Source organism: Atractosteus spatula, chromosome 9 (assembly GCF_055471065.1).
Source record: "Atractosteus spatula isolate fAtrSpa1 chromosome 9, fAtrSpa1.hap1, whole genome shotgun sequence".
In the NCBI taxonomy this organism is placed as follows: domain Eukaryota; kingdom Metazoa; phylum Chordata; class Actinopteri; order Semionotiformes; family Lepisosteidae; genus Atractosteus; species Atractosteus spatula.
The window spans coordinates 32267771-32556128 of record NC_142714.1 but is presented as its reverse complement, the minus strand read 5'-3'; the positions used below and the strand labels follow the sequence as shown (position 1 = coordinate 32556128).

The 288358-nt window shown below is 38.4% G+C and overlaps 1 protein-coding gene across 1 annotated transcript; it reads left to right on the top strand.

Annotated features, from left to right (window-relative positions):
- Window positions 1–195992: 195992 nt before the first annotated feature.
- Window positions 195993–197310, top strand: LOC148828499 (uncharacterized). Its single transcript, XM_088924588.1, has 2 exons — window positions 195993–196414; window positions 196506–197310. Exons 1-2 carry the CDS (start codon window positions 196020–196022, stop codon window positions 197308–197310), a joined length of 1200 nt encoding a protein of 399 aa, XP_088780714.1. The 5' UTR covers window positions 195993–196019.
- Window positions 197311–288358: the final 91048 nt, after the last annotated feature.

Genomic DNA, 288358 nt, shown 5'->3' with positions numbered 1-288358 from the left:
GATGTCTTTTATGTGTCGCAAAAAAACTGACTTGCTTTAACAAAATATATTTACTAATCCTTTCGCCTGGCAATCTACCTGAATGCCCAACTATCTGAGAAGCCATCCGTGAAACCAAAAGAACAACAATTGAATGAGTGTTGATAATAAGAGAGAGAGAGAGAGTCCCTGTTACCCCCTGTTACGACATCAAGTGTCTAGGGGTAAAGGGGTGTAACATTTAGGATAATTCTTTTGGAAGCAGGTGAGTTTTGGTGAGGGACTAGGAAGCGTGATAACAAGGGTAAGGAACTAGAGTGGTGCCAAAGAAAAGAAAGTAAACAAAATTGAGCTGGCTAGGAAAGTGACGGAAAGCTAACCTGACTGCAAAAGAAAACCCAAAACACACGGTCTTCGGCGTCTTCAACACCCCAACTAACCTCCCCTGACTACCCAAAACCATACAAGACAACCGGCACTCACCTGTACTAAACTAGTGTTACTAATACAAAGTCAACTCAGTGTGTAAAGTGTACCCAACAACCTAAACTAACCTTATATACAAAAGTTCACACAAAAACACAAGCGAACCAGGAATACAAATAAGGGAGAACAAGAGTAATCAACAGGAACAGGGTACAAAAGAACACAAAGGTTGAACATGTAACACGTTAGTGCAAGGTAATGGCAAAACAAGGATAAACACACAAACAAACGAAAGTACAAAGAAACTAACAGAAAACCAATAAAACAACAAAGCCGAAGCAATAACCAAAAGCGAAGCGAAGCAATAACCAAAACCAAATGGGACCGAAGTCAAACAAAAGGCTTCTTCCTTCAGAAAACCTCCATGTTATATGCTGAATAAGATGTGTTCTGATTGGCTGATAATTAATTGATGATGACATCATACTGAAACAGTGGTGTGATGGTGGGCCAATGGGGGAGGGAGAACCATCAAGGGTCAGCAGTGTGGAACATAAAAAAACACACACAGACCACACACTGGGACGTAACACCCCCATTTTGATTTAAATTGCAAACGTGTGTTTAATTAAATGTCTTTATGGATTCACAATCTGACAAATGCAACGTAAATCGTTAACTTTGTCTTCTAAGTATCTTAATAAACTTTCAGCATAGCTTTCTCCCCATTTAGATTTATTTTTCTTGGGATCTTGGGATCAAATGTGGAAAGATTAGATTGTAATCGTTTTTATTTTTTAAATACATTTTAGAAAAGTGTAATCTATACTAAAAAGCTGTATTTATTTAATGCCACTCGATACTTATATTAATAGAGTTTAGTTGATATTGTTTAGACTTTTAATTATTTTAAACTGTATTTAAAATCGTACACATGGTTAAAAGAAAAGAGAGAAAATGCAACGTTTCGGCTGTGAAGCCTTCTTCAGGTGTGAGGGTCTTCAGCTCAAAATGAAATGCTAAAATGTAATGTAGGCTCTGAACGGGTTAAACTATGATTTGGGCTTGCTTGACGTCACTGCCTTTCATCTGAAATCCTGCTTGAATCCTGCTAAACTAAAAATTAGACACAAGAAGAGAAGAGGCTCTGGTGACATTTCTCTTTTTTTGGAATTTCTCTTTTTTTCTTGGAAAAATATCTTACCCGCTGCAATCCGGGCACAGAAGGGTTAAAAAGAAAGTCAGACAGGCAGGGGGAAGGGTGAGTTGTGAAACTGTTACCTGGATAAAGCAATTAGAAAATAGGTGGATTTACACCTGTGAAAAGCGTTCCAATTTTAATGCGCTAAGGAAGACATTATTCATAAAAAATGAACTTGTACAGTCTGTAAACTGAAAATTTATGAAGGAGACACGTTGAGTATTGCCTCTTCTTACACTTGGAAGAACATTCCAATGTTAATGCGACACTGAAGATATTATTAATAACCTTTTAAATCTGAAGGGAGATCTAAAGGGATCCACACGGCACAATATTTTACTATTGCTATTATTTTGCAATTCCATATTATATTCCCTATTAATCAAATTCTGAAAGTATGCTTTGTTTCCTCCAATAACAAGTGTAGTATCTTCTCACGAGGCACCAGTAAGGTAGGGGTTTGGGCATTTACTGGGACAATTCTTAATTGTGGCAGTAAGTCACAAAATGATTCTTTTTATGGCATTAGAATCCAGCCTTGCGGTATAACTCAAACAACGCACACACACAGGTACTAATACACGAGAATATAGTACATTTATTAATACATAAAATGTGCATGTATACCTAACAGATCTTATCGTGAGATCTGTTAGCAGAATACAAAAGGTATATATTCAATTACGAAGAGTTACAAATACCAAGAGGACATACATTCAGTATATCATTCATTCAGACTGTTTCGTAAATGAACTTGGTTACAACTTCTACATTAGATACTCAAAACAAGTACATAACTCTTAGGAATTAAATTGATATCAACTGGTTGGGATAACAATTGAATTCTCAAGCTGTAATGCAGTGAAGTTGAATACTCTCTGGGGATTCAGATCTCCTGCGGACACAAGCAAAGAAACAGTTGCAGGCTTGTTGTTGTCCAATCTGCGCTCTCTGGCTCGGTGCCAAGCAGTGTGGTTGCGGTCTGGTGGAGATTCCTGCGGCGATTCGCTACTGACGCTCTCTAAAAACCAGCTAGTTAGTGTTGGCTGAAACTAGCAAAAGTTTTGCACAGGAGAAAAGTGACTGTGGGTCCCAGCAGGTCAGGAAGAAGACTGGTTCGTTCCTGATGAAACGCTAGTACTGAATACTGATTCAGCTGTCCACAGTTCTGACCTGTTCACGAGGCTTGCTGCTGATGCTCACTTCAGGTGGATCCTTTGGCTACGCTGGCAACCTCCGCTTTCGACTCTTAGAACAAAGGAAAGTCCTGCTCTCAGACACACTGGCCATTATGTGGGGGTCCGGGCTGAGTCTCAGGATGGTCAGGAGGTGCGCTGCGAGAATTTCCTTCCCTTAGGAACTGTTCTGCTCCTGGGCACCGTCTTGCACACAGAGGGGCTCTGTGTTGCCTGTTTTAGCTGGAGGGACTACATGGTCGTTTATTGGTTGAAAGTTTAATGGGCATCAGAGACCCACGTGGGTTTACCCTGCCCTGCCAATTCCTGATTGGCTGATCTAGGTGGAGGATGAGTAACCATGCACTCTGACCTAGGGGTTGTAAACCACTTTAGATGAAGCTCTCCCTTGGAATCTCCCAGACTTTGAGGCGCCAGAAATGACATTTGTTAAGGTGGTTGATGTATCGTAGCTTTGGGGAGCTGTTCCTTATCAGGACACTCCATCAGCTAGAATAACACTTTTAAATGTAAACCAAATGGAACATCCTCTCAGTACCCAGCACCACTGAGATGAAGGAGAGAGAGACTGGCAAGGGAACAGAAACCTTAATTCCTGTATTTTAATAAGCCTCGCTGCTACACAAGCATATTCGCAGAAAAGGTTAAAACGATCACTTTTCACAAAGTATATAAACGTACAGTAATATGGTCAGAAGGAGCACGTAAAAACCACATGTAAGACTTTGATACTTAAAATGTTTAGGGAGAAATGGAATACTAGTGTGTATTTTTTCTTTAAAATACCAATACCAGCAATATACAGTTTACATAATATGTTTATGTTCCTAAATTAATATCGTTTATGACCTTCAGATACGTTAAGCTCCTCTTCTTTTTATGCTCAGCTACTAAAATTTCCCTTTAGTGGTAAAATTCCATATGAATATTCAATACTAAGCGGATTAAAATGTGTACAGTAAAGAGATTAAATGATTAAATCTTTTCATTAATGACCAATACACCACAAGCCCGAAAGCGCAACATTATTAATAATATCTTTCGTGTCGCACTATATTCCCTATTATAAAATGGATAATTCCAGTCCTGAAATCTGATTGGCTGACACACATTCGAAGCCATGCTATATTCTCTAATATACGCACACCCTGCATTTTTGACTTCACTGTGTGATAAAGAAATTTTAAAGACTACTTCTTATCGTAGATAAAAAAGCTTGGATTCTCTGGAGTATCTGATATCTTTTTCTGTCTTTGTTGCGCTCTTGAGGATCCTTGTGATATTTTGAGCTCTCTTTGAATGATAAGTGTTGCATAATTTAAATCATTTTCATTCTTAGAAATTATGAAACGCTCTGTTAACTTAAGACGGTTCTTTCTCCATTCCTCTTCACCCCCTATACTTCAGACTTTAAATACAACTCAAAGTCATGCCACCTGCAGAAGTTCTCAGATGACTCTGCAATTGTGGGATGTATCAAGGGTGGGCAGGAGGAGGAGTACAGAGGACTGGTCAGCAGATTTGTGGAGTGGTGTGGGGAGAACCACTTGGAACTGAATGTAACAAAGACAAAGGAACTGGTGGTAGATTTCAGGAGGAAAAAGCTCAAACCTACTCCTGTCTACATCCATGGGAGTGGCGTGGAGATGGTGGACTCGTACAAGTACCTGGGAGTGCATATCGACGATAGACTGGAATGGTTTAAGAACATCGAGGCCATCTATAAGAAGGGACAGAGCCGACTTTACTTCTTAAGGAGGCTCAGGTCCTTCAATGTATGTAGTAAGATGCTACATATGTTCTATCAGTCAGTGGTAGCGGGCGCCATTTTCTACGCAGTTGTTTTCTGGGGCCCTGGGATTAGAGCAGTGGATTCTAAAAGGCTGAACAAGCTCATCAGGAGAGCAAGCTCTGTCATTGGGTCTGACCTGGACCCCTTGGAGGTAGTGGCTGAGATGAGAATGGTGTCCAAACTAGAGGCCATCATGGACAACATCTCCCATCCCCTCTATGACAGGCTTGTAGAAAGAGCACGTTCAGCAATAGAATGATTCATCCGTGGTGCGACAGGGAGCGCTACAGGAGGTCATTCTTGCCTTCTGCCATAAGACTGTACAACGCATCCACCTTGCGTCTGGGCAGAGGCAACATTGACAGTGACCTGTTTCTGGACTGAACAGTAAACTGCTACATCTGTTCTTTTTCTTTTCCCGTTTACAACCGTTTTTGTGCAATATATGCCAGGGACCCGTGCATTACATCTATATTTATATTTATATGTGCAATACGATTATTCTGTGTACTGTTCTGTTCTAGTTTGTTCTCTGTGTGTTCTGGACTGTGAGTAACTCTTTTAGTGCACCCCTCACTGTACTGATTGTATTGTATTATTATATTATTATTATTATTATTATTATTATTATTATTATTATTATAATTATCATTGTATCATTCGTTACACTGTGGCTGTGTTGTCTGTGTTAAGCTGCTGTTGCACTGCAATTTCCCTCATGGGATCAATAAAGTATCTATCTATCTAAAAGGAAGGGAGTTTTTATGTCTGTTATAGTAAAAGAAAATGCCTGACGAACTAGGGATTGGACAGTTTTTCAGTGCTTGTACAATCGATGGAAATGTTCAAATAAATGTGCTAAAGAAATAAACAAAAAAGTCATTTATTCCTTTACCATATTGGCTAGCTAATCTCCTCTCTTTGCTAGTTACTTGTGGCTATGTTTCTGCATTGCGTAGCAACGAGGGACTATATTCTCAGGCGGAGGAACGTAAACAGCTTAATTTTCGTGTTAAATACATTTTTAAAATTAAAATTCATTCTATACAGCAATCGCATATTTGGGGACTGTTTTATAAAACTTTGATGCTTAAAATGTTTAGGGAGAAATGAAAGACTGGTGTGTATTTTTTCTTTAAACTACCAAGACCAGCCATATACAGTACAGTTTACAGACAGTAATATGTTTATGTTCCTAAACTAATATCATTTATGACCTTCAGATGCGTTATGCTCCTCTTCTTTTTATGCTCAGCTACTAAAATTTCCCTTTAGTTGCAAACTTCCATATAAATATTCAATACTAAGCGGATTAAAACGTGCACAGTAAAGACATTAAATGATTAAATCTTTCCACGACTGACCAATGCACCACGAGTGCCCCTGTCGGTCGTTTTGGCCAACCAATCACGTACCGAGGTATGACGCGGTAGGACGTAGTGAGTTGCCTGCTTTACGGGTTTGTACCACGGACTTTGAATGGCTGCATCTGTATGTCAGCCGTTTCATTACAATATATTACACAAATAATCATGAATAACAAAGCAATATTAAAAATGACACTGATACCGAACTATAACTATCACTATTACTGATATTAAATTATTAATAATAACAATTTCCACTGTATTTTGTTCATTTGTCACTTTTTTCATGACCTTCGCTTTCTTAAACTCTTATTTTTGATAATGGATGCTTCATATGTCAATAACTCAGCCAACAAATGACACAGAGCTTTCAAACCACAGGCATTTTAAAGATTGGAATTATTGAAAATGTTCACAGCTTTTATTTAAAAAAATAGCTAGTACCTGGTTGCATTTTTAGAAATCTTAGCTTGAATAAAGTGGGTTCCATGTGTATGCGAGCTCATAATGTGAGAAGGCATTTGGCTACATTTTTATGCTTCAGTTGAAACGTACAGAAGTCTTTCAAAAACATAAAAATGTAACATTATATTATATGGCACAATGGACAACTGATTCTTTCAATTTTAAAGAAAATAAAGAATAAGACATTGCATGACTTTAAAATCCATAAAAATCAGGTTTAGATAGTTAAAAACACTTCTTATGCACGAAACATGGGTGATTTTTCTTCCGTTCGATCAGCTTAGAGTTTATGTGAAAGCTGTAAGTTCTTTTTACTTTTTAAACACTTTAATTTTGTAAAGGCAACATGCATTCTGTACAGAAGAAAATCACATATTCCACAGGTTTTAAGCAGATCAGCAGGTTGCTGACAAAATAGTGCATCCCCCACTAACTGTAAAGACCGTTCTGCAGCTTTTAATTTAAAAAAAAGAAAAGTTTCATCTATACAAATACCCCAGACTATTCTCGATTGTTTTTTCTTAATGTCACACTTAGTTCAATATTTTATTTACATCTAAATAAGAAAGTAGGGTGTTAGCATAAACTATTAGTAATGAATAATATTAAAATTCGCAATGTGATAATTTGTTGCACTTCTTCTACATCTTGTAAAAATATTATTTTACAAGACTTTGTTCAAATATACATTGAATCTGACTATCAGAAAATAAGAAAAATACAAACTTATAAAGTAAAAAAATGAAGGTAAAATATAATTTCATATTAAGACAGGATTAACTTTTTTCTGTGTCTGTTCCTACTCTCTTACCTCTCTTACCTGCTTTGATTTGGACACAAAATGATTAAAAATGGGAGGGAAGATAAGCCAGTGCGTTAAAATCTAACACCAGGGGGAAGGGAAAAAAGCTGGTAGTGCTTGTGTTATTTATTTCAGTCTCATTCATTCTGCCCAGTGATATAACTTTTATATAAACAAGATCCAGTACCTGGTTCAATTTTCAAAAATTTAATCCCAGGTTTAAGAGAGTTCAGAATGACTATTCCTGTGTTTGCAAAACATCTGACCATATACTGTAAAGCTTTCAGTGCTTTGTGTGTATTCTAATTGCAACTGGGGGGAGTGTGTGGGGAAACGTTTAGGCTGCAATTGAATTGGACACTGTATTCTTCACACCTGAAACATTGTTTTCTCTGAAAGCATTTTCTTCCTTCTTTAGTTGATCTTTGGCAGCCTAAACAGCTATGACAGCTTTGACACAGCTCCCTATTCTTGTTCTTGACTGAAAATACATTTACATTGGTGTTTTTTATAAATTTTTCACCTAAGCGGATGGAGGAGTTTCAGATGATAAGTAGAGCCCCCCCTTCCTCCCACGGACAGACTGATAAAACAGTTGGGAAGTGTTAACTATCCAGCCATTGCAAAGGGTACAAATGCAGCAGCCACAAATAAATCTGTCTTTCCTAGCGTTAATCCCGCATCAGCAGGGTCCACTTGTTGGCACACCAGTCTCCATTTGGTGGTTTGAACCAAATCTTTGAGCTGACGTTGCCATTATCTGCGACCGAGAAATACTCCAACCGGCACGTCGCTCCGCCTGCCATCAGAGTGGGGGGGGAGGAGAACAAAGTAATGTAGCCAATTCATAGAGGGGGATTATTAGGAGGCATGGGAAATTTGGCCAGGACGCCAGGGTTATACCCCTACTCTTTTCGAGAAACACCCTGGGATTTTTAATGACCACAGAGAGTCAGGACCTCAGTTTTATATCTCACCCGAAGGATGGCGCTTATTTACAGTATAGTGTCCCTGTCACTATACTGGGGCATTAGGACCCACCTGGACCACTGGGTGAGCACCCCCTGCTGGCCCCACTAACACCTCTTCCAGCAGCAACCTTTGTTTTTCCCAGGAGGTCTCCCATCCAGGTACTGACCAGGCTCACACCTGCTTAGGTTCAGTGGGTTGCCAGTTGTGAGTTGCAGGGTGATATTAGCAGCCACAAATAAATAAAAACTTTTTATAAAAAAAACTTTTTTTCTTCTGATGGTATTTGTAACAAATTGTCACATTTCCTTGCGTTACAATAATGATTTTCTCATCCAAACAGAGGTTTTATTTTTTTTTCGAAACCATGATCTTGACAAGCAGGTGTGAAGTAGAGTTAACAGATTCAGATTTAAAAGTTTATTAATAATATCTTTCATCCTGCATTAAGATTAGAATGTGTATAAAGAGTCGATACACAATATGTCCGAAAAATTCAGCCAGAGCCACACAACATTGTCCAATAATACTCTTCTTGTGTCTAATTTATGACACTTCTAGTTTAGCAGGATTTAAGAATAAGCACATTTTTTAAATTGGGGTGACATACGTTTATATCGCTGTACAACACAGGTTTGAGTTGGTATATCTGTTAATAAAACAGAACAACTTCCAATAAATTTTTCCATTTCAGCTGAATGAAACGAATACAAAGTCAAATCAGTCAGAATTTAGCTTAGCAGGATTTGCATGATAAGCACATTGTTTAATGGGGATGGCATTATACAAATGCAGCCATTCAAAATGAGCAGGGTACGCTACAACGCGGTTGGCGTGTTACAATAAAACGAGTTATAACACGTCATTTCGCGTCATGCCGCATTTTACCACATGCAAAATAGATTATGTTAATAGTATCCGGAATCACCTTGTAAAACTGCCAGGTGGAGCTAATAAAGCTTAACCTCTCATGTACAGCATTTGAGCTGTCGCCAGAAAACACCAGCCTTCAAATCCCAATCACTGCTGAGGGACAATCTTTATTCAAATAAGAATTAATTAAGTTGTACACTCTTTAGACTTTTAAATGTAAACTGTGTATTAAAGCATGTTAATCATTAAACATGAAAAAGTTGGTTTATTTTATGAAAGCAAGATTGCTCAGTTGGACAAAACTACACAATCTACCACCTTTATCATAAATATTTTAATTATGCAGAAATATTTAATGCATCAAAGTCTTTACGAAGATATTACTAATACTATTAGTAATAGTCTAAATAATGAATGACCTTGGACAAGCTGTAAACTCAAAGTATTATTCTGGTCCACTAAATCTCCGATTCACCATGCCTTTCACATGCTCATAAACGATATTAATTTAGGAACATAAACATATTATGCAAACTGTGCTGTATATGGCTGGTCTTGGTAGTTTAAAGAAAAAATACACACCAGTTGTCCATTTCTCTCTAAACATTTTAAGCATCAATGTCTTACATGTGGTTATTTCGGAAATATTTTTACGTGCTCCTTTGTACCACATTCCTGTACGTCTATATACTTTGTGAGAAAAGTGATAGTTTTAACCTTTTCTGCGGATACGCTCGATACCGGAGTAAACAAGCATACTTTTAGAATTTGATTAATAGGGAATATAGTATGGAATCGCGTATCTAAAGAAATAAATAACTATATAATTATATTCATGTACTGTAGCACAAACAGTAGTATAAGACTTTCTATTGATATGTGTACGGCTGTTTCAGTGCTTGCTACGTCATGGCATCTTTGGTGTAATGGCTTAAGTGACTGACTTATAAGGCTAAGGTAAGTTGTTCAAATCTAGCTATCGCCATGAGTGTTCTTTTAACAAATTAACATTTCTTTGAAAAACTAAAATAGCAAATATTATGGACACATTTTTTATATTTCTAAATATTACAACATGTTTGTACTGTATGTACACCGGCCGAAGAACCCTCGGCTGGGGTACGCGGTGAGGGGCAGGATGGGAGTAGTAGTGGTCAGGGTGGGGATTAGGAAAGCCACTGACCAGTGCAGCTGACCCATTGTGAAACGGGCACACGATCTGAGGAGATCACCCGTTTTCGTGTAAATAGTTCCCTGGTTTCGCACCCCTGTGTCTCTCATCTCTCACCTTTCTTCTTTCTCGGCTGGCGCGCAGGAGTGCTCACTGGCTGGTCTCTGTGGCCGTCCTCACCGAATTCCCTACATAATTAATAATATTTTCTGTGTCACATTAACATTGGAATGTTCCTTTTTTACAAGCTTAAAAGGAAGCGATACACAAGTAAAAGTCTCTCGAAATAAAATTATTTTTCAAGCAATGGAACTAACGTCGGGCAATGTGTTTTTTTTTAATCTAACATTGACAGCCACATCTTAAATCTTGTCAGTCAGCTCTTTTTTCTCTATTTGAATTGTGGCAATTCAAATAACTTGGGATAACAAGTGGTCTCAAAGTCAATGAGCTCACAGAGCTTCAACAACAGATGACAATTCCCTTAGTCATTCCTTAGTCTTCCTGAAATTGTCGGATTATGAGTGAATAAAAGCATCTTATTAAAAACACGTTTGCGTTTGTTTGGGAGCTATATTATGTATTTTTCATATGTAAGATATAATGATGTGTTCCTGCTTACACATTGCACGACTTTAAAAGCTATAAAAACAGGTTTCAATTCGTGTCTTTTTCACATTATCTGGCGAGCCTTGTTTTGTCAAAGAACCAGAGATCATCTCGCTTTCAAAGGACAGCACAGACTTTGAAAAGGCCGCAAATGTATTAGCAAGGGTTAATTGCACTATGGACTGCACAAAGAAATGTAAAATAGTCTTCTTTAGGTGTGAGGGCAGGAGTGGATCGCAGCAGGCATGCACAGCAAATAATAAGAAAACAAAGAACAGGGTGGGTGAGATGAGTATCCAAACAGTGAGTGATCAGAAAAAGGAAACAATTTTTACCCCCGGCTTTTCGACACCATTTTTTTTTAACTTGCTAATGCATCAGACACATTTCCTGGCGTATCGTGTTTTAAATAAAATAGAAGTGTCTTTCCCTGGTATTAGGTCATCAGTATGGTGTAAGTTTTATCTGTACCATACTGTATACAGGTACAGACTTCAAGCTGCACCACTGTATCACTTTGGTAAGGAGACGGACTATGGCCAAAATCACGAAGACCCTCTCACTCTAAATAATGAAGATGAAAAGGAACGGAAAGTCAACATGAGACATTGTACAGTCTGTGTCCCATTCCCACTGTGCATAACAAGGAAGATTAATAAACATAAGTTTGTTTAATGACAATCTATTGTATATCTCATGGCTAAATAGTCAAGTCTACCCAAAAGAGAAAACATCGACTTTATTTAAACCCAAGCGAAAGTATTAATGGTTTTTAACTACCATACTTTTATGGTACATGACTTTGCTAGACCCTTCTACTTTGAAAATACCTGTGAAACTGGTTTAATTCGTCACAGCCAGCACTCCCGCAGAGAGTGATGAACACCGCGCTGCGCCACTCCTATTTGGCATTTTAGTTATGGAGGTGGAAAGACGCACCCCCCACCTCTGGGTGCCTGTTCGAGTCGCAGTAGGTAGAGACACGTACGAAAAAAAGTTCATTCCAGCTACAATACATATATATTTTTGTGGTAAGAGGGAGCAAAACATCAGTATTTACTGCTAGTAATTAGTGTACAATTTATAGTTGAAATCCTGAGTCTAAATATAAAGTTAAAATCTCGACAAACAAAGCAATGTAGGAAATGCGTACACAGAAATACACAGAAAATAAATCCGTTCTGACATCTCAAATCAGTTTCGATCAAGGTCTCCAAAACGAACAAAAAAAGAGCATTTTCAGAGAGCAATTACGCTGTGTTTATGTAGAATAAGTGATTAGATTTATGAACAATCTAATTTCTTATTTCTAAACATTATTACGCAGAAGACAAAGGTAGCGATTTACGTTGCATTGTGCATTGTGCTGCTGTAATACAGTTTAAAATAATTAAAACTCTAAACAGTATCAGCTTTATTTATGGGTTGTAATTTTAAAAAAGTCAAAAACCACACTCGAAATGCAATTTAGAGCTTTCTGGCAAGAGGAGACACCCAAACTAATAATGTAACATGCTACTGTTTGTGCATGAACATAGTTATACTGTTATTTCTTTAGATACGTGATTGCATGTTTTTTTTTTTTTATCCCTGGCGGGACCGGGCATCCATAAGAATCAAGTTATTGGTTTCATTGCACTTTGACAGAAACCAAATTTCCCAAATTTAATATGTGCTTTTCTATATTTATTATCAATTAATTGTCCATAATATTGCTATTCTATTTTTTCAAAGAAATGTTTGTTAAAATAAAAGTCACAGCACTGGCTGGATTTGAACACCCAACCTGTGGTTTAGTAATCGGGCACCTAGATCACAGGACCACCCACAAGATCACATGAGGAATGGTGAAACAGCCCTACAGAAACAGTATCAACAGACATTGTACAGCATATACTATTCTTGTGTTGCAGTACATGAATATAATTATATCGTTATTAATTTCTTTAGATACGCGATTCCATATTATATTCCCTATTAATTAAATTCTAAAAGTATGTTTGTTGACTCCGGTATCGAGCATATTCACAGAAAAGCTTAAAACTACCACTTTTTATACACGTTATTTCACATGTTAGTTAAAGACTTCAATGCTTAAAATGTTTAGGGAGAAATGGAATACTGGTGTGTATTTTTTCTTTAAAGTACCGAGATCAGCCATATACAGTTTACATACTGTAATACTGTGTGTTTATGTTCCAAAATTAATATCGTTTATGGTCTTCACATGCGTTATGCTCCTATTCTTTTTATGTTCAGCTACTAAGATTTCCCTTCAGTGGTAAAATTCCATATAAATATTCAATACTTAAACGGGCACAGTAAAGACATTAAATATACATATACATACTGTATACAGTACAGTTTTGCATACAGTAATATGTTTATGTTCCTAAAACAATATCTTTTATGAGCATGTGAAAGGCGTGAGCAATCGGAGTTTCTCACAAATTAATGTACTTTGCATGATTGGAAACAAATGCGTGATTGGATCAATGAAATGCTGTGGTGTTACTTTTACAAAGACGGTCAATGAAAAAAGAATGTGGACCAGGGCAATACTTTGAGTTTACAGCTTGTCCAAGGTCATTCATTAAAAATACTATTAGTAATATCTTCAGTAAAGACTTTGATGTCGACAGCTCAAACATGAGAGGCTGAGCTTTATTAGCTCCACCTTGCGGAAATTCCGGATACTATTATTTTACCTGTGTTATCATGCGGTTCTATGCGAGAATATACGGTATTATTACCCTAACTTGCGGTATACTGCGTCAAGCGCACCACAAAATAATGCGGTATCGCCTGCTTGTTTTGAATGGCTGCATCTGTATATATTGTTAATAATTTCTTTAGATATGCAATTCCATATTATATTCCCTATTAATCAAATTCTAAAATTAGTGTCCATAATATTTTAGTTTTTCAAAGAAGCCTTTCAAAGGCTTGAGGTGTCTGTTAAATTGCTCCACTGGATAAATTGTCACCTCATTTTCAAAGTACAATAGGCGAGCCTTACAGTGAAAGACGGTCCCCCTTCCCCCCATGGACAGACTGACAAATGACAAAAGAGATTCACAACGCAAAGCCGTGTTGATCTTCACAGCCAAAACGTTGTGTTTTCTTTCTTCTCTTTTCAGCATGGAATAAACAAATTACTTGTTCCTTTGCAGACTACACTACTTCTTAGTTAAACATGTGAAACACTTTATTTTTGTAAACTTAACACGCATTCCCTACGGAAATAAAATAATGTTTTCTACAGTTGTTAAGCAGATTAGCAGATTACTAACAAAATAGTGCACCATCCACCACTTCCCAGTGATATAACTTTAATATAAACAAGATCTAATACCTGGTGCAGTTTAAAAAAAAAAAAATATTGAATCCCAGGTGTGAGTTCATAAAGCCTGAATTATGTAATATGCTTACATCTGTGATACACCTGATCATCTACTCTAAAGATTTCAGTCCTTTGTGTATATTCTAATTGCAGCTGGGGGAAGGGTGTGTGGGGACAGGTTAAGGCTGAAATTGAGTTTGGTGATCTGTATTCTTCACACCTGAAACACTGTTTTGTCTGAAAGAGTTTTCTTGCCTGTTTAGCTGATCTTAATAAACTTTATTTTATATAGCGCCTTTAAAGGTGGCTTCTCAAAGCGCTTTACAGGATGACAACAACAATAAATAAGAAGAATACACAACATAAAACACAATATCAATATTTAGAGGAGACCGTGGATGGTAGTTCTAAGAAAAGCAGAGGGGTGAAGAATGGAACCTGTTAAGTAAAGGCTTTTCTGAAGAAAAGGGTTTTGAGTCTGGATTTGAAGGAGTTTAGAGAAGGTGACTCTCTGATATCCTTGGGGAGAGAGTTCCAGAGCTTGGGGGCATAACAGGAGAAGGCCCTGTCACCCATACAATGTAGACGGGCTTGGGGGACAGTAAGGAGAGCAGAATTAGAAGAAGGTTGTGAGGTGGAGAGTAGGGCAATAATAGTTCAGACAGGTACTGAGGTGCCAAGCCATGCAGAGCCTTATAGGTGAGCATGAGGATTTTAAAATATACACGGAATTTGACGGAAGCCAGTGTAAGGACTCCAGGATAGGACTAATGTGAACACTTGCACTAGACCTGGTCAGGATTCTGGCTGCTGAATTTTGGACATACTGCAGTTTGTTCAGAGTAGATTGAGATACCCCAGGGAGTAGAGCATTACAGTAGTCAATTCGAGAGAACACAAATGTGTTGATCACCTTTTCAGCTACAGTTAATGATAGAATAGGGCGTAGTCTAGCGATATTTCTAAGGTGAAAAAAAGATGTTTTGACAGTATGCTGCACATGTGGGTCGAATGTTAAGCCAGAATCAAATATAACCCCAAGGTTTTTCAATTTTGATTGAAGCTCAAGTACAGAACCATCTACAGATAGGGTTACAGGCATGCTTACACAGCTCACTGGGTGAATTATTATACTTGATTGAGAAAGCTTTAGAGAATTTAACATTTTTATTATTAACAAATTCTAAAATTGACATTTACATTGGCGTTATTAATTTTTCACTTAAGTGTATGGAGGAGTGTCAGCTGTCAATGAGGGCAGACCCCCTTAGGCTAGCTGGGCAAACATTTTTTTTTAATTAAGGTAAATGAAAATTAAGGATGTTAATGCTAGAGGTGTAAAAAATACAAAAATGCACATGAGCAAAAAGTTTTAGAAATGATGCAGGTGAAAGGATTTGAAAATATATTTTGTTAAAGCCAAGTCAGTTTTTCGCAACACATAAAAGACATGTTTCTAAGAAAGTTTAGCCTTTGTCACTAATGAAACCACTTAATAAAGACATAAACTTAGAAATCTAAAGATTTTTTTTTATTCAATGTTGGTAGCAGGATGAACTGTGTGGTTGAGATAACTGTATATTTTGTAGCAGAGTTGCTGCAAGATGTTAAACAGTGAAAACAGGAATTTAGAAATGAGTCATTTCAAGAAGAAAATTTTCAGAATAATTATAAATCTAGCAGGATAGAGAAAGCACAGAAAATAGGCAGTTAGATTGATCAGATTAGTATGAAAAGTCAGAATCCTGATCGGGTTGCATTACGTCTGTCTTCAAGTCCTTGCACAGGCTTACTATCAGGTTTCGAGTCAACTTCAAAATCAGTCCCTATCTGGCTTATCTGTCTACTCCCCACCTTGCAACATTTGTCTGTCTTACTCTGGTCTTCTAGCTGTCCTCAAGAACATCTACATTCTGTGGGTAACAGGACCTTCTCTACCTGCACCCCAGAGCTCTGGATGAGAGCTTCTGTGCTTTCACTATCCTGCTAGATTTATAATTATTCTGAAAATTTTCTTCTTGAAATGACTCATTTCTAAATACCTGTTTTCACTGTTAACATCTTGCAGCAACTTGGTGACAAAATATACACTTAGCTCAACCTGCTACCAACATTGAAGAAAAGAAATCTTTAGATTTCTATATTTATATCTTTATTTAGTGGTTTCATTAGTGACAAAGGCTGAGCTTTCATGGAAAAATGCCTTTTATGTGTTGCAAAAAACTGACTTGCTTTAACAAAATATATTTACACATCTTTTTGCCTGGCATTAGCCATATTTGCTATTTCTTCATTTAAGGCTGTCTGACAGAATTGCTGTTTTTTATGCATGCTAATTTTCTGATTCCTCACTCTATTTTATGTTTGCATGTTCTTTTGTCTTCCCGCCTCCATAATTAAAAAGCCAAATAGGAGTGGCTTAAGCGACATACACAGTCATGTAACTGACAGTTTGAGGTAGCCTATCGTGTAGATTTCACTTTGTTGCTGATAAGTTAAGCTTTCGAAACTCAGCCCTAAAGTCATGTGACTGATTTTTCGCCCTGTTTTGTTGGTTAAACGCAAGGATCACAATAATAATTAATTGCTTACACTTATATAGCGCTTTTCTGGACATGCCACTCAAAGCGCTTTACAGGTAATGGGGTCTCCCCTCCACCACCACCAATGTGCAGCATCCACCTGGATGATGCGATGGCAGCCATAGTGCGCCAGAACGCTCACCACACATCAGCTATTAGTGGGGAGGAGAGCAGAGTAATGAAGCCAGTTCATAGATGGGGATTATTAGGATGATTGGTAAGGACCAATGGGAAATTTGGCCAGGACGCCGGGGTTACACCCCTACTCTTTTCGAGAAATGCCCTGGGATTTTTAATGACCACAGAGAGTCAGGACCTCGGTTTTACATCTCATCCGAAGGACGGCGCTTGTTTACAGTATAGTGTCCCCATCACTATACTGGGGCATTAGGACCCACATGGACTGCAGGGTGAGCGCCCCCTGCTGGCCCCACTAACACCTCTTCCAGCAGCAACCTTAGTTTTTCCTAGGAGGTCTCCCGTCCAGGTACTGACCAGGCTCACACCTGCTTAGCTTCAGTGGGTTGCCAGTTATGAGTTGCAGGGTGATATGGCTGCTGGCAACAAGCAACACCATGTTAACTGGGATGTGTAGTTTTTAATTCAGTTTTAATTATAAATTATAACAGTATTTAATTATATATCTACGTACTGTCTTCGTCTTTGGCCAGGGCTTTAAAGAGAGGGTGTGCCAATAATTTTCAGTGCCATCATCTTCGCTTTAAAGGTACCACCCTCATGGAAGAATTTGACCTCAGAACATTTGCCCAGATTCTAAGACGATCACGAAAAAGTGTATTGCATTGCATGTCTAATGGTCTAACCCCATTACCCCCATTTTGATTAAAATCGCAAAAGTGTGTTTAATTAAATGCCTTTATTGATTCACAATATAATAATGCAATGTAAATCATTATCTTTGTCTTCTAAGTCCCTTAATTAACTTTAAACATAGCTTTCTCACCATTTAGGTTTATTTTTCATACCATAGTTAAACAAAGCAGGAGTGCATCGTCCTTCCTCATGGGATCAAACGTGGAAAGTTATATTGTAACCATTTTTATTTTTTAAATAAATTTTAGAAAAGTGTCATCTATACAAAAAAGTTGTATTTAATACCACTCGATAGTTATATTAGTAGTATAAAACGACACCTTTCGTCAAACTATTTGACAGGTACCACGCCTCCTTTTTCAGCCAATGGGAGGCCGCGGTGGGCAGATGTCCCACCCCCTTTTCATCCAATGGTGCGTTGTTATGGTGGGATGTCCTGCCCCCTCCCAAGCCAATGATGCTTCGTTATGGGGCAGATGTCCCGCCTTCCCCCACCTAGCGGTCTTGAGCCTCAGGCCCGCCACCGCATCCTCCTGGATTTATAAATAAGTGGATGAAAGCGCGTATTAGCGACGAGGGTTGGAAGGCGATCATGTCTGCCGCGGGGTTGAGCGTGAACATTTCGTTACGGCCAGCAATTTGAAGGCTAGTGTGGTAGAGAGGTTTAACAGAACTATTAAAACAAAAATGTGGCGGTACCTGACACACAAAAACACCTTTCGTTATATTGATGTCCTATCTGATCTTATTTACTCTTATAATCATAGTTATCACACGACTATTAAACGAACCCCGGCTTCTGTTACAACCGACAACTCCCTTGAGGTGTGGAGAACTGTCTATGGTGAACACTTTAAGAGAAAACTGTCAAAGTTTTCATTTAATGCGGGTGATCATGTGCGGGTATCCAAAATAAAGGGAGTGTTTGAGAAGGGTTATGAACAGACCTTTACAGATGAAATTTTCATTGTCAAAGAGTGGACCTCGGCTCTGAGACCCTATTACAAACTGCAGGACTACGCAGGCAATGACATTAAGGGCTCCTTCTATGCAGAAGAGCTACAGAAGATAAACCCCAATTCTGAGAGCGTCTATTGCGTCCAAAAGATTTTAGCAGCCAGGAGGCATGGTAAAAACAAACAGCTTTTGGTAAAGTGGAGCGGCTGGAGCGATAAATTCAATAGTTGGGTAAAGGCTTCCGAGGTCAGAGACATATAGAGGTGCTGAAAAATGAACCCCAATGGCTTCTATGTTATGCTGGCCAGTAATTCATCCTCAAAGATGTTTCCAAAGAACACCAGCACGTACTTCACAGAGTATCTAGCAAAGGCGATTGACCCGGATGGGAGCTGGGAAGTGGGTCTGGTCGAGCTGCACTATCCGCATACGCTAAACACGTTTGATCAAGATGAAGATTTTCTGTTCGGCAGCAAAGAGCTCGCTACTATATGGACATGTACCTTACCTAGAAGGTACTACAGCAACATTGAGCAGCTCATGCATGAAATGAAATGTGCTGCGGAAAAATCCAAGTTAACTAATGTAAGTTTTAAATACAATCCCATTAGCCAGTCTGTAAGGATTGTTGGTCATAACCGTCTGGTGAGGGTGTTGGGTTTCAAATTGGGTGTCGGAAGTGTAAAATCACCATACCCCGTTGATATGACTGGTGGATTTAACACCATGTATATATATACAGATATCATAGAACACCAGTTAATAGGCGACGTCTACGCATCGCTCTTGCGTTGTGTGCCCTTAAAAGGCGTGGATGGTGAATTCGTCACAGTATTGTATGACAAGCCCCATTATGTGCCGGTGAGCATCGACCATTTTAACACCATCACTATTGAAATAAAGACGGATCAAAACTAGCACGTGTCATTTGCATTTGGTATGGTCATCTTCAAGCTGCATTTCAGACCTGTGAAAGCAACAAACATCTAAAAGGATGACGGTCATCAAGAGCTACAGGGATCCTTCTTTGTATACACACTACTACAAACAACAGGCCGGTTACTGATTACCAGGATTTTTGGGGCTACCAGTTCAGTATGGCGCTGGTATAGGGGGTATTTTCAGAGGACTATTTAGAAAAGCCATGCCTTTTCTGAATCAAGGGTTTGAAATAGCTAAGCCTCACATGTCATCGGCAGCTAAAAACATCACCAAAGACGTGGTTGGCAACATTACAAGCGCGGTCATGTCTAAAGCGGCAGCACATCAGCAGAAAGATTCGGGTCTAGCATACATCCGTAGTGGTGTCAAGAGAAAAAGACAGACGTCATCATTTCATTGTCGGGACCGCCGAAACCTGATAAAAGAACGGCTAAGAGAAGACAGTCATAAAAGCTTCAGGTCGACCAAGAAGAGGGCCGTGACACAACACAATCAACGAGACATGAAACAAGACATATTTTAAATATGGCTTTTGTTCACAGCGGGTCTGCAGAATGCGCAAAGTCAGAGCCCTAACAGAAAACGCACCTCTGGAATTCTACATCGCAGGCAATGGAGAAGATTATTTAGATTTAAACAACACACTGCTCTATTTGACCTGTAAAATAACGGACGCAGACGGCAGGGACATTGATGCGGCAGGCCGTGTGAGTCTGGTGAATTACCCCATCGCAGCCATCTTCAGCCAGGTTGACATCACCGTGGGAGACCGGCTGATCAGTCAGAGCAACAACTCCTATCCTTACAGGGCCTTTATAGAGTCTGTCCTGAGCTACAGCAAAGAGACGCTGAAGACGCAGTATTCAACCGGGCTCTTTTACAAAGACACAGCTGGGCAACACGAGTCCACAGTTTTGGATGGACCCAATCTGGGTTTCCGAAAAAGAACATCATACATGACGCAAATCCAAAAACTGGAGCTCCTGGGTCACATTCACGAAGACCTGTTTTTTCAGGACAAACTACTACTGAATGGCGTTGACCTGAAAATAAAACTCACGCGCAACAGAGATGCTTTCTGCTTAATGAACAACGTCGGAGAACACAAACTGAGCGTACTCTTGGCATCTTTGTTTGTGAAAAGAGTCAGAGTGTCACCAGGGGTCAGACTTGGACACGCCGAAGCACTGCTGACGGCCAACACTAAATACCCCATAAACTGCGTACAGATGAAAGTCTTCAGTCTGCCTGCAGGGAGCCGCGTGTGTAACCAAGAAAACCTCTTTCTTGGGCTGTTGCCAAAAGTAGTAATTTGGGGGTTTGTGGACAACGCAGCATTCAGTGGCAGTTTTACACAAAACACCTTCAATTTTAAACACTATAATGTTAACTTTTTGGCTCTCTACGCAGACAGTGAACAAATCCCCACTAAACCGCTTTAACCCGACCTCCAGAATGGACATTGCGTTCGTGAATATTTTAATCTGGTGGAAACAGCTGGGAAGCGTCTGAAAGACAAACCTCTTCTGGTGAACCACAAGGAGTATGCGCGCGGTTACACTTTGTTCGCTTTCAACCTCAGCCCCAACGATGAGTGCACAGGCCGTTATTCACTTTTTAAAACGGATAATCTGAGAGCTGAAATATGCTTCGCACAACCACTACCCACTACAGTTAACATGGTCATGTACGCTCTGTTCGACAACGTGATAGAGCTTGATATGAGATGGCAAGTCTTTTACGACTTCAGCTAAAAAAAAAACGGGAGCCACACAACCTACACATAAAGATGAACATCAAATAGCTGGAAGACATTCTAATCCGAGACTGCTACACAAGAGACAGTTTTCTAGGTGTGTTCCCCAGCGATGCACTGCTGATCAAGGGACTGGCGCGGCGACCTTTGAGTTTAATAGTTAATACTCACCCACACGACCTCCCCGGTGAACACTGGCTCGCTATTTACCAGAACTTTTCAACTCCTACGGATTTTCACCTGAATCTTTTTCTTTCCCAAGAACATTATTGATTTCTTAAACAGAAATGTTAATTCCATATTTTACAACATCAGACAATTGTAAGATACTTTTGCAGTGACCTGCGGACTACATTGTGTCTTTTTTCTATACCATAGATGTAAAGGCTTATCTTTTAGACACATTTTAGAACTTTATTCTACAAATACAATCCAGAATGATCGCATGGTTGAAATGTTTCTGAAAAACCGATGACGTGTGAGACGGAGACCCTGTACCCTTTTAAGCCATTTGAAAATACGAATGTTCAATTATGTGTGTGCTTACAACAATTTAAAACATGCCATAAATGTTAATCACCCGTCTTAAATAAAAATGAATTCGAACCATTTCATTGTCTGTGTGGTTATTATTTAAAAAAAGAACACAAAATATGAATTAAAATCAAGACAACCATGTGGGTCCCGGTATTAATGATCGTCTCCTAGACATTTCTGCAGTTATCTTAGAGGCCAGGTCGGCAGTCGACATCTCTACAGGGGGTTTGAAAGTTTTGACAGATGCTGCACACCCCAACGGGGCAGACTTGAGTTTTTCAAGTAGCTCTCGGTTACCAGCGTTGGCTAGCAAGGTGCCCGGTACGTTGATTTCGGACATAGCCTCCATAAATACATCCCAACCTTTTGGCTTCTTACTGGCCACAACTGGTTGCTGCTGCGTGAGAGCTCTGACAAGATCAATCATGTGAGAGCCCTCAACAGGTGACCCCTTGTACACAAATTCTCCTTTTTCATTCCACGCTATTAACAGTTTATTGCGTGCCATAGTCTTTAACAATATCTCGGCATTTCTCTGGAACCGCTGAGACACGCTGTCTAAAATATACCCAAAGTCAGCGTCGGTCGATGACGGCTGTTGTGGTAACGAGTGTGATAGATCGGCGAGTGCATTTTCGGGTAGTACAACAGTTAAAGTCCCCTTTTCAGAAGCCTCCTGGCATATTAATGTCAAATACCATTGTAACACCTGACTATACAATTTCATTTTTTCATATTCGGCCAGATGCAAGTTCTGAAGAATGTCTCTCATTTCATCATCCAACCTGCAGGTTGTTATTTTTCTCACATTGCTTTCATTGCTGGACCACTCTCGGAGTTGATCGAGCTGTTTCTGAGGTACAAGGTACATTTTTTCAGCGTGCTCCATTATCGGCATTGTAGAAGCCCAGTAATCAATGGTACTGCAATACTCAACAGTGTCCCGATAAAACTGCCGGACTGGTTCACCAAGAGTCTCTTTCTTTTAAGAGAAAGACCCTTCGACTCAAAGTCTTTATAAGCTTACGCTTTCTCTTCAGGGTCCCAAACTGCTTAGCAGATAACGGTATGTTTCCTTTCAAGGTATTCAAGGCGATTTCAGCTATGGCTGGTACAAGATCATTTGAAGCCCCGCAAAGAATAGCTTTCCGCTGATTGGGGCTGGCTTTTTTCAGAAAATGTAAGAGAGTCAGGTTTCTCAGAATGCGTGAAGACATGTCGATGGACCCAATGTGTTTTTTTGTCTGAGTCTATGGTTGCGAGATCACTGATTTCAGATTACAGAATACATAAGCCGCAGGTACATCTGGGGGGAAAAGACCTGTTCGCAAGCGATAGTCATCTGGGGTGTCTGCATTTAAATCCACCAACAAGTAACCGAAAGGTTTTTTAGTAGCGTCATCGAACGCTTCCAAAAAAAATTTGGCTTTACCGGGGTACATCTGCCGGGACAGGGTTGTAATCTGTAATTTATCTCTAGGGATTTTAAACAGCACCATGTACTTTGTATTTAATGAGATAGTTCTACTTTTCCAGCCTTGACAAAACACATTTCGGACGATATACATGATGCTAAGGTTTCTGTGGTGTACGTATTTGGTAAAAGCTTTTTCTATCTCATTATTTTCACATGCAGACTCCATCAAATCATCAACTATAATCAAATTTACTCTATCAGGCGGTAGTAACTGATCGTCAGAAAACGACGTCAGTAGACCTATAAACTGAATGTATGGAAATTTCATAAGCAACTCCGTGTATAGAGGTTGCCAGCTGTAACACAAGACGACGTTTTCGGGTTTACGAGTCATTACTTCTCCAGGAGTTGTTTTATAAAATAACTTTTACCGCTATTCGAGGGTCCGGACAAAATGCATGAAAAAGGGTGCTTTAACCAGACATCCATCGTGTTAATATCCGTATGGCAACAATGTGAAAATTTCTTGCAGCACCCGCTTGTCGTACACCACTTTCTGGGTTTTCTTTAAGGTCCAGGTCTCAATGTGCCAATTCTTTTTAACACACAATCATCGGCTGTTGAATAGAACTGTGTTTAAATTCCTGGCACTCATCATAAGGGTTAACGCCAAAGTCAAAAACCAAGTCCCGCAGACTCTCAAAGTTAACTTTTTCGCAATTGTTCACATTGAGTGTAATACCTTTCACCTTTAAACAGGCTTTCCCCCCAGACAGTTTGTATCTGTACGACGTGGGCCTTGTTGATACAAACTTGGTGATGTGTTGACCAGCATCGATTTCGTTGGTCAGCTCATCCAAGTAGTCACCCAATTCCGGATTCCACTCCCCCTCACGGCTCACAAAGATAACAGAATCTGTGTCATGGTACAGACATCGGTCTTGCAAAGCATTTAGCAGTGTGCATAACTCCAAGCGGGCATAGGCGGTTGTAAAGCTAGCGATGAAAATGTTAGTGTTTGAATGGCCTGTATAGTGGTCTTTAGTGTGTTTCCATGTAACACAGGCTGTGTTTTCATTGATAAACTCGCAGGCTGACAGCTCATGATAAGGCGCAAATAAGTACCTGAACAATTCATCGGGGTTTCTCACAATGGTGGTCTGTGGTAAATTGGGTCTTTGCCCGTACTTGCCCCATAAACTGTTCAAGGCAATTTTTGAAAGCTGTCTTTTGGCCGGATTCTTTTTAATGTTGCTGGGGTCCAGATGGACACCCTCTTTTTCATAATATTCGGTGATATATCTTTGTTGTTTTGCGACATCGGTACACCACTCTGGAAACCCCAAAGCTTCCTGTTTTCCTTTCATATGCAGCTTGATGTAGTCAGAAAAAAGATCGTGTGAGGGCTTCTCGAAATGCCAAATTTTGTAAATTTCACCCACCCTATACCCCAGATCTAAGGCCGTCTGTAATTCCAGATCTTCATCACTGTGCTCAGAGGGAGTGGTCTGCTTTGTTTCGGCGCACATACAACACAGTGTGAAAAACAGTTTTTTGTCAATTTTGGTTGGAAGAACAGGAAAGTACAAACGTCTGGGTGGGTAAGCTTTCACCTTCGCTAAACCGAAATACCGTTTTAAAACTTCAAAGTTGTTATAAATTATTCTGGGGTGACCCAGTGGGTATTTTTTAGTTTTGTTCACAAACGGATACAGGCTGGTGAAATCATAGTAATGAATTTTTTCACCGGGTTGCGCTGTGTAATGCAAACAAATGGCATTTGTTCTCAGTCAAAAAAGTGAATTGGGTGGTTGCAGAGGCACTGGTAACTGAACAGCTGTGAGAAATTTCCTCAAGTCTCCATTTTCAACATGCATGTCTCTGAACTCATGCTCCCACAAAACACGCACGTTAAAACCTCTCATTTTGAAAAAATTAATTTTCACCATCGTCTTTCTGTACAACCAACCAAAAGTAGTATTTGTCAGCGGATTAAAATCGTTTTCACAATAACAAACACTACATCCATGAAAAAAGCAACCGTTGAACTCAAAAGCTGTCTGCACTCCATCAATTACAGCATAACCATCCAGGAAATATGGTCTGACCTTGAACTCGCCAGGTGTGGTTAATGCGTGTTGGATTTTAACATGCTCTGTGTGTTCGATGTACATAACCCATTGAACGCTGGGTGTAGAAAATCGTTTTTGCTGGTTGTGGTAATTGTCATGGGGTAGCAATGCGATCGTGTCTTCCTGTAAAAACATAAGTCTGAACATGGCCATGCACACGCTAGCGATGGTCACAAACTGAAAGGGGTCAATACACACAACGCAAGCAGCCCCAGACTCAGTTACACTCGCCTGTCTGGTCATGTTCATGACCTCGTCACTGAATCTGACACAACCTTCTCTTAGAATTGCAACATCCTGTTGGCAGTAACGTTGCAGTTCAGTCTGAGTTAAACACAGTTCCCTTGCATTCTTCATACCAAACCAAAAACTCGGCTTTCTCGCTCAGAAGCATGTAGTTAACGCCGTAAAGTTCTGGCGGCGGCCAACGGTCCTACATATTTTTGTTTTTTTCTGAAGTGATCATTAAGTGCGGAAAATGCCCCTTAGCCCCTGGGAATCCCATGGCGGATGGCAATTTGCTTACTTTCATAGGGAGAAAGTTTAGAGAATCGATAAATCTGATGTTCAGAGCTTTTACGGTCATGCACATTATTTTACCACCCTGATTAATTAGTTCAACGTCCATCCTTTCATCTAGCAACTGTCTGATTACTAGGTAATTGTCATAACCCTTGCCATTGTGCGATATGAAAGTATAGTTTTTGAATTTATACACAAAATCCTTTAAACAAGTTTCACCATAAAATTCTCAGCTTAGTTTATTGTTAATATGAAGGGCGTGAACGTAATTTGGAATGTGTGTCCCAGTTTCTTGCATGCATTCAATGCATGAATTGAAGGTCTGACCGAGGTCCTGACTCTCTGTGGTCATTAACAATCCCAGGGCATTTCTCGAAAAGAGTAGGGGTGTAACCCCGTCGTCCTGGCCAAATTTCCCATTGGCCCTTACCAATCATGGCCTCCTAATAATCCCCCTCTATGAATTGGCTACATTATTCTGCTCTCCTCCCCACTGATACCTGATGTGTGGTGAGCGTTCTGGCGCACTATGGCTGCCGTCGCATCATCCAGGTGGATGCTGCACATTGGTGGTGGTGGAGGGGAGTCCCCATTACCTGTAAAGCGCTTTGAGTGGAGTGTCCAGAAAAGCGCTATATAAGTGTAAGCAATTATTATTGTTATTATTCAAAGTAAAAAAAAAATGTACTTGCTTGAAATTTTGGGTTTGTCCAAAGGCTGTATGTAGCACAAGTGTGTGTCAGGGGTGTTGATTACGTTGTTACACCACGAATACAGTTTCTCTTTACATTTGTGACTTGCAAGGTTATAAACCCCACATTTCTCACAAAAGGACCTGCTCTCACACTTACTAATACCCGTCGCCACATTCTGAAAGTGTCTCGTCAAACGCTGAGAGCTACGACAAAAGATCTTACAGACCGGGCAATTCTGAATTTCTGCATCAATTTCACAACACTGGGGATCTAAACACTTTTTACAAGATTTAACACACGCGTGAGCATTTTTGTGGCTATACGCTACATGGCAGTTATTGCAAAAATACGATGACCCCCCAAAAGCTTTAATATTTAAAACCCCATAGAAATGATCTCCATGCAGTAGAACAAAAAGTATTTAGAATCTGGCGGTGTGGGCCCCGTTGCAAAATATTTCCAATCACCCTGGTCGTGGTACAAAATTTTAATGACTTTGTTTTTCAAAAGCTGTAATGTCTGACAAACTAATTTTCCGATTCTCTGAAAAACCCAACTCTTTGTGCATTCATTTAGCGCCCTGTAACATTTCCCTATCGGTACAACCTTCGTTTAACAAACCGTACACACTCCCGGCAAATCACAGATTACCCCCCGTGTAATGTAAGTCGATAAGGTGCGCTTTTTTCCACTCAATTACCCTGCTGTACAGAACGGATTTAAATCTTCTGCGGGCACCCCCCTGCATATTCCTAACTATCATAACTACTAATCTGAGCCTGTCATCGGTGAGAACTTCTGTGTGGCTCTGTAAGAGGTCTGAGATGTGGTTTAAAAAATCGGCAGCATTTAATTCTCTGGGGCGTCTTCTCAGAGAGAACAAGGGTTTGATAAACCCTCCCGAAGACAAATTCAACTGTACAAAATCATTCGGTCCTATGGTTGGTGAAAGTTCATCCAATATTCTCTGGACTGCACCATGCACAGCGTCTATAGCCTGTACATACGACTCTATTCTGTCAAGATTAACAAAACGGAATTCTTCATAGTGCTCTGTTGCTCTAAAATTATTATAAGATATATCATAACTACATATACATTCCAGGAAAACTAAGGGGTCTCTATTTGCATCGACACCACCATCAGCCTGATTCACATCGTTCATCACAACCGGTTCTTGGTTTTCAAAGTTATCGTCATCACCCCTGGCCATTAAGTTATTTTCTACCAATGCATTCTCATTGTGTGGTTCGGGCTGACCTTGGGAAATCTGATGCCTCTCTCTGAATCTTTTACGCCTCAACAAAAATGCTTTTGCCAGTTTAATTTTTTTATTAACATACAAACGCTTGATGTTAGTAAGAGGCCGGTCTTTTAACCAGTTTTATGACCGCATGCTTAGTCATTTACCACTGGGGATCTTCGCCAATGAACCATGAAATAGCATGATCAGGTTTTGAAATCCCAAGTTTAGAGTTGCATCCTCTGTAGAAATTATGTCTAAGAGGTAAGTAGCGAAAGCATGGATCGGTTTTGGAAACAAGGATTGTACACTTGCTAAAGCAGCTCTTAGGTGCTCTTAATCTCGCTTTGTATCCACCTCATTAGTGGTCACCGTAGCTAGTAACTGTGCTATGTACCTCACAGAATCTAACGCATTACCAAACGCCAAGTCTCTAATTGTGTTATGTCTTTCCAATGGTTTGACACGTTTGGATTTGGACAGCGTATTAACTGCAGTCTTAGGTGCAGTCACCACCTTAGGCCCCAGCGTTTCTTCCACATTTTTTTCTCCGCTCGTCGATACAGCTTCTGTGTGAATAAAAACAAAAGACTTTTTAATACCCCGCCAATGCTACATATCTCAAAAACAGAAAACTATGTTAACTAGGATCTTTCAATGAATTAACATTCTAACAAAATAAGTAACTGTTGAAAGAAGTGGTTCATGCTACATCTTGACAGCGCTTAAATTATATTAACCTTTTGATGTTGATTTGTGATGTCTTGAGTTCGTTGTTTTGTTTGCAGTCTTTGAAGTCTCTGGCTGTCTTTCACGAACGGGTGCTTTTTTTTGTGTCGGTTCGGCTTCTGCACAGAGAGGAAAAATGACTTTAGAGAAATACCTCAATACCACAAATTACCAAAAATAGAAAACTGTCGGAATTTTTATTAATTAGTTATAGACATCTTTAAATGTGTATGTTAAAAGAATGTTTATAATACGACACAGACACAACTCTTAACTAATACCAACCTTTTCTCACAGGCGTTTTGGCAATATGCTTCTCACCCCCTGGATTATTGAAAATCCCAAATGTGGTTTTTTAAACGTGTACTGACTCGTCCCTTCACCAGCGTCTGCGAACAGATAGCCCCAAGTGATGATAAGGAGAAAGCGACCGGGTATCTTTAAGACTCATGGTCTTAAAAAACATGGTCGTAAAGCATTATTCAAAACATTGTCGTAATTACTCACCGGTGTTGGAGTGTACCGCTGAAGCTGGTCGTTTGACAGCTGTCAAACCTGTGGACTGTGATGTCATTGTTTTCGGTGCATCTAATGGAAAAGAATGGTTAAAAGCAGTCACTAGCAATGGTAAAAAGTTCTGTACATCGGTCGTTTATGTTTGCTACAGTCATTAGCGGACATTCAAATTCGCTCAGAGCGTAAAACGTTGTTCAAAACGCAGTCGTAATTATTACTCACGTCTGTTGTGGAATTCTGATGACGTTGTCCATTTATTTCCACTCAAATTTGTCTGTGCCAGGTGTATATCCATTGCATCTATAGGTAACAACATGGCTACATGAGACAAGCACACGCTAGTAACGTTGTAATTATATCTCACAATAAGTCAAATATACACACCTGAGAAATGTTGGAAATCATCATCGTCTACCAAGTCATGTAGCGTGAGGTTTGAAAAAACTGTGTCTTCTGAGTGTGGCATTTGATCGCTGTGGTCCATTCTTCTCTCTATTTCTGACAAGCCAGTAGATCACCCGAGACTGACAGACTCAAACCCCAGCCACCACGTACGGTTCATGTCCTTATACACTTTGATCTGGACCCCAATAAGAATCCACTTCTAAGAAACACGTGTTTGTAAGATAAGCATATCTCTACACCCCCATAACCTTTAAAGTCCGGTGCCTGGGTTTGGCCGTGTTGGGATGCAGAAATTATTTTAAAAGAAAACATTTTTAGAGAACGTTTTAGAAAAAAACGTTATAATGTTAAAATCTATATTATTATAAGCCACTGGTAAAATGCGGTGAAATGTGGACTGCTGCTTGTGACTGATTCAACATCATACCTCTATGAATATTATTAAGAAAAATGTTTTTTATTAACGGTATCACTATAAGAAAATTTATCTTTTCTTTATATCTGCGTGTTCACAAACCTTTTCTCGTTATCGGTCTAGTTTGTGCATCCTTGACATTTTGGGGTTTTATTTTTCTACAATACAGAGTTAAGAAATTATTTACATTTTGCGTAAAATACTTGTAGTGAATTATAAATTAGAAAACTTTACATTAATATAAACCTAAAACGTATATACAAAACAACATTTAAAAACAAAAGAAAAAACTATAACCAGTATAACCACCAGTTTATTATCACTGTTAATTGTGCCTGCTTAAAAATTTAAAACTTTTATAGCCTTTCGCTAAAATTAAAAGATCAATTTTACATACAATGTTCTTCCCCAAAGAAAAAAAAAGATTTACATGTGTTAAATTCACTTGTAATAGTTATAATAGAGTATCTGACCCCGTTGACCCCCTTACCCAGAGCACCTAATTGTCCACAGCATTTTTGTCTCATCGAAAACAACCACTTTCTAAGAAACACGTGTTTGTAAGATAAACATATCTCTACATCCCATAACCTTTAACGACCGACCCAGTCCCAGATTCCATTCCCCCTCACGACTCACAAAGATGACCGCATCTGTGTCGTGAAAGCGTTATAAGTATTTTTTTTTTGCTCGTGCTTAAAGTTATCGCTGCTAAATGTGTCTTATTAAATTATTTTTATAACTTTAAGAACAATTCGCTAAAATATAAAGACCCAGCCCCACTCGTGCTTAAAAGTTATCGCTGCTAAATGTGTCTTATTAAATTATTTTTAAAACTTTAAGACCAATCCACTATAATATACCCAGTGGGCAAAATACGTATAATATACGTCTATTAAATGCATACATTAGACGTCTAAATGTGGTCCGCAATTCGTCTAGAATGAAATTCTAATTTCCGTCTGTTGTTATACGTCAATTATACGTCTATGTTTAGATGTTCATTATACATAAATGGTTGAAGTTCTATTATACGGATAAATTTAGAGGACTATTATACGTATATGGTTAGAGGTCTATTATACGGATAACTTTAGAGGTCTATTATACGTATATGGTTAGAGGTCTATTATACATATATGATTAGAGGTCTATTATACATCAAAGATAGGTTTTACAGGTGTAGAAACTAGTAAATCAAGCCAATGATTTGGTTTAGAAATTTATTCTGAAAATACACATTCACACCTGAAAAAAATGTATTTCAAATTATACATTGTATACAATCAATCAACAATCAACATATGGGCAATAATCATAAAAACACAACTAGTCTTAAACTTCAGCTACACATTCTGGTAACATGGCAATATACAGTATAGTAATGACAAACACAAACTAATTACATTAACACACTAACTCAAACCACATTTTGATCCAAATATAAATTTTAAAATGTACAACTTCTATATTTCCAAGAAAAAAATATTACAAAGGAAGATAAGACGATTTTTGTCCACCATTTACAAACCCTGTCTAATTGTCCTAACAGTTAGAACCAGAAACCTATTATTTTCAGTGTCCAGATCTTTGCGTGCTCCTTTATTTCTTTTTCTGTCGATGTAGGGTGGGACTTCAGCACCACAGCTAGGAGAAAATTATATAATATTACTACCCAAATAAATGATGATTAATATCTTCTTTAGCATAATCTCAAAAATGAACCATTAAGGTTTACTAAGCTCAAAGCTGAAATAAACGTATAAAATTTGGCTTGCATCATAGCAGTTAAGCAATGAAGTCTGTCCTAATTAAAGAGTACCCAAAGTTTGAAAGTACAACATAGAATAAGAATAATTAGAGAAACGGCAAAATGATTTTGTGTCATCTTCCCCTTCACACTATTTTTATGTGCCATTTTTTGCTTATTAACGTACTATTTGAATCAAAATAATATTAAGTAAGATCTGTATGTATTCAGATAGTATTATTATTATTTATACTTACTCGTCAAAAGAGGATTGCTGAGATATTTGGGGATAAATACGATTGATAAACGTGTCCAAAATGGTGACCAACGAATACTAGCAATGCATTGTGGTATATAACCGGAAAATATGCTGGGTTAGATATTTTCTCAACGTATGCGTTTATTAATGTTGTCGATATTATGGTTGAAATTTAACATTGATAATACATCGCGGCTATGTGCCCCCTGCTATGTGCTGACGTGCAATTTTAACGCATGCAGTTAGTAAGGATCGGTCACTGTTGTATGGTATTATATATAATGACATTATGGAATAGGATGGGGACAGGCCTGGCATCACAGGGGGAGGGAGGAGTGTCGCCCCTTCAGTTTTGGGCAAAAGGATTTACTTAACTTAACTTGAGCCCTAAAAAAATAGTTGTACTTTGTCAATGGTCAGACAACACTAATTGACACTAACAGTCACTCGGATTGTTTGATGTGCAGGAGGGCTATCCGTCCAGGAACGGCACATATCAGTGTCGTTAGTGAGTGTCAACATTACGATCCTGTTTGCTCAGGTGGACCGATTCCTTGCAGTAGTTTATCCTTATACTTAAAATCGTTATATAACTAGGACTAGTTATAGCAATCTGTGCTTTCTGTTGGTTTTACAACTATTTTTTCTTAATGATTCAGAACCTCCATCAATGTAGCTGCAAAAATGAACACTTGTGGTACTTTTCGCTCCAGGCAATACAAACCACAAGAGTGACGAAAAATGTGAGACTGAACTTCATCGCAAATACCAGATTGCTAGTCGTTATCTTCTATCATGAAGCACTAATCAATGGCATAGCTGCGAGATTTCATTTGGGTAGCTGCTGTATAGTTGTGTGCCTCAACTATACGGCAATCTGCATAGTGTACAAAGTAAATTATTTTCGCAGTAATTCATTTATTTACTATATTTATGACTATATTTACTATATTTATTATACACGTGTAAATAAATGAATTACTGCGAAAATAATTTACTTCGTACACTGTGCAGATTGCCGTATACTCCTAGTTGCGGCACACACGATATATACAGCAAAAAGCCTCAGCACTGTGTTAGATGTGTTTTCGACCTTATATATGCGTTTATTAATGTCGTCGATTTTACGGTTGCAATTCTACGTTGATTATACGTCGCGGTGACGTATATATACGTATAGCCGTATTTTCGCCGTGATATATATGTATATTCGACGAATCACTGCCCACTGGGTAAAGACCATCACCACAATGCTCTTCTCAAAAGATAAAATATGGAAATTCATTTCAAAGTTTTGAAAAGATGTTGAAAATGTGTCATTAAAAATAAGCTAAATGTGTCTTATTAAATTATTTTTTATAACTTTTATGACCTATCCACTAAAATATAAAGACCCGTCCTACTCGTGCTTAAAAGTTATCGCTGCTAAATGTGTCTTATTAAATTATTTTTAAAACTTTTATGACCTATCCACTAAAACATAAAGACTATCACCCCAATGCTCTTCTCAAAAGATAAAATAAGTTTTACATTTTTTGATTCAATGTAATTTCTTTTCTATGCAAACACACATCATTTGAGGTTTGGGTTGCATGTTAATAATTTTTAGGTTTAAAGACTTTATGTTCACGGTACGTGGAAAATCATTTCAAACTTTTGAAAAGCTGTTGAGAATTTGTCATTAAAAATAAGCTTACGTATTTTAATTCAATGTGATTACTTTTCGCTCTTGATAAAACACGTGTGATTTTGGGGCAGGAGGATACGGTGGGGCATTCTAAAACATCACAACCAGTTGAAAAATGTCTTGAGCTATGTAGACATGGTTACGAAGTTGACGCTTATTCTTAAATGAGCCGACTTGACGGTCATGAAGCGTGTCACTTGAGCTGTCAGACCCCGATATTGACTGCAGTGAAGATGGTTTCTTTGAGTGGTGAAACATCGGATTCCTTTGCTCTGCAAAGTGAAGAGGTAGGCTGCTAAAATATTTTTCTGATAGTGGAATTGTTGTTTCAATCTGTGCTTAGTGTATGTCATTTTCAACACTTAGTCTTCTTTTTAGCAAAAGCTGACCCCGCCCTCTGCGGTGTGTGACAGTGGCTGTCATGTGAACTCTGACAGCGATTCAAGTGTTGGTGAACCGTCAATGACTGACAATGAAGAGTCGCTACAAATGGTAAATATTAAACCGTGGCGAGTGCGGAGGAAACGAAAAACTAACACAAAAGAGGCGTTAAAATGGTAAATACTTTAGGTAAAAAGCATGCCTATTTATTTTGTTAAGCCTTCCTTTTCTTTTTTCCTTTAATAGAATAATGAAGAGGTCGATGCATCAATCTTCAAACGACCATTGAGCTTGAATGTTTCGTGTCTATGCTTGTGTGTTCGCCAAAATGTTAATAATGATGATGCTCAACCCAGTTTAGCTAACGATGGTCCTGATGAGCCCAATGCTATGGCTCAGATTGTAAAGGCGGTGGTATGTTGCATCTTCAACCACTGTTTAAAGGGGGTTCTGGTTGATGAATGCGAGGCCTGTTTGATTGATCATCCAGGTCAACGGGGTCACACATGCCTGGTTGTCGGGTGCGCGGATGGGTACGAAGATGTGTCATTTGCCGTGTTAGAAATTTATAAGTCTCTCAGTTTAACCCGAATTTTATCGGCTGTTCTGTACATCGCCAGGGGCCCGGGTGCCTATACTATTACAGATGAAACTGAGCGCATTATAAAGCACTTGATGAGAAATATAACTGACGACCGATCGCCATACGGGTATGTACACTCCTTACTTGAACACGTAGATGTAAAAATACTAAACGTGACGTTTGATGCATTGCAAAAGAAACATTATACTTAATTTTACAGAAGCGAAAAAAGATTTATGTAAAACCAAGGGCTGTGAAATACTCGCCATGTGAATAGAGCTTTCACTCTGTTTTATAGACACGGGTGTGCCATCGTACGAAGAATGAAGAATTTTGAATGTATACGTCAGAATTCTTACAAAGAGTGCTTTACACTCTTCTTTTTGCAAAGCTTGATATGAAAATCAATGAGCCGAATGCTAATGTCCTTAAATTTGTTAAAGAGATAGATGTGTATGTAAACAACATGAGTGAAATTACTGTGCTTCTGATGTTTTCAGATCAGAAATGGAAGCCTGGCGGATTCAGCGGTGTGTATTCCAAAATACAATGTGCTTTGCATAGAACCTGTGGTAACACCATCCCTCTGATTACACAGGCAAATTTTTTTGCTCTGTTAGACCGAGTCGCCCAGTGCGGGTTCTCACGGTTATAGAGATGGCGAGTGAAAGGGCGTTATGAACCCTTTTTCAGATGCTGCAAAGTTTCTGAGCAATGTTGGGGTGATAGCTACATGTACTGAACTAATTTTCCACACCAACATTTAATTGGTGATTGCAAACAGGAGTCTGTAACGTGTGTGAAAAGTTCAAAAGTGTATACTGGGATGTTTCTGTATTTGAAAACCTACTGATGAAATAAAGTGGTTCACATTTCACATGCTATTTGTCCTGCGAGTTCCTTCCATGACACTTTACGCGGGCAGTGTGTGTGTGTGTCCTTGCGCGAACTTCATGTTTTTTTTTAGACATGCTATCAGGGTCAACCAATGCCACCCGGCTGTGGCTGGTTCCGCTCACACCCCGGGAACTCACGGCCCTCACCAGACTCTTCACGCCGCCGTAACTCCCTGATTCCCTAGGGTTATACAGATGCAGCCATTCAAAATGCGCGGTACAAACCTGCGGTACGGTAACCTACCCACAAGCCACCGCGGGGCACCGCAGGGCACCGCGGTAAGTGATTGGCTGGCCAAAATGACCGACAGGGCACTCGTGGTGCATTGGTTGGTAGTGAAAAGATTTAATCATTTAATGTCTTTACTGTGCACATTTTAATCTGCTTAGTTTTGAATATTTATATGGAATTTTACCACTAAAGGGAAATTTTAGTAGCTAAGCACTTTCGCCGTAGTCAGGTTGAAATTAGAAGCTTGCCACGCCCGGACTGTTTCACCAACGCATTAGCATGTTAAAGCGATTTCATTGAGGAGCCTAGCTTTCTTAAGTACTGTACTTACTGGGTTTTTGAGGGGGGGAGGTGTCTTTCGCTGGAAATCTCGCCCCCTTCTTCTTTGAAAATACCTGTGAAACTGGTTTAATTCGTTACAGCCAGCACTCCCGCAGAGAGGGGGGTTGTACTTGCAGTGTATACAGTAGTTGGGAAAGCCAGAGCCGACCTCTACGCCGCCCACTTGTTATGCTCTTCGTTAATGTCTAAGCCGGAACACATCATTATATCTCATTTTGTATTTCTTAAAAAAAAATCGTTTGCCCAGCCTAACAGTATTGTTGTTATTGTTTTTAACCTGTAAAGCGCTTTGAGGAGCCACCTTTAAAGGCGCCATATACAATAAAGTTCATTATTATTACTATTGTTAATTTGCTGGACAGAGAGGTGAACATTATTACACAGAAGACAAAGATAGCGATTTACGTTGCATTGTGCATTGTGCTGCTGTAATACAGTTTTAAATAATTAAAAGTCTAAACAGTATCAGCTTTATTTATGGGTTTTAAATAAAGGCGATTTAAACGCGATTTAAATCAATATAAATGTATATATTGTAACGCATAGGTGACTATTCATTGTTATTAAACTGACTTAAATTCGATCTTGTTGTGATATTTAGAAATATACATTTGTTTGGTGCGAGTGAAGTTTTATTTAATCTCTGAGCCATACTGATTCTTATGGAAGCCAGTTTCCGCCAGAGAGTAAAAAAAAAACACACTATGGTATTCTCTCCGATGCATTGCAGTTAAAAACATTTCTCTGATGCTGTTCCTACAGATGCAGCCATTCAAAATGCGCGGGCGATACCGCATTATTTTCCGGTATGCTGTACGCAGTCTACCGCAAGTTACCGGTAAATACCGCAAGTTACCGGTAAATACCGCTAGCAAAATAATAGTATCCGGAATTTCCGCAAGGTGGAGCTAATAAAGCTCAACCTCTCATGTTTGAGCTGTAGCCATCAAAGTCTTTAACGAAGATATTAATAATAGTATTAATAATAAATGACCTTGGACAAGCTGTAAACTCAAAGTATTGCCCTGGTCCACATTCTTTTTTTCATTGACCGTCTTTGTAAAAGTAACACCGCAGCATTTCGCAATCACGCATTTTTTTCCAATCATGCAAAGTACAGTAATTTTTGAGAATCGATTAACCATGCCTTTTACATGCTCATAAAAGAGATTGATTTAGGAACATAAACATATTACCGTATGCAAACTGTACTGTATACAGTATGTATATGTATATTTAATGTCTTAACTGTGCCCGTTTAAGTATTGAATATTCATATCTAATTTTACCACTGAAGGGAAATCTTAGTAGCTGAGCATAAAAAGAATAGGAGCATACTGCAACGCGTGTGAAGGCCATAAACGATATTAATTTTGGAACATAAACATACAGTATATGGCTGGTCTCGGTACTTTAAAGAAAACATACACGAAACATGGTTTCATTATGACCAGAATCTGTCTTGAGATATTTTTAACTTGATTTACAGTATTTGAGAGGTATGTCTTAACACCGATACTACAGTGCTTAAGTACTACTCACGTATATGTTTCTAGGTTTATATTATGCATTTCATACGGTCAAATTACTTTTGAGCAACTAATAAGAAGCGCGAAACGGTATGCGTTTTAGTTTCGTTTCGTGCTGGGACCCGTGGATTGATTAGAGATATCAAGTACATACAAGTCATTTTTTAAATGTTGTAGTTCGTCTTGAAAAAATGTTACGAGTACATCATCTATCAACAATTACACAGGTTCTGTTTCCATATTGCGGATTTTGGTTACGTAATATTATTTTCTAGATTTCACGTTGTGAATATATGATTTGGGCAAACAGAGTCGCAAAGAAGTACATTATGGGTTGTTGTTTTTTTTTGCAGTTTTATCTAGAACAAGCGATGCTTAAACCTTTGTCTGATTCTTGTGAAACTATCCACACGACAGTTACAGTACCTAGGAGTTGACTTCAGTGATGTCACTGATGGGATGTTTCTAAAAATCCATCCTCTGTAAAACGTCTTCTCTAGTTGTCCTGCATATGTATTCGCTAATGAAGCTGTGTGTTCTGAGCCTGGATCTCTACATTTCTGTATGAACCAGCTTAGAGGGCTAAAGACAGCTTGTGTTTAAATTGAGTGTAAGGCAATTTATGCTTCTAAAGTCATGGTCAGCATTTATTTTTGTACTGTGCTGTAAACTTGTTCTGTGCCTAATTACATTATTTTATAGCGTTTTTATAGCGTTATCAAATCCAGTGCCGCTGTTAGTTTCCTGACTCCCATGTCACATGGTCTGTGATTGAAACCTGTAATACCGGTTTAATTCGTCACAGCCAGCACTCCGGTTGTAAAGTAGAAGCAGGCGAGATTTCCAGCGAAAAACACCTCCCCCTTCTTCAGGTGTGAGGGTCTTCTGCTCAGAATGAAACGCTAAAATGTAATGTAGGCTCTGAATGGGTTCAATTGTGATTTGGGCTTGATTAAGGTCGCTGCCTTTCATCTTGAAATAACTCATTTCTAAATACCTTTTTCACTGTTAACATCTTGCAGGAACTCTGCGACAAAATATACACTCTGACAGTTCATCCTGCTACCAACATTAAATAAAACAAATCTTAAGATTTCTATATTTATGTCTTTATTTAGTGGTTTCATTAGTGACAAAGGCTAAACTTTCTTGGAAAAATGTCTTTTATGTGTTGCTGAAAAAAACTGACTTGCTTTAACAAAATATGTTTACAAATCCTTTCACCTGGCATTTTCGTAGTTCGAAATTATGGAACGCTCTGTTAAAAGCAAGGGAGTTTTTATGTCCGTTGCAGTTCTTTTGCAACATGAATATAATTATATCGTTATTAATTTCTTGAGATACGCGATTCCATATCATATTCCCTTTTAATCAAATTCTAAAAGTATGCTTGTTGACTCCGGTATCGCGTTAGTTAAAGACTTCGATGCTTAAAATGTTTAGGGAGAAATGGAATACTGGTGTGTATGTTTTCTTTAAAGTACCGAGACCAGCCATATACTGTATGTTTATGTTCCAAATTAATATCGTTTATGGACTTCACACGCGTTGCAGTATGCTCCTATTCTTTTTATGCTCAGGCACTAAGTAAAAGGAGATGCTTCATATTGCTTGACTAATTTTAAAAACTAAGTTAGAAATGCAGACGCTCCCTCGGTGCGCTGCTCTGGTGCGCCGGCTCTTACACAGTGCCTGTCTGCCGTAAGCGTTACAATATACATACCCAACACTGCTTGTACCCATCTGTCATGCAAATAAAACACCTTGAATTGAATTGAATTGAGGGGAGAGGGGGGGAATACTAAAGCCAATAGTGGCTCAATACCCTCGATGGGCTTAGACGTGCTAATGCGTTGGTTTAACAGTCCGGGTGTGGCAGGCTTCTAATGTCAACTCGACTCGATTGGAAGACAATGAACGTATTTTGTGATATTTAGAAATATAAATTTGTTTGGTGCGAGTGAGGTTTTATTTAATCTCTGACCAAGGGAAACGTTTCATTTTTTCAAAGAAATGTTTGTTAAAAAATAAAGTCATAGTTCTATGGGATTCAATCACAGACCATGTGACATGGGAGTCAGGAAACTACTGTAACACACAGCGCCACCGGATTTAATAACGCAATAAAAACGCTATAAAATAATGTGACTAGGCACAGAAAAAGTTTACAGCACAGTACAATAATAAATGCTGACCATGACTTTAGAAGCATAAATTACCTTACACTCAATTTAAACACAAGCTGTTTTTCTGTATGAACCTCTAAGCTGGTTCATACAGAAAATGTAGAAATGCATTAGCCTGATTATGATTAAAAAACACATAATTAAACACGCGTTTGCGATTTAAATCAGAACACGATTTAAATCAATATAAATGTTTATATTGTAACGCATACTGTCCAGCTTCCATTTCTCTATAAAAATTTACTCTGTTGCACACACACACACAATAGAAGGAGGAACCGCTGTCAGAAGGGAAGATATGTTCAAAATATCGCAAATATCGATCATGTTGCGATATTTTGAAATATAAGTCAATTGATTGTCCATAATATCGCTATTCTATTTTTTCGAAGAAATGTTTGTTAAAAGAAAAGTCCGGCACCAGCTGGATTTGAACACACAACGTGCATGTTGGTAGTCACGCACCTAGACCAGTCGGCTACAAGACAGCTCGCATGAATAGGCAGGCGAAACAGCCCTACACAGCCCTGCCGCAGCACACGAATACCGTTATTAAATTCTTTAGATACGCGATTCCATATTATATTCCCTTTTAATCAAATTCTAAAAGTATGCTTGTTGACTCCGGTATCACGTTAGTTAAAGACTTCAAAGCTTAAAATGTTTAGGGAGAAATGGAATACTGGTGTGTATTTTTTTCTTTAAAGTACCAAGACCAGCTATATACTGTATGTTTATGTTCCAAAATTAATATCGTTTATGGCCTTCACACGCGTTACAGTATGCTCCTATTCTTTTTATGCTCAGCTACTAAGATTTCCCTTCAGTGGTAAAATTCAATACCTACAACGGGCACAGCAAAGACGTTTACTGTAAGTCTTTCTACGACAGACCAACGGACCACGAGTGCCCCTGTCGGTCAACCAATCACGTACTGCGGTGCCCCGCGTCATCTTGCGTCATACTGAGCGACGTCACCTGCGGTACGTGTCTGTGACGCGCACTTTGAATGGCTGCATCTGTAAATGAATATTGTTTATGACCATCAGACGCTTTATGCTCCTTTTCTTTTTTCCAGTGGATTGAACAGGGAGAGGCATTTCATGATGTACTTTTCACTGATGAAACAACAGTGGCTCTGGAACAGTTTTCAACCATGTCGTTTTATAAAAAGGGGAGATATGTGAACAAGCAAAACCCAAAACAAACATGTATGCCATACGGCGTACGCGTTACTGAAGCTAAAAGTTTAGCCTTTGTCACTAATGTAACCACTAAATAAAGGCATATAGAAATCCCTATGTTACAGACTGCATATGGCTGGTATTGGTAGTTTAAAGAAAAAATACACACCAGTATTCCACTTTCTCCCTAAACATTTTAAGCATCAGAGTCTTACATGTGGTTATTTCGGAAACGTTTGTACGTGCTCCTTCGGACCATGTTACTGTTTACTGTTACTGACCATATTAAGTTTAAGTGCCTGTGGGCACTTTTCCTGTCCGTGGGGGGCGGGCGGTGGACCGTCTTTCATGAGAAGGTTAGTCTGTTCTACTCTGAGAATGTAGAGGGGGTGGAAAGTGCCTGCGGTCATTTAATTAGTATTAAAATTCGCACTGATTCCCTTGCGAAGATACGGACATAGGAATATTCGTGCGTGGTCAAAAAAATGGCATAAAAACGACAAAGTGAAGGCTGTGAAAACATTCACAATGTACTTTATACACAAAGCAAGTGTTCTCACAACTCTAGGAGGTTTCGTGAAAATGCTACAGGCGTGCCAAAATCGTTTTTTTAAATTCAAGGTGACTTTACCGCGGTTTTCTTTTTCAGATTGTGAATCAAAAAGGCATTTAATTAAACACACGATTGCGATTTTAATCAATTACTGTATTGATTGAAACACACATTCTGTACAGATACAGTACAGTCACATTCTCCTGTCGTCCAGTGGTGTAAAACGAATTAGCAGGTGATTGAGATAACAATGCACCGACCACTGAGTGGAATGTTCTCATTTGTTTTAAATTGTAAAAAGAGGTGATAATTCTTAATAATTCCGTGTCACATTAACTAACCTCTTCAGTATATTCCGCCAGACAGTACATGAATATAATTATATCGTTATTAATTTGTTTAGATACTCAATTCCATATTATATTCCCTGTTAATCAAATTCTAAAAGTATGCATTTGATAGATAACAAGCGAATTCACAGAAAAGGTTAAAAGACTATCACTTTTAACAAAGTATATAATCCTAATATAAGTCTATATCCTAATATAAGTCCAAACATTATCAGCTTTATTTATGGGTTGCAATTTAAAAAAAGTCAAAAATGCAATCAAGAGCTTTCTGGCAAGAGGAGACACCCAAATTAATAATGTAACATGTCACTGTTTGTGCATGAAAAAGGTTATACTGCTATTTCCTTAGATACGCGATTAAAAAAAAATAAAAAAATTTTGAATCCTCGGCGGAACACATTCCATAAGAATCAGCGCTTCTATATATCGCCTTTAAAGGTGGCTTCTCAAAATGCTTTACAGGATAAAAACAACAATAACAACAACAACAACAATATTGTATTTCATTGCACTTTGAAAACCAAGTAATAACTTAACTATATGTGCAAACGTTTTAGGATATGTCGCTGTTGTGAATGTCTGTGGAGTGTATCTTATTTGCCTGTCTGTCCTGGCTCTCTCGCTCGCCCTCCCCCCCCCTCTCAATACAATTCAAGGTGCTTTATTAGCATGGCAGATGGGTACAATCAGTGTTGGGTATTTACTTTTCTTTGAGATGCCACTTTTAAAGGTGATATATAAAATCAAGGCTTTAACTTGCTTTAACTACGCAAGTCTGAGTTCTTGTGTCTGTCCTATCCGAACCCAAAAGTATCACAATATTTATCTTTATAGCAGGTGGTGTACAGCTTTTTAGTATAGATTACACTTTTCTAAAATGTATTTAAAAAATAAAAACGATTACAATCTAATATTTCCATGTTTGATCCCAAGATCCCAAGAAAAATAAATCTAAACGGGGAGAAAGCTATGCTGAAAGTTTATTAAGATACTTAGAAGACAAAGATATCAATTTATGTTGCATTTGTCTGATTGTGAATCAAAAAACACATATATTTAAACCCGCGTTTGTGATTTAAATCAAAACGCAATTTAAATCAATATAAATGTTTATATTGTAACGCCTAGGTGACTATTCATTGTTATTAAAATGACTTAAATTCGATCATGTTGTGATATTTAGAAATATAAATTTGTTTAGTGCGAGTGAGGTTTTATTTAATCTCTGACTCAGGGAAACATTTCATTTTTTCAAAGAAATGTTTGTTAAAAAAAATTCATGGCTCCAGCGGGATTCAATCACAGACCATGTGACATGGGAGTCAGGAACCTAACCCATAGCACCACCGGCAAGGTCACATGCAGAGTGCTGAAAAAGCACTACAGAAACATTATCAACAGACAATGTACAGCGTGTACTATTCTTGTGTTGCGGTACATGAATATAATTATATCGTTATTAATTTCTTTAGATACGCGATTCCATATTATATTCCCTTTTAATCAAATTCTAAAAGTATGCTTGTTGACTCCGGTATCACGTTAGTTAAAGACTTTGATGCTTAAAATGTTTAGGGAGAAATGGAATACTGGTGTGTATGTTTTCTTTAAAGTACCGAGACCAGGCATATACTGTATGTTTAAGTTCCAAAATTAATATCGTTTATGGCCTTCACACGCGTTACAGTATGCTCCTATTCTTTTTATGCTCAGGTACTAAGATTTCCCTTCAGTGGTAAAATTCCATATAAATATTCAATACTTAAACGGGGACAGTTAAGACATTAAATATACATATACATACTGTATACAGTACAGTTTGCATATGGTAATATGTTTATGTTCCTAAATCAATCTCTTTTATGAGCATGTGAAAGGCATGGTGAATCGATTCTCAAAAATTACTGTACTTTGCATGATTGGAAACAAATGCGTGATTGCGAAATGCTGTGGTGTTACAAAGACGGTCAATGAAAAAAAGAATGTGGACCAGGGCAATACTTTGAGTTTACAGCTTGTCCAAGGTCATTCATTATTAATACTATTAGTAATATCTTCGTTAAAGACTTTGATGGCGACAGCTCAAACATGAGAGGTTGAGCTTTATTAGCTCCACCTTGCGGAAATTCCGGATACTATTATTTTAATTGCGGTATTATAGGAGAATTTACGGTAACTCGCGGTAGACCGCGTAAAGCGCACTGCAAAATAATGCGGTATCGCCCGCGCATTTTGACTGGCTGCATCTGTAATAGAGCGCGCTCAACCCTGTGGCAGACATGATCGCCTTCCAACCCTCGTCGCTAATACATGCTTTCATCCACTTATTTATAAATCAAGGGGGATGTGGTGGCAGGCATTTGGACCCTGAGGCTCAGGACCGCTCGGTGAGGGAAGGCGGGACATCCTCCCCATAACGACGCACCATTGGCTCGGGAGGGGGCGGGAGATCCGCCCATAACAACACACCATTGGATGAAAAGGGGGCGGAACATCTGCCCACCACAACCTCCCATTGGCTGAAATAGGGGGCATTGCACCTGTCAAAAAGTTTGACGAAAGGTGTCACTTTATACTATGTATATTAATAGAGATAAGCTCTCAATTAAAGCTCAGATCAAAGATCAAACATAGATCAAACAGCAATATCTCACGCACTGGGACTGATCTGTGATCTGTGATGTGGTTGAATGTGAATTGTGGTGCTCTAGCAGGCTAGCTGGTGTCTGTGTGGTTCAGACTGGCTGGCTGTGCCGAAAAATAAATAGAACCGGTTTAACAAGTCTTAAGCATACTGTAGATTTTGTAAACACAACTTTATCAGTGAAAAGACCACGGGCACTTTTCCTCCCCCCTACATTCTCAAAGTAAAATAGGCAGACCTTCCAATGAAAGACCACGGTCTGATCTTCGTGATCAGCTTAGAATGTTTGTGTACACTGTAAGTTTTTTTCTTCTTAATTAAACATTTAAAATAAATGAATTTCTTAAAGACAACACACATTTCAAACAGAAAAAATCATATTATTTTCTCTTCCTGGTATGTAGAACAGATCAGCAGCTCTTTTTTTCCCAATTGCTTTTTTCCCCTTTTAACTGTGACTATATCCACAATATAGCACGGCCTCTCGTGGCTTATTGCTTAAATAATTAAATTCTGAAAAGTATGAGTTTCATGGAAAATGGTAATCACTTAACTTTGAATGTTTTGTGATATTTAGAAAGACCAACAAATTCAACATAGTGTCAATAATATTTATTGTGAGTAATAATATCAGTAGCAGTTTGAAATTATTCATTGTTATTAATAAATGACTTAGCTTCGAACATGTTGTGATATTTAAAAATATAAAAAATGTCAATATAGTGTCCATAACATTTGCTATTTTAGTTTTTCAAATAAATGTTTATTTGTTAAAAGAAAACTCATGGCAACAGCAGGGCTTAAACTGCAGACCTCAGACATATAAGGCACAACCTTAAGCCATCACGCCGCAGAAGCAGTCACGTGGAAAGCAATGAAACAGCCATACACATATCAATAGAAAGTCTTATACTACTGTTTGTTAAAAGAAAACTCATGGTGATAGCTGGATTTGAACACCCTACCGCAGGGTTATACAGATGCAGCCATTCAAAACAAGCGGGGTACACTGCAGTATAACATGGTGGGCAAGTTGCAGTGTACCGCATCATATCGTATGCAAATTAGATTATGTTAATAGTATCTGGAATCACCTTGTAAAACCGGCAGGTGGAGCTAATAAAGCTTACCTCTCCTGTACAGCATTTGAGCTGTCACCAGAAAACATCCAGTTTTGAATCCCGATCACTGCTGAGGGACAATCTTTATTCAATTAAGAATTTAAGTTGTATACTCTTTAGACTTTTAAATGTAAACTGTGTATTACAGCATGTTAATCATTATGCATTAAAAATTGGCATATTTTACGAAAGCAAGATTGCTCAGTTGGACAAAACTACACAATCTACCACCTTTATCATAAATATTTTAATTATGCAGAAATATCTTATGCATCAAAGTCTTTACCGAAGATATTACTAATAGTATTAATAATGAATGACCTTGGACAAGCTGTAAACTCAAAGTATTAACCTGGTCCACATTCTTTGTAACCGTCAAGACTTCTTCTCAATTCATTGAGAAAAAGTAACACCACAGCATTTCGTTGATCCGACCACACATTTATTTCCAATCATACAAAGTAAGTCTTGAGAACCTTCGATTCACCATGCCTTTCACATGCTCATAAAATATATTAATTTAGGAACATAAACATATTACTGTTACAAATTCCATTTCTCCCTAAACATTTTAGGCATTAAAGTCTTACATGTGGTTATTTCGGAAATGTTTTTACATGCTCCTTCTGATCATATTACTGTACTGTACGTTTATGTACTTTGTGAAAAGTGATTGTTTTAACCTTTACTGCTAATATGCTCATTATCGGAGTAAAGAAAAGCATACTTTTAGAATTTGATTAATAGGAAATATAATATGTATTTGTGTAAATAAATTAATAATGGTATGACTATATCCATGTACTGTTGCACAAACAGTAGTATGAGACTTTCCATTGCTATGTGTGTGGTTCTCACATACTTGCCTTGGTGGTGTGACAGTTTAAGTGACTGATTTATAACTCTGAGGTTAGGTGTTCAAACCCACCTGTTGCCATGAGTTTTCTTTTAAAAAATAAACATTTCTTTGAAAAACTATAATAACAAATATTATTGGCATTATATTGACATGTTTTATATTTCTAAATATCACAACATGTTCATACTGTATGTACACTGCAGTACCGCAGGGTGTAGGTGCAAATCCACGTGCGCCCGAAAGCCCTACATAAATATTGTGTATTCGCCTGGCGCTGAGTGGTTTTCACATCTCTATCTCTCCCTCTTCCCCGGTGTGCTGGCTGTGCCGAATTTCACTCCACTGTCTGAGTCTATGTCTACATTGTTTGTAAACAAACCGGTTTCACGGGTATTTTCAAAGTAGAATGGGGCGAGTCCTCCATGAAAGCCACTCCACCTTCCCCCACGGACACAAGTTTTCTAAGAAAAACAGATTAACAACGCAAAGCTGTGTCAGCCTTCTGTGTAAAAAAGTCGGTTTGAACACCATGGGGGCTGTTTTTAAGACGCTGCTGAGTAAAGAATAGGAATTGTCCTGCTGTCAGCAGTATTGTGTATATAGTTACCTGTATTGTGTCATACTTACCTGAATGAAAACAGGACATAAAGAAAGGGTTTCAGAAATAAAACAAAGTGTCACGATCACTAACCCCTCCTCTTAAGGGCGCTCCAGCCCTTCCTTGTTCCCTCCCATTGTCTGCACCTGTTCCCTATTCCCACTTCCCCTTAAAAGCCAGACGCGGACCTCACTCCTGGTTCCTCATTGATTTCCACATCGTGAGAGCCCTGGTCCTGCTGCGTCTGGCTCCGTTATGGTTTTAACTTTCTGTTCCTGATCCCCTGCCCTGCCAGTCCCGACCCGGCTCATGGTTTTTACCCCTGGATGGATCTCCTGGCTTTGGACTCTACTCTCCCGTTTGGATTCCCCGTTTGGACTTTGGCTTTGTTTGTTCGCCAGGACTCACTTCCCCAGGACACCAGCTCACCTTTGACACGCCCACCTGTATCCTGACCCTTTCCTGCATGACTTTCTCCCTCGAGTATCTTCACTATTCCGGATCGCGTCGTCTGCATAGGGCCCGGAAGGAACTGTTACGTGACACAAAGCTTTATTCCCGTGCTTACGGTCTAAGTAATTGGAAGCTACGCTGTTATGCTTCCTATGGTGATATACGGGTTTTTCGCAAGCCGTATTGAGCAGTATTTCTCGCGTTGTGAACGTGCGTACACAGCAGTCCCCCCGGGTTCCAGTTAGTGCATAATTACGCATAGATGAAAAACCGGAGGTTTAAAAAAAGAGAATTAGCTCACTGATAGTTTTATGTGGAGGCTGTGAACATTTTCACAAGTCGTGGTCTTTAAAATGCATTTGGTTTGAAGGCTTTCTGTGTTTCCCTTTTGGAAGATATGAACAAAAGAATATTCGAGCATGGTCTAAAAAATGGCTTAAAAACGAAGCTGTGTCACTCTTCTGTGCTTAGTGTGCTAAGTGTGTAAAACACTTGCAGCATTGTGGGTGTGCTATTGGCTTGTGAACAGCAGTGTCCCCACACACTCTGCCCCCACTGTGATTAGAATATATACAAAGCACTGAAATCTTTAGAGTAGATGATCAGGTGTTTCGCAGACATAGGCATAGTACGTAATTCAGGCTTTATGAACTCACACCTGGGATTCGATTAATTAGAGTTATTAATTATTAGAGTTATTATTGCTACTGTCTGAGTCAATGTCTACATTGTTTGTAAACAAACCGGTTTCACAGGTATTTTCAACCCCCAGTAAATTTCAAAAGTTACAAGATTTCGAAACACGAGGGCGGCGTAGCGGTCGGCTCTGGCTTTCCCATCTATGCTGATGCACTGCAAGTCCCTGTTACCCCAATTTTGATCTAAATCGCAAACGCGTGTTTAATTAAATGTCTTTATTGATTCACAATCTGACAAATGCAACGCAAATCGTTATCTTTGACTTCTAAGTATCTTAATAAACTTTCAGCATAGCTTTCTCCCCATTTAGATTTATTTTTCTTGGGATAGCCAAGAAGGAGTAAGGCTTAAAAACCTTACAGCATACACAGATTTCTATGCTGATCAGGAGGAAGAAAATCACCCATGTTTCGCGCGTAAAAAGTGGTTATTAACTATCATAACCTGTTTTTATAGCTTTTAAATTATATAATTATTAATTTCTTTACATAACCGATTCCATATTATATTCCCTATTAATCAAATTCTAAAAGTATGCTTTTGTTTACTCCGGTAACAAGCGTATTTGCAGAAGAGGTTAAAACTATCACTTTTCTCACAAAGTATATAAACGTACAGTAATATGGTCATAAGGAGCATGTAAAAACGTTTCCGAAATAACCACATGTAAGGCTTTGATGCTTAAAATGTTTAGGGAGAAATGGAATACTGGTGTGTATTTTTTCATTAAACTACCAATACCAGCCAAATACAGTACAGTTTACATAATATGTTTATGTTTCTAAATTAATATAGTTTATGACCTTCAGATGCGTTATGCTCCTATTCTTTTTATGCGCAGCTACTAAAATTTCCCTTTAGTGGTAAAATTCCATATAAATATTCAATACTAAGCAGATTAAAATGTGCACAGTAAAGAGATTAAATGATTAAATCTTTTTACTACCGACCAATGCACCACGAGTGCCCCTGTCAGTCATTTTGGCCAGCCAATCATGTACCGCGGTACGCCGCGGTGGTTTGTGGGTAGTTGCGTGCGGTACGGGTTTGGACTGTGCATTTTGAATGGCTGCATCTGTATAGTCGGCTATAACGATTTGACATTGAACGACCAACATTCGTGCACACGCCAACACATTTGGTCCAGTCAATATTGTTTTCTGCCATGACAGTACTGATGATCTCAAACAATCCATTTAACATCTTTGCCGAATAGAAGATCTTTAAAAAATTAGTTGTCTTTGTTTATGAACCGCACATAACATATCAAATGAATGTCATTGTTGCCAGTTGCTTCTTCCAACTGTCGTGGAATTTTATCGAAGAAGAGCCAGGAGAGGTATTCTCATTCACTCAGTAAGGTCTTTATTCATATTGCAATATGGGAAAAAGCCATCACCCCGTCTGTGCAGAGAAGTGAAAGCTGATTCAAAAGCAAGCAGGGAGAGCCCTTGTTTTATATCTTTTTTAAGCTGATGCAACACTTCAAGGACAGGCAAAGCAGTAATTTTCCATTACTTATAGGTTTTTGCTTTTAGCAAAGAAGAGCAATTGTTCAAATAGTTTCTCATACTCCCTTCTTCAAGCAGCAGAGATAAACATTATTAAAACATCCCGTGCCCTTGACGAGTTGGGTGCTATCACACTTTGTTCTAAGTATCCAGCTGCTTTTGCAGCACAGCTCTGTCCGTAAACAACATTTTTAGGATAAAACACCTTTTCTCAGTAACTTTCCATTACACAACTGAATACTGAAATCCTTGCCTTTCAGTTTTTCAGTCATCTGCTCTTTATATCCTCTGCCATATCATGTATTCATCGACTGATTGTATTATCTGACGAAGAGTTGTTTAGCAGCAGACTCCTTGACCATAATAGAGACCATATTGACAGTGGCCGGTAAAATCAGTTCTTCTGCAATAGTATGACATTTTTGCATTGTGCTACTCAGTATGCAACTTTGTATGATGAAATAAGAGCTTTGCTAGGATTCATAGCTTGCTTAGAAAACGCAGCTTTCTGTTGATTCATTTCTTTTAACTTGTGCAAAAAATACTCATAAGGCTTACTTATCAAACAGTTTTCAAATGACGTTTCAATTTATTGGGGAGTATGCTCTCAGCAGCCAACACCTTTGAGCAGACAACAGACTGAATTCGTTCTTCATTGTCCACAACTGTACATGTGAAACCGAAACCGAAGTAACTGTTGTCATACTTATTGTATTTGTGTTTCAGTTTCTCTTTAGAACTAGGCTCTGTGTCCTTCACTTCACATTCTTTACTCATATTTAAAAAGCTCTCCACTGCGATCGTTTAACAAAAAACTCACAAAATAACCACTCATAGATACATGTGAAAAACCGAAGCCGCATGGGGAGCATTTTTACAACAGTAACAACAGCAAGTATTCATAGAAAAGTTTACAACATTATGGCTTATTATAAAGTATATAAACTTAATATAGTCACAACAAGCATGTCAAAACTTTTCAAGTCATGTCAAGACTTTGATGCATAAAATGTTAATGAAGAAGGTGGAATACTGTTGTGTCTTTATTTATTTAAATTATTCTCTGTTACAGGATTGGAATAGGAAATGCATAATGCATTCCAATGTAAGATAAAGTGCAATATATTAGTAGGTTCTTCCTTTTCTGAACTTATTACCACGTAGCACTTATATTTTAACGATTATTAGTCACAGAGGCATTCCAAGAGAATACTTTTTTCTTAATTGTTAGCAGTTAATGAGACTCTAAAACATTTTCATTGTAAGACTTACTTCAATATGGTTAGAGAGAAAAATGTTACACAAGAGAATTTGAATTAGGCTGCTTTATTTCCTTGATTTTTATAAGGAATTTTAATATGAAGTTCCTGTTTGGTGCAATGCTACAAATACATGTAGATAATTTTAATTTGCATTTAGCAAATCAACCTGTTTAAAAAAAATGGTAGATAATTTAAGAATAGGCAATAATTCAGTGTATTTCTGTATTTGATTAAATACCATCTACAGATCATGATTTCAGAATTTTTGTAAAATATTTTAAAATAGTCTAATGTCTAAGCAAAGTTCATTAATACTCAATGGAAGCTCTTTAAGCAACAATTATGCTGTTTTAAGTGATGTAAGTGATATTACTGTAAATTGTGCTATAATCTTGTAAAGGTCAATAACCATTTGCCTATAGTTTTCAGACAGCTCTCTGATCTCAACAATTATGATATAATACGTGCTACTACTGAATCTCTTCCAAGTGTCATCTTCCTTATACACTCCAGGGAGAAGGAAAACTTTCTGATGCCTGTATAATATATTGTTCCAGAGGCTTCCATTTAATTTTACATGCAGTATAAATGATCCTACAGTTTAGTTCTCATTATGGTTTTTACATCCTTACAAACAACAAACCTAAGAATTAATTGACTCATTTACTTGTCACCTTTTTCATGGATGAGCACTACATAAGCAACATTCTAATCATTGAGTATTACTTCTGGCTTAAATGCATATTTCGATGTTTTTTTAATGAATGACATTTCTTGTTTAACTCATTTTGAATACAGTTTATGTGAGTGCTTCCAATAATCATAGTTATTACACCCTCTTCTTGGGTTACTCAAGTCTTGACTTATACAATTTTGATAAGGCATAAAAATCTCCCTTGGCTGTCATAATAAAAATGTACATGTTGCTGAGTTTATACTGCATGCATAAAGAGTTGTAGGAAGTGCAGGAAGTTTTGTCCACAGAATAAAAGGACCAATAAAGCATAATCTATTCCGCACCATGGCTCTGTTTTACACTTCAGATATTCTTTGCTTTCACACAAGTGTGGCAGCAATTGCAAATTATCTTATACTTTTTAACTGAAAATTGTAAATAGCCTGTATTACAATCACATCAGGGATGTACTCAAATGATTTTTATGAATTTTATTATTTATTATGTATTGTTACAGCTTTAGGTGACTGAGAAGTGTCTCTTAGATTTAAGATAAGGTTTGTGACACTTGGAGAAAACAGTTCTAACTTCAAAGGAGAGAGGATGTTTGCTGAGGTCTGGAGGTCTCTTGAGCAGAAACAATTGTAAAGTTTACCTTAGTATACCTAGGTAAGTTGTGGATTAATGATTGGCAAGGAGCAGTATAGACACACACAATATAAGATCACACGAAGAGCACAGTAGAAGAGGAAAAGTGAAAGAAAAAAGATGCAGAGAAGAGAGAGTCCGCAGGAGTTGGGACTTGAAGCTTGTGCTAGGTGAGAGCCCAAACTTCATGATGATCTAAACCAAACCTGACTGGAGCTAAGTATTGGAACCTTGTTACATTGTGCTGTTCTGTGATTTTAGGGAATGTGGGTTTCCTGGGTAAAAGATACCTCAGTTAGAAACGTCCTTCCTGCTTAGGATACATTTTATGGATAGGGACATAGGCTCACATTTATTTTATGGCAACTGGGGTGCAGAGAAAGAGATTTAACTGCAAGTTGCTTTGTATTTAGTTAGAAGGCAGCTCATCTCCTATGTGGCCTCTGTAGGCATTAAGAGTTTAATGCTTAGTAACAGTCTAGGGTTTTCTAGGTGACCAGAATGTTAGGCCTCTGAAACACCTTTCTTGTAAGTACTGTACATAAAGTAACTTGTGTGTTGTATGTTGTGTGTAGTGAAGTTCGTGTTTTGTCATTGTAATAAATATTTGTTTAACCAAGTGTGCCTGGATTATTACTCTTCTCAACAAAGCTCTGCCAGAGAATAAAGAATTCACGTGCCTCTAATGATATCAGCCACTCGGGTATATTGCTAGAAATTACTTACAAGGTGGGGGTTATGAATAATTATTTTACTTATTGACTAAACCACTCGGATAAATCCTGATTCTCATCAGTTTCGTAACCCCCCATTTATAACAGTATTTTAATCTGTGTTTAATTACTGACCAGTATAGTGTAGGATAAGAAAATGTGCATTTTTAAGCTAGTACAATTAGTAATTTTTATTTAAGGTAACTCTTATTTACTTACTGTACTTTTTTATTTTTAAGTGTATGCTGTATTTGATGTTTATATTTGTTATATTACAATTACAGGGTTTTAAAACCCTGAATGAATGATTTTTTCATTCATTGTTATTTCATTTCTGTCCAATATATAAACAGGCAAAAATTCCTTTCTTTCTCTACTTCATGAAGTATTATTTACTTCTATATTCTCCACCTCATTCTTTGATACCTTCTTCTTAGGAATTAAAGGACAATAAATGATGGTGAGCCTGCAATTTTGCTCTCCTGTCCCTCCTTTCTCAGTTGCAGATACAGATGCAGCCATTCAAAACAGGTGGGTTATACCGCTTAAAACGTGGTGCGCTTGTAGCAGTATAACACGGGATACTGTATAATACCGTATAATCCCGCATAATACCCCATGATACCGCAAGTAAGATAATAGTATCCGGAATTTCCGCTAGGTGGAGCTAATAAAGCTCAACCTCTCATGTACAGCGTTTGAGCTGTCGCCATCAAAGTCTTTACCGAAGATATTACTAATAGTAATAATAATGAATGACCTTGGACAAGCTGTAAACTCAAAGTATTACCCTGGTCCACATTCTTTGCAAAAATACTTTTTTTTCATTAACAAAAAGTAACACCACACCATTTCGTTGATCCAATCACGCATTTGTTTCCAATCATGCAAAGTTATTCTTGAGAATCTCCGATTCACCATGCCTTTCACATGCTCATAAAATATATTAATTTAGGAACATAAACATATTACTGTATGTAAACTGTACTGTATATGGCTGGTCTTGGTATTTTACATGTGGTTAGCTGGCCAAAATGACTGACAGGGGCACTCATGGTGCGTTGGTCGGTCGTGGATTGTATTGAATATTTATATAGAATTTTACCACTAAAGGGAAAGTTTAGTAGCTGAGCATAAAAAGAATAGGAGCATAACACATCTAAAGATCATAAACAATATTAATTTAGGAACATACACATATTATGTAAACTGTAGAAAAAATACACATCAGTATTCCATTTCTCCCTAAACATTTTAAGCATCAAAGTCTTACATGTGGTTATTTCGGAAACGTTTTTACATGCTCCTTGCTGCTTCTGACCATATCACTTTAAAAGCATACTTTTAGAATTTGATTAATAGGGAATATAATGTGGAATTGCATATCTAAAGAAATAAATAATGGTATAACTATATTCATGTACTGTTGCACAAACAGTAGTATAAGACTTTCCATTGAGATGTGCTTGTCACATGACTGCCTTGGTGGCATGATCACTTGAGTGATTGACTTGTAATCTTGAGGTTGAGTATTCAAATCCAGCTGTTGCCATCAGTTTTCTTTTAACAAATAAAAAATTATTTGAAAAACTAAAATAGCTAATATTATTGGCATTATATTGACATTGTTTATATTTCTAAATATCACAACATGTTCGTACTGTATGTACACAGCGGTAGGGCACAAATTCACGTGATCCCTATTAATAAAGGGTATTAAGATCCCTTTACATCTCCCTTCAGATTTAAAAGGTTATTAATAATATCTTCGGTGTCGCATCGTCCCAGTTTAGCTGATCTTTTGCTGCCTACGCATGCTTACACAGCTCCCTGGGTAAACTATCATACTTGACTGAGAAAGCTTTAGAGAACTTAACATTTTTATTATCAACAAATTGTAAATACGATGTTTACATTGGAGTTATTAATTTTTCACTTGAATGTATGGAGGAGTGTCAGCTGTCAATGAGAGCAGACCCCCCTTAGGCTGGGCAAACGATTTTTTTAATTTTTAAAAAATAAATAAATAAATATAATGATATAAACATTTACTGCAATACAATACTGCTACGTTCGGCTGTGAATCCTTCTTTACGTGTGTAGCGGCAAGACTTATTAAAATACAGGAATTAAGTTTTCTGCTCCCTTGCCAGTGAGGCCCCATCTCTCTCTTCATCTCTGTGGTGCAGCCACAGAGAAGCTATTCATGCAGGCTGATTTAAAGATGTTTTCTTTTGATAAGTGACAGCTTCCAAATGGGGATGCACTTAGCTAAGCCTGGCTATCATGATCAATGGTCATCCATTGGCGCCTATCTGTCTAGGGAGTGCCAGATGGACATCTGGACTGCATTGCTAAGTGTCAGGTGTAAGTGACTCATATCTCACCTTGATCAACCAATCAGGGACTGGTAGGGCCGAGTAACCCATGTGGGCCTCTGATGCCCATGAAACTTTCAGCCAATGAACGAGCTGAAGTTCCTCCAGGTAAAACAGGCAACACAGAGAGCCTGAGGAGACTATTCTAAAGAAGAATTTCAGAGAGGAGAATTCCAGGGGTGTGAGAACAATTCAACAAGAGTTGAGAGCGGAGGTCGCCACAAGTAACCAAAGGATCCACCCTAGGTTAACACCAGCAGCAAGCCTCGTGAACAGGTCGGAACTGTGGACAGCTGAATCACTATTCAGAACTAACGCTTCATCAGGAATGAACCGGTCCTCTTCCTGACTTGCTGGGACCCACAGTCATCTTTTCTTCTGTGCACAAACTCTTGCTAGTTTCAGCCAAAACTAACTAGCTGGTCTTCAGAGAGCATCAGCAGCCGCACAGCACAGCCTGGCACTGAGCCAGAGAGCGCGGATTGGACAGCAACAAGCCTGCAACTGTTTCTTTGTGCCCACAGGAGATCTGAATCCCCAGAGATTGGATGGGTACTCAACTTCACTGCATTACAGCTCGAGAATGCAATTGTTATCCCAACCAGTTGATATCAATTTACTTCCTAAGAGTTATGTACTTGTTTTGAGTATCTAATGTAGAAGTTGTAACCAAGTTCAATTACGAAACGGTCTAAATGAATGATATACCGAACGTATGTCCTCTTGATATGTGTAACTCTTCGTAACTGAATGAATATATATCTTTTGTATTCTGATAACCCTCACGATAAGATCTGTTAGGTTTACATGCATATTCTATATATTAATAAATGTATTTTAGTGTATTAGTAGCTGTGTGTGTGCGTTGTTTGAGTTATATCACATGGTTGGATTCTAAGGCCATTAAAAGAATCATTTTGTGACTTACTGCTACAATTAATAATTGTCCCAGTAAATGCCCAAACCCCTACAGAACTGGTGCCTCGTGAGAGCACACTACACGTGTGAGGGTGAAACGCTTGGAGATTGTAATGTAGGGCGCTCTGGACAGGTTAAACTTTAATGCAGGAAAAATGTATTTCCCAGAAGCTACAGTATACTGATTCTTATGGAATGTGTTTTATTCTCTTTTTCAGCATGAAATAAACCTATTACTTGATTCTTATGGAAGCCCTTTTTCGCCAGGGAGTAAAAAAAACACATTTTTTCATTGACAAAAAGTAACGCCACACTCTCTTGTTTAAAGCACCACATCTCTTCCTGTTAAAAGGAGGAGACACTTTACACTTTAACTCTTCAGTTCACAGAGAAATTTCACCAGAGCCTCTTACTAATAGTTTATGCTAACACCTAACTTTCTTAACACGAGAAGTACTGCTGTAAGCAAAAAAACAGGGTTTTTGGAGGGGAGGGGGACAGTATTTCTTGCGTTGTGAACGTGTGTACACAGCAGTCCCCCCGGGTTCCAGTTAGTGCGCAATTACGCATCAAAGAAAAACCGGAGGTTTTAAAAAAAAGAGAATAAGCTTACTGATAGTTTTACAGATGCAGCCATTCAAAATGCACGGTACAAACCCGCTATACGGGAAACTACCCACAAGCCACGGCAGGGCACCGCAGTAAGTGATTGGCTTGCCAAAATGACCGACAGGGGCACTCGTGGTGCATTGGTCGGTAGTGAAAAGATTTAATCATTTAATGTCTTTACTGTGCACATTTTAATCTGCTTAGTTTTGAATATTTATATGGAATTTTACCACTAAAGGGAAATTTTAGTAGCTGAGCATAAAAAGAAGAGGAGCATAACGCATCTGAAGGTCATAAACGATATTAATTTCGGAACATAAACATTACTGTATGAACGTAAACTGTACTGTGTATGGCTGGTCTTGGTAGTTTAAAGAAAAAATACACACCAGTCTTCCATTTCTCCCTAAACATTTTAAGTATGAAAGTTTTATGAAACGGTACCTAAATATGCGATTGCTGTATAGAATGAATTTTAATTTTAAAAAAAAATTATTTAACACGAAAATTAAGCTGTTTACATTGTAGTGTTTCATAGCCGTTCAGGGACGCCAAATATGTAATCATAGTGGCTCTCTGAAGGCACCAGTTCTGTAGGGTTTGGGCATTTACTGAGACAATTATCAATTGTAGCAGTAAATCACAAAGTTGATTCTTTTGATGGCTTTAGAATCCAACCATGCGACATAACTCAAACAACGCGCACACACAGGTACTAATACACGAGGATACATTTATTAATACATAGAATATGCATATAAACCTAACAGATCTTATCGAGAGGGTTATCAGAATACAAAAGATATATATTCAATCAGTTACGAAGTGTTACACATATCAAGAGGACATACGTTCAGTATATCATTCATTAAGACCGTTTCGTAAATGAACTTGGTTATAACTTCTACATTAGATACTCAAAACAAGTACATAACTCTTAGGAATTAAATTGATATCAACTGGTTGGGATAACAATTGAATTCTCGAGCTTTAATGCATTGAAGTTGAATACTCATCCAATTTCTGGGGATTCAGATCTCCTGCGGGCACAAAGAAACAGTTGCAGGCTGTTGCTGTCCAATCCGCGCTCTCTGGCTCCGTGCCAGGCTGTGCTGTGCGGCTTGCGACGGTGCGCTGCTGATGCTCACTGACCGGCTAGTTAGTGTTGGCTTTAACTAGCAAAGTTTGTGCACAGGAGAAAAGATGACTGTGGGTCCCAGCAAGTCAGGAAGAGGACCGGTTCGTTCCTGATGAAGAGCTAGTTCTGAATAGTGATTCAGCTGTCCACAGTTCTGACCTGTTCACGAGGCCTGCTGCTGGTTACCCTCTGGCAACCTCCACTCTAGACTCTTAGAACAAAGGAAAGTTCTGGCACTCGGACACACTGGCCGTTCCGTGGTTGTCCGGGCTGAGTCTCAGGATGGTCAGGAGGCGCGCTGCGAGAATGTCCTGCCCTTGGGAGCCTTCTGCTCCTGGGCCGTCCTGCCCTGGAATTCTCCTCTGAATTCCCTTTAGAACAGTCCACAGAATCCTCTCCAGAATCTTACTGAATCTCCCGAATCTGAATCTCTCAGGCTCTCTGTGTTGCCTGTTTTTACCTGGAGGAACTTCAGCTCATTCATTGGCTGAAAGTTCCATGGGCATCAGAGTCCCACGTGGGTTACTCAGCCCTACCAGTCCCTGATTGGTTGATCAAGGTGAGATATGAGTCACTTACTCCTGACACTTAGTAATGCAGTCCAGATGTCCAACTGGCACTCCCTAGACAGATAGGCGCCAATGGATGACCATTGATCATGATAGCCAGACTTAGCTAAGTGCATCCCCCTTTGGGAGCTGTCCTAGGAAACCTTAAATCACCCTGCACTAATGGTCTCTCTGTGGCTGCTCCACAGAGATGAACAGAGAAATGGGGCCTCATTTGGGAAGCTCAGAAACACTTAATTCTGCCTTATTATTAAGCCTCGCCGCTACAACATCTTCCGCCTGACAGTCACCCGTTGCTACCCAACGCAGAAACACAGCCACTAACTAGCAAAGAGAGGACATTAGCTAGCCAATATGATAAAGAAATTAATGATTATTTTGTTTATTTCTTTTGCACATTTATTTGAATATTTCCATCGATTGTACAAGCACTTGGAAACTGTCCAATCCCTAGTTCATCAGGCATTTTCTTTTACGCTGCGGGCATTCTCCCGGTCTGGCGCCGGTCTGTGTCTTCAAGGATATAATGCCAGCGATTTTTTGTTAAATTTGGGTTTCCAACAACGCCGCAGCAAACTCTTGTTTTTATGTCCACTATAACAGACAGTCTCCTTTGCTTTTAACCGAGCGTTTAATAATTTCCTAAAATGAAAATGATTTACTTTATTTCCCTCACGGGATCAATAAAAGTATCTATCATCTATCTAAACTATGGGACAGAATTCTGGGGTCTCCCTATACCAGAGATTATGGTAGGGCTTCAGAATGGTGATTGACTGACACCATCTGACACCCTTCTGATTGGGGAAAAAAAACGTGTTGATCTGCTATACATACTGTACCAGGAAAAGGATTTCTTTCTATTCGAAACGTGTATTTTAAAAGTTTAATTAAGAAGTAAAAACCTTACAGCGTACACAGATTTCTAAACTGATCAGGAGGAAGAAAAATCACCCGTGTTTCGTGCATAAAAAGTATTAACTATCGAAACCTGTTTTATTTATTTTATTTTTATTTAGATTAAGAGTTCTCGTCACCCCCATTCCCATTTAAATCACAAACCCGTGTTTAATTAAATGTCTTTTAACGTAAATCGTTATCTTTGTCTTCTGCATAATAATGTTCACCACTCTGTCCAGCAAATTAATAATAAACTTAATTTTATATAGCATTTTAAACGAATAAGTAATTAGATTGCTCATAAACATAATCACTTATTCTACATAAACACAGCGTAATTGCTCTCTGAAAATGCTTTTTCTTTTTATTTAGGCTCAGATTTCAACTACAGATCGTACACTAATTACTAGCAGTAAATACTGATGTTTTGCTCCCTCTTACCACAAAAATATTAAAAATAATGTATTGTAGCTGGGATGAACTTTTTTTCAAACGTGTCTCTATCTTCTGCGACTCGGACACGGAATGGTTAAAGATGGCGACAACTCAGGCACCCAGAGATGGGGGGGCATCTTTCTGCCTCCATAACTAAAATGCCAAATAGGAGTAGTTTTTAATTCAGTTTGAATTATAACTGTACGTACTGTCTTCGTATTTGGCCAGGGCTTTAAAGAGAGCGCGCGCCAAAATTTTTCGGTGCCGTTGTCTGCGCTTTAAAGGTACCCCTGTCGCGGAAGAATTTGACCTCGGAACGTTCACCCAGTGTAATTATTGTTTCATTGCACTTTGACAGATTGTCTTTGAATCAATTGTTGTCAGAATATCCCCACCTCCAAACAAGAACAAAATTGCAATGATTTTATTAACTGGCTGTTTCAGTAACCTAAAGTATATATCTAAAGTAATAATTTAACAATATATGTAAATGTTTTAAGATATGTTTATGTTGATAATGTCTGTAGATTGTATCTTATTTTTAGTTTTTGTTTTGTTTCACGTTAATTTTATAAGGGAATCTTGATTAAAATATTTTTATTTTTTCACAATCTGGTAATGCCAGACAGAATTCACATTCGCTGCAGCCAAATGGCCTTGCAGATCAGATACTGTATCAAGGAACAAAACAATTATTGCGCCCGGCTCCTCAATGGAATCGCTTTAACTTGCTAATGCGTTGGTGTAACACTCTGTGTCTACAGTACATTGTGAACAAACCGGTTTCACAGGTATTTTCAACCCCCAACCAATGTTGTTTCATCGGTTGTTATCCTGTAAAGCGCTTTGAGGAGCCACCTTTAAAGGCGCTATATAAAATAAAGTTTATTAATATTATTATTAATATTGATCATATTTTTCCTCCCAGAACTTGTAAATTGTTGTTGTTATTGTTGTTGTTATCCTGTAAAGCGCTTTGAGAAGCATACTGCCCAGCTTGTCAGGTGCATTCTTTTGTAAAATAATAAGTAGAGCTTTGGGCTTATTAGTGCTCCACTTACAGCAACCCAATGTAAATACATTTTGTCTCCAAATCCACCACCACTTGTATGAATCATAGCCCTGCCAAATGATGCAAATTCCGCTGCAATGGTTGTGTGCAGGAATTTTTCAGTATGGCATCTCCATGTTCAAGTAAACACTGCTCTGTGTGCAATTGCAAATGCATTTAAAAAAAGTTTTTTTTTTTAAAAAAGCCACCTTTAAAAGTGCTATATAAAATAAAGTGTATTATTATTATTAATATTGATGATATTCTTCCTCCCAGGACTTGTAAAATTGTTGTTGTTATTGTTGTTATCCTGTAAAGGGCTTTGAGAAGCATACTGTCCAGCATATTGTATTTCATTGCACTTTGACAGATCGTCTTATAATCACTTGTTGTTAGAATATCCCCCAAGAGGATATTCCCCCCAAGAGGATATAGAGGATATCCCCCAAGAGGTATCCAGGTAACAGTGAAACGGGCGTACAGTCTGGGGTTCCCTGGTTCCCTGGTTCCACACCCCTTGATGTCTCTCTCTCTCTCTCTGTCTCTCTCTCTCTCTCTCAGGCCCGCGCTCTTGGTGGGCTTATCTTGTGTTTCTCTCTCGTCTAAGTGCGGGAGTGCTGCTGGTGGGTGGTGACATAGAAGAAATAAAGCGCAGTTTTTAACTCCAAGGGTGAAACACCCCTTCTACCTTGCCCCAGTCCGCGAGGAATATATCCTGGGGTTGGACTGGTTGCAGCAAGTGACCTCGCCGCTGGAGGGCACCTGCCACCCCCGCCGCAGCACCCTGTCCCTCACGCCCAGGTCAAGGCAACCACCCACTTGCTGCAACCAGTCTAACCCCAGCATACAGTCCTCGTGGACTGGGGCAAGGTAGAAGGGGTGTTTCACCCTCGCAGCCCCAAAGTGCACGGTGAGCGCCCTGGGGGTCTGGCTGCCTCGGTGCCCAGCAGGACACCAGGCTGCAGCAGGGTGATGGTCAAACCGGTGTTGACGAGGGCCTGGCAGGGTCTGCCCTCGATGAGGCAGGGAAGAAATAAGCCCCGGCTGTGGCCAACCCTTCCCACAGCAGGCGGGGTGAAGCGCTCTTTCTGGCTTTCCGGAGCGGGGGTAGCGTCGCTCAAGGGCAGCCTTCCCCCCTTTAGGCCACCCCGCTCCCGTTTCCCAACGGCCTCCGGAGTCCCCGGGGATCCAGCGCCTGGCACTCCCGGGCGATGTGCCCCCTCTCCCCACAGCGGTGGCAGATGACCAGCCGTCGTCACTTCCCCAGCATCGCTGCGCTGGCCGTCTCCTCCTCCCCATCTGATTCCCCGTGCACCCCTCCATTGGTGCCCACCGGTCTCCTCGAATACAGCATCAGCCTGCTCAGCCAGAGCCAGGGCCTGTTCCAAGAGGACCGGCGTGGCCAGCATCACGTGGCACTGCACCTCAGTCGGCACCAGAGCCCAGAGAAACGCCTGGAGCGCTATCTCCCGATGGGCATCCGCCACGTCTGCGACGACTGGACCCAGTGGCTCTCCCGCTAGGCAGCAGCGTTGGGCCAACCTTGCCCGCAGCAGTCCCGGCGCCTCCCCTCTCCGTGCAAAAAGCCTCCGGAGGGCCAACGCCAATGCCGCGTAGTTGTACCACTGGTCCCCGGGTACATCCAGCAACGCCTGGCAGGCCTTCCCCTCCAGGACGGCAGCGAGGTGGCCCACCAAGTTTGGCCCACCAAGTTTGGATTCTCATGTATCTGGTACAAGTATCTTTGAAAACAGTCTTTGTTGTGCTCTTGAGGATCCTTGTGATATTTTGAGCTCTGGTTGAATGATAAGTGTCGCAGTTTAAATAATTTTCGTTGTTAGAAATTATGAAACGCTCTGTTAAAAGCAAGGGAGTTTTTATGTCTGTTATACTAAAAGAAAATACCCGACGAACTAGGGATTGGACAGTTTTTCAGTGCTTGTACAATTGATGGAAATGTTCAAATAAATGTGCTAAAGAAATAAACAAAAAAAGTAATTTATTCCTTTATCATATTGGCTAGCTAATGCCCCGTCCTTGTTAGTTAGATCAACGAAATGCTGTGTTGTTACTTTTTGTCTATGAAAAAATAAAGTCTTTTCATTTAAAATGACAGTTACAAAGAATGTGGACCAGCGTAATACTTTGAGTTTACAGCTTGTCCAAGGTAATTCATTATTAATAATATAAGTAATATCTTCGGTAAAGGCTTTGATGCATAAAATATTTCTGCATAATTAAAATATTTATGATAAAGGTAGGTTGTGTACTTTTGCCCAACTGAGCAATCTTGCTTTCATAAAATATACCAACTTTTTAATGACTGATGATTAACATGCTGTAATACACAGTTTAAATTTAAAAGCTCAAATGCTGTACATGAGAGGTTAAGCTTTATTAGCTCCACCTGGTGGTTTTACAAGGTGATTCCGGATACTTTCCGGTATGACTTCAAATGACGCGATACACCACGTGATACTGTGTTTTGATGCGACGCCCACTGAGGTATACCACGAAATACCCCACCCATTTTGAATGGCTGCATCTGTATGTGGAGGCTGTGAACATTTTCACAAGTCGTGGTCTTAAAAATGCATTTGGTTTGAAGGCTTTCTGTGTTTCTTTCCAAAGATATGGACAGAAGAATATTCTAGCGTGGTCAAAAGTATGGTTTTTATGGTCTGTAGCTCAAATCCTGCTTAATTAAAAATTAGACATGAGAACAGTATTATTGGACAATGTTGTGATGTTAAGGAAATCAATAACGATATTAATTCAAAGATCTAAAAATATTTAACGCTTACGGCTGACATTAGAGGTGCTCGCCTGCGCGGTGACATCACTGTCTTCATATCAGTAGCAGTCTGCTCTCATTGACAGCTGACACTCCTCCATACACTCAAGTGAAAAATTAATAACGCCAATGTAAACATCGTATTTACAATTTGTTGATAATAAAAATGTTAAGTTCTCTAAAGCATTCTCAGTCAAGTATGATAGTTTACCCAGGGAGCTGTGTAAGCATGCGTAGGCAGCAAAAGATCAGCTAAACTGGGAGGATGCGACACCGAAGATATTATTAATAACCTTTTAAATCTGAATGGAGATCTAAAGGGATCTTAATACCCTTAATACCCTTTATTAATAGGGATCACGTCTATGTACCGCTGTGTACATACAGTACGAACATGTTGTGATATTTAGAAATATAAAAAATGTCAATATAATGCCAATAATATTAGCTATTTTAGTTTTTCAAGTAATTTTTTTTGTTAAAAGAAAACTAATGGCAACAGCTGGATTTGAACACTCAACCTCAGGATTACAAGTCAGTCACTCAAGTGATCATGCCACCGAGGCAGTCATGTGATAAGCATATCTCAATGGAAAGTCTTATACTACTGTTTGTGCAACAGTACATGACTATAGTTATACCATTATTAATTTCTTTAGATATGCAATTCCATATTATATTCCCTATTAATCAAATTCTAAAAGTATGCTTTTAAACATACAGTGACATGGTCAGAAGCAGCAAGGAGCACATAAAAACGTTTCCGAAATAACCACATGTAAGACTTTGATGCTTAAAATGTTTAGGGAGAAATGGAATACTGATGTGTATTTTTTCTACAGTTTACATAATATGTGTATGTTCCTAATTTAATATCGTTTATGATCTTTAGATGCGTTATGCTCCTATTCTTTTTATGTTTAGCTACTAAAATTTCCCTTTAGTGGTAAAATTCTATATAAATATTCAATACTAAGCAGATTAAAACGTGCACAGTAAAGAGATTAAATGATTAAATCTTTCCTCGACCGACCAACGTACCATGAGTCCCCCTGTCGGTCATTTTGGCCAGCCAATCACTGTGGTAGGGTGCGGTGGCGCATGTGTAGATGCCCGCAGTATGGGTTTGTACCATGCATTTTGGATGGCTGCATCTGTATGACTAGGGAAAATAAGGGAAATTCACTGCAATACTATGAAAGGTGATTCCTTATACAGATGCAACCATCTAGAATGCATGTCAAAACTCATGTTAGCAGTAAGCAAAATGCGGTACACTGCGCTTTTTTCTCCACATACCAAATTTAGTGCTTCACTGCCCAAAGAAGATTAATAGGTGACACTTGTGTTGCGTTAGATGTTAGTGAAATGGAAACTTTGGTTAATTGTTTTTTTCTTAGTCTAATAATCATATTTCTTGAAAATATATAAATAAACTCATTAAATACATACAGTAGCCTAGCTACTGTTTTAAAATGTGATATGGCTGTACAGTTGAACTTTTTTGAAAACCTGATTACATGCCTGAATCCATTAGATTGAATGCTCTAACATTAGAACACTTCTGTATGGTACTCAACTTTGAAGTACAGTGCTGTTACATTCATGTGCTGGAAGCCTACTTCTTTAAATCCATTTGCTATGGAATCATGTAACTTTAGATTCATGAATCATGTAAAAGCAAATGAAAGTATAATAACCTTTCTAAACATTATTAGTGATGATAATGTTTGCATATACTGTAAGTATAATGTATTTTTATAGCACAAGGAGTAGCTGCAAATAAAAAAAATAACATACAAAATAGTATTCCGCCTTTTTCTACATCAAATTCTTTAATTCGGGCACTTCCTGTGTTTATCTTGGGAAAGTTTTAACTTGCTCTTTTTTAACTATATTTCCCATGAACACTTGCTGTCATTATTTTTGGAAAGTTTTAAAGTGCTTCTTTTAACTACATTTGCCATGAACATTTTCAAGAATTAAATTTAAGACAATAAACAACTTATAATTCAACGAACATTCCACACGACTTTCTCCTGTGTTATTTATGAATTATCTGTTCTTTCTCTTAGTGATTAAAGTCTTAATTACATGCACCCCCAAATATGAAAAAAAAAATGTTTTTCCTCATGTTTTCTGCACATTTTAGAATTTAATGGTATGAATTAATTTTAATTAATCTGAAATCAATTATTACCATTGTCAACTATGTTAGTCTCATGTCAAACTGTGTTACCCTCATGTCATCTATGTTAGATGTCCATGTTAGTTAATTTGTCTAAAATAAATAGTGTTTTAATTGTATTATTTTATTTGGTTTCCATTACACAAAAAAGAGGAATAGCATCTAATTTGCTCAAATTGATGATAATTTTCATTATTTCAAGAATGGACTTCATATTGTTTTGCGATTTCTTTTTTAATAGACTATTAATCCAAATTCTTTTTCAGATAACAATAAAACTAAAAACCGGGTCAAGGGGATATCTATGATATTGGAAAAGAGAGCATTACCCTTCTCTCTCTAAATTCTTGTCAGCATTACATTAAAATTAGTCTGCATTAAATTGCAGGAGAGGTGCAATCAACCAGCTGTTTTTTTTGGGTAGCAGACAACAGCAAATCAAATAAACCCAAATGTCCACTACAAACAAAACATTCTAAAGAGTGTGAGGCACATACCTCCAGTGTTAATAGTTCCACACTTCCTTCTGAGAGAAACCTGTGTCAGCGGGTGTAAACTTTTCAGACCTTTACTTGAACTGCTCTGTGATTCAAGCAATCAATCTGTGAACACTTCTAACCTTTCTGAAATACAAAACAAATTGAAAACTAGTAAACTAGTCACGTCAATCGGGATTATTTGGAAAAAGTGACGAAACAGAAAATTTAATTAAAAATCATAAAATTCAAACCTGGTAAACTGTCAGGAACTCTATTAAGCATAGATATGTTATATGATATAACATATAAAATGCATTGCCTAAATACTGTTTTAAAATATAATGTGGCTGCACATTTTTTTTCTGAAAAGGAGATCGCATGCCATACATGAAGCCTGGATAACACCTTGTTTTCTTTTACTGTACCTGGTTTCATGAAAAATTCAGAAAACAGTGCATTTCATGGAGTGACTATAAACTAATTTTAAAAAATGAAATTAATATTGCAATTTGTTGTGCAGTGAATCCTTAAAGAAGATGATAATTGTATTTTAGATTAAAAAATATATTGAGCATAATGGCTCATATTGTATTTAGAAATACTGCTTCTCATATTCTGCTTTTAATTGCTATCAACTGGCACCCAATCAGCTTGTAGCCCCCCATAGTCAGCATGTAATTAATGTATTTCTAACTGACTACAAAGTGTAATTACAAATTAAAATGTGCAAAAAAATTAGTTTTTGGTGCTCAAAAATAATATACTACATAAAACAGCATACTGTCTAGCAGTCTGCTGTCAGATTTCTTTGTATCATGCTTTTAAGATGATTAAAAAGATGATTTAAAATACTTTGCTACAGTTCTTCAGTACATTTTTTAAAGATCTGTACATTACCTAAGTATTTTATTTTTGGAATACTTTGACTGAAAAAATTGTACTTCTGCTCCACTACATTTCCCAAAAGCATCTTTGTTCCTCATTCCTACTGGAATACTGATACAGGTGCAGCCATTCAAAGTTCGCGGTACAAACCTGTACCGCACGCATCTACGCACAAACCACCGCGCCGTACCACAGTACATGATTGGCTGGCTAAATTGACCGACCGGGGCACTCGTGGTGCATTAGTCGGTAGTGAAAAGATTTAATTATTTAATCTCTTTACTGTGCACATTTTAAGAAAAAGTACACACCAGTATTCCATTTTTCCCTAAACATTTTAAGCATCAAAGTCTTACATGTGGTTATTTTGGAAATGTTTTTATGTGCTCCTTCCGACCATGTTACTCTACGTTTATATACAGTACTTTGTGAGAAAAGTGATAGTTTTAAGCTTTTATGCAAATATACTCGATATCGGAGTAAACAAAAGCATACTTTTAGAATTTGATTAATAGGGAATATAATATGGAATCGCGTATCTAAAGAAATTAATAACGATATAATTATATTCAGGTACTGTAGCACAAACAGTAGTATATACAGTACACATATCTATTGATATGTGTATGGCTGTTTCAGTGTGTGTCAATGTAGCTATGTCAGTGGCATGATGGCTTAAGTGACTGATCTATAAGCGTGAGGTTGGGTGTTCAAATCCAGCTATTGCCATGAGTATTCTTTTAACAAATAAACATTTCTTCGAAAAACTAAAATAGCAATAGCAAAACAACGAATAGTTTCAAACTGCTACTGATATCATTATCGTCAATATGTGAAAAAAGTTAATCCTGTCTTTTTATGTTCTGTACCTCAAATCCTGCTTAGCTAAAAATTAGACACAAGAAGAATATTACTGGACAATGTTGTGAGGCTGAAGAAATCAATAACGATATTAATTCAAAGATCTAAATATATTTAACGCATACGCCTAACATTAGAGGGTGTGTCTGCTCGCCTGTGTGGTGATGTCACCGTCTTTTCCTCTGAATAGTTAGAAGGAACCTGTACCGTGTGGATCCTTTTAGATCTCCCTTCAGATTTAAAAGGTTATTAATAATATCTTCAGTGTCGCATTAACATTGGACTGTTCTTCCAAGTGTAAAAAGAGGTGATACTCAATGTGTCTCCTTCATAAATGTTCAGTTTACAGACCGTACAAGATCATTTTTTATGAATAATGTCTTCCGTACTGCATTAAAATTGGAACGCTTTTCACAGGTGTAAATCCACCTATTTTCTAACCGCTTTATCCAGGACAGATAACCGTTTCACAACTCACCCTTCCCCCTGCCTGTCTGACTTTCTTTTAAACCCTTCTGTGCCCGAGTCGCACTGGGTAAGAAAGTAAGGCATTTTTCCAAGACAGATTTGATGACGAGGAATAAAAATCACCCATTTTTTGTGCACAAAAAGTGATTAACTATCGAAACCTGTTTTTATCTATTTTAAAGTCAGCAATTCCTAAGTTAAGCAGTAACACATCATTACATCTATTTTTTATTTCTTTTGTTTAAAATGAAAAAATTCAATTGCCCAGACTAAGGGACGTTTATAATATTGTGGCATTATTATATAGGATGGACACAGTAACTCGGGCACTCGTTGAATGAAAAACAGTGCTTTATTTTTCAGTACAGCTGAGTACAGAGAGAGACACACATACACACTTTTTGATTGACAAAAATTAACGCCACACTCTCTTGTTTAACACACACAGGCAACTGAAGCACCACGTCTCTTCCCGTAAAAAGTATTTGTCTCCATACTATTTAAATACATTTTAATCCGCTTAGTATTGAATATTCATATGAAATTTTACCACTAAAGGGAAATTTTAGTAGCTGAGCATAAAAAGAAGAGGAGCATAACGCATCTGAAGGTCATAAACGATATTAATTTAGGAACATAAACATATTACTGTATGTAAACTGTACTGTATATGGCTGGTTTTGGTAGTTTAAAGAAAAAATACACACCAGTCTTCCATTTCTCCCTAAACATTTTAAGCATCAAAGTTTTATGAAACGGTCCCCAAATATGCGATTGCTGTATAGAATGAATTTTAATTTAAAAAAATTATTTAACACGAAAATTAAGCTGTTTACGTTCCTCCAACTGAGAATGTAGTCACTCGTTGCTACGCAAAGCAGAAACACAGCCACAGGTAACTAGCAAAGAGAGGACATTAGCTAGCCAATATGATAAAGGAATAAATAATTTTTTTGTTTCTTTTGCACATTTATTTGAACATTTCCATCAATTGTACAAGCACTTGGAAACTGTCCAATCCCTAGTTCATCAGGCATTTTCTTTTACGCTGCGGGCATTCTCCCGGTCTGGCGCCGGTCTGTGTCTTCTAGGATATAATGCCAGCAATTTTTTGTTAAATTTGGGTTTCCAATAACGCCGCAGCAAACTTTTGTTTTTATGTCCACTATAACAGACAATCTCCCTTGCTTTTAACTGAGCGTTTCATAATTTCCTAAAATGAAAATGCGACAGAATTCTGGGGTGTCCCTTTACCAGAGATTATGGTACGGCTTCAGAATAGTGATTGGCTGACACCATCTGACACCTCTCTGATTGGGGAAAAAAGACCTGCTGATCTGTTCTACATACCAGGAAGACAACAGCATATGTTGCTTCTATTCGAAACTTAATTAAAAGTTTAATTAACAAGTAAAAACCTTACAGCATACACAGATTTCTAAACTGATCAGGAGGAAGAAAAATCATCCGTGTTTCGCGCATAAAAAGCGATTATTAACTATCGAAACCTGCTTTTATTTCACCTGGCAATCTACCTGAATGCCGAACTACAGTATCTGAGAAGAGCCACAGTTGAACTAGTGTTGATAATAAGAGAGAGAGAGTCCCCGTTACCCCCATTTTGATTTAAATCGCAAATGTGTGTTTAATTAAATGTATTTTTTGATTCACAATCAAACAAATGCAATATAAATTGCTATCGTTGTCTTCTAAGTATCTTAATAAACTTTCAGCATAGCTTTCTCCCCGTTTAGATTTATTTTTCTTGGGATTTTGGGATCAAACGTGGAAAGATTAGATTGTAATCTTTTTTTTAAATACATTTTAGAAAAGTGTAATCTATATTAAAAAGCTGTATTTATTTAATACCACTTGATACTTATATTAATGGAATTTAGTTGATACTGTTTAAACTTTTAATTATTTTAAAGTGTATTACAGCATTGTACACATGCTTAAAAGAGAAGAGAGAAAACGTAAGCCTTCTTCAGGTGTGAGGGTCTTCTGCTCAGAATGAAATGCTAAAATGTAATGTAGGCTCTGAATGGGTTCAATTATGATTTGGGCTTGATTGAGGTCGTTGCCTTTCATCTGAAATCCTGCTTGAATCCTTCTAAACTAAAAATTAGACACAAGAAGAGAAGAGGCTCTGGTGAAATTTTTTTTTAATTTCTCTTTTTTTCATGGAAAAACATCTTACTCGCTGCAATCCGGGCACAGAAGGATTAAAATAAGTGAGACAGGCAGGGGGGAGAGTGAGTTCTAAATAAAGAGGTATCCAGGTAACAGTGAAACGGGTGGACATAGGGAGATCGCCCGTTTTCCATGTAAATAGTTCCCTGGTTCCTCACCCCTTGGTGTTACTCTCTCTCTTTTCTCTCTCGGGCTGGTGGGCTTGTCTTGTGTCTCTCTCTCGTCTGGGCACTGGAGTGCTGCTGGTAGGTGTTGACGGAAACACCTGATCATCAGCTCGAAAGATTTCAGTGCTTTGTGTATATTCTAATGGCAGTGGGGGCAGGGTTTGTGGGAACAGGTTTGGTTGAAATTGCATTGGGGATCTATGTTCTTCACACCTGAAACATTTTCACTGGAAGCATTTTCTTCCCAGTTTAGCCGATCTTGTTACAGCATGTTACAGTTTACTATTACTGACCATATTAATTTTAAGTGCTTAATGCCATTTTTTGACCACACATGGATATTCTTATGTCCATATCTTCACAAGGGAATCAGTGCGAATTGTAATACTGATTAAATGACCGCGGGCACTTTCCACCCCCTCTGACAGCAGGAACATTCTTATTCTTAGCTCAGCAGCTTATTACAATATAGGGTGTTCAAACCAGATTTTTTTACACAGCGACACAGCGTTGCATTGTGAATCTGTTTTTCCGTGTTTACAAAGAAAGTGGAATACAGTGACACTACCTGCTATATAGATACACATTACCCTTAAATTAATATCATTATTAATAATAATGATAATAATGATAATCGGCCAGTGAAAGCTCTGTTGTCCTTCACATGAATGCCTGAAATATTTTACCGAACCCAGGATTTTACACTATATTCCCCATTATAAAATGGATAATTCCGGTCCTGAAGTCTGATTGCCTGACATACATTCAAAGAAGTCCTATATTTTCTAATATAGGCACATCCCGGAATTTTGACTTCACTGTGTGATGAAGAAATTTTAAAGACTACTTCTTAGCGTAGATAAAAAAGCTTGGATTCCCATGTACAGTATCTTATACACATATCTTTTTCTGTTGTCTTTGTTGATCTCTTGAGGATCCTTGTGATATTTGGAGCTCTCGTTGACTTATAAAAGTGTCGCGGTTCAAATCATTTTCGTTGTTAGTAATTATGAAATGCTCTGTTAAAAGCAAGGGAGTTTTTATGTCTGTTATACTAAAAGAAAATGCCCGATGAACTTGGGATTGGACAGTTTTTCAGTGTTTGTACAATCGATAGAAATGTTCAAATAAATGTGCTAAAGAAATAAACAAAAAAAGTCATTTATTCCTTTATCATATTGGCTAGCTAATGTCTCGTCCTTGTTAGTTAGATCAACGAAATGCTGTGGTGTTACTTTTTGTTGATGAAAAATAAAGTCTTTTCATTTAAAATGACATTACAGATAATGTGGACCAGCGTAATACTTTGAGTTTACAGCTTGTCCAAGTTCTTTCATTATTAATACTATTAGTAATATCTTCAGTAAAGGCTTTGATGCATAAAATATTTCTGCATAATGAAAATATTTATGTTAAAGTTAGGTTGTGTACTTTTGCCCAACTGAGCAATCTTGTTTTTTATAAAATATACCAACTTTTTAATGACTGATGATTAACATGCTGTAATACACAGTTTAAATTTAAAAGCTCAAATGCTGTACATGAGAGGTTAAGCACTATTGGCTCCTCCTGGTGGTTTTACAAGGTGATTCCGGATACTTTCCGATATGACGTCACATGACGCATTAGTCTGCGTCATACTCTGTTATGATGAGACACGCCCACCGCGTTGTACCGTAGTGTACCTCACTCGTTTTGAATGGCTGCATCTGTACTTTGTACACACAGCAAGTGTTTTCGTAACTCTAGGAGGTTTCATGAAAAAGATTCAGGCATGCCAATTGTAATCGTTTTCATTTTTAAATACATTTTAGAAAAGTGTCATCTATACAAAAAAGTTGCATTTAATACCACTCGATAGTAATATATTAACAGAGATAAGCTCTTTTTTTGTTTTTAATTTTAAAGACTACTTCTTAGTGTAGATAAAAAGCTTGGATTCTCATGCATCTGATACCTGTAACTTTTTCTGCTGTCTTGGTTGCGCTCTTGAGGATCTTTGTGATATTTTGAGCTCTCATTGAATGATAAGTGTCGCATAGTTTAAATCATTTTCATTCTTAGGAATTATGAAACGCTTGGTTAAAACCAAGGGAGATTAAGTCTGTTATAGTGGACATAAAAAGGAGAGTTCGGTGTGGCGTTATAGGAAACCCAATTTTAAGAACAATTCGCTGGCATTATATCCTAGAAGGCACTGAGACCAGGACCAGTAGGAGTGCTCCCGCAGCGAAAAAGAAAATGCCTGACGAACTAGGGATTGGACAGTTTTTCAGTCCTTTGTAAGATTGATGAAAATGTTCAAATAAATGTGCTAAAGAAATAAAGAAAAAAACAAGTAATTTATTCCTTTATCATATTGGCTAGCTATTGTCCTGTCCTTGTTAGTTAGTTACTTGTGGCTGTGTTTCTGCGTTGCATAGCACTGAGGGACTATATTCTCAGTCAGAGGAACGTAAACAGCTTAATTTTCGTGTTAAATACATTTTTAAAATGAAAATTCATTCTATACAGCAATCGCATATTTGGGGACCGTTATATAAAAGTAATAAGGCACTCGAGGCCTGTGCTATATCGTGGATATAGTCACAGTTAAAAGGGTTAACAATTTTTTCTAGTTATAATTCAATTATTTTAAATGTGTTCTTTACCCATTTTGAATTAAAAAGTACCACTACCTCCGCAGAGCTGCATAGATGGTTTAGGATAATTAATGGAAGGAAAGGCACAGATCCAGACAATGTGTGTAGAAGCGTTCCTGAAATCTTGTGTAGACCACTTATGGGATATTTTTAACTTTTTTCTGATGTCCTTAAATTTACACATCATCCCCTTTCTGTGGAAGGAACTTATTCCCATTCCAAAAACTGTCAGGCTAACAACCACCATGTCACAGATACGGTCAATTTACACAGAAACCCTCAAAAAACTTTAATTTAAACAATATCTTGATAAGAGTTAAGGGTCCTATACTTCTTAACATACAGGTCTTAACAGGTCTGACATTCACTACACTTCCACTGGATTACCACGGGACTGTGTCTTGTCCCCCATACTATATATTTTGTCCACTAATGAGTGTAAGAGCAAACACATAAATCTCAGTAAATTTGTTGAAGACCCAGCCCTGACCAGTTTCTTAAAATCTCCAGAAATCATGTGCCCATTCTATATGATTTTACTAAGTGGTGTGATGCAGGGTGTGTTGGTCTGAAGTTAAATGTCTTGGAAAAAAAAGAACATTTAGGAAATATACAGCAGCTCTCCAATCAACTGTAATTAACAGACAGACTGTAGAAATTGTCAACAATTACTTGGACTGGACATAGACACAAACCTAAGATGTGACAAATGTTGTGAGATTGTTTATAAAAAGGCCAAGAGAGACTCTTTTTTTCATAGGAAACTTAACTTCGAGGTAGACAGACCTTTTTTACATACTGTCTCACTTTCTGGTTTGGCAACATCAATATTTTTAAATATAATAGGTTGGGAAAATTAATGAAAATAATAGAGTCATCACAACAGCAGAAAGGACAACAGCTATTTACCTTATAATACTTGAGTACCAATAAGAGATTTTTTAATATTGTTTTGCTTTTACATGAGTAGTTTTCTCAAATTGACATTTTTACTATAACTGGATTACTTATTTTTGAAGTAAAAGTACTTTTACTCAGATAACATATTTGAATACTTTTTACCTCTGTCATAAGGAGGGCATGAGGGGTGCCCAAGTGAGTCATTTTAAAACAGAATGATGGCTCAGCTGCAATTGCACTTAGGTGCAAAAGTGATGGTTTATTAGGATAGTGCTCCCCACAAACAATTATATACAGTTGCAGCCATTCAAAACGAGCGGGGTAACCCGCTGTAAAACGCAGTGGGCATGTCGCATCAGAATGCGTCATAACACGTCATTACACGTCATACTGTATGATACAGCAGTAAGGTAATAGTATCCGGAATCACCGCCTGCTGGAGCTAATAAATCTTAACCTCTCATGTACAGCATTTGAGCTGTCGCCAGAAAACACAAGCCTTCAAATCCCGGTAACTGCTGAGGGACAATCTTTATTCAATTAAGAATTTAAGTTGTATACTCTTTAGACTTTTAAATTTAAACTGTGTATTACAGCATGCTAATCATTATACATTAAAAAGTTGGTATATTTTATGAAAGCAAGAATGCTCAGTTGGACAAAAGTACACAACCTACCACATTTATCATAAATATTTTAATTATGCAGAAATATTTTATGCATCAAAGTCTTTACCGAATATATTACTAATAGTATTAATAATGAATGACCTTGGACAAGCTGTTAACTCAAGGTATTACCCTGGTCCACATTGTTTGTAACCGTCTTAGTAAACGAAAAGACTTTATTTTTTCATTGACAAAAAGTAACACCACAGCATTTTGTTGATCCGATCATGCATTAGTTTCCAATCATACAAAGTAAGGCTTGAGAATCTCTGATTCGCCATGCCTTTCACATGCTCATGTACAAACACATACCGCAGGCATTCCCTACGTCATAACGCGTCATACAGTGGTACGTGATTGGCTGGCCAAAATGACCGACAGGGGCACTCGTGGTGCGTTGGTCGGTCATGGAAAGATTTAATAATTTAATGTCTTTACTGTGCATGTTTTAATCTGCTTAGTATTGAATATTTTTATGGAATTTTACAACTAAAGGGACATCATAGTAGCTGAGCATAAAAAGAAGAGGAGCATAAGGCATTACTGTATGTAAACTGTACTGTATACAGCTAGTTTAAAGAAAAAATACACAACAGTCTTCCATTTCTTCCTAAACATTTTAAGCATCAAAGTTTTATAAAACGGTCCCCAAATATGCAATTGCTGTATAGAATGAATTTTAATTTTAAAAATTTATTTAACACAAAAATTAAGCTGTTTACGTTCCTCCGCCTGAGAATATAGTCCTTCGTTGCTACGCAACGCAAAAACAGCCACAAGCAACTAGCAGAGAGGATATTAGCTAGCCAATATGATAAAGGAATAAATGACTTGTTTTTTGTTTATTTCTTTAGCACATTTATTCGAACATTTCCATCAATTGTACAAGCACTGAAAAACTGTCCAATCCCTAGTTCGTCAGGCATTTTCTTTTAGTATAACAGACATAAAAACTCCCTTGCTTTTAACTGAGCGTTTCATAATTTCTAAGAATGAAAATTATTTAAACTATGCGACACTTATCTTTCAACGTGAGCTCAAACTATCACAAGGATCCTCAAGAGCGCAACAGACAGCAGAAAAAGATAATCAGATACATGAGAATCCAAGATTTTTTATCTACACTAAGACGTAGTCTTAAAGATTTCTTTATCAAACAGTGAAGTCAAAATTCCGGGGTGTGCGTATGTTAGAGAATATAGCACTTCTTCGAATGTGTGTCAGCAAATCAGATTTCAGGACCGGAATTATCCATTTTATAATAGGGAAAATAGTATGGAATCACGTATCTAAAGAAATTTATAATGATATTAATTTAAGGATCTAAATATCTAAAAATATGTATCTATATAGAAGGTAGTATTACTATATTTCACTTTCTTTGTAAACACGGGAAAACAGATTCACAACGCGAAGCTGTCACTCTCCTGTGTAAAAGAAACGGTTTGAGCACCCTGTTTTTAATAAGCTGCTGAGTAAAGAATAGGAATGTTCCTGCTGTCAGTCTTTACCGAAGATATCACTAATAGTATTAATAATGAATGACCTTGGACAAGCTGTAAACTCAAAGTTTTACCCTGGTCCATATTCTTTGTAATCATCTTTGAAACGAAAATACTTTATTTTTTCACGATATAAAGTTTTCACGAAACCTCCTCGAGTTGTGAGAACACTTGCTTTGTGTATACAGTACATTGTGAATGTTTTCACAGCCTTCACTTTGTCGTTTTTATGACATTTTTTGACCATGCACGAATATTCTTATGTCCATATCTTCGCAAGGGAATCAGTGAAAATTGTGATACTAATTAAATGACCGCGGCCAATTTCCACCCCCTCTACATTCTCAGAGTAGAATAGGCTAACCTTCTAATGAAAGACGGTCCACCCTCCCCCACGGACAGGAAAAGTGCCAGCAGGCAGGATGTATGGTCAGTAACAGTAAACAGTTTTAACTGCACTGCATTTTTTTTTTTACTCCCTGGCGGAAATGGGCTTCCATAAGAATCAGTATAGCTTCAGGGAAATACATTTTTCCTGCATTAAAGTTTAACTCGTTCAGAGCGCCCTACATTACAAACTCCAAGCGTTTCATTTTGAGCTGAAGACTCTCACACCTGAAGAAGGATTCACAGCCGAAACGTAGTAGGCTGACGCGGCTGACACTCCTCCATACACTCAAGTGAAAATTTAATAGTGCCAATTTCACGAGGAATGATGGCAGCCGAAAGCTTGGGAGAAATTAGAATTGTTTATTGGGATGTGGAGATTTGGCATAACCTGCTTGGCTGAGGGCCAACCTCCCGGCCGTTGGACGGGGAGGATTGGACCCCCATGCGACCAATTGGGTAGCTGCAAAGGTGGAGAGGGGGTGGAGAAGGGATGCAGAAAACGAAAGAGGAAGAGGAGAGGGTGACGTTTGATATATATATGGAGACCGGTTGCTTATGTCAGGATTAGTGGGAATTGCAGCAGTATGTACAGTACACAGCGGTACCGCAGTTTGAACTGTAGGACGCAAATCCACCTGAGCCCAAAAGCCCAACATATTAATGTGCATTCGCCTGGCGCTGCGCGGTTTTCATCACTCTCTGCGGGAGTGCTGGCTGTGATGAATTAAACCGGTTATTTTCAAAGTAGAAGGGGGCGAGTCTTCCAGCGAAAGATACCTACCCCGCTCCAAAACCCCTTTTTTTTGCTTACAGTAGTAGTACTTAAGTACAGTACAGTAAGTACTTACAGTACTTACAGTAGTACTTCTTGCGTTAAGAAAGCTATGTGTTAGCATAAACTATCAGTAATCAATAATATTAAATTTAGCACTGTAATAAATTGTGCTAATAATAAATTCTATTCTACTCTGAGAATGTAGGGGGGAGGAAGAATCTCCGTGGTCTTTTCACTGATAATTTTGTGTAAAGCTGTCAACAAAAACCAGCTGTCAAAAAAAAGTTTTTTTTTAAAGTAAATTGTGCGTCCATATTATTGCTATTTTGATATTGCTAATTGCTATTGCTACTGAGTCTCTGTGTCTAAAGTACATTGTTTGTGAACAAACCAGTTTCACAGGTATTTTCAACCCCCAGCCATTGTTGTTTCATCGGTTGTTATCCTGTAAAGCGCTTTGAGGAGCCACCTTTTAAGGCGCTATATAAAATAAAGTTTATTATTATTATTAACATTGATCATATTTTTCCTCCCAGAACTTGTAAATTGTTGTTGTTATTGTTGTTGTTATCCTGTAAAGCGCTTTGAGAAGCATACTGTCCAGCTTGTCAGGTGCATTCTCTTGTAACATAATAAGTAGAGCTTTGGGGTTATTAGTGTCCCACTTACAGCAACCCAATGTGAATACATTTTGTCTCCAAATCCACCACCACTTGTATGAATCATAGCCCTGCCAAACGATGCAAATTCCGCTGCAATGGTTGTGTGCAGGAATTATTCAGTATGGCATCTCCATGTTCAAGTAAACACTGCTCTGTGTGCAGATGCAAACGCATTTAAAAAAAGTTAAAAAAAAGCCACCTTTAAAGGCGCTATATAAAATAAAGTTCATTATTATTATTGATATTGATGATATTCTTCCTCCCAGGACTTGTAAAATTGTTGTTGTTATGGTTGTTATACCATAAAGCACTTTGAAAAGCATACTGTCCAGCATATTGTATTTCATTGCACTTTGACAGATCGTCTTATAATCACTTGTTGTTAGAATATCCCCCAAGAGGATCTTCCCCCCAAGAGGATATAGAGGATATCCCCAAGAGGTATCCAGGTAACAGTGAAACGGGCGTACAGTCTGGGGATATCGCCCATTTTCCATGTAAATAGTTCCCTGGTTCCACATCCCTTGGTGTTTCTCTCTCTCTCTCGGGCCCACACTCTTGGCGGGCTTGTCTTGTGTCTCTCTCATCTGGGCGCGGGAGTGCTGCTGGTGGGTGGTGACGGAGAACAAATAAAGCACAGTTTTTAACTCCACAAGTTTCTCAACGAACCGAAATTCATTACATTGGTGTCAGAAGTGGGAGGATGGACAGTGAACGGCCGATGATATCAGACTCAGAGAACCACCGGTTCCCCCAGCCCCGGGGACTCTGGATGCTGTCGGGAAATGGGAGCGGGGCAGCCTAAAGGGGGGAAGGCCGCCATTGAGAGACACTACCCCTGCTCCGGAAAGGCAGAAGGAGCACTTCACCCTGCCTGCTGTGGGAAGAGCTTATTCCTTCCCTTCCTCACTGAGGGCAGACCCTGCCAGGCCCTCGTCGACACCGGTTTAACTTTCACCCTGCTGCGGCCTGGTGTCCTGCCGGGCACCGAGGCAGCCGGACCCCCAGGGTGCTCACTGTGCACTATCGGGCTGCGAGGGTAAAACACCCCTTCTACCGTGCCCCAGTCCGAGAAGACTGTATCCTGGGGTTGGACTGGTTGCAGCGCCCCTCTCTGTGTACAGTAGAGCCTCCTGTCCTGGCTGCTGGGGCTCATTCAGCTGTGTCGAGAGAATCCAGGGTATCAGCTTCAACCACACGGCTGGGCAGCTTGTCCCCCCCTCCCGCCCCTCTCTGTGTACAGAAGAGCCTCCTGTCCAGCCAGGACAGGAGGCTCTACTGTACACAGAGAGGGGTGGGAGGGGGGAACAAGCTGTCCAGCCGTGTGGAATGCTACAGAACCCTAAACAGGCAATACACACTAGCCAAATATTTGACCAAGATATCCAGACACAGCTGTATGAGCTCCACCAGTAAAACTCAAAGTATTACGCTGGTCCACATTATTTGTCACCTTCATTTCAAATGAAAATACTTTATTTTTTCATCGACAAAAAGTATCACCACAGCATTTCGTTGATCTAACTAACAAGGATGGGACATTAGCTAGCCAATATGATAAAGGAATAACTTACTTTTTTGTTTATTTCTTTAGCACATTTATTTAAACATTTCCATCGATTGTACAAGCACTGAAGAACTGCTCAATCTCTAGTTCGTCAGGCATTTTCTTTTACTATAACAGATATAAAAACTCCCTTGCTTTTAACAGACCGTTCATAATTTCAAACAACGAAAATAATTTAAACTGCGACACTTTTATCATTCAACGAGAGCTCCAAATATCACAAGGATCCTCAAGAGATCAACAAAGACAACAGAAAAAGATATGTGTATAAGATACTGTACATGGGAATCCAAGCTTTTTTATCTACGCTAAGAAGTAGTCTTTAAAATTTGTTCATCACACAGTGAAGTCAAAATTCCGGGATGTGCCTATATTAGAAAATATAGGACTTCATCGAATGTATGTCAGGCAATCAGACTTCAGGACCGGAATTATCCATTTTATAATGGGAAATACAGTGTAAAATCCTGGGTTCGGTAAAATGTTTCAGGCATTCATGTGAAGGACAACAGAGCTTTCACTGGCCGATTATCATTATTATCATTATTATTAATAATGATATTAATTTAAGGGTCTAAATATCTAAACATATGTATCTATATAGCAGGTAGTATCACTATATTCCACTTTCTTTGTAAACACGGAAAAACAGATTCACAATGCGACGCTGTGTCACTGTGTAAAAAAAAACTGGTTTGAACACCCTATATTGTAATAAACTGCTGAGCTAAGAATAGGAATGTTCCTGCTGTCAGAGGGGGTGGAAAGTGCCCGCGGTCATTTAATTAGTATTACAATTCGCACTGATTCCCTTGCGAAGATATGGACATAAGAATATTCGTGCGTGGTCAAAAAATGGCATTAAGCACTTAAAATTGATATGGTTAATAATAGTAAACTGTAACATGCTGTAACAAGACCGGCTAAACTGGGAAGAAAATGATTTCAGAGAAAATGTTTCAGGTATGAAGAACATAGATCTCCAGTGCTATTTCAACCAAACCTGTTCCCGCAAACCCTGCCCCCACTGCCATTAGAATATACACAAAGCACTGAGATCTGTCTGACTTCTTTTAATCCTTCTGTGCCCAGATTGTACAGAAAAAAAAGATAAATTAAAAAATTGAATTTTCACCAGAGCCTCTTCTCTTCTTGTGTCTAATTTTTAGTTTAGAAGGATTCAAGCAGGATTTTAGATGAAAGGCAGCGACCTTAATCAAGCCCAAATCATAATTGAACCCATTCAGAGCCTACATTACATTTTAGTGTTTCATTCTGAGCAGAAGACCCTCACACCTGAAGAAGGCTCGCGTTTTCTGTTTTCTCTTTTAAGCATGTGTACAATGCTGTAATACAATTTAAAATAATTAAAAGTTTAAACAGTATCAACTAAACTCCATTAATATAAGTATCTAGTGGTATTAAATAAATACAGCTTTTTAATATAGATTACACTTTTCCAAAATGTATTTAAAAAATAAAAACTATTACAATCTAATCTTTCCACATTTGATCCCAAAATCCCAAGAAAAATAAATCTAAATGGGGAGAAAGCTATGCTGAAAGTTTATTAAGATACTTAGAAGACAAAGATAACAATGTATGTTGCATTTGTCTGATTGTGAATAAAAAAAAACATTTAATTAAACAGGCGTTTGTAATTTAAATCAAAATGCAATTTAAATCAATATAAATGTTTATATTGTAACGCATACTGTACAGCCTCCATTTCTCTATATAAATGTAAAAGATTGTTTGCGCAGCCTAAGAGGGGGGGTCTGCCCTCAGTGACAGCTGACAATCCTCCATACACTCAAGTGAAAATTTAATAATGCCAATGTAAACGTCGTATTTACAATTTGTTGATAATAGAAATGTTATGTTATCTAAAGCTTTGTGATAGTTTACCCAGGCAGCAAAAGATCAGCTACACTGGGAAGATGCGACACCGAAGATATGATTAATAACCTTTTAAATCTGAAGGAAGATCTAAAGGGATCCCCCCCACACGATAGAAGCAGGAAGCAGAAGCAGGGACCGTCGTCAGAAGGAAAGAAGGTGACTATTCATTGTTATTAAAAATGACTTAAATTCGAACATGTTCTGATATTTAGAAATATAAAAAGTCAATTAATTGTCCATAATATTGTTATTTTATTTTTTTAAAGAAATGTTTGTTAAAAGAAAAGTCATGGCGCCAGCTGGATTTGAACACACAACCTGTTCAGAAGTCAGGCACGTAGACCACAGTACCACCCCCAAGGTCACATGAGGAGTGGTGAAATAGCCCTACACATATAGTATCAACAGACATTGTACAGCATGTACTATTGTGTTGCAGTATATGAATATAATGATATCGTTATTAATTTCTTTAGATAGGCGATTCCATATTATATTCGCAGAAAAGCTTTAAACTACCACTTTTTATACACATTATTTCACGTTAGTTAAAGACTTCGATGCTTAAAATGTTTAGGGAGAAATGGAATACTGGTGTGTATTTTTTCTTTAAAGTACCGAGACCAGCCATATACTGTAATACTGTATGTTTATGTTCCAAAATTAATATTGTTTATGGCCTTCACACGCGTTATGCTCCTATTCTTTTTATGCTCAGCTACTAAGATTTCCCTTCAGTGGTAAAATTCCATAAAAATATTCAATACTAAAACGGGCACAGTAAAGACATTTAAATCTTTCTACGACCGACCAACGCACCACGAGTGCCCCTGTCGGTCAACCAATCATGTACGGTATGACGCGCGATGATGCGCGATGACGTAGCCAATTACCAGCGGTACGTGTCTGTGCCGCGCACTTTGAATGGCTGCATCTGTATAAGGTGAGGGGGACTGTCTGGTGTGTGAAACACTTAGTTGCAGCATTGTGGCTGTTGTGCTTAAAAAGCTATTGAGTCATGAAGAAGACCCCACTATCCCAGTGTATTGCATGTCTAATGGTGCCATATTAAAAAAAAAAGGTTTCACAAGCCAAAGCAAGAATTTGAAAGGTCAGGGGATCTGCTTAGTGTGTAAAACACTTACTTGCAGCATTGTGGGTGCTGTGGTTTAAATGCTATTGGCTTGTGAACAGCATTCCCCTATCCCAGTTCATAGTGCCACATTAAATAGAAGCATGAGAAAAAGAGATTTAGAACGCAAAGCTGTGTCAGTCTTCTGTGAAAAAATCGGTTTGAACATCATGGGAGCTGTTTTTAATAAGCTGCTGAGTAAAGAATATTTAAAATTTCCTGCTGTCAGCATAGTATAGTATTGTAGCTGCAGGGTGTGACACAGTGGTGGACTGGCATGGTGAGGTGCACTGGCAGCTGTGTGACGCAGTGGTGGCCGGGCACAGTGAGGTGCACTGGCAGCTGTGTGGTATGACGCAGTGGTGGCCAGGCACGGTGAGGTATGCTGGCAGCTGTGTGACGCAGTGGTGGACGGGCATGGTGCAGTGTGCTTGCAGCTGTGTGGTGGCAGTGGTGGTCGGGCACAGTGAGGTGTGCTGGTAGCTGTGTGACGCAGTGATGGCCTGGCACAGTGAGGTGCGCTGGCAGCTGTGTGATGCAGTGGTGGCCGGGCACGGTGAGGTGCGCTGGCAGCTGTGTGACACAGTGGTGGCCGGGCACGGTGAGGTGCGCTGGCAGCTGTGTGACGCAGTGGTGGCCGGGCACGGTGCAGTGTGCTGGCAGCTGTGTGGTGTGATGCAGTGGTGGCAGGGCACGGTGTGGTGAGCTGGCGGCTGCAGGGTGTGACACAGTGGTGGCCTGGCACAGTGAGGTGTGCTGGTAGCTGTGTGACGCAGTGGTGGCCTGGCACAGTGAGGTGCGCTGGCAGCTGTGTGATGCAGTGGTGGCCTGGCACAGTGAGGTGCACTGGCAGCTGTGTGACACAGTGGTGGCCAGGCACGGTGAGGTGTGCTGGCAGCTGTGTGACGCAGTGGTGGTCTGGCACAGTGAGGTGCGCTGGCAGCTGTGTGACACAGTGGTGGCCAGGCACGGCGAGGTGCGCTGGCAGCTGTGTGGTGTGTTTAGGGAGAAATGTTTAGGGAGAAATTAAATATTGGTGTGTATTTTTTCTTTAAAATACCAATACCAGCAACATACAGTTTACATAATATGTTTATGTTCCTAAATTAATATCGTTTATGACCTTCACATGCGTTATGCTCCTCTGCTTTTTATGCTTAGCTACTAAAATTTCCCTTTAGTGGTAAAATTCCATATAAATATTCAATACTAAGTGGATTAAAATGTGCACAGTAAAGAGATTAAATTATTAAATCTTGTCCATGACCGACCAACACAACAAGCCCGAAAGCGCAACATTAGTAATAATATCTTCCGTGTCACATTAACACTGGAATGTTTTTTTACAAGTGTAAAAAGAAGCGATACACAACCTGTCTCCTCTATAACTCTTCGGTTTACAGAGAAATTCCGCCAGAGCCTCACAACATTGTCCAATAATACTCTTCTTGTGTCTAATTTTTAGTTAAGCAGGATTTGAACTACAGACCATAACAAAAAACAGAATCCACCTGCGATTCGGGTGTTAACAAAACATGTTTACAAAGAAAGTGAATTACAGTAATACTACCAGCTATATAGATCCATAGATTTATATATTGAGATCCTTAAATTAATATCATTATTAATTTCTTTAGATACGTGATTCCATATTATATTCCCAATTATAAAACAGGTAATTCCGGTCCTGGAATCTGATTGGCTGACATCCTTCTGAAGCGGTGCCATAATCTCTGGTATACGCACACCCCAGAATTTTGATTTTTTACTGTTTGATCAAGAAATTTTGAAGACTACTTCTTAGCATAGATAAGAAAGCGTAGATAAAAAGCTTGGATTCTCATGTATCTGATACACATATCTTTTTCTGGTTTCTTTTTTGCGCTCTTGAGGATCCTTGTGATATTTTGAGCTCTCGTTGAATAAGTGTCGCAGTTTAAATCATTTTCATTGTTAGAAATTATGAAACGCTCTGTTAAAAGCAAGGGAGTTTTTATGTCTGTTATAGTAAAAGAAAATGCCTGACGAACTAGGGATTGGACCGTTTTTCAGTGCTTGTACAATTGATGGAAATGTTCAAATAAATGTGCTAAAGAAATAAACAAAAAAAGTCATTTATTCCTTTATCATATTGGCTAGCTAATGTCCTATCCTGTTAGTTAGTTAAATCAACGAAATGCTGTGGTGTTACTTTTTTGTCGATGAAAAAATAAAGTATTTTCGTTTAAAATGACGGTTACAAAGAATGTGGACCAGCGTAATACTTTGAGTTTACAGCTTGTCCAAGGTCATTCATTATTAATACTATTAGTAATATCTTCGGTAAATGCTATGTTTATGTTCCTAAATCAATATCCTTTATGAGCATGTGAAAGGCATGGTGAATCGGAGATTCTCAAAAATTACTGTACTTTGCATGATTGGAAACAAATGCGTAATTGGATCAACGAAATGCTGTGGTGTTTCTTTTACAAAGATGGTCAATGAAAAAAAGAATGTGGACCAGGGCAATACTTTGAGTTTACAGCTTGTCCAAGGTCATTCATTATTAATACTATTAGTAATATCTTCGGTAAATGCTTTGATGCTTAAAATATTTCTGCATAATTAAAATATTTATGATAAAGGTAGGTTGTGTACTTTTGCCCAACTGAGCAATCTTGCTTTCATAAAATATACCAACTTTTTAATGACTGATGATTAACATGCTGTAATACACAGTTTAAATTTAAAAGCTCAAATGCTGTACATGAGAGTTTAAGATTTATTGTCTCCTCCTGGCGGTTTTACAAGGTGATTCCGGATACTATTAACATAATCTCATTTGCATATGGTAATTTCCGATATGACGCCAAATGACGCGTTATGCCGCGTCATACCGCGTTTTGATGTGCCACACCAACGGCGTTGTACCGTGGCGTACCCCATGCGTCTTGAATGGCTGCATCTGTATATGGCTGTTCTTGGTATTTTAAAGAAAAAATGCACACCACTATTCCATTTCTTCCTAAACATTTTAAGCATCAAAGTCTTACAGTACATGTGGTTATTTTGAAATGTTTTTATCTGCTCCTTCTGACCATATTACTGTATGTTTTGAATGGCTCCATCTGTATAGCAAAAAAAAAACAACATGGAACAAGTACACACACAAAAAAACAAACCCTTTGTCTAAGAAATAGAGACCAGGAGTCCTACCATGCTTAGGTCCTATCAGCTCCCCACTGCAGCTATATCAAGACTAAGCTCCCATTAGATCTCTCCCCCCCTCCTAAATAGGTACCGTATAGTCCTGCCCCCTTGGACTGTACCACTGTTACATAATTATGGAGCTGCATTTCCGTCAAGATAAACTAATTTCCAAACATGGCAATTTTGGATATACATATACAGATATACATAATGTACAGAAAAATACCAAAACTGAATACAACATTTTACTTATTTTTAACCACCTGAAAAAATGGTACTTCCTTTACCAGAAGATGTGCACATGCACCGCTCAGCGTTGACACTACAAAGCCAAGCTGAAAACGGGTATCGGGTTTGGACCAATGAGGCCACCATACCCGGAAGTCAGACAGCAACATGGAAGAGAAAAAGACAGAGCGCTCTCATACAGCTAAGTACACATAAACAGAAACATAGCAAAAGACCTACAGAGTTTGTGTTTGTGTCTCTACAGGTAATAGGAAGTGATTTTGAAATAAGATGTGGTAATGTTTTGTGTGTATGAAATAGGAAACTCCTAGCCAAGCCCCAAGTGTGCACCCTCATGAGCTAGCTAGCCAACAGGTTAGTGTATGCATGAACGTGTGTAACTTAAGTTGGATAATGGGTGTTGTGTACTGTCTGTGGACGGTGACAGAGATCCCTCTGTCACAACCTCCCTGCCTTTAAGTTGAACTTTGTTCAGTTATTGGACAGAAATGAGTCATTTCTGGATTCATTACCTTTTTATACTCTACGAGACTGTGAAAGAAATGGGAGGATATCACATACTGCAAATGCCTAAATAGTCTGTAGCATTACCCTACAATTTATGCAGTTTGAAACTTTTTCTGGTACATGGAGATTAATTATAATTTAAGAGAAAGATTGAACATGGCAAACCTCATTGAACCAATATAAGTGTATTTGAAACAAATAATTGAAAAACTGCTTTGTGAATCATATTCTACATACATTGAAAAGTAGTTATGCTATGTAGTGATGTGAGGGTTGTAATTTACCGTAACAATTAGAAATTACAATCAATCATACATAATAATTTAAAAACTCACACATTTTCTAAATATACAATATAAAATTGATTGATATTGCATCAAATCATGTAAAACAAAACAATAAATGCAATACAATATATTCATGAAGTGATCTTCTGTGATAGAACAGGTTGGGCATTTGCTCAGGGATTACAAAGAATGTCAAATACATTTGTACACTGTACACTATACACTGGACTATGACATTATAGTCTACCTCGTAGAGTTTATCAGTCTCATATATTTAAATCACATTCATATTCTCACATAAAATAAAATATACATTTAATATTCAAACGTGTTTGTAATAATAGTTCAACTCTCTGGAATTATGGTGTGAATAAAGAAGGTTTATACTCAAAGATCTGTTAGCCAGACATTCCTCCACATTTTGTTCAAGGTCAAATTCACACTGAGAAGATGGACCTGACTGGGTTGGTGTTTACTCATTCTATAGAGGGAAGGTCCTGGTGCAGAGAGAAAGTAACAGAGCTTTCCCTAGCATTGCCGAGAACAGCTCTGCCAGAAGTTATTGTCACTGAACTTCGTTTTTTAAAACAGCCTGTGCACAGTCATCTGTGGGTCCTGTCACAACCCAGAAGGATTAGGGAACTCGGTTTGTTCTGACTATAGTTTTTACTGAATATACCTGGATATTTTAAATGTCAACAAGGAGTCCAACTGTCTTATTTTGTTGACCAGGCAAAAATAACTGGGCTCACCAACACAAGATTTCTTCTGTTGCAGAAAGAATATTTTAGGCAGAATTCTGTGTCTTACCCACTCATTCTCTTGGCCTGGAGTCTTGGAGAAAAGCTTAAGTCCCAACTCTGACTGTCTGCAGTCACATGGTTGGTAAGGTCAGATTATCAGTTCAGATGGAGAGAAGAGAAAGCCAGTGAGTTAACCATTGGCATTTAGGTGGGTGTTAGATTTTTAAAGTATAACATCACAGTGGGTGATAAGGTTGGGATGTAATTGGGTATAATCCTGGTACCAGCCCTATAGCCTATAGGTCCCTCATTGGTGGGTCATTCTCTTGGGGAATGACAGCGTATTTCTGATTGTTATATAAATGCATTTGCATTTGTCGGGGGGGTGAGAAGTGGAGAAGTGGTCAAGGAAGCAACACGACAGTGGACCTTGGAGGAAGGCTGCAGTTTCCTAATGCTGTCCAAACATACCTAAAGCCAGATATGGTAATGTGGTCCCCAGAAATTAAAAATATTGTCATTATTGAGCTGATGGTGACATGGGAGGAAGGATGTTAGGAGGCCTTTGAGAGGTAAACTGTCAAATATGAAGATCTGGAGGTTGGATGCAGAGGATTCCCTGCACAATCCTGCCACAAAATCAGTGTGGAGAATGTGGAGTGTGGAGAATGCTGAAAGCTGTTGGGCTAGCTGACTGTGAGGGACAGAATGAGTTTGAAGGTTGGGAGATGCAGCAGAGAGAGCCTTTTGCTGGTTCTAGAACAGGTGAAATTCGTTAAACTGGAGGCCAAGAGGAGATGAGCAGTGACTCGCTATTAGTGTTGACCTGCAAGCAGGAGTGCATTATGGATAATGGCCTGAGGAAAGCTAGGATCCATCTAGTTACATCAATTCCTGGTCAACAGCGATAGTCACTGTAACTATTGACTAAGGAAAACACAGTACAGTAGATGTTCTCTAGCAGGAGGATGTGATTTGTCCTTCTGGAATCTTTTCACAACAAGATAAACCTGAAAGAAAGACAAAGGTGAAATCATAGAACTTGATCAATGTAGAGCAATGCAATCAAGTTACCAGTGAATACTACAAGTTCTGTAGAGACTGGACAGTTTCTTTCCCAGTCCATTGCACTTGAACCTCCATATAGATTGGGAAATACAACAATATAACAGTCCAGACAAAACTTGTTGTTAAATTAATCCACTGAGAGTGACAATATGCTGAGCTAGTGTGGACTTCTACTTCTTCAACACACAAATGCATTGTTCTCTTGATAAGTGAGGAATACTGGTTCCTGTGTGTGTTTTTAATTTTCATCAGGCTTGACACTCAACAGGTTAAATCACTAACAAATGCCCAATCAACTCTAAAACTAATTTAAGGTGATTTAACACTTCTGCACCACTCAAAGTCAATTGATCTTATCACTGTCAATCAGTAGTGATCAATTAATTAAAAGAATAGCAAAAATGTGTTAATATCCCACATCTATTTACTTTATGCATGCATATAGTGATAAGATTCTCTTGATGCTCAACATATTTGTTGATATATTGAGACTAAAAAGTGATACTAAGGATGTAAATGCAGGTTTTGGAAGTGTTCCCAAATATACTGGGAAACTATTCTTTAAATCATTTTTTTGTAAAAATAGTCTGTATTGGATCTAAGTGTAGGGAAGTTTGTGTTACATTTTGGAATGTTCATAGACTTGGTCAGTAATAATTAAATCATAGAAAGAGATGAAAATAGTTAAAAATACTCAGGGCATTACTCATGAAGTAAAATACAAGATATAAAGATGGGGTTAAATTAAGTCCTTTCTGCTTGAAGATTAGACTTCTAAGCAACAGGAGTTCATGGTAGGAAAGGGAGAACTGATAAGAATTCCAGAGGCCAACTAAAAAACCCCCTGGGGACTTAATCTACCTGACCATTTGGTCAGAAGGCTGTAAACTGGCCATAGACCGTGACTTCCCCCCCTTTACCATAATAACAAGTGACATCAGAAGTGGCAGGAAAACCCTATACAAACTGAAAGTTTGTACCGGCACATTGAACACTACTTTGGTTTTGTTGTTTCTTGCTGGAAACAAGACTTCAGCTTTATTGTTCCTTGCATGCAATAAACTCATCTGTTTAACTTCATCTCGGGATCCAGAACCTTATTCTTTCTGTTACAACACTCATAATGTACAATGTTTTGTTTTATTCAGTTCTGTTTGTCGTTTGAGTGACAATATCATATTCCTAGGACATATCAAGGGGAGGCATAATCTGAAATTGTATAGTTCCATATTGCATCCTTCAGTGTGATTAAATTTGTGCAGTCTGATGGGTTGTCTGTGAAGCTGCAACTGATTTGTATTCAGAAGTAAGTTAGAATAGCTTTTTACATTTGGTGTATGAGAAATCAATAAAGTCTATATTGGTAATAATTTCTTAATCTCTCCAGCAGGAACAGAAACAGCATATAAATTTAAAAAAGAGGTCACAATGACTTATACCATTTTAAAAGATTACATTTTTCAGACCCATCTTTTAGTTAAAACATTTAAATTCTGTATTAGACTTTAATTTTTGATCCAAGATCAATAAAACAAAATAGCGTAGGGAAAACCAATTTAATAAAAACAGTAACATGAATATATATTTTTTAAACTGAGAATTCTGGCTAATCTAGTGATTGCATAAACTTTATTTCAACAACTTGAGAATGTCATTCTCACAAGAGAATGGCTAGCCAAGAGGAATAACAAGGGTCTGAGATAACCACTATTGGAGGTTATCTGTATATTTTTTCTACATGTGCTTATAGTTCAGAATAATGAATTCCATGTTAAACACTGATATGAAAAAATAACATGTCATACATAAATATCAATACAAAACAACAACAAAAATAAATCTCTTCAATATGATGAGCATGGAAAGTGTTTTGAACACTAGGTTATATAAAATATTTTTTTAAATTTGAATTGCTTGGGTCTGTCTTTATTATTCCACAATTCACGTCTGTAGTAGAGGTGCAGACCTGCATGGTGATTAATCTACTTAGTAGCCTCAAAACCCTTAGTAAGGCTCAAATAGCAAATTACAGGAGCAGAATTATAAAGCACATGAAAATTTAACGTATCGCTATTAACTATTTAAATTGTAGTGTGTATACTGTTAATACTTTATACCAATTTACATATTTGCTCATGAGATTTGAAGCATTAACCCATATTCAGCGAGGCATTAAAAATGCAACAAATACCATTGGGTTCAATATTTTATGTTTTTATTGTTTTCTTAGCATATTTATTTTACCATTTTTTGGTTTGTCACAGATTTTATACTGTCTATAACATGTTTACTCAGAAGAGATCATTTTACTGATATTACCTTTTTGTGCAGTTATGAATAATAATTCATATGGATAAATGTGTGGATATGTAAGTGTTAGGTGTGTACAGAAAATTATTAAATAATAAACATATTAAGCCAGTTTTGCTGCAAGCTAAATTTATGAAAAAATACCTGGAATTTGTACAGTACTTTTTGCACAGGCTAGTAAACTGATTCATGTTTGAAGAGACATCAATTTTACCATGAAATAAATGAGAAGTCCATACAATTTTGCAGATTTTAGGAGGTTGGTGATTAGATAAGATAAACAAGCCTAGCAAGCTAATGTTCAAACTCTTGTCAGATATTATTAAATAAGAATACTGTTTGTTTGTCATTATCAGAAAGTAAAGGAAAAGAGAATACTTTCTGCATTTGTATGTGCATATTATAAATTACATTTTTAGTATACAGGTGATTCTGACAACTCTCAGATATTACGTTTTTAGTGTTTTAAACGTATTGCATGTTTTTTTTTTATGCTGAGGATTAAGTAGACTCTGAATTATCTAGAAAAAACATTATTACTGCATTTTTCCAGCAAGGGTATTTTCAAAGTCCATAAACTTAATTTAACTGACAGTTATCTATTCAGTATTGACACACATTTTATGTTTTTAATCACTTAATCCTCATTCCAACTCGTTAGTTTTCCCTCCAATCATGTTAATGTGTGGGCAATGTCAGCCTGTAACTTTTTGGACTTTAAAATCTTAACCTTATCGATTACCTGTAAAATGAGATGAGAGTCACTGCCAATCATCTTTTCTGATCTGAATTTTTGAATAGAGTAAGAGTTTGAACTTATGGTGGACACACCAGTTGTTGATCAGTAATACTGAGTAGCAGATAGGAATGTTTTATAGGAACTGTATCACAGATAACTCTACATTTACTTGAAAATTGAGAGAAAAAATGAGAGAAAATTAATAAACAAAGTTGCAGGCAAAACAGATATTATCACTGTATCCTATATAATGTTTATAATGAACCCATGTTTGTTTTTCATTTATGTTAAATGTACATAGGAATGCAAATAGTCACAGTGCAGACCAGTGAAGGTTTGAGATGAGTCTTATTGTAACAAAATGGCCATTTCCAGACAACACTGAAGGATACACACATGATATGTATTCCCCACAGTATCCCAGATTGTAACAGTGTTGCAGAGGGCTTTATAGTCCAAATCCACCCATGTTCACCATATGTTAATATCATGAATGGGGTTTTAAGGGTGTATACCACCCTTGTGGCTTAGTGGCCAGGTCAGGAGTAATGATCCTCAGTCATTATTGCATGAGTCATATTTCTGTGTGTCTGTGGCTGGTTACTAGCATCTGATAGATTAAATTTAAATTATACATTAGCTTTGGCTAGGTGTACAAGAAATTGAGTTGCTGACTTCAAAAGTATCAAATACCTCTTACTATTTGTTGTTTTAGGAAGCTGAACTACTCACTCTGAAAGATGAAGAGAGGACCAGACTACAGGGCTTTAAGAAGGTACATATCATTGACCTTAATTATAGCTTAATTATATTGTGTTGCTGAATGCTATTCTATCCATGGTTTCTAGAATTATAGGCTACACTTTAGAGACTTATATTGCAGGTATTTGGCAATGGGAGAGAAAGAAAATATTAGAAAATGAATTTGAATATTTCAATGTAATATATATAGAAGCTATCCATCTTCCCTACATTCAGCTACACTACATCATAAAAGCAGAATAAGTTTAAGTATAAAATATCTTCTTTATTGAGCCTACCCACTTGCTTTTGTAGCATTGCTTACACCAATTCTTGAATAATAAAGTAGATAGGAGAGAAAGAAAAAATATATTGTAGTATCAGAAATAAAAATTCAATGGGTAAAATAAATCTAGTGCACTTTAGGATTAGGGTTTAGGATTATAGGCCTCTTAAAAAGGTAAAGTTTAAAGAGCATTGTACAAAAACAATTTCTTGCACTAGTTTGCCTCTGCTTTATTGTTTTCAGTCAAAACAAAACACACGGATAAAAATCTTATAAAATGTACAGTGTTTTTGTGGGACATTTTGACTTTAATTTTCTTTTTCTTTCAGGTTTTAAAGTCTACTGCACAAAAAGCTTTCAAATATACATTTTCAGGAAACTGAAGTCTCTCTACAAAGGTTACATGAGTATTCATAAAGGAGATGACAAATACCCTTTTCAGCATGAATTATGATACATGAAGTGACCATCAACTAATTACAGTTCTCACAGGGCAATCCTCATTGCATAGTAACAGTGTCAGAAAAATCTAAAGAGTTTTGTGGAAATATTCTTTATGCTTTCTGAACAGCAGCACTACTGTGTGATAAATATGTTTAAATGAATAAACGTCTTACTTTTTCCATTTCTGAAGTGATAACTTGTTAGGTTATCATCCATACAGTTTCAATTTTAACATCATGGTGCAGGTTGCTGTAGTTGCATGTCATGGAGAGTAAGCCTAGCACTGTACTTGTGATTTTGTACTTTCATGACTATTGGTGTAAATAGTAAATAGGACCTCTAAACCTACTTCTTCACAGACAGAAAAGTAAACACCATGGACAGGCATAGCACTGAAACCAATCTACTGGCTTACCTCACTTTTCTACTTGCCATTGCTCATGAGTAGGGGGAATCTGAAGTGATTCACTTCCTTCTTTGAGATCAGTAACTTCTCTCTTGCCTAGAAAAAGTAATCAATATTTTTTTGGGGGAAAAAACATTGACCTCAGATTTGGAGGTCCTGATTCTCATCCTGTTTGTTTCACATCTAGCAGCAGCACATTAACAGATTTTAAAACAGGTGGATGAGCTCCTTGGGTTAATTAGTAAAATGGACCAAAGGATCTTCTCATGGTTGAAAACTTTGTTTTTACCTGTAAATATTTCACTTGTCCTTAGTTCCACACTCTTGGTGGAGTCCAACCTATAACTTAAGTGAACTCTGATTTCTATACTTTTTATTTACATTTTATTATTAATATACAGACACAACTCTCCTAAAATTGAAGGATTAAACAGAATACAGAAAAACTTCTGTTACTTTATACTCTACAGCACCTCTTACAAGACTGATATTTAGTAATGCAGATTTATGCTGATTTCAGATCTATAAAACATTAGAACTGGAATCTCCTCACATTCCTATGAAAAATCAAAGATGCTTATCCATTGTTCCAGGTCCAGGAAGGAATTTTCAATGTTTCTCTTTATCTATTAACTATTGGGCAGTCTTCTTTCCATCTCTCTGGAGCCTAATGTGTGAAATGTCCCTAAATATGGAATATTTTTTTATTCTTTTTTAAAGCATTATACCAACATCCTGTTTGCCACAATACCCCAAATTTCTCCAGGACTTTCACTATCTGTGGTTGAATCACCACAGAGACCTCAGCAGCAGAAATAGCAACTGAATTTTCTGGTCCCATCCTATAAGTGGATGTCAAATACAAAAGGCAAAGTCCTGCCAAACCATTCTAAAGTATTAATGGTTTGTCATAACACATGAAAACTTTCTCTACTCTTAAGCTGTTGTTGTAGCTAATGCCTTTGAAATGACAGCTTCCCTCAGTAGTGATGTCTACTGATGTTTCACCATGAGAAGCACCAACCAGGACTCAGCCATCTTGTCAATTGAGGGCCTGAACTTGGTTTAGTCAGGCTCAATAAGGTTGCAAGACCTAATTTAAATGCCCTTATAGCCCTTGAACCACTCTCAGATTATTAAAGATAACATGAACGTTTTCATTGTTTTACTTATTTTCTTACTGTAAAAGCTAAGGTGTGTAATTCAGGACGGTTGTCATCATTGACACTTACAGACAGTTACAGACACATTTGGAAAAGGAATGGATTATACCTATTATTCTCATCCAACTCTGTCATCCTAGTCACTGTTGTCTAACAAAGTAGCACAGATTAAAAGCAGAAGTATCTGCATTATATGACATTTTAGTGATCTGTGTGGATCATAATTTTAATTGCTTGTGAACACTATAGATCTAAAAATGAATGCTATTTTACAATAAGTTGTTTTTTTAGACAAAACAATTAGGAAGGATTCAGCTAAAGGTGAATGACACACTTAACATGAATGGTGAATGGACTTTAATAAAATATGCAAATTGTAAACTATTAAAAAATGCATTTATTGAGTTCTATCTCACTAAACATTTCCTACTTACATCTGCTGAGCTACTACCCCTTGTGAAGTGTTCTTAATGAAAAAGCACACAAGGCAAAGTAACACATTTGACCTCATCTTGCACTTAAAAACAATTTGGTCACCTGCTGCTATTATTGAGTTACTCACTTAAGGTACAGAAAATACTCTTGTTGGTCAACTCGCCGCAAACTTAAGATAAACCTAAGTTATTGTCTCACCTATTTTTTCACATTTCTATTTCATTTTATTCACTTTGACTTTAACTTTACTATTTCACTATAACTGTGTACACCTTCAAGGAATTCACTGTAAAAAATGCACACTTAACTTCTCTAAAATTCCCAGTGGGGTTCATTGTTCATTACCCTGCACCCATGTGCAATATTGCTTGTTTAAACAATATTAATTGTTTGATAAAGGGGCAGGTTTTAGGTTAAATTCCTCATTCCATAAATGTATGAACTTGCTCTTTTTCTGTTACTATTCCTGGTTATCTTGTCAGGATATGCATATTTAAAGTAACCTGGAGGGTTTGAGGATTACAATTAAACAGTTTGTATGCTAGTGTGAAACTACAGGTTGGATTAGTCCTGGCACATAAACACTTTTCTTTCTTAAATAATAAGCAATTACTTATTAATTGCATTCTGAGGCAAAAGTAAACCTTTTTACATAATAGAAAGCAAGTGATGCATATTCCAAGCATGTTCACCTTTGAAGGAAAGCAGACAAGCACACAAATTACACAGAAAATGCATCTGCAGAACTCTGCACAGGTTAACTGTAGTGCATCTCCTTGCCAATTACATATGTTTTAAACATTGTTTCCTGTAAAATGTAATTACAGTAATGTAAAACACTTTTTGTTTGGTTATAAATAATGGACCTAAGTCAAATACTGTGTATGAGTAAGTTTTTGTATGTGAAAATGCAATTGTGTATTTAATATTTTTGTATGAAGCTTCCACCCCCATCTCTGTGGGAGTTCATTCCTGATCCACTCCAACCATGCTTCAGTAGCTGCTGGAATTCAGGAGCCAGAAGGGCAGATTGCCTGCCACATGGAGGCCCTGCAGACATATCAATTCATGCTCAGTCATTGCCCTGGGTTTCAGTACACCAAAGCTGATGCTCTCTCCTGGTATCTAAGTGTAGTTGAAGCCTGTGCCCACTGCAAACAACCTGAGTGTCAAGAGGAGGAAGAGGTTCAAAGACTTTTTAATTCTGTATTTCTTCTATTTTCAGAAACTACACCCCACCTTCATCTCATGTCATGCCTCAAGAGCTATCATCTCGTGTAAGGATTAAGAAGTACAACTTGACACATCCTAATCAACTGAAGAACACTAATGTCGTTGTACAAAATATGTTACACATACTTGTTTTGTAAAGTGCATCATTCAAGATGGTGTTTAAAAGCAAGCCACTCAGTGCCAACTTGTAAGGCCATGTCTGACAACATACTTAGTAACAACAGAATGAAGATGAAGGAAAGCCTCATATCTCTTCTATGGTCCGCAACATCAATCTATATTACTCTTGATCTCTAATCCAGTTGCCAGATGAAAAGCTATCTGAAGTGGACATAGTGTTATGCTAGCATTTGCCAGTACATATGGAGAAATTGTGGACTCCTACAAGATTTAAAAAAATGTCAACTCTGTGGTTTCAGATAATAACCACACATGTTTTTGTTAATTTTGTCAATTCATCATCCTCAAAAAAAAAGTATAGACAAGATGAATAGGAGGAGATGTATCCTACAACTAATTGAGTATACTGCATTTCAAAAACATTTAAAAAAGATATATTTGAAGTAGTTGTAAAAACATGCCAGTACTGTTAAAAAATAAGTCCATTCCAATTTTCAACTACAAGTACTTTCAAGTGACAAATTTGTAAATTTTTTTTTTAAGATTTATTTTAATGTCCAAGAAATATAATAAATACAGATTTGACCCAGGTCTGATAAGTAATACGTTTATCATGTTCTTCAGTTAATATCCAAAGAAATAAAGGCTTTGCATTTTAAGGACAAAAGAAAGGCTACAAATAAGAAGAGATCATTTGACCCATTTAGCCCATTTGGTATTAATAGTACCACAGACCTACAGACTCAATTTCCACCTGGAATGATGTCCCCTCAAACTTTTTGTAATATCTCTGTAAATATAGACAGTAGAGGCCTAGTTTAGAACTTAAATTCAAGTTAACCTCTTGGTTATCATGTGTGAATCACCAGAGTTCTTATATACTGTATCTTACTGTGTCTACTCACCAGACAGAAATATCCAGATTTTTTTTGATTGATCTTCAAAGATCAATTTTTCAAGTTTTGGCCTTTGAACAATAGCTGATAATATTTGTAGTCCTTGCCTTGTCACGCCCTCTGCCCACCACATTCCCACACGGAAATGCACCCGTGCTAATTACTCCCAACTTCTGAACACTTCTGCCAAGCGACACCGCTCCTCCAAATCAGCCAACCACGACACCCCATCAATCAACGCACCCTCTTCCTCACAGGATACTTAAGCCCTTCTGAACCCTCTGCTCTTCGCCCGGTATTGGTTGTTCTTTTGAGCTCCTACCTCACCTTTGATTCTGTTTCCAACTCGCTCCTTGTTATGAACCTCGGAACTTGCCTTCAACTGCGTCTATTGTCTTGCCCCTTCGGATTAGGAAGCCTTCTCGTTGACCTACACCATTTGGATCCCGGAACTGTCTTTTGACTATGACTTCAGCCTTGCCCTATTCTGGATTGGAAACCTACACGCCTACCTTTTTCTATTAACCTCAAAACTCGACTCAGACTCTCTCTGAGAGTCTAACCTTTTTAAGGTACCGCATAGGGTTCATCTTCCAATTTCCTCAGTGGGTCATTCGTGACAGCCCTATATGTCTATTAGTCTTGATAAAAAATTGAGACAAACTGAAAAAGAATAAAAAATGTCTACATAATTTTTTGTGAAGACAGGACCTGGAATGATATTGCTCACATACCCAAAAAATCTTTTAAAAATATTTAAAATATTAAATAGCTATTATAGCTATTCCAATTATTATAAAAATTGTCTAGGAAGTACTAGAGAATTTGTTATTGCTTTTTTCACAACCTAGTGTTCCTAGTTTAGCTCCAGGTATGATTTGTTGACCACTGATAAGAACTGGCTGCTATGTAAACACATCAAAGTCTTTGATTTTTTTTTTTATTTTCTGAGTCATTTTACAGAGGCAGTCCCTTCACCTAGGTACCATTGGTTGAGCACACTGACCAAATGATGCTCTACATTGACTAGTGAAGGGGGGGGGGGAGGCATGTAAGCTAGATATTACAGGGCAGGGAGTGAGTGGGTTATCATGATACAGAATATAACATTTGGTCTTGAACAGCACATAGCTCTAATGAATCTTTTGTTCTTACACAAAGCATGTAAAAAGAAAACAACACAATTACAATCAATATGGGGGTATGGCATAACCAAACAGCTTCATTAAATTCTAAGGGTCATAAAATATTGATTTAGTGTCTTTTTTGCCACAGTGCGGAGTTTCATGTTTTTTGGAATAAAAACTAAATGAGACTCAATGAGAAGTAGCCACAAATATCAAGGAATTGACATCAAGGTATGTCACTGACATTGCTTATGTAAACTATATTGTGGGAACTGTGGGGCTTGCAGTTTAAAAATGGAAATACAAATCCAGCCATTCGAAATATACGAGGTATGCTGTGTTAAAACACTGTGGATGAATCCACATTCTTTCTATCCGTCATTTTAAACAAAAATACTTTTATTTTTTTTAAACACCACAGCATTTCGTTGATCTAACTAACGAGGACAGGACATTAGCTAGCCAATATGATAAAGGAATAAATAACTTTTTTTGCTCATTTCTTTAGCACATTTGTACAAGCACTTGGAATCTGTCCAAGCCCTACTTTGTCAGCCATTTTCTTTTACTGTAACGGACATAAAAACTTGCTTTTAACAGAGCGTTTCAAAATTTCTAACTCCGAAAATTATTTAAACTGCGACACTTATCATTCAACCAGAGCTCAAAATATCACAAGGATCCTCAAGAGCACAGCAAAGACTGTATTAAAAGATACTTGTATCAGATACATGAGAATCCAAGCTTTTTTATCTACGCTTTCTTTTCTGTATACCAGAGATTATGATACCACTTCAGAAGGATGTCAGCCAGTCAGATTCCAGGAATCGGTACTTTAAAGAAAAAATACACACCAGTATTCCATTTCTCCCTAAACATTTTAAGCATCGAAGTCTTTAACTAACATGTGAAATAGCGTGTATAAAAAGTGGTAGTTTTAAGCTTTTCTGCTAATATAATATGGAATTGCGTATCTAAAGAAATTAATAACAATATAATTATATTCATATACTGCAACACAGTAATACATGCTGTACAATGTCTGTTGATTCTGTATGTGTAGGGCTGTTTCACCTCTGCTCACGTGACCGTGCTGGTAGCCTGGTGGTCTAGGTGCTGGATTAATAACCTCCAGATTGGCTGTTCAAATCCAGCTGGCACTGTGACTTTTCTTTTAACAAACATTTCTTTGAAAAAATAAAGTAGCAATATTATGGACAATTAATTGACAATAAATATACAAAAGCACACATTAAATTTGGGAAATACTTTTAATATGTAAATAGTTCTCTGGTTCTGCACCCCTGGGTCTCTCTCTCTCTCTCGCTTGTTTGCTCACTCGCCCTCCTCCCCCCCTCTCTCTCGCTTGCCCTCCCCCTCTCTCTCAATTCAATTCAAGGTGCTTCATTAGCATGACCGATGGGTACAATCAGTGTTGCCAAAGCAAATAAAATAATGAACCCTTGCTTTTAACAGAGCGTTTCATAATTTCTAACAACGAAAATTATTTAAACTGCGACACTTTTATCATTCAACGAGAGCTCCAAATATCACAAGGATCCTCAAGAGATCAACAAAGACAACAGAAAAAGATATGTGTATAAGATACTGTCCATGGGAATCCAAGCTTTTTTATCTATGCTAAGAAGTAGTTTTTAACATTTCTTCATTAATCAGTGAAGTCAAAATTCAGGGATGTGCCTATATTAGTACGCTGGGCAAACGTTCCGAGGTCAAATTCTTCCAGCACGGGGGTACCTTTAAAGTGGAGACGACGACACCGAAATTTTTTGGCATGCATAAAAAACAGCAATTCTGTCAGTGAGCCCTAAATGAATTAATAGCAAACATGGTTTACATAAAAGACATTTTTCCAAGAAAGTGTAGCCTTTGTCACTAATGAAACCACAAAATAAAGACATAAATATAGAAATCTTAAAGATTTTTAAAATAAACTTTCAGCATAGCTTTCTCCCCGTTTAGATTTATTCTTCTTGGGATTTTGGGATCAAATGTGGAAAGATTAGATTGTAATCGTTTTTATTTTTTAAATACATTTTAGAAAAGTGTAATCTATACTAAAAAGCTGTATTTATTTAATACCACTCGATACTTATATTAATGGAGTTTAGTTGATACTGTTTATACTTTTATTTTAAATTGTATTACAGCATTGTACACATACTTAAAAGACAAGAGAGAAAACGCAAGCCTTCTTCAGGTGTGAGGATTTCTGCTCAGAATGAAACGCTAAAATATAATGTAGGCTCTGAATGGGTTCAATTATGATTTGGGCTTGATTAAGGTCGCTGCCTTTCATCTAAAATCCTGCTTGAATCCTTCTAAACTAAAAATTAGACACAAGAAGAGAAGAGGCTCTGGTGAATTTCTCTTTTTTTCATACATATGTTTAGATATTTAGACCCGGTGCGGCACCGAGAGAGGGAAGAGGCGCGGAGCTCAGCAGTACAGAACGAACGTCGTGCTGCCTGGAGCGCTTAATGGCACCAATTGCGTCTGCATTTATAGCTTAGTTTTTAAAAATTAATCAAGCAATATGAAGCATCTCTTTTTACTTTTAAGTCCCTTAATTATCACCCCCCGCATCTTGTAAAAATATATTTTCATTGTTCAAATATACATTAAATCTGACTATCATATAATAAGTTAAATACAAAAATAAAGAAAAAACAGGGTAAAATATAATTCAAAATAGTTTGCTAACAATGTTAACTGTTTATAAATAATAAAATGTATTAACTAAGGAGTAGGACGGCACAGTTGTTAGTATGCTTTTTGTTTTGTTTCTTTTTCATAAATACAACAGTAGTACCTGATGTCTCAGTGGCTTTCAAAATTAAATTATGCATGCAAACCTGTGAACTGGCCTGTGGCCTGTGATACCGGCCATGTAATACTCTGCATTGTGGAATAATAGTTTATTTTAAAGGATAGAGAAAGCACAGAAAATAGGCAGTTAGATTGATCAGATTAGTATGAAAAGCCATTTAGCAAAGAGGGAATGAGAAGAGTGACAAACTAGTATACTTTAGATCTTTTTTTCTGAACCAAGGAAAATCTGATCATGTTTCCCTATAACAATAATAAAAAACTTTATTTTATATATCACCTTTAAAAGTGGCATCTCAAAGCAATACAATAGATGTAAAAATAATTAAAAGGACCACAGATTACAAAGTAAGTACCCAGACAAACGCAAATGAGTTTTTAATAAAATGCTTTTATTCATTCAGCAGAGACAGAGAGACACATTCAGCAGAGAGAGAAAGACACACACACCGGTTTACATTGACAAGAAGTAATTGTTTTTTTACATTCCTCTTGTTTAACAGGAATGTTTTGTTTGTGGACAGACTGTTAGACTAGAGGAAAAGAGCGCCTCCTTCTTCAAAGCATTTTGTTGATCCTATCACAAATTCTTTTCCAGTCTCACGAAGTAAGTGTTGAGATCTCCGATTTCAAATTTCAAAAGTCACAAGATTTCGAAACACAAGGGCGGCGTAGCGGTCAGCTCACGCTTTCCCATCTATACCGATGCACTGCAAGTACAACCCCCCCTCTTTATCTTGAGTGATGGACAACAGTTGGAACAGTCCGCTCTGTAAACGGTGAGTCCTGAGGGGAGATAGACGGCGGGGACATCATCAGCCAATTCCTGCGCGGTGATGAGTAAAGAGGCCAGGATGGACTGTCCTGAGGCGGTGTGTGCTCTGTGGGGGGCAGAGCTTCCGGCAGGCATTGCAACCTGCGTGGCGGGGAGAGGCACTTATCGGGAGACAGCTGCTCTACTGTTTGACTGCCAGAACATACGGTCTCCTTCTTCTGCATCTTCAGGAGTGTCTCTAACCTCCCAATCCTCCCCAGTAATGCGTCGTACTGCTCCCGCTGCTGCCGAAAAGTCTCCACACAGGTGCTGCTTCTACAGGTTGGCACCCTGGCCAGTGGCCGAGAGCAGAGACCCACAGCCTGTGGCAAAATAACATAGTCCATGTAAGAAATAAAGTCACACAGTAGTATTCATCAGTTGCGGAACAGATGTCAAAATAAAATTTTCTTTTTATCCGTCTTACCGTTTTCTTTTTTACTGTACTGGTGGTAGATTTTAAAGATCATTTCACCCGTGCGGTGTTTTCCTGAAGAACAGGCTGTGAAGAAATATTTATAATTGAATGTAAAATTCAAAATGACAATAATACCTTGTAATATGCGCTATAATCGCGTATTTCAGATGAAGCCTGCTGTATTTGCTTACCCTTCGCTCTTTGCAAGCTGGGGCGGCAGAAGCACCTCGTCTATTCATGTAAAAGGTCTTGGTCTCCATACTGTACTATGGTTGCTGTAGTGCAGGCTCGCAGTTTTTTGTTTGTGATGGGAACTCACCCAATCCCTTGGTGTATTTATGCCAAATTCTCATGTACGGCTAGAATGTGTTCATTGTCTTCCAATGAAAGGCAGGTTCCTTTTGCCGAAGTCGGGAGACATTAGAGGCTTGCCACACCCGGACTGTTAAACCAACGCATTAGCACGTCAAAGCTATCCCATTGAGGTTTCCGGGCGCAATAATTGTTTTGTTCCTTGATTTTCTGATCTGCATTAATTACAGAAATCAAGTTCCTGCTCTATGCAGACGACCTGGTCCTGCTGTCGCCCACAGAACAGAGGCTGCGGCAGAACCTGGCACTGCTGGAGCAGCACTGTCAGACCTGGGCGCTGACAGTCAATCTGGACAAGATCAGAGTTATGGTTTTCCAGAAAAAAAGCCAGACCTCAGGGAAACCGGTATAAATTCACACTTAACAACAACACATTAACACCTAACAACAGGTGCAGGGCCGAATTAGGCCAGTACCCACTATTTTTAAACATAGAGAAAAGAATATTAAAGTATTGGCTTTAATATTAGCTGTACAGAACATTAAAATGCCCCTTTCCATTCAGAGGGTATCTGAGCCACTGTGTCCTATCTTCTGACAGTCGCTGTTGTGAATGTCTGTAGAGTGTATCTTATTTTTAGTACTATATTTTTATATTATATTCCCTATTAATCAAACTCTAAGAGTATGTATTGGCTTGTCCCCCCCTCCCGCCCCTCTCTGTGTACAGTCCTGGATGGTGGAGCCCATACAGCTGTGTCTGGAGAGAATACAGGGTATCAGCTTCAACCACATGGCTGGGCAGCTTGTTCCCCCCTCCCGCCCCTCTCCGTGTACAATAGAGCCTCCTGTCCAGCCAGTACAGGAGGCTCTACTGTACACAGAGAGGGGCGGTAGGGGGGAACAAGCTGTCCAGCCATGTGGAATGCTACAGAACCCTAAACAGACAATACACACTAGCCGAATATTTGACCAAGATATCCAGACACAGCTGGATGAGCTCCACCAGCCAGGACAGGCAAATAAGATAAACTCCACAGACATTCACAACAGTGACATATCATAAACCATTTGCACATATTGTTAAATTATTACTTGTTTTTCCGGAAGTTAAAAAAACACTTTAATTACTTATCCAGTCTCTCGAAATAAAATTATTTTTCAAGCAATGTAACTAACGTCGGGCAATGTTTTTTTTTTAATCTAACATTGACAGCCACATCTTAAATCTTGTCAGTCAGCTCTTTTTTCTCTATTTGAATTGTGGCGATTCAAACAACTTGGGATAACAAGTGGTCTCAAAGTCATCGAGCTCACAGAGCTTCAACAACAGATGACAACTTCCTTAGTCCTTCTTTAGTCTTCCTGAAATTGTCAGATTATGAGTGAATAAAAGCATTTTATTAAAAACACGTTTGTGTTTGTTTGGGAGCTATATTATGTATTTTTCACATATAAGATATAATGATGTGTTCCTGCTTACACATCGCATGACTTTAAAAGCTATAAAAACAGGTTTCGATTCGTGTCTTTTTCACATTATCTGTCGAGCCTTGTTTTGTCTTCTAGTCTTCTTTAGGTGTAAGGGCAGGAGTGGATCACAGCAGGCATACTCAGCAAATAACAAGAAAACAAAGAACAGGGCAGGTGAGACGAGTATCGAGACAGTGAGTGATCAAAAAAAGGAAACAATTGTTACGTCTGGGTTTTCAACTCATTTTTTTTTAACTTGCTAATGCATCAGACACATTTCCTGGTGTATTGTGTTTCAAATAAAATAGGAGTGTATTTCCCTGGTATTAGCTCATCGGTATGGTGTAAGTTTTATCTGTACCATGCTGTATACAGGTACAGACTTCAAGCTGCACCACTGTATCGCTTTGGTAAGGAGACAGACTATGGCCAAAATCACTAAGACTCTCTCACACCAAATAATGAAGATGAAAAGAAACGGGAAGTCAACACGAGACATTGTACAGCATTTGGCTTCCATGGACATCTTCGTTTGTGAAAGCACAGTGAGACGACATTATAAAGGGGAGAAGAGGCAAAGAGAATCTAAACCAAGGACGATTCAAAGTAAATAACTTTCTAAAAAATGGGCTGACCTCGGTGCGAGTGTGAGTCCAACATCGATAAGAAGAGTGCGCAGAAGGCTTGGATGGAGATAAAAAAAAACCAACACATGCCCCATGATAAGGGTAAAAAACAAAGTGGAAAGACTCAAACAAGTGCTCCAATGGATTGAACAGGGGAGGCATTTAATGATGTACTTTTCACCAACGAAACAACAGTGGCTCTGGAACAGTTTTCAACAATGTCATTTTGTAAAAAGCGGAGATATGTGGACAAGCCAAAGCCCAAACATCCACTGAAGGTTCACGCCTGGGTGGGTATATCTAGAAGAGGCCCGGGACCACTTCTTATTTTTGAAGGAATTATGGATCATGAATTCTTCGAGGTAGTCATGGTGAAACAGCATGCCGCCCCATATATCAGGAAGCACTTTGGATCAAGGCACCGTCTCTTTCAAGACAACGATCCGAAACGCACAGCAGCAAGGGCGAGGCTTATAGCAGAAGGAGTGAACTGGGTGAAAACTCCAGCCGAGTCCCCAGTTCTAAATCCGATAGAGATGGTTTGGCATTTGCTGAAAGACTATGTTCGGAAAACTGCTAAACCCAGCACAAAGCAAGAAATGATCGATACAATCTACAAACTCTGGGAGGAAGAACTGACCTGGGAGGAAGAATTCGGGAATGTGAGTCTGATAAAGAATGAATAAAAGCATTTTATTTTATTAAAAACGCGTTTGTCTGGGTATTTACTTTGTAATCTCTGGTCCTTTTAACTGTTTTTACATCTACTGTATTGCTTTGAGATGCCACTTTTAAAGGTGATATATAAAATAAAGTTTTTTTATTATTGTTATAGGGAAACATGATCAGATTTTCCTTGGTTCAGAAAAAAAGATCTAAAGTATACTAGTTTGTCACTCTTCTCATTCCCTCTTTGCTAAATGGCTTTTCATACTAATCTGATCAATCTAACTGCCTATTTTCTGTGCTTTCTCTATCCTTTAAAATAAACTATTATTCCACAATGCAGAGTATTACATGGCCGGTATCACAGGCCACAGGCCAGTTCACAGGTTTGCATGCATAATTTAATTTTGAAAGCCACTGAGACATCAGGTACTACTGTTGTATTTATGAAAAAGAAACAAAACAAAAAGCATACTAACAACTGTGCCGTCCTACTCCTTAGTTAATACATTTTATTATTTATAAACAGTTAACATTGTTAGCAAACTATTTTGAATTATATTTTACCCTGTTTTTTCTTTATTTTTGTATTTAACTTATTATATGATAGTCAGATTTAATGTATATTTGAACAATGAAAATATATTTTTACAAGATGCGGGGGAAAGTGCAACAACTTATTACAGTCTAAATTTAATATTATTGATTACTAATAGTTTATGGTAACACCTACAGTAATTGTCTTAATTAGATGTATTTAAAACAGTGAACTAAGTGTAACATAACATTCAGAAATACAATCAAGAATAGTTTTGTGGTGTTTGTATAGATGAAACGTTTCTAAAATGTATAACGTAACAAAATTAAAGACGATTAAAATCTGTAATCTTTCCACTTGTAATGTCATTAGAAAGTACAACAAGTTTCTGCTTTGTCTAAGGATGGTATCAAAAAGTAGTCTAAGTGGTGAGAAAGCTGTGCTTAATGATAATTAAGGGACTTAAAAGTAAAAAGAGATGCTTCATATTGCTTGATTAATTTTAAAAACTAAGTTATAAATGCAGACGCGATTGGTGCCATTAAGCGCTCCAGGCAGCACAACATTCGTTCTTTACTGCTGAGCTCCGTGCCTCCTCCCTCTCTTGGTGCCGCACCGGGTCTAAATATCTAAACATATGTATCTACTGTATATAGCAGGTAGTATCACTGTATTACACTTTCTTTGTAAACAGGGAAAAACAGATTCACAACGCGACGCTGTGTCACTGTGTAAAAAAAAAAACACCTTTTGAACACCCTATATTGTAATGAGCTGCTGAGCTAAGAATACTGTAGGAATGTTCCTGCTGTCAGAGGGGGTGGAAAGTGCCCGCGGTCATTTAATTAGTATTACAATTCGCACTGATTCCCTTGCAAAGATATTGTGAAGGAGTGCGGAACCAGGGAACTATTTACATGGAAAACGGGCAATCTCCCCAGACTGTCCGCCCATTTCACTGTTACCTGGATACCTCTTTATTTAGAACTCACTCTCCCCCCTGCCTGTCTCACTTCTTTTAATCCTTCTGTGCCCAGATTGCAGCGGTTAAGATGTTTTTCCAAGAAAAAAAGGGAAATTAAAAAAAGAGAAATTTCACCAGAGCCTCTTCTCTTCTTGTGTCTAATTTTTAGTTTAGAAGGATTCAAACAGGATTTTAGATGAAAGGCAGCGACCTTAATCAAGCCCAAATCATAATTGAACCCATTTAGAGCCTACATTACATTTTATCATTATATTCATATAATGAATATAATGATAAAATGTAATGTTATATAATATATATATATCATTATATAAATACCATTATATTAATGGCGTTTAGTTGATAAACTAAATGGTAAACTAAACTATTTAAAAAATAAAAATGATTACGATCTAATCTTTCCACTTTTGATCCCAAAATCCCAAGAAAAATAAATCTGAACGGGGAGAAACTTTATTAAGATACTTAGAAGACAAAGATAACAATTTATGTTGCATTTGTCTGATTGTGAATCAAAAAATACATTTAATTAAACACGCATTTGCGATTTAAATCAAAATGCGATTTAAAACAATATAAATGTTTATTTTTTAAATACATTTTAGAAAAGTGTAATCTATACTAAAAAGCTGTATTTATTTAATACCACTCGATACTTATATTAATGGAGTTTAGTTGATACTGTTTATACTTTTATTTTAAATTGTAGTACAGCATTGTACACATGCTTAAAAGACAAGAGAGAAAACGCAAGCCTTCTTCAGGTGTGAGGATTTCTGCTCAGAATGATACTCTAAAATGTAATGTAGGCTCTGAATGGGTTCAATTATGATTTGGGCTTGATTAAGGTCGCTGCCTTTCATCTAAAATCCTGCTTGAATCCTTCCAAACTAAAAATTAGATACAAGAAGAGAAGAGGCTCTGGTGAAATTTCTCTTTTTTTTTAATTTCTCTTTTTTTCTTGGAAAAACATCTTACCTGCTGCAATTCGGGCACAGAAGGATTAAAAGAAGTGAGACAGGCAGGGGGGAAAGTGAGTTCTAAATAAAGAGGTATCCAGGTAACAATGAAACGGGTGGACAGTCTGGGGAGATCGCCCGTTTTCCATGTAAATAATTCCCTGGTTCCGCACCCCTTGGTGTTTCTCTCGCTCTCTCTCTCGGGCTGGAAGGTTTGTCTTGTCTCTCTCTCTCATCTGGGCACTGGAGTGCTGCTGGAAGGTGTTGACGGAAACACCTAATCATTAGCTCGAAAGATTTTTAGTGATTTGTATATATTCTAATGGCAGTGGGGGCAGGGTGTGTGGGAACAGGTTTGGATGAAATTACATTGGAGATCTATGTTCTTCACCCTGGAAACATTTTCTCTTAAAGCATTTTCTTTACAGTTGAGCTGATCTTGTTACAGCATGTTACAATTTACTATTATAAACCATATTAATTTTAAGTGCTTAATGCCATTTTTTGACCACGCACGAATATTCTTATGTCCATATCTTTGCAAGGGAATCAGTGCAAATTGTATTACTAATTAAATGACCGCGGGCACTTTCCACCCCCTCTGACAGCAGGAACATTCCTATTCTTAGCTCAGCAGCTTATTACAATATAGGGTGTTCAAACCGTTTTTTTTTCAACAGTGACACAGCGTCGCGTTGTGAATCTGTTTTTCCGTGTTTGCAAAGAAAGTGGAATACAGTGATACTACCTGCTATATAGATACATATGTTTAGATATTTAGACCTTTAAATTAATATCATTATTAATAATAATGATAATAATGATAATCGGCCAGTGAAAGCTCTGTTGTCCTTCACATGAATGCCTGAAACATTTTACCGAACCCAGGATTTTACACTATATTCCCCATTATAAAACGGATAATTCCAGTCCTGAAGTCTGATTGCCTGACATACAGTCGAAGAAATCCTATATTTTCTAATATAGGCACATTCAGGAATTTTGACTTCACTGTGTAATGAAGAAATTTTAAAGACTACCTCTTAACGTAGATAAAAAAGCTTGGATTCCCATGGACAGTATCTTATACACATATCTTTTTCTGTTGTCTTTGTTAATCTCTTGAGGATCCTTCTGATATTTTGAGCTCTTGTTGAATGATAAAAGTGTCGCAGTTTAAATCATTTTCATTGTTAGAAATTATGAAACGCTCTGTTAAAAGCAAGGGAGTTTTTATAGCTGTTATAGTAAAAGAAAATGCCCGACGGACTAGGGATTGAAGTTTTTCAGTGCTTGTACAAATGTGCTAAAGAAATGAACAAAAAAAGTAATTTATTCCTTTATCATATTGGCTAGCTAATGTCCTGTCCTCGTTAGTTAGATCAACAAAATGCTGTGGTGTTTGTCTAAGAAAAAATAAAAGTCTTTTCATTTAAAATGACGGTTAGAAAGAATGTGGACCAGCGTAATACTTTGAGTTTACAGCTTGTCCAAAGTCATTCGTTATTAATATTATTAGTAATATCTTCGGTAAAGGCTTTGATGCATAAAATATTTCTGCATAATTAAAATTATGGTTGTGTGCTTTTGCCCAACTGAGCAATCTTGCTTTCATAAAATATACCAACTTTTTAATGACTGATGATAAACATGCTGTAATACACAGTTTAAATTTAAAAGCTCAAATGCTGTACATGAGAGGTTAAGCTGTATTGGCTCCTCCTGGCGGTTTTACAAGGTGATTCCAGATACTTTCCGGTATGACGTCAAATGACGCGTTACACTTGCGTGAAACTGCGTTTTGATGCGACACGCCCACCGCGGTGTACCGCGAAATACCCCACACGTTTTGAATAGCTGCATCTGTACGTTGTGTATGTCCTGTTTTTACAATGTAAGAACATTCCAATGTTAATGCGACACAGAAGATATTATGAATAACCTTTTAAATCTGAAGCTGTTAACTCTACTTCACACCTGCATGTCAAGATCACTGTTTATAAAAACATCAAGCCTTTGATTGGATGAGAATGTCATGATTGTTTCGCAAGGATGTGAAACGTGACAATTTCTTACAGTTACCATCCGGAGAAAAAATTTTTTTTATTTATTTGTGACTGCTGTAGTTGAACCCTTTGCAAGGGCTGGATAGGTAAAACTTCCCAATTGCTTTGTCAGTCTGTCCGTGGGGGGAAGGGGGAGAGCTTTCCTTGACAGCTGACTCCCCTCCATACTTTTAAGTGAAAAATGCCAATAATGCAAATAAAATAAAAATGGTTGTAAAGTTCTCTAAAGCCTTTTCAGTCAAGAATGAGAATTCATGTAGGGAGCTGTGTTAGCATGCATAGGCTGCAAAAGATCAGCTAAAGAGGGAAGAAAATGCTTTCATTGAAAGCAATGTTTCAGGTGTGAAGAATACAGAGACTCAATTCAATTGCAGCCTAAACCTTTCCCCACACACCCTGCCCCCGCTGCAATTGGAATATACACAAAGCACTGAAAGCTTTACAGTAGATGGTCAGGTGTTTCGCAGATGTAGGGACAGTTCATAATTCTGGCTTTATGAACTGTAGCAGCAAGGCTTATTAATAATACAGGAATTAAGTTTGCTGCTCTCATGCCAGTCTCTCTCCCTCATCTCAGTGGTGCTGAGGGAGGCCATTCCATGTGATACAGATTTAAGGTGTTTTTCTATCTGATAGAGTTTCCTGATAAGGATCAACTCCCAAGGCTGAGATTCTCCAGCCACCCTAATGAATGGTCATTTCTGGTGCCTTTCTGTCTGGGAGATTCCAAGGGAGTGTCGCATCCAAAAGTGTTTACAACCCTAAGGTCAGCGAGCATTGTTACACATCCTTCATCTTGATCAGCCATTTAGGAACTGGTAGGGCAGGGCAACCCCACATGGGTCTCAAATGCCCGCAAAACTTTCAACCAATGAATGACAGTAGTTCCTCCAGATAAAAGAGGCATCACAGGGTCCAGAAGGGGCCCCTCCATGACATTCTCAGACTCATCTTAGACAATTACGTGATGGCCAGTGTGTCCGTGTTCCAGGACTTTACTTTGCTCTAAGACTCGAGACCGGAGGTTGCCCGCACGTAACCAAAGGATCCATCCAAGGTTAGCCCAGCATAAAGCCTCGTGAACCGCCTGTAACCCACCGTGAATGCTTGCCTGATCAATGAGTTAACTATGGTCGGAACTGTCGACAGCTGAATCTCAGTATTCAAGACTGGCACTACATTGGGAAGAAACAGGTCTTCTTCCCATCTAAAGAGTGTGACTTGGTTGGACCTGAAGTAACTTTTCATATGCACAAACTCTGAAAGTTCAGCCAGGACTAACTAGCCGGTCTTCAGAGAGCCATTGCCAGTGCGCTGCAGCAGGAATCTCTCCCTCCTTCTCCCACACTTTCAGCCACACCAGGACTGGCTGGCACCGAGCCAGAGAATGCCAATTGGATGCAGCAACAGCCTGTTGCTGTTTCTTTGTGTCTGGTGTAGATCTGAATCCACATACATTGAATAAGTATTCAACATTCTGCATTACAGCTCGAGAATTCAATTGTTACCTCAACCCCAGTTGATGTCAATTTAATTCCTATGAGTGATGTACTTGCTTTTGAGTATCTAGTATCTAGTGTAGAAGTTGTAATCAAAGCTCATTAACGAATCAGTATCAATGAATGGTATACTGAATGTACAGATGCAGCCATTCAAAACGATCAGGTTATACCATGGTAAAACGCAGTTTTCGTGGTATAACACGGATTACCGTATAATACCATATAATACTGCATAATACCACAAGTAAGATAATAGTATCCGGAATTACTGCCAGGTGGAGCTAATAAAGCTCAACATCTCATGTACAGCGTTTGTGCTGTTGCCACCAAAGTCTTTACCGAAGATATTACTAATAATATTTATAATGAATGACCTTGGACAAGCTGTGAATTCAAAGTATTACCCTGGTCCACATTCTTTGTAACCATCTTTGTAAACGAAAATACTTTATTTTTTCATTCACAAAAAGTAACACCACAGCATTTCGTTGATCCAATCATGCATTTGTTTTCAATCATACAAAGTAATTCCCGAGAATCTCCGATTCACCATGCCTTTCACATGTGCATAAAAGATATTAATTTAGGAACATAAACATATTACTGTATGTAAACTGTACTGTATATGGCTAGTCTTGGTATTTTAAAGAAAAAATAAACACCAGTATTCCATTTCTCCCTAAACATTTTAAGCATCAAAGTCATACATGTAGTTATTTTGGAAACGTTTTTAAGTGCTCCTTGCTCCTTCTGACCATGTTACTGTACGTTTATACAGTATACAGTACTTTGTGAGAAAAGTGATAGTTTTAAGCTTTTCTGCAAATATGCTCGATACTGGAGTAAACAAGCATACTTTTAGAACTTGATTAATAGGGAACATAATATGGAATCACATATCTAAAGAAATTAATAACGATATAAATATATTCATGTACTGTAACACAAACAGTAGTTAGTTAGTGGCTTGATGCTTTAAGTGCCTGACTTATAAGCAAGAGGTCAGCTGTTCAAATCCAGCTAGCGCTACAAGTCTTCTTTTAACAGACATTTCTTTGAAAAACTAAAATAGCAATATTATGGACAATTAATTGACTTTTTTGTATTTATAAATATCACAACATGTTTGAATCTAAGTCATTTTTTAATAACAACAAATAGTCACTGTCTTTCCCTCTGAATCGCTCCAGTAGCAGGGATCTATCGTGTGGATCCCTTAAGATCTCCCTTCAGATTTAAAATGTTATTAATAATATCTTTGGTGTCGCATCCTCCCAGTTTAGCTGATCTTTTGCTGCCTACGCATGCTTACACAGCTCCTTAGGTAAATTATCATACTTGACTGAGAAAGCTTTAGAGAACTTAACATTTTTATTATTAACAAATTGTAAATATGATGTTTACAATGGCATTATTATTTTTTCACATGAGTGTATGGAGGAGTGTCAGCTGTCAATGTGAGCAGACCCCCCTCTTAGGCTGGGCAAACAATTTTTTTAATTTTTAAAAAAGAAATAAAAAAATAGATATAATGATATAAACATTTACTTCAATACAATACTGCAACATTTCGGCTGTGAATCCTTCTTCACGTGTGAGGGTGAAACGCTTGGAGTTTGTAATGTAGGGCGCTCTGGACGGGTTAAACTTTAAAGCAGGAAAAATGTATTTCCCAGAAGCTACAGTATACTGATTCTTATGGAATGCGTTTTTCTTTCTTCTTTTTTTCAGCATGGAATAAACCTATTACTTGATTCTTATGGGAGCCCGTTTCCGCCAGGGAGTAAAAAAAACACACACACTTTTTCATTGACAAAAAGTAACGCCACATTCTCGTTTAAAGCACCATGTCTCTTCCCGTTAAAAGGAGGAGACACTTTACACTTTAACTCTTCAGTTCACAGAGAAATTTCACCAGAGCCTCTTCTCTTCTTGTGTCTAATTTTTAGTTTAGCAGGATTCAAGCAGGATTTCAGATGAAAGGCAGTGACCTCAATCAAACCCAAATCATAGTTGAACCTGTTCAGAGCCTACATTACAGCGTTTCATTTTGAGCTGACCCTCACACCTGAAGAAGACTTCACAGCCAAAACATTGTGTTTTCTCTGTTCTCTTTTAAGCATGTGTACGGTGCTGTAATACAGCTTAAAATAATTAAAAGTCTAAACAGTACCAACTTGAATTCTTATCTCTATTAATGTAACTAATGACGTTTGCTTTGGCGTTATTGATTTTTCACTTGAGTGTAAGGAGGGCTGTCAGCTGTCAATGAGAGCAGACCCCCCCTCTTAGGCTGCGCAAATGATTTTTTTAATTTTTAAAAATGAAATAAAAAATTAGATATAATAATATAAACATTTACTGCAATACAATACTGCAACGTTTTGGCTGTGAATCCTTCTTCATGTGTGAGGGTCTTCAGCTCAAAATGAAACGCTTGGAGTTTGTAATGTAGGGTACTCTGGACGGGTAAAAGTTTAATGCAGGAAAAATATATTTCCCAGAAGCTATTGTATACCGATTCTTATGGAAGCCCATTTCTGCCAGGGAGTAAAAAAAAAAACACACACTTTTTCACTGAAAAAAAGTAATGCCACACTGTCTTGTTTAAAGCACCACATATCTTCCCATTAAAAGGAGGAGACACTTTACACTTTAACTCTTCAGTTCACAGAGAAAGTTCACTAGATCCTCTTCTCTTCTTGTGTCTAATTTTTAGTTTAGCAGGATTCAAGCAGGATTTCAGATGAAAGGCCCAAATCATAGTTGAACCTGTTCAGAGCCTACATTACATTTTAGGCATTTCATTTTGAGCAGAAGACCCCCACACCTGAAGAAGACTTCACAGCCGAAATGTTGCGTTTTCTCTCTTCTCTTTTAAGCATGTGTACGATGCTGTAATACAGTTTTTAAAAGTCTAAACAGTATCAACTTGAATTCTTATCTCTATTAATGTAACTATCAAGTGGTATTAAATAAATACAGCTTTATACAAAAAAGTTGGATTTAATACCACTCGATATTAATATATTTACAGAGATCTTTATTAAAGCTCTCTATTAAAGCTCAGATCAAGCACAGATCAAACAGCAGGATGTCACACACTGGGACTGATCTGTGATCAGTCCGCTGGCTGAGCTGAAAAAAAAAACAGTTGAACAACTCTTAAGCATACTGTAGTTTTTGTTAACACAAGTTTATCAGTGAAAAGACCACAGGCATTTTTCCTCCCCCCTACATTCTCAGAGTAGAATAGAATTTATTATTAGCACAATTTATTACAGTGCTAAATTTAATATTATTGATTACTAATAGTTTATGCTAACACCTAACTTTCTTAACGCGAGAAGTACTACTATAAGCAAAAAAAAGGGTTTTTGGAGGGGGGGATATTCTGACAACAAGTGATTATAAGACGATCTGTCAAAGTGCAATGAAATACAATATGCTGGACAGTATGCTTCTCAAAGCGCTTTACAGGATAACAATTAATAAACAACAGTGGCTGGGGGTTGAAAATACCTGTGAAACCAGTTTGTTTACAAACAATGTAGACACAGAGACTCACATAGTAGCAATAGCAATTAGCAATAGCAAAATAGCAATATTATGGACACTCAATTGACTTTTTAAAAAAAAAAGTTTTTTTTGACGGCTGGTTTTTGTTGACAGCTGGTACAGCACCCCACCGCGCCCACCCAATGAAAGACGGGTTCCTTTTGCTGAAGTTGGGAGACATTAGAAGCTTGCCACACCTGGACTGTTACACTAATGCATTAGCAAGTTAAAGCAATTCCATTGAGAAGCCAGGCGCGATAATTGTTTTGTTCCTTGATTTTCTGATCTGCAAGCCGTTTGGCTGCAGCTAATGTGAATTCTGTCTGGCATTGCCAGATTGTGAAAAAATAAAAGTATTTTCACCAAGATGGGGGTAAGGGAGTCCTCTCTATGACATTCTCCCTTATAAAATTAATGTGAAACAAAACAAAAACTAAAAATAAGATACAATCTACAGACATTCACAACATAGACATATATTAAAACATTTACATATATTTTTAATTTTTACTTTAAATATATACTTTAATTTACTGAAACAGCCCGTTAATAAAATTATTGCAATTAAGTTCTTGTTTTGAGGTGGGGATATTCTGACAACAATTGATTTAATGATGATCTGTCAAAGTGCAATGAAATACAATATTGTTGTTGTTATTGTTGTTTTTATCCTGTAAAGAGCTTTGAGAAGCCACCTTGTGTCCCCCAATACGGGAACCTGGACACCATTTACTGAACACTGTAAGATTATTTCTCTTTTATTTAAATCCTGAGATAACTTAGGGAGGCTACAAAGAGGCGTCCTAGTTTAAATATATTATTTCATGGAAGACTCTCGTTTCAGCTTCTGAAATGTTCCTTAACTGTGAAATCAAGCATCTTTTTTTTACAATTTCTCCAAAAAATGCCCTGTTTTTTACAGTAATTGCACACCAGCTTATTAGTAGTGTTATCTTTGGGGTTTTGTCCCCCTTTTCCCACAGGGCCAGTTACTGCACCCCTCCTCTGGATATGCCCGATCAGGATAATTATACCAGTCCTCATTTTTTCCTTGAAGGGGTCTTATATCTGGGTATAATTTTGGGGTTGCATTATAATTGCGACAAACTGATGGCTCCTTTTTCTCCTCCTTGGGAGTGTCTTTACCTCTCATTTGCAGTGCTCACACTTCTGCATACATGCTACGCTATATCTTCTCAGCTTCGCAAGTTATTAAATTGAATCTGTTTCTGCTCTCCATAATATCAGGAAAGTATAGTTGTACATTCTTGGCAACATCAGGTTTTAACCCACTCAAGTAAATTTGTTTTATTACTGTGAAAGTATCTTCATTCACTTCCTTTTCATCATTATATACAAAATAGTTTATTTTATTTTTATAGGTTGTTGAGAACACAATGTGCCTCTTTCGGTCCATACGCAAACTCCCAAATCAAAACCCTTGGATGAACACTGAGATCCACTCCCTGCTCAAAGCCTGTGATGCAGCCTTCAAATCTGGTAATGAGGAAGAATTGAGAGTGGCAAGGAAAAAATTAAGAGCTGGCATAAAGTCTGGCAAGAAACAAATCCCAGATAGAACACCACTACAACACCAATGCTAACCCATGGCGCATGTGGCAAGACATAAATACAATCACAAAATACAAGAATAAAACAAGTCCTGTAAGCGCTACTGACCCCTCTCTTCCAAGCAAACTTAACACCTTCTACGCATGCTTCAAAGCTCATAACCCTGAACCAACCACCTGGACCACTGACTCCCCTACCACCCCCCACCCTATCCAAGCTAAATGTGTGGAAATCACTAAGAAGAGTGAACACACAAAAAGCTGCTGGACCTGATGGTATCCCTGGCTTGGTACTCAGAACATGTGCCTGGCAGATAGCTGATGTCTGTACTGACATCTTCAACCTGTCCTTGGCCCAGGCCACTGTACCTAGCTGCTTCAAGACGACCACTATTGTGTCAATACCAAAAAAATCAGCACCTACATGCCTGAACGACTACTGCCCTATTGCACTCACCCCCATCATAATGAAGTGCTTTGAAAAACTACTTATTCCACACATTTAAGCCAGCATTCCAAAAGCACTTGATCCTCTCCAGTTTGCCTATCGCACAAACCTCTCCACGGAGGATTGATCTCTATAGCTTTACACACTACACTAACCCACCTGGATAAAAAGAACACCTATACAAGAATGCTATTCATTGACTTTAGCTCAGAATTTAACACCATCATACCCATAAAACTTTCTACCAAACTCAGAGCTCTAGGTTTAGATACCACCCTCTGTAGCTGGATCCTAGACTTCCTCACCAGCAGACCCCAGACTGTCAGGATTGGCAACCTCACCTCCAACATGCTCACCCTTAACACCGGTGCCCTTCAAGGCTGTGTGCTCAGCCCACTGCTTTACTCCCTGTTCACCCACGACTGTACTGCCAAGTTCAGCACAAACACCATCATCAAGTATGCTGACGATTCCACAGTCGTGGGCCTGATCACTGACAATGATGAGACTGCCTATAGGGAGGAGATAAAAAAACTTGCAGACTGGTGCCAAACCAATAACCTATGTCTCAACATCAGCAAAACCAAAGAGCTGATCGTTGACTTCAGGAGACAAGGAAAAGTCCACTCCCCTATCTACATCGAAGGGTCTGCGGTGGAGATGGTGAATAACTTCAAATTCTTAGGTGTTCACATCTCTAAGCACCTCACATGGACACTCAACACCTCCAGTCTCATCAAGAAGGCACAACAGTGGCTGTACTTCCTGAGAAGGCTGAACAAAATATGCCTGCATCCACAGATCCTCACCAACTTCTACAGATGTACGGTGGAGAGCATACTGACCAGCTGCATCACAGTCTGGTACGGCAACTGCACCGCATCCGACCATAAGGCATTGCAGCAGGTGGTCAAAACTGCCCAACACATCATCGGCAGTGCCTTACCATCCATCCAGGAAATCTACAACACCAGAAGTCTGAAAAAAGCCACCAAAATTATGTCTGACCCCACTCACCCCAGTCATAACTTGTTTGTCCCTTTACCATCTGGCAGAATGTTCCGGGCACTCCAGTCGCACACAACTAGACTCCAAAATAACTTCTTCCCCAGAGCCGTCAAGCTGGTGACACCCCCACTCCCTCCCATCATACTATGATCTCTCCTAACTTCTTCCTGTACCCACAATGACTGTACTCCAACACCACTACATACGACAACTGAATGTAAGCTGAAATTGCACTTTAAACTGTATTAGTTGTAATATTTATTAATCACCGTACTATTTTTGCACTGTTCCTCAAATAACTTTTGCACTGTTTTTGTCCTGTTGTATTCGTTATCTGTTTGCGTATTTGCACAGTTTTGATTACACTGTTGTTATTACACTGTTACGTTATTATGTTACTGTCTGTTATTGTTACTGTGTATTGTCTTATCTTCTGTTCTATTTAAATACTGCACCTGAGTGACTAATGAGAAACACTTTTCACTATACTATGCACCTGTGTAAGTATAATGATGAATAAAGTTGAATAGAATTGAATTTACATCCACATTGAGAAAATCCATATTTTGTTTTAATGCAGATTCAAGCAATGAGTAATCACAAAACAATTTAACTTTAATTTTTGATTATGAAGAATATGTTTTACACATAATGTACTGTAGTTGCTTTAAAACCATATGGTATCATACTGTATTTACTGTGTATATTATATATTTATATATTAATTATATCACACTGCAGTTGATAATGAACAGTACTGCACAGTCCAAAGACTTCCTGGGAGGTTGTTTCTTGTCTCTGTTTCTGGGTTGGCCCTGGCGTGATTGTGTGTATTTCGATGAATTATGATCTTCATGATCTTCATTCCTCAATTTAACATCTGATACATCAATGAGATGTAAATGTAATGTGGATATTTAAATACTGTGTTATATAAAATTAATCAAATACCTTGCCACAACCAGCTAAATAAATATATCTTTAACCATAAATTAATTTTGTTAAGGATGCTCAGAATCTTATTGGCAGTGAATACTTCAAAAATTAAGAAGCTTCATATTTCAGAAAAAAATCATGATTGTTAAAAACAGACTGAAACTTGACAATTTGTTACAGTTATGATTTTTAATTAATATAATTTCTACAGTGGGGGGAGGGTGTATCCTCGATATATGATGCTCCTCTGTATGCTTAAGTGATCATGAATGTAAAGTGAATATTTAATATATACAGTGCCTTGCGAAAGTATTCGGCCCCCTTGAACTTTTCAACCTTTTGCCACATTTCAGGCTTCAAACATAAAGATATAAATTTTTTATTTTATGTGAAGAATCACCAACAAGTGGGACACAATTGTGAAGTGGAACGAAATCTATTGGATTTTTGAAACTTTTTTAACTAATAAAAAAATGAAAAGTGGGGCGTGCAAAATTATTCGGCCCCTTTACTTTCAGTGCAGCAAACTCACTCCAGAAGTTCAGCGAGGATCTCTGAATGATCCAATGTTGTCCTAAATGACTGATGGTGATAAATAGAATCCACCTGTGTGTAATCAAGTCTCTGTATAAATGCACCTGCTCTGTGATAGTCTCAAGGTTCTGTTGAAAGCGCAGAGAGCATCATGAAGACCAAGGAACACACCAGGCAGGTCCGTAATACTGTTGTGGAGAAGTTTAAAGCCGGATTTGGATACAAAAAGATTTCCCAAGCTTCAAACATCCCAAGGAGCACTGTGCAAGCGATCATCTTGAAATGGAAGGAGTATCAGACCACTGCAAATCTACCAAGACCTGGCCGTCCCTCTAAACTTTCAGCTCAGACAAGGAGAAGACTGATCAGAGATGCAGCCAAGAGGCCCATGATCACTCTGGATGAACTGCAGAGAACTACAGCTGAGGTGGGAGAGTCTGTCCATAGGACAACAATCAGTCTTACACTGCACAAATCTGGCCTTTATGGAAGAGTGGCAAGAAGAAAGCCATTTCTCAAAGATATCCATAAAAAGTCTCGTCTAAAGTTTGCCACAAGCCACCTGGGAGACACCCCAAACATGTGGAAGAAGGTGCTCTGGTCAGATGAAACCAAAATCGAACTTTTTGGCCACAATGCAAAACGATATGTTTGGCGTAAAAGCAACACAGCTCATCACCCTCAACACACCATCCCCACTGTCAAACATGGTGGTGGCAGCATCATGGTTTGGGCCTGCTTTTCTTCAGCAGGGACAGGGAAGATGGTTAAAATTGAGGGGAAGATGGATGCAGCCAAATACAGGACCATTCTGGATGAAAACCTGTTGGAGTCTGCAAAAGACCTGAAACTGGGACGGAGATTTATCTTCCAACAAGACAATGATCCCAAACATACAGCAAAATCTACAAAGGAATGGTTCACAAATAAACGTATCCAGGTGTTTGAATGGCCAAGTCAAAGTCCAGACCTGAATCCAATCGAGAATCTGTGGAAAGAGCTGAAAACTGCTGTTCACAAACGCTCTCCATCCAACCTCACTGAGCTCGAGCTGTTTTGCAAGGAAGAATGGGCAAGAATTTCAGTCTCTCGATGTGCAAAACTGATAGAGACATACCCCAAGCGACTTGCAGCTGTAATCGCAGCAAAAGGTGGCTCTACAAAGTATTAACGCAAGGGGGCCGAATAATTTTGCACGCCCCACTTTTCATTTTTTTATTAGTTAAAAAAGTTTCAAAAATCCAATAGATTTCGTTCCACTTCACAATTGTGTCCCACTTGTTGGTGATTCTTCACATAAAATAAAAAATTTATATCTTTATGTTTGAAGCCTGAAATGTGGCAAAAGGTTGAAAAGTTCAAGGGGGCCGAATACTTTCGCAAGGCACTGTATATTAAAAAATAATAAAAACACTGATGTAAATGGCATAATATATTTGCATCTGACCATGTCATTTTATTTAGAAATAGTTTTATTTGCCATTACGCTTCAAGTTGCATCACAAAGAAAATGGTTGTAAACTGCTACAAATCCGTCTTCAGACAAGAACAACCTCAAGGCATGGAGCCCACCCCCAGTGCTACATTAGAGAAGTTCAGCTGAAATAGGCGCAATAGAGAGTGTTTATATACCCATGGAACAATTTGTAAGAAAATATAACTCAGGTCAGAGTTGGAATTAAACCCCGACTATTTTGCATTATAGCACAGAATCCTACCACTGACCACTACTTTTTTTTAAAGGAGATCCTCACAAAGTAACAGCAACAAGCTCTTCTCTTTCTTTTTGCCTTTATGTTAATTTTTTTCCACATTTTTGTATTATTTTTGGTCCCTGCTAACCTAACCTAACACTGGTGCTTCCATCCCCTCACCTGGGGCGTTGACTTTTTACCCGTGCTCGCCACGGTGCTTCCCACTACACATAGTGACACTTTTTTATTTTTAGCTATATATAGATCCACCCATGTAACTACTTAAAGTGCATTTACATTGTCATTACTGTAAACTCATAATCGGTTGTTTACTGGCATTAAGGTAGGAGTGTGACATACACTATTTACAAATTTGAAAGACATCAGAACACTTCACCTGATAAGTAAAAAAATGTAATGTAAGAACAATAAGATAAGTAGAAAGATGTAATGTAAGAACGACAGTAGTAGTAGTTTGAAATTATTCAGTGTTATTATAAATGACTTAGCTTTGAACATGTTATAATATTTAGAAATATAAAAAATGTCAATATAGTGTCCATAATATTTGCTGTTTTAGTTTTTCAAAGAAATGTTTCTTTGTTAAAAGAAAACTCATGGTAACAGCTGGGCTCATACCTCCGACCTCAGGCATATAAGGCACATGCTTAAGCCAACATGCCATAGACGTAATCATTTGGAAAGGAGTGAAACTGAAGCAGAAATATCCAAAGAAATTGTACTACTGTGATAATCTGAGCTACAGTACATGAATATAATTATATCATTATTAATTTCTTTAGATACGCGATTCCTTATTATATTCCCTATTAATCAATTTCTAAAAGTATGCTTTTGTTTGCTGTGATAATGAGCGTATTCGAAGAAAAGGTTAAAACATTATAACTTTTTATAAGCTACATAAACTTAATATAGTCAGAAGGAGCACGTAAAAATGTTTCCAAAATAACCACATGTAAGATTTTGATGCTTATGTTTATGCTTATGTTTAGGAAGAAAGTGGAATACTGGTGTGTATTTTTTCTTTAAACTACCAATACCAGCCATATACAGTTCACATAATATGTTTATGTTCCTAAATTAATATCGTTTATGAGCACATGAAAGGCATGGTGAATTGGAGATTCTCAATACTTAATTTGTATGATTGGAAACAAATATGTAATCAGATCAACGAAATGTTGTGGTGTTACTTTTTGTCAATGAAAAAATAAAGTATTTTCATTTACAAAGATGGTTACAAAGAAATCACGGTAATACTTTGAGCTTACAGCCTGTCCAAGGTCATTCATTATTAGTACTATTAGTAATATCTTCCGTAAATACTTTAATGCATAAAATATTTCTGCATAATTAAAATATTTATGATGATACTAATACAAATACTAATACTAATACTAATACAAATAATGTCTGTTGATACTGTTTTTGTAGGGCTTTTTCAACACTCCTCATGTGACCTTGCCAGTGGCGCTGTGGGTTAGGTTCCAGACTTATACATCACACGTTGGGTGTTTAAATCTAGCTGGAACCATGACTTTTTTTTTTAACAAACATTTCTTTGAAAAAATAAAATAGGATTAGTGTTAGGGTTACTGTCAAACTTTAAATCAACAATTGATTTAAGGATGATCTGTCAAAGTGCAATGAAATACAATATTGTTGTTGTTGTTATTGTTGTTTTTATCCTGTAAAGCGTTTTGAGAAGCCACCTTTAAAGGCGCTATATAAAAGCGCTGATTCTTATGGAATGTGTTCTTTCTTCTTTTTTTCAGCATGGAATAAACCTATTACTTGATTCTTATGGATGCCCGGTTCCGCCGGGGATTAAAAAAAAAAAACATGGAATCGCGTATCTAAGGAAATAGCAGTATAACCTTATTCATGCACAGACAGTGGCATGTTACATTATTAATTTGGGTGTCTCCTCTTGCCAGAAAGCTCTAAATTGCATTTTGAGTGTGGTTTTTGACTTTTTTAAATTACAACCCATAAATAAAGCTGATACTGTTTAGTTTTTTAATTATTTTAAACTGTATTACAGCAGCACAATGCACAATGCAACGTAAATCGCTATCTTTGTCTTCTGCGTAATAATGTTCACCTCTCTGTCCAGCAAATTAACAATAGTAATAATAATGAACTTTATTGTATATAGCACCTTTAAAGGTGGCTCCTCAAAGCGCTTTACAGGATAAAAACAATAACAACAATACTGTTAGGCTGGGCAAATGATTTTTAATTTTTTTAAAAAGAAATAAAAAATGAGATATAATGATGTGTTCCGGCTTAGACATTAACAAAGAGCATAACGAAGGTCATAAAGGTCATAAACGATATTAATTTTGGAACATCATTATGTAAACTGTATGTTGCTGTTATTGGCATTTTAAAGAAAAAATACTGTAAAATCCTGGGTTCGGTAAAATGTTTCAGGCATTCATGTGAAGGACAACAGAGCTTTCACTGGCCGATTATCAAACTTTATTGATAAAACAAAAACAAAAACTAACCGACCAAACCAGAAAAAGAAAAAAAGAATCAAGAATAACGGACACAGCGCGAGCCGGCATTCTCTCCTCAGCCGTCCACACCACACTTTTCCCTGGGTCAGAGATTAAATAAAACTTCACTCGCACCAAACAAATAACCACACACTGAACACTGAACATGTTGACCCAAATATGGCTCACAATACTTTTATGGTACATTACTTTGCTAAAATGTATTTAAAAATAAAAATGATTACAAACGCCAGTGGAGAAAGAAAGACACACACAGTTCTTCATTGTCAAAAAGTAATTGTTTTTTACTTCGTCAGCACCCAGACAAACACAAACGCGTTATTAATGAAATGCTTTTATTCATTCTTAATCTAACTCACAAGTTGTCATCTGTTGTTGAAGCTCTGTAAGACTAGACTCACACATGGCTAGACATGACTATTTAACCATGAGATTATATTTATGTTTATTAATCTTCCTTGTTATGCACTGAGAATGATAAGCACCCCAAACCAAGGGCGGCGTAGCGGTCGGCTCTGGCTTTCCCATCTATACTGATGCACTGCAAGTTCAACCACCCCCCTCCTTCTCTTGAGTGATGGGCAACAGTAAAATATCTGGGAGAATTGTTCGTTCCACTGGCGTCTGTGAATTCCGCAGATTTTTATCATCTTTAATATTGTTACGTTATACATTTTAGAAACGTTTCATCTATACAAACACCACAAAACTATTTTCGATTGTATTTCTGAATGTTATGTTACACTTACAGTAGTTCACTGTTTTAAATACATCTAATTAAGAAAGTTAGGTGTTAGCATAAACTATTAGTAATCAATAATATTGAATTTAGCACTGTAATAAGTTATTGCACTTTCCCCCGCATCTTGTAAAAACATATTTTCATTGTTCAAATATACATTAAATCTGACTATCATATAATAAGTTAAATACAAAACCAAAGAAAAAAACAGGGTAAAATATAATTCAAAATATTTTGCTAACAATGTTAACTGTTTATAAAAAATCAATTGTATTAACTAAGCAGTAGAATGACACAGTTATTAGTATGCTTTTTGTTTTGTTTCTTTTTCATAAATACAACAGTAGTACCTGATGTCTCAGTGGCTTTCAAAATTAAATTATGCATGCAAACCTGTGAACTGGCCTGCGATACTGGCCATGTAATACCCTGCATTGTGGAATAATAGTTTATTTTAAAGGATAGAAAAAGCACAGAAAACAGGCAGTTAGATTGATCAGATTAGTATGAAAAGCCATTTAGCAAAGAGGGAATGAGAAGAGTGACAAACTAGTATACTTTAGATCTTTTTTTCTGAACCAGGGTTTCTGATCATGTTTCTCTATAACAATAATAAAAAACTTTATATTATATATCACCTTTAAAAGTGGCATCTCAAAGCAATACAGTAGATGTAAAAACAGTTAAAAGGAGCACAGATTACAAAGTAAATACCCAGACAAACGCAAAAGCGTTTTTAATAAAATGCTTTTATTCATTCAGCAGAGAGAGACACACACACTGGTTTTCATTGACAAAAAGTAATTGTTTTTTTTACATTCCTCTTGTGTAACAGGAATGTTTTGTTTGTGGACAGACTGTCCACAAACGTGAGACTGTCTTTTTCAGACTTTCATGATTTTGGCCATAGTCCGTCACCTTACCAAAGCGATACAGTGGTGCAGCTTGAAGTCTGTACCTGTATACAGTATGGTACAGATAAAACTTACACCATACCGATGAGCTAATACCAGGGAAAGACACTCCTATTTTATTTAAAACACAATACGCCAGGAAATGTGTCTGATGCATTAGCAAGTTAAAAAAAATTGCGTCGAAAACCTGGGCGTAACAGTTGTTTCCTTTTTCTGATCACTCACTCTCTGGATACTCGTCTCACCTGCCCTGTTCTTTGTTTTCTTGTAATTTGCTGATTATGCCTGCTGCGATCCACTCCTGCCCTCACACCTAAAGAAGACTATTTTAAATTTCTTTGTGCGGTCCATAGTGCAATTAACACTTGCTAATACATTTGCGGTCTTTTCAAAGTATGTGATGTCCTTTGACAAAACAAGGCTCGCCAGATAATGTGAATCGAAACCTGTTTTTATAGCTTTTAAAGTCGTGCGATGTGTAAGCGGGAACACATCATTATATATTACATATGAAAAATACATAATATAGCTCCCAAACAAACGCAAACATGTTTTTAATAAAATGCTTTTATTCACTCATAATCTGACAATTTCAGGAAGACTAAGGAAGGACTAAGGAAGTTGTCATCTGTTGTTGAAGCTCTGTGAGCTCAGTGACTTTGAGACCACTTGTTATCCCAAGTTGTTTGAATCGCCACAATTCAAATAGAGAAAAAAGAGCTGACTGACAAGATTTAAGATGTGGCTGTCAATGTTGGATTAAAAAAACACGTTGCCCAACGTTAGTTGCATTGCTTGAAAAATAATTTTATTTCGAGAGACTGGATAAGTAATTCAAGTGTTTTTTTAACTTCCTGAAAAACAAGTAATAATTTAACAATATGTGCAAAAGTTTTATGATATGTCGCTGTTGTGAATGTCTGTGGAGTGTATCTTTTTTGCCTGTCCTGGCTGGTGGAGCTCATCCAGCTGTGTCTGGATATCTCGGTCAAATATTTGGCTAGTGTGTATTGTCTGTTTAGGGTTCTGTTCTGTAGCATTCCACACGGCTGGACAGCTTGTTCCCCCCTACCGCCCCTCTCTGTGTACAGTAGAGCCTCCTGTACTGGCTGGACAGGAGGCTCTACTGTACACAGAGAGGTGCGGGAGGGGGGAACAAGCTGCCCAGCCATGTGGTTGAAGCTGATACCCTGGATTCTCTCCAGACACAGGTGTATGGGCTCCACCATCCAGGACAGGAGGCTCTACTGTACACAGAGAGGGGCAGGGGGGGGGGACAAGCCGATACGTACTCTTAGAGTTTGATTAATAGGGAATATAATATAAAAATATAGTACTAAAAATAAGATACACTCTACAGACATTCACAACAGCGACTGTCAGAAGATAGGACACAGCGGCTCAGACACCCGCTGAATGGAAAGAAGCACTTTAATGTTCTGTACAGCTAATATTAAAGCCAATACTTTAATATTATTTTCTCTATGTTTAACAATAGTGGGTACTGGCCTAATTCCGCCCTGCACCTGTTGTTAGGTGTTAATGTGTTGTTGTTAAGTGTGAATTTGTACCGGTTTCCCTGAGGTCTGGCTTTTTTTCTGGAAAACCATAACTCTGATCTTGTCCAGATTGACTGTCAGCGCCCAGGTCTGACAGTGCTGCTCCAGCTGTGCCAGGTTCTGCCGCAGCCTCTGTTCTGTGGGCGACAGCAGGACCAGGTCGTCTGCATAGAGCAGGAACTTGATTTCTGTAATTAATGCAGATCAGAAAATCAAGGAACAAAACAATTATTGCGCCCGGCTCCTCAATGGGCTTTGACGTCCTAATGCGTTGGTTTAACAGTCCGGGTGTGGCAAGCCTCTAATGTCTCCCGACTTCAGCAAAAGGAACCTGCCTTTCATTGGAAGACAATGAACACATTCTAGCCGTACATGAGAATATAGCATAAATACACCAAGGGATTGGGTGAGTTCCCATCACAAAAAAAAAAACTGCGAGCCTGCACTACAGCAACCGTAGTACAGTATGGAGACTAAGACCTTTTACGGGAAGAGATGAAGTGCTTCTGCCGCCCCAGCTTCCAAAGAGCGAAGGGTAAGCAAATACAGCAGGCTTCATCTGAAATATACATTTATAGCACATATTACAAGGTATTATTGCCGTTTTTAATTTTACATTCAATTATAAATATTTCTTCGTAGCCTGTTCTTCAGGAAAACACAGCACGGGCGAAACGATCTTCGAAATCTACCACCAGGACAGTAAAAAAGAAAGCGGTAAGATGGTAAAATGCAAGCCTTCTTCAGGTGTGAGGGTCTTCTGCTCAGAATTAAACACTAAAATGCAATGTAGGCTCTGAATGGGTTTAATTTTGATTTGGGCTTGATTAAGGTCGCTGCCTTTCATCTAAAATCCTGCTTGAAATTTCTAAACTAAAAATTAGACACAGGAAGAGAAGAGGCTCTGATGAAATTTCTCTTTTTTAATTTCTCTTTTTTTCTTGGAAAAACATCTTACCTGCTGCAATCCGGGCACAGAAAGATTAAAAGAAGCCAGACAGGCAGGGGGAAGAGTGAGTTCTAAATAAAGAGGTATCCAGGTAACAGTGAAGGTAACAGCCGCAGACGTGGCCTACTTAGCCCGCCAGGGTTACCCTACTCTCCCGGAGGAGGCCCACCGGGAGATAGCGCTCCGGGCTCTCCTCTGGGCCCTGGCGCCGACTGAGGTGCAGCGCCACTTGATGCTGGCCGCGCCGGTCCCCTTGGAGCAGGCCCTGGCTCTGGCTGAGCAGGCTGATGCCATATTCGAGGAGACCGGTGGGCACCAACGGAAGGGTGCACGGGGAATCAGATAGGGAGGAGGAGACGGCCAGCGCGGCAATGCTGGGGGAGCGATGACGGCTGGTCATCTGCCAACGCTGTGGGGAGAGGGGGCACATCGCCCGGGAGTGCCAGGCGCTGGATCCCCGGGGACTCCGGAGGCCATCGGGAAACAGGAGCGGGGCGGCCTAAAGGGGGGAAGGCCGCCCTTGAGCGACGCTACCCCCACTCCAGAAAGCCAGAAGGAGCGCTTCACCCCGCCTGCTGCCGTGGGAAGGGTTGGCCACAGCCGGTGCTTATTTTTTCTTTGCCTAATCGAGGGCAGACCCTGCCAAGCCCTCGTCGACACCAGTTCAACCATTACCCTGCCAGGCCTGGTGTCCTGCCGGGCACCAAGGCAGCCGGACCCCCAGGGCGCTCACCGTGCACTTTGGGGCTCCGAGGGTGAAACACCCCTTTTACAGTACCTTGCCCCAGTCCGTGAGGACTGTATCCTGGGGTTGGACTGGTTGCAGCAGGTGGGTGGTTGCCTTGACTTGGGCCGGCGAGAGTTGGTGGGGTAGGGGGAACAAATCAGTTTTGCGGTGGGCGAGGCGGGAGGTGTCCAGGGTGTGTGGGTTGACCGGAGCGGGAAGCGGAGGTGGCAGCGGTGGGCGTCGCCTGGGCCTGTCAGAGCTGCGGGTGTCGGGGCGAGTGTCCCAGAGCTGACTCCCAGGACGGTGAGATAAGCTTGCCCCTACCCGGAGTCTGTAAGGCACTCTGTGCACTGTGGGATGCATTGGAGGTGAGGGACAGGGTGCTGCGCCGGGGGTGGCAGGTGCCCTCCAGCGGCGAGGTCACTGCTTGGCGGCCTCTGGCTGGCCGTGCACCGCTTGGAGAACTGCCCCACCACAAACTGCCACCTGACCTCGCCGCTGGAGGGCACCCGCCACCCCCGGCGCAGCACCCCGTCCCTCACGCCCAAGTCAAGGCAACCACCTACCTGCTGCAACCAGTCCAACCCCAAGATACAGTCCTCGCAGACTGGGGCAAGGTAGAAGGGGTGTTTCACCCTCGCAGCTCCAAAGTGCACAGTGAGCGCCCTGGGGGTCCGGCTGCCTCAGTGCCCGGCAGGACACCAGGCCGCAGCAGGGTGATGGTCGAACTGGTGTTGACGAGGACCTGGTAGGGTCTGCCCTCGGTGAGGCAGGGAAGGAATAAGCCAACTCTTCCCACGGCAGGCGGGGTGAAGCACTCCTTCTTGCTTAGAATAGCAATATTATGGACAATCAATTGACAATCAATATAGAAAAGCACATATTAAATTTGGGAAATTTGGTTTCAAAAGTTCTCATATTAACGATGCCTATACTGTTTTCCTCTACAGTATGCTAATCTATTGTCTGTGCTCTCTCGCTCGCCCTCCCCCCTCTCTCAATTCAAATCAATTCAAGGTGCTTTATTAGCATGACAGATGGGTACAATCAGTGTTGGGTATTTACTTTGTAATCTGTGGTCCTTTTAACTGTTTTTACATCTACTGTATTGCTTTGAGATGCCACTTTTAAAGGTGATATATAATATAAAGTTTTTTATTATTGTTATAGAGAAACATGATCAGATTTTCCCTGGTTCAGAAAAAAAGATCTAAAGTATACTAGTTTGTCACTCTTCTCATTCCCTCTTTGCTAAATGGCTTTTCATACTAATCTGATCAATCTAACTGCCTATTTTCTGTGCTTTCTCTATCCTTTAAAATAAACTATTATTCCACAATGCAGAGTATTACATGGCCGGTATCACAGGCCACAGGCCAGTTCACAGGTTTGCATGCATAATTTAATTTTGAAAGCCACTGAGACATCAGGTACTACTGTTATATTTATGAAAAAGAAACAAAACAAAAAGCATACTAACAACTGTGCCATCCTACTCCTTAGTTAATACATTTTATTATTTTTAAACAGTTAACATTGTTAGCAAAATATTTTGAATTATATTTTACCCTATTTTTTCTTTAGTTTTGTATTTAACTTATATGATATATGATAGTCCGATTTAATGTATATTTGAACAATGAAAATATGTTTTTATAAGATGCGGGGGAAAGTGCAACAACTTATTACAGTGCTAAATTCAATATTATTGATTACTAATAGTTTATGCTAACACCTAACTTTCTTAATTAAATGTATTTAAAACGGTGAACTACTGTAAGTGTAACATAACATTCAGAAATACAATCGAAAATAGTTTTGTGGTGTTTGTATAGATGAAACGTTTCTAAAATGTATAACGTAACAAAATTAAAGATGATAAAAATCTGTAATCTTTCCACTTGTATGTCATTAGAAAGTACAACAAGTTTCTGCTTTGTCTAAGGATGGTATCAAAAAGTAGTCTAAGTGGTGAGAAAGCTGTGCTTAATGATAATTAAGGGACTTAAAAGTAAAGAGAGATGCTTCATATTGCTTGACTAATTTTATAAACTAAGTTATAAATGCAGACGCTCTCTCGGTGCCGCACCGGGTCTAAATATCTAAATATCTAAAACATATTGCAGCGCATTCACCCCAGGCAGAGGCCGAAGGGCGCCCGGCTGGGGTGCGCAGGGAGGGGCAGGACAGGAGTAAAAGTGGTCAGGGCGGGGTTTAGGAAGGCCGCTGACCAGTGCGGCTGTCCCACAGTGAAGCGGGCGTACAGTCTGGGGAGGTTTCTGTTTTCCTTGTAAATAGTTCCCTGCGGGAAAGCCGGGCTGGCAGGTGGTGACGGAGAAGAAAACTAAAGGCTTTAACTTGCTTCAACTCCGCAAGTCTGAGTTCTTGTGTCCGTCCTATCCGAACCCGAAAGTATTACAATATGTATCTTTAGAGCAGGTGGTGTACTGCTTTTTAGTATAGATTACACTTTTCTAAAATGTATTTAAAAAATAAAAACGATTACAATCTAATCTTTCCACGTTTGATCCCAAGATCCCCCAAAAAATAAATCTAAACGGGGAGAAAGCTATGCTGAAAGTTTATTAAGATACTTAGAAGACAAAGATATCAATTTATGTTGCATTTGTCTGATTGTGAATCAAAAAACACATATATTTAAACACGTGTTTGCGATTTAAATCAAAACGCGATTTAAATCAATATAAATGTTTATATTGTAATGCATAGGTGACTATTCATTGTTATTAAAATGACTTAAATTCGATCATGTTGTGATATTCAGAAATATAAATTTGTTTGGTATGAGTGAAGTTTTCTTTAAACTCTGACCCAGGGAAAAGTGTGGTGTGGACGGCTGAGGAGAGAATGCAGGCTCGCGCTGTGTCCGTTATTCTTGATTCTTTATTTCTTTTTCTGGTTTGGTCGGATAGTTTTTGTTTTTGTTTTATCAATAAAGTTTGATAATCGGCCAGTGAAAGCTCTGTTGTCCTTCACATGAATGCCTGAAACATTTTACCGAACCCAGGATTTTACAGTATTTGTTCTTTAAAATGCCAATAACAGCAACATACAGTTTACATAATGATATTCCAAAATTAATATCGTTTATGACCTTTATGACCTTCGTTATGCTCTTTGTTAATGTCTAAGCTGGAACACATCATTATATCTCATTTTTTATTTCTTTTTAAAAAAATTAAAAATCGTTTGCCCAGCCTAACAGTATTGTTGTTATTGTTTTTATCCTCTAAAGAACTTGAGGAGCCACCTTTAAAGGCGCTATATACAATAAAGTTCATTATTATTACTATTGTTAATTTGCTGGACAGAGAGGTGAACATTATTACGCAGAAGACAAAGATAACAATTTACATTGCATTGTGCATTGTGCTGCTGTAATACAGTTTAAAATAATTAAAAGTCTAAACAGTATCAGCTTTATTTATGGGTTGTAATTTAAAAAAAGTCAAAAACCGCACTCAAAATGCAATTTAGAGCTTTCTGGCAAGAGGAGACACCCAAATTAATAATGTAACATGCCACTGTCTGTGCATGAATAAGGTTATACTGCTATTTCCTTAGATACGCGATTCCATGTTTTTTTTTTTAATCCCCGGCGGAACCGGGCATCCATAAGAATCAAGTAATAGGTTTATTCCATGCTGAAAAAAAGAAGAAAGAAAACACATTCCATAAGAATCAGCGCTTTTATATAGCGCCTTTAAAGGTGGCTTCTCAAAACGCTTTACAGGATAAAAACAACAATACATGAGAGGTTGAGCTTTATTAGCTCCACCTTGCGGAAATTCCGGATACTATTATTTTACTTGAGGTACCACTTGGTTTATAGGAGGTACTATACGAGAATTTACGGTAACTCGCTGTAGGCTGCGTCAAGCGCATCACAAAATAATGCGGTATCGCCTCCTCGTTTTGAATGGCTGCATCTGTATATTATGTAGAAATACAGTAAATCACTAAAAAACATTACTGTAGTAAAAGTATTTCATCATTTAACCTGGGTTATATACTGCTGAAATACATTACCCAAAAATATTGGATGAAGACTTACAGATCCAGTCATTCAAAATGAGCATGGTACGCTGCATTAAAATGCGGTGGACGTTGAGCAACACACCACAACATATCGCATGTTTTTTTAAATAAGATAATACCAGCTTGTAAAATGCCAGGTGGAGCTAAAGCTTAACTCTAGGGGCAGAGCAGTGGCTCTGTAGCTAAGGATCTGTACCTGTCGCTGGAAGGTTGCTGGTTCAAATTTTGCAGCCGGCAGAAGGATCCTACTCCCTTAGGTCCCTGAGCAAGGTCCTTAACCCCAGCTGCTCTAGGGGAGCTGTACAATGGCTGACCCTGTGCTCTGACCCCAAGCTTCTCTCCCTGTCTGTGTCTCATGGAGAGCAAGCTGGGTTATGTGAAAAGATTAATTCCTAATGCAAGAAATTGTATATGGCTAATAAAGTGATCTTATGTACAGCATTTGAGCTGTCACCAGAAAACACCTGGTTTCAAATCCTGGTCACTGCAGAGGGATAATCTTTTTCCAATTAAGAATTTAAGTTGTATGGTGTTTAGACTTTTAATCATTTTAAACTGTGTATTACATCATGTAAAACATTAAAAAGTTGGTATATTTTATAAAAGCAAGGCTACTCAGTTGGACAAAAGTACACAACCTTCCACCTTCATCATAAATAATTTAATTATGCATGAATATTTTATTAATCAAAGTCTTTAACTTGGTAACTTACAGTGCGTTGTGGTTTTAACTTGTTCTAAGAATTAAGAATTTAAGCTTATATTCTGTACTTCATAAAAAGTTATAACATTTTGTCCTTTTCTAAGAATACGTAGTAAGAACACTACTTTCTGTTATTGTAAAAAGATACATGTTGTAGTGATTTAATAGTGAAGGAATGTTATAAATTTTATAAGAGCTAACAAAGTGCTTATCGTTTACTTTCCTAACTGCTTATAACCCTGGCAAGTGGCAACATACCAGGGGGCATCTATAGGTCAGTGGAAGAATACTGCTCATCTTAAATGTAGTAAAAAGGGAAGTTGAATGTCTTGTTCTGCAAATGTAAGCAATAATGAAAATCCTAATAAGGAGTTGTTTTCCTCTACTCAAGCTTGACTGAAAACTAATGGTTCATTTTAAGAATAAGGTAATCTATGTTAAAAGTAGGAAGCTTGTCTGTTACTGTGCATAAAAAGCACTAAGCAACGCCTTTCGGGGAGATTAGCTTTTGCAAGCTGCTCTCCCGTGTCCACATGAAATAAACAGCCCTTCTTTCACCAACATCCGAATTCTGTCATTTTATATGACTCTACAATAGTTATATGAATATAAATAAAATCACTAACAGTACAGGTACAGACTAGTCTTACTTACTCATTTAAACCATTTTTTAAATGTCCAAAGTGTCCACGGAATTCTCTGTGTAATGTTTTCAGGTCCAAAACCACCTTCTGTTTGACAATTATCATTATGGGGCATTTGCCAACAAGTTTGTCATTTGAAAAAAAAATGCTGCTTAAAGATGCTGTCACTTCATCTTTTATCATTGGAGACCTATAATTAAAAGGAAAACACAAAGCCACTTGTAATTAACTCATGATGGATATTTATATGAGTCAATGAAAACTGTGTGTGTATTTTTGTCTATTTAAGTGCTTAGCTAGCATTTTCTAAGAGAAGAAATACTTCTTAGTCAATCAGCAAGAGTGCCTGGAACATTAGAATAACTACACACATAGAACAAGAAAAAATAGTTAAGGAGGTAGTCATGAGAAAAACCTAGTACAGGATGTGATTACTAGGTACTGTACACTACATATTATATATTATTTAAAAAAAAATTATTGGCATCAATGTAAATATTTTTCTTCATGTCACAACGTTAATAATATATGATCTGAGAAGAATGATACATTTTTGATCTTGTGACAGTATTTCTAAAAAGATACTTGAAAATAATGCTTGAAAAAAGTGTGTAATGGACCATTGTGCATTGAACCTGGACAGGCTAGTCCAGTGTCAAGTATCACATAGTCCAAGCTCTTTCCTGAATTAAGGATTTTTTTCTTGTGAGTAAAGCATCTATAGAATAACAGTCACATTTGAGTCTTGCACGAAAGCTATTACATGGCTTGTGTTGTCTTGATGTAATGTTGTCATGTCAGGACAACCACAAAGAAAGAACAAGTAAGGTCTCAGAACTTCATCAGGGTAGCACAATGCTTTTAGGGTGATATCAATTACTGAAATTCTGATATGGTAGAACTAGCAGTCTGAAAATGATTACTAAAAGGGAGATGTTGATGTGGGCAAGGTGTCGTGATTTGTAGTCTTTCAGATCGTGTTCTATTATTGACAAAATATGTTTGACAGCTGCATCTGGCCAGTTTAGAAATGGTATTCTGTCAAAAGCCTGAGGTAGTGAACACTAATAGACTTACAAAATTCAGCCTTTAACATACCAATTAAATTAAAGATTTTTTCTCTTGTTAAGTGAGATGTTTCAATGTTTCTATGCTTTTCTGTCTGTGCTTTTACCAGGCTTCAGGTTCAATAGGTTAAATCACCTTATCATTATTCTCTCAGGAATGAGGTGATTTAGGTCTTATGCGACAGTTATAATATCACAGTCAGCCATCAATGTTCAATTAATTAAAACTACATTAGAAATTTGTAATGGGTATCCATAATCTATGTGCTTTATTTTTCTAGAGACATCCATTCATGAAGTGATCAAATTATTTGGGTGCTCAAAGGAGGAACTGTGTAATGAAGAAATGTTTCAGTCTGTTTTCTAACTGTTTTATTCAATACAGAGTATTGTAGACAGGTAGCCAGAAACTATCTTGGCACTTGTTCACAGGCCACACACAGAAACAAATGCACACATTCACATCAGGTCCAGTTTTACAGAAGCCAATTAACCATTGTCTTTGGGCTGTTGGAGTAAACCAGAGTCACAGAGAAAACTATGCAAACACAGGAAGAACATATAAACTTCACATAGATAGGACCCCAGTGCTGCAAGGCAGTAAGGCTAACCACTATACCATAGTGCTACCCAAAATATATGTTTAGGAAAAAACATGCAAATCAAGCCTGTGTAAATATTTTGTTTTTGTTGCTTTCCTTAAAACGTAATTAATTAAAACTGCCTTAATTTGAGTTGATTTCCACCAGTTTATTTTTTGCTTATAAAAATACAGTGCACACTCAGTGAATCCCAGCTGTAAATAAAAAATAAAAGCATAAAAATGTATTTAGATATAGAATCTTTCAAGCAGGTTCATGTCTTCTAATATAAATGATCTCTTTATTAAAAAGGTGTCAATGCTTAATTTTAAAATATCCTCACCTAATTACATGCCCTAAAATGCCAAGTCTTTTGAGGCCTTCTTACAACTAATTATAGTAATTTCCAAAACATAAATCATACCTTTTTGGTTCTTTTGGAACCTTTGTTTTCCAGATTATGTTAAGTATTATCTCATAACATAATTCTTAGTATTGCTATTTAACATCTGGTAGCTCATGCTTTGTTAATAACTTATTATTCATAACTTACAAACAGAATAATTTTGAGTAGTACTGCAGAATGAAGATTATACTTACTGGGGTTTATAGATACTATATTAATGTTTGTAAATCTTAGTTAAAGTCCAAGCGTAAATTGGACTAAGCCAAAATCTATCATTGTCTAGTTGTGTGCATAGGTCTGCTTACTATATAAGTATACAGATGCAGCCATTCAAAATGCACAGTAAAACCCTGTACCATGCAAAATTATCTACAGTTAGCATGTTATACCACAGTACATGATTGGCTGGCCAAAATGACCAACAGGCGGCACCTGTGGTGCATTGGTTGTTAGTGAAATGATTGCTTCATTTAATCTCTTTACTGTGCATGGTTAAATCCACTTAATATTGATTATTAATATGGAATTTTACAACTAAAGGGAAATTTTAGTAGCTGAGCATAAAAAGAAGAGGAGCATAATGTGTCTTGAGGTCATAAACGATATTAATTTACGAATATAAACATATTATGTAAACTGTATATAGCTGGTATTGGTAGTTTAAATAAAAAATACATACCAGTTTTCCACATTCTTCATGAACATTTTAAGCATCAAAGTCTTTCATTCGGTTGCATACTATGGTTATCTTAGAAAAGCTTTTAAGTGCTCCTTCTGACATTATTAAGTTTATATATTTCATAAAAGGTTATAATGTTTGAGCCTTTTCTATGAATACTTGCGATCGTTATCGCAGTTAATAAACGCATACTTTTTAGAATTTGATTAAAAGGGAATATGGAATCGCATGTCTAAAGAAATTAATAACAATATAATTATATTCATATAGCTCAAATTATCAAAGTAGCACACTTTCTTTGTAAACGTCTGCATCAGTTTAACTCATTCACCCGTGAGTATGTGAAAACATTTTGCCTGCCCTTTTCAGCTACAGCTTAAGTTGTTAAGTGGCATGTTAGTATAATGGCTTAGGCATCTGACTTGCATGTTAGAGGTCAGTGGTTCAGACCCAGCTGTTGTTATGAGTTTTCTTTTAACAAATAAAAACAAAATACTAAAATAGCATATATTATGGACACTATATTGACCTCATTTGAGGTGGAGAATTTTTTCAAGAACTGTATTATCGGATCCCTTGGAATGGTTGTGCAGTAGTTAGCATGCTGGGGTGCTGGGGCCCTGGGTTTAAGTCCAGACCTGAGGTTCTCTCCGTTTGGTGTTTGTATACTTTCCCTGGTTTTGTGTGGGTTTCCTGTAGATGCTCTGGTTTCCCACCCATACTGAGACATACTGGTAGATTAATTGACCTCTGGGAAAATTGGCACTAGAGTGAGTACAGTATGTACACTGTGTTTGTGCCAGTGTGTGTCATGCAATGGACTGGCATTCCATCCAGGTTGTAAATGTTGGTTACCAAAATAGGCTCTGTCTTCCCTGTGACCCTGTATTGGATAAAACGGTAAGAAAATGGATGGATGGATGGACCAAAATTGTATTTTTTTAAAGAACTACCTTTACATAATTTAAGATCCTAGCCTTATAGAGGATATTTCCAGCTGGAAAATGTGCACTTAAACATCCTGAAAAGTGTAGACTGTGCAGGCCTGGTTGAGGTCTTTAACTCAAGGTAACCCTTTAAGCATTAAGTCCGAGCAATCAGATATGTTATAGGTCTTACTCAGTACACACACTAGTAGTAAGTACACTTTCACTAGAAAGAAAATAACCAAAACAAAAACATAAAATTTTCAACTCACTAGAATCTAAAACTGACAAGTATACAGATAAAGAAAAAACAATAATGTCAATTGATTAGGATGACTAGAAACCTCTCCTCAGTCTCTAAATGGTCAGAAATAACTGACAGATCAGCTTTTCCATAGGCAGTCTATTTGAGAATAGCCTTAAGACCCCTAGATTTGTATTGTCCATACTGAGCGTCATCTGCTCATATATCTGTATGTACACTAGGTGTTGTATACAGATGACATGGTAATCATTGCATTTTATATATTATGTAAGTTTTAGCTTTTATGATTGTGTTTTTACCGTATAAAAAACTAATTATTTACTGAGTCACAAGATAAATGGTTTTATAAAGATTAAGTTTATATATCTGCAATTGAAATACAATGTTTTGAAGGAGAGGTTATCTTGTTACTTAAGATATAAACTTTGTGGTGCTGTGTTTTGTTTTTGCTGAAAAACATTGATGAAATTGGTATGTAGGGTTGTATGTGTTTATAGGTAGCACTTTACAATAAGGTTGAGATATTAAATGTTAAATGTTACAAACATATTAAATGTTTGTAAATGTTCTATTCATAATGAACTAACAAGGATTCATAGTTTATTGAAAATGAACAAAGTATTAATAAAGGATTAACAGAGGAGTTCTTTGGCCTTTATTAACTGTGATTTTCAATCTTTGTATATGTTCTCTTAAAACGGATTTAACACAAACTCAGTTTATAGAGCGTGAACAACAAAATTAATAGATGTCAATTTTTGTTTTGCTGAACATGAATTCTATGCTCTGTAGAAGAGCAACACAAGCTGTCTCTGGCTCACCTAAGTGCTTTAAAGAACAGCCTTTGAACAGATCCACAGCTCACTCAACTACAGTTGAAAGTATACTAGATAGTTTTGGTAAACGTAGATGTGTTGAAGAGAGAGTGTATGCAGCTCAAGGCTGTTGACTCCTTTCATCCAGGACAGTGGTAGAATTGCAGTATGTTCTTTTATGAGGGTGCTGTTACAGTATTCTGCCACTTATAACCATCAACCACATTCAGACTAAGCCTTATGAACAACCTTCCTATTTACTGACCCCACATTGGGTTGATATATATTATTAACAGGCATTTTTAAAGACTTTGTAAGCTTTTTATACATTCTTTGCAGCACTTCATGTAAAGTGTGAACCTATTCATGCTTATTAATTGCATTTAACTATTGTAGCAACTACGGGTTTGTTCAGGATAAAGAACAAGAGACAGTATAGGCACACAAGCACCTGCTTTTATTCTCTTTTAAAAAAAACACCCACACCACGATTTACACACACATTAGGGGACAGATGTGAGTGAATGTTATCAATTTTATAAAAACGAACAAACTGCTTATCTTTTAGTTTTTTAACTGCTTATAACATTGGCAAATGGGAACATACGAGGGGGGCATCTATAGGTCAGTGAAAAAGTACAGCTCATGTCTTAAATATAGTAAAAAGGGAAGTAGAATGTCTTGTTTTGCAAATGCAATAACGAAAGTCTCAATGAGGAGTTGTTTTTTTCTGTTATCCAAGCTTGACTAAGAACTAATGGTTGTTTTAGGGATAAGGTAATCTACAGATGCAGCCATTCAAAATGCGCGGGCGATACCGCATTATTTTCCGGTACGCTGTACGCAGTCTACCGCGAGTTACCGGTAAATTCCGCAAGTTACCGGTAAATACCGCTAGCAAAATAATAGTATACGGAATTTCCGCAAGGTGGAGCTAATAAAGCTCAACCTCTCATGTTTGAGCTGTAGCCATCAAAGTCTTTAACGAAGATATTACTAATAGTATTAATAATAAATGACCTTGTACAAGCTGTAAACTCAAAGTATTGCCCTGGTCCACATTCTTTTTTTCATTGACCGTCTTTGTAAAAGTAACACCACAGCATTTCGCAATCACGCATTTTTTTCCAATCATGCAAAGTACAGTAATTTTTGAGAATTGATTCACCATGCCTTACACATGCTCATAAAAGAGATTGATTTAGGAACATAAACATATTACCGTATGCAAACTGTACTGTATACAGTATGTATATGTATATTTAATGTCTTAACTGTGCCCGTTTAAGTATTGAATATTTATATGGAATTTTACCACTGAAGGGAAATCTTAGTGCCTGAGCATAAAAAGAATAGGAGCATACTGCAAGGCGTGTGAAGGCCATAAACGATATTAATTTTGGAACATAAACATACAGTATATGGCTGGTCTCGGTACTTTAAAGAAAACATACATGAAACATGGTTTCATTATGACCAGAATCGGTCTTGAGATATTTTTAACTTGATTTACAGTATTTGAGAGGTATGTCTTGACACCGATACTACGTAAATACTGCTCACGTACTGTATATGTTTCTAGGTTTATATTATGCATTTCATACGGTCAAATTACTTTTGAGCAACTGATAAGAAGCGCGAAACGGTATGCCCAGGGCGTTTTAGTTTCGTTTTGTGCGGGGACTGCTTTAACTATATCGCCGTGGATTGATTAGAGATATCAAGTACATACAAGTCATTTTTTAAATGTTGTAGTTTGTCTTGTAAAAATGTTACGAGAACATCATCTGTCAACAATTACACAGGTTCTGTTTCCATATTGCGGATTTTGGTTACGTAATATTATTTTCTAATTTCACGTTGTGAATATATGATTTGGACAAACAGAGCCGTAAAGAAGTACATTATGGGTTGTTGTTTTTTTGCAGTTTTATCTAGAACAAGCAATGCTTAAACCTTTGTCTGATTCTTGTGAAACTATCCACACGACAGTTACCTACAGTAGGAGTTGACTTCAGTGATGTCACTGATGGGATGTTTCTAAAAATCCATCCTCTGTAAAACGTCTTCTCTAGTTGTCCTGCATATGTATTCGCTAATGAAGCTGTGTGTTCTGAGCATGGATCTCTACATTTCTGTATGAACCAGCTTAGAGGGCTAAAGACAGCTTGTGTTTAAATTGAGTGTAAGGTAATTTATGCTTCTAAAGTCATGGTCAGCATTTATTATTGTACTGTGCTGTAAACTTGTTCTGTGCCTAGTCACATTATTTTATAGCGTTTTTATAGCGTTATCAAATCTGGTGGTGCTGTGGGTTAGTTTCCTGACTCCCATGTCACATGGTCTGTGATTGAATCCCATGGAACTACTGTATGACTTTATTTTTTAACAAACATTTCTTTGAAAAAATGAAACGTTTCCCTTGGTCAGAGATTAAATAAAACCTCACTCGCACCAAACAAATTTATATTTCTAAATATCACAACATGATCGAATTTAAGTCTTTTTAATAACAATGAATAGTCACCTATGCGTTACAAAATAAACATTTATATTGATTTGAATCGCGTTTTGATATAAATCGTAAGTGCGTGTTTAAATATATGTGTTTAAAGGCGATATACTGTATAAAAGCGCTGATTCTTATGGAGTGTGTTCCGCCGGGGATTCAAAAAAAATTTTTTTTTTAATCGTGTATCTAAGGAAAATTGCAGTATAACTTTGTTCATGCACAAACAGTGGCATGTTACATTATAATTTGGGTTTCTCCCCTTGCCAGAAAGCTCTAAATTGCATTTTGAGTGCGGTTTTTGACTTTTTCTAAATTGCAACCCATAAATAAAGCTGATAAAACTTAGACTAACTGTATTCTAAACTGTATTACAATGTAAATTGCAAAAATGCACTTGGAATCTGTCCAAGCCCTCCTACGAAAATTATTTAAACTGCGACACTGATCATTCATCTCTAAATAAACTTTATTTTATATAGCGTTTTAGGCGAATAGGTAATTAGATTGCTCATAAACCTAATCGCTTTTTCTACATAAACACAGCGTGATTGCTCTCTGAAAATGCTTTTCCTTTATATTTAGGCTCAGATTTCAACTATAGATCGCATTATTATAAACTTTCTTGGAAAAATGTATTTTATGTAAACCATGTTTGCTATTAATTCATTTAGGGCTAAAATACGTTCATTGTCTTCCAATCGAGTCGAGTTGACATTAGAAGCTTGCCACTCCCGGACTGTTACACCAACGCATTAGCATGTTAAAGCGATTTAATTGAGGAGCCCAGCTACCAGTTAACAATGTACTTCCTACTTTGAAAATACCTGTGAAACCGGTTTAATTCATCACAGCCAGCACTCCTGCAGAGAGGGGGTTGTACTCTTAAAATAGAAGCAGGCGAGATTTCCAGCGAAAGACACCTCCCCCCCCCCCTCTCAAAAACCCAGTAAGCAGTAATGCTTTATGTTGAAAATTGAGGTGGATTTTGCTTATGATAAAGAGGATAAACTGGGATGGGAGGAAGGTTTGGTTTTGCATAAGGGGCGGGATTATGATAATTGGAGGAATTTGCGAGAGTATAATGGTTTGATATATTTGATTTTGTATTGTGGTCGTTATCTATGTTTTTGGTTGGTACTAGTTTATATGGTTGTTTTTGTTGGTTGGTTGTTATTATGGTTATTAATAATACGATCTATAGTTGAAATCTGAGCCTAAATAAAAAGAAAAAGCAAGTGATTAGGTTTATGAGCAATCTAATTACTTATTCGTTTAAAACGCTATATAAAATAAAGTTTATTATTAATTTGCTGGACAGAGCGGTGAACATTGTTATGCATAAGACAAAGATAACGATCCTGATCAGTTTAGAAATCGGTGTATGCTGTAAGGCTTTTACTTCTTAAACTTTTAAAATACACGTTTCGAATAGAAAGAAATCCTCTTCCTGGTACAGTCGCATGAAGAGAGAGGCGAAACAGCCCTACACAGCCCTGTCGCAGTACACAAATATAATCATATCGTTATTAAATTCTTTAGATACGCGATTCCATATTATATTAGCAGAAAAGCTTAAACTACCACTTTTTCACACGCTATTTCACGTTAGTTAAATTTAATTTATTTATATATTATATATTTATATCTCTGACCAAGGGAAACGTCTCATTTTTTCAAAGAAATGTTTGTTCACAACGGCGACTGTCAGAAGATAGGACACAGCGGCTCAGGCACCCGCTGAATGGAAAAGGGGCACTTTAATGCCTCTGTTCTGTGGGCGACAGCGGGACCAGGTCGTCTGCACAGAGCAGGAACTCGATTTCCATAATTAATGCAGATCAGTAAATCAAGGGACAAAACAATTATTGCGCCCGGGTCCTCAATGGGCTTTGACGTGCTAATGCGTTGGTTTAACAGTCCGGGTGTGGCAAGCCTCTAATGTCTCCCGACTTTGAAAACCAAGTAATAACTTAACTATATGTGCAAACGTTTCATTTGTTGCTGTTGTGGATGCCTGTGGAGTGTATCTTATTTGCCGCGCTCCCTCCCCCTCTCTTTCCCTCAATTGAATTCAAGGTGTTTTATTAGCATTGCAGATGGGTTCAATCAGTGTTGGGTATTTACTTTGCTTTGAGATTCCACTTTTAAAGGTGATATATAAATTTTTGACTAAAATAAATTGATATCTTTGTCTTCTAAGCTCTCTGTGTACAGTAGAGCCTCCTGTCCAGCCAGCACATGTCCACATTCACAACAGCGACATATCATAAAACGTTTGCACATATAGTGTGCAAAAATGCGTGTTATTTACTAAAAATAAGACAGAGATACTGTATCAATTTATGTTGCATTAGCCTGATTATGATTAAAAAAACACATATAATTAAACACGCGTTTGCAATTTAAATCAAAACACGATTTAAATCAATATAAATGTTTATATTGTATCGCATACTGTCCAGCCTCCATTTCTCTATAAAAATTTACTCTATTACACACACACACAATAGAAGCAGGAAGCAGAAGCAGGGACCGTTGTCAGAAGGGAAGAAGGTGACTATTCATTGTTATCAAAAATGACTTAGAATCGATCATCTTGTGATATTTTGAAATATAAAAGTCAATTGATTGTCCATAATATCGCTATTCTATTTTTTCGAAGAAATGTTTGTTAAAAGAAAAGTCCAGCACCAGCTGGATTGGAACATACAACCTGTGAGTTGGTAAGCGGGCCTGTAGACCAGTAGGCTACAGGGGAAATCACATGAAGAGAGAGGCGAAACAGCCCTACACAGCCCTGTCGCAGTACACGAATATAATCATATCGTTATTAAATTCTTTAGATACGCGATTCCATATTATATTCCCTATTAATCAAATTCTAAAAGTATGCTTGTTGACTCCGGTATCTCTTTAGTTAAAGACTTCGATGCTTAAAATGTTTAGGGAGAAATGGAATACTGGTGTGTATTTTTTCTTTAAAGTACCAAGACCAGCCATATACAGTACTGTATGTTTATGTTCCAAAATTAATATCATTTATGGCCTTCACACGCGTTACAGTATGCTCCTATTCTTTTTATGCTCAGCTACTAAGATTTCCCTTCAGTGGTAAAATTCAATATCTACAACGGGCACAGCAAAGACGTTTACTGTAAGTCTTTCTACGACAGACCAACGGACCATGAGTGCCCCTGTCGGTCAACCAATCACGTACTGCGGTGCCGCGCGTCATCTTGCGTCACACTGCGCGACGCCACCTGCGGTACGTGTCTGTAACGCGCACTTTGAATGGCTGCATCTGTATGTAAAAGGTAGGAAGTTTGTCTGTTACTGTGTATAAAAAGCGCTGAGCAACATCTTTCGGAGAGACTAGCTTTTACAAGCTGATCTCCCATATGCTTATGAATAAACAACTCTTCTTTCACCAACACAAAGACTCTGACATTTTAATGTTTCTACAATTTGGCGCTGCAGGGCAAGGTCCTCCTAGCTGAGGGGAACTTCTGTTGGTCGGTGGAGAGAAAAAGTTAGGCGCCACTACTGAATGAGGTAAGGACTCCTCTTTTCTAAAAAGTCCCTTCTCCTCTCCACTCCACTGAATGGGATTTTCTCAATTCTGTGGCGAGGACCGCAAATGATTAGGTGTTGGAGACAGGGGGTCTGTTTCAGGTACCTGTGTTACTGTGCAGGCCAGGACTCCACTGGTTTGTGCAGTGTGTGCGGGGCACAGTAAAGCCGGTATTCCTCCGGTTTGTGTTCCAGGTTTTGTATGGGGCACAGTAAAGCCGGTATTCCTCCGGCTTGTGCCCCAGGTGTGCGGGGTACAGTAAAGCCAGTACTCCACCGGTTTGTGCTCCAGATGTGCAGGGCAAAGCCACATTTCAGTGGTTTGTGTTGTTGTGGCCTCCCTGGTAGACACCTTTGGTGCTGCCTGGGCGGTGTAAAGCTGCGCAGTAAAGCCACGACTTGTGCAGTGTCTTATGGTGCGCAGTAAAGCCAGACGTGGTTTGCGTATCAGGGCCAGGCGGGTTGAAATAGAGGGGTTTCGGATAATACCCCACCCGTCTGTAGGGTGCACAGTAAAGCCAGACGTGGTTTGTGTTTCAGGGCCAGGCAGGTTGAGATAGAGGGGTTTCGGATAATATCCTACCCGTCTGTAGACGGAAACATGCAGTAAAGCCAAACGGGAGTGCGTGGGTCTGGGAAAATTAGTTGGTGTAAAGACAAGTTAATGGAGGTTTCTGACTGGGTGTCAGAGAAAAAGAAGTTCACAGGTGTAAAGGAAAAGCTGAAAAAGAAATATGGTCTGTCTGATGGAACGTGGACAGAACCAGGATGAAACAATCAAATAGAATCGGGCATAGAAGTTTAAAAAATAATTAACTGAAACAAAACGAAGTTATATATGCAGAAAAAGAAAAGAAAAATAGAATGCCTTAAGAGAGAATCTGGGAGAAGGGTTGGAATTAGTGTGGAGATTTTTGAAAGAGCATTACCCACCAAAAACAGATTGGAGCAAAGTAACAGCATGACAGCAGAAGGAAAGTGAGAATATTTCTGATTTTACAGAAAGGTTTATAAGTTTAATTAGTATCCTCGGGGTTAGCCGATGAAAAAGGAAGTGAATGAAGATACTTCCACAGTAATGAAACAAATTTACTTGAGTGGGTTAAAATCTGATGTTGCCAAGGATATTAAGGAGAGTGGAGACAGATTTGATTTAATAACTCGTGAAGCATTTATGCAAGAGTGCGAGCGTTGCATATGGGAGGTTAAAAAACTCCCAAGGAGGAGAAAAAGGAGCAACCATTTTGTCTCAATTATAGTGCAACCCCAAAATTATACCCAGATATAAGACCCCTTCAAGGAAATAATTAGGACTGGGATAAATATCCTGTGCAGCGTCACTTGTTATTAATAACCCACTGCTGGTGCTGATTAGTTTGCTTAAGAGTTGGTCTCCGCTGGCTGGCGGTCGTGACAGCTATTGATCATTTTGGTTGAGGCAATAGACTTAGTGTAATCACAGAGCGATGATATGTACTGTATATACTTGATTTTATTTACACCTGAAGAAGGCTCCACAACTGTTGTCCACAAGTGTTGTGTTTCTGTTTCCTCTACTTTTCAACATGGAATAAACATTTGCTTGTTCCTATTTAATTTTATGCATTAACTATGTTTTCTACAGTAATCATTACTTTGTTGCCAGGCCTCAAGGTCAAACTAAATTTCATTTCTAACTGTGAAAAATAAATATTTTTTGTTACGATACTCTAAAGATATTTTGTGCAATAGTTCTGATTGTGTATTTGTGTTTGCAAAATATGTTTTTAAGTAATACAGTGGTTACAATTATTGTCATTAAAAAATCTCATTTTGGATATGTGGTCTGTTTTACTGGCACATTTAATGTGTGATTTACAAAGGCTTTATTACTGTCTATTAATAGTTTACTGCAACATGATTTTGCATTAGTAAGCGTGAATAGGTTCACATTTTACATGGGGTACTGCAAAAACATGACAACGCTGGGAACAAGAGCTTTATTAATGTCTATTAATAGTTAACTGCAACATGATTTTGCATGAATAAGCATGAATAGGTTCACACTTTACATGAAGTGCTGCAAAGAATGTATAAAAAGCTTACAAAGTCTTTAAAAATGCCTGTTAATAATATATATCAATCCAATGTGGGGTCAGTAAATAGGAAGGTTGTTCATAAGGCTTAGTCTGAATGTGGTTGATGGTTATAAGTGGCAGAATACTGTAACAGCACCCTCATAAAAGAACATACTGCAATTCTACCACTGTCCTGGATGAAAGGAGTCAACAGCCTTGAGCTGCATACACTCTCTCTTCAACACATCTACGTTTACCAAAACTATCTAGTATACTTTCAACTGTAGTTGAGTGAGCTGTGGATCTGTTCAAAGGCTGTTCTTTAAAGCACTTAGGTGAGCCAGAGACAGCTTGTGTTGCTCTTCTACAGAGCATAGAATTCATGTTCAGCAAAACAAAAATTGACATATGTTAATGTGTTGTTCACGCTCTATAAACTATGAGTTTGTGTTAAATCCATTTTAAGAAAACATATACAAAGATTGAAAATCACAGTTAATAAAGGCCTAAGAACTCCTTTGTTAATCCTTAATTAATACTTTGTTCATTTTCAATAAACTATGAATCATTGTTAGTTCATTATTAAAAGAGCATTTATAAATCTATATAATAATCTATTTATAAGTTCTACCGAAATGGGATAGTTGGATTTAGATGATATTGGAGATCCCTTGTATTTGCAATACTTTTTGAAAAAAATGTTGTAATGCAGCATAAATGCAATTAAATATGCAGATTTCCAGGACTGCAACAGATCCATCTAAAGCTGGTGTCACACTACATAACGCAACATGACATCTAGTTGGAGAGCATGTCAAATTTAACGACTACAGCTGCTGAATCTCGCTGCCTTTTCTGTCCTAGAGGGTGTCAAATCATATGACTAGGAATTGCAGGGGGTGACTAATTACAAGATTCGCTCACGACTTTTCATCATGGTTCCATATCTCGTATCGCGCCACATAAGTACTACAAGGTCACCTCATTTTGGCAGCCAATCAACATGGAGCACACCGGAATAAAGGACCACTGCACGAAAGTAAGCAAACAACATGGAGAACAAGCAGGTAGTTGTCGATTTTGCTGCAGCCTTTGCTCTCCTTTGTGACGAGAAAAAAAAAGAAGAGTTTTGTTTGGTTGTTAAAAGCACTATGACACTAAGACACTAAAAGCACTATGATAGTCACTGGGGGTGTCACACTACACAACTGACAATAACAAGTTCACACTACGACTCTACAACTTTCTTTGATTTTCTTACAATTATGTAAATGAAGGCTACAACAAAAAATCCTAGGACAAGTCATGTAGTGTAACACCGGCATAAGATGGTTGCATAATAAGAACAGCAGAATAGATAACATGTTTATGCAAAACTGCTTAAAGGGGTCTATTTCTTGGAAAAGCAGAGTTACAGATGTTATTTTTTATGCTGCAGCTGTACACTAGATACAGTCATGGGCGTAATTGGTTAGAATCTGAGCACAAGGGACCAGAGTGTTACGGAGATGCGTGAAGAGATCTGACTGTTAGATCTGACTGTTGAACACTCCAGAACAAAAGGGGGAAGTGATGAGGGATTAGGTGATTATTATCTGAATACTGACCAGCAGTGCTTAGACAGCACCAGCCAGACAGCATGGAAATTAGGGAGACTGGCATTGGAACCAATGAAATGGGAGCTCAATCATTGTAAAGAATAATAAGCCAATTGGCAGTTGGCTCCAGAGCAAATCTCCTGAGGAAAGGGGAAAGGCAACCAGGTCCTGATATGTAATTTGTCTAGTAGGCATCACAGTGTAGAGTCCAACCTTCAGGAGTCTAATCTCCAAGCCAGGCAGAAAACTCCCATGGGTACCAGTAGCAGGCTGATTCAAGAAGCACACCAGCAGGGGTCTCTCCTACACAGACCAAGCTAAGTGTGTGATGTCAGTGCGGTCTCCTGGAAAGGAGTCCTCCAATGTAGCACCTGGAAGTGAATGGAACTGAACTCTCAGGCACCATCTGAACAGGCAGATGGAGACATCTGCTGTGGTCTGGTCCCCACTTCTGACCCATCATGTTGTCTTCTCTCAGATATTGAAAGCCTCTGGACAGCACAAGCATAGACAGGGCTGGAACCTAGAAACAAAAAGAGCTCTGTTGGGGTGCTGGAAGTTAGACCAGTAGTGGAGAGAAAAAAGAAGAGAGTGATTTGGTGAGAAGGGAAACTTTAGATAGAAAGCCACACAGGTCTTGAATTGTGCTTAGCACTAGGGCGTAATGGAAGTTGAATGGAAGATTCAGCAAGGAGGTCGGGTGGATCACTCAGGCCGGGATGGTCTGAAGGGAGGTGTGCCCATGCCATTCTGTATGGAGCATGCAATCTTTGGGGGGTTTCCTCCTGAGACCAGGCCAGCGCACGTTGGCATCGGAGGCATGCAAGAAGACTAAGCTGGGAGGGTCAACTGCTGAGACCACAACAGGGTCCCAGTTTCTGTTCCTCTTGTGGTTGCCTTAGGGTGCCCCAGACTGCATGGTCACAGGTAGAGATCCCAGACTGAGCCCAGGGTATTGAGTCCCAGGAAAAAGGTAGGCTCCACTGGTAAGCAGGAAGCTGGCTGTGGAGTGAATGAAAAGAAAAAGGGGGGTGAAACAGTTATCTGGAAAGGAGGGTTAGGTAGTTTGAAAATAGATCAATGCCAGGTGGAGTGAATGCAGTCCACAGTGAAAGCTGGAAAAGATTGCTTGGAGTGAGTGCCACTCCACTCCATCTGGGCGGAGACAGCAGGTAGAGCAAAGGTAATCCCCAGTGAAACCTTGAAAGGACTGCTTGGACTGAAGTGGGTCCAGCAGCAGGATGGAGACAGTTCAAGATTAACCCTGAGAATCTAATAAGGTTTGCATACTTCTTGATCAGAAATATAATTTTTTTGTTAAACTTTCTTAATTTACAGAAAAAATAATTTTCTTTTTTATGAAGTTATTATGGGGTTGATGTATAAAATATCTTAATGTGTATGATAATGAAATGTAGGTTAAACTGGATTTAGTTTTATTTTCCAATGGGATTTGGTTTTAATCAATTTTTAGATATCTGTGTAATTTTACACATGCAATACGCATATATTTCTATATATATAGATAATATATATATATAATATTCAATAACACAAAACAAGAAGTCTTCACTGAGCTAAATGTGCATTTTTCTTTAAGTGGAAAAAAACAGAAGAACAGATCAATCGTCTTCCATCTTTTAACTGAGGAAATCATATAATGCATTGGTACAACTAGACTATTACTTAATGCTAATTAATTCTAATAACATTTTATTCCATAATCTCTCCCATTCCAAAAACTGTGAAAAAGCAGATAATGGATTCTCAGGATTAATGTACAAGAGCTGCTGAATCTCTCTTGCTCTGTCTACTCTTTTAAACATTATCTGAGGAATTGTTGGAAAGGAATAAAAAATATATGAAAATGTTCATGTTTTTATTTGAATTCAGTATAAAATAATTATTTGATTAATTTGTTAAACTATGTATAGTTAAAACATTCAAAAATTCATATACTTTATTTCTTTAACCATTTAGTTTAATCAATTCGTTTAATCAATTCATTTTGTCTTGTGTCAATGGCATTGATGTACTTTTGAGAGCACTATGACTTCTACTTTGTGACTATTCACAGTTTGATCTCAATCTTACTATAAGGATGGTTTACTAGTACGTTTACTCAAAGTAAAGAAAATGGACAAGGCAGGGTACACAGTAACCTTTCTCTAGGACTCATTGCATTCTGTTCTGCGCATACAAAGGGAGAGGGGCACTGCCAGTTTACATAGTGCTAATGCCAACATGCAGTACCAGACAGTACTGCATTATTTAATTTGTTGTGACTGTACTATTAATTTTACTTTTTGATATTTTTTCTAAAACATCACTTGCTAAAAGTGTGTAATGCAACTGTTCCAAAGCAACATTGATGGGGTCCTGGGTTCAATTTGGAACCTCAGGTGCTATTTCCATGGAGTTTGTTTGTTTTCCCTGTTGTTTGTGTGGGTTTTCCTCAGGTTATCTGACCTCATCCCACAGTCTAAAGACATACAGATAGATTAATTGGCTACTGGGAAAATTGGCCCTGTTGTGAGTTTGTGTGTGCCCTGCAATGCACTGCAGTGTTATTGAAAAATAGCTTTTGGAAAACATGATCAGCTGTTTGGTGATAAAGCTTAGGTTTCAGATTAAAGGTTATACAAGTAAGCCAGCAGGTCACACAACAAAATAGGACTGGGAAGGTTTTTAACACCAGATGTAGTCCAGTCTCAGTCTAGGTTGTGTTGCTTCACAGAAAATAGGGTGTATGTGTCCATCACAATTAAAATGGATCATTCAAGAGGACCTTCCACCATGCTCTTTTCCTTTAGTGAGAAATAACAGTCAGAAAGCAACAAAGTCAAATATATATTTTAAGAATGGATATGTTACTTTACTCATAAGCTTTATGGCAAGTAAAGGGTTGAATCATGGTGAATCAAGACAGAGAGATACAATGATAAACCTCTAGTCTATCCTGAAGCTACCAATGGTGCGTATTAATATATTCATCTGAGAGCAAAAATGAACATGTATGACAACATATTCCAAAGACTTTTAGCAGAAAAAATAATCTATGATAGCTTGTATAAATAATAAAATATGTATGCTTACTTGCATTTAAATGTTATGAAACAGACTCTAATATGTTTTAAAGTCAGAGGTCTATGTGTCAGATAGATTTACTAATAACACATCACTTCACACTCTGATGAGAGATCTATCGTGAAGAGCCTTAAAAGAATATCTTCTAAGCTGCATGTTGTAATACTGTCATAGCCAGTCAACTTAATCAAATGAGACTTGACATTCACATGACAGAACTACATTTTTTTTTCAGTTTGTTGTTGGCCAGTTATTTACAACAGGTGTCACCATAGTCCATCTAAATAAATTTCAATCTGGGGTGTTAGCAGTCAAAATATGTCTTAATAGTAATAATAATAATTGCTTACACTTATATAGCGCTTTTCTGGACACTCCACTCAAAGCGCTTTACAGATAATGGGGACTCCCCTCCACCACCACCAATGTGCAGCATCCACCTGGATGATGCGACGGCAGCCATAGTGCGCCAGAACACACACCACACACCAGCTATCAGTGGGGAGGAGAGCAGAGTAATGAAGCCAGTTAGATGGGGATTATTAGGAGGCCATGATTGGTAAGGGGCAATGGGAAATTTGGCCAGGACGCCGGGGTTACACCCCTACATAATGTTTAACCCTTAATAGTGTTTTTAATATCACATTAACCTGATGTTTTAGGCCACGGGGTTTATAAGAGCATTCACAAAAATTACTCTGAGCTAATATTTATCAACTGAATTAGAAGAAAAAATGTATCATAGGCCAATTCCATAATGTTACTCAATAAAACTATAATGTTTGTATTAGAAAATGGTCACTTTTACTTAGATTATTTATTTTGCTAAATAGAAGGTAAATCATCCATGCTTTTTTATGTGCTGCTCTCCTTTTTAGCCAGTAACAGACTCTGTATCTCTGTACAAAAAAAAATGTGCTTTTCAAAAGTTTGAAGACCCTTGCAAAGTTATCACATTTGGTTAAATAAAAGCTTGCAGTAATGACACTTTAGATTAGCAATTAATATTTATTTAATCTACAAGCTATTCAACATATTCAAATAAAATAAATATAACAAATATATAATACATAATCCTTACACTTATATATTGCTTTTTTGGACACTCCACTTGAAGCACTATACAGGTAATGAAAACTCCCCTCCCCCTCCACCAAAGAGTAGCACCCTCTGGGTGATGCAACGGCAACCAAAGAATGGCAGTATGCTCATCACACATCAGCTATCAGTGAGGAGGAGATGGAGATTATTAGGATGCCATGGTTGGTAAAGGCCAGGGGAAAATTGACAGAACAGTCGGGTTAACACCCCTACTCTGTTCACGAATATCACTTGGATTTTTAATGATAACGGCGAATTGGGACCTTTGTTTTATGTCTCATCCAAAGGACAGCACCTTTTTAAAGTATAGTATCCCCATCACTATACAGGGGCTTTAGAACCAGCACACACTGGAGGGTGAGCACGCCCTTCTGGTCCCAACAACACCTCTTCCAGCAGCAACCTCAGGTTTCCAAGGAGGTCTTTCATCCAGGTACTGTCCAGGCTCACACTTGCTTAGTTTCAGTGAGATGCCAGTTGTGAGTTGAAGATTGATATAAATAATATAAAAGATAAATGAAAAAGTCCCGACAACATAACCATTAAATTTTTTTGCTGTGGCAAATCCTAACTAATTTTAGGTGCTCAAAATTACCTTAACGGGCCACCTAATTAGTTAAGCGGCCTCTGTTTGCAATAATAGTGATTTACATAATTTCAGAATATCATTGTGAGGTTTCTTGGTCAGGTAGTGAATGCAAAGACTCAACAATGAAGACTAAGGAGCTTTCCAAGGAAGTCAGGAATAAAGCTTTAAAGGCACAGGTTATAAAAAGGGTGAACTCAATTGAAAGAACCTTATCTCTTATCTCTTTGAGCATGGTGAAGTCAATCACTAAGAGGTGGAAGGCACCCAGACACTAATTATATCAGGCTATTCCTCCAAACTGAGTATCCATGCAATAGTTAATGCAAGGAGGAAACTGTTGAGAGATACCATAGTGAGTCTAACAGAGACATTGAAATACTTATAGATTTCAATGGCTCAGGAGGGAGAAAATATCCATGTCTCAACAATATGCAAAAAGGGGGTTGTATGGAATTGAAATCATGCATGGGGTTGGCACTTAAGTAATACAACAAACATATGGCAAACAGTTCTACTTATCATCAGCAGTGACAGGGAAGTGTGTAAAGACTGTTGGGAACATTTGTCCATAGTCCACCAACATCACAATACTGGTAATTAAAGGAGCAAACTGCTGGCATATCTTAAACCTGCAATCCCATTGAGTAACTGTGATAGGACTTGAAAACTGCTGCCCATAGTCTGCCAAGAAGAACTGGCAAAAAATGTTTCAAGCTGGTGTACAATGCTGGTAGATATTTACCCAAAGGAATCATTTAACATTTAAAATGCTAGTGATTTAAAAATCATTGTTAAAAAAACTGTGTTACCATTAATAATCTCAAGTTTGACGATTCAGACTTTGAATGAAATATATAAAAAAAAAAAACATATGCAACATACTGTGATGTCAACAAATGGTACACCATAGAAATGGTCTGTATATTTTTGAAAGACACTGTATTTAAATATGTATATATAGCTATATACCTATTCTTCATCATATCCAGTTCATGCTCTTGTAATTTGTATTCCAGAGTAAGTAATTCTCTGATATCATGGTGGTATGTGATTTGTGTGCACAAATTGACCTTGAAGAACCATTAAAATGTCAGAGTCCGGGTGTTGGTGAAAGAAGAGCTGTTTATTCATAAGCATATGGGAAATCAGCTTGTAAAAGCTAGTCTCTCCGAAAGATGTTGCTTAGCACATTTTATACACAGTAACAGACAAACTTCTTACCTTTAACATAGATTACCTGATCCCTAAAACGAACCATTAGTTCTTAGTCAAGCTTGGATAACAGAAAATAACTCCTTTTTGAGACTTTTGTTATTGCTTACATTTGCAAAACAAGACATTCTACTTCCCTTTTTACTATATTTAAGACATGAGCTGTACTTTTCCACTGACCTATAGATGCCCCCCTCGTATGCTTCCATTTGCCAGGGTTAGAAGCAGTTAGAAAACCAAAGGATAAGCAGTTTGTTCGTTTTTATAAAATTTATAACATTCCTTCAACCTTTAATAATAATAATTAATAATTGCTTACACTTATATAGTGCTTTTCTGGACACTTCACTCAAAGCGCTTTACAGGTAATGGGGCCTCCCCTCCACCACCACCAATAGAATTTAGTTATCCCATAATTATTATTAATCAGTCTTGCAGAATACCACAAAAAGCTGCATTTGAAGTTGGAAAGTGGTACTTGGCTTCTAGAGGTTCAGGTTGTATGTGCAATAATGCACTTATCATATTATAGACATAACATTACACCATTGAAACCTAGATGGCAGAGGACATGGAGTTTTAGTGTGGGTGAGCTATCTAGAGAGTGGAACTGTGCATGCTTGGAGCCCATGACAGTGATTGAATCGCAGCAGAGGCAAAGAAACACACATGAACAATGTTCAGATGCAGCCATTCAAAACGAGCGAGGTACGCTGCGGTACAACACGGTAGGGGTATCGCATCAAAACGAGTCATTTCGCAGCATACCGCATTATACCGTATGCAAATTAGATTATGTTAATAGTATCCAGAATCACCTTGTAAAACCGCCAGGTGGAGCTAATAAAGCTTAATCTCTCATGTACAGCATTTGAGCTGTCACCAGAAAACACCCGGTTTCGAATCCTGATTACTGCTGAGGGACGATCTTTATTCAATTAAGAATTTAACTTGTATACTCTTTAGACTTTTAACTTTAAACTGTGTATTACAGCATGTTAATCATTATACATTAAAAAGTTGGTATATTTTATGAAAGCAAGATTGCACAGTTGGACAAAAGTACACAACCTACCACCTTTATCATAAATATTTTAATTATGCAGAAATATTTTATGTATCAAAGTCTTTACCGAAGATATTACTAATAGTATTAATAATGAATGACCTTGGAGAAGCTGTAAACTCAAAGTATTATCCTGGTCCACATTCTTTCTAACCGTCTTTGTAAACCAAAATACTTTATTTTTTCTTTGACAAAAAGTAACACCACAGCATTTTGTTGATCCGATTATGCATTCATCTCCGATTCACCATGACTTTCACATGCTCATAAAAGATATTAATTTATGAACATAATCATATTACTGTATGTAAATTGTACTGTGTAGCGGCAATGCTTGTTAATAAGACAGAATTGAGTGTTGCTGTGCTTTCCCAAATGAGGCCCCATCTCTCTGTTCATCTCTGTGGTGCAGCCACAGAGAAACTATTCATGCAGGCTGATTTAAAGATGTTTTCTTTTGATAAGGGACAGCTCCCAAATGGGGATGCACTTAGCTAAGCCTGGCTATCATGATCAATGGTCATCCATTGGTGCCTATCTGTCTAGGGAGTGCCAGATGGACATCTGGACTGCATTCCTAGGTGTCAGGAGTAAGTGACTCATATCTCACCTTGATCAACCAATCAGGGACTGGTAGGGCTGAGTAACCCACGTGGGTCTCTGATGCCCATGAAACTTTCAGCCAATGAATGAGCTGAAGTTCCTCCAGGTAAAACAGGCAACACAGAGAGCCTGTGAGACATTTTTCTAAAGGGGAAGAACAATTCCAGGGCAGGATGGCCCAGGAGTAGAAAGGCTCCCAAGGGCAGGACATTCTCGCAGCGTGCCTCCTGACCATCCTGAGATTCAGCCCGGACAACCACGTAACTGCCAGTGTGTCCGAGTGCCAGAACTTTGCTTTGTTCTAAGAGTTGAGAGCGGAGGTTGCCACGAGTAACCAAAAGATCCACCCGAGGTTAGCATCAGCAGCAAGCCTCATGAACAGGTCGGAACTGTGGAAAGCTGAATTAGTATTCAGAACTAGGGCTTCATCAGGAACAAACCGGTCCTCTTCCTGACCTGCTGGGACCCACAGTCATCTTTTCTCCTGTGCACAAACTTTGCTAGTTAAAGCCAACACTAACTAGCCGGTCAGTGAGCATCAGCAGCGCACCGTCGCAAGCCACACAGCACAGCCTGGCACGGAGCCAGAGAGCCCACAGGAGATCTGAATCCCCAGAGTTTGGATGAGTATTCAACTTCACTGCATTACATCTCGAGAATTCAATTGTTATTCCAACCAGTTGATATCAATTTAATTCCTAAGAGTTATGTACTTGTTTTGAGTATCTAATGTAGAAGTTATAACCAAGTTCATTTACGAAACGGTCTAAATGAATGATATACTGAACGTATGTCCTCTTGATCTGTGTAACTCTTCGTAACTGATTAAATATATATCTTTTGTATTCTAATAACCCTCACGATAAGATCTGTAAGGTTTACATGCATATTCTATGTATTAATAAATGTATCCTAATATATTAGTACCTGTGTGAGTGCGTTATTTGAGATATATCGCAAGGTTGGATTCTAAAGCCATTAAAAGAATCATTTTGTGATTTACGGCTACAATTAATAATTGTCCCCGTAAATGCCCAAACCCTACAGAACTGGTGCCTAGTGAGAGCACACTACGACTGTATATGGCTGGTCTTGGTAGTTTAAAGAAAAATATACACACCACTATTCCATTTCTCCCTAAAAAATTTAAGCATCAAAGTCTTACATGTGGTTATTTCGGAAACGTTTTTACATTCTCCTTCTGACCATATTACTGTATGTTTATATAGTGTAGTTTGTGAATATGCTCGTTATCGGAGTAAACAAGAGCATACTTTTAGAATTTGATTAATAGGAAATATAATATGGAATCGCCTATCTAAGAAATTAATAACGATATAATTATATTCATATACTGTAGCACAAACAGTAGTATAAGACATTCTATTGATATGTGTATGCCTGTTTCACCTCTTTCCATACAACTGCATCTGTGGTATGATGATTTAAGTGTGTGCCTCATATGTCTCAGGTCTGCAGTTCAATCCCTGCTGTCACCGTGAGTTTTCTTTTAACAAATAAACATTTCTTTGAAAAACTAAAATAGCAAATATTATGGACACTATATTTCCATATCCTGGTCGACCAGGAGTGTACAGATGCAGCCATTCAAAATGAGCGGTAAAAACCCGCGGTATAGTAACCAACCTGCAGGGCACCGTAGGGCACCGCAGTAAGTGATTGGCTGGCCAAAATGACCGACAGGGGCACTCGTGGTGCATTGGTTGGTAGTGAGAAGATTTAATCATTTAATGTCTTTACTGTGCACATTTTAATCCGCTTAGTTTTGAATATTTATATGGAATTTTACCACTTAAGGGAAATTTTAGTAGCTGAGCATAAAAAGAAGAGGAGCATAACGCATCTGAAGGTCATAAACGATATTAATTTAGGAACATAAACATTACTGTATGTACATAAACTGTACTGTGTATGGCTGGTCTTGATAGTTTAAAGAAAAAATACACACCAGTCTTCCATTTCACCCTAAACATTTTAAGCATGAAAGTTTTATGAAACGGTACCCAAATATGTGATTGCTGTATAGAATGAATTTTAATTTTTAAAAATTATTTAACACGAAAATTAAGCTGTTTACATCTTCCGCCTGAGAACAGTCACCCGTTGCTACCCAACGCAGAAACACAGCCACTAACTAGCAAAGAGAGGACATTAGCTAACCAATATGATAACGAAATAAATGATTATTTTGTTTATTTCTTTTGCACATTTATTTGAACATTTCCATCGATTGTACAAGCACTTGGAAACTGTCCAATCCCTAGTTCATCAGGCATTTACTGGTCTGGCACCGGTCTGTGTCTTGTAGGATATAATGCCAGCGAACTCTTGTTTTTATGTCCACTATAACTATGCTGGGCAAACGTTCTGAGGTCAAATTCTTCCAGCACGGGGGTACCTTTAAAGCGGAGACGACGGCACCGAAATTTTTTGGCGCGCCTTCTCTTTAAAGCCCTGGCCAAATATGAAGACAGTACGTACAGTTATAATTCAAACGGAATTAAAAACTACACATCCCAGTTACCATGGTGGTGCTTGTGATCATTGCGTTTAACCAACGAAACAGGGCGAAAAATCAGTCACATGACTTTGGGGCAGAGTTTCGAAAGCTTAACCTATCAGCAACAAAGCGAAATTTACACGATAGGCTACCTCAAACTGTCAGTTACACGACTGTGTATGTCGCTTAAGCCACTCCTATTTGGCATTTTAGTTATGGAGGCGAGAAGGCACCCCCCCCCCCCCCTCTGGGTGTCTGATTTGCCGCCATCTTTAACTGTTCGGTGTCCGAATCGGAGTAGCTACGCATACGAAATAAAGTTAATCCCAACTACAAAACATATATTTTTGTGGTAAGAGGGTGCAAAACATCAGTATTTACTGCTATTAATTACTGTACGATTTATAGTTGAAATCTGAGCCTAGATATAAAGTTAGATATAAAGTTAAAATCTCGACAAAGCAATGTAGGAAATACAGAGAAAATAAATCCTTTCTGACATCTAAAATCAGTTTCGATCAAGGTCTCTAAAACGAACAAGAAAAAGAGGATTTTCGGAGGGCAATTACGCTGTGTTTATATAGAATAAGTGATTTATGAGCAATCTAATTTCTTGTTCGTTTAAAACAGTGAAATGTCAGCTGCAAAAGATCGCACCAGAAACAACACTCTCTCTGCCTGTCATAGACGTTCAGGAAAGGCTGAATGAAGTCATGTCAAGTACAATAATTCGGTGATCAATAATAACAGTTGTAGGACAGTATATAAGGAGGATAAGGATTTTGAAGTTGACTCGAAATCTGATAGGTAACCAGTGCAAGGACTTGAAAACAGGTGTAATGCATCCCTGATAGGATTCTTGCTGTCATATTCTGAACATATTGAAGATTGCTCAGTGTGGATTTAATTTCCCCAGTGAACAGGATGTGCATTTATTAATTCTAGAAAAAAAGCCTTTCTTGATTTCTCTAGTTCTTAGTTTCTCTAGTTCCCTTTAAAATAAACTATTATTCCACAATGCAGAGTATTACATGGCCAGTATTTACACATGATATTTGTGATTTAAAGAAATTAACACAAGCAGCTTTTGGAGATTTAAGTGTTGGCTGAGTTATTGCAGGATAAAAGACTAGAGATGTTGGCAAGAAGAAGATAATTTGGGGAAAGCTGAGGAATACACTTATAACAAGAACACTTCCTAATGGGGTTAGGCATACTTTTGATGAAGATGATGAAGTTAACAGACTATATGTTTACATAGATACTGAAATAAGGATTGTATTTTAGATTATGTGTAGTTGCTGGCATTGAACTGTGTGTTGGATGCACATGAATTGAAGGAATGGGCAAACATAGCTTATGCGGATCCACAGAGCCAGCATATTAAGATGTTTATAATTAGAGGCAATTTGTTTAAATAACTAGGTATGGATACTGATGTGCAAGAGAGGTGGAAAGGCTGTTTCCTTAAGCCAGCACTATAAAATATTTTATTCTCAGTGAGATGCTGCCATTTCATAGTGGGTTTCTAACACTGTGTATAGTTCCATCCACACAGTGCCTTTACTTCCATCCATTTCTAATCTCTTTATCAGTACAGAGGATTTGGAGCCTATCCCTGTAAGCAACGGACACAAGGCAGAATACACCCTGGACATAGCGCCAGTCCATCACAGGACAGACAGACACAAACACACACACACCAGGGCCAGTTTTCCCATAAACCAATTAACTTACCAGTATGTTTTGGAGTGCGAGAGGGAGTCATATCACACATATGGAGAAAAACCATGTAACCCAGAGAGAACATGTAAACCCCACACACACAGGATAGCAGGAATTGAACCTAGGACCCCAGTGCTGCAAGATAGCAATGCTAACCACTTCGCCACCATTATAAATGGATGGATATTTTAGTTATCTTTCTAGTTCACAGGTTTGCATGCATAATTTAATTTTGAAAGCCACTGAGACATCAGGTACTACTGTTGTATTTATGAAAAAGAAACAAAACAAAAAAACATACTAACAACTGTGCCATCCTACTCCTTAGTTAATACATTTTATTATTCATAAACAGTTAACATTGTTAGCAAAATATTTTGAATTATATTTAACCCTATTTTTTCTTTAGTTTTGTATTTAACTTATTATATGATAGTCAGACTTAATGTATATTTGAACAATGAAAATATATTTTTACAAGATGCGGGGGAAAGTGCAACAGCTTATTACAGTGCTAAATTTAATATTATTGATTGCTAATAGTTTATGCTAACACCTAACTTTCTTAATTAGATGTATTTAAAACAGTGAACTAAGTGTAACATACTATTCAGAAATACAATCGAAAATAGTTTTGTGGTGTTTGTATGGATGAAACGTTTCTAAAATGTATAACGTAACAAAATTAAAGACGATTAAAATCTGTAATCTTTCCACTTGTAATGTCATTAGACAGAACAACACGTTTCTGGTTTGACTAAGGATGGTATCAAAAAGTAGTCTAAGTGGTGAGAAAGATGTGCTTAATGATAATTAAGGGACTTAAAAGTAAAAAGAGATGCTTCATATTGCTTGATTAATTTAAAAAACTAAGTTATAAATGCAGACGCGATTGCTGCCATAAGCGCTCCAGGCAGCAGAATGTTCATTCTGTACTGCTGAGCTCCGTGCCTCCTCCCTCTCTGTAAAATCCTGGGTTCGGTAAAATGTTTCAGGCATTGATGTGAAGGACAACAGAGCTTTCACTGGCTGATTATCATTATTATCATTATAATCATTATTATTAATAATGATATTAATTTAAGGGTCTAAATATCTAAACATATGTATCTGTATAGCAGGTAGTATCACTGTATTCCACTTTCTTTGTAAACAGGGAAAAACAGATTCACAACGCAAAGCTGTATCGCTGTGTAAAAAAACCCGGTTTGTAATGAGCTGCTGAGCTAAGAATAGGAATGTTCCTGCTGGCAGAGGGGGTGGAAGGTGCCTGCGGTCATTTAATTAGTATTGCAATTCGCAATGATTCCCTTGCGAAGATATGGACTTAAGAATATTCGTGCCTGGTCAAAAAATGGCATTAAGCACTTAAAATTAATATGGTTAATAATAGTAAACTGTAACATGCTGTAACAAGATCGGTTAAACTGCGAAGAAAATGCTTTCAGAGAAAATGTTTCAGGTGTGAAGAACATAGATCTCCAATGCAATTTCAACCAAACCTGTTCCCACACACCCTGCCCCCACTACCATTAGAATATACACAAAGCACTGAAATCTTTCGAGCTAATGATCAGGTGACCCGAGAGAGAGCAAGAGAAACACCAAGGGGTGCGGAACCAGGGAACTATTTACATGGAAAACGGGCGATCTCCCCAGACTGTCCGCCCGTTTCACTGTTACCTGGATACCTCTTTATTTAGAACTCACTAACACTGATTTTTAGTTTAGAAGGATTCAAGTAGGGTTTTAGATGAAAGGCAGCGACCTTAATCAAGCCCAAATCATAATTGAACCCATTCAGAGCCTACATTACATTTTAGCGTTTCATTCTGAGCAGAAGACCCTCACACCTGAAGAAGGCTTGCGTTTCCTCTCTTCTCTTTTAAGCATGTGTACAATGTGTAATACAATTACAATGTGTAATTACAATGCTGTAATACAATTTGAATCGTATGAGGGTGGGGGGGGAGGGGGAGGTGTCTTTCGCTGGAAATCTCGCCTGCTTCTACTTTACGAGTACAACCCCCTCTCTGCCGGAGTGCTGGCTGTGACAAATTAAACCGGTTTCACAGGTTTCAATCACAGACCATGTGACATGGGAGTCAGGAAACTAACACACAGCGCCACCGGATTTGATAACGCTATAAAAACGCTATAAAATAATGTGACTAGGCACAGAACAAGTTTACAGCACAGTACAATAATAAATGCTGACCATGACTTTAGAAGCATAAATTGCCTTACACTCAATTTAAACACAAGCTGTCTTTAGCCCTCTAAGCTGGTTCATACAGAAATGTAGAGATCCAGGCACAGAACACACAGCTTCATTAGCGAATACATATGCAGGACAACTAGAGAAGACGTTTTACAGAGGATGGATTTTTAGAAACAACCCATCAGTGACATCACTGAAGTCAACTCCTAGGTACTGTAACTGTCGTGTGGATAGTTTCACAAGAATCAGACAAAGGTTTAAGCATCGCTTGTTCTAGATAAAACTGCAAAAAAAAAAAAACAACCCATAACGTACTTCTTTGCGGCTCTGTTTGCCCAAATCATATATTCACAACGTGAAATCTAGAAAATAATATTACGTAACCAAAATCCGCAATATGGAAACAGAACCTGTGTAATTGTTGATAGATGATGTACTCGTAACATTTTTACAAGACGAACTACAACATTTAAAAAATGACTTGTATGTACTTGATATCTCTAATCAATCCACGGCGACATTGTTAAAAGCAGAGTCCCAGCACAAAACGAAACTAAAACGCATACCATTTCGCGCTTCTTATTAGTTGCTCAAAAGTAATTTGACCGTATGAAATGCATAATATAAACCTAGAAACATATACGTGAGCAGTACTTAAGCAATGTAGTATCGGTGTTAAGACATACCTCTCAAATACTGTAAATCAAGTTAAAAATATCTCAAGACCGATTCTGGTCATAATGAAACCATGTTTCGTGTATGTTTTCTTTAAAGTACCGAGACCAGCCATATACTGTATGTTTATGTTCCAAAATTAATATTGTTTATGGCCTTCACACGCGTTGCAGTATGCTCCTATTCTTTTTATGCTCAGCTACTAAGATTTCCCTTCAGTGGTAAAATTAGATATGAATATTCAATACTTAAACGGGCACAGTTAAGACATTAAATATACATATACATACTGTATACAGTACAGTTTGCATACGGTAATATGTTTATGTTCCTAAATCAATCTCTTTTATGAGCACGTGAAAGGCATGGTGAATCGATTCTCAAAAACTACTGTACTTTGCAAGATTGGAAACAAATGCATGATTGCGAAATGCTGTGGTGTTACTTTTAGAAAGACGGTCAATGAAAAAAAGAATGTTGACCAGGGCAATACTTTGAGTTTACACTTACAGCTTGTCCAAGGTCATTCATTATTAATACTATTAGTAATATCTTCGTTAAAGACTTAGATGGCCACAGCTCAAACATGAGAGGTTGAGCTTTATTAGCTCCACCTTGCGGAAATTCCGGGTACTATTATTTTGCTTGTCATATTATAGGAGAATTTACGGTAACTCGCGGTAATTACCGGTAGCTTGCGGTAGACTGCGTACAGCGTACCGCAAAATAATGCGGTATCGCCCGCGCATTTTGAATGGCTGCATCTGTACCAGAAGCCAGATTGGTCAGGGCACATGCCAGAGACGAGACCAGCCATAACATAGAGTGCAGAGCGGACTGCAGGAAGACCGCTCCAAAAAGTAGAGTAAGTGGCTGCCTGCTTCTAGTGGACTGGAGTAACTACAAAAGTCGCAGCAGTGTTTGGCTGTGTCGTTTTTACGCCATTTTTCTGACCACAAATAAATATTCTTATGTCCATATCTTTGCAAGGGAAACACAGAAAGCCTTCAAACCAAATGCATTTTAAAGACCTCTACTTGTAAAAAATTTCACAGCCTCTATATCAGTGAGCTAATTCTCTTTTTGTAAACCTCCAGTGTTTCATTGATGCATAATTACGCACTAACTGGAATCCTGTAAGCACAGGAATAAATCTTTGTTAAATTTCTGAAACCCTTTCTTTGTGTCCTGTTTTCATTCAGGTAAAGGTCACCTATATACACAATACTACTGACAGCAGGAACATTCCTATTCTTTACTCAGCAGCTTATTAAAAACGGCACCCATGATGTTCAAACCGATTTTTTACACAGAAGACTGACACAACTTTGCGTTGTGAATCTCTTTTTCTAAGAAAACATTTGTCAGTCTGTCCGTGGGGGGAAAGGGGACTGTCTTTCATTCGAAGGCTTGCCTATTCTATTTTGTAAATGTAGAGAGTGAGAAAAAGCCTGTGAAATCAGTTTGTTTACAAACAATGTAGGCACAGAGACTCAGACTTTGTGGAGTGAAATTCGACACAACCAGCCAGCCAGCACTGCCGCGTGCCAGCTGAGAAAGAGAGAGAGCACACACAGGGGTGCGAAACCGGGCGATCTCTCCAGACTGTACGCCCGTTTCACAGTGGGTCAGCTGCACTGGTCATTGGCTTTCCTAATCCCCACCCTGACCACGAGCACTCCTGTCCTGCCCCTCGCCACACACCCCAGCCGGGCGCTCTTCAGCTGCAGCGAATGCGCTACATTAATGTAGGGCTTTCAGGCTCACGTAGGTTCACGCCCTACACCCTGTGGTACCGCTGTGTACATACAGTACGAATATGTTGTGATATTTAGAAATATAAAAAAGGTCAATATAGTGCCCATAATATGTGCTATTTCAGTTGTTCAAAGAAATGTTTATTTGCTAAATGAAAACTTATGGCAATAGCTGGATTTGAACACCCAAACTCAGCCTTATAAATCAGTCACTTAAGCTATCATGCTACAGACACAGTCACACACAAAACACTGAAACAGACGTACACATATCAATGGAAAGTCTTATACTACTGTTTGTGCAACAGTACATGAATATAATTATATCGTTATTAATTTCTTTAGATACGTGATTCCATATTATATTTCCTATTAATCAAATTCTAAAAGTATGCTTTTGTTTACCCTGATAACGAGTGTATTCACAGAAAAGCTTAAAACGACCACTTTTCTCACAAAGTACAGTATATAAGCCTACTTTAATATGATCAGAAGGAGCACATAAAAACGTTTCCGAAATAACCACATGTAAGACTTTGATGCTTAAAATGTTTAGGGAGAAATGGAATACTGGTGTTTATTTTCTCTTTAAACTACCAATACCAGCAATATACAGTTTACACAATACGTTTATGTTCCTAAATTAATATCGTTTATGATCATCAGATGCATTATGCTCCCTTCTTTTTATAAATTTATTAATATTAATTTCCCTTTAGTTGTAAAATTCCATATAAATATCCAACACTAAGTGGATTAAAATGTGCATAGTAAAGAGATTAAATGATTAAATCTTTTCACTACCAACCAATGCACCACGAGTGCCCCTGCCGGTCATTTTGGCCAGCCAATCATGTATGCCGCGGTGGCTTTTGGGTAGTTGCGTGAGGTACGGGTTTGTACTGTGAAGTTTGAATGGCTGCATCTGTATGGTTCTTACAAAAGGACGAAGTGAAGGGGCATGTTATTTGGTCAGAAGATAAGGATGAATGTGGGCTTTTGGTCATGCCTCCTGTCATGTTCACAGGTAAACAACCACCCTATAGAAGACCGCACCGGATTAGCCCTGAAGCTGAAGTTGGCATTAGGCTAGTAGTACAGAAAGTATTGGAATAGGGCATTATTAGAAAGACCCACAGTAAAAGCAATAGTCCCATATGGCCAGTTAAAAAGGCAAGTGCTCCAGCCCAAACATGGTGTGTTCTCAGTCATAGACATCACCAACGGTTTTTGGTCTGTACCATTAAGCCCTGACATTCATGATTAGTTTGCTTTTATGGTAGACGGGGAGCAATACAACTGGACAAGTTTGCCTCAGGGATGCCACAACAGGGTACCACAACAGCCCCACTGTATATCATATGGCATTAAGGCAATATCTTCGGGAATGGCTCCCACTGGTATCTGTGGTTATACAATATGTAGACGATATATTGGTAGCCTCTCTTGATGAGGAAACTCATAAACGGGAGCTGTTTTTAATATTGGATCATTTGGCTAATAAAGGGCATAAAGCTAGCCTTGAGAAAGCCCAAATATGGCTAGACACGATAGTGTATTTAGGACAGAAAATCAGTAAAGGAAAGAGGGAACTCAGAGAAGACCGGGCACAGGCCATACGCCTTTGTGCCCCCCCCAAAAAAAAAACTGTCAAGTAACTGAGAGCTTTCTTTCAATAGGACATGGGTAGACTCCTTTGCTGAAAGAGCTCAAGCTCTCACTGACCTACTATGGGGAGGGGCGCATTCAGAAGAACCTATTTTAATAAATGAAGAGGCTGAGGTAGCCTTTACTGATTTGAAACAAGCTCTTTTACAGGCTCCAGCACTGGGTTTTCCACAACAAGAGAGGCCTTTCTACCTGTAAGTGAGCGTAATGGGTTCTGGATGGCTGTCCTGACTCAGGATCATGAAGGTAGGTTTTGACCAGTGGGATACTATTCAGCATACTGAATAGTATAACGTGATACCGGAGTCAACAAGCATACTTTTAGAATTTGATTAAAAGGGAATATAATATGGAATCGCGTATCTAAAGAAATTAATAACGATATAATTATATTCATGTACCGCAACACAAGAATAGTACACACTATACATTGTCTGTTGATAATGTTTCTGTAGTGCTTTTTCAGCACCCTGCATGTGACCTTGCCGGTGGTGCAGTGGGTTAGGTTCCCGACTCCCACGTCACACGGTCTGTGATTGAATCCCACTGGAGCCATGAATTTCCTTTAACAAACATTTCTTTGAAAAAATGAAATGTTTCCCTGAGTCAGAGATTAAATAAAACCTCACTCGCACCAAACAAATTTATATTTCTGAATATCACAACATGATCGACTTTAAGTCATTTTGATAACAATGAATAGTCATCTATGCATTACAATATAAACATTTATATTGATTTAAATCGCAAGCGCGGGTTTAAATATATGTGTTTTTTGATTCACAATCAGACAAATGCAACATAAATTGATACTGTATCTTTGTCTTCTAAGTATCTTAATAAACTTTCAGCATAGCTTTCTCCCCGTTTAGATTTATTTTTCTTGGGATCTTGGGATCAAACGTGGAAAGATTAGATTGTAATCGTTTTTATTTTTTAAATACATTTTAGAAAAGTGTAATCTATACTAAAAAGCTGTACACCATCTGCTATAAAGATACATATTGTAATACTTTCGAGTTCGGATAGGATGGACACAAGAACTCAGACTTGCAGAGTTAAAGCAAGTTAAAGCCTTGATTTTATATATCACCTTTAAAAGTGGCATCTCAAAGCAAAGTAAATACCCAACACTGATTCTACCCATCTGTCATGCTAATAAAGTACCTTGAATTGAATTGAATTGAATTGAGGGAGAGAGGGGGGGAGGGCGAGTGAGAGAGCCAGGACAGACAGGCAAATAAGATACACTCCACAGACATTCACAACAGCGACATATCATAAAACGTTTGCACATATAGTTAAGTTATTACTTGGTTTTCAAAGTGCAATGAAATACAATATTGTTGTTGTTGCTGTTATTGCTGTTTTTATCCTGTACGGCGTTTTGAGAAGCCACCTTTAAAGGCGATATATAAAAGCGCTGATTCTTATGGAATGTGTTCCGCCGGGGAACAAGTATAACCTTGTTCATGCACAAACAGTGGCATGTTACATTATTAATTTGGGTGTCTCCTTTATATTCATGTACTGTCTGGCGGAATACACTCAAGAGGTTAGTTAATGCGACACGGAATTACTTTCCACCCCCTCTACATTCTCAGAGTAGAACAGACTAACCTTCTAATGAAAGACGGTCCACCCCCCACGGACAGGAAAAGTGCCCACAGGCACTTAAACTTAATATGGTCAGTAACAGTAAACAGTAACATGGTCAGAAGGAGCACGTACAAACGTTTCCGAAACAACCACATGTAAGACTCTGATGCTTAAAATGTTTAGGGAGAAAGTGGAATACTGGTGTGTATTTTTTCTTTGAACTACCAATACCAGCCATATACAGTCTGTAATGTAGGGATTTCTATATGTCTTTATTTAGTGGTTACATTAGTGACAAAGGCTAAACTTTTAGCTTCAGTAACGCGTACATATCTCCCCTTTTTATAAAACGACATGGTTGAAAACTGTTCCAGAGCCACTGTGTTTTCATCAGTGAAAAGTACATCATGAAATGCGTCTCCCTGTTCAATCCACTGGAAAAAAGAAAAGGAGCATAAAGCGTCTGATGGTCATAAACGATATTCATTTAGGAACAGCATCAGAGATATGTTTTTAACTGCACTGCATCGGAGAGAATACTATAGTGTGTTTTTTTTTTACTCCCTGGCGGAAACTGGCTTCCATAAGAATCAGTATGGCTCAGAGATTAAATAAAACTTCACTCGCACCAAACAAATTTATATTTTTAAATATCACAACATGATCGAATTTAAGTCATTTTAATAACAATGAATAGTCACCTAGGTGTTACAATATAAACATTTATATTGATTTAAATCGCGTTTTGATTTAAATCGCAAACGCGGGTTTAAATATATGTGTTTTTTGATTCACAATCAGACAAATGCAACATAAATTGATATCTTTGTCTTCTAAGTATCTTAATAAACTTTCAGCATAGCTTTCTCCCCGTTTAGATTTATTTTTCTTAACTAGTATACTTTAGATCTTTTTTTCTGAACCGGGGAAAATCTGATCATGTTTCTCTATAACAATAATAAAAAACATTATTTTACATATCACCTTTATGTGATATCACCTTAAGGACAGCACATACAAGGGTTAATTGCACAATGGACTGCGCAAAGAAATTTAAAATAGTCTTCTTTAGGTGTGAGGGCAGGAGTGGATCGCAGAAGGCATAATCAGCAAATTAGGAAAACAAAGAACAGGACAGGTGAGACGTTTATCCAGAGCGCGAGTGATCAGAAAAAGGAACAGCTGTTACGCCCAGGTTTTACGCTCTCTCTCTGCTGAATGAATACAAGCATTTTATTAAAAACGCGTTTGCGTTTGTCTGGGTATTTACTTTGTAATCTGTGGTTTACATCTACTGTATTGCTTTGAGATGCCACTTTTAAAGGTGATATGTAAAATAAAGTTTTTTATTATTGTTATAGAGAAACATGATCAGATTTTCCCGGGTTCAGAAAAAAGACGATTAAAATCTGTAATCTTTCCACTTGTATGTCATTGGAAAATACAAGAAGTTTCTGCTTTGTGTAAGGGTGGTATCAAAAAGTAATCTAAGTGGTGAGAAAGCTGTGCTCCTCAAAGTGCTTTACAGGATAAAAACAATAACAACAATAGTGTGAAGCTGGGCAAATGATTTTTTAATAGAAATACAAAATGAGATATACAGATGCAGCCATTCAAAATGCGCGGGCGATACCGCATTATTTTCCGGTAGGCTGTACGCAGTCTACTACGAGTTACCGGAAAATACCGCTAGCAAAATAATAGTATACGGAATTTCCGCAAGGTGGAGCTAATAAAGCTCAACCTCTCATGTTTGAGCTGTAGCCATCAAAGTCTTTAACGAAGATATTACTAATAGTATTAATAATAAATGACCTTGGACAAGCTGTAAACTCAAAGTATTGCCCTGGTCCACATTCTTTTTTTCATTGACCGTCTTTGTAAAAGTAACACCACAGCATTTCGCAATCACACATTTTTTTCCAATCATGCAAAGTACAGTAATTTTTGAGAATCGATTCACCATGCCTTTTACATGCTCATAAAAGAGATTGATTTAGGAACATAAACATATTACCGTATGCAAACTGTACTGTATACAGTATGTATATGTATATTTAATGTCTTAACTGTGCCCGTTAAAGTATTGAATATTTATATGGAATTTTACCACTAAAGGGAAATCTTAGTGCCTGAGCATAAAAAGAATAGGAGCATACTGCAACGCGTGTGAAGGCCATAAACGATATTAATTTTGGAACATAAACATACAGTATATGGCTGGTCTCGGTACTTTAAAGAAAACATACACGAAACATGGTTTCATTATGACCAGAATCGGTCTTGAGATATTTTTAACTTGATTTACAGTATTTGAGAGGTATGTCTTGACACCGATACTACGTAAATACTGCTCACGTATATGTTTCTAGGTTTATATTATGCATTTCATACGGTCAAATTACTTTTGAGCAACTAATAAGAAGCGCGAAATGGTATGCGTTTTAGTTTCGTTTTGTGCTGGGACTCTGCTTTTAACAATGTCGCCGTGGATTGATTAGAGATATCAAGTACATACAAGTCATTTTTTAAATGTTGTAGTTTGTCTTGTAAAAATGTTACGAGAACATCATCTGTCAACAATTACACAGGTTCTGTTTCCATATTGCGGATTTTGGTTACGTAATATTATTTTCTAGATTTCACGTTGTGAATATATGATTTGGGCAAACAGAGCCGCAAAGAAGTACATTATGGGTTGTTGTTTTTTTTTGCAGTTTTATCTAGAACAAGCGATGCTTAAACCTTTGTCTGATTCTTGTGAAACTATCCACACGACAGTTACCTAGGAGTTGACTTCAGTGATGTCACTGATGGGATGTTTCTAAAAATCCATCCTCTGTAAAACTTCTTCTCCAGTTATCCTGCATATGTATTCGCTAATGAAGCTGTGTCTTCTGAGCCTGGTTCTCTACATTTCTGTATGAACCAGCTTAGAGGGCTAAAGACAGCTTGTGTTTAAATTGAGTGTAAGGTAATTTATGCTTCTAAAGTCATGGTCAGCATTTATTATTGTACTGTGCTGTAAACTTGTTCTGTGCCTAATTACATTATTTTATAGCTTTATCAAATCTGTACATTGTCTGTCGATGTTTCTGTAGTGCTTTTTCAGCCCTCAACATGTGACCGCGCTGGTGGTGCTGTGGGTTAGTTTCCTGACTTCCATGTCACACGGTCTGTGATTGAATCCCATGGAACTATGACTTTATTTTTTAACAAACATTTCTTTGAAAAAATGAAACGTTTCCCTTGGTCAGAGATTAAATAAAACCTCACTCGCACCAAACAAATTTATATTTCTAAATATCACAACATGATCGAATTTAAGTCTTTTTAATAACAATGAATAGTCACCTATGCGTTACAAAATAAACATTTATATTGATTTGAATCGCGTTTTGATTTAAATCGTAAACGCGTGTTTAAATATATGTGTTTAAAGGCGATATACTGTATAAAAGCGCTGATTCTTATGGAATGTGTTCCGCCAGGGATTCAAAAAATTTATTTTTTTTAATCGTGTATCTAAGGAAAATTGCAGTATAACTTTGTTCATGTACAAACAGTGGCATGTTACATTATAATTTGGGTGTCTCCTCTTGCCAGAAAGCTCTAAATTGCATTTTAAGTGCGGTTTTTGACTTTTTCTAAATTGCAACCCATAAATAAAGCTGATACAGTTTAGACTTACTGTATTCTAAACTGTATTACAACAGCACATTGGACAATGCAACGTAAATTGCAAAAATGCACTTGGAATCTGTCCAAGCCCTACTACGAAAATTATTTAAACTGCGACACTTATAATTCATCTTTAAATAAACTTTATTTTATATAGCATTTTAAGCGAATAGGTAATGAGATTGCTCATAAACCTAATCGCTTTTTCTACATAAATACAGCGTGATTGCTCTCTGAAAATGCTTTTCCTTTATATTTAGGCTCAGATTTCAACTATAGATCATATTATTATAACCTTTCTTGGAAAAATGTATTTTATGTAAACCATGTTTGCTATTAATTCATTTAGGGCTGAAATACTGTATGTTCATTGTCTTCCAATCGAGTCGAGTTGACATTGGAAGCTTGCCACGCCCGGACTGTTACACCAACGCATTAGCATGTTAAAGCGATTTCATTGAGGAGCCTAGCTACTAGTTAACACTGTACTTCCTACTTTGAAAATACCTGTGAAACCAGTTTAATTCGTCACAGCCAGCACTCCGGCAGGGAGGGGGTTGTACTCGTTAATGTCCGATGACATACAAGTGGAAAGATTACAGATTTTAATCGTCTTTTTTCTGAACCAGGGAAAATCTGATCATGTTTCTCTATAACAATAATAAAAAACTTTATTTTACATATCACCTTTAAAAGTGGCATCTCAAAACAATACAGTAGATGTAAACCACAGATTACAAGGTGAATACCCAGACAAACGCAAACGCGTTTTTAATAAAATGCTTTCATTCATTCAACAGAGAGAGCGTAAAACCTGGGTGTAACAGCTGTTCCTTTTTCTGATCACTCGCTCTCTGAGATACATGGGAATCCAGGCTTTTTTATCAATGATGTCTTTTCCGTATACCAGATCTTATGGAACCACTTCAGAAGGGTGTCAGCCAGTCAGATTCCAGGAATCGGTACTTTAAAGGAAAAATACACACCGGTATTCCATTTCTCCCTAAACATTTTAAGCATCGAAGTATTTAACTAACATGTGAAATAGCGTGTGAAAAAGTGGTAGTTTTAAGCTTTTCTGCTAATATAATATGGAATCGCGTATCTAAAGAATTTAATAATGATATGATTATATTCGTGTACTGTGACAGGGCTGTGTAGGGCTGTTTCGCCTCTCTCTTCATGCGACTGTACCAGGAAGAGGATTTCTTTCTATTCGAAACGTGTATTTTAAAAGTTTAAGAAGTAAAAACCTTACAGCGTACCCAGATTTCTAAACTGATCAGGATCGTTATCTTTGTCTTATGCATAATAATGTTCACCGCTCTGTCCAGCAAATTAATAATAAACTTTATTTTATATAGCGTTTTAAACGAATAAGTAATTAGATTGCTCATAAACCTAATCACTTGCTTATTCTTTTTATTTAGGCTCAGATTTCAACTATAGATCGTATTATTAATAACCATAATAACAACCAACCAACAAAAACAACCATAAAAACATAATACCAACCAAAAACATAGATAACAACCACAATTCAAAATCAAATATATCAAACCATTATACTCTCGCAAATTTCTCCAATTATCATAATCCCGCCCCTTATGCAAAACCAAACCCTCCTCCTATCCCAGTTTATCCTCTTTATCATAAACAAAATCCACCTCAATTTTCAACATAAAGCATTACACAAAATCAATACCTCAACACTCCAAACTCAACAACGATAATTCACAAACAGCCAGAACATGTGACTCCACATTCCCAAACAGACCTCATTTCCATAGCCCCGCCCCTTATGCAAAACTAACATCCCTCCCCTGTTCTCTCTCTCCCCTGGCGTTTGTAATCGTTTTTATTTTCAAATAAATTTTAGCAAAGTCATGTATTTTAAAAATCTTAAGATTTTTATATTTATGTCTTTATTTAGTGGTTTCATTAGTGACAAAGGCTAAACTTTCTTGGAAAAATGTCTTTTATGTGAACCATGTTTGCTATTAATTTTTTCAGGGCTAAAATATGTTCATTGTCTTCAAATGAAAGAAGGGTTCCTTTCGCCGTGGTCGGGTTGAAATTAGAAGCTTGCCACGCCCGGACTGTTACACCAACGTATTAGCATGTTAAAGCGATTTCATTGAGGAGCCTAGCCTTTCTTAACTAGCACTGTACTTACTGGGTTTTTTTGGGGGGGGAGGTGTCTTTCGCTGTGAAACCAGTTCAGAAAAAAGACGATTAAATTTAATAAACGATTAAGGGTATTTACCTTGTAATCTGTGGTTTACATCTACTGTATTGTGTTCAAATAAATGTGCAAAAGAAATAAACAAAATAATCATTTATTTCTTTATCATATTGGCTAGCTAATGTCCTCTCTTTGCTAGTTAGTGGCTGTGTTTCTGCGTTGGGTAGCAACGGGTGACTGTTCTCAGGCGGAAGATTTAAACAGCTTAATTTTCGTGTTAAATAATTTTTTTTAATTAAAATTCATTCTATACAGCAATCGCATATTTGGGTACCATTTCATAAAACTTTCGTGCTTAAAATGTTTAGGGAGAAATGGAAGACTGGTGTGTATTTTTTCTTTAAACTACCAAGACCAGCCATACACAGTACAGTTTACGTACGTACAGTAATGTTTATGTTCCTAAATTAATATCGTTTATGACCTTCAGATGCGTTATGCTCCTCTTCTTTTTATGCTCAGCTACTAAAATTTCCCATTAGTGGTAAAATTCCATATAAATATTCAAAACTAAGCGGATTAAAATGTGCACAGTAAAGACATTAAATGATTAAATCTTTTCACTACCAACCAATGCACCACAAGTGTCCCTGTCGGTCATTTTGGCCAGCCAATCACTTACCGCGGTGCCCTACGGTGCCCCGCGGTGGCTTCTGGGTAGATTACCGTACCGCGGGTTTGTACCGCACATTTTGAATGGCTGCATCTGTAACAAAGAGGACTCAGCTGTGGGTAAAGGCAATGCCCTTGCTGATGCAGCAGCCAGACAAGCAGCCTTAAAAGAAGAACAGAAAAAAACAGGAACCTGAGGTTTGCCTTAGGCCGGCTGTACAAGACAGAGAATTATAGCACATACAGACAGAGGCACCCAAAGAGAAAAATTGGGCTTGGCTTGAAAAAGGAATCGGGCTAGGAGCTGACGGATTTTGGACACATCAGAGCACTGGAAGGCTAGCATGTCCTAAGTTTCTGATGCCTTTTGTTGCCAGACAGATACATTCTGTGAGACATGTGGGAGTTAAGCAAATATCCCAGCGCTTTATGCAGTGCTGGGTAGGGATAGGTTTTGTAGCCTATGCTAGGGATGTGGTCGAGAGATGTGGATCGTGTCAGCAAAATTCCATGGCTTACGAGGTGAAGGTGCCCCAGTGGAAGCAACCTGCTCCAGGAGGGCCATTTCTACATTGGCAAATCGACTACAGCACCCTACCTGAGTGTAAAGGAAAGACTGGTGTTTTGGTCATGGTAGACCTTTTCTCCCGATGGGTTAAGGCCTTCCCTGTCAAGAGAGCTACAGCTTCTGTCACTGCAAAATACCTAGTGACTGAAATTGTACCCAGATGGGGGTTGTCGTGCCGGACAGACTCTGATCAAGGCACACATTTTACTGGGAAAGTTGGACAGGAAGTTGCCAAGTTATTACGAATCAAGTGGGACTTGCATTGCCCACATCATCCCCAGTCTAGTGGAACTGTGGAATGCATGAACAGAACTCTAAAAGACAGGCTAACCTGCTGTTACGTCCCAGTGTGTGGTCTATGTGTGTTTTTGTTGTTATGTTCCACACTTCTGACTTTGATTGTCCTCCCTCCCCCATTGAAACATCATTACACCACTGTTTCCGTATGACATCATCTTCAATTAGCTTCTCGACCAATCACAACTCATCTTATTCAGTATAAAACATGGAGGCTATCAGAAGGAAGGAGCCTTTCGTTTGAGTTTGGTCCCGCTCGGTTTTGGTTTTTGCTTTGCTTTGCTTTGCTTTGCTTTGCTTTGCTTTGCTTTGCTTTGCTTTGCTTTGCTTTGCTTTGCTTTGCTTTGCTTTGCTTTGCTTTGCTTTGCTTTGCTTTGCTTTGCTTTGCTTTGCTTTGCTTTGCTTTGCTTCGCTTCGCTTCGCTTTGCTTTTGGTTTTGCTTCGGCTTTGTTGTTTTGCTTTGTGTGTGTGTGTTTTTGTATAGCTTCGGCTTTGTTGTTTTGTTGGTTTCTGTTTGTCTTTTTGTACTTTCGTTTGTTTGTGTTATCCTTATTTTGCCATTACCTTGCCCAAGCTTGTTATTGTATCAACCTCTGTGTGCTTTTGCACCCTGTTACTTGTCTACTCTTCTTTGTATTCATAGTTCACTTATGTATTTGTGTGAACTTTTGTGTGTTAGTTTAGGTTGTTGGGTACATTTTGCACAGACGTAGTTGATTTTTGTATTAGTAACACTAGTTTAGGATGGGTGAGTGCCTTTTGTCTTGTATGGTTTTGGGTAGTCAGTGGAGGTTAGCTAGGGTATTGAAGATGCCAAAGACCGTGTGTTTTGGGTTTTCTTTTGTAGTCAGGTTAGCTTTCCCTCACTTTTTTTTTTCTTTGGCACCACTCTAGTTCCCTTAACTTGTGTGATATTGTATCAAATTAAAAACCAGTCACTTATTCAACTTAAAATCATCACTTTTGCACCACCTTTGTTGTGGAGCTTTTGACGGTGGCAGTCCAACAAGCCAGGGAGCAAGTACTGGATGCCTGGGGCCCCCTGTTGAAGGTGGACACGATTTGATACCCGGGGGGTGGGTCTGGATCAAGAAGATACTGTCCCAGACACTCCAGCCCAGGTGGGAGGGTCCCTTTCAGATGCTGTTGACCACCAACTCAGCAGTCAAGGCCAAGGGCAGAGACTGGTGGATTCACGCTTCACATTGTCGACGAGCAGCTCCTCAGGAATTGAGACAATGAAAATTCTGCTATTGATGTCCTGCCTACTCTCGCTTCTCTATGGGGAGATCCTGCAACAACATTCAGAGCATCGACTGGATGACTGGGAACATGATGTCAACACCTTCTGTGCTCTTTCCTACCAGCTGGCTAAAGACTCAAATAAGAAGCTCCTGTTGGGTGTGCCTAGCTATTCCTAGATATATGGGGGGGATTTCCTCTCATGTCTATACCCTATGACTTGTCGGATTATCTAGGAGCCATCTTACAGATGAATGACATTAGTAATATGCACTGGTGGGGTTGTAAGAATACAGACGAGAATTATACGTTTAAAGGTTGGCTAACAGATCAAAATGTAGTGTATACTGATTTCTCCAGCTTTTACTTACCAAATGTGTGGCAAAATACCACCTTATCTGAAATTAAGTGGAATGTTTAATGGATCCATATGTTTCAATCACACAGGAGGGAACAGATCACAGATGTTAGGAGTTAGCTATTGTAATCACACAGTTAACATTAATTCTTCCCACCAGGCTTTCCGGTGGCCTCAGAAATGGATCATTGTAAGGAATGGTAGTGAGGCTAACTTTAGTACAACTTTCCTGTTTTCAGGTGAGGCTGTGAGACCTCCAGACGGTACTTATTTTATCTGTGGAAATAATGCATATCCCTGGCTGCCGACTAAATGGAAGGGAAGTTGTTATTTGGGGTTTGTGATTTCTCATGTCTGAATATAGAGCCATAGCCCTTTCTCCCCTGAACACTCTCGGGTGCATCCTAGAGCCATTACCAAGACAGAACGATTCTTTGCTATAGCATTTCCTACGTATGGTGTAGTAAGGTTAGCTTAGGAAGTTATTAACATGGCAGCATCCTTAGAAAAAATAGCCAACAAGGCCTCAGATGGGTTAACTGCTGTTAATGAGGAGCTGGTTGTCGTCAGGACTGTAGCTTTACAGAATAGATTGGCTCTAGACTACCTGTTAGCCTCTCAAGGAGGGACGTGCACCATAATCGGGGCCGAATGTTTTCCAGATCATTCTGAACATATCACTGATTTGGCTCAGCATATCCAGGATGAAGGACAAAAATATTTCGACTATAATCCTGATGACTGGGGAGTGGGAAAGTGGCTACAGTCTGTGTTTGGAGCCTGGGGAGGGTCACTAGTATATCTTTATTGGTTTAATACTACTAATCATTTTTATTTTATGTATTCACTGTCTTAAAGCTGTATTTACCAAAGTAACTAACTCTGTTATGGTAATGTAATATAATCATGACTAGGACAAGAATCTCATTGTTTAGAACATTATTGGTGTTGATGCAATATGTTCTAAGGAGGGAGTGAGGAAACTAGAATACATTTATATCCTAAAGATCAAGCTGCATATTCTTTGCCTGTCAGCAGGAAATGCATAGCAAGTCCGGTCCGTTTATTATTTCATTTAACGTCTATGCGGAACTTGTAACATCCTGTTTTGTGAATGCTGAGTTCTGCCAAAGTTCCATATAAGGAGGTCTTTTCTGTTAGAATAGCATAAGAACGGAAAGGATTGAGTCGACAGTTAGCAAGTCATATAATGTATGTGCTAATACTTTGTTTGTTAGAATGTATAAAAAGACTAACTTTATAACTGTTCGGGGAGACTAGCTTTTGCAAGCTGCTCTCCTGTGTGCACACGAATAAACAGATCTTCTTTCACCAGCACCCGGACTATGACATTTTAATGTTTCTTCAAAACTTATCTAGTGGGGCAATTTAACAGACGCCTCAAGCCTTTGAAAGGCTTCTTTGACAAATTAAAATAGCAAATATTATGGACATTATATTGACATTTTTAGAATTTGATTAATAGGGAATATAATATGGAATCGCGTATCTAAAGAAATTAATAACAATATAATTATATTCATATACTGTAGCTTAAATCCTGCTAAACTAAAAATTAGACACAAGAAGAGTATTATTAGACAATGTTGTGAGGCTCTGGTGAAATTTGAATAGCTGAAGATGAGACACGTTGTGTAGCACCTCTTTTTACACTTGTAAAAAGGAATATGTAAAAAGGAACAGACACTACTCTTCTTGTGTCTAATTTTTAGTTTAGCAGGATTTGTGCAATAAGCACATTGTTTAATGGGGATGACATTACCCACATCTATCATCACTGTGCAACACTAACTACTTTTAGGCTGTGCCGAAAAATAAAGTGCCGTTTTTCATTCAACAAGTGTCTGAGTTACTGTGTCTGTCCTCGCTGAACCCGAAAATGCCACAATATTAAAAACAGCTGAGCAAACTAATTTTTTAATCAGAAATCAATAATGAGCTATAATGATGTGTTCCTGCTTAACTTAGACATTGCATAATTTTAAAAGCGCCAGAGAGAGCAACACATTGGGGTCTATTCGGATAGCTACACAGTGATAGGGTGGCAATTGAATACAAGTATAACAGGGGTGCGAAACCAGGGAACTATTTACAAGAATGCGGGCGATCTCATCACACTGTAATAACACCGCAGAGAACTCTCGTTTTTATGTCCACTATAACAGACATAATCTCCCTTGCTTTTAACCGAGTGTTTCATAATTTCTAAGAATGAAAATGATTTAAAGTATGTGACACTTATCATTCAATGAGAGCACAAAATATCATAATATCACATGTTTACACTGTTAACTGTTCAGGAAAGGGTAAATGAAAGAAGCCATGTTAAGTACAATAATTCGGTGATCAATAATAACAGTTGTAGGACAAGAAACAAAAGATAGTGAAAAATTAAGCTTTTTAAGGCTAAAACTAAAATTCAGTTAACAAATTAAGGCAAATGAAAATTAAAGATGTTAAAGTGCTAGAGGTGTAAAAAATACAAAAATGCAGATAAGCAAAAAGTTTTAGAAATGAAGCAGGTGTTACTTTGAAATAAGCAAACAGAAAAAAGCCATGACTGGACATAGTGAAGAAGAGGGATGCAGGAACACTTGCTTAGATATACAAAAAAATCACAGATAGGTGTATGTTACAAAAGAACATGCAAATATTAAATAGATTTGGCAAAGAATGAGGAATCAGAAAATTACCATGCATAAAAAACAGCAATTCTATCAGCGAACATGGTTTCACGGACGGCTTCTCAGATAGTTGCAAAGGAACAAGTAATAGGTTTATTCCATGCTGAAAAAAAGAAAGAAAACACACACCTGAAGAAGGCCCCACAGCCAAAACGTTGTGTTTTCTTTCTTCTTTTTTTCAGCATGGAATAAACCTATTACTTGTTCCTTTGCAGTCTACGCATGCTGACGCAGCTGCCCACCTGAACCTTCTCAGATAGTTGGGCATTCGGGTAGATTGCCAGGTGAAAGGAATTATAAATTAATTTAGTTTTTTGCAACACATAAAATACATTTTTCCAAGAAAGATCTGATGGGGAGGAAGAAAAATCACGCGTTTTTCACGCATAAAAAGTGGTTTTATAGCTTTTAAAGTCATGCAATGTCTTAGTTAAGCAGGAACACATCATTATATCTCATTTTTTATTTCTCTTTTAAACATTAAAAAATAGTTTGCCCAGCCTAAGACAGGGGGCTGCTCTCATTGACAGCTGACACTCCTCCATACACTTAAGTGAAAAATGTATAATGCCAATGTAAATGTCATATTTACAATTTGTTGATAATAAATATGTTAAGTTCTCTAAAGCTTTCTCAGTCAAGTTTGATAATTCACCTAGGGACCTGTGTAAACATGCGTAAGCAGCAAAAGATCAGCTAAACAGGGAAGAAAGTGCTTTCAGAGAAAATGTTTCAGGTGTGAAGAATACAGAATACAGGTTTAGAATATACACAAAGCACTGAAAGCTTTAGAGTAGATTATCAGGTGTTTTGCAGACGTAGGCATAGTACGTAATTCACGTTTTATGATCTCATACCTGGGATTTGATTTATTAGGGTTATTAATTATTAGAGTTCATAAAGCCTGAATTATGTACTATGCCTACGTCTGCGAAACACCTTTGCTAGTTAACGCTACTTCACTTTCTTGGGCGTGATTTTTTAGGCAAAAAAACAGGCTGTTTTGTGTTCTTCCTAAGATTGTTAAGTGCAGTGTCAAAATGTTTCCATATGAAAGGATTCATAAGAAAGGCAGTGACGTCACCGTCCTGAGGTGTGTGTGTGTGGCAGGCAAGCCGGTTTAGCCTTTGTCACTAATGAAACCACTAGATAAAGACATAAATATAGAAACTCCTACATTAAAAAAACTCCTAGTGTTTCATTTTGTCTATTGCTACAATATTGACAGCAGTGTAGTTACAAGGAACATGTCAAAATGTTTCCAAAAGAACCACGATTGAATGTGTTTTACAAAAAGAGAATGATCTCACTGATAGTTTTATGTAGAGGCTGTGAAAAGTTTCACAAGTCAAGGTCTTTAAAATGCGTTTTGTGATATTTAGAAATACCAACAAATTCAATATAGTGTCAATAATATTTATTGTCAGTAATAATATCAGTAGCAGTTTGAAATTATTCGTTGTTATTAATAAATTACTTAGCTTCGAATGTGTTGTGATATTTAGAAATATAAAAAATATCAATATAGTGTCCATAATATTTGATATTTTAGTTTTTCAAAGAAATGTTTATGTGTTAAAAGAAAATTAATGTCGACAGCAGGCCTTCCACCGCAGATCTCAGACATATAAAGAAATAAAAATAAATAAATAATAAAAAAGGGGGCGGAGGAGTGGTTCTGTTGCTAAGGATCTGTGCCTGTAACTGGAAGGTTACCAGTTCAAATCCCACAGCTGGCAGAGGAATCCTACTCTGTTGGGCTCCTGAGCAAGGCCCTTAACCCCAACTGCTCCAGGGGTGCTGTACAATGGCTGACCCTGTGCTCTGACCCCAAGCTTCTCTCCCTGTCTGTGTGTCTGTGTCTCATGGAGAGCAAGCTGGGGTATGTGAAAAGACAAATTCCTAATGCAAGAAATTGTGTAGGGTTAATAAAGTAACATTATCATTAACATTATCACATTACATTTGAGCCACAAGCTTAAGCCATCACGCCACAGACATGTGGAAAGCAGTGAAACAGCCGTACACATATCAATAGAAAGCCTTATACAACTGTTTGTGCTACAGTATACAGTATGAATATAATTATATTGTTATTAATTTGTTTAGATATGCGATTCAATATTATATTCCCTGTTAATCAAATTCTAAAAGTATGCTTTTTTTTACACCGATAACGCACGAATTCACAGAAAATGTTAAAACATTATCACTTTTCACAAAGTATATAAACCTAATATGGTCAGAAGGAGCACGTAAAAACGTTTCCAAAATAACCACATGTAAGTTTTTGATGCTTAAAATGTTTAGGGAGAAAGTGGAATACTGGTGTGTATTTTTTCTTTAAAATACCAATACCAGCCATATACAGTTTACATAATATGTTTATGTTCCTAAATTAATATCATTTATGACCATCAGATGCATTATGCTCCTCTTCTTTTTATGCTCAGCTACTAAAATTTCCCTTTACTTGTAAAATTCCATATAAATATTCAGTACTAAGTGGATTAAAATGTGAACAGTAAAGAGATTAAATGATTCAATCTTTTCACTAATGACCAATGCACCACGAGTGCCTCTGTCGGTCATTTTGGCCAGCCAATCACGTATGCCACAGTGGCTTTTGGGTAGTTGGGTAGTTACGGGTTTGTACTGCGCAGTTTGAATGGCTGCATCAGTATGTGAAATATACATTGGCTACTGTGATTAACATTCCTAAATCCCTCTGATGTGACAGCCATCTGCTCTAAGAAAATATTTTTTACAAAACCTAAACTAGGCTTTGGTCAGGAAATATATTTATTCTTAACTTCTTGGGCTGAAGTACTATTTACTTCAGTTTTGGAAGAATGCACCAAATAGTATATCTGGTTACTTCCTTTTTAAAGGGGTTTAATCCAAAACATTAATCAATTTTTCAACTACCGTTTTGCAATAATGGGGGTTTATGTTAACAACAGGGTCCCAGATATCCTACATCTCCCATATGCTCTTTTTTACCTTTAGGGAACATTGACTAACATTAAGCAAATATTAAAAAAAAAACAATCAAAGGAACATCTGACTGTATTGAGCTAAAGACCTATAAGATAAGAAAGGTATTATTTTATATGAAAACAGAATTGCACACAAATATTTTTGGGGTTCTCTGGATTCTCAAACATATCTTGCACCGCTTTGGGTCTAAATTCAAATTTGGTTTAGATTCAAGTTAAATTTATTGTCCCTGCACTTTTCAGGTAGTCTGTGGTCCACAGCAGAACACAAGCTCAAATTTATCAAAGCTGGCTCAAAGGATGCTAGAATGAATAAGCGGGGTGCTGAGTTCATTTCTCACCTCAGCAGAGCATGGTCCTTAAAGACTAGAATTTATAACATGCTGACAGATCAGTACAAAAAGCTGCCATTGTGTACTTTCCCTCTGCCATTGTGGACAGAAGTGTTAAATTGAGACAACAGTTTTAAAAAATGCTTTAAAACCCTTTCAGATCATTAGAAATAGATTTGCATCAGTATTTCTTAACTTGATCCACATTGGCATGAAAGACAATACGAATATTCCATAAAGATAACTGCATTCATTCTCCACAACAAGAACTGCTTTATTTTTTCTATTCTAAAATATCTAAACTTAATTGAAGTCATCATGATTGTGATTTGGTCACAATCAAACCCCTTCCATATAGTGAAGCCTAAATGATTTATTGTATTTGCTCTGACTTAGTACCCATTATTTATTTATTTATTTTAGACGGTAGTAGTTTGTTAAATTAACCCTAAAAAATTTTGTTTCAGAAAAAATACCACAAAAAATTGAAACAAAATAACTTGCCATATCTAAAACAAACACTAATTTGCAAATTTTAAATATTGTTTTTTATTGTATTCCAAATGAATTAACTTGATCAAAGACCAAAAAATTGGTAGTTTTTGTTAAGATCAATACATGTCTGATTTTTGCTATTCTTTTGACATGCAATGGCATAAAGAAATTAAAGAACAGGTACTTCTGTTTGTATTGATTTCACTTCAAGGGATATAACATGTATGCATTATTACACATTTATTTATTAAATCAAATGACCAAGAATCATTGTTTGAACACATTTTTATTAAACAGTCATGTACTGTTGGGTATCAGCTTGATAAATTTAAGGTTTTCACAGTAAAAGTGATGTGTCGGCCATAGTCAGGAATCAAGGAGTCGCACTAGATACTCTCTTGTCTTTCAAGCCATATGCGAAAAATTTGATTAAGACATCTTTCTTTCACCTTAGGACATTTTTATAAATGTGCGATGCTGAGTGCCTGATTCATGCATGTATAATACCAAGGCTTGATTTCTCCAGCTCTTTACTCTATGGGCTTCCTAACTCTCTTCTCAACAAGTTGCAATATTTTCAACATTCTACAGCTAGACTACTTACTCACACCAGACCCTGGCAGCATATCACTCCTGCACTTAAGTCTCTACATCGGATGCCTATAAAGTCACATATTCAATATAAGATCTTGTTACTGACTTTAAAGGCTCTAAATAATCTGGCTCCATTATACATCTCTGAACATCTCTAAAGTTTACACTCCCCCCCGTAGGCTCTGTTCAGTTGAGGTCGGTCCTCTACTCACTGTCCCCAGGACTAAATCACATACTTCTGGTGACTGTGCCTTCTCTGTTGCTGCTCCAGTGTTGTGGAATGACCTTCCTCAGACTTTACGAGAGACAACTTCTTTAACTGTCTTCAGATCTAAACTTAAAACTTTTCTTTTTACCATTGACTATGTCACAATACATACAGATTATCTGTAAATAACTGCATGTTCATTTTTTTCTTCATTTACTTTTATTGGTGGCAGAGCCCTGGATTAAGGACAATGAGTTGCCTTAGCAACCACAGCTGCCCAGGCTAATTAACAATGAGCCACAGCTGTGGGGGCCCTTAAAGAACACACTGAGCATCTCCCTGGGGGAATGAGCAAACCCCTGTAAGGGCAGAATATTCCAACGACAGTCCCGGGATTGTGATGCGAATGTAAGACCATCGTTTTTGCCTCATTTTATTTTATTTTCTCCTACCCCAACATGTATCTCCACCAAGGCAGGCTGAACCTTTTGTTCCCCTGTCCCCCCTTATAATCTCACCGGGACTGGTTGTTCTTTTTGTTTTGGCTGCAGGCTCCTTTTCTTCCAGACTGGACCCTGTTAGATAGGAAATGCACAGATGCGTGGATGCCGCTGTCCCAAGCCGTTCTTTATTGACGAGGCTGGACCCTGTTATAAAGGGTCAGGCCAATCTGTACACCACTGTTCAAAGTAGTGTAGTTTTCTTCTTTCTTTTTTTTTTTCCTTTTTGTGTTTTCGCTAGCCTCACACCTCGTCCCCCTCAGACGGTGTATCAACTTTTGCCGGTGATTGCCACAACTCCTCCCACTCCTGCTTTGTTACACTATCCATTGAGAAATCCTTTCCACTGGCAAGTCAAAATATATTATTAGATTATTTCTGCAAGGTGTAAATTAATTCATAACTTTACAGGATATGGTAGGTGACTATAGAAGTGTCTTTTATGGGTCTAAATACAATGGGTAACACCTAACTTAGTTGTGCTCAGTGTGAGACACACTGAACAAAATACTTTTCTGGTTCACCCTATTTAATTAAGTTCTGGGTAAATGATTAAGAGTCCCAAAAGGGTAGCATAAAGAACAGAGAGACACATTGGAACAGATCAGAACCGAAAAAGAGACAGGAGAAGAGTGGAGACAGGGCACAAAACATAAAGTGTTTGCCAGGCAAGAGGTCCATAAAAAACAGATTGAAGTTAAGTATTTGAACCTAGGCTAAAAGAGCTTGCTATTCTGTGTATTTTTAAGGAACTCTGATTTCTTGAGTGAAGAATCCCTTGGTTTAACATGAGCTCTCCTGGTCAGTGGGTACATTTTTAGAATAGGGAGATAGGTTCCCATTCTTTTGGTGGCATCGGGGTTTACAGAGAATTAGGTTTAACTGCATATTTTTTTCTGTTTAAAATAAATTACAGCTTTATCTTATTCTGAACTTGTATGTGTTATGAGTTAGAATACTTGGTAGTAGTCTGGGGTTTTTATGGGTGGTCTAGACCTAGACTAGGTAGTTCATGGACATGACAAAATACATTTAAATATGTAATTTTACCTTCAGAATTCTGAATGTTTTTTAAGCGGTTGTGCAGGGCGTTAATCTGCATTTAGCTAACAACTGAAAGTTAAATTCTATAGTTGTATAGTTGCAGGCTTCAAGAAGGCTTTGACTGTAAACTTGTAAATAAAGTGTTGTTTAGTGTGTGCTATAGTTTTTTTATAAATCTTTGTTCAACCCACTGTGTCTGAATTATTACTCTTTTCACCAGAGCTGTGCCAGAGAACAAATAACTCCTGTGCCTATAATTATACTAACTAATTGGGTATATTGGCAAAATCCTTACAAGTTGAGAGTTATGATTATTTGTTTTATATTTCATCTAATCCGCTCGGTCATTTCCTGTTATTTACAGATGCAGCCATTCAAAATGCGTGGTACAAACATGTACCGCGGGCATATCCCTACGTCATAGCATATCATAACGCGTCATAACACCGCGGTATGTGATTGGCTGGCCAAAATGAATGACAGGGGCACTCGTGGTGCATTGGTCGGTCGTGAAAAGATTTAATCATTTAATGTCTTTACTGTGCACATTTCAATCCACTTAGTATTGAATATTTATATGGAATTTTTTAACTAAAGGGAAATTTTAGTAGCTGAGCATAAAAAGTAGAGGAGCATAACGCATCTGATATCATAACGCATATCATCATAAATGATATTAATTTAGGAACATAAACATATTAATGTATGTAAACTGTACTGTATATGGTTGGTCTTGGTAGTTTAAAGAAAATATACACATCAATCTTCCATTTCTCCCTAAACATTTTAAGCATGAAAGTTTTATGAAATGGTCCCCAATTATGCGATTGCTGTATAGAATGAATTTTAATTTAAAAAATTTATTTAACACGAAAATTAAGCTGTTTACGTTCCTCCGCTTGAGAATATAGTCCCTCGTTGCAATGCAGAAACACAGCCACAAGTAACTAGCAAAGAGAGGACATTAGCTAGCCAATATGATAAAGGAATAAATGACTTTTTTTGTTTATTTAGCACATTTATTTGAACATTTCCATCGATTGTACAAGCACTTGGAAACTGTCCAATCCCTAGTTCGTCAGGCATTTTCTTTTATGCTCTGGGCATGCTCCCACTGGCGCTGGTCTGTGTCTTCTAGAATATAACTTTGGCGATTTGTTGTTAAAATTGGGTTTCCAATTACGCCGCAGCAAACTCTTGTTTTTATGTCCACTATAACAGACATAATTTCCCTTGCTTTTAACTGAGCGTTTCATAACTTCTAAGAATGAAAATGATTTAAACTATGTGACAGTTATCATTCAACGAGAGCTCAAAATATCACAAGGATCCTCAAGAGCGCAACAAAGACTGCAGAAAAAGATACATGTATCAGATACATGCGAATCCAAGCTTTTTTTATCTACACTAAGAAGTAGTCTTTAAAATTTCTTTATCACACAGTAAAAAGTCAAAATTCTGGGGTGTGCGTATACCAGAGATTGTGGCACGACTTCAGAATGCTGATTGGCTGACACTATCTGATACCCCTCTGATTCGGGAAAAAAGACCTGCTGATCTGTTTTACATACCAGGAAAACAACAGAATATGATTTTCTTTATTCGAAATGTGTATTTTAAACATTTAATTAAGAAGTAAAAACCTTACAGCGTACACAGATTTCTAAGCTTTTCTAAGAAAGAAAAATCACCCGTGTTTCGCGCATAAAAAGTGGTTATTAACTATCGAAACCTGTTTTTATTTATCCTGGCAATCTACCTGATGCCCAACTGCAGTATCTGGGAAGCTCTCCGTGAAACCAAAAGACTCCGGCACGTTCGCCCCGACACCTGCGGCTCTGACAGGCCCCAGCGATGCCTGCTGCTGCCACCTCCGCTTCCCGCTCCGGTCAGCCCTCGCGCCCCGGACACCTCCCACCCCGACCGCCGCGAGACTGATTCGATCCCCCTGCCGCACCAACTCTCGCCGGCCCAAGTCAGGGCAACCACCCACCTGCTGCAACCAGTCCAACCCCAGGATACAGTCCTCGTGGACTGGGGCAAGGTAGAAGGGGTGTTTCACCCTCGCAGCCCCAAACTGCACGGTGAGCGCCCGCTTGCTGAGGACCTCTGCATACTGCCCCGTCACCGTCCTCAAGTGCAGGCTGGTGGTTTCCCATCCTGGGGGTCCGGCTGCCTCGGTGCCTGGCAGGACACCAGGCTGCAGCAGGGTGATGGTCGTACTGGTGTCGACGAGGGCCTGGCGGGGTCTGCCCTTGATGAGGCAGGGAAGAAATATGCCCCGGCTGTGGCCAACCCTTCCCACGGCAGCAGGCGGGGTGAAGCGCTCCTTCTGGGTTTCCGGAGCGGGGGTAGCATCGCTCAAGGGCGGCCTTCCCCCCTTTAGGCCGCCCTGCTCCCATTTCCCGACGGCCTCTGGAGTCCCCGGGGCTCTGGCACCTGGCACTCCCGAGCGATGGCGCTCCCCCGGTGACACTGCTCTGGCCATCTCCTCCTCCCCATCTGATTCCCCATGCGCCGCCTCCGCTGCCCGGCAGGGAGCGCCCCTCCATTGGTGCCCACCGGACTCCTCGAATACGGCATCAGCCTGCTCAGCCAGAGCCACGGCATGCTCCAGGAAGACTGGCACAGTCAGCATCACGTGGCGCTGCACCTCAGTCAGCGCCAGGGCCCAGAGGAACGCCTGGAGCACTATCTCCCTGTGGGCCTTCTCCGGGAGAGTAGGGTAACCCTGGTGGGCTAAGTAGGCCATGTCTGCAGTGACCGGACCCATTGGCTCTCCTGCTAGGCGGCAGCGTTGGGCCAACCTCACCCACAGCAGTCCCGGCACATCCCCTCTCCCACCAAAATGCCTCCAGAGGGCCGACGCCATGTAGTTGTACCACTGGTCCCTGGGTACATCCAGCAACGCCTGCCAGGCCATCCCCTCCAGGACCGCGGCGAGGTGGCATTATTTCTAAATACTTAAATATCACAACGTGTACAAAGCGATCCCCTCGGATTCCAGCTAGTGTGTAATTACGCATCGATGAAAAACCGGAGGTTTAAAAAAAGAGAATTAGCTCACTGATAGTTTTATGTGCAAGCTGTGAACATTTTCACAACTCGTGGTCTTTAAAATGCATTTATTGGTTCACAATCTGACAACGCAATGTAAATCATTATCTTTGCATTCTAAGTCCCTTAATTCACTTTAAGCATAGCTTTCTCACTTTTTAGATTTATTTTTCATACCATCGTTAAACAAAGCAGGAGTGTATACTACTTCCTCATGGGATCAAACGTGGAAAGATTAGAGTAATCTCTAATTATCTCTATTATTTTTTAATACATTTTAGAAAAGTGTCATTTATACAAAAAGTTACATTTTATACATTTTTATACATTTAATTCCACTCGATAGTTATATTAATAGAGATAAGCTCTCTATTAAAGCTCAGATCAAAGATCAAACAGCAAGATCTCATACACTGGGACTGATCTGTGATCTGGGATGTGGTTGAGTTTGAATTGTGGTGCTCTAGCAGGCAAAGTTGTCTGTGCCAAAAAATAAAAACTGGTTTAACAACTCTTAAGCATACTGTAGTTTTTGTTAGACCATTAGACATGCAATACACTTCCTAGTGATCATCTTAGAATCTTTGAGTATGCTGCAAGTATGCTTTTATTTTATATGCACAATACTGCTGACAGCAAGAAGATGCCTATGCTTTTACTCAGCAGCTTATTAAAAACAGCACCAATGGTGTTCAAACCGATTTTTTTTACACAGAAGACTGACACAGCTTCGCGCTGTGAATCTGTTTTTCTAAGAAAACATGTTCTTGGGGGGAGGTGTCTTTCTCTGGAAGACTCGCCCCCTTCTACTTTGAAAATACCTGTGAAACCGGTTTAATTCGGCAAAGCCAGCACTCCCGCATAGAGTGATGAAAACCGCACAGCGCCAGGCGAATGCACATTAAAGTAGGGCTTTTGGGCTCTTGTGGATTTGCGCCCTAGAGTACAACCTGCGGTACCGCTGTGTACATACAGTACGAACATGTTGTGATATTTTGAAATATAGAAAATGTCAATATACTGTAGTGTCCATAATATTTGCTATATTAGTTCTTCAAATAAATGTTTATTTGTTAAAAGAAAACCCATAGCAATTGCAGGATTTGAACACCCATCCTCACGCTTATACTGTAAATCACACTTAAGCTGTCACGCCACCAAGGCAAATCATGTAACATATACTGAAACAACAACACACATACAAATGCAGCCATTCAAAGTGCGCGTTACAGACACGTACCGCAGGTGGCGTCGCGCAGTGTGACGCAAGATGACGCGCGGCACTGCAGTACGTGATTGGTTGACCGACAGGGGCACTCGTGGTCCGTTGGTCTGTCGTAGAAAGACTTACAGTAAACGTCTTTGCTGTGCCCGTTGTAGATATTGAATTTTACCACTGAAGGGAAATCTTAGTAGCTGAGCATAAAAAGAATAGGAGCATACTGTAACGCGTGTGAAGGTCATAAACGATATTAATTTTGGAACATAAACATACAGTATATGGCTGGTCTTGGTACTTTAAAGAAAAAATACACACCAGTATTCCATTTCTCCCTAAACATTTTAAGCATCGAAGTCTTTAACTAAAGAGATACCGGAGTCAACAAGCATACTTTTAGAATTTGATTAATAGGGAATATAATATGGAATCGCGTATCTAAAGAATTTAATAACGATATGATTATATTCGTGTACTGCGACAGGGCTGTGTAGGGCTGTTTCGCCTTTCTCTTCATGCAATTTCCCCTGTAGCCTACTGGTCTACGTGCCTGCTTGCCAACTCACGGGTTGTGTGTTCAAATCCAGCTGGTGCTGGACTCTTCCTTTAACAAACATTTCTTCGAAAAAATAGAATAGCGATATCATGGACAATCAATTGACTTTTATATTTCAAAATATCACAACATGATCGATTGTAAGTCATTTTTGATAACAATGAATAGTCACCTTCTTCCCTTCTGACAACGGTCCCTGCTTCTGCTTCCTGCTTCTATTGTGTGTGTGTGTAATAGAGTAAATTTTTATAAAGAAATGGAGGCTGGACAGCATGCGATACAATATAAACATTTATATTGATTTAAATCGTGTTTTGATTTAAATCGCAAACGCGTGTTTAATTATATGTGTTTTTTTAATCATAATCAGGCTAATGCAACATAAATTGATACAGTATCTCTGTCTTCTAGGTATCTTAAACTTTCAGCATAGCTTTCTACCCGTTTACATTTATATTTCTTGGGATTTTGGGATCAAACGTGGAAGGATTAGATTGTAATCGTTTTTATTTTTCAACTACGTTTTAGAAAAGTGTAATCTATACCTGCCCAGACTGTACGCCTTCCTAAACCCCGCCTTTCACTAGTGTCCTGCCCTTCCCTGCGCACCCCAGCCGGGCGCTCTTCGGCCTGTGCCCGGGAAGAATGTATATTTTGATATTTACACCCGGCACGGCACCGAGGGAGCGTCTGCATTTATAACTTAGTTTTTAAAATTAGTCAAGCAATATGAAGCATCTCCTTTTACTTTTAAGTCCCTTAAATACATTGAGCACAGCTTTCTCACCACTTAAGATTACTTTTTTGATACCATCCTTACACAAAGCAGAAACTTTCCGATGACATACGGTACAAGTGGAAAGATTACAGATTTTAATCGTCTTTAATTTTGTTACGTTATACGTTTTAGGAACGTTTCATCTAAACAAACACCACAAAACTATTCTCGATTGTATTTCTGAATGTTATGTTACACCTACAGTAGTTCACTGCTTTAAATACATCGAATTAAGAATGTTAGGTGTAGCAGTTTAGATCTTTTTTTCTTAACCAGGGAAAATCTGATCATGTTTCTCTATAACAATAATAAAAAACTTTATTTTACATATCACCTTTAAAAGTGGCATCTCAAAGCAATACAGTAGATCGAAAAACAGTTAAAAGGGACCAAAGTAAATACCAAACAAACGCAAACGCGTTTTTAATAAAATGCTTTTATTCATTCAGCAGAGAGTGAGAGGGACATCCAGCAGAGAGAGACACACACACCGGTTTCCATTGACAAAATTGTTTTTTTTCAATTCCTCTTGTCTAACAGGAATGTTTTGTTTGTGGACAGACTGTTAGACTAGAGGAAAAGAGCGCCTCCTTGTACGAAGCATTTCGTTGATCCGATCACAAATTCTTTTCCAGTCGCACGAAGTAAGGGTTGAGAATCTCCGATTCACCATGTGACTAATGGTTTCCCGGAGATTGCAAGGCAAGGCACTTTTGCCTCTGGACCCATCAAAATTTACAGACGTGGTCCACCCCCAGTAAATTTCAAAAGTCACAAGATTTCGAAACACGAGGGCGGCGTAGCGGTCGGCTCTTGCTTTCCCGTCTATGCCGATGCACTGCAAGTACAACCCCCCCTCCATCTCCTGAGTGATGGGTAACAGTTGGATATCTGGGAGAATTATTTGTCCCACTGGCGTCTGTGAATTCCGCTCTGTGAACGGTGCTTCCTGGGGGGAGATAGACGGCGGGGACAGCATCAACAAATTCCTGCGCGGTGGTGAGCGGAGAGGCCGGGATGGAGTGTCCTGAGGCGGTGTGTGCTCTGCGGGGGTCACAGCTTCGGCCAGGCATTGCAACCTGCGCGGCGGGGAGAGGCACTTTTCGGGAGACAGCTGCTCAACTGTTTGACTGCTGGAACATACTGTCTCCTTCCTCTGCATTTTCAGTAGTGTCTCTAGCCTCCCAATCCTCCCCAGTAATGCATCGTACTGCTCCCGCTGCTGCCGAAATGTCTCCACACAGATGCTGCTTCTACATGTTGGCACCCTGGCCAATGGCCGAGAGCAGAGACCCACGGCCTGTGGCAAAATAACATAATTCATGTAAGAAATAAAGTCACACAGTAGTATTCATCAGTCGCGGAATAGACGTCAAAATAAACTTTCTTTTTTACTGTCCTGGTGGTAGATTTCGAAGATCGTTTCGCCCGTGCGGTGTTTTCTTGAAGAACAGGCTATGAAGAAATAATTATAATTGAATTTAAAATTCAAAACGGCAATAATACCTTGTAATATGCGCTGTAATCGCGTATTTCAGATGAAGTCTGCTGTATTTGCTTACCCTTTGCTCTTTGGAAGCTGGGGCAGCAGAATCACCCCGTCTCTTCCAGTAAAAGGTGTTGGTCTCCATACTGTACTGTGGTCGCTGTAGTGCAGGTTCGCAGTTTTTTTTGTGATGGGAGCTCACCCAATCCCTTGGTGTATTTATGCTATATTCACATGTACGGCTAGAATGTTCATTGTCTTCCAATGAAAGGCGGGTGCCTTTTGCCGAAGTCGGGAGACATTAGAGGCTTGCCACACCCAGACTGTTAAACCAACGCATTAGCACGTCAAAGCCCATTGAGGACCCGGGCGCAATAATTGTTTTGTCCCTTGATTTACTGATCTGCATTAATTATGGAAATCGAGTTCCTGCTCTGTGCAGACGACCTGGTCCCGCTGTCGCCCACAGAACAGAGGCTGCGCCAGAACCTGGCACTGCTGGAGCAGCACTGTCAGACCTGGGCGCCGACAGTCAATCTGGACAAGACCAGAGTTATGGTTTTCCAGAAAAAAAGCCAGACCTCAGGGAAACAGGTACAAATTCACACTTAACAATACATTAACACCTAACAACGGGAGCAGGGACGAATTAGGCCAGTACCCACTATTGTTAAACATACAGAAAAGGATATTAAAGTATTGAATATTAGTATTGGCTTTAGTATTAGCCATACAGAACATTAAAGTGCCCCTTTCCCATTCAGCGGGTGCCTGAGCCGCTGTGTCATATCTTCTGACAGTCGCCGTTGTGAATGTCTGTAGAGTGTATCTTATTTTTAGTACTATATTTTTGTATTATATTCCCTATTAATCAAACTCTAAGAGTATGTATCGGCTTGTCCCCTCCTCCTGCCCCTCTCTGTGTACAGTAGAGCCTCCTGTCCAGCCAGCACATGTCCACAGACATTCACAACAGCAACATATCATAAAACGTTTGCACATATAGTTAAATTATTAGTTGTTTTTCAGGAAGTTAAAAAAAACACTTGAACTACTTATCCAGTCTCTCGAAATAAAGTTATTTTTCAAGCAATGCAACAAACGTCGGGCAATGTGTTTTTTTTAATCCAACATTGACAGCCACATCTTAAATCTTGTCAGTCAGCTCTTTTTTTCTCTATTTGTATTGTGGCTTACACATCGCACAACTTTAAAAGCTAGAAAGACAGGTTTTGATTCACATTAGCTGGCGAGCCTTGTTAACAAAAAACAGACAATACCCAGGGAGGGGGAGGTCAAGCCAGAGAGTCTTTTACCCTCTGTCTAAAAACCCAAATAACCTGGGGCAGAGACTACAGGGGGATCATTGCGTGGTACAGAGAGGAGCTCAGTCAATTCTTATGGAATGTGTTTTCTTTCTTCTTTTTTTCAGCATGGAATAAACCTGTTGCTTGATTCATATGGATGCCCGGTTCCGCCGGGGATTCAAAACATTTTTTAGTTTTTTTTAATCGGGTATCAAAGGGAATAGGCAGTTAACCCTGTTCATGCACAAACTGTGGCATGTTACATTGATTTGGGTGTCTCCTCTTGCCAGAAAGCTCTAAATTGCATTTTGGGCACGGTTTTTGACTTTTTTTAAATTGCATTTTGAGCGCGGACAACACATACAAGGGTTAATTGCACAATGAACTGCGCCAAGAAATTTAAAATAGTCTTCTTTAGGTGTGAGGGTGGGAGTGGACTGCAGCAGGCATAATCAGCAAACCAGGAAAACAAAGAACAAGACAGGTGAGACGTGTATCCAGAAAGCGAGTGATCAGAAAAAGGAAATGGTGTTACGCCCAGGTTTTCGACCCAATTGTTTTAACTTGCTAATGCATCAGACACATTTCCTGGCGTATTGTGTTTTAAATAAAATAGGAGTGTCTTTCCCTGGTATTAGCCCATCGGTATGGTGTAAGTTTTATCTGTACCATACCATACAGTATATAGGTACAGAATTCAAGCTGCACCACTGTATCGCTTTGGTAAGGAGATGGACAATGGCCAAAATCACGAAGACTCTCTCACACCAAATAATGAAGATGAAAAGAAACTGGAAGTCAACACGGGACATTGTACAGCAGTTGGCTTCGATGGACATCTTCGTTTCTGAAAGCACAGTGAGACGGCATTATAAAGGGGAGAGGAGGCAAAGAAAATCTAAATCGAGGACAATTCAAAGGTAAATAAATTTCTAAAAATATCTTTCTTGCATGTAAATACAACTATGCACATTATTTTTAAAACTAACTGTTGATCTCTTTTTTTTCAAGTCCTATTGTGCGAGCTATCGACAAACTGACTGATGAAAATGATGAGCTACCGGCGATGCAAGTCCAAAGACGGCTATGGGCTGACCTCGGTGCGACCGTTAGCCCGACATCGATAAGAAGAGTACGCAGGAGGCTTGGATGGAGATATAGAAAAACTAACACATGCCCCATGATAAGGCTAAAAAACAAAGAGGAAAGACTCAAGCAAGCGCTCCAATGGATTGAACAGGGGGAGGCATTTCAGGATGTACTTTTCACCGACGAAACAACAGTGGCTATGGAACAGTTTTCAACAATGGCATTTTGCAAAAAGGGGAGATATGTGGACAAGCCAAAGCCCAAGCATCCACTGAAGGTTCACGTCTGGGGGGGTATATCTAGAAGAGGCCTGGGACCACTTCTTATTTTCGAAGGAATTATGGACCGTGAATTCTTTGAGGAAGTCGTGGTCACACAGCATGCTGCCCCATATATCAGGGAGCAGTTTGGATCAAGGCACCGTCTCTTTCAAGACAACGATCCGAAACACACAGCAGCAAGGGCGAGTCTTATAGCAGAAAGAGTGAACTGGGTGAAAACTCCAGCCGAATCCCCAGATCTAAATCCGATAGAGATGGTTTGGCATTCGTTGCAAGACTACGTTTGGAAAACTGCTAAGTTTATCACAAAGCAGGAACTGATCGATGCGATCTATAAATTCTGGGAGGAAGAACTGACCGAACAAAATTGTATCAATTTTATTAACAGGCTGTTTCGTGTTCTTCCTAGGATTGTTGACCGGGGCGGGGGACATTCGGGAATGTAAGTCTGAGAAAGACAGTCTCACGTTTGTGGACAGTCTGTCCACAAACAAAACATGTAAAAAAAATGTAAAAAAAACAATTACTTTTTGTCAATGGAAACCGGTGTGTGTGTCTCTCTCTGCTTGATGTCCCTCTCACTCTCTGCTGAATGAATAAAAGCATTTTATTAAAAACGCGTTTGCGTTTGTCTGGTATTTACTTTGGTCCCTTTTAACTGTTTTTTGATCTACTGTATTGCTTTGAGATGCCACTTTTAAAGGTGATATGTAAAATAAAGGTTTTTATTATTGTTATAGAGAAACATGATCAGATTTTCTCTGGTTAAGAAAAAAAGATCTAAACTGCTACACCTAACATTCTTAATTCGATGTATTTAAAGCAGTGAACTACTGTAGGTGTAACATAACATTCAGAAATACAATCGAGAATAGTTTTGTGGTGTTTGTTTAGATGAAACGTTCCTAAAACGTATAACGTAACAAAATTAAAGACGATTAAAATCTGTAATCTTTCCACTTGTACCGTATGTCATCGGAAAGTTTCTGCTTTGTGTAAGGATGGTATCAAAAATGTAATCTTAAGTGGTGAGAAAGCTGTGCTCAATGTATTTAAGGGACTTAAAAGTAAAAGGAGATGCTTCATATTGCTTGACTAATTTTAAAAACTAAGTTATAAATGCAGACGCTCCCTCGGTGCCGCGCCGGGTGTAAATATCAAAATATACATTCGTCCCGGGCACAGGCCGAAGAGCGCCCGGCTCGGGTGTGCGGGGAAGGGCAGGACACTAGTGAAAGGCGGGGTTTAGGAAGGCGTGCAGTCTGGGCAGGTATAGATTACACTTTTCTAAAACGTAGTTGAAAAATAAAAACGATTACAATCTAATCCTTCCACGTTTGATCCCAAAATCCCAAGAAATATAAATCTAAATGGGTAGAAAGCTATGCTGAAAGTTTAAGATACCTAGAAGACAGAGATACTGTATCAATTTATGTTGCATTAGCCTGATTATGATTAAAAAAACACATATAATTAAACATGCATTTGCGATTTAAATCAAAACACGATTTAAATCAATATAAATGTTTATATTGTATCGCATACTGTCCAGCCTCCATTTCTCTATAAAAAATTGACTCTATTACACACACACACACAGTAGAAGCAGGAAGCAGAAGCAGGGACCGTTGTCAGAAGGGAAGAAGGTGACTATTCATTGTTATCAAAAATGACTTAGAATCGATCATGTTGTGATATTTTGAAATATAAAAGTCAATTGATTGTCCATAATATCGCTAATCTATTTTTTCGAAGAAATGTTTGTTAAAAGAAAAGTCCAGCACCAGCTGGATTTGAACACACAACCCGTGAGTTGGTAAGCAGGCACGTAGATCAGTAGGCTATAGGGGAAATTGCATAAAGAAAGAGGCGAAACAGCCCTACACAGCCCTGTCGCAGTACACGAATATAATCATAACGTTATTAAATTCTTTAGATACACGATTCCATATTATATTAGCAGAAAAGCTTAAAACTACCACTTTTTCACACGCTATTTCACATGCTAGTTAAATACTTCGATGCTTGAAATGTTTAGGGAGAAATGGAATACTGGTGTGTATTTTTCCTTTAAAGTACCGATTCCTGGAATCTGACTGGCTGACGCCCTTCTGAAGTGGTTCCATAAAATCAGGTATACGGAAAAGAAAGCATTGATAAAAAAAGCCTGGATTCTCATGTATCTCATACAAGTATCTTTTAATACAGTCTTTGCTGTGCTCTTAAGGATCCTTGTGATATTTTGAGCTCTAGTTGAATGATAAGTGTCGCATTTTAAATCATTTTCGTAGTTAGAAATTATGAAACGCCCTGTTAAAAGCAAGGGAGTTTTTATGCCCGTTGAAGTAAAACAAAATGCCTGACAAAGTATGGCTTGGACAGATTCCAAGTGCTTGTACAAATGTGCTAAAGAAATTATACTTTGAGTATACAGCTTGTCCAAAGTCATTCATTATTAATACTATTAGTAATATCTTCGGTAAAGGCTTTGATGCATAAATATTTCTGATAAAGGTAGGTTGTGTACTTTTGTCCAACTGAGCAATCTTGCTTTCATAAAATATACCAACATTTTAATGACTGATGATTAACATGCTGTAATACACAGTTCAAAATTAAAAGCTCAAATGCTGTACATGAGAGGTTAAGCTCCCCCTGGCGGTTTTACAAGGTGACGCCGGATAGTTTCCGGCATGACGTCAAATGACGTCGATTAACCGCGTGATACTGCGTGATACAACGTGATACCGCGTGATACCGCGACACGCCCACCGGGGTATGCCGCGAAATACCCCACCCATTTTGAATGGCTGCATCTGTATAGTAATATGGTCAGAAGGACCACGTAAAAACATTTCGAAATAAGCCCATGTAAGACATTTTATGATGCTTAAAATGTTTAGGGAAAAATGGAATATTGGTATTTTTTCTATAAAATACCAATACCAGCAACATACACTTTACATAATATGTTAATGTTCCTAAATTAATATTGTTTATGACCTTCAGATGCATTATGCTCCTCTGCTTTTTATGCTCAGCTACTAAAATTTCCCTTCAGTGGTAAAATTCCGTATATAGAATACTAAGCGGATTAAAATGTGCACAGTAAAGAGATTAAATGATTAAATCTTTTCATTAACGACCAATACACCACAAGCCCGATAGCGCAACATTATTAATAATATCTTCTGTGTCACATTAACATTGGAATGTTTTTTTAGAAGTGTAAAAAGAGGCGATAAACAACGTCTCCTATATAACTCTTCAGTTTACAGAGAAATTCCGCCAGAGCCTCACAACAGTGTCCAATAATACTCTTCTTGTGTCTAATTTTTAGTTAAGCAGGATTTGAGCTACACACCATAACAAAAAACAGAATCCACCTGCAATTCGGGTGTTAACAAAACTTGTTTACAAAGAAAGTGGAATACAGTAATACTACCAACTATATAGATACATAATTTAGATATTGAGATCCTTAAATTAATATCATTAATTTCTTTAGATACATGATTCCATATTATATTCCCGATTTTAAAACATAATTCAGGTCCTGAAATCTGATTGGTTGACACCCCTCTGAAGCCGTGCCATATTCTCTCATATACGCACACCCCAGAATTTTGACTTTTTACTGTGTGATCAAGAAATTTTAAAGACTACTTCTTAGCGTAGATAAGAAGGCGTAGATAAAAAAGCTTGGATTCTAATGTATCTGATACACATATTGAATGATAAGTGTTGCATGGTATAAATCATTTTCATTCTTAGAAATTATGAAACGCTCTGTTAAAAGCAAGGGAGTTTTTATGTCTGTTATAGTAAAAGAAAATGCCTGATGAACTAGGGATTGGAAAGTTTTTCAGTGCTTGTATAATCGATGGAAATGTTAAAATAAATGTGCTAAAGAATTAAACAAAAAAAGTCATTTATTCCTTTATCATATTGGCTAGCTAATGTCCTGTCCTTGTTAGTTAGATCAACGAAATGCTGTGTTGTTACTTTTTGTCAATGAAAAAATAAAGTCTTTTTGTTTGAAATGATGGTTACAAAGAATGTGGACCAGTAATACTTTGAGTTTACAGCTTGTCCAAGGTCATTCATTATTAATACTTTTCTTAATATCTTCGATAAAGGCTTTGATGCATAAATATTTCTGCATAATTAAAATATTTATGATAAAGGTAGGTTGTGTACTTTTTCCCCAACTGAGCAATCTTGCTTTCATAAAATATACCAACTTTTTAATGACTGATGATTAACATGCTGTAATACACAGTTTAAATTTGAAAGCTCAAATGCTGTACATGAGAGGTTAAGCTTTATTAGCCCCTCCTGGCGGGTTTACAAGTTGATTCCAGATACTATTAACATAATCTCATTTGCATATGGTAAGTTCCGGTATGACGCCAAATGAATGGCTGCATCTGTAACTTTTTGGTATCCTTCTATGTGTAACAATATTCAAACAGCTGCACAACAATTTTAAATGCAAAATAAATCTGTCAGGGAACCTATAGGTAGAATAGGAATATCCTTATGCGTGACCGGAATCCCACAGAGCGCAAAGTAGCAAAGGGACGATCCGAAAGATGAAATCCAAAGGCTGGGTCGATAAGAGAGGCAAAGGGTCCGGTAAAGAGAGATATCCAAGAACAATCCAAAAGTCAAAATCCAGGAGGCAAGGTCGATAAGAGAGGCTAAGGGTCCGGCAATGGGAGATATCCAAAACAATCCAAAAGTCAAAATCCAGAAGGCGAGGTCAAGAGGTGGAAGCAGAAGATTCATAACGGGAGATCAGTCAAAAAGGGCTTGGAAACGCGCACTGGAGAATACTACAAGAGGCTTCTTAATAGTGAGCGTGGGAAGGTGTGTGAGGGGAGTTTAAATACTGAAAGGAAAGGGGTGTGATTGGATGATTGGTTAGGGAGTGAGAATTTGAGGAATCTGATGCATGCGAGAATGTGATGGGTTCAATCAGGGATGAGATTGTGAAGCAGAGGTTCCGGGAATGTAACGTCATTTGCGAGGGAGAGTGTGGGGTGTGACAGGGACAGAACAGCGTTTCCGAGGTAGAGTGTGGGGTGTGATAAAATCCCCGCAGCAACAATGTAACTCCCTGTAGAAAACCAAGTCCAATTAATTGAACATAGGTTTCTTTCAAGGGCAAGGGTGACATATGATAACACAAGACATTTTGGAAAACAGGTTTGAATTAAATCACAATTTCAGCCTACAGCCTACTTGTACATTTGTAAATGAGAGGTGTAACTGTGACATATGTTATTTGTATTAAAAATGTTGTTTATTGATTTCCTTTAACTTCTTATTATTTCTACATTATTTGTTGATGTAAAATTAGGGAGTTTAAGCTTGAGTTAATATATCATCTAAACTAGAAAACAAAATAAGAATGAAGATTCCAGTCAAATGTCAAAACATTTGCAGTCCTTCTATTACATATTAGGCATTTATTTTAGTTTTTTGTGCTATAAAGAAGTTCAGCATACATGTTTTATTTTTCTCGTATATAAAGATCTCTATCAAATATATTAATATCAATACAAATTTCAGCAACGGTATCATACTGTATATACAATATATTTATATAGTATACGAACACACTGCTGTTCATTGCCGTGTACGCTACTGTTTTGACATATCTGTGGATCTGACTTCATGGGATTCACATGTGTGTGTAGGGAGGGGTTGTTTTGATTATACTATGAATAATCCCTGAGACATATTGTCCAAGTTACGGAATTATAGATAATAAACCTTTGATGAGATTGCACAAGAGAAAAAGGTACCTTTTCGTGTACTGTACAAAGTAGGTGAATTTGACAAACAGTTAATGTTGGTTAAAGAATTTAAAATCTGACTGTACTGTAGCTCTCATGTAATTGAACAGAAAGTCACCTTGCCCTTACAAGCGGCTCTGTTATCAGAGTTTGTGTTAATACACTGCACCCTTTTGAATGCATTTTTATCCCCTTTATCACCTTTGTTTGGGTTTATATATACGTATAATTTATATTCCTACATTAATATCATTTATGACGATATGATGTTCAGAGATGTTATGCTCCTGTTATTTTTATACTAAGCTACCAAACGTTCCCTTTTTTTGTAAAATTCCATATTAATATTCCATATTAAGCGGATTTAAACATGAACAGTAAAGAGATTATCTTTATTTTTATCTTTATCAATCAATTCACTAATGATTTTTCAACTAATGCACCCCAAGTGCCACCTGCCAATCATCTTTGGCCAGCAACACACAGCACGAGGTTTCACTGCGTATTTTGAATGGCATCATCTATACATGTTGGATTCTACTATAGTGGTTACAATTCACACTGTATACAATGCATATAAAGCTCTTATCAGTCAATTAGTACAAAGAACTTATTCTTAGTCTTTTGTTAGGTTTTCCTCTACCCACTGAAAACCCACGATCAAATTGCGAATTGCAATGTGTAGATACATCACTATTTAAATTCTGAAAGGAAAGAAGCTTTGTTCACCTTTGTATACTGATACAACCTTCTGCATGTAACCATCTAGAACAGGGGTGTCAAACTCATTTTTAAGGAGTCCAAATTAAAAACATTTAATCATGTCGTGGGCCACACATGCAGAGATTTATTATAAATGTATCCACATATGCAAGTGAATGTAGCTTATACAAAGAAAAGATTGCTTCAGTATTCCTCTATTTAGAAATATGGTTGAGCATTCAATAAAATAAATTTTTTTCTAGGTAAAAATAAAATCAAACATTTTAGTTAATTGTTGGCAATGTAACTATTTTGCACAAAATGAATTGAAATAAATACATGAATCGAAATAAATAAAAATAAACACAAATAAGGATAGGTTACATCACAAGCTGTTACCTACTGTTGCTTTGCCAAGCCAGAAACCTGAGGTCTTTTCTTTGATGCAAAGTCTAATCTTGGCATAAAATCCTGAATGGCAACGAACGGCAAGTGAATATGCAATAAATTCAGTCACTTTCTCTGAAAGCTGCTCTTGTAGATCAATAGCAATCTTGTCCACTCAAGTAGCCATCGTATTTCTAGTGAGACTGATGTTTGCGAAAGCAGACCCTGTCTCTGGACACACTACTTCACTGACTTTAACAGGTACCACTTTAGAAAATCGCCCTGACAGAATGGTCTCCCTGATTAAGCTATTTCTTCAGCCACGATAAAACGTGCCTTCACCATAGTTACGCATTATTAGCAAGATGATAGCATTTTTTCTACTACTAGATTCACGGTGATATCTGTGTAAACGTAGCCAATCTAATTAGTTTTACTCCTGACGGGAGGGAAGGATGTTAATACTCAGTTGTTGTGTGATGTGATTGGAGCTAAGGGCTAATGGGAATTGGAGTTCCTGCTGTCTCATACAATAGACCGAGAGAAGTCTTGCTAGGGCTGGATTAAAACAGCATGTGGGCCGTGAGTTTGACACGTGATCTAGAATGTACAATGTGTCAGTACTATTTTTCAGAAATAAAAGCTTAAATATTTTTTTTTTTCTGTAGCTTTCTATTTTCTTTTTGATTAGTAAAACACTCTGAATAACAGTGTCTACAATTTGCTTTCATAGTTTGTCAATGGGAATGGGTGTGGGGTTACAGGTTTCTGCCTCTCTTCCTCCATACAGATGCAGCCATTTAAAATGCACGGTACAAACCCGTACCACGGGCATCTACGCATGCGCCACCGCACCCTACTGCAGTATGTGATTGGCTGGCCAAAGTGACCGACAGGGGCACTCGTGGTGCGTTGGAAACGTTTTTACATGCTCCTTGCTCCTTCTGACGCTCGATAGCGGAGTAAACAGAAGCATACTTTTAGAATTTGATTAATAGGGAATATAATATGGAATCGCGTATCTAAAGACATTAATAATGGTATAACTATATTCATATACTGACTGATATGAATATTAGTATATTCAGTATATATGAATAGACATGTGATATCACATGACTGCCCCAGTGGTGTGATTGCTTAAGTGACTGACTTGAAATCCTGAGGTTGAGTGTTCAAACCCAGCTGTCGCCATCAGTTTTCTTTTAACAACTAAAAATGTCTATGAAAAACTAAAATAACTAATATTATTGGCATTATATTGACATTTTTTATATTTCTAAATATCACAACATGTTCGTACTGTATGTACACAGCGGTAGGGCGCTGTAGTGTGCTCTCACAAGGCACCAGTTCTGTAGGGGTTTGGGCATTTACTGGGACAATTATTAATTGTAGCCATAAATCACAAAATGATTCTTTTAATGGCTTTAGAATCCAACCTTGCGATATAACTCAAACAGCACACACACAGGTACTAATACACGAGGATACATTTATCAATACATAGAATATGAATGTAAACCTAACAGATCTTATCGAGAGGGTTATCAGAATACAAAAGGTATATATTCAATCAGTTACGAAGAGTTACATATATCAAGAGGACATACGTTCAGTATATCATTCATTTAGACCATTTCATAATTGAACTTGGTTACAACTTCTACCTTAGATACTCAAACAAGTACATAACTCTTAGGAATTAAATTGATATCAACTGGTTGGGATAACAATTGAATTCTCGAGCAGTATTGCAGTGAAGTTGAATACTCATCCAATCTCTGGGGATTCAGATCTCCTGCGGGCCTCTGGCTCCGTGCCAGGCTGTGCTGTGTGGCTTGCGACGGTGCGCTGCTGATGCTCACTGACCGGCTAGTTAATGTTGGCTTTAACTAGCAAAGTTTGTGCACAGGAGAAAAGATGACTGTGGGTCCCAGCAAGTCAGGAAGAAGACCGGTTCTTTCCTGATGAAGCTCTAGTTCTGAATAATGATTCAGCTGTCCACAGATCCGACCTGTTCATGAGGCTTGCTGCTGATGCTAACCTCGGGTGGATCCTCTGGTTACTCGTGGCAACCCCCGCTCTCGACTCTTAGAACAAAGCAAAGTTCTGGCACTCGGACACACTGGCCGTTCCATGGTTGTCCGGGCTGAGTCTCAGGATGGTCAGGAGGCGCGCTGCGAGAATGTCCTGCCCTTGGGAGCCTTTCTGCTCCTGGGCTGTCCTGCCCTGGAATTGTCTCGCACCCCTGGAATTCTCTTTAGAGATTCTCCTTAGGATTTTCTTTAGATTAGTCTCCGAGCTCTGTGTTGCCTGTTTTTACCTGGAGGAACTTCAGCTCGTTCATTGGCTGAAAGTTTCATGGGCATCAGAGAACCACGTGGGTTACTCGGCCCTACCAGTCCCTGATTGGTTGATCAAGGTGAGATATGAGTCACTTACTCCTGACACTTAGGAATGCAGTCCAGATGTCCATCTGGCACTCCCTAGACAGATAGGCGCCAATGGATGACCATTGATCATGATAGCCAGGCTTAGCTAAGTGCATCCCCATTTGGGAGCTGTCCCTTATCAAAAGAAAACATCTTTAAATCAGCCTGCATGAATAGTTTCCCTGTGGCTGCACCACAGAGATGAAGAGAGAGATGGGGCCTCATTTGGGAAAGCACAGCAACACTTAATTCTGTCTTATTAACAAGCATTGCCGCTACAGCACAAATTCACGTGATCCCTATTAATAAAAGGTATTAAGGGTATTAAGATCCCTTTAGATCTCCCTTCAGATTTAAAAGGTTATTAATAATATCTTTGGTGTGCATCTTCCCAGTTTAGCTTATCTTTTGCTGCCTACACATGCTTACACAGCTCCCTGGGTAAACTATCATACATGAATGAGAAAGCTTTAGAGAACTTAACATTTTTATTATCAACAAATTGTAAATAGGACGTTTACATTGGCGTTATTAATTTTTCACTTGAGTGTATGGAGGAGTATCAGCTGTCAATGAGAGCAGACCCCCAGTCTTAGGCTGCGCAAACGATTTTTTTTAATTTTTAAAAAGAAATAAAAAATAGATATAATGATATAAACATTTACTGCAATACAATACTGCTACATTTCTGCTGTGAATCCTTCTTCACGTGTGAGGGTGAAATGCTTGGAGTTTGTAATGTAGGGCGCTCTGGACGGGTTAAACTTTAATGCAGGAAAAATGTGTTTCCCAAAAGCTACAGTATACTGATTCTTATGGAATGTGTTTTTCTTTCTTCTTTTTTTCAGCATGGAATAAACCTATTACTTGATTCTTATGGAAGCCCGTTTCTGCCAGGGAGTTTAAAGCACCACATCTCTTCCCCTTAAAAGGAGGAGACACTTTACACTTTAACTCTTCAGTTCACAGAGAAATTTTACCACAGCCTCTTCTCTGATTGCTCTGAAACTATTGATTACTAATAGTTTATGCTAACACCTAACTTTCTTAACGCGAGAAGTACTACAGTAAGCAAAAAAAGGGTTTTTTTGGAGGGGGAGAATGTTTTCACTACCTATTTAGTAGCTATTCAGAGGGAAATGCGGTGACGTCACCGCGCTGGAAAGCATGCTCTTTAGATAATGCGATTCCATATTATATTCCCTATTAACCAAATTCTAAAAGTATGCTTTTGTCTACTCCGATAGCGAGCGTATTCGCAGAAAAGGTAAAATATCACTATATAATAATATCATATAATATATAATATCACAGTATATAAACAATATGATCAGAAGGAGCACGTAAAAAGGTTTCCAAAATAATAATTAAATTCTGAAAAGTATGAGTTTCTTTTACTGTGATAACGAGTGCAAGTATTCATTGAAAATTGTAATCACTTAACTTTGAAAATTTTGTGATATTTAGAAAGGCAAACAAATTCAATATAGTGTCGATAATATTTATTGTCAGTAATATATCAGTAGCAGTTTGAAATTATTCATTGTCATTAATAAATGACTTAGCTTCGAACATGTTGTGATATTTAGAAATATAAAAAAGGTCAATATAGTGCCCATAATGACAGAGCATAGAAGGTCTTGAGCTCGTTAGTCAGGGAGGCATCATGGGCAGGTGCACAGATGTTCTTCCTCTTATAGTCTGTGAGGGCCTATATACCTTGCCACATACGTCTTGGGTCATTAGTGGTGAAGTGTTCCTCTAATTTCTGTTTGAGCGTGTTTTTTGCATGTTTAATACCATTGTTTAGATTGATCCTGGCTGACCTTAGTTCTGATTTATTGCCCGATTTGAATGCTGCATCCCTTGCTTTGATTAGGATGCAAACCTCACTGTTCGTCCATGGTTTCTGGTTAGGAAAAAATCTTATTTCTTTTGTGAGTGTGACATCGTCAGTAGTGACTGACGATGCATATTCCTGTATGTCGGTGTATGATCCCTGTGTGGCAGCCTCTTTAAACACATTCCAGTCAGTGCATTCAAAACAGTCCTGCAGGACTGATTCAGCTCCTTCAGGCCACACTTTCATTGTTCTGACCACTGGTTTCACTCGCCTGTGCAGCTGTCTGTATGCCGGGAGGAGAAACAGAGTAATGTGATCTGAGTTTCCACAGTGGGGGAGGGGTACTGCCTTGTAAGCATTCTGAATCTTGGTGTAAACGTGGTCCAGAGTGTTTTCTCCTCTCGTTGGGAAGGAGACATGCTGATGGTATTTTGGGAGAACGGATTTGAGATTTGTTTGATTAAAGTCACCCGCGACGATAAAGGTTGCGTCAGGATGTGCAGATTCCTGTTTGTTTATTGCAGTGTGCAGTACCTCTAGCGCTTCTTTGCCATTAGCGTCAGGGGGGATGTAGACTGCGGTGATAATAACAGTTGTAAATTCCCTCGGCAGATAGAAGGGGCAGCACTTGATCATTAAAAATTCCAGAGCAGGTGAGCAGTGTTTCGTGATGGTAGATACATTGTTGCACCACGTGTTGTTAATAAAAATGCACACTCCCCCACCCCTGGTTTTACCGGACTCTATACTTCTGTCCATGCGGAAGGCAGAAAATCCGTCTAGGTGTATCACCGAGTCTGTAATACTGTCTGTTAGCCATGTTTCAGTAAACATAAAAGCTCAGCATTCTTTAATTTTTTGTTGTGTGGAGAGTCTTAGTCTGAGATCATCGAGTTTGTTGTCGAGGGATCGGACATTGGCGAGTAAAATGGCTGGTATAGGACGTTTGTTCTGTTCAGTCTTTAGTCTTGTTTGTAGCCCAGCTCGCTTACCGTGTTTCTGTTTTTGTTCACATCGTTTGTGACGCTTCCTGGCTTGGTTACCTTGTTCATGTTGTGGCGAGGCTTATTAAAATACAGGAATTAAGTTTTCTGTTCCCTTGCCAGTCTTTCTCTCCTTCATCTCAGTGGTGCCTGATACACTGCATTACCGCTTGAGAATCTAATGGTTATCTCAACCAGCTAATATCAATTTAATTCCTAAGAGTTATGTAATTGTTTTGAGTATCTAGTGTAGAAGTTGTAACCAAGTTCATTTACGAAACAGTCTAAATGAATGATATACTGAATGTATGTCCTCTTGGTATTGGTAACTCTTCATGATTGAATATATACCTTTTGTATTCTGCTAACCCTCACGATAAGATCTGTTATGTTTATATGCACATTTTATGTATTAATAAATGTATTCTCGTGTATTAGTACCTGTGTGTGTGCGTTGGTTGAGTTATCCCGCAAGGCTGGATTCTAAGACCATGAAAAGAATCATTTTGTGACTTACTGCTACAATTAAGAATTGTCCCAGTAAATGCACAACCCCTACATTACTGGTGCCTCGTGAGAGGATACTACAAGGTGATACCGTGGTTTCCAGGCCTTGTCGGAGAAGTCCGTGCGAGCTGATGCAGTCCAGATCTTCCAGTGATAGTCCTGCGGATCTTGTTCCAATGTCTAAAAGTGTTTGTGGATCATAAGTTATGTACGTGAACATTGTGGAGAGGGAAACTAAGGACTAAGATCAGTAACAAAAGAAAGAACAAAGAAATCCGTTTAAGAGAGCTCGCTGGGCTGCTGCCTGCGTGGGCGCTGCCACAGGTGTCAGTCAATGATGAGAGGGCCTACAGGCAGGAGGTCAATCTCCTTACAACGTGGTGTGAAGACAACAACCTCACCCTCAACGTTAGCAAAACCAAGGAGCTGATCATTGATTTCAGGAAACTGCAAAACGGACATGCCCCTATCCACATCAACGGGACTGAAGTGGAAAGGGTCAGTAACTTCAAATTCCTTGGCGTCCATATCACCTAGGACCTCACATGGTCTCTCAACGCCACCTGTCTGATCAAGAAAGCGCAACAGCGCCTGTACTTCCTAAGACGGTTGAAGAAGGCAAAGATATATCCCCAGATCCTCACTAACTTTTACAGATGCACTACAGAAAGCACACTGACAGGCTGCATCACAGTGTGGTATGCCAACTGCAGTATGGTTGACCAAAAGGCCTTTAGCAGGTGGTGAAAACTGCCCAGTCCATCGCTGGGGTTGCCCTCTCATCTATACAGGACATTTATGACACAAGAAGAGTATTATTGGACATGTTGTGGGGCTAAAGAAATCAATAACGATATTCATTCAAAGATCTAAAAATATTTAACGCATATGCCTGATGTTAGAAGGTGTGTCTGCTTTCCTGCACGGTGATGTCACCGTCTTTCCCTCTGAATAGCTAGCAGGGACCTATGCCATTTGGATCCCTTTAGATCTTCCTTCAGATTTAAAAGGTTATTAATAATATCTTCAGTGTCACATTAACATTAGAATATTCTTCCAAGTGTAAAAAGAGGCGATACTCAACATGTCTCCTTCATAAATTTTCAGTTTACAGACCGTACAAGATCATTTTTTATGAATAATGTCTTCCCTATCGCATCAAAATTGGAATGCTTTTCAGGTGTAAATCCACCTATTTTCTAACCGCTTTATCCAGGACAGGTAACAGTTTCACAACTCACCCTTCCCTCTGCCTGTCTGACTTAGAGCGTACAAAGTGAAACTTAGAGCGTACACATATGAAAATGCATATTCTTTACTCAACAGCTTTTTAAAAACAGCACCCAGTGATGTTCAAATCATGATGTCCGTGATTTTTTTTACACAGAAGACTGACACAGCTACTGTATATTCGGCTAGTGTGTATTGTCTGTTTAGGGTTCTGTAGCATTCCAGTTAATGCTGTGTTTGTACTTGCAAGAATAGCGATTACAAACATTTAAAAAAATGCTTTATACTGTCCAACTGAGCAATCTTGCTTTTATAAAATATACCGACTTTTTCATGTTTGATGTGAGATGCTGTAATACAGTTTAAAATGATTAAAAGTCTAAACAGTATCAACTTGAATTTTTATCTCTATTAATATAACTATCAAGTGGTATTAAATAAATATAGCTTTTTAGTATAGATTACACTTTTCTAAAAAAATATTTAAAATATAAAAACAACTACAATCTAATCTTTCCATGTTTGATCCCAAGAGGAATCACAATACACTCCTGCTTTGTTTAATGATGGCATGAAAAATAAACCTAAATGGAGAGAACGTTATGCTGAAAGTTGATTAAGATACTTAGAAGACAAAGATAATGATTTACGTTGCATTTTCAGATTGTGAATCAATAAAGGCATTTAATTAAACACGCGTTTATGTTTTAATTTAAAATGGGGCAATGGGGACTCTAATTATTATTTCTCTCTTCTCTCTCTTATTGTCAAAACTCATTCAGTTGTGATTCTTTTGGTTTCATGGAGGGCTTCTCAGATAGTTGGGCATTCAGGTAGATTACCAGGAGAAATTATTAGTAAATATATTTTGTTAAAGCAAGTCAGTTTTTATGCCACACATAAAATACATTTTTCCAAGAAAGATCTGATGACTAGGAAAAAAAATCACCCGTTTTTCGTGCACAAAAAGTGGTTATTAACAAAACCTATTTTTATCGCTTTTAAAGTCATGCAATTTCCAAGTTAAGCAGGAACACATCATTACATCTCATTTTTTATTTCTTTTTTAAAAATGAAAAAATTCAATTGCCCAGCCTAAGGGCATTTATAATATTGTGGCATTATTATATCGGAAGGACACAGTCACTCAGGCACTCGTTGAATGAAAAACGGCGCTATATATTTTCAGTACAGCTGACACATCACCCCCCCGCGCCCATGCGTTGTTGACAAAAAGTAATGCCACACTCTCTTGATTAACGCACACAGGCAGCTGAAGCACCATGTCTCTTCCCATAAAAAGTCTTTGTCTCCATGCTATGGTCGCTGTAGTGCATGCTCGCGGATTTTTTTGTAACGTGAACTCAGCCCAATCCCTTGGTGTATTTATATTATATTCTCATGTACGAGTAGAATATGTTCATTGTCTTCCCAATGAAAGACAGGTTCCTTTCGCCCAAGACAGTCAGGAGACAGTAGAAACTCGCCACACCCGGACTGTTACAGTAACTCAGTCAACCTTAATAGCCTTGCAAATGAGCTCACACTGTTGGATATATACTCGAGGCTCCAGAGATGTCATATTTTACTGTACATGTCAAACCGGTTGCTTTCTATTGCAGATATGCTCCTGCGGAGACTTTTTTCCTCATAGCACTTTACACTTAGTTTAAACTACTTAGTGAAATAGGTTTATTACAGGTGGGTAGCCGCGTACAGCATGCGTAGGCTGCAAAGGAACAAGTAATAGGTTTATTTCATGCTGAAAAAAGAAGAAAGACGACACAACTTTTCGGCCATTTCAGGCTGCGCTGTTCTGCTTCCTATGGTGATATACGGGTTTTTCGCATGAAGCCATATTGAGCAGTATTTCTCGCCTTGTACACAGCGGTCCCCCCGGGTTCCAGTTAGTGCGTAATTATGCATCGATGAAAAACCGGAGGTTTAAAAAAAGAGAATAAGCTCACTGATTTTTTTTCACGTCGTGGTCTTTAAAATCCATTTGGTTTGAAGGCTTTCTGTGTTTCCCTTCCAAAGATATGGACTGAAGAATATTCAAGTGTGGTTAAAAATGGCTTAAAAACGACATAGTGAAGGCTGTGAAAACAGTCACAATGTACTTTGTACACACAGCAAGTGTTTTCATAACTCTAGGAGGTTTCGTGAAAAAGCTACAGGCGTGTCAATTGTAATTGTTTTTATTTTTAAGTACATATTAGAAAGTGTCATTTATACAAAAGAGTTGCATTTAATATCACTCGATAGTTATATTAATAGAGATAAGCTCTCTATTAAAGCTCAGATCAAAGATCAAGCACAGATCAAACAGCAATATCTCACACATTGTGATTGATCTGGGATCTGTGATGTGGTTGAGTGTGAATTGTGGTGCTCTAGCAGGCACAGCTGGCTGGCTGTGCCAAAAAATAAATAAAAACCAGTTTAACAACTCTTAAGCATACTGTAGTTTTTGTTAACACAAGTTTATCAGTGAAAAGACCACAGGCACTTTTCCTTCCCCTACATTTTCAGAGAAGAATAGGCGTACCTTCCAATGAAAGACAGTCCCCCTTCCCCCCATGGACAGAAAGACAAATGTTTTCATGCCTATTTGATGAGCTATTCAGAGGAAAAGGCAGTGACGTCACCACGCTGGCAAGCATGCTCTTTAGATAACGCGATTCCATATTATATTCCCTCTTAATCAAATTCTAAAAGTATGCTTTTGTTTACTTCGATAGCGAGTGTATTAGCAGAAAAGGTTAAAATATCACTTTTCTCACAAAGTATATAAACAGTATGATCAGAAGGAGCACGTAAAAAGGTTTCCAAAATAATAATTAAATTCTGAAAAGTATGAGTTTCTTTTACTGTGATAGCAAGTGCAAGTATTCATGGAAAATTGTAATCACTTATCTTTGAATGTTTTGTGATATTTAGAATGACCAACAAATTCAATATAGTGTTGATAATATTTATTGTCAGTAATAATATCAGTAGCAGTTTGAAATTGATTGTTGTTATTAATAAATGACTTAGCTTTGAACATGTTGTGATATTTAGAAATATAAAAAATGTCAATATAATGCCAATAATATTTGCTAGTTTAGTTTTTCAAAGAAATGTTTATTTGTTAAAAGAAAACTCATAGTAACAGCTGGATTTAAACACCCACCCTCATCCTTATAAGTCAGTCACTTAAGCCATCAAGCCACTGATGCAGTCATGCAACATGTACTGAACAGCAATACACATATCAATAGAAAGTCTTATACTACTCTTTGTGCAACACTACATGAATATAATTAACCGTTATTTATTGATTTAGATATGCGAATCCATATTATATTCCCTATTAATCCAATTCTTAAAGTATGCTTTTGTTTACTCCGAAATTGAGCGTATTCGCAGAAAAGGTTCAAACGATCAATTTCCACAAAGTATATAAACGTACAGTACAGTAATATGGTCAGAAGGAGCACGTAAAAACGTTTCCAAAGTAACCACATGTAAGACTTTGATGCTTAAAATGTTTAGGGAGAAATGGAATACTGGTGTTTATTTTTTTGTTTAAACTACCAATACCAGCAATATACAGTTTACATAATATGTTTATGCTCCTAAATTAATATCGTTTATGACCTTCAGATGCGTTATGCTCCTCTTCTTTTTATGCTCAGCTACTAAAATTTCCCTTTAGTTGTAAAATTCCATATAAATATTCAATACTAAGCGGATTAAAATGTGCACAGTAAAGAGATTAAATGATTAAATATTTTCATTACCGACCCATGCACCACGAGTGCCCCTGTCACTCATTTTGGCCAGCCAATTACGTACCCCGGTACGGCACGGTGGCTCGTGCGTAGTTGCGTGCGGTATGGGTTTGTACCGTGAACTTTGAATGGCTGCATCTGTTTATGCTGAACTGTAATGTCCGTTGTAATCACAAGGCATAACTACCATCTATTCCTGGCAGTGTTACAAAAACAATTAGGATCTTGCTTAACTGCTTCTTCACATGCAAAGCCAATGTCTAATCGCTTTCATGGAAAAATTTTTACCCACTTTACTGTATAAAAAGACCACTCTTTGTAATACTTTTTGAGTCTGGCCTGCAAGAGCTATGTTCCTATATGCATATGTAATAAAGAAGACTTCTGCTACACGGACACCCAGATTGCTATCATTTGTTTGACACAACAGTATAAATTGAATGGGCAAAACATGGGTAGTTCAGAAATCTAAATATCAAACCTATGTGTATTACTCAGAAAAAGTTATGAGTTTTCCCAAATATTGGACATTTTATCATATCTCTCCTGATAGAAGCAATAATAACTCCTGAAGGAGAGATATGCAAATCTCGGATTTGAATTGGGTAACCCTAACCATGAAATGTCTTTGCCTGAGGCTAATAAAGAGGCCAGGCCAAGAACAACACTTTGGAAGTTTGGTCCACGAAGACTGGCAGTAAGCTTCAGAAATCCGTCCTGTGAAGTCAGGTCCAAGAGGACTGGATGTCAAGTCCCAAGGAAGTAAGCACACCAAGGAAAAAAATAGCAAAGAGCTCAACTGGACCAGGAAAGCATACTCTGATATACTGCTCCTCCCTCTACAGCCATCAGTTTTCCACTTGCATTCCACAGCAATGCCTGATCATCTCCCGAGCAGGATCACAGCAATCCTTGCATTGATGAATCCACATGGATCAGGTGATGCCTACTCCCCCACTACCCAGAACATGAGCAATAGGAACACATCCCACTTCCTAAAGAAATAGTTTGCATTTACTTTGTGCTTGGGCTCAATGCTTGATAGAGATAAAGTAAAACTTGTATTTGAATCATGCCTACTGCCTCAAAAAAGTATTTGAGTTTACTGACACTTAGTTGTTCTATACTGTTACAGCGTAAGGTGACTAAGAAGTGCCTCTTGAATTTGAGATAAAGTGACACTTTGCAGAGAAAACATTTCTAGCTTCAAAGCAGAAAGGATGTTTGCTGAGGTCTGGGGGGGCCCTTGAGCAGAAACAATTGTAAAGTTTGCCTAGGTAAACCTAGGTAAGTTGTGGATTAATGATTGTCATGGAGCAGCACAGAAACACATAATATAAGATCACATTAAGAGCACAGAGAAGAGAGAAGGAGAAGAAGCAGAGAACAAGGAGAGGAGAGAGAAGAGTGTGGAGGAGTTGGGAGGTGAGAGGCCCTACTTCATTATTATCCAAACCAAACCTGACTGGAGCTAAGTATTTGAACCCTGCTAGAGAAGAGCATGCTATTCCGGGTTTATAGGGAACTTGGGTTTCCTGGGTAAAAGATACTTCAGTTAGAAACATCTTTTCTGCATTTTTATAGATAGGTAGATTTAGGCTCTAATTTATTTTATGTCATCCGGGGTGCAGAGAAAGAGATTTAACTGCAGGTTACATTGCATTTTGTTAGAAGGCAGCTTATCTCTTATTTATCCCCTGTAGACATGAATTAGGAGTTTAATTATGGATGGTGGGCGGAGTTTAAGAAAACGGAGGTGGGAGATTCAGCATAGGGAGTAAAAGTACATGGAATTTAATAGAAGGGAAGTGGGAGTTTTGGGGAAGGGAGAAAGATGTCCTTATAGACATTGTACTGATGTGTGGGAGACAAATACCATAAAAGCAGGTTCTTGGTAACACCTGTCTCTGATGAAACAACATCAATTGCAAAAAAAACATGTTCATAGAGTTGTGGGCAACCAAGGAGTATTTGGGGACCTTTGTTGAATAACACTATTAGAAAGGGAATTTTAATATATACCTTTTTTGTGATTACAAAAAATGTAAACAAATGTAAAATCTTCACATTGTAGCGGCAATGCTTGTTAATAAGGCAGAATTAAGTGTTGCTGTGCTTTCCTAAATGAGGCCCCATCTCTCTGTTCACCTCTGTGGTGCAGCCACAGAGAAGCTATTCATGCAGGCTGATTTAAGGTTTCTTTTGATAAGGGACAGCTCCCAAATGGGGATGCACTTAGCTAAGCCTGGCTATCATGATCAATGGTCATCCATTGGTGCCTATCTGTCTAGGGAGTGCCAGATGGACATCTGGACTGCATTCCTAAGTGTCAGGAGTAAGTGACTCATATCTCACCTTGATCAACCAATCAGGGACTGGTAGGGCCAAGTAACCCACGTGGGACTCTGATACCCATGAAACTTTCAGCCAATGAACGAGCTGAAGTTCCTCCAGGTAAAAACAGGCAACACAGAGCTCTGAGACTATTCTAAGGACTATTCTAAAAGAGAATTCTAAGGAGAATTCCAGGGGTCCGAGACAATTCCAGGCCAGGACGGCCCAGGAGCAGAAGGCTCCCAAGGGCAGGACATTCTCGCAGCGCGCCTCCTGACCATCCTGAGACTCAGCCCAGACCATCACGGAACGGCCAGTGTGTCCGAGTGCCAGAACTTTCCTCTGTTCTAAGAGTCTAGAGCGGAGGTTGCCAGAGAGTAACCAGAGGATCCACCCGAGGTTAGCACCAGCAACAAGCCTCGTGAACAGGTCGGAACTGTGGACAGCTGAATCACTATTCAGAACTAGCGCTTCATCAGGAACGAACCGGTCCTCTTCCTGACTTGCTGGGACCCACAGTCATCTTTTCTCCTGTGCACAAACTTTGCTAGTTAAAGCCAACACTAACTAGCCGGTCAATGAGCATCAGCAGCGCACCGTCGCAAGCCGCACAGCACAGCCTGGCACAGAGCCAGAGAGCCTGCAGGAGATCTGAATCCCCAGAGATTGGATGAGTATTCAACTTCACTGCATTACAGCTCGAGAATTCAATTGTTATCCCAACCAGTTGATATCAATTTAATTCCTAAGAGTTATGTACTTGTTTTGAGTATCCAATGTAGAAGTTATAACCAAGTTCATTACGAAATGGTCTAAATGAATGATATACCGAACGTATGTCCTCTTGATATGTGTAACTCTTCGTAACTGAATGAATATATATCTTTTGTATTCTGATAACCCTCACAATAAGATCTGTTAGGTTTACATGCATATTCTATGTATTAATAAATGTATCCTCGTGTATTAGTACCTGTGTGTGTGCGTTGTTTGAGTTATATCGCATGGTTGGATTCTAAGACCATTAAAAGAATCAATTTTGTGATTTACTGCCACAATTAATAATTGTCCCAGTAAATGCCCAAACCCCTACAGAACTGGTGCCTCATGAGAGCACACTACAACATGCATTCTCTGCATTTCAAGTTTGGCTTTGATTTTATTTAATTCAGGGGATTTAAACAGCACATGTAAAGATAGGATTGTGGGAGTTTGAATTTGGGAGTGTTATGGGCTTTAACATAGAATGTTAATGTACACAAATGTACACAAAAAAATGTACATATTGTTTGATGAGTGGGGAAAAAAAAATTACTGCCAAGCTATTTGCCCTTTGAGTAATAGTAAGAATACACATCACAAAACATAAAAACTATTTCACCATCTGTTAAATCTTTTCTGGTTATAATATAAATGGGGTAGAGGGAGAAGTTTAATGATTAAAATCACATACTCCAATATGGCAAATGTTCCCAGTACGATCATAACAATTATAAAAAAAACATATCCCCATCTGTTTAAGCAGTAAGGAAACAAAAATATATATATACATTATTTCCATGCTGAAATATTGAATTGAATAATTAAATAGTATTCTAAAGGATGTTGTTCAGACAAATTGTGTGGTAGTTTTCATTTACACAGAAACTAGAAAATGACATTTTTCATTATATGGAAATAACTTTTATTTAAAGAGGAAGTCTAATAATATGATGTTGCTGTTTTGTCTTTGAGCCTATAAAGCTAATGTTCACAAGATTCAATTTTGCTCAATGCATTCGAGATTATTGAAATTTCAAAATGAGCATGAGTCAACTGCTGTGATTAGCTGTAATAAATGCTGTTTGCTGTCTATTGGACTGCAGATTCACCTGCTGGTCTATAGGTCAATGGTATGTTGTCTGCCTAATACTGCTCTGTTTTCTTCTTAACAAAAGCTGTAATTCACAGGCAAGAAGGAGCTAAAGAAATACATTTGTTTCTAATGTTTCTGTAACTGGGTCCTTTTTATGTTTGTTAATTTTAAGAGAAAATGAAAGTTAAGGAACTTTGAGTTCTAAATGTTAATTTAGAATAAACAAGACTTATTTATATAGAAGATGCAAATTAACCCATTTTTATTTAAAGTTCAGACCTTCATAATACATAAAAGCACACAGAAATCTCTCTATATATACATTTTGATGTTACAAAACATAGGATAAGGTACATAAGTATACAACAGTTCTATTGTAAAATGGTATGCTAAGGTCTTAAACACACAATGTGTAGCACGCTTAAAACTTTCAATTACATTATAATTATACCATTACTATTGTAACAACTTTAACTATATGTAAAAAGCCAATATGAAGTGATGTAGTAGTTAATCCATCACTACAAATCAAATCTAATAGACTTACTGTCAGGTGTTCCTTGTCATAAATATTACTTACTATATATATTACTTAATATAATATACAAAATCTGTATATTTAGCTGTAATGTTAGCAAATTTTTAGATTTATTCCAAAAAAACAGTTTTACATCTTGAGATGTAACTTAGAAGACAATAGATATTTATAAAAAAAATAGAATGTTAATACAAGAGGAGATCAGATTCTATGTCAGCTTTCCTAATGTCTTATCTGGACAAAACCACAGTATGCGTTGTTTTTAATCATGTTATACGAGGAAAAACTTCCTCGTACTGTATGTAAATCATCTATTGCTATTTCTATGTGAATAGCATGGATGTAGAAATGCATGTTAATTTTCAATTTTGTTTAATACTTGTATACCTATTGTTTTTTGTTCTGTTACTTTTCTTATAAATATCATTGTACATATTTATTTTGACAAAGTGTAGCAATGTATTTAAAATGTGCTTATAGCTTTACTTCTACAGCATTCTGTAGGATTCATTAGTATTTTCTTTTTGAATCAAAAATTGAAATGAAAAAATAACACCTTTGAAAAACTATATCTTCAGTTCACTGAAAACATAATACACTATAGAAATGTTACACTACAGTAGATGTTTCAAGAAAGTCACTCATCCTGACATTGTTCAAAACAAAAGCTTTCAAACATAAAGAAGTACAGTAGTACTGCAGATTTTTTTGTAGATGTTTCAATTATTTACACTTAAAGAATAAGGAAAACATATTTATACTCTCTGTGGACCTGAATCAATGATTAATAAGCACAGAATCAGAATCATTCAGAAAATATTGGTTTTATAAGGAAAAAACAGTACAAGAGATTTGATATGTGGAAAAGGGAATAGAAAGATAAAGTAAGATGAAGTAAAACATTCATTTTAGAAGACATGCAAGCAGTATCCAATCTAAAACTTTGCTAGACAAAAAAAAAGAAAAAGGACACCAAACTTGCATGTGCAAGATTCTTAAAAAGAATTTGTCATTAATCCACTTTTCTACATTGGAAATTATATCCATGCCGTCAGCACAGTGAAATATTTTCCTTCCATTGTCCAAAAGTAAGACTTATCACGTATTGTCTTCTGGGGTTATTCAAAGTTCAAAAGTCTGTTTTCTGCTTATTTTTGGTGTAAATACCTTTCAGAAGATACGTAAAAATGATGTGGTCATTTAATATTAAATTTATTTGTGCTTAATTCTGTAAGGGTGATTTTATAATGCTAAAATATAGCCTGATTAGTCTTATTAAAAAATAACAGGTGTTATGACCCCAAGTGTCTAGGGGTAAAGGGGTCCTGGTGAGGGACTTAGGAACCGTGACAACAAGGGTCGGTGCAAAAGTGATGATTTTAAGGTGAATAAGTGACTGGTTCAAAATAAGACACAATAACACACAGGGGTAACGGAACTAGAGTGGTGCCAAAGAAAAGAAAATAACAAACAAAATGGAGCTGGCTAGGAAGGTGAGGGAAAGCTAACATGACTAGAAAAGAAAACCCAAATCACACGGTCTTCGATGTCTTCAACACCCTAGCTAACCTCCACTGACTACCCAAAACCATACAAGACAAATGGCACTCGCCTGTACTAGGTGTTACTAATACAAAATCAACTAAGTGTGTAGAATGTACCCAACAACCTAAACTAACCTTATACACAAAAGTTCGCACAAAAACACAAGTGAACTAGGAATACAAATAAGGGAAAACAAGAGTAATCAACAGGAACAGGGTACAAAAGAACACAAAAGTTGAACATATAACAGGTTAGAGCAAGGTAATGGCAAAACAAGGATAAACACACAAACAAACGAAAGTACACACCAACACACCAACACACCAACACACCAACACACCAACACACCAACACACCAACACACCAACACACCAACACACCAACACACCAACAAAGCCAAAGCGAAGTGGGACCGAAGTCAAACAAAAGGCCTCTTCCTTCTGAAAACATCCATGTTATATACTGAATAAGATGCACTCTGATTGGCTGAAGCTGATTGATGATGTCATAGGGAACAGTGGTGTAATAATGGGCCAATGGGGGAGGGAGAACAATCAAAGGTCAACAGTGTGGAACATAACAACAAACACACATAGACCGCACAATGGGACGTAACACAGGCAACAAATTAAATATGAATCAGTGTATTAAAGCTCCCATCTACCCATGTATCCTAGCACCAAACATTTAACTTACTTGATATTGATTACATTACTTGATTACATTGCTACCTCACAGCACTAGGACCCTTGGCTTCAATACATGCAGTGCTATCTGCATGGAGTTCGTATGTTCCCCTCATGTTCGTATGGGGTTCCTATGGGTGCCCCAGTTTACTACATGGAAAATTATTAATGACTAGGTTAATTGACTTCTGAGAAAATTGGTCCTGGTTTGAGGGTATGTGTATTTGTGTATCCTGCCTTGCATCCATTGTTCACCAGGATCCCAAAACCCTGTATTGGAAACAGTGGTAAGAAAATGTCATGATAGCATCCTTCGGCTAGTGGTTGCCCTGGGAAACCATCACATTCTTATGAGGGCTCACGGTTTTCCAGGGTTTTGCTGCTCTGACTAGATCACCTTTTCGTGATTTATGTTAATTAGCTCATTATTCAATTCCAACTTTTCTATATAAAGCCGAGATGCCGCTTTGATGGCACTTAGTCATTTTTGTTTCACAGCATCCTTTCACAGGCTCTTCTGTCTCACTCCTCACATATCATTGTGCTCAGCTAAACATAATTTATCCTGCACATTAGTGATTGCCCTGTATCCCATTTTTTCCTTTTACGGCACTCGTTATTCATTTTCTCCATACCCGAGCCTCCCTTTATTTTTTCTGATCCATGGGCTGTGTAGCATTTTTTTCCTGAAGCCTGCACTTTACTCAGTGCAGCTTTCTTTTTTTCAGAATGCCCGTTATTTGGTTTCTCAAAACCAAGCCTCTCTGTATTTTTTTCTGCATTATCGCTATTCAGTTTCTCTGTACCCAAACCTCCTTTTATTTTTTCTGCCCTTGCTCTGTGCAGTTGTTTTCAGATCCGGCGTTGTCCAGCTCACTCAGCCTCTGCTCTAGCATCACCTGGCACACCAAACCAGCTCTTGCTCAGCACAGCTGTCTCAGCGACTTCTAGTCTGCCCTTGCACCCATCTGTCTCCCTTCCCATGAAGCCCGCAATTCAGTTCCTCACATACACGAGATTCAATGTTTTCTAACCGGCATATTCTGTTTACAGCATTCTGGCTTCCAGTCTTCACTCTGCGCTCCAGCCTCTGCTCCAGCATCGCCCAGCACCCCTAGCCAACTCTCGGCACTGCCTCATGCAACAGTTCCAGCTCCTAGCATGTGCCCCACATCACCTGAGGCAGCAGGCAATATTCTAGCCAGCACCTTTATTGTTCATTTTCTCTTTTCACTGTTCATGAGTTTACCGATATGCACCCCGGGCACTCTCGAGCCCTGCCTTTCTAAGCATGTTTGGTTCCATTTTCAGCGGTCTCGTTATTCAGGTACCTTCCATGCCCGAGACTTCCTTTTTTCTGATGGGCTGTATTTCACAACCTTTCTTTTCATCATGGATGCAGATTATCTTCTTCTGGGATCTATGTTTCCTACATTACTGACCGGCCTGGGCTGATTATCCCTGCTGATCAGTAATTAATAGTCTTTATCATCCTTCAACTTTCACTCTCCAGTCTCTTGCACTTGGGTTCTGACAAATCACCAGCTGTGGCATTACAGAAAATAGATGGTTGGATATTTGCTATTTATTTGCTGACACAATCTTTATTCTTTTAGAGTATCCAAAGCCTATATAATATTCATATACTGCTTTAGTATTTAATAACCTTCTTTACACAAGTTAGTGGGTTTTCCGTGGGCACCAGGATGGCACCCAGCTATTCTAATATTTTTGACGGCTGTGTAGAAGAGTGCTTCTTCGCTTCCTACACTGGCTTTGTCCCTGACCTCTATAGGCGATGCATTGATGACTGCGTCGTTGCCACCACATACTCTAACCACCAGCTAGAGCATTTCCTGCATTACTTCACCAAGTTCCACCTATCCCTAAAGTACACAGTTAACATATATTCCACTACTTTTACATTTTAAGACATAAACCTATCCATTAATCATCCACGACTCTCTACTTCTGTCTATTACAAAACCCACAGATTCACATAGCTATCTCCTGTACAGCTCATTTCACCCCACAGATACTAAAAATTCTCTCCCTTTTTTACAGTTCCTCAGGCTCCTCAGACTTGATGACATGGATTTCCAAAACCAAGCCCTCAAAAATGCACTCTTTTTTCATCAACAGAGGATAACCTACCCATGTTATTGACAGGGCCCTCTCCAGAGCTAAAAACAGCCCTTGGATCATCAACTCATTTATGAACTCCTTGCCTAACAACAACAGTCAATTGGTGCTTCCCTACCACCCTAACACTCTTTTTATTCCCAGGGCCATCAATGACAACTTCCCCATCTTACAGGATGATCCCTCCACTGGTCCCTTTTTTTTCTGACTGCCCCATCATCTCATATCGCCGAGCACCAAATCTGCATAACCTTCTTGTTCATAGCTCCTTTGAACGCCCTCAGAAATCATCCACACTGGGCACTTTCCCCTGCAACAGAACTTGTTGCATCACCTGTAAATATATATCCAATATCATGCTTATTCAGGGCCCCTCTGGATAATTCCCAATTACTCAGATGCCATCTTGTACCTCCAGCAACCTTATCTACTTTATCTACTGATCTATCTCTTGTAGGAAGGAGACTGGGAGACTGCTTCAGGGAACATGTCAAGGCTGTGAGGATCAAAGATCTCTCCAATCCCATAGTTTCTCATTTCACCTCTAACAGCCATGATAATACTGATCTCTGCATCTCTATTCATTTGCAGGTTTTGACTTCACACCTCTCTTCACTTCTCTCCACGTCACCTTAGTGTCCACATCGTTTCTCTCCTGCTCTCATCTCCTCTACACTCCCAGCTTTTGTTCTCCCATGATTTATCAGCTTCTGATTTCCCTCTCTTTCTCACACCCGAAGAAGGCTCCACAGCCAAAACGCTGTCTCTTTTCTTCTCTTTTCAGCATGGAATAAATCTTTACTTGTTCCTTTGCAGCCTACGCATGCTGACGAAGCTACCTACTTGAAATACATATACTGTTCATATTAATATAAATATAAAATCAAAAATTATTATTTTTATGTGTGATTAGATCTTACATCTGTAATATAATACTGTATCTCAATGATGCAGTGAGTTATATACATATATTCCCTTCTTGTGTGACACAGTCCTTAAAACTTAAAACACTTCCAAAAGAACATCCTCTGGCTAAAGATCAAAAGGTGGCACTTGTGGTGCACTAGATGTTAGTGAAAATAGCTTTATTTATTCTGTTGTTCTACTTCTTTAAATCCACTTAGTATGTAATATTAATATTAATATGGGATCATGTTACTAAAGATAAGTACCTGGATAGAAAAATACATTTCTGAATCAAAATAAATTAAAGTTTATTTTTCAAATGCACGACTACACAGCATCCAGCAGTACTTGCTGGCAATGAAATGTATTTTCTACGAGCTTACCGGCGGGGAGGGGTAAAAATCACAAAATTAAATCTACAAAAGAAGGTTACATAATAATACATAATAGTACAATATAAATTGAATAATAAATAAACTCAGACAATACTCAATATGAATAGAGCTGCTATGTGTCCATGGTGTATGCAATATATTATGTCAAAGTAGTGCAGTATGAATACAATGAACCATTATGGGTGAGTTGCTAAAGGAGCTGCAGGTTGACTATTTAGCAGTCTTATTGCCTGGAGGTAGAAGCGGACTTTGACCGAATGCTTCAGTACCATTTACCGGATTGTAGGAGGGAAAACAGTTTGTGACTGGGATGACTGGGATCCTTGAGAATGGACCTGGACTTCTTAAGACATCTAGCTGAATAGATATCCTGGATGTTTGGTAGCTCACAGCCGGTAATGAGCTGCGCTGACTTCCACCACCCTTTGCAGTACTTTGAGATTCCGGGCGGAGCAGTTCCCTTACCAGGCAGTGATGCAACCAGTCAGGATGCTCTCAATAGTGCACCTGTAGAAGTTGGCCTGGATATGTGATGGCAAGTCAAACATCTTTAGCCTGTGGAGAAAGAATAGGCGCTGCTGTGCTGTTTTGACAACGATGTTGGTGTGGTGGGCCCAGGTTAAGTCCTCTATGATGTTAACTCAGAGGAACTTAAAACTGCTGACCCTCTCCACTGCTGTCCCATTGATATAGATAGGTGTGTGATCTCCTCCCTGGTGTTTCCTATAGTCCACAATCATCTCCTTAGTCTTACTGATGTTCAGAGAGAGATTGTTCTCCTGGCACCATGCTGCCAGGGTTTCAACCTCCTCCCTGTACGCAGACTCTTCACCATCTGTGATCGGGCCGATGAATGTTGTATCGTCCGCAAACTTAATGATGGAGTTTGAGTTATGCCTGGTGACACAATCATGCATAAATAAGGAGTAGAGGACAGGGCTAAGCACACAGCCTTGGGGGGCTCCAGTGTTTACAGTCAGGGTAGAGGATATGTTGGTGCCCACCCTCACCACCTGCGGACGTTCCGTCAAGAAGTCCAGGATCCAATTACAAAGGGAGGTGTTCAGTCCCAGGTCCTGGAGCTTGATGACAACAATTACTATTCATTCACACTTACTGATATTATATATGTATACTGTAATAAAAAATGTATTCTTGTACAGTATGATTTGTACAGGAAAGCATCAATGGGTTAATACACATTTAATTTGTATAACTAAAATACGATTTTCTATATGTTAGACACACAGAAAGATAAGAAAGATAAGACTTAGAAAGATAGTTCACTCTATGGCAATTAGTCTTTCTAAATAGCCATAATTGGGTTTAATTATTTTAGTATTTTTTTATTGGTGAAATAAGGGTTGAGAAGGGTTGGGAATTTCTCGGTTCGTGCACCATTCTAGTGGTGCCATCCTGAGGAGGTGTAGCTGTGCCCCTGCTTGTAACCAGCATGAGTATCACAACAAATCAAATTTTTATCATATCCAGCCAGTAAGATTAAGAGTAAGATAAGCAGTTTTACAGCTCTCTTAATTTGTGACATTTTTGTTAACCTATAGTTGGGTTTCTTTCTACAGCCCTTTTGTTATGCTTCTCTGGAGAAATTGTGAACTGTCCAGGGTTCGGAGCACCCGGCCTCGTCACTCCATTTTTAATTTCCTAGTTCCTTGTCCCTGTTCCTGTTTTTAATCGTCTTGTTTTGGATGGATCACCTGGTTTTGGATTTTGGACTGCGCCCCGTATTTCCTACATTGGACTGTTTTTGGACTTCTTTGCCTGCATTCCCTCCTTGCAGCTGATCACTGTCAGCACCGTCCCCTGTTCTCCATCCCTTCTATTCCTCACCATGTTTTCCCTGTAGCCCTTCTCCAGTCACCTCTGGATTATACCGTCTGCATAGGGTCCTAAATGCGCACTACATGACACCCAGAGCATGCACACCCCAGGACTGGGTACACACCCTTCAAGTGACACCATGCACATCACAGGGTCAAGGAAAGTAGTGCTGATAACCATGAACCTTCAACCATAAAAGACAGTAAAGTAACTGTAACCAATAACCTAAACCAGACATTTTAGAGTATACAGTATGTGATCACCATCTTTACATGATCACACTTAACACAGACATGGTCACAACCCATAACCTTGAGAACAAACCCACCACCAGACCATTACCAACATCCATATTCTCACTAACTAGACTTATATACAACTATATGACATATACATGTTCGCCTGTAACCATATAACCATTGATGTATACATATCAGATTGCTTTAAAACACCAGCTGTTTTCTCTGAGGGCAACCAGGGGGTATTTCACAGAGCGAGATTACTCAGTTAACCGAACATTAGTACTGGAATATGTTGACAAAAGTCTGTGTTGTCCATTTCATGAAAAAAAATTGAATTGAGTCTAGATATAGTAACACATTCTTCTCTATTCCTATTCTGCTTCATGCAGATTAACTCAAATTTAGCCTAGCTTTGTGGTTGAGAGCACATCTTGTTCACCAATCAGTTCCCTGCAGAAAACGATATCACCTTTCCTAATGGACCCATTTAACAGTTCAGATCAGTAGAGAAAACAGTAGAGATAAAGGAAGTTTAGAGATTGGCAAAACTTTGTACAGTTCATTGCTTTTTTTATTTGAAAGATACCATTTCAGCAAAAAAGGGTATAATTTACGTTACATTCACTATCTTTTAAACCCATTATTGTTAATACTACCCACCGTAGCTGAACATTAACAAAAACTAAAACTCTTCATTGGACTGAGAATCTTTGTAAATGGTACAATTTTTTTGCTATGCTGGCAACCTGGAGCAGTTCATGGAACAGAAGTGTAGTCACCAGTTTTAGGTTTTTGGGAATTCACATTTCTAATGATCTAACCTGGACTGTGAACACAGACTATATCTTGAAGAAGGCTCTGCAGCGCCTCTATTTCCTGAGGTGCCTCAAATGATGGGGGATGCCAGTACCTGTGTTGGTGAACTTCTACCGCTGCACCATCAAGAGTGTCCTCAGCAATGCGATCACCATGTGGTATGGCAACACCTCTTCTCAAGAAAGAAAGGCACTGCAGAGAATGATGAATTTGGCCCAGAAGATCATCGGCCGTGGTCTCACAGAGATTAAACAGCTCTATGAGGACTGCTGCCGTGGTAGAATTCTGGGCATCACAGAGGACAGTCACCACCCCAGGCATGTGCTTTTCACCCCACTGCCCTCGAGCAAGAGATACAAGAGCATACGAACACTTACCACTAGATTCTTCAATAGCTTCTACACACAAGCAGTGCAATTGGCAAACACATTTGGCCATGCCCCTAGGACCACACCTACACTATCTACTGTTCCTCATTATAATTTCTTATTTATTGCACATCTGCAGTCACTGTCTGCATTGTTTACATTCAAACTGTTTACTTGTTTACTTGTACATTGTCTACTGCTTGTTTGTATATTGTCTTGATGCACTGTCTGCACTTTATGTTTTTACACTTTTTTAACAATCGAGAGACTTTCTGTAAGTAAGAATTCCATTGGACCATTACATGTACCAGTTATATAGGGCAATAAAGTTCAAGTTCAGTTCAAGTTCAGTTAAGCCACAGTGTCTCATGCAATAAGGAAAATAGTGCTGGCATGCATTCATAAAATTTCTGGGCCATGCAATAGTGAATATCATCAAAAAGGGGTTTCTTGATATAGCATGCAATATCCTCATACATACTATATATACTGTACTATATACCATGAGCTACACATTTTTTGCCGGATTTCCTAATGTAATAGTTGCTCTGGACTGCACACATATCCCTACAAAAGCCCCCACAAGATCAAATGATTCTGATTTTTTAACAGAAAACCAATTCACAATATTAATTTATAGATTAAAAATAATTTCTAGGCTTAAAAATGTGAGCATTGATTACACAAAAATGCAATAAAAGCTGTCAATCATTTCCATCGAAAGACCTTTTTCGAATGTGTGTGCATTCAATGGGTGTTACTGACACTTAGGAGTTCATGTACAGTTTTCATCATCACAGCGTTTGGAGCCATAATTCATGGTCACTGAAATAGGAACCATATTCATTACTCTACCCTTTTGCTGTCTAAAGTATGGTGTGTACGCATATTTAGTCAAATTGTTTAAAACTGAGGATTTAACCTGACAACTGACACAGAAATTTGCTGCTGTGAAACTGGTGCAAATCTGAACTCAGTTAAAGCTCTTAACCCTCTCCTAGATAGTAAACTATAGAGACGGATAACACACCAGGCTATTATGTCTGATGGTATTTTGTAGGCATTCTCTCTGTGTGATCTCTCTGATGTTACTTCTCTCCTGACTCAAAGAGACAGCTAAAGAGACGGCTAATGAGCTCTAGCTGCATCAGGATGCTGCACTGTTTGCACATGCAGCTGCATTGCTTGGCTTGCACATTCAAATGTGTGCACTTAACCCACATGTACATATTTGCCTCAGTCTTTCTCATCATCTTATCAATGTATTAATACTTTATATGGCTCTCTATACAGAGCTGTTACCCTAGATGTTTTTCACCTTTTTTATAAACTGCACAGTGGTTTTATGTGTGCATTATGAAGTAGTCATTTGACTCATCTTCAAAATCTATATAGCTTTGGAGAATAAAAGGAAGTTATAAGGGTGATGATATGTAGTGCTCTGATATGGACAATATGGAGGTGCCTCCAACAATTGACTGGACTTCAGCTCAAGACATTTGGGAATGGTATAAAATTGGGATCAGAAAATTGGGTAGAGTTTTCCAAGAAAGACCTAACAAAATCTGGCCTTCACACTAACCTGCCACCAATATATTTATCTAATTGAAAAACACTATTTAAACAAAATTAGAAAATGCTTTCCAGACTCATGCTAAGTGTAACCCCACCCAGGTTTGCATTATGTTCAGCTTCCATCTCTGGTCTTACCATCAGTTAAATTCCCTCTCTTCTGTTTTAGGTCTCCCTTATATATTTTTTTTTCTCCCATCTCAGGTCTTTCTGTAATTATATCTCTCTTTCCAGTCCTGGGTCTTGCCATAATTCACTCCCTACTTTCAGTCCCAGGTCAATGTAACAGCTATAGCAATATACAGTGTTTCAATATACAGTAACTGCTTCTACTACTGGCTCGATAGTCATACATAGGGTGGAACAGGACATGCAGCTCTTCTTCCATTCCAGCAATTGCCCTCTGATGCCTTCTTGAGTACAGACATTCTCTCACAGCCATCGTACGATGGGTAAGAGTGTCAAACTTGATCATACTTCAGTGAAAGTGCCATCCTTCAGAGGCAATGCCCCTACACACAGTGGACAAACCTTCTTGAAGAAAACTGAATAAAGTATATTATTAGTATAGTATTTAGTTTTGGATTATTAAAGCCACTATGTATATTTTTAAATGTATATTAAATTAAATTAAAAAGTCAAAATTTTAGTTTTTTATACATGTTTTTATGTCCTATTTTCTTCTTAGTATTTTATATAATTTTGTTTTTTAGAATCATTTGGCTTCATCAAAGTTGTTAAAAATACCTGAGAACAACAAAGATGCACCAAATTTAGCACTGAAGGGAGTGCTTTGTGCATTGGTGGTGTGGGCTCACAGTAGGGTGTGGGCTTTAATTTTAATTCTCTTTTTTCAATACACTCCCCCAACACCAACACCTCCTTCCCTCCTTTGTGTACGATAAAGCTGGGTCACCATGTGAGAACTGCGAGGAGTGGTGGAGAGAGAGTGGAGGAAGGGTGCGACAGACTAAAGTATGAGTTATACTTTACATGACCAAGTTTTAAAGCATGCATATACATTTTCAGATTTGCATTCATGCTAAACTATAACAGATAAGTGGTCAAGCAACAAATCTAGCTGGTGCAGGTATGAATTTAAACATGAATGATATTATAGTGGCTTTTATTTCAATTGAATAAATGAGAGATTCATACTGTTTGAGGTTGTGAATCAGTTAGAAGTATGTCGAAAAGTGACTCACAAAAGCTTAGTAAATTGTTACAAAAAGCACCAGCTAATGTCCAATAGCATTAGCAATTTTATTTTTAAACAGAAATAACATTAATATAAGGTGCTGGTACACTAGTGAAAATTTCATCTAAAAGTACAACAAAATATATCTGTAGTTCAAAAGGTAAACTTAGACTTTTGTGACAGATCTTTTCAGGGCATTTTCAGTTTATCACTGTACTTCTTTCCTTAAAGCCAAGAGCCATGTCACCCTGCAACTTACAATTAGTAACCCACTGAAGCTAAGCAGGTGTGAGCCTGGCCAGTATATGGATGGGAGAACTCCTGAGTAAAAAAAAAGGTTGCTGCTGGAAGAGGTGTTAGTGAGGCCAGTAGGGGGTGCACACCCCGTGGTCCATGTGGGTCCTAATGCCCCAGTATAGTGATGGGGACACTATACTGTAAACAAGTGCTGTCTTTTGGATGAGACAAAACCGAGGTCCTGACTCTCTGTGGTCATTAAAAATCCCAGGGTGTTTCTCGAAAAGAGTAGGGGTGTAACCCCGGTGTCCTGGCCAAATTTCCCATGCCTCCTAATAATCCCCCTCTATGAATTGGCTATCCTCCCCCCCCCCCCCGACGGCAGTTGATATTGATATTGATGCGCCAGTTGGAGTATTCTCGGTTGCATTTAATGGCAACGTCAGCTCAAAGATTTGGTTCAAACCACCAAATGGAGACCGGCATTCCAATCCCTTCACTGTGGCATGTGCGGTTCTGAACAACCTTGCTATTGGTGTTCTGAAGATCTGTCATAAATAATAACTTTTAAAAAGATGCTGATAGGAGTTTTTTTTCTTTAACATTCCCTTACGTTTATCTACACAACTTATTCTCTACATCCCCACATTCCCAATATCCCTGCTTTCCCCTGATAACCAACAAGGATAGGATATCTAAAAATTCACTCACATACTAGAGGCACTATATGCATTAGCTGTAATATCCCCCTTAGTATTTCTTTTTAGCAGTCAAGGAGTTCACTACTACGCAAGAAGGCACCCTAACCTCTAGAGCCTGTTCCAAATGCACAGCAGAGGCGCAGACCAAGCAGATGTCAGTAACCAATCCCTGCTTGCCTAGTGTCCCTAGCTCACTTCACCCCCCCTCTTCAAGCCTACGTAAACCCTGCTCATTGTTCGAACAGTGTTCATTACTGTTTTCACTGCTCAGAGCTCTAGATCTATCCTTCAGTGAATTCTTTCCTGCATTTGTCTTCTACTCCTGTTTACCTTCCTGTTCATCATTTGTCTTGTCTGTATTTATGAGTTTTTTATGCTTGCTGGTTCCTGGTTTGGTTTTCCTCAGTTTGGAAATTCAATTCAACTGAGGACTCAATTCTCAGTTCCTGGTCTTTTGTTTTCTTCCTGGACTCCTTACTTGGTTTTAGGATTTTGTCCTGTTTCTCGACTTTGATTATTGGATTGTGCTCCTGGTCCTTGATTCTAGATTTATCCTTCTGGCTTTGGATTTTAGCATGCCTCTAGAGCCTGGACTTGGATTTCTCTCATTCACTGTTTTGGATTTTTGTGACCTTGGAACCCACATAGAGTCCAGTCCCTGACTACTTAGCTGTGAACCAGCATTATAGAATACTGGGCCACCTACATGGACCCCATGGAAACCAACTAAATCTGTGCAGTGCTGACTCAGCACTCACTCTCCCTGACTCAGCTGCAAACTACCATCCAGCAACTCTCTGATCATCTGTTCCAATTAGCAGTAACGTTTACACCTCCAGTTCCTCAACCTCCCAGAGAGGTTTGATGGCACCCCATCCAAATGTTGTGGTTTTTTGGCACAGCGTTCACTGGTGTATCCACCCTTGAGTGGGCCACTGCCATTCTGGAGTAAAATCCCTCAGATGTCTCAAACTTAAATTTTTTTCAGAAACATCTCCAGACAGTTTTTAATCATCTGGTTCCTGTTCAAGATTAAGCTTTTCATTTCTACGTCAAGGCAAAATCACGGCTGCAGAATATGCCATTGAGTTTTGCACTCTAGCAGCAGAGGCTTCACGGAATGATGAAGCACTCATTACTATCTTTAGTCAAGGGCTTTCAGAAGAAATAAAGGACCATCTCAGGGTGGAACGGTGGCTCCTTGGCTAAGGATCTGTGGCTGGAAGGTTGACGGTTCAAATCCTGCAGCCGGCAGAGGAATCCTACTCCGTTGGGCTCCTGAGCAAGGCCCTTAACCCCAACTGCTCCAGGTGTGCTGTACAATGGCAGACCCTGTGCTCTGATCCCAGGCTCTCTCCCTGTCTGTGTGTCTGGAGAGCAAGCTGGGGTATGCGAAAAGATAATTCCCAAAGCAATAAATTGTAAAAAGTTAATAAAGTAATGTTATTATATTATAATACATCCATTGAATGGCAAATAATTTGATGAGGTAATTAATCTTGTAATTAATGTTGACAATAGAATCAGAGAACGAAGCAAAAACAGGTAACCAGAGTTCTCCCCCGACCTATCTTTGCTTGTTAGACCCAGCGCATCCTCTTCATCACTCCCTGAGCAATCCATGCTCCAACATGGATGCACATGGATATCTGCTGAGGAAAGTGAGAGACGCTGAAGTGAGGGCTTTTGCCTCTATTGTGGTACCCAAGGACACTTTCGTGATCATTGCCCAGTGAAACTGTGAAGACACCCATGCTCACCAGCAAGAAAGAAGTCACTGGTGAGTGATACCCCTTTGTACAGTAAATCTACCGAGAGTCTCTTTGTTCTGGCCACTATATCCTGGGGTAATATTAAACTTCCTCTTCTTGCCTTCATTAAATCAGGTGCTGCAAGAAACTTAATTAATTGCACTCTCCATTCTATTGGAATATACCCTTGGAACCTGTGGATCCTCCTCTCTATGTTCAAGCTCTAGATGGATCCCCTATAGCTTCAGGCTTTGTTAACCAGAGCACTACTCTCCTCACCTTCAGGTTGGAGCTACCCAAGAGAATGCAGAAAACCCAGAGAACCCCAGAGAGCATACATTTACTTCTATTGAATACACCGTTTCATCCTCTTTTAATAGGTTTTCCATGACTGTGTCATGATGACCCACAGATTTCCTGGGCTAAAGGAGAGCTACTCACTTGGGGATCCCGATATCAATCCACTTTTGTAACCTCCCAGTAAAATTCGCCCAAACCTCTCTACCACAAACTGTTCACCCTGAGATTCCAGCACAATATTCTGATTTAACAGAAGCATTTAATGAACAGCAGGTCTTATCCCTGCCAACCCAACGCTTATATGATTGTGCCATCGACCTTCTAGGGTGGGGTCTATCCACTCTCTCTTCCAGAGTCTGAAGTCATGGAACAATACATTCAAGACTCTTTCAAAAATTGAACTATTTGTCCATCTCTTTCTCCTGCATGTGCTGGCTTCTTTTTCATTGAAAAGAAGGACGGAGGTCTATGTCCTTGCATTAATTATGGAGGGTTAAATGAAATCACCATCCAGAATCGCTGTCCCCTCCAGTTGATACCAGCAGCCTTAGAATCTGTGCATGGATCAACTATATTCACCAAACTGGACCTCTGGTGAAGGTGATGAATGATTTTCATGACTACACATGGCCACTGTGAATACCTCATGATGCCCTTTGATCTCACCAACACTGCATCTGTTTTTCAGGCTTTTCTCAAAGACATTTTTATGGACATGATTCAGAGGTTTGTGCTGGTATACCTTGATGACATCTTGATTTAGTCCTCTTCTCTGAAGGAACATATCTCCCATGTCCAAAAAGTCATTAAACATCTCATAGAGCACCATCTGGATATTAAATTAGAGAAGTGTGTACTACTTTGGTTTCATTCTTTCTTCCTAGGGTGTGGAAATGGACCCAGACAAAGTTTTGGCCATACTCTACTGGCCCACACCAAAATAATCTTAAGCAAATTTCTTAGGCTAATTTTTACAGGCGTTTCATATGCAATTTCAGTTTTTTAAGCGCCTATTATGGCTCTAACACGCAAGGGTCTGGAACAGGGTAAGTGGACTCCCCAGGCAGAAGAAGTATTTCAATGCCTTAAACACTTTTTTTACTTCTGCTCCCTTATAGTATCATCTTTTGTTACCTTTTGTGGTGGAAGTCGATGATTTGGGTCATTGTGTTGGTGTGGTCCTGTCCCAATGTCATGGTGAAAAGAGAATTCTTCACCCCTGTGCCTTTTTATCCTGACAACTTTCTCCTGCTGAATGTAACTACGATGTAGGTTATCATGAACCGCTAGCTATTAAACTGGCTCTTGAAGAGAGAAGCCACTTGTTGGAAGGACCGCAGCACCCTTTTCTCATTTATATGGACCATAAAAACCTCTCTTATCTGCAGTCTGCTAAACGTCTCAAACCCCACCAAGCCAGATGATTCCTGTTTATCTCTCTTTTTCTTTTTCATCACCTATACTCCAGGTTCTAAGAATATCAAGGCTGGTGCACTCTCCTGCATCCATGATCCTGTGGAGTCTGAAGACACTCCTGAAAATGATCCTGGCTCCAAGTAAGTTCCTGGCAGTCATCAGATGGGACACTGAAGTTATGGTGAGACGTGTCATTACCGGACAGTCCGTATGCCCACAGTGTCCTCCTCATTGCTTGTTTGTCCCCAGCTCAGCTTGAGCTTCAGTTCTCCAGTGGTGACACAATTCACATTTTGCCAGTAAACCTGAGGTGCATCACACCTTAAAATTATTCTCTATGGTTTTTTTGTGGTCTACTATGAAAGAAGATGTCATCAATTATGTTCGAGCAACTGCAACTGCAATTTATGTTATTTTTTTAATTTTACCTTATATTAAGTTTTGTTCAATATAGTACAAAAGATTATTGTAACCTTACATTTCAAAGAAGAGCAATAGTAATAGTTCTTGCTGTTAAGGGATTGTTCAATATGCCCAGGTTAAATAAACTAAATCTTCTCAGTGGAAAATGAAGGAGATTAAGATGAGATTTAATTCAAGTATACTGATGGAAAAAGAAACACAACGTTTTCTGGAATGAGAATACTATAGTTATAGCTTATGTACTTTCACAAAAAGTCATCAATTTGTTTTAAGCCCTCTGACCAGCAAAACAGCCTGTGCAGTGAGGCATTGCAACTTGCCAATCACACAAAAATTTGTTAGGTGCAATTTTACCAAACGAGGTCCAGGTGGAACAATGCCTGATCAGGTAACCTTTAAAAAAGCCTTAATGCAAAGCTTAGGTCACTGCAAGAAAAAGGCCACACTTAGTCAGTTTTGTGTGCATTCCATAATGCTTGCAATGTCACCAGAAGCAAGGGAGAGGGCCATCGGCATGCTGCAGGCAGGCATGTCATGTGCCCGCATTGCCAGACACTATGGAGTAAGTTTATCCTCTGTGTCTTGACTGTAGAGAAGGTTTCAGCAGACCAGCAGGACAGATGACCATCCAAGACCTGGTTGCCCTTGAGGTACCACACCAGAGAAGGACTGACACCTCAGACTGGTCCATCTGAGAGATCATTTCAGATCTGCCACCTGCACTGCTGCTGAAACTGCTGGCAGACACAATGTCCGCATCAGTGACAGGACAGTGAGGCTCCATGCTGTTGGCCTTAGAGCAAGACGACCTGTCAGAGGCCCTCTGCTCACACCTGATTGGCTTGGGCCAGACAGAGGCCACGATGGACTCGTCAGCAGTGGCATCAGGTCCTCTTCACGGATTAGTCACTCTTTAGCCTGTTCCACATAGACAGGAGGGCCAGAGTGTGGAGGAGGAGGTGTTACGTTTCTTGTTTCCATCAGTATATATACAATTCTAAAGGATATTAATAGGAAAGAGCCTAAAGGACTGATTCATGCTCAGCGATGCTATCACACTTGGAAACTAAAAGGGAATTTGTTTAGTTTTTTTGTGAAATGTGAGATAACTAGCCTGGTAGGTGGTTGAATCCAAAACTATGAGCTTGTCTAAAAGTGTCTGGTCATGAAAATTAGATAATAATAATAATAATAATAATAATAATAATTATTATTATTATTATTATTATTATTATTCTTACTAAACTATGATGGTCCATACTTGCAGCCTTTCACATGTTCTTAATTCATATTTTGATATTTTCCATTGACTTTGATTCAGAATATATAGAGTAACCACTAGAAAATTCCAGATTCTGATCTGAGCTGTCATTGTCCTGAGTGAGGATTTCAACTGACTTATCTTCATTTGATGGCCAGGAAAAGACACCCGCTTAAAAGGTCTTTGTACACAGAGCAAATGAGTTTGAAAAATTTAATAAATGACTTTTAAACATTCTTTTTTATTATTTTCAAAATATGTTTTTCTAGTGAATGTTAGGGTTAGTTGTGAACTGAAATCACAGTCAGTATTTGTTATTTGCTGTCTTTAGACTGACCTCTTCAATCAGCTTTTATAAAACCTATAATTCATTAGAACTGGAATACAGCCAATATTATTTTTCCATTTTCTTTTTTTTAACTTAAGTTAAAACTTTAAATTTAACTTTAAGTTTAACTGTTGCAAACTAAAATACTTTATTTTTTCATTGACAAAAAGTAACACCACAGCATTTCGTTGATCCGATCACATATTCGTTTCCAAACATACAAAGTAAGTTTTGAGAATCTCTGATTCACCATGCCTTTCACATGCTCATAAACTATATTAATTTAGGAACATAAACATATCATGTAAACTGTGTAGCGGCACGGCTTATTAAAAATACAGGAATTAAATTTGCTGCTCGCTTGCTAGTCTCTCTCCCTCATTTAAGTGGTGCTGGATACAGAGAGGCCATTCCATCTGGTTCACATTTAAGGTGCTTTTCTAGCTGATAGAGTGTCCTGATAAGGAACAACTCCCAAGGCTGAGACACATCAGCCACCCTAATAAATGGTCATCTCTGGTGCCTTACTGTCTGGGAGATTCCAAGGTAGAGTCTCATCCCAAGTTGTTTACAACCCTGAGGTCAGAGTGCATTGTTACTCATCCTCAGCCAGTCAGGAACTGGTAGGGCAGGACAACTCCACGTGGGTCTCGGATGCCCACGAAACTTTCAATCAATGAACGACCGTAGTTCCTCCAGGTAAAACAGGCAGCACAGGGCTCCTCCGGGGCTCCTCCTGGACATTTCTCAGACTCAGCTCAGACAACCACGAAATGGCCAGTGTGTCCGAGTGCCAGGACTTTACTTTGTTCTAAGAGTCGAGAATGGAGGTTGCCAGCGCATAACCAAAGGATCCACCTGAGGTTAGCCCAGCAGCAACCTCGTGAACCCACCGCGAACGCTCACCTGATCAACAAGTGAACTACAGTCGGAACTGTGGACAGCTGAATCTCAGGATTCAGGACTAGCGCTATATCAGGAACGAACCGGTCTTCTTTCTGTCTAAAGAGTGTGACCTACTTGGACCCGCAGTAAATTTTCTCATATGAACAAACTCTGCTAGTTTCAGCCAACACTAACTAGCCGGTCTTCAGAGAGCATCAGCAGCGCGTCGCACAAGAAATCTCTCTCTCCTTCTCCCACATCACGCTGAACCAGCACTGTCGGGCACCGGGCCAGAGAGTGCCGATTGGACACAGCAACAGCCTGCCAGTGTTCCTTTGTGTCCGTGGGAGATCTGAATCCACACAGATTGGATGAGTATTCAACCTTCTGCATTACAGCTCCAGATTTTAATTGTTACCTCAAGCCCAGTTGATGTCAATTTAATTCCTATGAGTCATGTACTTGCTTTTGAGTATCTAGTGTAGAAGTTGTAACCAAGTTCATTTACGAAACGGTCTAAATGAATGGTATACTGAATGTATGTCCCTCTTGGTTTGTAACTCTTCGTGATTGAATATATACAGATGCAGCCATTCAAAGTGCGCAGCACAGACACATACCAGGGGTAATTGGCTACATCATCGCGCATCGTGACGCGCGATGGCGCGCAATACCGCGGTACGTGATTGGTTGACCGACAGGGGCACTCGTGGTGCATTGGTCGGTCGTAGAAAGATTTAAATGTCTTTAGTGTGCCCGTTTTAGTATTGAATATTTATATGGAATTTTACCACTGAAGGGAAATCTTAGTAGCTGAGCATAAAAAGAATAGGAGTATAACGCGTGTGAAGGCTATAAACAATATTAATTTTGGAACATAAACATACAGTATTACGGTATATGGCTGGTCTCGGTACTTTAAGAAAAAATACACACCAAGTATTCCATTTCTCCCTAAACATTTTAAGCATCGAAGTCTTTAACTAGCATGTGAAATAAGGTGTATAAAAAGTGGTAGTTTTAAGCTTTTCTGCAAATATAATATGGAATTGCGTATCTAAAGAAATTCCTTCTTGCTTCTATCGTGTGTGTGTGTGTGTGTGGGGGGGATCCCTTTAGATCTCCCTTCAGATTTAAAAGGTTATTAACCATATCTTCGGTGTCTCATCTTCCCAGTGTAGCTGATCTTTTGCTGCCTGGGTAAACTATCACAAAGCTTTAGAGAACTTAACATTTCTATTATCAACAAATTGTAAATACGATGTTTACATTGGCATCATTAATTTTTCACTTGAGTGTATGGAGGATTGTCAGCTGTCACTGAGAGCAGACCCCCCCTCTTAGGCTGCGCAAACGATCTTTTAATTTTTTATAGAGAAATGGAGGCTGTACAGTATGCTTTACAATATAAACATTTATATTGATTTAAAATGCATTTTGATTTAAATAGCAAAAATGTGTTTAATTAAATGTATTTTTTGATTCACATCAGACAAATGCAACATAAATTGTTATCTTTGTCTTCTAAGTATCTTAATAAACTTTCAGCATAGCTTTCTCCCCATTTAGATTTATTTTTCTTGGGATTTTAGGATCAAAAGTGGAAAAATTAGATTGTAATCATTTTTATTTTTTAAATACATTTTAGAAAAGTGTAATCTATACTAAAAAGCTGTATTTATTTAATACCACTCGATACTTATATTAATGGAGTTTAGTTGATACTGTTTTAACTTTTAATTATTTTAAATTGTATTACAGCATCGTACACATGCTTAAAAGAGAAGAGAGAAAATGCAAGCCTTCTTCAGGTGTGAGGGTCTTCTGCTCAGAATGAAACGCTAAAATGTAATGTAGGCTCTGAATGGGTTCAATTATGATTTAGGCTTGATTAAGGTCGCTGCCATTCATCTAAAATCCTGCTTGAATCCTTCTAAACTAAAAATTAGTGTTAGTGAGTTCTAAATAAAGAGGTATCCAGGTAACAGTGAAACGGGCGGACAGTCTGGAGAAATCGCCCATTTTCCATGTAAATAGCTCCCTGGTTCCGCACCCCTTGTTTCTCTCACTCTCTCTCGGGTCACCTGATCATTAGCTCGAAAGATTTAAGTGCTTTGTGTATATTCTAATGGCAGTGGGGGGCAGGGTGTTTGGGAACATTTTTGGTTGAAATTGCATTGGAGATCTATGTTCTTCACACCTGAAACATTTTCTCTGAAAGCATTTTCTTCCCAGTTTAGCCAATCTTGTTACAGCATGTTACAGTTTACTATTATTAACCATATTAATTTTAAGTGCTTAATGCCATTTTTTGACCACGCACGAATATTCGTATTTCCATATCTTCGCAAGGGAATCAGTGCGAATTGTAATACTAATTAAATGACCGCGGGCACATTCCACCCCCTCTGACAGCAGGAACATTCCTATTCTTAGCTCAGCAGCTCATTACAATATAGGGTGTTCAAACCATTTTTTTTTACACAGTGACAGAGCGTCGCGTTGTGAATCTGTTTTTCCATGTTTACAAAGAAAGTGGAATACAGTAATACTACCTGCTATATAGATACATATGTTTAGATATTTAGACCCGGCGTGGCACCGGGAGAGGGAGGAGGCGCGGAGCTCAGCAGTGCAGAACGAACGTTCTGCTGCCTGGAGCGCTTAATGGCACCAATCGCGCCTGCATTTATAACTTAGTTTTTAAAATTAATCAAGCAATATGAAACATCTCTTTTTACTTTTAAGTCCCTTAATTATCACTAAGCACAGCTTTCTCACCACTTAGACTACTTTTTGATACCATCCTTAGACAAAGCAGAAACTTGTTGTACTTTCTAATGACATACAAGTGGAAAGATTACAGATTTTAATCATCTTTAATTTTGTTACGTTATACATTTTAGAAACGTTTCATCTATACAAAGACCACAAAACTATTCTCGACTGTATTTCTGAATGTTATGTTACACTTAGTTCACTGTTTTAAATACATCTAATTAAGAAAGTTAGGTGTTAGCATAAACTATTAGTAATCAATAATATTAAATTTAGCACTGTAATAAGTTGTTGCACTTTCCCCCGCATCTTGTAAAAATATATTTTCATTGTTCAAATATACATTAAATCTGACTATCATATAATAAGTTAAATACAAAACTAAAGAAAAAACAGGGTAAAATATAATTCAAAATATTTTGCTAACAATGTTAACTGTTTATAAATAATAAAATGTATTAACTAAGGAGTAGGATGGCACAGTTGTTAGTATGGTTTATGTTTTGTTTCTTTTTCATAAATACAACAGTAGTACCTGATGTCTCACTGGCTTTCAAAATTAAATTATGCATGCAAACCTGTGAACTAGAAAGATAACTAAGATATCCATCCATTTCTAATGGTGGCGAAGTGGTTACCATTGCTATCTTGCAGCACTGGGGTCCTAGGTTCAATTTCTGCCATCCTGTGTGTGTGGAGTTTGCATGTTCTCTCTGGGTTACATGGTTTTTCTCCATATGTGTGATATGACTTCCTCTCGCACTCCAAAACATACTGGTAAGTTAATTGGTTTATGGGAAAACTGGCCCTGGTGTGTGTGTGTTTGTGTCTGTCTGTCCTGTGATGGACTGGCGCTATGCCCAGGGTGTATTTTGCCTTGTGTCCGTTGCTTACTGGGATAGGCTTCAAATCCTCTGTACTGGATAAAGAGATTAGAAAATGGATGGGAAAGCCAGAGCCGACTGCTACGCCGCCCACATGTTATGCTCTTCGTTAATGTCTAAGCCGGAACACATCATTATATCTCATTTTGTATTTCTTTAAAAAAAAAAAATCGTTTGCCCAGCCTAACAGTTTCGTTGTTATTGTTTTTATCCTGTAAAGCGCTTTGAGGAGCCACCTTTAAAGGCGCCATAAACAATAAAGTTCATTATTATTACTATTGTTAATTTGCTGGACAGAGAGGTGAACATTATTATGCAGAAGACAAAGATAGCGATTTACGTTGCATTGTGCATTGTGCTGCTCTATTACTGTTTTAAATAATTAAAAGTCTAAACAGTATCAGCTTTATTTATGGGTTTTAAATAAAGGCAAATTAAACGCGATTTAAATCAATATAAATATCTATATTGTAACGCATAGGTGACTATTCATTGTTATTAAAATGACTTAAATTCGATCATGTTGTGATATTTAGAAATATACATTTGTTTGGTGCGAGTGAAGTTTTATTTAATCTCTGAGCAAGGGAAACGTTTTATTTTTTCAAAGAAATGTTTGTTAAAAAAAAAAGTCATGGCTCCAGCTGGATTCAAACACCCAGCGTGTGAGACAGTAGTTGGGAACCTACCCCACAGCACCACCGGCAAGGTCACATGAGGAGTGTTGAAAAAGCCCTACAAAACATTATCAACAGACATCGTACAGCGTGTACAATTCTTGTGTTGCGGTACATGAATATAATTATATCGTTATTAACTTCTTTAGATACGCGATTCCATATTATAGTCCCTTTTAATCAAATTCTAAAAGTATGCTTGTTGACTCCGGTATCACGTTAGTTAAAGACTTCGATGCTTAAAATGTTTAGGGAGAAATGGAATACTGGTGTGTATGTTTTCTTTAAAGTACCGAGACCAGCCATATACTGTATGTTTATGTTCCAAAATTAATATCATTTATGGCCTTCACACGCGTTACAGTATGCTCCTATTCTTTTTATGCTCAGCTACTAAGATTTCCCTTCAGTGGTAAAATTCCATATAAATATTCAATACTTAAATGGGCACAGTAAAGACATTAAATATACATATACATACTGTATACAGTACAGTTTGCATACAGTAATATGTTTATGTTCCTAAATCAATCTCTTTTATGAGCATGTGAAAGGCATGGTGAATCGGAGATTCTCAAAAATTACTGTACTTTGCATGATTGGAAACAAATGCGTGATTGCGAAATGCTGTGGTGTTACTTTTACAAAGACGGTCAATGAAAAAAAGAATGTGGACCAGGGCAATACTTTGGGTTTACAGCTTGTCCAAGGTCATTCATTATTAATACTATTAGTAATATCTTCGTTAAAGACTTTGATGGCGACAGCTCAAACATGAGAGGTTGAGCTTTATTAGCTCCACCTTGCGGAAATTCCGGATACTATTATTTTACTTGCGGTACTATAGGAGAATTTACGGTAACTCGCGGTAGACTGTGTAAAGCGCACCGCAAAATAATGTGGTATCGCCCGCTTGTTTTGAATGGCTGCATCTGTATATGGCTTATTATCTGTCTACTCCCCACCTTTGTCCATCTGACTCTGGTCTTCTAGCTGTCCTCAAGAACATCTACATTCTGTGGGTGACAGGACCTTCTCAAACTGCACCCCAGAGCTCTCGATTTGTATCCCCAGTGATATCAGTCACGTACCCTGAATGCATTTAAATCTAACCTCAAAACCTTTCTTTTCAGAAGACTTAGTGTCTGTATCTGCTTCATTTTCTAATTTTGGTAGCACCTCTAACTGCTTGTCTTTCTTATATGTATTTACTTTGTAATCTCTGGTCCTTTTAACTGTTTTTACATCTACTGTATTGCTTTGAGATGCCACTTTTAAAGGTGATATATAAAATAAAGTTTTTTATTATTGTTATAGAGAAACATGATCAGATTTTCCCTGGTTCAGAAAAAAAGATCTAAAGTATACTAGTTTGTCACTCTTCTCATTCCCTTTGCTAAATGACTTTTCATACTAATCTGATCAATCTAACTGCCTGTTTTCTGTGCTTTCTCTATCCTGCTAGATTTTCAATTATTCTGAAAATTTTCTTCTTGAAATAACTCATTTCTATATACCTTTTTTCACTGTTAACATCTTGCAGCAACTCTGCGACAAAATATACACTTAGCTCAACCTGACAGTTCATCCTGCTACCAACATTGAATAAAAAAAATCTTAAGATTTCTATATGTATGTCTTTATTTAGTGGTTTCATTAGTGACAAAGGCTAAACTTTCTTGGAAAAATGTCTTTTATGTGTTGTGGAAAAACTGACTTGCTTTAACAAAATATATTTACAAATCCTTTCACCTGGCAATCTACCTGAATGCCCAACTATCTGAGAAGCCCTCCATGAAACCATGTTTGCTATTAATTCATTTAGGGCTCACTGACAGAATTGCTGTTTTTTATGCATGCTAATTTTCTGATTCCTCACTCTGTTTCATGTTTAGAGATAGATAAGACTTTATTGATCACGAAGGGAAATTGATGTACATGTTCATGTACATGATGGACATGTTTGCATGTTATTTTGTAACATATGCCTTTTTGTGATTTTTTTGTATATCTAAGCAAGTGTTCCTGCATCTCTCTTCTGCACTATATATAGTCATGGCTTTTTTTTCTGTTTGGTTATTTCAAAGTAACACCTGCTCCATTTCTAAAACTTTTTGCTCATGTGCATTTTTTAATTTTTTACACCTCTAGCACTTTAACGTCCTGAATTTTCATTTGCCTTAATTTGTAGAATGAATTTTAGTTTTAGCCTTAAAAAGCTTCATTCTTTCTTCATTCACCCTTTCCTGAACGTCTATGACAGGCAGAGAGAGTGCTGTTTCTGGTGCAATCTTTTGCAGCTGACATTTCACTGTTTTAAACGAACAAGAAATTGCTCATAAATCACTTATTCTACATAAACACAGCGTAATTGCCCTCCGAAAATCCTGTTTTTCTTGATCGTTTTAGAGACCTTGATAGAAACTGAATTTAGATGTCAGAAAGGATTTATTTTCTCTGTATTTCTGTGTGTGCATTTCCTACATTGCTTTGTTGAGATTTTAACTTTATATTTAGGCTCAGATTTCAACTATAAATCATACACTAATTAATAGCAGTAAATACTGATGTTTTGCTCCCTCTTACCACAAAAATATATATGTATTGTAGCTGGGATGAACTTTATTTCGTACGTGTAGCTACTGCAATTCGGACACGGAACGGTTAAAGATGGCAACAAATCAGGCACCCAGAGAGGGGGAGGGGGGGGTGTCTTCCCGCCTCCATAACTAAAAAGCCAAATAGGAGTGGCTTAAGCGACATACACAGTCGTGTAACTGACAGTTTGAGGTAGCCTATCGTGTAAATTTCGCTTTGATGCTGATAGTTTAAGCTTTCGAAACTCAGCCCCAAAGTCATGTGACTGATTTTTTGCCCTGTTTTGTTGGTTAAACGCAATGATCACAAGCACCACCATGGTAACTGGGATGTGTACTTTTTAATTCAGTTTGAATTATAACTTTACGTACTGTCTTCATATTTGGCCAGGGCTTTAAAGAGAGGGCACGCCAAAAAATTTCGGTTCCATGGTCTCCGCTTTAAAGGTACCCCCGTGCTGGAAGAATTTGACCTCAGAACGTTTGCCCAGCGTACTAATATAGGCACATCCCGGAATTTTGACTTCACTGTGTAATGAAGAAATTTTAAAGACTACTTAGCATAGATAAAAAAGCTTGGATTCCCATGGACAGTATCTTAAACACATATCCTTTTCTGTTGTCTTTGTTGATCTCTTGAGGATCCTTGAGATATTTTGAGCTCTTGTTGAATGATAAAAGTGTCGCAGTTTAATTCATTTTCGTTGTTAGAAATTATGAAACGCTCTGTTAAAAGCAAGGAAGTTTTTATGTCCGTTATAGGAAAAGAAAATGCCTGACAAAGTAGGGCTTGGACAGATTCCAAGTGCATGTACAAATGTGCTAAAGAAATGAGCAAAAAAAGTCATTTATTCCTTTATCATATTTATCATATGTCCTGTCCTCATTAGATCAACAAAATGCTGTGGTGTTTGTCAAAGAAAAAAATAAAAGTATTTTCGTTTAAAATGACAGTTAGAAAGAATGTGGACCAGCGTAATACTTTGAGTTTACAGCTTTTCCAAAGTCATTCATTATTAATACTATTAGTAATATCTTCGGTAAAGGCTTTGATGCATGAAATATTACTGCATAATTAAAATATTTATGATAAAGGTAGGTTGTGTGCTTTTGTCCAACTGAGCAATCTTGCTTTCATAAAATATACCAACTTTTCAATGACTGATGATTAACATGCTGTAATACACAGTTTAAATTTAAAAGCTCAAATGCTGTACATGAGAGGTTAAGCTTTATTGGCTCCTCCTGGCGGTTTTACAAGGTGATTCCGGATACTTTCTGGTATTATGTCAAATGACGCGTTTACCACGTGAAACTGCGTTTTGATGCGACACGCCCATCGCGGTGTACCGCGAAATACCCCACACGTTTTGAATGGCTGCATCTGTATCTTTTGTATTCAGCTAACCCTCACTGATAAGATGCACATTTTATGTATTAATAAATGTACTGTTGTGTATTAGTATCCGTGTGTGTGTGAGTTGCTAAGTATCCTGCTGGGTCGGTCTTCTAATAGCCATCAAAGAATCATTTTGTGACTTACTGCTACAATTAATAATTGTCCCAGTAAATGCATTTATTGGTGCCTCGTGAAAGGATGCCTACAACAGTATATAGCTGGTATTGGTAGTTTAAATAAAAAATACACACCAGTATTCCACTTTCTTCCTAAACATTTTAAGCAACAAAGCCATTCATTTGATTACATACTCTGTGTCACAGGAGGGGTGCCCAAGTGAGTCTTTTTAAAAGAGAATGATGGCTCAGCCGCAATTGCACTTAGGTACAATTGTGCTCCTGCAATTGTGAGGACAGTGCTCCTCACAAACTAACATTATATTATATTATATAACAAAAAAATCATAAACCCCTCCTCTCAGAATTAGAGACCATAAGTCCTACCACACTTGGGTCCTATCAGCTCCCCACTGCAGCTAGAGCAAGACTAAACTCCAAGACTAAGATCCCCCCCTCTCCTAAATAGGTACCATATAGCCCTGCCCCCTTGGACTGTACCACTGTTACATAATTATTGATCTACATTTCTCCCATATAAACTTATTTCCATTAATTCCTTCAAACAATAGCATATACAGAATGTACAAAACTACCAACTCTGAACTCATTTTTAACTATCTGTAAAACTTGAACTTCCTTTAACGGAAGATGAACGCATGTACCACTCAGCATTGACACTACAAAGCCAAACTGGGAAACTGCTAGATAAACCCCGAGTGTGCACCTTCATCAGCTAGGTAGCTGACAGGAAAGTAGATGCATGAAAGTGTGTAATTTAAGTTGGATAATGTGTGTCGTGTACTGTACCATCTGCGGACGGTGACAGAGATCCCTCTGTCACACTGTGGTTATTTTGGAAAAGTTTTTTCGTGCTCCTTCTGACTATATTAAATTTATATACTTCGTAAAAAGATAGAATGTTTTAACCTTTTCTGCGAATACTTATGCTCATTATTGCAGTAAAAAAACACATACTTTTTAGAATTTGATTAATAGGGAATATAATATGGAATTGCATATCTAAAGAAATTAATAGCGATGTAATTATATTCATATACTGTAGCTCAAATTATTACAGTAGTAAACTTTCTTTGGAAATGTCTTCATCAGTTTCACTAGCTCATGTGTGATTATGTCTATGGCGTAATGGGTTAGATGTGTGCTTTCTGTGCTGGAAGTTGGGAGTTCAAACCCAGCTGTTGCTATGAGTTTTCTTTTAACAAATAAAAATTTATTTGAAAAACTAAAAAAGCAAATAATATGGACGCTATATTGACATTTTTTATATTTCTAAATATCACTTGTGTTCAAAGCTAAGTCATTTATTAAAAACAACGAATAATTTCAAACTGCCACTGCCACTACTGTCATTATTACTGATAATAAATATTATCGACACTATAATGAATTTGTTGGTATTTCTAAATATCACAAAACGTTCAATGTTCGCATCCTTGCGAAATAATCATGACGTACTCATCCAATCTAAGGTTTGAAGTTTTTTTTTATTTTGAAACCGTAATCTTGACAATCTCTTTCAGAGCGCCCCACATTACAAACTTTCTTCGCTAAATTCTTTAAGTTAAACAAATGAAGATAGAAGGGTTATTTTTACAATTAGCTCTCCGAGATTCTGACTGATTTAATCCCCCTCATTTAGCTGAAATGGATAAAGAAATCATGCAGTAGTTACAGTAAGGAAAGTAATAGGTTTATTCCATGCTGAAAAGAGAAGAGATAAAACATGTTTCGGCTGTTTTCACAAGAGACAGCTTGCATTTACAAAATTAAAGAGTTTCAAATGTTTAATTAAGAAGTAAAAAGAACTTACAGCTTACACAAAGACTCAAACTACAGAATGGAAAAACAAGTGTTAAGAAAAGCAGGACATTTGATTGATGGTTACCTTACATTTATTTTAAAAAAATAAATAAAAATTAAGATACAATGACGTGTTCCTGCCTAATTCAAACATAGCGTGACTTTAAAAGCTGTAATAAATGGTTTAGATTGCAGAAAGTCACCTTGCTCTTAAACATGCTGACAATACAATTTTACAAAATTGCCCCACTGAATAAAGTGTTTTGAATTAAACCGATTGAACAGCTGTTAAGCATACTGTAGTTTTTGTTAACACAACACTTTTTCTGTCAGTGAAAAAAAATGACCACATTCTCATGTACAAGTAAAACAGACAAATCAAATCTTCCAATGAAATACAGTGCCCCAGCACCCATGACGTTCAAACCAATTTTATACATAGAAGACTGACACAGCTTTGCATTGTGATTCTCTTTCTCGTGGTTTTATTTAATGTGGCAGTATGCACTGGGATAGGGGGATGCTGTTCATGAGCCAATAACATTTAAACCACAACACCCACAATGCTGCAACTAAGAGTTTTACAAACTAGGCAGGTCCTCTGACCTTTCCAAGACTCGCTTTGGGTTTTGAAACCTTTTTATTTATTTTTTTTAAAACAGTAATGCTACCATCTATATAAATACACCTTGAATGTTTGCCCACCAGCTAACACACAGAAGCAAACTGAATACAAATGTACTTGCAAGAATAGCGATTACAAACATTAAAAAACATACTTGCTTTATACTGTTTATACTGTCCAACTGAGCTATCTGTTTTTTTTAAACATACCAACTTTTTCATGTTTAATGTTTTACATGCTGTAATACAGTTTAAAAAGATTAAAAGTCTAAACTGTATACTACTTGAATTCCTATTTCTATTTATATAACTATCAAGTGGTATTAAATAAATACAGTACAACTTTTTTGTATAGATGAAACTTTTCTAAAATGTATTTAAAAAATAAAAACAATTACAATCTAATCTTTCTAAGTATGATCCCATGAGGAAGTACAATATGCTCCTGCTTTGTTTAACGATGGTATAAAAAATAAATCTACAGTAAATGGTGAGAAAGCTATGCTTAAAGTTATCTTTGTCTTCTAAGTCACTTAATCAACTTTAAGTTGATTTCCATTGCATTACCAGATTGTGCTCAGAATTGTCTGGAATATGAGTACTGCATAGTCTCACTCACCTAAACAGCTTCTTATTACCCTAATAGAGCAATACAAACCCAACATGAGCTCTGATTATGATATGATATGACAACACCAAGAAAGTATTGATTCCATATTTCCCATTATTAGAGTAACGCTCCTTATGCTTAACAGGCACACTGTCAGCCCCCCAGGAAGCCCGACAGACACAGATACAGTAACAACATAATTATTTTTGCTCACTCAGTCTCTGGTGCAGTGGCTCGGTGGCAGTGCGACATGTAGATCCAGTGATCTCATCCTGTCACTGTAGTTGAGTTCCTTTGACAAGCATCACATTGAGATGCCACATCAGTGGCTACTGTTTCAAACCCGGACCCCACCCAGTTTTGGGAAAACCGGCACACCATTTGACTCACACCCGGGTGTCCGACAGAATGTATTTGTCTGGCTACAAAGGGCATTAGGCTGTGAGGGCATGCAGGGCATCCAGTGTGCTGGCAGCACCACACCTCATCATCATGCAGCCCCACATTCTTTTCTAACCATGTCCATTTCTCTGTTTTAGAGGACTCAGCCTGAATGTCCTGTAGCTGTCCCTTTTTCACCAACACAGGTCTCAGATTCCTGCCCTCCCACGGCTGCTCGCCTGGCAGCTGCATCTGCAAAGTTGTTCCCTCGAGTTACTGGAAACATTTCTTTATTATGTCACTTACACTTTAGCACAGCTACTTCAGTTGGCAGCTGCAAAGCTTCTAACAGTTCAGAGACAAACCCAACATTCTTAACAGGAGTCCCTGCAGTGGTGAGGGAATGCCTATTCCTCCACAGTCATCCAAAATTGTGGTATACACCAAATGTATATATAGAATCTGTATAAATTGTTACAATTTTCCATTTAGCATATTTACAAGCTTCAATTAAATCTTTTCATTCAGTCTGTGGGTTTAACATCAGATTATTTACAGTTTATACAGCCAGGCAGGTAGCCTGTACAACACATAAACACGGCCCCTTGGCCACCACACCGAGGGGTCCTGAATAATAACCCACCGGGCGATGCCTACCTACCGCCAGCGCAGCAGCTCACAACCCATTTCTTTCACTTACATACAGATTACATACAGATGATCCGTTTGAGGGAATCCAGCCCAGGGCTAGTGCCTGCAAGAAAGCTTGTTTCAAATAATTAAAAACGGTTTCAGCTGCAGGGGTCAAGGCAATTTTATCTTTAGACTGCACTACCCCCCTTAAGCCAGTCCGTCACCAGGCGAGCTCGTTCTGAGAAGGAATTCACGCTGGCTTTATTATGTAGTTGGTTTTATACCCTTTCTTCATCAGAAGATCTAATACTTGGAGTAGCCCGGCCTTATGGATTCCCTCATCAGGTAAAACAATCACAATACCTCAGCGCTCTGTTGAGGTAGTTCACATAAATGCTGTCTCATACAATAATTCCTTATAAATGCTGCAGGGCATCTCAGCCCAAATATTTCTGGGGTATCCCCCACTTACATCTGTAGTTGAAACTGTACATCTTTTCTGAAGCATATTGTGACAGCTTGTATCTCCTTTAAATACAACCCTTGCCCCCCTACTCCTGTTGCCCCCTGCCACCCATTAGAAAAATTGATATCACAAATTTTAGCTGTTTTAGTCGATAAACAGGACAACTGTGCTCCTGTGTCCCCCAATAGGGGAACCTGGACATCATTTACTGCACACTGTATATTTCTCTTTTATTTAAATCCTAGGATAAACTTGGGAAGGCTACAAAGGTGGTTCCTAGTTTAAATGTATTATTTCACGCAAGGCTCTCATTTCAGCTTCTGACATGTTCTTTAACTGTGAGATCAAGCCTCTTTCTTACAATTTCTTTTTTTTTTACAGTAACTGCACACCAGCTTATTAGGAGTTTTATCTTTGGGGTTTTGTCCCCCTTTTCCCACAGGGCTAGTTAACACCCCCCCCCCCCCCCCATCTGGATATGACCAATCAGGATATTTATCCCAGTCCTAATTCTTTCCTTGAAGGGGTCTTATATCTGGGTATAATTTTGGGGTCGCACTATAATTGCGACAAACTGGTGCCTCCTTTTTCTCTTCCTTGGGAATCTTTTACCTCCCATTTGCAGCACTCTCACTTTTGAATACATGCTTCACTCTATCTTCCTAGCTTCCCGAGTTATTAAATCAAATATGCCTCCGCTCTCCGTAATATCAAGAAAAAATAGTTGTACATTCTTGGCAACATCAGGTTTTAACCAACTCAAGTAAATTTGTTTTATTACTGTGGAAGTATCTTCCTTCACTTCCTTTTCATCGGCTAACCCCGAGTATACTATCCATAAAGTTATAAACCTTTCTGTAAAATCTGAACCATCCTCACTTCCTTCTGCTGACATGCTGTTACTTTTCTCTAATCAGTTTTCGGTGGGTAATGCTCTTTCAAAAATCTCCACACTAATTCCCACCCTTCTCCCAGAATCTCTCTTAAGGCATTGTATTATCTATTCTATATCTACTTCTTTTGCTTTTTCTGCATAAATAACTTTGTTTCGTTCAGCCATTGCTTTTAACTTTCCCGTCAAGGATTTTTACATCTTATCCCATTCTGTTTTCTATTCTATTCTATTCTGTTGAATTCTCAAATGTTTCTCTAAAATAAAACCTGTCTGTTTGCTTATTTTTAGCCCTTTATTCATACACATTTCTACATTCCTGTTCAGACCATGTTCTGTCTGACAGTCCATATTTCTTTTTAAGTTTCACTTTGCATTCATCTTATTTCTTTTTTTCTGACACCCAGTCAGAAACCTTCGCTCATTTTTCTTCACACCAAACCATTTTCATGTCTCCCACGCGCCCTGCGGAATCCCCCAGTCGAGACAACCTGATGAACTATCACAATTCAGGAACACAGACCAGGTTCCAAATCCTGGCTTTAATAACACACTTGAATCGAGTTACCACCCTGGCCTCTTCTGCGAGTACAGTTCAAGTTACTACCCTCAGCTGTACTGCAGTCATGTACCAGGATACTACACCTGGTTTTACCACACAGGCAGGGAGGGATGCTATTCCTCCAACTATTCCTCTTTTTCTACTGTGCTTTCACAAAATAGGATTCAACACCTGACCAGGACACAACACCGGGATTTTTTCACGTACCAGGATACTACACCTGGTTTAACCGCACGGGCAGGGTGGGACACTATTCTTTCAGCAATCCCTCTTTTTCTACCCTGCCTTAACAATTATCAGACGTCTACAAACACATGCACCATAAAATCTTTTTTTTTGTACTTGCTTCAGCTTCAGAAAAACCCTTGACAGCAACATGGAGAGGATAAGGGACTTTTTAGAAAAGAGGAGTCCTTACCTCTTTTTAGAAGCAGCCGCCTAGCTTTTCCTTTCCACTTCTCTGTCAATTTCCTTCAGCTGTGAGCACCCTGCTCAAACCGCCAAAATTGCAGTGTGATACAAATGACAAAGTCCAGATGTCTGTGTAGTAGAAGTCTCTTTATTTCATATGCATATGGAAGAGTGGCTTGCAACCACCAAATTCAAAAATAAGTAACTAAAGATGGTCTTTTATACCACAAAACAAACAACTTATTAAGACACATTCTGAACGAATGATAAGACAACAACACATGCCAATCTTATTATTAATCATATCTAAGTTGCAGTCTAGACAAAAGTTAGTTCCTTTCATATGTTCTGGGCACACAGCCAACTTACCTCATACATGCCCTCTTATCCTACTGACCAAGGACAGGCATCACATTTATATATTTGGATGTGTAGAAACCAAGAAATTCGAGCCTAAAGTGTTCGTTCGTCCAGCCAAGCTTTATTGCATGCATACAAGGAACTACAATAAGCACCATAATAGTTATAGTACCGATCGCAGTTCAGAAGGGATATGGTCCTACAGAACTTAAATGTACGTTTCTCCCCCCTCCTGTCTTTGATGTAACCAAAGGAAATAGACACCTTCCTTTGCCATCAGGAGTTTAGTGTAAACATTTACCATTTGGGTAAATATTCACCATTTGGGGATCAGTACGGGGGGGGAGCCTCTGTGATCAAGCAGGCGTGATGGTTACAGAGGCTCTGTGATCAAGCAGGCGTGATGATTACAGTTCAGCATATAAAAGCCATTAGCAGGCTCCATCAATCCCCCCTTGGAAAATAGAAACATACATCTTCCATTTTCTACACAAATGCGGAGTCTGCTGTCTTTACTTCATAGTTGTGTATTATCCTAAAATTACTACTGGAGGTGATGTGGTGACATAGAGCAGTGATTATACTTTTAATACATGTGATTATAACAATTATAGATACAGACAACACTACTCCTAAAAACAAATATTGAACCATAGCTCCACCTCAGGCCCCAAACACAGACCTCAGCCATGCTGTAAGTTCACTTTCTTGATAATAGCTATGATTTTTCTGGCCTTCATCATATATATGTTGGGCCAAGTCTGAGATATGCTCAGAGCTATCAGGTATATACGTACAGCACTCTGTACCAATTACTCCACAAGTGCCACCTTGAGAGGCTAACAAGTAGTTCAATGCTAACCTATTTTGCATTGCTACTGTCCTTAGTGCTACCATTTAGTCATTTATTGCTTTTAGCCCGGAGGAGGTAGAATTTGCCAATTCTTCCAGGGTGGAAGCCATTTGTACAAGTTCTCTGTTTAAGAAACTAATGCCAGCTCCAGGAAGCGCTATACCTAGATAATATTCCCAGTCTGACACTTTTCTTCAAGGTCTGTGGTTGGGTCCAAAAGGACTGTGAAGCTGAACCCAGACATGGGGAACTACAGTACATATCCTAAATAACATGATCCACCCCAATTAGTCGGTAACCATGGATATGCACGTTTCCCACAAATAAAATACGTTCCATTAGGCACTCCTAATCCAGCAGAAAACAAAAAAGCTGCACTAAACTTAGGACTGCTCTTATCCCACCCAGGGATCTGAGGGGTAGAATTTGAAAGACCAATATAGGAGGTTAGATTGCATTTACTCCAACCCATTATACGGTGACCTTCATGGTTCTAAAAACAAATCCCCCCCCCCCCTCTGCTTATTGTTTAGGGTGATATATGGGGGATTCCGGCTTAAGTTGTATTGTGGGCCATAAGACCCAGCAAAACTGGTGGGTTCTAGCCCCCGTTCCCTACAATACTGCAGCGTGGTGCAGTTTACAGTAGCATCGTTACAGCCGCCATACTTGGTCATGTTAAAATCCCCTATACGGTCTCTCCATATGATCATGCCTATAACTTCTTCAAGGCGCCACGGGACGGCCCCCATGGGGAGCCCCCCTTGCGCATATTTTGGTAGTGCAGTGCATACCCAACAGGCGCTCTGGTTTGTCTTATCAGCTGTCAGATAAGACAGGGCCAAAAAGGTGTTCACTCCATGTTCACCTTTACGGGACTGGTGTTCGAGTTCATTCTGAAAACAGATATACAATCTGATAAACGAAAACAAAATTGGAATAGTCTTCATGTTGCAGATTTTTCCTTTTCCACAGGAGGTTGGGCACGTTGACAGAAGAAGGCGTGAATCCACCGGTCCTTCCCCTGGACTTTCACAGCGGAGTCTGTTGTCAGCAGCTCTTGGTATGGCCCCTCCCACTTAGCCTGAAGCATCTGGGATGGTATATTTTTAATCCACACCCACTCTCCCGGCTGTAGGTCGTGACCTCCAGGAATGGTCTTTCCCCAGGCTGCTTTCACTTGGTGGGTCATGAGGTCATTAGCCTGTGAAAGCAAACAACAATACTGCAGCAAAGAATCAGTTAATTGACTTAGATCATGACGATGGCTACAAAAGTATCAGTGAGACGCATGGGCCTTCCGGTGACCACTTCAAAAGGGCTTAGTCCTGTGGTCCGATTAGTCCCAGCTCTCAAACTACATAGCACAGCAGGGAGGGCATCCATCCAACAGACCCCTCCCACAGAATAATTGGTGAGTCTCTCCTTGAGGGTTCGATTAACCCTCTCCACTTTTCCTGAAGACTGTGGATGATGGGGGCAATGTAGGCCCAATTGTATCCCAAGCACTGTAGCAACTGCTTGACACACTCTTCCAATAAAGTGTGTTCCTTGGTCTGAATCAATGCGGCAAGGCAGTCCCCATCACAGAATTATTTCAGTCAATATTGCCAGCAGCCATATCACCCTGCAACTCACAACTGGCAACCCACTGAAGCTAAGCAGTGTGAGCCTGGTCAGTACCTGGATGGGAGACCTCCTGGGAAAAACTAAGGTTGCTGCTGGAAGAGGTGTTAGTGGGGCCAGCAGGGGGCGCTCACCCTGCGGTCTGTGTGGGTCCTAATGCCCCAGTATAGTGACGGGGACACTATACTGTAAACAGGTGCCGTCCTTCGGATGAGATGTAAAACCGAGGTCCTGACACTCTGTGGTCATTAAAAATCCCAGGGCATTTCTCGAAAAGAGTAGGGGTGTAACCCCGGCGTCCTGGCCAAATTTCCCATTGGCTCTTACCAATCATGGCCTCCTAATAATCCCCCTCTATGAATTGGCTACATTACTCTGCTCTTCTCCCCACTGATAGCTGTGTGGTGAGCGTTCTGGCGCACTATAGCTGCCGTCGCATCATCCAGGTGGATGCTGCACATTGGTGGTGGTAGAGGGGAGTCCCCATTACCTGTAAAGCACTTTGAGTGGAGTGTCCAGAAAAGCACTATATAAGTGTAAGCAATTATTATTATTATTATTAATAGATATTTTGCTGTATTATGGGCTGTTTCATTTTTTACAGGAAAGGCCTCAACCCATCTCGAGAAATGATCCACCATTACTAATAGCCCAATCTTTCCCTTGCACTGGGGCAGTGAGCAGTAGTCTATTTGCCAGTGCATAAAAGGGCCCTCGGGGACTGGTGGTCTAAGTTCTGGCACTGCCACAGCAGTGGCATTAAAGTTCTTTTGACACACATCAGATCGCTGAACCACATCTTCTGCATACCTTTTAAATCCCACACCCATCCAGTTTTGTGAAAACCGTTGACACATCTGAGACACACCTGGGTGCCCCACAGAATGAATTTGACGAGCAACAAATGGCATCAGGTCCCTAGGACATGCCGGTCGGCCTGTTTTCTGACATCTCCAGGTGCCATCTTCCTGGATGCCCACTCCTCGCTCAGTCCAGGTCCATTTCTCAGTCTTAGAGGCCTTAGCCTGTACTTCCTTCAAGTGAGTGGAATTCAGGGCGTGAACATGGATGTGATTAATTTCGGTAGTGTCTATATACCACTCCTTCCATTTTCCTAAGGCTTCTTGTCGAGCAGCCCAGTCAGCCAGGTTGTTTCCCCTAGCTTCAGGAGTGTTTTCTTTATTGTGTCCCTTACACTTTACCACCGCCAGCTTTTCCGGGAGCTGGAGAGCGGCCAACAGCTCAGTTACTAGGTCGGCATTCCTGACTGGTGACCCAACTGGTGTAACAAAATTTCTTTGATTCCACATTCTCCCAAAATCATTACATACCCCAAATGCGTAACGTGAGTCAGTGTATATAGTAGCCATCTTTTTGTTAGCCATCTTACAGGCTTCAATAAGGACCTTCAGTTCTGCTCGCTGCACAGATGTGGGGATACCAAATCTCCCAGCACACTTCATATTATGTTCTGTCACTACGGCCCATCCTGCTCTCTTCACTCCGTCCTGATCTATGAATGAGGTACCATCTATAAATAATATTAAATCCTCATTTCCCAAGGGGTGGTCAAAAATGTCCATGCTCTGATTTTCCTGATCTGCCCAGACCTCACAATCGTGTTCTAACAAATATTCCTCAGATGGTTCAGGCAGGAGGGAAGCTGGATTCAGAGCTCCTTCTTGTTCTATTATCAAATGAGGGGCCTCCAGTATGAGCTGCCACTTACTCCATCTAGCAGCAGTAACTTGACTCACACGGTTGAGAGATAACAATGTATGTACAGCATGAGGACATCTCACTATTAATTGTTGATCTAGTACTATACCATTTACAGCTTGCACTGCGAAACAGACAGCCTGAACTGCTCGCAAGCAAGGTCCACATCCCTTAGCTACATCATCAAGGGGGCCTGAGTAATAACCTACCGGTCTATATCTGCCCCCATGTTCCTGAGTTAGAATAGCAGTCCAATACCCATTTTTCTCACATACAGGTAAAAAGCCTGATCTGTCTGAGGGAACCCCAGTGCAGGAGCCTGCAAAAGAGCTTTCTTTAAATCCCTGTAAGCCCCTTCAGCCTCGTTAGGCCATGGAATGGGGTCATTAGGTTTCCTTGCCCCCTTCAACAAATCAGTTAATGGCTTAGCTCTTTCAGCAAAAGCATCCACCCAATTCTGATTGAAATTGCACAGGCCCAAGAAGGAGCGCAGCTCCCTGACAGTCTCTGGGGGGGGGGGGGGGTGAGTTTTAATTGCTTTTGCCCTGTCTTCTGTTAGCTTACAAGATCCCTGACTAATCTTGTGCCCTATATAGATAACGGTATCTAGGCATATTTGGGCCTTGTCATAACTGGCCTTATGCCCTTTCTTAGTCAGATGGTCTAGGACTACCTTCAGGTCCTCTTTGTGGGTTCTCTCGTCAGGAGAGGCAATCAATATGTCATCAACATACTGAATAATGACAGAGGCGAGGGGAGGCAGGTCTCTAAGGTGTGTTCTCAGTGCCATATGATACACCATGGGACTGTTATGGAATCCCTGTGGTAGCCTAGTCCAGGTGTACTGTTTGCCGTCCACTATAAATGCAAACCAGTTCTGCACCTCTGGGTGCAGGGGCACTGACCAGAGCCCGTTAGCCATGTCAATCACTGAAAATTTCTTATGATCAGGGTTTAACAGCTGAAATATTGTGGATGGGTCCGCTACCAGGGGTGCCAGTCTGTTATTATACTTGTTAGCTTCAGAATAGCCCACAGTGAAGCACCAGGCCCTGCTGGCTTTCTTTACTGGCCAAATAGGACTGTTGCTGAAGCTATGAGTGCGCCTAATGATTCCCTGTTTTAACAGTTTTTCCACAATGGGCCAAATTCCCTCTTCAGCTCCTTTCCTAATCTTATATGGTTTAGTGTATGTGGGTGGTTTTCCCGTAAAATTAGCTAGTTCCATATCCAAAAGGCTACACTCATCCTTATCTTTAGTCCAAATTGGATGATTTTTTACTTCATCTTTCTGAAGAGACCAGATGTTAATATTGACCTGCCCTTCTTGGACCATCAGAGTGACGCCCTGTAAATGTTTGAGGGCATCCCATCCCAAAATATCTGGTGTTGGACCGACCCACATTGCCGTGCAAATAGAGACCTGTCCCCCTTCCTCATCATTCATTTCCACTCCAAGTGGTTTAGTTTCTTTGAGAGTAACTTTCCCCCCTACACCAGTTGCCTCCAGCAGCCTCCCTGTATATTGAACTTCACATCGTTGAGCATTTTTTTCAGTCAAGCATGAAATTTGAGCTCCGGTATCCCATAACAAAGAAACATCCTCACTATTTATTTTACATTTTAGTTTCAATTCTTTTTCCCCTAATTTTTGAGTGAGGCGTAGGGAGGCTACAAGGGGGTCTTCTAGTTTAAAAGATCCCTGAGCTGTTGCTTTTGCTCCTCAGTTAAATCTTTTAATTGTGAGAGAAGACTTATCTGCCCTTCCCTATCCATTGGATTAAAAGGAGGATTTTGGTCTCTCATGTCTTTATACCTTTTATGACATTTTCCCTGAACATGCCCATACTTTAGACAATAATTACATTGCTTATATTGTGTTCAACTATTGTCCCCTGTGGGCTTAGGCGATTTGTAATCCTTCCCCTTTGGGGGAGCACTTGGTTTGGGATTAAAAGACATTCCCATCTGAACCGTGCGTACTTTTGCATACATAGTTCTCTCAATTTTCCTTGCCTCGTCAGCGATCTCTTCAAATGGTTTACTGTTATTGGTAGAGAGATCAGGGTACCGAAGCTGCAATGCTTTAGCTATATCAGGTTTAAAACCATTCAAGAACAGCTGTTTAATTACTGAAGCTCTTTGTTCCATAAAATTGTGCTCCTCATCTTCTAGTCCTGAAAATTCCGCCCATGCATTTGCCAATCTTTCAATATAGTCTGACACATCGTCAGATTCTTTTTGTTGGCAGGCAGACATTTTTTTCCAATCAGTTTTGGGCGGATACTGACCGCATAGCCAATTTTTCAAATATTCCCAATCTCCCCCTCCTCTATCTTCGAATAAATCTCTAATAGTTCCAGCCTTCTTTTCCCCAGCTCTCCTTAAAATCATCGTTGCAGTAAGAGGGGTAATACCATAAGTATCTTTGAGCTCCATCAAAGCTCTCCAAGTTTGTTGCATACCGTTTTTAGGGTGTGGGACCTCTTTTGCCTACCTATCTATATCTTCAGGTTTTGGGGAAATAGTCTGTTTTCTATTCCCACCACCCCTAAGTCGCCACGTTCTAATACTAGTGGAGGTTAGAGGATCTTCTTCGTCAGAACCCTGGTCCCCACTCAGTGTTACAGTTATATCAGATTGCTCTCCATTGGTATAAGGGCTGTCTCTTATCGGATAAAGCTGTGCTTCCCCCTTTTTGTATTTTACCCGGAGATCCTCCTGGGGATCTCGAGGGTTGGGGCAATCATCAGTCAATCGAGAAAACTGTTCCCACCAGGCTATTGTCTTGTGGTATGGTAGGATACAATTTAGCTACGGCTGGAGTCGAGGGGGTGGCCAGCTCCCCTCTCCGTCCGTGCAAAAACCCTAACCTTTTCAACTTCTTCAGCTAATCTCTTTACTTTTTCTTCTAACTGATCTCTTTGTCCTAACAACACATCTTTTCTTTTGTTTAGTGCCGCTACTTTTTCTTGCAATTCTCTTTTTCCAACCTCACAGTCTGATCGCTCTTTAGTACCTGTATAGTATCGCAGATGGCTTCCTAATACTAGCGCTTCTCTCACATCCTGACCTTTCTCCCAGTATTCAAACACTTTTCTACAAGCTGCAACATCCCACACACCCTCTGGCAGACCTAACTTTTTCCTCAATTTTTCTTCAGTTTCCTTCAACCTTTTTTTTGTTACTCACATAATCTGATAGCTGTACTATCGTCTCATCACACCACTTTTTATCCATTCCGAAAACAACAACGGAACAACAATGAAACAATAAAACACCGAAGCAGACCTAGGCTTCTCAACAAATAACACGGACACTAACCGGGAGAGAACCGGAACTTACAGTAACAAACAGAAAATGCCTGCCTGGGACAGAATCGGGCCTTACAGCACCAAACAGAAAATGCGTGCCCGGGACAGAATTGGGCCTTACAGCATCAAACAGAAAATGCCTGCCCGGGACAGAATCGGGCCTTACAGCATCAGATAGAAAATGCGGAATTCCTGCTGGCTTGGCAAACTTACACTCAGGCAGTACTCGCTAGACAAGGGAGCCTTCCCACCACAACACGAGAGACTTGGGACTTTTGGAAAGAGGAGTCCCCACCTCTGATTTTGTGCGTAGAATGCCGTCTCGGGTGCCAGGTGCGAAAGTCTCGTGCCGTTGGAGTACCCTGCTCGCAGCTCCAAATTGTAGAAATCAAGAAATTCGAGCCTGAAGTGTTCGTTCATCCAGCCAAGCTTTATTGCATGCATACAAGGAACTACAATAAGCACCATAATAGTTATAGTACCAATCACAGTTCAAAGGGGATATGGTCCTACAGAACTTAAATATACATTTCTCCCCCCTCCTGTCTTTGATGTAACCGAAGGAAATAGACACCTTCCTTTGCCATCAGGAGTTTAGTGTAAACATTTACCATTTGGGTAAACATTCACCATTTGGGGGTCAGTACAGGGGAGGGAAAGCAGGTGTGATGATTACAGTTCAGCATGTAAAAGACATTAGCAGGCTCCATCAGTTGCAAAGCTAACTTCAAGCCACTAGACTGCATAGTTAGCAAAAATACAAAAATGATATTATTATCTCACTTCCCAGGTGTCACCCTTATCTCTTATCTCTTAAAAAAGTAAACAACAGTTTTCCACCTTCTTCATCAAGATTTTATGTATTGAAGTCTTTAACTTGGTGACTTACAGTGGGTTATGAAATGTTTTAATGTGCTTGTTCTATTGTTCTATCATTATACAGTGTATATACTGTACTTCATAAAACGTTATAATGTTTTATCCTTTTCTAAGAATATGTAGTGAGAACACCACTTACTGTCATTTTAAAAAATGTTGTACAAATTTAATACTACTTGTTATTAATATTAATATGGACTAACTAAGCACCTATAATGTTATACAGATGCAGCCATTCAAAGTTTAAGCATCGAAGTCTTTAACTAACGTGATGCCTGAGTCAACAAGCATACTTTTAGAATTTGATTAAAAGGGAATATAATATGGAATCGCGTATCTAAAGAAATTAATAACGATATAATTATATTCATGTACTGCAACACAAGAATAATTGTCTGTTGATAATGTTTCTGTAGGGCTATTTCAACACTCCTCATGTGACCTTGCCAGTGGCGCTGTGGGTTAGGTTCCTGACTCACACATCCCATGTTGTGTGTTCAAATCCAGCCAGAGCCATGACTCTTTTTCTTAAACATTTCTTTGAAAAAATAAAACTTTTCCCTGGGTCAGAGATTAAATAAAACTTCACTCGCACCAAACAAATTTATATTTCTAAATATCACAACATGATCGAATTTAAGTCATTTTAATAAAAATGAATAGTCACCTATGCGTTACAATATAAACATTTATATTGATTTCAATCGCGTTTTGATTTAAATCGCAAACGCGTGTTTAAATATATGTGTTTTTTGATTCACAATCAGACAAATGCAACATAAATTGATATCTTTGTCTTCTAAGTATCTTAATAAACTTTCAGCATAGCTTTCTCCCCGTTTAGATTTATTTTTCTTGGGATCTTGGGATCAAACGTGGAAATATTAGATTGTAATCGTTTTTATTTTTTAAATACATTTTAGAAAAGTGTAATCTATACTAAAAAGCTGTACACCACCTGCTATAAAGATACATATTGTAATACTTTTGGGTTCGGATAGGACGGACACAAGAACTCAGACTTGCGGAGTTAAAGCAAGTTAAAGCCTTGATTTTATATATCACCTTTAAAAGTGGCATCTCAAAGCAATACAGTAGATATAAAAACAGTTAAAAGGACCACAGATTACAAAGTAAATACCCAACACTGATTGTACCCATCTGTCATGCTAATAAAGCACCTTGAATTGAATTGAATTGAATTGAATTGAGGGGGGGGAGGGCGAGCGAGAGAGCACAGCCAGGACAGGCAAATAAGATACACTCCAAAGACATTCACAACAGCGACATATCATAAAACTTTTGCACATATTGTTAAATTATTACTTGTTTTTCAGGAAGTTAAAAAAACACTTGAATTACTTATACAGTCTCTCGAAATAAAATTATTTTTCAAGCAATGCAACTAACGTCGGGCAATGTGTTTTTTTTAATCCAACATTGACGGCCACATCTTAAATCTTGTCAGTCAGCTCTTTTTTCTCTATTTGAATTGTGGCGATTCAAACAACTTGGGATAACAAGTGGTCTCAAAGTCACCGAGCTCACAGAGCTTCAACAACAGATGACAATTCCCTTAGTCCTTCCTTAGTCTTCCTGAAATTGTCAGATTATGAGTGAATAAAAGCATTTTATTAAAAACACGTTTGCATTTGTTTGGGAGCTATATTATGTATTTTTCATATGTAAGATATAATGATGTGTTCCTGCTTACACATCGCACGACTTTAAAAGCTAGAAAAACAGGTTTCGATTCACATTATCTGGCGAGCCTTGTTTTGTCAAAGGACAGCACAAAAAAAAAAACAGAGAATACACTGGGGGGGAGGGCAAGCGAGAGAGAGAGTTTTTTAACCTCTGTCAAAAAAACCCAGGGCAGAGACTCTGGGGGGATCATTGTGTGGTACAGAGCGGAGCTCAGTCACTCCATACAAGTAGTAAAGAGAGAAGAGTCAACAATTGATTTAAGGACGATCTGTCAAAGTGCAATGAAATACAATATTGTTGTTGTTGTTATTGTTGTTTTTATCCTGTAAAGCGTTTTGAGAAGCCACCTTTAAAGGCATTATATAAAAGCACTGATTCTTATGGAATGCGTTTTCTTTCTTCTTTTTTTCAGCATGGAATAAACCTATTACTTGATTCTTATGGATGCCCAGTTCTGCCGGGGATTCAAAAAAAATAAAGCTGATACTGTTTAGACTTTTAATTATTTTAAACTGTATTACAGCAGCACAATGCACAATGCAACGTAAATTGCAAAAATGCACTTGGAATCTGTCCAAGGCCTACTTTGTCAGGCATTTTCTTTTACTGTAACGGACATAAAAACTCCCTTGCTTTTAACAGAGCGTTTCATAATTTCTAACTACGAAAATTATTTAAACTGCGACACTTATCATTCAACCAGAGCTCAAAATATCACAAGGATCCTCAAGAGCACAGCAAAGACTGTATTAAAAGAATCAAATATCTAAAGAAATTAATAAGATATAATTATATTCGTGTACTGCGACAGGGCTGTGTAGGGCTGTTTCACCTCTCTCTTCATGTGACTCTATTCAAAAGCCATTTAGCAAAGACGGAATGAGAAGAGTGACAAACTAGTATACTTTAGATCTTTTTTTCTGAACCAGGGAAAATCTGATCATGTTTCTCTATAACAATAATAAAAAACTTTATTTTACATATCACCTTTAAAAGTGGCATCTCAAAGCAATACAGTAGATGTAAAAACAGTTAAAAGGACCACAGATTACAAAGTAAATACCCAGACAAAGGCAAACGCGTTTTTAATAAAATGCTTTTATTCATTCAGCAGAGAGAGAGAGAGAGACACACACACCGGTTTTCATTGACAAAAAGTAATTGTTTTTTTTACATTCCTCTTGTCTAACAGGAATGTTCTGTTTGTGGACAGACTGTTAGACTAGAGGAAAAGAGCGCCTCCTTCTTCGAAGCATTTTGTTGATCCGATCACAAATTCTTTTCCAGTCGCACGAAGTAAGTGTTGAGAATATCTGATTCACCATGCTACTAATGGTTTCCCGGAGATTGCAAGGCAAGGCACTTTTGCCTCTGGACCCACCGAAATTTACAGATGTGGTCCACCCTCAGTAAATTTCAAAAGTCACAAGATTTCGAAACACGAGGGCGGCGTAGCGGTCGGCTCATGCTTTCCCATCTATACTGATGCACTGCAAGTACAATCCCCCCTCTTTCTCTTGAGTGATGGGTAACAGTTGGATATCTGGGAGAATTATCCCTCCCACTGGCGTTTGTGAATTCCGCTCTGTAAACGGTGTTTCCTGAGGGGAGATAGACGGCGGGGACAGCATCAACCAATTCCTGCGTGGTGGTGAGCAGAGAGGCCGGGATGGAGTGTCCTGAGGCAGTGTGTGCTCTGTGGGGGGCAGAGCTTCCGCCAGGCATTGCAACCTGCGCGGCGGGGAGAGGCACTTATCGGGAGACAGCTGCTCAACTGCTTGACTGCCAGAACATACTGTCTCCTTCTTGTGCATTTTCAGGAGTGTCTCTAGCCTCCCAATCCTCCCCAGTAATGCATCGTACTGCTCCCGCTGCTGCCGAAAAGTCTCCATACAGGTGCTGCTTCTACAGGTTGGCAGCCTGGCCAGTGGCCGAGAGCAGAGACCCACGGCCTGTGGCAAAATAACATAATTCATGTAAGAAATAAAGTCACACAGTAGTATTCATCAGTTGCGGAACAGACGTCAAAATAAACTTTTCTTTTTATCCATCTTATCACTTTCTTTTTTACTGTCCTGGTGGTAGATTTCGAAAAACGTTTTGCCCGTGCGGTGTTTTCTTGAAGAACAGGCTACGAAGAAATATTTATAATTGAATGTAAAATTAAAAACGGCAATAATACCTTGTAATATGCGCTATAATCGCGTATTTCAGATGAAGCCTGCTGTATTTGCTTACCCTTTGCTCTTTGGAAGCTGGGGCGGCAGAAGCACCCCGTCTCTTCCCATAAAAGGTCTTGGTCTCCATACTGTACTGTGGTCGCTGTAGTGCAGGCTCGCAGTTTTTTTTTGTGATGGGAGCTCACCCAATCCCTTGGTGTATTTATGCTATATTCTCATGTACGGCTAGAATGTGTTCATTGTCTTCCAATGAAAGGCAGGTTCCTTTTGCCGAAGTCGGGAGACATTAGAGGCTTGCCACACCCGGACTGTGAAACCAACGCATTAGCACGTCAAAGCCCATTGAGGAGCCGGGCGCAATAATTGTTTTGTTCCTTGATTTACTGATCTGAAGCAGCACTGTCAGACCTGGGTGCTGACAGTCAATCTGGACAAGACCAGAGTTATGGTTTTCCAGAAAAAAAGCCAGACCTCAGGGAAACAGGTACAAATTCACACTTAACAACAACACATTAACACCTAACAACGGGTGCAGGGCCGAAGTAGGCCAGTACCCACTATTGTTAAACATACAGAAAAGAATATTAAAGTATTGGCTTTAATATTAGCCGTACAGAACATTAAAGTGCCCCTTTCCATTCAGTGGGTGTCTGAGCCGCTGTGTCCTATCTTCTGACAGTCGCTGTTGTGAATGTCTGTAGAGTGTATCTTATTTTTAGTAATATATTTTTATATTATATTCCCTATTAATCAAACTCTTAGAGTATGTATCGGCTTGTCCCCCCCTCCCGCCCCTCTCTGTGTACAGTAGAGCCTCCTGTCCTGGAAGGTGGAGCTCCTACAGCTGTGTCTGGAGAGAATCCAGGGTATCAGCTTCAACCACATGGCTGTGCAGCTTGTTCCCCCCTCCCGCCCCTCTCTGTGTACAGTAGAGCCTCATGTCCAGCTAGCACAGGAGGCTCTACTGTACACAGAGAGGGGCGGGAGGGGGAACAAGCTGTCCAGCCGTGTGGAATGCTACAGAACCCTAAACAGACAATACACACTAGCCGAATATTTGACCAAGATATCCAGACACAGCTGGATGAGCTCCACCAGCCAGGACAGGCAAATAAGACACACTCCACAGACATTCACAACAGTGACATATCATAAAACTTTTGCACATATTGTTAAATTATTACTTGTTTTTCAGGAAGTTAAAAAAACACTTGAATTACTTATACAGTCTCTCGAAAGAAAAATATTTTCAAGCAATGCAACTAACGTCGGGCAATGTGTTTTTTTTAATCCCACTTTGACAGCCACATATTAATTCTTGTCAGTCAGCTCTTTTTTCTGTATTTGAATTATGGCGATTCAAACAACTTGGGATAACAAGTGGTCTCAAAGTCACTGAGCTCACAGAGCTTCAACAACAGATGACAATTCCCTTAGTCCTTCCTTAGTCTTCCTGGAATTGTCAGATTATGAGTGAATAAAAGCATTTTATTAAAAACACGTTTGCGTTTGTTTGGGAGCTATATTATGTATTTTTCATATGTAAGATATACAGATGCAGCCATTCAAAATGAGCGGTAAAAACCTGCGGTACAGTAACCAACCCGCAGGGCACCGTAGGGCACCGCAGTAAGTGATTGGCTGGCCAAAATGACCGACAGGGGCACTCGTGGTGCATTGGTTGGTAGTGAAAAGATTTAATCATTTAATGTCTTTACTGTGCACATTTCAATCTGCTTAGTTTTGAATATTTATATGGAATTTTACCACTAAAGGGAAATTTTAGTAGCTGAGCATAAAAAGAAGAGGAGCATAACGCATCTGAAGGTCATAAACGATATTAATTTAGGAACATAAACATTACTGTATGTACATAAACTGTACTGTGTATGGCTGGTCTTGATAGTTTAAAGAAAAAATACACACCAGTCTTCCATTTCTCCCTAAACATTTTAAGCATGAAAGTTTTATGAAACGGTACCCAAATATGTGATTGCTGTATAGAATGAATTTTAATTTTTAAAAATTATTTAACACGAAAATTAAGCTGTTTACATCTTCCGCCTGAGAACAGTCACCCGTTGCTACCCAACGCAGAAACACAGCCACTAACTAGCAAAGAGAGGACATTAGCTAACCAATATGATAAAGAAATAAATGATTATTTTGTTTATTTCTTTTGCACATTTATTTGAACATTTCCATCGATTGTACAAGCACTTGGAAACTGTCCAATCCCTAGTTCATCAGGCATTTACTGGTCTGGCGCCGGTCTGTGTCTTCTAGGATATAATGCCAGCGAACTCTTGTTTTTATGTCCACTATAACTATGCTGGGCAAACGTTCCGAGGTCAAATTCTTCCAGCACGGGGGTACCTTTAAAGCGGAGACGACGGCACCGAAATTTTTTGGCGCGCCTTCTCTTTAAAGCCCTGGCCAAATATGAAGACAGTACGTACAGTTATAATTCAAACGGAATTAAAAACTACACATCCCAGTTACCATGGTGGTGCCTGTGATCATTGCGTTTAACCAACGAAACAGGGCGAAAAATCAGTCACATGACTTTGGGGCAGAGTTTCGAAAGCTTAACCTATCAGCAACAAAGCGAAATTTACACGATAGGCTACCTCAAACTGTCAGTTACACGACTGTGTATGTCGCTTAAGCCACTCCTATTTGGCATTTTAGTTATGGAGGCGAGAAGGCGCCCCTCCCCCCCTCTCTCTGGGTGTCTGATTTGCCGCCATCTTTAACTGTTCGGTGTCCGAATCGGAGTAGCTACGCGTACGAAATAAAGTTAATCCCAACTACAAAACATATATTTTTGTGGTAAGAGGGCGCAAAACATCAGTATTTACTGCTATTAATTACTGTACGATTTATAGTTAAATTCTGAGCCTAGATATAAAGTTAGATATAAAGTTAAAATCTCGACAAAGCAATGTAGGAAATACAGAGAAAATAAATCCTTTCTGACATCTAAAATCAGTTTCGATCAAGGTCTCTAAAACGAACAAGAAAAAGAGGATTTTCGGAGGGCAATTACGCTGTGTTTATATAGAATAAGTGATTTATGAGCAATCTAATTTCTTGTTCTTTTAAAACAGTGAAATGTCAGCTGCAAAAGATCGCACCAGAAACAGCACTCTCTCTGCCTGTCATAGACGTTCAGGAAAGGCTGAATGAAGTCATGTCAAGTACAATAATTCGGTGATCAATAATAACAGTTGTAGGACAGTATATAAGGAGGATAAGGATTTTGAAGTTGACTCGAAATCTGATAGGTAACCAGTGCAAGGACTTGAAAACAGGTGTAATGCATCCCTGATAGGATTCTTGCTGTCATATTCTGAACATATTGAAGATTGCTCAGTGTGGATTTAATTTCCCCAGTGAACAGGATGTGCATTTATTAATTCTAGAAAAAAAGCCTTTCTTGATTTCTCTAGTTCTTAGTTTCTCTAGTTCCCTTTAAAATAAACTATTATTCCACAATGCAGAGTATTACATGGCCAGTATTTACACATGATATTTGTGATTTAAAGAAATTAACACAAGCAGCTTTTGGAGATTTAAGTGTTGGCTGAGTTATTGCAGGATAAAAGACTAGAGATGTTGGCAAGAAGAAGATAATTTGGGGAAAGCTGAGGAATACACTTATAACAAGAACACTTCCTAATGGGGTTAGGCATACTTTTGATGAAGATGATGAAGTTAACAGACTATATGTTTACATAGATACTGAAATAAGGATTGTATTTTAGATTATGTGTAGTTGCTGGCATTGAACTGTGTGTTGGATGCACATGAATTGAAGGAATGGGCAAACATAGCTTATGCGGATCCACAGAGCCAGCATATTAAGATGTTTATAATTAGAGGCAATTTGTTTAAATAACTAGGTATGGATACTGATGTGCAAGAGAGGTGGAAAGGCTGTTTCCTTAAGCCAGCACTATAAAATATTTTATTCTCAGTGAGATGCTGCCATTTCATAGTGGGTTTCTAACACTGTGTATAGTTCCATCCACACAGTGCCTTTACTTCCATCCATTTCTAATCTCTTTATCAGTACAGAGGATTTGGAGCCTATCCCTGTAAGCAACGGACACAAGGCAGAATACACCCTGGACATAGCGCCAGTCCATCACAGGACAGACAGACACAAACACACACACACCAGGGCCAGTTTTCCCATAAACCAATTAACTTACCAGTATGTTTTGGAGTGCGAGAGGGAGTCATATCACACATATGGAGAAAAACCAGGTAACCCAGAGAGAACATGTAAACCCCACACACACAGGATGGCAGGAATTGAACCTAGGACCCCAGTGCTGCAAGATAGCAATGCTAACCACTTCGCCACCATTATAAATGGATGGATATCTTAGTTATCTTTCTAGTTCACAGGTTTGCATGCATAATTTAATTTTGAAAGCCACTGAGACATCAGGTACTACTGTTGTATTTATGAAAAAGAAACAAAACAAAAAAACATACTAACAACTGTGCCATCCTACTCCTTAGTTAATACATTTTATTATTCATAAACAGTTAACATTGTTAGCAAAATATTTTGAATTATATTTAACCCTATTTTTTCTTTAGTTTTGTATTTAACTTATTATATGATAGTCAGACTTAATGTATATTTGAACAATGAAAATATATTTTTACAAGATGCGGGGGAAAGTGCAACAGCTTATTACAGTGCTAAATTTAATATTATTGATTGCTAATAGTTTATGCTAACACCTAACTTTCTTAATTAGATGTATTTAAAACAGTGAACTAAGTGTAACATACTATTCAGAAATACAATCGAAAATAGTTTTGTGGTGTTTGTATGGATGAAACGTTTCTAAAATGTATAACGTAACAAAATTAAAGACGATTAAAATCTGTAATCTTTCCACTTGTAATGTCATTAGACAGAACAACACGTTTCTGGTTTGACTAAGGATGGTATCAAAAAGTAGTCTAAGTGGTGAGAAAGATGTGCTTAATGATAATTAAGGGACTTAAAAGTAAAAAGAGATGCTTCATATTGCTTGATTAATTTAAAAAACTAAGTTATAAATGCAGACGCGATTGCTGCCATAAGCGCTCCAGGCAGCAGAATGTTCATTCTGTACTGCTGAGCTCCGCGCCTCCTCCCTCTCTGTAAAATCCTGGGTTCGGTAAAATGTTTCAGGCATTGATGTGAAGGACAACAGAGCTTTCACTGGCTGATTATCATTATTATCATTATAATCATTATTATATGTATCTGTATAGCAGGTAGTATCACTGTATTCCACTTTCTTTGTAAACACGGAAAAACAGATTCACTACTTACCAAAGCGATACAGTGGTGCAGCTTGAAGTCTGTACCTATATACTGTATAGTATGGTACAGATAAAACTTACACCATACCGATGAGCTAATACCAGGGAGAGACACTCCTATTTTATTTAAAACACAGTACGTCAGGAAATGTGTCCGATGCATTAGCAAGTTAAAAAAATTGCGTCGAAAACCTGGGCGTAACAGTTGTTTCCTTTTTCTGATCACTCGCTCTCTGGATACATGTCTCACCTGTCCTGTTCTTTGTTTTCCTAATTTGCTTTGATTTTGAGATCCAGGCTCAGAACACACAGCTTCATTAGCGAATACATATGCAGGATAACTGGAGAAGAAGTTTTACAGTGAATGGATTTTTAGAAACATCCCATCAGTGACATCACTGAAGTCAACTCATAGGTAACTGTCGTGTGGATAGTTTCACAAGAATCAGACAAAGGTTTAAGCATCGCTTGTTCTAGATAAAACTGCAAAAAAAAAACAACAACCCATAATGTACTTCTTTGCGGCTCTGTTTGCCCAAATCATATATTCACAACGTGAAATCTAGAAAATAATATTACGTAACCAAAATCCGCAATATGGAAACAGAACCTGTGTAATTGTTGATAGATGATGTACTCGTAACATTTTTTCAAGACGAACTACAACATTTAAAAAATGACTTGTATGTACTTGATATCTCTAATCAATCCACGGGTCCCAGCACAAAACGAAACTAAAACGCATACCGTTTCGCGCTTCTTATTAGTTGCTCAAAAGTAATTTGACCGTATGAAATGCATAATATAAACCTAGAAACATATACGTGAGCAGTACTTAAGCACTGTAGTATCGGTGTTAAGACATACCTCTCAAATACTGTAAATCAAGTTAAAAATATCTCAAGACCGATTCTGGTCATAATGAAACCATGTTTCGTGTATGTTTTCTTTAAAGTACCGAGACCAGCCATATACTGTATGTTTATGTTCCAAAATTAATATCGTTTATGGCCTTCACACGCGTTGCAGTATGCTCCTATTCTTTTTATGCTCAGCTACTAAGATTTCCCTTCAGTGGTAAAATTAGATATGAATATTCAATACTTAAACGGGCACAGTTAAGACATTAAATATACATATACATACTGTATACAGTACAGTTTGCATACGGTAATATGTTTATGTTCCTAAATCAATCTCTTTTATGAGCATGTGAAAGGCATGGTGAATCACTGTACTTTGCATGATTGGAAACAAATGCGTGATTGCGAAATGCTGTGGTGTTACTTTTACAAAGACGGTCAATGAAAAAAAGAATGTTGACCAGGGCAATACTTTGAGTTTACACTTACAGCTTGTCCAAGGTCATTCATTATTAATACTATTAGTAATATCTTCGTTAAAGACTTTGATGGCCACAGCTCAAACATGAGAGGTTGAGCTTTATTAGCTCCACCTTGCGGAAATTCCGGATACTATTATTTTGCTTGTCGTATTATAGGAGAATTTACAGTAACTCGCGGTATTTACCGGTAGCTTGCGGTAGACTGCGTACAGCGTACCGCAAAATAATGCGGTATCGCCCGCGCATTTTGAATGGCTGCATCTGTAATGATGTGTTCCTGCTTACACATCTCACGACTTTAAAAGCTAGAAAAACAGGTTTCGATTCACATTATCTGGCGAGCCTTGTTTTGTCAAAGGACAGCACATACAAGGGTTAACTGCACAATGGACCGCACAAAGAAATTTAAAATAGTCTTCTTTAGGTGTGAGGGCAGGAGTGGATCGCAGCAGGCATAATCAGCAAATTAGGAAAACAAAGAACAGGACAGGTGAGACATGTATCCAGAGAGCGAGTGATCAGAAAAAGGAAACAACTGTTACGCCCAGGTTTTTGACGCAATTTTTTTAACTTGCTAATGCATCAGACACATTTCCTGACGTACTGTGTTTTAAATAAAATAGGAGTGTCTCTCCCTGGTATTAGCTCATCGGTATGGTGTAAGTTTTATCTGTACCATACTATACAGTATATAGGTACAGACTTCAAGCTGCACCACTGTATCGCTTTGGTAAGTAGACGGACTATGGCCAAAATCACGAAGACTCTCTCACACCAAATAATGAAGATGAAAAGAAATGGGAAGTCAACATGGGACATTGTACAGCATTTGGCTTCGATGGACATCTTCGTTTGTGAAAGCACAGTGAGACGACATTATAAAGGGGAGAGGAGGCAAAGAGAATCTAAACCGAGGATGATTCAAAGGTAAATAACTTTCTAAAAATACTTTTCTTGCATGTAAATACAACTACGCACAATATTTTTAATATTAACTGTTGATCTCTTTTTTTTCAAGTCCTATTGTGCGAGCTATCGACAGAATGACTGATGAAAATGATGAGCTACCGGCGATGCAAGTCCAAAGACGGCTATGGGCTGACCTCGGTGCGAGCTTTGTCCGACATCGATAAGAGGAGTGTGCAGGAGGCTTGGATGGAGATACAGAAAAAACAACACATGCCCCATGATAAGGCTAAAAAACAAAGAGGAAAGACTCAAACAAGTGTTCCAATGGATTGATCAGGGGGAGGCATTTCATGATTTACTTTTCACCGACGAAACAACAGTGGCTCTGGAACAGTTTTCAACAATGTCATTTTGTAAAAAGGGGAGATATGTGGACAAGCCAAAGCCCAAACATCCACTGAAGGTTCACGTCTGGGGGGTATATCTAGAAGAGGCCCGGGACCACTTCTTATTTTCGAAGGAATTATGGATCGTGAATTCTTCGAGGAAGCCGTGGTGAAACAGCATGCCGCCCCATATATCAGGGAGCACTTTGGATCAAGGCACCGTCTCTTTCAAGACAACGATCTGAAACACACAGCAGCAAGGGCGAGGCTTGTAGCAGAAGGAGTGAACTGGGTGAAAACTCCAGCCGAATCCCCAGATCTAAATCCGATAGAGATGGTTTGGCATTCACTGAAAGACTATGTTCGGAAAACTGCTAAGCCCGTCACAAAGCAGGAACTGATCGATGCGATCTATAAATTCTGGGAGGAAGAACTGACCGAACAAAATTGTATCAATTTTATTAACAGGCTGTTTCGTGTTCTTCCTAAGATTGTTGACCGGGGCGGGGGACATTCGGGAATGTGAGTCTGAGAAAGACTGAGACAGTCTGTCCACAAACAAAACATTCCTGTTAGAAAAGAGGAATGTAAAAAAAAACAATTACTTTTTGTCAATGAAAACCGGTGTGTGTGTCTCTCTCTGCTGGATGTCTCTCTCTCTCTCTGCTGAATGAATAAAAGCATTTTATTAAAAACACGTTTGCGTTTGTCTGGGTATTTACTTTGTAATCTGTGGTCCTTTTAACTGTTTTTCGATCTACTGTATTGCTTTGAGATGCCACTTTTAAAGGTGATATGTAAAATAAAGTTTTTTATTATTGTTATAGAGAAACATGATCAGATTTTCCCAGATTCAGAAAAAAAAAAATCTAAAGTATACTAGTTTGTCACTCTTCTCATTCCCTCTTTGCTAAATGGCTTTTCATACTAATCTGATCAATCTAACTGCCTGTTTCCTGTGCTTTCTCTATCCTTTAAAATAAACTATTATTCCACAATGCAGGGTATTACATCGCCAGTATCACAGGCCAGTTCACAGGTTTGCATGCATAATTTAATTTTGAAAGCCACTGAGACATCAGGTACTACTGTTGTATTTATGAAAAATAAACAAAACAAATAGCATACTAATAACTGTGCCATCCTATTCCTTAGTTAATACAATTGATTATTTCTAAACATTTAACATTGTTAGCAAAATATTTTGAATTATATTTTACCCTTTTTTTTCTTTGGTTTTGTATTTAGCTTGTCAGATTTAATGTATATTTGAACAATGAAAATATATTTTTACAAGATGCGGGGGAAAGTGCAACAACTTATTACAGTGCTAAATTCAATATTATTGATTACTAATAGTTTATGCTTACACCTAACTTTCTTAATTAGATGTATTTAAAACAGTGAACTACTGTAAGTGTAACATAACATTCAGAAATACAATCGAGAATAGTTTTGTGGTGTTTGTATAGATGAAACGTTCCTAAAACGTATAACGTAACAAAATTAAAGACGATTAAAATCTGTAATCTTTCCACTTGTATGTCATCGGAAAATACAAGAAGTTTCTGCTTTGTCTAAGGATGGTATCAAAAAGTAATCTAAGTGGTGAGAAAGCTGTGCTTAATGATAACTTAAAAGTAAAAAGAGATGCTTCATATTGCTTGACTAATTTTAAAAACAAAGTTATAAATGCAGACACTCTCTTGGTGCCGCGCCGGGTCTAAATATCTAAATATACATTCGCCCCGGGCAGAGGCCGAAAAGCGCCCAACTACCACATTTTATACACCTTGTTTCACTTGCTAGTTAAAGACTTCGATGCTTAAACTGTTTAGGGAGAAATGGAATACTGGTGTATTTTTTCTTTAAAGTACCGATTCCTGGAATCTGACTGGCTGACACCCTTCTGAAGTGGTTCCATAATATCTGGTATACGGAAAAGAAAGCGTTGATAAAAAAGCCTGGATTCTCATGTATCTGATACAAGTATCTTTTAATACAGTCTTTGATGTGCTCTTGAGGATCCTTGTGATATTTTTTGCTCTGGTTGAATGATAAGTGTTGCAGTTTAAATAATTTTCGATTATTTAGAAATTATGAAACGCTCTGTTAAAAGCAAGGGAGTTTTTATGTCCGTTGCAGTAAAAGAAAATGCCTGACAAAGTAGGGCTTGGACAGATTCCAAGTGCTTGTACAAATGTGCTAAAGAAATTAGCAAAAAAAGTCATTCCTTTATCGTATTGGCTAGCTAATGTCCTGTCCTCGTTAGTTAGATCAACGAAATGCTGTGGTGTTTGTCAAAGAAAAAACTAAAAGTATTTTAGTTTAAAATGACGGTTAGAAAGAATGTGGACCAGCGTAATACTTTGAGTTTACAGCTTGTCCAAAGTCATTCATTATTAATACTATTAGTAATATCTTCGGTAAAGGCTTTGATGCATAAATATTTCTGATAAAGGTAGGTTGTGTACTTTTGTCCAACTGAACAATCTTGCTTTCATAAAATATACCAACTTTTTAATGACTGATGATTAACATGCTGTAATACACAGTTTAAATTTAAAAGCTCAAATGCTGTACATGAGAGGTTAAGCTTTATTGGCTCCTCCTGGCGGTTTTAAAAGGTGATTCCGGATACTTTCCGGCATGACGTCAAATGACCGTGTGATACTGCGTTTTGATGCAACACACCCACCGGGGTACCGCGAAATACCCCACCCATTTTGAATGGCTGCATCTGTATATGGTGTAACTAAGCACCTATAAAATATCATAAGTGGATTTTTATGGCCAGCAGCCATATCACCCTGCAACTCACAACTGGCAACCCACTGAAGTTAAACAGGTGTGAGACTGGTCAGTACCTGGATGGGAGATTTCCTGGGAAAAACTAAGGTTGCTGTTGGAAGAGGTGTTAGTGGGGCCAGCAGGGGGCACTTACCCTGTGGTCCATGTGGGTCCTAATGCTCAGTATAGTGATGGGGATACTGTACTGATAAAAGGCACCATCCTTCGGATAAGATGTGTATCAAGGTCCTGATTGTCTGTGGTCATTAAAAATCCCAGGGTGTTTCTTGAAAAGAGTAGGGGTGTAACCCCGGCATCCTGGCCAAATTTCCCATTGGCCCTTACTAATCATGGCATCCTAATAATTCCCATTTATGAACTGGCTACATCACTCTGTCCTCCTCCCCACTAATAGCTGATGTGTGGTGAGCGTTCTGGTAAACTATGTCTGCCATCATATCAACCAGGGGATGCTGCAAATTGGTGGTGGTGGAGGGGAGTCCCCACTACCTTGTAAAGCACTTTGAGTGGAGTGTCCAGAAAATTATAAGCATTTATAATTATTATTATTATTATTATTATTATTATTATTTTGGAAACGTTTTGACATTAGGTTTTTTTAACTTTTATTGTCCTTACAGTGGTAATAGCGGTAATCGATAGTGATATCCCTTAAAGTGAGCCAGTGACTCACTCTGTTGTGTACTAATGTACACTGTCTAGATGCCGAAGGTCTTGTTACATGAAATATTTTAGACCAAAGCACTCACTTATTAAACTCCGAGATCCTGATTAATTTGACTTTCTATTCGCCTCATTAAGCTGAAATGGAAAAAAGAAGACGTAGTTAAATTTATTGGAAGGCACTCTAATTTTATTAACAAAATTAATTAAAATTAACTCAAACCTGTTTTATACAGCCATATAGACATGGGTATTATCACCCCCATTAAACAATGTGCTTATTGTGTAAATCCTGCTAAACTAGAAGCGCTGTTAAAGGTGATGTGCTGGACATTACTTTCTGGAGCATGGTTTAGTTCAAACAAAGAAGTCCATGGAGTTCCCTACGTTTATTGGCACCAAACCTTGATGGGACATCACGGGTGTGTACAGATTTCAGAAAAGTAAACACTGAAATTACACCAGACATTGTATACACCTGTAGTGTGCTCTCTCATTTAGACCGTTTCGTAAATTAACTTGGTTATAACTTCTACATTAGATACTCGAAACAAGTACATAACTCTTAGGAATTAAATTGATATCAACTGGTTGGGATAACAATTGAATTCTCGAGCTGTAATGCAGTGAAGTTGAATACTCTTCCAGTCTCTGGGGATTCAGATCTCCTGCAGACACAAGCAAAGAAACAGTTGCAGGCTTGTTGCTGTCCAATCCGCGCTCTCTGGCTCGGTGCCAGGCTGTGCTGTTGCGGCTTGGTGGAGACTCCTGCGGCGCTGCTCTCTGAAGACCGGCTAGTTAGTGTTGGCTTTAACTAGCGAAGTTTGTGCACAGGAGAAAAGATGACTGTGGGTCCCAGCGGGTCAGGAAGAGGACCGGGTCGTTCCTGATGAAGTGCTAGTTCTGAATAGTGATTCAACTGTCCACAGTTCCGACCTGTTCACGAGGCTTGCTGCTGGTGCTAACCTCAGGTGGATCCTTTGGTTACTCTCTGGAAAACCTCCGCACTCGACTCTTAGAACAAAGGAAAGTTCTGGCACTCGGACACACTGGCCATTACGTGGTTGTCCGGGCTGAGTCTAAGGATGGTCAGGAGGCGCGCTGCGAGAATGTCCTGCCCTTGGGAGCCTTTCTGCTCCTGGGCTGTCCTGCCCTGGAATTGTCTCGCACCCCTGGAATTCTCCTCTGGTATTCTTCTTTTTGGAATAGTTTCACAGGCTCTCTGTGTTGCCTGTTTTTACCTGGAGGAACTTCAGCTCATTCATTGGCTGAAAGTTTCATGGGAATCAGAGACCCACGTGGGTTACTCTGCCCTACCAGTCCCTGATTGGCTGATGATGAGTAACCATGCCCTCTGACCTTGGGGTTGTAAACCACTTGGATGAGGCTCTCCCTTGGAATCTTGCAGACTTTTAGGCGCCAATGGATGACCATTGATCATGATAGCCAGGCTTAGCTAAGTGCATCCCCATTTGGGACCTGTCCCTTATCAAAGACAACATCTTTAAATCAGCCTGCCTGAATAGCTTCTCTGTGGCTGCACCACAGAGATGAAGAGAGAGATGGGGCCTCACTGGCAAGGGAGCAGGAAACTTAATTCCTGTATTTTAATAAGCCTTGCCGCTACACACCATTTAACCATATATTTTGATTATACTATGAATGAGTGCCTGAGGCATATCGTCCAAGTTTCAGAATGATGAGTTTGCACGAGAGAAAAGGGTACCTTTTCAGAAGTCATGTACTGCACAAAGTAGGTGAATTTAAGAAACAGCTAATGTTGCTTAAAGAACATAAAATCTATTTGACTGTACTGTAGCTCTCAAGTAATTGAGCAGAAAGTCATCTTGCTCTCTAATGCAGCTCTGTTAGAGTTTCTGTTAACATACTTCACCCTTTTAAATGGATTTTTATCACCCTTGACTGTCTGGAGTGTGGGGGTGTATCCCTTTCTGTTTAAAATCTGATACGTCCCCAGTAAACTAACCCCGAGAGTCTAAAGCCCACTATCGATAAAACATCTGCCTATCGACACTTCTTAAACTATTCCAAAGTCGGGCACAGAGTAAAATCCTCTAAACTGAAAGCTACGATGGACACCACATTTACCCATAATACAAGCTGTATTACCGTAATACCTGTAATACAAGGGACCACTACAAAGACAACCCCAAGTGCAGCACGTTTGAACCAAGGAAAAAATATTGTCTCCACAAAACAGATCAAAGATCCTGAACAAGCCCCCAAATATGCCACATCCCCACTATAGTTACAGCAAGGTGAAAGTGGAAAGTTGATTTTTAAAACATTTTTTCAAGAAAATCAAAAATAAGAAACGATGACATGTCCCTGCCTAGCTAAGAAATTGCATTACTTTAAAAGCTATAAAAAACATTTTTAGATTGTTAAACGCCACTTACTATGAATGAAAAGTGGGTGATTTTTCTTCCTCTTGATCAGCTTAGAATCTTTGTGAACGCTGTAATTTAAAATAATTTTTTTAATGCAACATGAAATGTAAACTCAAAAAATCACATTCTTCTCCTAAACAAGGTACCAGATATTGTTTAAATAAAAGCTGTGAAATTTTTCACAGTTATTGACATCTGAAACATTGTCTCATAAATAGGCATTTTAATAAGAAATCGAAGGTTAAGAAAACCAGAGAAAACAAATGACTCTGAAAAAATACAAAATGTTTGAAATTATTTTTTATTAATAAATTAATACTGTTAATGTTAATGATTATTAGATACATTATTATAGTTTCAGTGGACTTTGTTATTCTCGATCATAAATATATTATGTACAATTTCGTTTTTAGTTTTTTTGTAAAGGCTTGTCTTAAATTACCCCCACTGACATGAATAAATTAGTTTGAATTTAATTGAATTAAACTGGGTTTTACTCCCACTGTTGACAGTATTCACGTTTGCTCAGTCACATTTTTATTTTATTTTTAATATAATTTAACATTGGATATGTTGTGATATATAAAAATCATAAATAATTGTTAATATAGTGTACATCATATTTACTATTTTATTTTTTTAAAGTAGTCTTTGTGCGTTATTAGAAAAACTTGTGCCCTAAGTAGGAATATAATCCGGATATCCACTGGACCTATCCACCAAACCCACTGCACCAGCTCGCCTCTTGGAAACATAACTGAAATGGACACGTTAAAATGTTTCAAAAGTTATCAAGAGTGAATGACTCAAATTAAAAATAAAACATGTTTACAAAGAAAGTGGACTACAGTAACATTACCAGCTATATAAATATGTTATATTTAGATCCTTAAATTAATATCGTAATTTGACATACTCAGCTTCTTCCTATATTTTTCTTCCCTTCCTGTCAACTTCCACTTTTCCGATATATAATCAGACACTTACACTACTTTCTCAAAGCACCAGTTAGCACACATGTTCGGTTTCTTTAAGAGTTACTTTGTCGTGTGTGAGGTAACAGCTCATAGGGGGATGCTTTCACTTGGAAATTCTGTGCATTCCTGCACTTATTCAACTAAGGGTGTCTGTTACCTTCAGATCTAAATGTCTCTCAGAGTCTTTAGAGAGGACTTACACCGCACTGTTCACAGGCAAGAAACGAGACCTCGAGAACTTCCTTCCTGGATCAGTAATTCACCATCCCCAGAACGCCAGCATTGCTGCTTTTGCCCCGGGGTGGACTTACGCACTGAGCTCCAGTTAGATCTATTCTCTGATCCCAACGTCCTTTAAATCCTGCTACTTAGTGCTTTGCTCTTTTATAATGAGGTGTGTTTATGTTAGTGTTGTGCGTGTGTATGTGTTCACAAACAAGGAAAACACATAAAAACATACATATATATCTTCTACTTCTCTTCTGTTCCCTTTAAAACAACAAAAACACCCTATGCCAATCCGTGCACGATCAAGGCATAGCTCATCTCAGGACCCCTGCTCGCAATTAAGGCCAAACCAGTCCTGGATTCTATGTGCAATTAAAGCACCACTCAAGCTCCAGAACCCCGGGTGCAATTAAGGCCCACACTGATTCTGAGCCTCAGAACTCCGGGCGCAATTAAGGCCCACACCAGTCCTGGATTATATGTGCAATTAAAGCACCACTCAAGCTTCAGAACCCTGGGCGCAATTAAAGCCCACACCGATTCTGAGCCTCAGAACTCCGGGCACAATTAAGGCCCACACCAGTTCTGGATTACGTGCCTACCTTAAGGCAATACCCAACCCAGTTCTGAGCTCCGCTGTAAAGGTCCAAACCCGTTCAAAAACTCCACGCGCAACTAAGGCATACACCAGTTTCGAATGCCTGTGCACAATACCGCGGATCTCCACCTGCCAGACCAAATTTTGGGCTTACAGCAGACCACCCATTACATACACCGGTGTCTTCCCCGGGCCAGAGGTATCCAGGAACTCACGTTTACTCCATCATCTCGGGCGATTCTCGCAGGGAGCAGAAACTTCTCAATCGGTCAGATGAGAGTCAGGACATTTTTTAAAAGAGGAGTCCTTACCTCTTAGTAATCTGAGCGCTGACCATCTCTCCTGCCGACGGGAAGTTCTGCGCCTTCTGGAGCATCCGCCGACTACGCCAAAATTGTTGTAACAGCAAAAAAAGGCTCTGGATTCCAAGATGAAGTTAAACAGATTAGTTTATTGCATGCAAGGAACAATAAAGCAGAAGTCATGTTTCCCGCAAGAAACAACAAAACTGAAGTATTGTTCAAAGTGCCGGTACAAACTTTCAGTTTACAGATGCAGCCATTCAAAGTGCACGTTACAGACACGTAACGCAGGTGGCGTCGCGCATTGTGACACAAGATGACGTGCGGCACCGCAGTACGTGATTGGTTGACCAACAGGGGCACTCGTGGTCCGTTGGTCTGTCGTAGAAAGACTTACAGTAAACGTCTTTTCTGTGCCCGTTGTAGATATTGAATTTTACCACTGAAGGGAAATCTTAGTAGCTGAGCATAAAAAGAATAGGAGCATACTGTAACGCGTGTGAGGGCCATAAACGATATTAATTTTGGAACATAAACATACAGTACTGTATATGGCTGGTCTTGGTACTTTAAAGAAAAAATACACACCAGTATTCCATTTCTCCCTAAACATTTTAAGCATCGAAGTATTTAATTAACGTGAAATAGCGTGTGAAAAAGTGGTAGTTTTAAGCTTTTCTGCTAATATAATATGGAATCGCGTATCTAAAGAAATTAATAACGATATGATTATATTCGTGTACTGCGACAGGGCTGTGTAGGGCTGTTTCGCCTCTCTCTTCATGCGACTTCCCTTGTAGCCCACTGGTCTACGTGCCTGCTTACCAGCTCTTGGGTTGTGTGTTCAAATCCAGCTGGTGCTGGACTTTTCTTTTAACAAACATTTCTTCAAAAAAATAGAATAGCGATATTATGGACAATCAATTGACTTTTATATTTCAAAATATCACAATATGATCGATTCTAAGTCATTTTTGATAACAATGAATAGTCACCTTCTTCCCTTCTGACAACGGTCCCTGCTTCTGCTTCCTGCTTCTATTGTGTGTGTGTGTGTAATAGAGTAAATTTTTATAGAAAAATGGAGGCTGGACAGTATGCGATACAATATAAACATTTATATTGATTTAAATCGTGTTTTGATTTAAATCGCAAACGCGTGTTTAATTATATATGTTTTTCTAATCATAATCAGGCTAATGCAACATAAATTGATACAGTATCTCTGTCTTATTTTTAGTAAATAAAGTGCATTTTTGCACACTATATGTGCAAACGTTTTATGATATGTCGCTGTTGTGAATGTCTGTGGACATGTGCTGGCTGGACAGGAGGCTCTACTGTACACAGAGAGCTTAGAAGACAAAGATATCAATTTATTTTAGTCAAAAATTTATATATCACCTTTAAAAGTGGAATCTCAAAGCAAAGTAAATACCCAACACTGATTGAACCCATCTGCCATGCTAATAAAACACCTTGAATTGAATTGAATTGTGGGAGAGAAGGGGGGAGGGCGCGCGGCAAATAAGATACACTCCACAGGCATTCACAACAGCAACATATGAAACGTTTGCACATATGGTTAAGTTATTACTTGGTTTTCAAAGTGCAATGAAATACAATATTGTTGTTGTTGCTGTTCTTGTTGTTTTTATCCTGTAAAGCGTTTTGAGAAGCCACCTTTAAAGGCGATATATACTGTAAAAACGCTGATTCTTATGGAATGTGTTCCGCCGGGGATTCAAATTTTTTTTTTTAATCGCGTATCTAAGGAAATCTCAGTATAACTTTGTTTATGAACAAACAGTGGCATGTTACATTATTATTAGTTTTTTTTATTCCGAAGACTGGATAAGTAGTTAAAGTGTTTTTTTTAACTTCCTGAAAAACAACTAATAATTTAACTATATGTGCAAACGTTTTATGATATGTCGCTGTTGTGAATGTCTGTGGACATGTGCTGGCTGGACAGGAGGCTCCACTGTACACAGAGAGCTTAGAAGACAAAGATATCAATTTATTTTAGTCAAAAATTTATATATCACCTTTAAAAGTGGAATCTCAAAGCAAAGTAAATACCCAACACTGATTGAACCCATCTGCCATGCTAATAAAACACCTTGAATTGAACTGAATTGAATTGAGGGAGAGAGGGGGGGAGGGCGCGCGGCAAATAAGATACACTCCACAGGCATCCACAACAGCAACATATGAAACGTTTGCACATATAGTTAAGTTATTACTTGGTTTTCAAAGTCGGGAGACATTAGAGGCTTGCCACACCCGGACTGTTAAACCAACGCATTAGCACGTCAAAGCCCATTGAGGACCCGGGCGCAATAATTGTTTTGTCCCTTGATTTACTGATCTGCATTAATTATGGAAATCGAGTTCCTGCTCTGTGCAGACGACCTGGTCCCGCTATCGCCCACAGAACAGAGGCTGCGCCAGAACCTGGCACTGCTGGAGCAGCACTGTCAGACCTGGGCGCTGACAGTCAATCTGGACAAGACCAGAGTTATGGTTTTCCAGAAAAAAAGCCAGACCTCAGGGAAACAGGTACTAATTCACACTTAACAACACATTAACACCTAACAACGGGAGCAGGGACGAATTAGGCCAGTACCCACTATTGTTAAACATACAGAAAAGGATATTAAAGTATTGAATATTAGTATTGGCTTTAGTATTAGAGATACAGAACATTAAAGTGCCCCTTTTCCATTCAGCGGGTGCCTGAGCCGCTGTGTCCTATCTTCTGACAGTCGCCGTTGTGAACAAACATTTCTTTGAAAAAATGAGACGTTTCCCTTGGTCAGAGATATAAATATATAATATATAAATAAATTAAATTTAACTAACATGTGAAATAGCGTGTGAAAAAGTGGTAGTTTACGCTTTTCTGCTAATATAATATGGAATCGCGTATCTAAAGAATTTAATAACAATATGATTATATTCGTGTACTGCCACAGGGCTGTGTAGGGCTGTTTCGCCTCTCTCTTCATGCGACTGCACCAGGAAGAGGATTTCTTTCTATTCGAAACGTGTATTTTAAAAGTTTAAGAAGTAAAAACCTTACAGCGTACACAGATTTCTAAACTGATCAGGATCGTTATCTTTGTCTTAGGCATAATAATGTTCACCGCTCTGTCCAGCAAATTAATAATAAACTTTATTTTATATAGCGTTTTAAACGAATAAGTAGTTAGATTGCTCATAAACCTAATCACTTGCTTTTTCTTTTTATTTAGGCTCAGATTTCAACTATAGATCGTATTATTAATAACCATAATAACAACCAACCAACAAAAACAATCATATAAACATAATAACAACCAAAAACATAGATAACGACCACAATACAAAATCAAATATATCAAACCATTATACTCTCGCAAATTCCTCCAATTATCATAATCCCGCCCCTTATGCAAAACCAAACCCTCCTCCCATCCCAGTTTATCCTCTTTATCATAAACAAAATCCACCTCAATTTTCAACATAAAGCATTACTGCTTGATGGGTTTTTTTTGGGGGGGGGGTGTCTTTCGCTGGAAATCTCGCCTGCTTCTACTTTACGAGTACAACCCCCTCTCTGCAGGAGTGCTTGCTGTGACGAATTAAACCGGTTTCACAGGTATTTTCAAAGTAGGAAGTACAGTGTTAACTGGTAGCTGGGCTCCTCAATGAAATCGCTTTAACATGCTAATGCGTTGGTGTAACAGTCCGGGAGTGGCAAGCTTCTAATGTCAACTTGACTCGATTGGAAGACAATGAACGTATTTTAGCCCTAAATGAATTAATAGCAAACATGGTTTACATAAAATACATTTTTCCAAGAAAGTTTATAATAATGCGATCTATAGTTGAAATCTGAGCCTAAATATAAAGGAAAAGCATTTTCAGAGAGCAATCACGCTGTGTTTATGTAGAAAAAGCGATTAGGTTTATGAGCAATCTAATTACCTATTCGCCTAAAATGCTATATAAAATAAAGTTTATTTAGAGATGAATGATCAGTGTCGCAGTTTAAATAATTTTCGTAGGAGGGCTTGGACAGATTCCAAGGGCATTTTTGCAATTTACATTGTAATACAGTTTAGAATACAGTTAGTCTAAGCTTTATCAGCTTTATTTATGGGTTGCAATTTAGAAAAAGTCAAAAACCGCACTCAAAATGCAATTTAGAGCTTTCTGGCAAGAGGAGACACCCAAATTATAATGTAACATGCCACTGTTTGTGCATGAACAAAGTTATACTGCAATTTTCCTTAGATACGCGATTAAAAAAAATAAATTTTTTGAATCCCCGGCGGAATACACTCCATAAGAATCAACGCTTTTATACAGTATATCGCCTTTAAACACATATATTTAAACACGCGTTTACGATTTAAATCAAAACGCGATTCAGATCAATATAATTGTTTATTTTGTAACGCATAGGTGACTATTCATTGTTATTAAAAAGACTTAAATTCGATCATGTTGTGATATTTAGAAATATAAATTTGTTTGGTGCGAGTGAGGTTTTATTTAATCTCTGACCAAGGGAAACGTTTCATTTTTTCAAAGAAATGTTTGTTAAAATATAAAGTCATACAGTAGTTCCATGGGATTCAATCACAGACCATGTGACATGGGAGTCAGGAAACTAACACACAGGACCACCAGATTTGATAACGCTATAAAAACGCTATAAAATAATGTGACTAGGCACAGAACAAGTTTACAGCACAGTACAATAATAAATGCTGACCATGACTTTAGAAGCATAAATTACCTTACACTCAATTTAAACACAAGCTGTCTTTAGCCGTCTAAGCTGGTTCATACAGAAATGTAGAGATCCAGGCTCAGAACACACAGCTTCATTAGCGAATACATATGCAGGATAACTGGAGAAGAAGTTTTACAGTGAATGGATTTTTAGAAACATCCCATCAGTGACATCACTGAAGTCAACTCATAGGTAACTGTCGTGTGGATAGTTTCACAAGAATCAGACAAAGGTTTAAGCATCGCTTGTTCTAGATAAAACTGCAAAAAAAAAAACAACAACCCATAATGTACTTCTTTGCGGCTCTGTTTGCCCAAATCATATATTCACAACGTGAAATCTAGAAAATAATATTTCGTAACCAAAATCCGCAATATGGAAACAGAACCTGTGTAATTGTTGATAGATGATGTACTCGTAACATTTTTACAAGACGAACTACAACATTTAAAAAATGACTTGTATGTACTTGATATCTCTAATCAATCCACGACGACATTGTTAAAGCAGAGTCCCAGCACAAAACGAAACTAAAACGCCCTGGGCATACCGTTTCGCGCTTCTTATTAGTTGCTCAAAAGTAATTTGACCGTATGAAATGCATAATATAAACCTAGAAACATATACGTGAGCAGTATTTACATACTGTAGTATCGGTGTTAAGACATACCTCTCAAATACTGTAAATCAAGTTAAAAATATCTCAAGACCGATTCTGGTCATAATGAAACCATGTTTCGTGTATGTTTTATTTAAAGTACTGTGACCAGCCATATACTGTATGTTTATGTTCCAAAATTAATATCGTTTATGGCCTTCACACGCATTGCAGTATGCTCCTATTCTTTTTATGCTCAGCTACTAAGATTTCCCTTCAGTGGTAAAATTAGATATGAATATTCAATACTTAAACGGGCACAGTTAAGACATTAAATATACATATACATACTGTATACAAAATATAAAAAGAATGTTGACCAGGGCAATACTTTGAGTTTACACTTACAGCTTGTCCAAGGTCATTCATTATTAATACTATTAGTAATATCTTCGTTAAAGACTTTGATGGCCACAGCTCAAACATGAGAGGTTGAGCTTTATTAGCTCCACCTTGCGGAAATTCCGGATACTATTATTTTGCTTGTCGTATTATAGGAGAATTTACGGTAACTCGCGGTATTTACCGGTAACTTGCGGTAGACTGCGTACAGCGTACCGGAAAATAATGCGGTATCGCCCACGCATTTTGAATGGCTGCATCTGTATATAGCATTTTCCTCCCGCGTCTGACGTCACTCATTATTATGGTAAAGGGGGGGAGGTCACGATGTCTGGCCAGTTTACAGCCTTTCGGCCAAATTGTCAGGGATTTAAGTTACCCTCTGGGGTTTCATGGCTGGCATCTGGAACCCTTATCAGTTCTCCCTTTCCTGCCATAAACTTCTGTTGCTTAGAAGTCTAATCTTCAAGCAGAACAGACTTAAGTTAACCCTTTTTACATCTTGTATCTTATTTCAGCATTGACCAGGATTTGAAACCATGTGATTTCTGGCAATAGCTCAAATGCTCCACGTTAAACTTTCACTGCTCCACCTAGCACTTTTACAAAGTAATGCAGTCCGAAAACAGATTTAAAAAAAAGAAATCAGGGTGCATGCACACTGAAAAATGATGCAGTATCTGACACGCATTCTGAATGGCTGGCTCTGTATATTTCTATTACTAAATTAATATTGCATATAAAGATATAAAGTTCAGAGACATTATGCTCCTGTTATTTCTATGCTCAGCTACCAAAATTTCCCTTTAGTTGTAAAATTACGTATTAATATTCTATATTAAGCAGA

Coding starts and splice junctions, on each gene's coding strand:
- LOC148828499 (XM_088924588.1), top strand. CDS start 196,020: ATGGTGTTACGCCCAGGTTTTCGACCCAATTGTTTTAACTTGCTAATG. Junction 196,415..196,505: donor AAATCGAGGACAATTCAAAG/GTAAATAAATTT, acceptor TTTTTTTTCAAG/TCCTATTGTGCGAGCTATCG.